Genomic DNA, 288358 nt, shown 5'->3' on the forward strand with positions numbered 1-288358 from the left:
GGGAGGGAGGTGAGGAGGTGGGAGAAGGGGAGGGAGGGGGAACTGGGTTTGGTATGTAAAATGAAAAAACATTTAATAAATAAATATATTTTTAAAAAAACAATTCTTCCCTTATTGGAGTTGAAGAGATAGCAGGAGACTTTTAAATATTTCATTTTGTAAAGTGAAGGGCACATGGTGCCACTGGACAGTGCCCACATGCAGCTTGTCTGCTCATTTTAAAATGCCCACTTAAATCCCTTTCTTTGCAGTGACCAGAATGATCTGTTACTCTGATGGTGACAGAACCCAGAGCATTATCACAAGGATGGATAATGTCTTAGAATAATCACATGCAACCATTAATGGAGTGCTGAGCACTCACTCTGCCTGAGACAAAAGCTGTACATCAGCTGGAATTCAGAGCAAAGGCAGAGCATCCAGCAGGTGTTTCCACCATATCACATAGCTGGAGAACAGCATGGTTCCTCTTGATAACAGATGATACAAAAGCATCCTTCCCACTGGGAGAATAGCTAGATAGAAAGCAGCGCTGACAAAGAAAGGCAGATTCCTTCAAAGATAGTTCATCCAAGCCTACAGTGCCTGGATTGCTTCCACCACAAATAAAAATATTTATCTTCTGTCTGATCAAACCACCAGAGATTTACTTTTATTTTGTTAGACAAAATCTATTTTGTATAACTTCAGTCTTTGGCAATAGTGCTGTGATGATTCAGTGTCAATGTCAGTATTTTTAAACTTCTGTTTGAAAAAAAGATATACATGAGTGTGGCTTTTGTTTGCAATATACAATGCTACGTGATCAGACATTTGAGACTCAAGTAAAACACATGTAGATAAGATAATCTTTTGTTAGTCTTTTCCTCCAGTTAGAAGGGTATCTGTATCACCCACCTGTTTCATTTTGCTCTCATATCTCCTCATTCAAAATAATGCTATGATTCCTTCCTGCTCCTCTGGCCAAATTAAATGTTATAAATGATTCTGTTAGTCTACAATATAAAATACTTTATTTTAATATATGTTTTTAAATTATCATAGAAAACTTGATTTAAGTAAAAGGTTGGAGGTAAATTTAAGTCTTATTTTGAGTCTTTACATCCACGTGTATCATCTAGGTTACTTTACTCAATTCCCTTTAGGCTCTCTTTCCTCATTTGAAAACTGAGATAATGATGGTGCATCTATAGAAGACTGTAAGGTAAAATTTAATTGGGTAAGTGTGGTGGTTTGAATAAGAACGGCTTCCATAGGACATTTGAATACTTCGTCATCAGGGAGTGATGCTGCTTGAGAAGGAGTAGGTACTATGGCCCTGTTGGAGTAGGTGTGGCCTTGTTGGAGTAGGTGTGGCCTTGTTGGAGTAGGTGTGGCCTTGTTGGAGTAGGTGTGGCCTTGTTGGAGTAGGTGTGGCCTTGTTGGAGTAGGTGTGGCCTTGTTGGAGTAGGTGTGGCCTTTTGGAGTAGGTGTGGCCTTGTTGGAGTAGATGTGGCTTTGTTGGAGAAAGTGTGCCACAGGGGATGGATTTTAAGATTTCAAAAGCCAAAGCCATGCCCAGTGTCATTCTCTCCCTACTGCCTGTGGATCTGGATGTAGAATTCCCAGCTACTTCTTCAGCACTGTTTCTACCTGTGTGCCCCCATCCCCCTCACTGACAATAACTGACTAGACTTCTAAAACTGCAACCAAGCCCCAATGAGATGCTTTCTCTTACAGAGTTGCTTTGGTTATGGTGTCTCTTCACAGCAATGGAACAATAGGACACTCTGCAAAAGGGTAGATCATGTCCCTCATCACATGCACTCTATTGCAACACGTTTTCCACTAGTGTATGTACATGCTTACAGAATAGAGGGGATCCGGTTTGCACATACTCTGCCCACATTGCCTAGAATAGTGTGATGAACTCGCAGAATTCTTGAATACTTACTAGAAAGCTAGACTATTGTGATATATACTCAGTAACTATTTACAGAATTGGTGAGGAAAATAGAAGAAATATTTCCATAAAATTCTCACATCATTTTCTATCCTCCTCCTCTGTAATGTGGGTCTAAGAGCCGCTGTGTTTGTCACTACACCTCAGTTTATATATTCCACTAGTTGAAGCATAGGTAAGTTTCTGTGCAGCATGAGTTTCTTCACTTATAAGGTATAGATAACAACAGTATCCCCTGTGTTGTAAAGTTATAATGATTAGATTAGTACTTGTGCAAGCACAATATAGTACAAATGGAAGCAATTATTTTTCTAATTTGACTTTCTCAGAATTTTGTTCATTATAGCATTCATGGAATTTTTATTTTTACTAGTTTTATTTTTATTTTATTTTTATTAGTTTTAAATATTTTTATTTTATTTTTGAGACTAATATATTTACATATTGCCCCTTACCTTTCTTCCCTCCCAATCTTCTTGGATACCTCCTTCCTGCTTTCATTCAAATTCATGACCTCATTTTTTTTGTTTTGTTTTGTTTTGTTTTTTCAAGACAGGGTCTCTCTGTGTAGCTTTGGAGAATGTCCTGGATCTCCCTCTGTAGACCAGGCTGGCCTCAAATTCACAGAGATCCCCCTGACTCTGCCTCCAGAGTGCTGGGATTAAAGGCATGTACCACCGCTGCCTGGCCATGGCCTCTTTTTTATTAATAGACACACACACACACACACACACACACACACACACACACACACATGCACACGCACACACACACACATTCCTAAATTTAACATGTCCAGTCTGTATAATGTTTCTTAAATGTATAGTCTCAGGACTGCCCTCTGGCACTGGCAGCTCAGTGAACATTGCATATTTGGGGCAGGAAAGATTGTAAGAACTAGATGATCATGGAGTTTTCTGTGAGATTGTCTCCTGGTAATATTAGAAGCATACATAGCCTTTTTTAAAACCTTAGATGAATTTTTTTTTCTGGTTGATCAAGACACTGAATTATTCTATTTTATTTTGACAAACTATCAGTCTGGCATATATTAACACTTGCCCTTTGGGTGCATATTTCCATGCATAAACAATACTCCTGAAGTAGCCTGCCAATCAAAATCACTCCCATTGTGTCAGCATCTTCCGTTCGCAAGCTCCTCATTTTGGACTGCACTGGTTTACTTCCTGTTACTGCTTAGAAGATCTGTATGTGCTTTTGAGTTCTTCATAAGCAACCCATTTCAAGGATTGTCACAACATGTGATAGATTGTGCCCATATTGTACAATGTTATAAAAGTGTCAATACCACTCCATATGTCTATAAGATTAGATATATTTTCTTTGACCTTGGGTATGTTACTTACCATCACTCTATCTCCATTTCATGTTCATTGTTTTGAAGTAGGGACAACAGTAGGAACCTATTTAAGTTGCCATGTTTTCTGTATTTTGTGAATTGTTTGATGTAAAACACAGGTTGGGAGCAATGCTTGAATTCTAATATGCATTTCATAAGTCTTACTTAAATATTATTTTTCCAGTTATTTCTGAAAGTGAAGATGTTCTTTAAGACCTAATTCAAATGTTAGGTGATTGCATGTTGGCTGAGAACTCAGACAACACAAGTGCATTGTGGATTCTAGTTGCTTATAATGATTAATTCATCTTCATGTGCATACTGAGTGTTAGGGACTTTTCTCCAAGCACACAGAAAATATTTGATCATCTGATTTGATAATTATCAGTGGTTTTCTGTGTGCTTAAAATATTATGTATTCACCAGCATTTTTCTGTTTTTCTTCACCTTCCTCCCCCACTGTTGTTATTTTTAAGAATCAATCTTTATATGAGTGGTTGTCTCTTCCTGGAATCTCTGAGCATTCATTTCCACTTCATCATCAAAATAATAATCAGCCAACATTTTTTCTCTATTCTCTAAGGAGCATGTCATCACTTTGGGACTTTGCATAGGAAGAACAGGTTAACTGTACATATTTCACATTACATTATGACTAAATTTGTAGTTTTTCAATACATGTCTATTTACTCAGAGAAAATTTGATACCTTGTGTTAGAATTATTGCAATATCTACAATAGCACATTCCCAATAAATGTTTATTGAAGTAGAGTATTTCAAGCTTGGTTCTATCAATGGTGAGAAAGATTGTTGAGGCAAAATTCTTTAGTTAACATTCAGTGAAAAAGCAGGATGGCTGTAGAATCTAGTGTACTATTTGACATTAAGACAATTCTTTCCATGAGCATAAAATTACCTTAGATGTCTAAAATTTGATTAAAATAAAAAATCAGTTATAAAGAATTTAAATTTAAAAATGGGGTATGTAACATTCATACATATATCATGAGAGCAGAGTATGAACAAAATGATTTTTAAGGCATTTTGGGAGCTTACACTCAGTTTCAGGATACAGTTTAGATAAAAAACAGTAAGATAGAGGTTTCAGTAAGTACTATGCAAGAACAAAAGGAACTGTGCTTTAGGAGCTCATGAGGGAGGTGTGACCTGAAGGTAGGTATATGAGGCAGTGTGCCATGTGTTTGTGGAGGCAGTTTTTAATACTGGGAATCCACACGGCCAACCTAGACCCTTGGCATGGAAGAAGGGACAGTGGTCCAGCTCTGTTGGCAGCACTTTCTTTCCAGGCCTATTCAATCACACAGTTGAGGGCTACTGGCCACTTTCACAGTATCAGAGTTTTACACACCAGAATCCAGACCATGTCTGTCCTTTTTCATCTTCTCCTGGGAAAATTTAAATAGGGAAAATCAAAATAGGCCAGTTCTCAACATATTTTTTTATATCCATTCAAGGCTTCCCTGTTTTTCTCCTTGTGTTTCCACCTTGTTCAATATTTATCTCAGTAAAATTGCTTTTCACAAGTGTTTCACTGAATAAAAATAATGAACTTGCACATATTTTACTATAGTTTATATAATAACATTTTTAAAGATTGAGTATGTTTTATTTATTCAGGCACAAAGCATCCACTAAGAGCTCACTACATTTTGTAGCTAGGAAGTTAGAAATTTGAAGGCCATTTTAAATTTTATTGTCTCTTTCCTTCTCAGCACCCAAGTGTCCAAAAGTAACATCAGTTCCGTCTCATCTTTATAAGTTTCCACCTATTTTCTGCCACAAAGCCTAATTCATAAAGTTTTAAAAATCACATTCTGTTTGAATGAAGCATCTCCTTAAGGGCTCTGATAGTTACTCTCATGCCTTACAGAGCCCACCTTGAAACCTGCAGGATATTGATATTGGTACATGACAATACAACTCCCCTGCACATTCTCTTCACTGATCCCTTACACCTTCCCTCTTTTGTCATTGCACTTATCTCTTCCATCCTAGAGTTTCCTTTACTTCTGTGCTCCACTATACTGCCATCAGAGCAGTGGTTCTCAACCTTCTTAATGCTGTGACCCTTTAATACAGTTCCTCATGTTGTGATGATCCCTAACCATGTAATTATTTCATTGCTACTTCATAACTCTAATTTTGCTGCTGCTGTGAATCATAATGTAAATATCTTATATGCAGGATATCTGATACTCGACTGGTAAAGAGGCTGAGACTCACAGGTTGAGAACCACTGCCACACAGCCAAACACAGATCATGTTTTTGTTCTCCCCATTCTCATTAACTCCAACTTCTCAGCTTATTGCCCATTCAACACTATACTATTTGACTATTTTATAGATGAGATACATATGTTTTCTAGTAAATGAATGCTTTAATTTATTAACAAAACCCCTATTTATAGTGTTCTGTCTACTTTGGGAGGTGATAGGAATATATTGCTGACAAACAGATTCTGTCCCAGTTGTTGAGAGTGTGTGTTCTAATTCCTGGCAAGACACTTCCTTTCCTCCCCTTAGCAAGGATCTCAAAAGTTCAGGAGACAAGAGCATTTGCACATGTCCCTGCTACGCTCTGTTTCTTCATGTGTTTTCAAAGACATCTAATGTGTCCCATAAAAGAAATAAGAATACCATGTATTCTTTGCCTGAACTCAAATAATAAGATACTCAATTGTCTAATAAGATTTGGACATTTCAGTTGTAGCCTGTTAACCTGGCTTTGTATTTGCTTATTCTAACTGAACTTCAGTTCTTGTCTGTGCTTGACAATCTGGCCACAGTCATCTGAGAATCCTGCATTGTTGTTAGAGAGGTTCATAACTGATGCTTGGGTAAAAGTGCACAAGCCAGACAGTCTTTCACTCACCCTTTTTTGCACTATAGTTCAATATTGCCTTAAAACTAAGTTGCCTTCAGATTCTTGGGGCAAATAGTTTACCACTGTGGCATAGTCTTCGAGATTCAGTGTGGATCTATGGACTATGTGTAACTTTGCCTGTGAGACCTTGTTTTGCTTAACACCAGCTTCTCGGCCAGGTACAAAACATTCTTGATGCAGGATGCAGACATTTCCAACATTTCATTGCTATGGGCAGTGTAATATATTTGAAGTATGGAGGACAGACATTCTACCCTTTTCACTGCCCTTTCTGTTATTAATAATCACCATGACTTTTCAAAGTCTCACCCTTCTCTCTCCATCCGCCTCTCCCTGGAAGAGTCCTGTCTCCTGTCTAATTAATGACCATAGTTTACAGACAGTGCAGCTGTCTACACATATGGTTCATTACCCTTAAGACAGAAAACGATGTAAGAGTTGAAGGTTCCTTTCTCAGGGTTCTTCGGGCAACTATGAAGGATGAAATCATTAATGTGACTTTTAACTAAAATAGGGCCTTGTGATCTTGCATCATCTTGCAGTTCTAGCACACATGTATGAGGCAGTATGGCTTTTTAATCAGGGTTTATTACTTATGTTTATAGACAAATGCTTGGCACCACAGAGAACTGCAAAAACAATAATAAAACACTTGGCGTTGTATTTAAGTTTTCTAAATGTCTTATATATGGGGTGAACTAGCAACAATAAAATGGATTCATTGGAAAAAGAAATTGCAGTTCTTTTCTAGAAAGTCTGTAGACTGGTGATTACAGCAGTTGATTAGAGGCAGTATGTTTTAGAAAGGTGTGATATTTATAAGCATGAAAAGGGCATTATCTGGTGCTTCCTGGAGTTTCTTTTAATGATTCATGTGACACATATTTATTGATACTGTGTCAGACTCTGCTAGGTAGTGGCAGTGGCTCTAGTGAATGAGAAACATCCCCTGCCCTTTAAGATTTCTTTTCTGTTTCAGTACTAAAGTAAATAGATTGCTTGGAGCCTGAGGAGATGGCTCTGTGGGTAACGTACTTGCTGCAGATGCACACCTGCAGCGCCAACACACAAAAACTGGGAGTGGCCACATGCATCTGTAAGCCCCGAAAATTGGGACAATTATACATCAATTCTTGGAGCTCATTGTCTAGTCAGACTAGCCAAAATGGTGACAGGTATCTTGAATTTACTTCCTTCTTCCCTTCTCGCTCCCTGTATAACAGTTTATGAACATTACATATTATACTAACTAGTTTTCTATATGCACCACATAAATCTATTTACTTTCATGCCCTCCACTGCTACTACTGTTTTATTTATAACATTTGCCTTTGAGATTCTCAACTTTTTCACTTTGCAATAATTTTTTTTTTAATTTTTGAGAATGTATACAATGGAATATGATCATATACCCATTTTTCTTTTTCCAACTCTCTTATGTTAACTTCAGCATGCTTCCCAATTTCATGACTTTTTTGCTGTTGTTGTTGATAAGACACTAAGTCCAGTTAGTGCTGCCCATGTGTGAACGTGTGTGTGGGACCCCTCATTTGAGTGTGGTGAACCTGCCACAGACCAGATCCTCAACAAAGGAATGATTGAATGGTTCTATCATCCTCAGAAACTACCCACTGCCAATAAATCCTTACTAGAGGGTTAGACCTGGAGAAAATGTATCCTATTTATGTTGGTGTTTTGGCTGATTTGATTTATGCAGGGTCTTTTCGGGGAACCACAACTGCATGAGTTCATTATTGCCATAGCCATGTCATATCCAGAATACTACATTTCACAGCACTTTGTTTTCTTGCTCTCACATTCTTCCTGATTCTTCTTCTGTGGCATACCCTGAAGCTTGGTTGTTGGTGAGGAGCTAATGTAGATGCTCATTTAGGACTGAACAGCACCTATCTTGTGCTTAGTGCTTTGATTAGTATGTATCTCTCCATTAATGTTGTCCACACAGAAAGAAGCTTTTCAGACCAGGGTGGAAAACACCCCATGTCTATGGGTATAAATACACACATTTATAATCTAATTCAACAGGATGGTCATTTGGCAAATTAGCAATTGTAGATCCTACTGTAGGGTTTATGATCTTCCCAGCCATAGGCTTTTTACCAGAGTTATAGTATCAGGAATGAAATTCCACCCTGAGGAATAGGCCTCAAATCCAAGCAGAAAGTCATTAGTTATTGCAATCAAGATACTATTGGACCAGTAGGCAATCTTGCCTGGCAGTTCCATGTTGCAGAATGTAGGGTATAGGACCGAGTAATCCTGTGGATGTCTTTGCCCCCTTAAAAGCCTCCATAGTACTTTCCTAACACTATGAAAGTTAGCAAGCAGGAAAAATATTCCTAGTAACTTTGAGATTTAGATCTGTATGTCCTGCAGCAATCAGTGTGGTGTCTTCAGCAATACGGTCTTACCATAGCCAAGGGCAATGACAGTAGCCTCTGCTAATTTGGAGACTTCTGGGGCTTCCATAAACAGTAACTCATAGGGAAGTAGCTCATGCCTCATACCATAATTTTCATTTACTCATCTGTGTCTTCTGTGAACAGCATTGTCCAGACATGAAGAATAGTTCTATGAGAATTCTTTTTCTTTTGAGCTGTATTTTGAAATCAACTTTATACTGATTAATTTCCTTAATAAAATATTCTTAGTCTTGATGAACCCAATTCACTAATCCCTTTTCTTCCTCCAAATAGTAGACTTGAAAAACAATGAAAATCAGAGCTAAGATTAATAAAATAGAAACAAATTAAAATCAGTTAAAATTTGGTTCTTAATAAACAAGACTGACAAAGTCTTAGCCAAATTAATAACAAGAAGAGAAGATTCAAATTAATACAATTAGAAATAAAAAGAAGATATTGCAGCAGATTTCAAAGAAATTCAGAAAATCAAAGGACACATTTTAAAAACTTATATTCTATGCCAATAGAAACCTAAAAGAAATGGTTGAATGTCTAGCTGCATACAACACACAAAAATTAAACTAAGATGAAATAATTAAATTTAACAGATTCATAATCAACATCACTGCTGAAGCAGTAGTAAAGTCTCCCAGTGAATAAACAGGACCAGATGGATTGCTGCATAATTCTAGCATATAACCTTCAAGAAGAATTAGCAGCAATGTAGCTCAAATCACTCCAATGAAATATAAAAAGAGGGAAATGGAAGGAAAGCTGGCATACTTTTCATTTCTTTCTGATATTTTCCAAAGTGTCTTCCATATAGAGATCAGATAGATAGTCTAAAATGCACATGTAGCATAATACTTTTTTATTTAAATTACTTTAATGCCCATGTGTCTTACAAGACATGATAAAGTGAAAATTCTTTAGCCTTCTATACTACATCCCATAATCTGTTTTCTACTTGCCTCTCCCAAAAGTCTCAGTTGCTTTGCTTGTATACTGATGAGTTCAGTGCTTCAACATTTCCTGTTCCCTTGTGTCACAGTTCCTTCCCTTCATCAAGCCAAACCATGTGACATTCTTTATTAAAGAGATATGAACACATGTGGTATAAGCAGTACTTTAAAAAGCAGTGCTTAGATTCCTGACCTTTCTTTTTTTTATGTTTCTGACACCATGAGAAGGATGAGTCTAATATTTCTGACTGGTTCTGGGAGGAGGTTGAACAAATGATGAATTGTGTCTCCAGCTGACCATTGCTTAGAACAGAGCCCCAGCAAATTAGTAAGCCAGGTTCGATGTTATAACCAGAGTACCACAGCCTGCTGTTGTGGAACTCTGAGGGATAGCATTGTTTATTGCAAAGCAAAACCACACCAACACATGTCTGCAATGCTTTTTACACTATCTATACTAAACTGCTTAGAGCCTCACAAAGTGAGACCTCTCAACCTCTAGTCTTATCATTCTTCGATTTTTGTCAAACCGTGCTTTGTGAATGCTTAAACATTGAGAACCATCAAAGCATTTCTTCCTGAGTAAGCTTTCTGTGGATGTTTTAAGGCCACCAGTTACTCCTTTGTGCCATGTAGCTCTTTCTGTATTAACCTGCAACTACAGCGTATGCTATCTTTTACCCATATAGGTCTGAACATTCAAAGAGCCAGGTTGACTACTTAGACAAGATCAAGAAAGCCTTCAGGGAGGAAGAAGACCTGCTCTTAATTTTGTCACAGAATAATAGAGAAGAACAGGTAATTAGGAGGCAGAACAACAACTTCCGAGTATCTAGGGTCCTGTCTTAAGGAGAAATAGCAAGTGAATAATACAGTTTTTCCTTGATGGTCTCCTGCTTCCCAGGTGTAATGAATCCTGACGATCAGGACAGCAGGCAAAACTCTTCCAGTTGCACAGTGCTGGATGTATCTTGATGCCTTGTAGTCTTTTTCCCTCTGGCAGTGAAACTATGTGCTGCCTGGTTAACACCTGCTTGGCTCTGGGCACTCTGTCCAGCTGTCTAGTCTTTGAGAGACAGTGACATTTACAATGGTTACAAGGCTATTGCTCTGGCTGCCTTCCACAATATATCCATGTTCAAGTGGCTACCATCTGGCAGGGCATCTGTTTGGCCAATAGAAAGGCTTTGGATGCAGCAACATGCTCCTAGAGAAGACATTCCCCTCTGCCTTTTGTGGGAGGAGGACTCATCGCACTTCCATGCATATAAAGGAGTCACAGTGAGAGCAGTACAGAGCTGGGGCATTCCTGAACAGCAGTGATGTTTCATAGCTTTCAGGTTTGAGGCTCCTGACAACATGTTCCAGTGTGCTTGTTGAGAACATGGCCTTTGAGGCCAGACTGACTGGCTTTCAATGTTGGCTGTAACCCTTTACTATATGACTTTGAGGCAAGTCACTTACTTTTCTAGCTCTGATGCCATAGTCAGTCAATGTTAGCTAATTTTAGGTTTAGCTAATAATTTGGAGCTTGTTATGTGCTCTGGAAATCTGGACTTTCCCAGGAATCTATTAGAGTAAGCTTTAGTGGTGCTCAGGTCTTACCAACTGCTAGACTCACTGTTTTTTCTGTGTTGATGAATACTTGCGTTTCCTCTAATTTTTATCACATATTAGAGTGTAATATGTGGTAGACATCTCTGCACTTATGTTCATGGTATGCTTTCTGCCAGTGAACTCTTTTATCCCTCTTTATTGATCAAGGTTGCTATCATTTATAACATCTCACCTGTGTTGTTTTCTTTCTAGAAGCCATCTTTGATTACCTCCAAACTATATGTTGCTGTCTCTCTGTTGTTGACTCTAATTTTAAGGTGGATGCATGCATGGGCAGATGGAGTACTTAATGTACCTTATCTCTATTGTTTTCATTTAATAAATCCCAAAACAATGAAATTGGTTTATTGCCTCCAGGGAAAACTTCATTTGTTCTGGCTTAGATGTAAACTATGGCCCATGTACAGGTAACCAAAAACCCAATCCTAAAAAAGACTGGGACAATCATATGTTACTTTCACATCCCATTGTCCTGCAGTCAGAGATTATGTGCAGCCAAAGAGTCAGATGGAAATGGCTGATTACAGGGAATTGGTCTTATTTAGTGCAGAATTTCTTTGAATGAATGTAGCTATATTTAAGATAGTTAAAAAATAAAATCATGTGTACATGCAGTAACTGGTTTTGTACATAAGAATGAAACCATCAGTGTGCTAGAAATTCCATATTTCTTTTTTCACGCTGATTTTCTAACATGTACTTTGAAGGATATTTTGGAGTTGATGTGTACAGAAACTGGCCTCTCTGAAACAAGGTATATGATTCTTATCACTTTAGCAGAGTTTAAGTTTGCTTCATCTCTACAAGTTTTTTTTTTATTTTTATTTTTTATTTTTTATTTTTTATTTTTTTGGTTTTTCAAGACAGGGTTTCTCTGTGTAGCTTTGTGCCTTTCCTAGAACTCACTTGGTAGCCCAGGCTGGCCTTGAATTCACAGAGATCTGCCTGCCTCTGCCTCCCAAGTGCTGGAATTAAAAGCATGTGCCACCACCACCCGGCCTCTACAAGGTTTTTGTACAAGTATAACCTGTTTACTGAAATGGATAATATCTTGACGCCATTAAATAATAATAATGTATTATATCATTTGACAAATATTTGTTTTCTATATAATATGTGGCAAACTCTAATTTATTGAAATCAGTGGAAAAAACAGAATCCAACATTCTCAGACTTCTCAATTTTTTAAAGAGACACACGAATTAACAATTGAACATAAAAATGAATGTAACATGCAGAATGTTATAAGGTAATACATGCTGTGAAGAAATGAAGCCAGCTCTGATATAGATCTCTTATATGCGCTGTACCACATGCTTTGTGGTAGATGGGCACATTGTTTCTAGTTCATATGTGAATCGAAAGAGGTTAGAATACAAGATAGTATTGGGCCACTCTTAGTCTTAGGTTCTTCCTCATTTCTGTAAATATTTAAGGTCAAAAATTTGTTGGCATAGATGCAACTTAAAACCTACAGCCAATTACAGAAATGTCCATTTACATTGTTCCAGGAAAGTGTTCTTGGAATGAATGTGAAATGGCTTTGATCCTGCTCTGGTGCAGATTTGTTCACTGGTTTTAACTATGTGCGTGTGTTGCTCTTTAGGCAAAGTTCTAGTGTGTGGTTTGTGGATTAGTGCCAGTAGCCTACTCTTTGTTCTGTGGGTATGATGTAATCTGTAGCACAGGAGCTCTATTAGTAGGCTTACTTGTAGACATGCTACACTCCTGATCCAGGGCTTAGAGCATCCTCTCTCTGGCTTTGAAATGGTTCATTGTTTCGTAGTTATTCATGGCAGGCAGAGCTTTCCCTTAGAGTGTCCAAAGGTATAGCACAAAGTTTATTACTGTACAATTCAGAGACTCAAATGTACCTAACATCATTTCAGGCTAGCGCAGCACATACCATGTGGGCAATCTGTCTGTTATATATTGATGTAATAATCCTACATGGGAAAACACTACCAAATTCAGTATCATAACTACTTTTTGTTAGCTCACATGTCTGTAGAGCAATAATTTAGAGAGATGTAATCTGGGAAGAACTAACTTTCTCTTAGCATCCTCAAATGTCTGGTGACTACCTGGATACTAGCTTGGGAAAGTGCAGAAATTAACCACATCTGTGTCTCTCCTATGCTCACCTATCCCAGATACATATTACAAGTTCCAACATGTAAGCGCTTTGCAAGACTAAAAATAATGGCTAAACCAGGTCTGAAAGCTTGTCAGACTGGTGGAGATTTACAAGCGTCTATGACAGAAGGTATTGTTACGATGAAAAATCTGGCACATGATAGTGTGTGTATATTGTGTATATTTATGTATGTGTGTGTGTGTGCCTGTGTGAAAGTGTGTGTGTGTGTGTGTGTGTGTGTGTGTGTGTGTGCCTGTGTGTGTATATGCCTGTGTGAAAGTGTGTGTGCACATGTGTATGTGGTTGCCTGTGTGAATGTGTGTGTATGTGTGCATGTGTATGTGCCTCTCTCTCTCTCTCTCTCTCTCTCTCTCTCTCTCTCTCTCTCTCTCTATCTATCTGTGTGTGTGTGTGTGTGTGTGTGTGTGCATCATGGTGTATATCTGGAGGTCAGAAGACAATCTGAGAGAGTCATGGCTCTCTTTCCACTGTATGGATTCTGGGCATGGAACTCGGGTCCTCATTTAGGTGACAAGTGCTTTAACCGCTCAGCCATCTTGCTGGAACTTGTATCCCTCACTTTTACTTACATATGTATTATTGAAGAATGTTAAATATTTTCCACCATTGTGGAAAAGTATCTGCAGGACAATTTAAATCAAGTTCTTTTTTGTTTGTTTGTTTGTTTTAATTTATCTCATACACCCTATGGAATTTCTCCATTATGATTGTGATGTCCGAATGGAAAAGAGCTATTTAAATTGTCAAGGAAAAGTGAAAGCAGATGAAATCTGAATAAGGAATGACCTTTAAAGAAATGCCCTCAGGGACCTACTTCCTCCAGCAGTGTCTTATCTCCCACAGTTCCAGCACCTTTAAATAGTCTACTGGAATTTTGAACCCATCAATAGATTAAACTGTTGCTCAGGTCTGAGATTCCTTAACCTAATTATTTCAGAAATGGACTTGAGGAGACTCTCAAGGTGCTATTACTGGTCTCCTGGACATTTTTCATGCCAATGAAATTATAAAATAAAGGATCACCAACTACATGTAAATGATAGCTCTAGGTAGATAATTTATTAGATATGTGCTTTACCACATTTTCCTTAAATCAATGAAATGTTGCTTTGTTTTCTAATTGAGAGCTTCTGATAAAAACAAAATTTAAAAAGTCCAAATTAGGACTTTTTTTTGTTTTTTTGAGACAGGGTTTCTCTGTAGCTTTGGAGCCTGTCCTGGACTAGATCTGTAGACCAGGCTGGCCTCGAACTCACAGAGATCCACCTGCCTCTGCCTCCCCAGTGCTGGGAATACAGGCGTGTGCCACCACCACCCGGCAGCACTTATTTTTTTTATTATGGACAGTGTTGGTTAATCCAAGAAATCTAGCCTGCCTGAAAATCAGAATGCTTTCCACCTTTGGTTTCCTGCATCACTTTTACGGTCTCATAATATATATTTACATAAAAGACAAAATAACTCAGATTAGTTCCGTGTGGCAATGTAATGCTGGTCACAGGATAAAGCGAATGAAATTCTACTTACTTTGTTCCAAGGCTTTGTTCTCAGCAGAGGTTTGGGGGCACGCTATCAATCACCAGCTTTTACTTCCCTTCTTCTCTAAGCTTCCGTATGTCCTTCTCTTCTCATTTGTCTGTCTACACATGGTACAACGAGGTTGATAGTTCATTTGCAAATAAGTTGGTAACATGGTTCTAGGACTGTTTCCATCAGATTCAACCCAGTTTATCTTGTGTAGTCTAAGATGCCCCAAATTCCCTAAACTCCCATTTTGAGATGATTTTTCAAGAACTTAACTTTGATATTTCTTTTTATAACCAAAATTCTGTGTGTATGGGTGTTTTGTCTGCATTTATGTCTTTGTACCACATGTATGCCTAGTACTCTTGGAGGTCCAAAGAGGGTACTGGATCCCTTAGAACTGTAGTTACAGACAATTGTGAGCTGCTGTCATATGGGAATTGAACCTGTGTCCTCTGGATCAGTGCTCTTAATTGTTGATCCATATCTCTATTCTCTGATTTTTTTATATGTCTTTAACTCAGATGTCTAATCACATTCACATAGCATAGACTTTGTAATTGAAGACTCTCAGAAGATATTCATATTGTTTTTATATCTGAATACTTGATTTTCTCGATGCCGTCTAATTCTTAGGGCATAGCCATAGTGGTCTCTTACTGCTTGTGAATATGGGGTTAAATATGAAAGTAAAAGTGATTTGACTCCAAAAAAAAAAAAAAAAAAGAGAGTTAGCTACTTTCTTCTTGCTGTAACCAAACATCTCAAAGGAAGTAAATTAAGGGAAAGGGACTTATTTTTCCTTTTAATTTGAGGAGGCACCATTCTTTGTGCCAGAGAAGGGGTGGCAGCAGGAGATTGGGGAGAAATGAGGAACTGCAATGTGTCTGCAATCAGGAAACAGAGAGGACTGATGGTGCTCAGCTCACAAATTTCAGTCCCAGGACCTTAGCCCATGGAATAGTATAATCCACATTCAGCACAGTTTTTCTCTTTTCAACCAAATATTTCTGGAAATATCTCTACTGACACGCCTAGAGGTATCTTTTCAGAGCAATCCTAATTTCATTTAAGTCAGAAATAAAGATTAGCTATCACAAACAATGGTGAGAGTTGACCTAGGCACAGGGATTGGATTTGGTGAGACCTGTCAACATGTGGAGATTCTAATTCAGTGGCAATGACATAGATGTGGATCAGCTCATCACTAGACCATCACTAGATACAGATAATGCCAGTGCAGGGTTATTAGCACTGATAGCTGGTATGATAAATAACACATGGAGCTCAGAGATGTCACAGATCTTAATTTTATTCTGTATAGCATTGATGGTATATTAGAACTACAGAAGTTTAAAATTCACACACACACACACACACACACACACACACACACACACCACAAATACTACCCTTTCTTCCAAGATCTTCAGATTTAAGAACAAAACTTTTCATTGTATCTGGTCCTAGCTGATAGAGGAAGGGATTAACAGATTTTGAGGATAAACAAATAATACCTCTTATCTTGGAATTGGCCTTCTCTTGCAGAGCTTAAGTAGTCTGTTTATTTTTTTCGTTTTCTATTGCTGAGTGATAAGATGATGCTAAAGGCAAAACACAGAATGGATCCAATCACCATGTGTGATGTTAATATTGGCCTTAGGACAGGAGATATATATGGGATTCAAAGGCTTCATCCAACTTACGTGGAAATTGAATTGGTGTTTGAAGCCCCAGCTCTAGCAAGATATGAAAGAGCATGAAATGAAAAACCATCCATCTACACAGGAGTGTTTGCTTCCAATAGCTTACACAGAAAACTTGTCAAGGGCTTAGAAGGATAAACCTGGTGATTTGGTCTCTCTGTCTCTGTCTCTCACTCCTCTCTCTCCCTCTCTCTCTCTCTCTCTCTCTCTCTCTCTCTCTCTCTCTCTCTCTCTCTGTGTGTGTGTGTCTGTCTCTCTCTCTTTCTCTCTCTCTCCTTCTCCATTCTATCTTTCTTCCTTTCTTGTTTTCTAGCACTAATAAATTAAATATACAACAGATATTTGCTTTTGAAAAAATACATGTTTTTCTATGTGTCTGCCTTCTGCTGATACACAACCAAATCATCTAAGGCTGGCAAATTGATTCCAGACCTTGAATCTAAAGATTATATTGTTACAGTTATTATAAATATGTAGTTGAAGTTATGCCCCAATACATCTTAACCATTAATAATTTATTTAGAATAATATAAAAGAGTTAAAACTGAAATACGTGTTCTTGCAATATTCAGTGTGGTCTTGGTATTGAGTGTGGCGCTTGAGGCTTAATCACTGGGGAAGGAGATTATGCTTGGTCAGGAAGTCACAACTCCTGTAAAACTTTATTAGTGTTCAAGATCATTAACAGGAAGCAGAGGTGAAAAAGAAGTAAATATTAAGTGTCAGTTTCAGACAAGTTCATTGAGCTGTAAATTAAATCAAATGCCTAGAAAATGCACAGGTTGTTAAAGTGTCCATTCTCTGCAAAACTGTTAAACTTTAAAAGTCTATCAATTAAAATGACTTAGGTGAGCACTATGTCATGTTGCCACAGAAGGTGTTTGCAGTAGTTGAGAGTGTTGGGTGTAGGTAAGTGAGAGAATATTCTTGTAAATATACAAAAACATCAAGAGTTAACAATTATCTTTTCTACCACCTGATTACTACCTTATTAAACATTTGTACATGGTATTAAAAATTCTGGGCTTTTGTCAACTATATTTATTTTATATGTACTCTAATTTTTCTATCTGTGTTACATTATTTTTGCCTTTTAATCTAGTCCTATTTTTATTTCATTGTTGTTTTTCAAGGACTTAGCAGGAACTGTCTTGATTAGAAGTTGATTAAGGGTCTATGTATACATACAACCAGGGAGGCAGCACCTTGCTTTCCTTGTAGACTATAAACAGGACATCTCTCATTAAAAAAAAATCCTAAACCTATACAAGTTCTAGACAGCAAAATTTTCAACATGGGTGGAAGAAGGGCTCTCAAAGCCCAAATCCCAAGCAGAGGAATTACTGACTGTTGATAGTTAGATATCTGTCTCTATCTATCTATCTATCTATCTATCTATCTATCTATCATCAAACTATCTATCTGTCTATCTATCTATCTATCTATCATCAAACTATCTATCTGTCTATCTATCTATCTATCTATCTATCTATCTATCTATCATCTATCCAACTCTCTCTCTCCATATATATATATATATATATATATTATATATATATATATATATCTGTCAAATGGAATATCTTGTCTACATTCATTTTTATTGAAAATAGATTCTTTTCTCATACAATACGTTTCATCTACAGTTTTCCCTTCTTTCCTTCCTCCCAGATTTTCTTAACCTCTCCTCTCCCCTGATACAATCTCCCTCCATTTCCCTTCAGAAAGGAGCAGGCCTCCAAGAGACAACAACCAAAAGTGACAAAACAAGAAACTCTACCTTCTCAATAAAGAGTGCCCCAAACCTTTATGGTGCTCTGTCTTTGAGGAACATTCACATGGAACTCAAAATAATCACAATTGAGTTTGTTGTGAGAGGGTTTCTATTGGGGTCTGAATATACAATTTTCCCTACAAACTCATATGTTGAACATTTGGTCCCAGTTAATTGTGCCATTTTGGGAGGTTCTGGAAATATAGCTGGTAGTATTTCTTGGAAGAAGTTGATCACTGAGTGTGAATCTTAAAGGCTGTATTTGGCCTCAGTACCCATTTCTTATTCTGCTTTTGGTTTGTAATAAAGTGAATAGCATGCCCTTATACACATCTTTGAAGCCATGAGCCTAAATGAAACTTTCCCCACTAAGATGATTTCTAAAACCTATTTTGTCACAGTGATGACATTCATAATCCATAACAGTGTCTTGTGACATATGAGAGGGAAGCATCACTGAAGAAAATATTATACAAACCTCATCATTACCTTTTTTGCCATCCTGAGGATTGCTTTACAAAATGGAGAAATATTAACAGATATAACATGTCTGAACTAATGGTATTGTACGACATTTTAATCTTACATTCCTTAAGAATCCCTTACTACATGGGTGTATTAAGAGATCTAGAAAGTGTGGAGATGGAAATGGTTAATAATTTACTGAGTGAATGGAAGACGATTTAAAACATTTGAGACCACTTGACAGGAAGACATTGATTTTCAGTAACAGGCTCTAAAACTTTTGTTGCCCTTGTTTTGCACTATTTTAAACTCAGGAAGTATTTATTGAACATTTATTATTGAACCACTATAAGGTTGCTACCCACTTGTGGCATCAATATACAAAACCTGTGTCATTATTGGATAGTGTTTTAATAAATAAATAAAATTACTTTAATAAAATAAGTAATTTTAAGAATTTCATCACTCAAAGTGCCTTACCAGAGACAGTGAGAATGCTTTAGAGTGTGTTTAGCTCTCCACCAGTTCTTAATTGGAAGATTTGTTGGATATGAACTCCTTAGAAGAAAAGACATATTCCTGAACTTAAAATGACACACTTGCATTTTGAAAGACTTTGGAAATATAGTACAAAGACATGTGGAGAAGTATTTCTAAAATGCAGAACATCCTTGAAGTGTGCATGTTGAAGTATTTCTTTGCTAATTCTTGGTTATATAGTCAATTCTCTGAGACTAGTGAATATAGGGATTCTAAATATGGAAGAAGCATAGATGCACAAAAATTTCTTAACTCTGCTCCTATTTGTATACTCATAATCCCCACATACTAAAAATTTAACTTTCCGTTTTACAGATGAAGATGGGCATTTTTGTAAGAAAGGACACACACCTGTTAGCCAGTTCAGAACATAGACCTCTCACTGTATGTCCTTACCCTGTGATAGATACTCAGCTTCATTCTGATGCTGGAGATCTATTGACCTATAAGATTTTGATTAACCCGTCCAGTGATTGTGACTGCTAAACACCTTCTGCTCCACCACTCAGCACTGTATTTATCATTTCAGTAGCATTTCCAATGTTATGTACAAAGGCTTGGAGGTGATGTTGCCTCCATGAAAAGAGCATTCTAGGGCATAGCAGTGTGCTGGTGCCCCTCCGGGAAAACTGTTAACTGATATTAAGGAGTGTCCCAGTCATCCATCCATAGAGGGTAAATTGCTCCAAGCATATTTAGCCCCTGAAATGTCTCCTCAGCTCATCTTCTTGGTCAACGACTAAATTGTATTTTTGCCTTTTGACCCAGGCCTCCCTGTTTTCTGTTACTTTCTCACCTAAGCTGCAAATTGTCTATAGCCTGATTTTAAATCTCCAAATCAAATCTTCACTTTATCGCTAGTTCAGGAGATTAAAAAGTGTACCTCCAGGCAGCAGTTAATAAGTAATTGTTTATTTAGCCATCATGTCAAGAATGAAGTTCACAATCAATTCTCCAGAGGTTGAGTTTAGAATTCACTTAAATACTGCTTGCCCTTTTCCCAGTGAATGGCTGCTCAGTTGTTTCCTGAGTTTGATTAAGGTTACAGTAATAATCGTCTCCTACTTCTAATTAAGTTGAAACTACACTTAAGAATTTGCCTTAGTAGCGAGAGGTTCTATCCTGCTTTTCTTTTGCTAGCTAGAGAATTACTAATATTTTTGGCACATCTTACATGTTATATACTTTAAATAAATTTTATTAATTATACTGATAATTTCTTTTATCATCACTATTGTTCAGATGTTATTATTATATTCTTCATAGGGATAATGAAAACAATAGTTTTCAAACATTTTGAAAAAAAATCACAGATCCACACAGATAAATGTTAGATAAATGATTCAATGCACAGGTCTTTGCAAGTATAAACTCCTTGTACTCTATCACTGTCTTTGAGAGCATAAAGCTAGCAATATTAATGCACACTAGTGAATACTTTGTATATAATCTTTCCTTAATTCAACTTAACATACAATTATTTTAGCATGGATTTATAATATATATTTATTTATTTCAACTTAACAATCACTAACATTTCTGAGGAATAGATATTGGTATAGAAATAGAAGGTGCAAAGATAATCCATCATTTCTTTTATCCTTGAGAACATGGTTTAGTTACAAAAGAGAGGATGGAAATAGAGGAACAAACTTTAAGAAAAAATAGCACTTGATTTCTCTGTGTTTATGACTCAGTTATGTGATGTTTTCATCAATAGGTCTAACTGTCAGGATGTGGAGGGTAGCCAGGAGCATTGGCAATACCATATAATGTTTGGGAGTCTATGGGACCTCACTGACCAACAACACCAAAAAAGGCAACCCATTTCCTGGAATTAGAGGGTTTTTTTTCCTTTGGTAGTGCATGGCGTCTAGTTGTAGTATTTTCCCTAATGTAGGGTAACTCCATTTGAATTCTTTTTATATGTGTACATGTATATAATTTAGAAATCTTGTACAGTAATAGTAGTAGAACACATGGTAATATTGTCAGCAGGCACAAGACCTATGGAAGTTCCAGACAAACCAAATCCACACAGATTTTTCAAAGGCCTTTATCCTTCCCCATAGTCCCTCCTCTCACCCCGATCCCTTTTAGTCCAATTTTGCCTCCTTTATAACACTATATTCTGTCTCCCACTGCTTGAAAGGTCCCCTCATCACACAAGACCCCTTCTAGTTTCACCAGTTGTATGGTCATTCCAAGTGGAATATATATATAATCTCCATATATTAAAAGCAAACCTCTACATATGAAAACAAAAAGGTGACATTTGTCTTTCTGGGTATTGACCAGGAAGCTTCATCCCTACTGGCTACTTTCACAGTGCTAGAACATGCTATGCATAGTACCAGAGGAGAAAAGGAATCATCAATCTCATTCATCCGTGAACCTTGTGAGCTAAAATAAAAACCTTCTTGGTAAGTTATGCCCATTAATGTCATTAGAATAATTAAAACTTTTCTGGTTGGATATACAATCTGTAAAATGGAATCCATACTTGGCAATGTCAAAGAGGTCAAGTTTTGTGGCTACATAGGTTGTAGTTTACAGAAGAAAACTTTTTACTATAATTCTGATAGTAAATTAATCTAATTAAAATGACTCCCAAAGTCTTATTGATAATATATCATATGTCTAATGCCTCATCAGAGAGATTTCTTTTTTTAGTAGATGACAATTAACATTGTCATTGTCAATAAATTCTCATCTGGTCAATGTGCAGAGAATAAGTGACCTAGGAACTGTGGTGGGCTAATGTCTAAATGGGACAGTTATACCTCAAGGCTCAGAAATCTTCATGGACTAGGGGATGGAGAAATTCTAAGAGCTAGAAATGGTGGATGACTTCAAGGAAATGGTGTTTTCCCTGACACAATAAGGTAATTATATATAAGAACACATGGTAATATTGTCAGCAGGCACAAGACCCATGGAAGTTCAAGATAGACCAAATCCCAGCATGGGGGGCTGGGAAGTGAGCATGGAGTTTTGCCCCTAGCAGAGGATTTTTAGCATTTGATAACTTCCAGAGAAGGAAGGTCATTATATTTTTAATGGTGTGACCTCCCTGGTATATCACTCACACTTCGGGGTAGGCTTATATCCAAGAGTAGTTGGCCAACACAGACTAACTTGATGGATGTTAGATAAAGATGGTTTTGGAAGGGATAGGGGTGAGGGTGCTAAATATGATCAACATACATTGTATGAAATTTTCATTTTCAAAAAATTAATAAAATATTAATTTTTAAATAGTATTGTAAAAATTATTACACAAATGCTAGTAAACTGCTTTGTAATATGAGAGCTAAGTATAAATTTTATGTGGTTGACTGCCAAAATTGCACTTAGTAGCTTGTTGGAGAAAGTAAAGTTTGTGCTGACTATTGTAAGTTCTGCTGAACTACTGGGAAGAACATCAGTATCATGATTGTTCAACCAGGCAAGAATGGGAATTGTCCTATGACAAACCTTTGTCCCTTCATTTCACCATGTATCAATTCATTGATTGCTATTCTAAGTACCGTGGAAGTTTAGGATGCACACAATCACACATTCAGTTACCAAGGATTAATGCATAGTATACATAGATTATACATTGAAAATGATCCAGAGTTTATGCTTTAAGCATGCAAGCTTTTCTTATTTATGGGAGCATGGAATTATACTCACTTCTGCTCATGCCTATACATGCTTCCCTTTTTCTCCATTGAGACTTAACAAGTGGACAGTTTAAGTTGATAAATGAGAGAAGCATATGTATAAGCCATAAGCAGTATTGAGATCCAACTTACTAGGCATTCTAGGTTAAAATGCTATCTTCAAATTAGTCCCTTTTCCTAATTTCCCCAAATTAATCATTAATGTCTTCTGTTGTCTGCTGATGTAGGAAGTCCATCAGAGACATTAAGAGTTAAGAGATAAGGCAGACTGACTTATCAGTTCACAGAGGAAAATATGTTTGTATTGGATCTTACAGTATCAAGAGTTTATTTTCTAATTTGTTTTCCTGTAAATATTCATTTCACTAATTATAGTCTAAAATTCTTCAGATGAAGGCAAATTGTTCCATCGGTCACACACTATTTCACAATTCAACTACTGCTCCATTTTTCCCATCAGGAAGATTTAATATCTCTGGTTCAGCTCTCAAGTATTTATCATATTTTCTGCATTGCAATCTCAAGTTCAGTGCCCTGGATGCTAGGGTAGACAGATTACTGAGAAAAGATGAACTTTATGGAGGAATGTATGTGGCCTGAGGGGCATAGTGTAATGATACATAATTTAAACTCCTATGTGATTACCATTGTGTTCCCAAACTGACCCTGTGCAATTGGGAATGCATTAATGAACACCTTCAATAGCTTAGAAAGCATTAATAGAACTAATTACATGTGTGATGATTTAACATAAGATACTTGGGACACTTGGTTTCCAAATTAGAAATAATGAACACATCAGTTTCCAATTTCAGTGACATAAAACAACCAACAATGGTCATCAAAGATCAAATAAAGTGAAAAAAATAGAAAATATTTGGAAGAACACTGACTTTCTATCTTAAAAGGGGCAGAAGATCTCTCACAGAAATACTGGGTGAAATAGAAATGACTTACAAATACTAAAGGCTAAATAAATACTCAACTTTCCCCCACTGGGCTAAATAAAAATGAAAGTTATTGTACAACAAATAACAATAAAAATTCTAGAAGAGATGGAGGTTGATGACCTTTAGGACCTACCTCTTACTGAACAGCTATTGGCAATGGATAGTTGCTAGGGTAGAGAGGGGAAAGCATTCTTTATGAGGGCATGCCACTGGTAGGATCCCATGACCCACTGGATGGCCCCAGGCCTATGCACATATAAGGAGCAATAACTGGACAGATGTTATTATATAAACGTATGAAATTCTCAAAAATAAGGAAAAATTACAAAGGCTAACCAAACTACTCTTTTTTCAGTTTGTCTTTCTGTTGCTATGATAACACGGTAACTAAAAGCAACCACGCAATAAAGAGTTCATCTGGCTTACATATATGGATCACAGAGGGAATTCAGGGCAGGAAGTTAAGCAAAAGGAGACCCAAAAATCATGGAGGAAAGTCACTATTCAGCTTGCTTCCTCTGGCTTTCTCACTGCCTATCTTTTCCTGCCCAGGCCCACCTGTCCAGAGATGACATTTCCCACAGAGAGCTGGCCCTCTCACGTCAGTCAGCAATCAAGAGAATGGCCTACAGTCATGCTCACAGACTAAGCTGACAGAAGCAAATCCTGAATTGAGATTCTCTCTGCCCAGGTATGGGTAGGCTTGTGTGATGCTGACAAAAACTATGGTATTCTACCCCATGTCCATGGTGACACACAAATACATCATCTTTTATTTTTCGTCTTCCAGTTTTCATGTTAATATCACAATATAAAACAGAGTTTTTCTTTTCAAAGTCCCATAGTCATTCAAACTTCCCATTTAAATTTTTAAGACCTCTTTAGAAATCCAAAATTTATTAATTATAGACTCCTATAAAATGAGAATGAAGTTAAATACTTTCTTACCATTAGAGAGAAGAACCTGGGCATAGTTACTTACAATCGCACTTTAAGCAAAACCAAAGTTTAAAAGTGTAGCTCAATGTCTGACATTTTGGACATGTGTATACAACCTACTGAGTCCATTTAATGTTGCTCCTGTATACATGCATCCAGAGCTGACTACTTGTGACTAGACAACATATATGAGAGCTAGTCTCTGGAGGAAACTGATTCCCTCTCTCTCTGCAACCATTGAACTTCTGTGGCAATTCATCTAGGGGTGGAACCTTGTGGAGTGTCCACCATACTTGTTGGTGTGTCAGCTGGTGTTGTTATTATGCCTGTCCTGTTTAGACAACCATATTGTTAAATTTCACTGGTGCATTTTCCTTGTCACACTAATGGGACATTACCGAGCAGCTGACATTCTGGACCTCTGACTCTTGTCTGACCATTTCTTCTTTTCCAACTTTCCCCAAGCCTTTGGTATAGGAGCTGTATTGTGGATCTACCAGTCGGGATGGAACACCTCAAGAATCACATATTTTGTTCCAGTTGTGGATCTCTGTAGCAGTCTCAATCTGTTGCAAAAAGAATCTTCTTGGATGAGGGTGAGATATTTGTGGGTATAAGTATTTACAATACAGTTAGAAATCATATCAGTTTACGAAAATGATAACAGTAGGCTCTCCTCCTGGGCCTTGACCTTTTTGGCTCCATTTATAAACCTGACAAGAATTCTTCCTATTGATCAAACCTCAGTCTAATTAGACAGCAGTCATTCACCCACATTTAATAATGCAAATAATTGTTGCAACATCATTTCATATATTTACTTTTGTTTTTGTGACAGGGTTTAACTATGTAGCCTTGACTACTCAGTAACTTTCTATGTGTAACAGGCTAATCTCAAACTCATGGATATTTTCCTGAGATCTGAGATTAAAGGCTGAGTTGGTTATTGTTTTGGTTCATAGGCTTTACATCTTGGCAAGACTTTTGGTTACTTTGCTTCTTTGGCACCATTGGTATTATGAGAGGCAATCCTTAGGAACAGGCTTCTAGGTTAGTTCCTACTCAGTTCCTTTGTGTCCTATATCTGAAAATTGTGTAGTGTCTTCATCAATAGGGTTTTACATGCAGGTTCTGGGAGGCAACATAGGGCAATGGCAATAGCCTATATAGTATTGGGGGTCTCTTAGCTCTTCCTTAGCAGCAATTAGAAAAGGGAGAATTCTAAAGTTAGTTTTATGCTGATGAAATATATCAAGATAAAATTCCATAGAATATGTGATCCTCTATCTATATGATATTATTAAAATGACACAATCTTAGGAGAAAATGCTTATGATGATAACAAAATGTAGTCATCTTGGATATCTTTATAGTGATAACAGTTCTGTATCTTGATTTCTGCAATGTTTTCATGAATATATACATTTGATTAAATGGAACAAAACTGTACGTGTGTGTGTGTGTGTGTGTGTGTGTGTGTGTGTTTATGCATGAGTGTTTGTGTAAATACTACCAAAATAAATTTCCTTGATTTAATATTTCACTACAATTACATAAGATGTAACATTTGGGGGAAATTGGATAAGGAATGGATACTATATTTATATTACTTTTTAAAAAATCCTGTTAGAATGCAATTATTCAAAATGAAAAGACAGAATAGAAAATAATTTAAAATATCATCTTATTTAAGAAATTGAAATAGGGAAGAAAATTTGAATCCTACAAAGAAAATATCAATGAGCACAACTTTTTAATAGGTATTGAAAATATTAAAAAGAAACAATGGTAAAACAGAATAATGAGAATGCAGATTTTCAATCAAGTATATTTGTTGCTTTTAATCTATAGAAATTCTCCAAAGTTAAATTTATATACCAATAAAAATGGAATGATAATTACATCCCTTTGAATATGAAAAAAGATGTGTGGGTGTCTGGAGTCCTTATTGTTATGGTGAAGATAAGCTGTGGTTTAAGTTTTCAGTATCAATAGTCTCTGTGGAACCACTCCTCATCATCCCGGATCATGTTCTGTTTGACTACTTAACAAATTGTGTACTTTCTCCCTGCCATGGTAACTGTCCCTGAGAGTCTTCTGATACTGGGTCAGATCCTTTCCCTTTAAATGTAACATCATGACTAGCATTATTCTTAACCTTGGTCAACTGATTAGGGAACAAGAGGTTGGGGCTTCACAGAAATGGCAGGGGTGGTGGGGTGGTGTTAAGCAGATATTTTTCAACCCGTGTTGCAAGGATCTAAACAATCATTAACTCCTGTCTCAGCCTGAGGCTTTTTTTTTTTTTCTGGATGAAAGTATCTTTTCTTTATTAAGAAAATTTTTATTCATTTCACATACCAACTACAAGTTCCCCTGTCTTCCCTCCTCCTACCCTCCTAGCCTACCTTCCCAATTCACCCCCCCCCATTTCCTCCTCCGAAAAGGTAAGGCCTCCCATGGGGAGTCAACAAAACCTGGTGTATTCAAATGAGGCAAGTCCAAGCCCCTCCCCACTGCCTAAAGGCTGTGCAAGGTGTCCCACAATAGGCAATGGGCTCCAAAAAGCCAGCTCATAGCCGGGCAGTGGTGGCACACACCTTTAATCCCAGCACTCGGGAGGCAGAGGCAGGCAGATCTCTGTGAATTCGAGGCCAGCCTGGTCTACAGAGCGAGATCCAGGAAAGGAGCAAAGCTACAGAGAAACCCTGTCTTGAAAAACAAAACAAACAAACAAAAAACAAAAAACCAAACCAACCAACCAAACAAACAAAAGCCAGTTCATGCACCAGGGATGGATCCTGATCCTACTGCTAGGGTCCCCTTAAGCAGACCAAGCTACATAACTCAGTTGATTATGCAGAGGGCCTAGTCCAGTCCCATGGAAGCTCCACAGCTGTTGGTTTAAAGTTCATGAGTTCCCACTATTTTGGTTTGGTTGTCTCTGTATGTTTCTCCATCATGATCTTGATTCCCCTTGCTCACAGAATCCCTCTTTCCTTCTTCGAATGGACTCCTGGAGCTTGGCCTGGTGCTTAGCTGTGGATCTCTGCATCTCCTTCCATCAGTTACTGGATGAAGGCTCTATGATGACAGTTAGGGTATTCACCAATCTGATTACCAGCTCAGGCACCCTCTCCACTATTGCTAATAGTCTAAGGTGGGGTCACCCTTGTGGATTCCTGGGAACTTCCCTAGCACTCGGTTTCTCCCTATCCCCATGATGTCTCCCTCTTTCAAGGTATCTCTTTCATTGTCCTCTCACTCCATCCCTGTTCCAGTTCAACCATCCTGTTCCCTTATGTTCTCATCCCCCGTTCCCTACCCTTTATTGCTCCCAACACTCCCAGTTTACTCATGGAGAACAGAGATCTTATCTATTTCCCTTTCCAGGGTGATACATGGGTTCTTCTTAGGGTCCTCCTTGTTAACTATCTTCTCTGGAGCTGTGGGTTGTAGTCTGATTATCCTTTGCTTTACTTCCACTTATGAGTGACACTTTTAAGACTATCTATTCAAATCCCTCCAGTTTGACCAGTTGGTGATGTTTGTGTGAGGATTATTGACACTAACGGGAATACTGAAATCCTACTTGTGTACCTAGAATCACAGCAGAAGAATACACTGGAGAGAGAGGATCACATATTCTCCCAGCAGAAATAAATGATTATTGCTGACTGACAATGATAGAAACATTTAAGAATTGCATGAAATAGGTGGAACATCATATTTTCAACACAAAAACAGAGAACAGATTGTTTTTGAAGATGAACCAGTTTCTAATTTTTCTCTGTGTGTAACAGGGAAAAACAGAACTGAAGCACCTTGCCATCTAAATGTTCAGATTTTTTTTTAAATTAACTATAAAAGAAGGAAAAAATAAAATATTCTACTTTAGTATCATGATGGGCATCCACCATTTTAGATTTTTTTTCTGCCTTCAAAAACATAAGGAGTAAGGCTTTACATTATAAAAATGAAACAATTTTATCATTAATTACAATTAGGAGAAGTAGAAAATGTTTTGTGTAGCATGAATCTTAAAAGTTCTTGTCAATAAAATCAAACCTGGGGCCAGTTATTGGGGTGAATGCTGGAAGATTAGAGAAACAGAACAAGCCACAGCCAGCTCATCTTGCAAGTTCCTCAGCTGGTCTTGTTTCCTCAGACTGCAAGCTTCTGAGTCCTCATCCAAAAAGAATCTCAGCTGAACTGTGCTGCTCAAAGCCTAAAAGCTTAATCAGCCAAATGCTAAACCAGCCTAATGCTTCTTGTTCTGGTCTTCACGACTTATATATCTTTCTCTTTCTGCAGTCACTCCCTGGGATTAAAGGCAAGAGTCACCTTGCCTGGCTGTTTCCTATGTGGCCTTGAACTCACAAAGATCCACAGGGATTTTTGTCTCTGGAATGGTAGGATTAAAGGCGTGTGCTATCATTGCCTATCCTCATGTTTAATATTGTGCAGTCCTGTTCTCTGACCCCAGATAAGTTTATTAGCCTGCACAATATTTCAGGGAACACAATACTACCATAGTTTTGATTAAGTGAAATAGTGTTCATTCTAATACTATAACCATAGGACCCACAACAGTTATCTGTTACACAGAGTATTAAAAAACTGAATGAATGAATGATCAAATGTTTAAGCAAATTACCTAGTCTAGGGGAATCTTCAGCAGTTAGTGAAATAACTATGCTAATCATGATATTAAATATGAATATGATAATGTTGAGCAAAGAAATCTGAATGTAAAATAGTGACTGCACAAATGACTCTTACATACATCATATTATCTAGAGGACTTGTTAGCACACAAATTGCTGAATCTCAACACTGGTTTCTGCTTCAGTAGGTCTGCCAGGAGCTCCAATAATTTGCATTTCTAGCAAGTTCCCAGGGTCCCATGCTGCTGACCTTAAAACCACATTGGAGAATTGGATGCCTATAGCATGTTTGCAAGTACAGGGAACAAGAAAATAAAATTATACTCGGCCAACTACTGAGAAACAGTGATTGACTTTGGCAAATGGGATCATGACTTAATTTTATCTTTTCTTTTCAATTGCCATTTTCTTTTTTTTATAATTATGATTAACTATTGCTCAAAAATGGAAACAAAGAATGTTTAGGAAGCCTGTTGTAAATATTGGGAAGGAAAGACTAAAACTGTACCATGGGGTACTTAGAACACCTTCAGAGATCTGTGACAGGAGAAAAATGAGCTGTCTTCCTTTATTGACAAGCCTTCTGCCAGCATAAGGAGAGATAGGGTAGTTGAATTTTGAAATACATGGGGTAGGTGCTGTATATTAGACATGTTTTACTTAAGACTCACAATAACTGAATAAACGAGAAATAGTAAGTGAACAAAGATAAGGAGAATACAACACATATGCAATAAAAGGTGATGTTAATTATTTTGGACATAGGTGAAGAAATGGGGTTAGTATGAATGACTATATGTACTCACTTCACTATGTTAGCCCTCCCTGATAACAAACAGATGTTACACTTGACACCTAAAGCCATTGTCTTCTAGAAACATGCTTTCACTCTTCTACAGCAGACCCCAAGGTTTTGATGATTAGAATTTCCAAAAGAACAGGGCTCAGTTTGCTGGATGCTCAGTGTGTGCTAGATTGGCAATACAGAGGAACTTGGGATTTCCCACACTAACCTTGAGTCATGTTAGACAACTGCTTGATTATTTTCCAATTATATCTGGATCTTTCTGTTGCTCTCTCTTCTAGTATATTTTGGACCATGTCAAAGGGCTTCCCTGAGCTCTACTCCCAGGTGGTTGACTAGGCAGAGCAGGAGAGGGAGGCTGAGTGAGTATGGTCTATGCTATTCAAACTTTACCCTGTTAGGCCTTGCCAACACTGGCCACATTTAGCCACCACAGCCTTTATCTACTAGAATTCTTTCTTTGGGATACACATCTACAGGTTCTGCATTTGCTTTCTTACTACCCCATCTGAGACAGAGCTATTAGCTGCTCTATTCTCTGTGTCCATGATGTTATTCTACATTCCCTACATTCTCTTTTGTTTTTTATTAGTTGCACCCATACCTTTGACCATAGTTCTACCAGTAAGTTCTCCTCCTTTCCTTCTGCGTTCTTTGCCACTATACCTGTAATTTGTTTCAACTTCTGTGTCTAGGGAAATATTTTTTGCTCACAGAAGCAAGACAGAAAAGATCCCCACTTTCTAGCATGTGCTATAAGAGTATGGGCTTTTGAGTAAACCATATCTGTTGAAATAGTCATGCTTATGATTTCTTTACTACATGACACAAAAAAGTTAGTTGAGATGCAAATTTTCCTGCAAAATTTGGGCTTATCATTTTTAATTTATTTAGTTGTTATGAGTCTTAAGTAAAATATTTCAAGTAAGTAGCACCTAACTCACATATTTCAAAATTCTACTTCCCTATCTCTCTTTATGCTGAAACAAGACATGCCAATAAAATAAGACAGCTCATTTATTCTCTCATAGATATCTGCAGCTGTTCCAAGTATCTCATGGTGCAGATTCAGTCCCTCCTGCCCAAAATTTACAGCAGAATTCTGGACAATGTATGTCCATCTTCTGTGATATAGACATGTTCTTCAAAGAAGAGCCATATAAACAGACACATTGAAATGCTAGCTTCTCTACAGAAATATATCTTATCCTATTGAGAAAACTCAGATTGTTCTCCTTATTTACGAGAGTATATTGAGTTTCATAAGAGGACTCACTCTTACTGATGACCCCAATAGTTTTTATGTAACAATATAGCTTCATTGTATCTGGTAAGGTTTTGTGACATGACAGATCATAGTTTTGTGTGAGGAAGATTACCAGATAATTTATATGAGCGTATAATCTTAGTTAGCTCTTAAAATAAGCCTCTAAATATTGTACTAAGTTAATTTCCCCTGTTACTTAGGAGGAGGCTTTGAAACTTTAGGTAAATTGACACTTAAAAATGCTAGTGTTAAAATATTGACCTCTTTGAGGTTAATAATGTGTGGTCTCACTATGCCAGTACAAAGTTTTTCTGGTTTTGTGTTTAGAAAAACAGGGTAGTTCTGGAATAAGTATGTGTAGTGGGTAGCCATTCCAGCTTTGATCTGGAAGTTCCAACCCGCATTGAGGCTTCAGTAACTGTCACGCCTACAGGGTGGGGCAGAGAGAGGACCCTGAAGACCTTGTTAGCTCTCTTGGTTCCTGGACCCTGGACGCTAGAGTTCTTCAGAGAACACTGCCAGACTGTGCTACATCTTTCTCAGACCCTGTAGCCTATCTCTTTACTTGTAAGTTACCCCACAAAATAAACCTCCCTTTTAAGTATGTGGAGTGGCCTTAATAATTTCACCAATATCTGGTGCCTAACGTGGAGCATGAACCCATGACCCTGGGATTAAGAGTCCCATGCTGTACCAACTGATCTAGCCAGGCAGTATGTGTTTTGTGACTATGTTAGATGGATTGGGCATCTCAGGATCCTTGATGTCCTACAGTTATAAATTCAAAATATGAGGGCATGACCCTATCCTTCAACACAAGCTGTGTGATGATAGAGGAAAATATACTTGAATACCCCATACTTTTTTCATCTATTAGACAACATTATTTCTAGTACCTGCCTGATAGAACACTTTCTTGATAGTGGTGCCAGTAAATTTCAATTTCTTACCTGTCAATAGCCAATTTTCTAAATAGGGCATACCTTTTCTTCTTTTCTGTGCTGTTTTTTTTTTTTGTTCAAATATCCACCAACTCCTGACAAGATGATATTTTTTACTCTCTATTATTTTCCCTAGTTAAACCTTTTTGACTATATAATCCTAAATAAGTATTATATCAATTTAAATATCCAATAGAGTCACTTGATGTGGAGACAAAGCAAACTCAAATACAAAAGGTCAGCTTCTCCCTTCCTGGAACATTAATGTAATGCTAATATACTTCATGTATTGGAACATTAATATAATGCTAATATACTTCATGTATTCTGAATGTATGAACCAGCTGCCTCTGCAAAACACTGCTACTTTTCGTGCAGTTAGAATTCTCCTTAAAGACATGAACAAAAAACAATTAACAGATGAAGTTCATAGCTCCAGCAAATGAAATCTTTAGTCAGTCCCCTAGAATTTATTAGGTGCCACTTGTTTGAAATTCCTCCTTAGTGAACATCACAGTCTATCAATGCAGGTAGAGAATTTCCTTCCCAATGTCAAGTTATAGCCACAATAGGATAGTTAGATGACAACTTGTATGTAATCTTCAGATGTAGCTGTCAAAGACATGGGTGCATGAGAGATAAACTGAGGCTCCAACTATGATGAAGGCAGAAATTCACTTCTCTATCTATGGTTTCATACTGAAGTATATTTACTTGGAAATACTGATAAAGAAATTTTCACATGAGACTGAACAGATGTTGGATGTGATATGAGAAGGAGGGTATGATGTCCAAGCAATTTCTAGGCAGTCAAGTTAGCGAGTCAACTTAGGGAGGTGGTCACTTCTGGTGGCTACTCATGAAAGGAAAAGGAATAGAAGCTGTCCTAGTATATAGTGTTAGTTGTGGCAACTAAAATTTTGATTTTGATTCTACCATTTTTACAATGATACCTATATGGTAGATAACCTCTCCAACTCTGAAGTTTTTCCAATGAAAAATGGAAGGTGGAAGTGGGAGAATTAGCATTGAACTTACTCCTACTATCTAGATATTATACCAAATATTACATCCATCTCCTTTCCTCTCTCTTCAGTCACAGAGCAATGTATGGAGATATGCTCTTCCCCCAGATGAATAAATGGAGAATTAAGTAATGCATATCCATGTTGGGAATGATAGAATAGATTCTGAGGTTTGCACTTAAAACCAAATGTTTGATCTATTATGCACCATTGTGAAGAACACCCAAAAAAACAAACAAAATTTGTGTCATTTAATTTCTAATTAGCTATATTTCACATGCATCATTTTGCAGGGATGTCTAAATGTTCATTAATAGAGACTTATTGGTAGCACTTGTTGAGAAGCTATGCAAATTTCACTGAGACAGGGAAGGGTTAAGTTTAACAGTGACCTGAAAGTGCAGCTCCATCCTTTAGTTAAAAATCTTTCAGGGCATTCTTGCACATAATACCACTCATAAGTTAGTGGCAAATTACTCTGAAATCAGCCCTATTATAGTAGAAATGTTTCTCCAGTAGAGATTTGATGAGAATAAGAATACAAATTTTAATCATTGATGATGATATAGGCAGATTACAGTATCAATTTTGGAAGATTATGCCACTTGAAGGCATACAGGAAAAGTTTTCAAAGAATATGAGCTTCTTGAAATTCAGATTTGTCCAAAAAGTTTTTCTTGTTGGGCTCTCCTCTAAAGTCCCTTCTCATCTATGTATGAATAAGATAAATAGTGAATTTAAGGAATCCTTTCTATGTCCCTACAATGTGCCAATGTCTATGCCAGTTTCTGAAACTGGAGGGGCAAAAACCAATAGCTCCTGAATTAGAAATACTTGTAATTTTTGTGGGAGAAGATATTTTAAAAGTTTGGAAAGCATAACATCCGAGATATTGTTTTTATATCAGAATGCATTTTGTCTTTATCTTCAGGACTAGCCATAAAAAAAATCAACAGAAATAACGTGAACTTCCCTGTTTAATAGGACCAGATCCATTTCAAATGATAGAATTTGCAAATCACAGTATGAACTATGCAGTTGTCTTTCCACAGTAATCCTTTTCCCTATTTACCTGTTAGTATCTTATTCATCATCTAGTCTTCAACTGGGCTTCATATTACTCACAAAATCATGCTGGTCCTGTCTTTGGCTCCTTGAATCCCAGCAGTAGTATTCATTTGCTTGTCTACAGTGCAAATATAAACTTCTGTTATAGAACCATATTATTAATTAAGCTACATCATTTCTCCATTCAAGAATGTTAAGTTCCCTGAGAATAAAGTTCATGTCTGATTTCTCACCATATTCCAATGTTTTGATAAGACTTTGTATGGAATTTTAATGAATAGCTAGAAGGGGCAATATTTGATTGATTTGCAAAATCAACTCTTTATGTCTGTTTTATGTTATCACTGGAAGTCATGCCGATATCAAACACTTCTGATCCATATCTTTCTGATGATAGATTATTTTCATTATTCTCCTTCTGTTTCTTTGTCTCTGCTAAGATAATAGTGACCAGCTTACTAAGTTTACAGACATCTGGTACTCCTCACTCCTCCTTCTCTTCCTGTAAATTGTACGCAGAATAATTAATTTTGTAGCTTTTTTTCTTTCTTTGCTTTAATTGTTTTCAACATTTTTATAATAAGAGAAAGGGAAAGAGAAAGAGACAGACAGAGAGAGAGAATCTCAAGAGCTGACATATCTGGTTGTCATTCTCTTTTAATAAAATAAGGAAGCCTCTTAAATGAGACCAGTTTAGGCCCTAATGAAGTAATTTGGGGTTTAAGAATCATATGGGAAATCAATTGACAAAGAGCCCAAACAACATTTTTCTGAGGAAAATTGTCTTCAGAGTTAAATATCAGAAGGCAGAGGCATAAGTGTACATCTTTTGATCAATAGCATACTTCACAGGAAAGCAGCATTTTAACATCAGGCAGACCTGTGTTTAAATCCAAACTAGATCTGGTTTATCCTTAGGCTCAGAGCTCTTGATAACTTAAAAAAAAAGCATTGTTTTTAACTACAGAGGACAAGAAAATACCACCCACTACACAGTTTATATTGTTTATGATTCATAAGGCATATAATATATAATGAACATTGAATATTGATAAATTACTTTATAAGAAATAGATTAAGGTATCTAAAGTGAACAAAAAACTTTTAAATAAAAAATAGATTAAATATTTAGATTAATGTAACTCATGTTCAGGTAAGCAAAATTGGTATTTATGTCTCATTGGTTTTATGTCTCATATTTGTATTGATTTTTGGAACATATAACCTAAATCAGTTGGCAAAGGTTCTGTAATTTGATCACAAGAACTAAAATTAATCTAAGCTTAATGTTTGATAAGATTGTGTAAGTCCTAATTATATTGATCTGTTATTGCTCTAAGAATTTTATAGTTTTAGATATTTCAGCAATTTGATTATTCATTTTGAGTTAATTTTTGTGTATGGCATGAGATAGAGTCTGACTTCATTCTCTCGTCTGTAGAAAGCTTATTGCTTGTGTCCTATCCAACTTAATTCTATATGTCAAAAGTCAACTCTCCACAAATTGTTAATATTCATTGTCAATTTGACTAGAATAAGAATCACCACGGAGCCAGGCAGTGGTGGCACATACATTTAATCCCAGCACTCAGGAGGTAGAGGCAGGTGGATCTCTATGAGTTCAAGACCAGTTTGGCCTACTAAGTGAGTTCCAGAACAGCCAGGAATACACAGAGAAAGTCTGTCTCACTTCCCCCTAATCATCATCATCATGATCATCCTCACCCTCATCATCATCACTATGTAAACCTATCTGAGTGTGCCTATAAGAATGTTTCTAGAAAGGTTTAACTAAGCAAGGAGGAAGGAGGAAGGAGCATGGAGCAAGAAAGTCTCAATCTCCATGGGCTGGGATCAGAACAGAATAACATAAGCAAGTGAGTGAGTGCTAACATTCACCACTCTCTGCTTCTGGATTGTGCAAAAAATGTGAGCAGCTGCTTTTAGGCCTTCCTTGACTTGTTGGACTATGAACTATGAGAAGAAACAAATCCCTTCCTCCTTAAGGCTCTTTTTTTTTTTAGTCATGATGAAGCTAACTAACACTGCGGATTTCTAGTCTGCTCTGAAATTGGAAATAGCATTTAAAATTTGTCCCTCTGTATCAAGACTTTATTTTTTGGATAGTCTTTGTCACTGGAATTATCATATGAATTTTAGAGCCTACTTTCAATTTCTGCAAATGTGTTGTAGTTTCTGGTGTACTTGGAGAGCTCTCAGTTAAAAACAACGGGTAGACCCTCCAATACATCATCTTCCTGCCATTATTTCCTCGTGTATTTCTCTGTCTGTCACAATCTGAGCTACTTGTACCCAGAAGAATTATTGCACTGAGAATATTTCATAAAGACCAGGATATAAGAAAAGTCACAGCTGAAAACTCCTCAAAAAGAGGTTAGTGTTGTAAAGAAGCATACATAAGGCTTGGATAAATGAGCATCACAAAAGAGGAAAATCTATAAAGTAGCTCCAGGAGTAAATTGAGCTTCTCTAACTTTGAGGAAAAGTGAAACATTCAAAGTTGTTTCAAAAACACAAAACATTTTAATCAACACTGTCAGGGTCATTATTAACATCTTACTGCTAGCAGTCCCATTTCAAAAACTCTGAAGTAATAACTATTATTATTTTACATTATAGGTAAAAAATGAAATATGAAGTGTGATAGAAATTTGTATAGCTGAAAACAGTAAAGCTTATCCACTATGAGGTTTCACAGACTGAATGCTAATAAATGCATTAACTATTTAGATACAAATAAACATCCCTAAACCTGTATTGCTTTACTATTGAGTGAACAGATAACAGAGGTAAATGGAGGACCAAACTACTACTCCAATTATACACTGAAATAAAAGTCAAGTTTATTGTATAAGAATGTTAAAACCACTAAAGAATGTGTATCATCCAGTAAAGGAGGCATTATCTAACAGGATTTGAGGACTAGAATAAACACTTATGGAAGGCCAAGAGAGTGAATAAGCAGTTATTTTACTTTACAAAGTAGAGTTCTTGATGCAATCAATGAAAGCTTAATAAGAAATGAGTAGAGAAATGAAATTCAGGAGATACAACAAAAGGTAAACTAAATGAAACTTGTTATTATCCTCATGAGGAAGGATAATGATCAGCTTCCAAATGGGATCATCGACCTATGGTGACTTTATTAATGAAGATGCAGAGTTGGATGTTTCTCAGCCATTTTCTCTTTAAGTAAATTCCTGGTCTCTTTCTCTTCTATTAACTATATAATAATATGGGTCAGATTTCCTTTATTACTTTAAACAAATGTATTAAACAATCAAAAAGTTGTCCTAAAGTTGAGATCTCAACAAAAAACATAGATATGAAGTGAAACCTAGAACTTTTGTAAAGAGAGAATTTCTGTAATTTGCTCCTGTAAAACCTGTCCAGAGATGGGTACCAATGAGTGAGAGAATATTAAAGCGAAGCAAAAAGTGGGGTTTTTTGTCATAATGTATTGTGTTGGTTCCAAACCACACAGAACATTTTATTAATTCTTTATTAAGATTTTTCAAGAGATCAAACACACCACAATGTCATCTTAATGAAAATAATTTCGAAAATGGACACAATCCACACATATAACTGACCTTAGATTTTATACCAATGGTGTTCTAATTTGTCTGATGCATTTTTTCAACTTTAAATTTTTACAATTTTGTAAATGTATTCTGTTCCTGCTGTCAATCTTTCCTCTTCCCCACAAACCTGTCTATATGTTCATATCTATTAGTTTTATTTTGTGCCTCACTGAGATTAATGAAGACCATCTATGTGACCATGAATTTGAAGCTGTCTCTTGGAGCATAGTAGAAAGAAATATAAAAATAATACAAAATTTTGAAAATGGATTCAAACTGAAGACATGGATGCAAAGTTTTCTTGCTTTCTAAAACACATGCATTTATGTGTATACTTATTTTTTATTTACATATTTATGTGCATTTTTGTGTGGACACATGCTTGCATATGTGGGTGACTGCAGAGGACTGAATAGGTTTTCTGATCTCCTCGAGTTAGAGTTACAGGTGGCTACAAGCCACCTACCATAGGTACTTGGACAATAACTCAGGTGTCTTGTTCAGGCAGTGTGTGCTCTTAACAACTGAATCATCTCTATAGCCCAATTGTGTATTTACTTATATGTACGTACTAGTTCACATCTCTGTTCATATGTATACAAATGCATACGAACACATTTTTATATATAAACAAATACACATAATGTTTATTTGTGTACATATATTTATATGCATGCACAGTTTAAAAGTTTTAAAAAATGTTTGTTTTATCATTTGTGTGTATGTGTATGGTTGTGTGTATGTGTGTGTGGATGCCACTAGGGGCCAGAAGAGTGTATTGGATTGTCTGAAGATGGGATGATAGGCAGTTTTGTTTTTTTTGGGGGGGTTCGAGACAAGGTTTCTCTGTAGCTTTGGAGGCTGTCCTGGAACTCACTCTGTAGACCAGGCTGGCCTTGAACTCACAGAGATCTGCCTGCCTCTGCCTCCCAAGTGCTGGGATTAAAGGCTTGCACCACCACCGCCCGATGACAGGAAGTTTTGAGAAGTCTGACATGTGTGATGGAAACTGAACTCAGAGCAGCAATCTTTCCTAACTGCTGAGCCATCTCTATTATCCATATGAATACATTTCTATCATTTTTCTAACAAAGATTAAAAAACAAAGATGCTTGTACAACAGTGAGCACTTGCTGTTCACATCACTTCCACTTAGTCTTCAAGATGGCTCGGGGCCTTCACATAGACACATTGTGACATACACATCGTCCCTTCTCCACACAAAGAATAAATAAACATATAAATAAAACAATTTCTAAAAAATGTTTTTAGTCTTCATGTCAGTTTACAACCACCACACTGTACCAGGCAAGGTGAGTGACTATTGAAAACACCATCAGGTCAGGGGTATCTAAAAACACATTTGGTAGTGTATTACCTATATAAAAAACAAAGACACTGTACAGTTTTTAAAAAATCTTACACAGCTTCATATTTCAACCTTTATTCTTTAAAAGGTCTGAGTTTTGTATAGGGTGGTTAAATACTTTATAGGCAAGAGAAAAACTGCGCTAGAACCAACTTATACATCATCATCATCTTCATCCTTGTCTTCCTCTTCTTCCTCCTCGTACTCATCCTGCTCATCCTCATCCTCATCCTCTTCTTCTTTTTCTTGCTCTTTTCGGCCTTGACTAATCCTTTTCTCACTGCACTGGGATTTCCTTTAGCTCTGTAGGCAGCAATATAATTTTCGTATCTTGCCTTCTGCTCAGCAGCCTTCTTTTCACAGGGCTGCCTGTCATCTGCAGCAGTGCAGTTCCACATTGCCCCCTGCTTCTTCGCAGCATCACCAATGGGTAAGCCAGGATGCTCTCCTCTGATTTTTGGGCAATTCTCAGAACAGAACAAGGGAAGGCAGAAGGAGGCCTCTTGGGCACTTTGGGGTCCTTGAACTTCGTTTTGGTCTCCCCTTTCAGGGGATGTAGATTTTCACTTCTTTTTCACAATGAGCATTGTCAGCCTTTTCAATGTCTTCAAATTTCCCCCTTTCTTTAGCAGACACAGTTTTTCACCTCTCTATGAGTACTTCTTAGAGAACCCTGAGAGTGGACAGAAGCAACCAGGTGCTTTTCTCGCACTTTTCCCGGCAAGCTCGCACACAAAGAATGCGTGTGACGACATTTTGCTTCTTGGCTTCTTACATTCTCCTTTGCCAATGTTTAAATGATTTTCCTGAGCAAGGCAGAGTTGCCCTTGCTCTGTTTCTATGGACCTCATTGTACTACTATAAATGCTATGAGAGAGAGAGAGCCAGACTCAGCCTCAGATATAATAATTTTTAAAAATTCTAATTTTGATTATGTGTGTTTGTGTGGGTATGTGAGCTAATGTGCACAATGTGTGTACAAGTGTTCACAGTAGCCAGAGAGCATTGTATCCCCTGGAACTGGAGTTACGGGTAGTTTTGAGCCAACCTAAGCTGGTCTCAGGAACCAAACGTGCAAGATCGTTAAGTGCTCTTAATCTCTAAGCCATCTTTTCATTCCCATAATACTTTTTCTTTTTTCCTGAAAACCCATTTTCACTGTATGATACAAATGCTTCCTGATAAATGACTGATTTCAGGGTAAGGGTAGAGTAAGTACTCAGTAAGCTGGAAATCTTCTTTCTAAGATAAATAAAATGATTAAAATAAAGCTTCTACAAAGAAAAAAATACAAAACAATGGAAAGAAATTCACAGTGTAGAGAGGTAGCCCATTAATTGGTAGAAAATGCAAATCATATATTTGATAAATGATTAACATCTTAAATACAAAAAAAGCTTTAAAATGCCAAGAGTAAGAAATGAGGAAAACTAATTAAAATGAGCAAGGAACCTAAATATACATTTCTAAAAAGAAGGCATGCACATGATCAACACACACACACACACACACACACACACACACACACACACTATGTATATTCTTTCTAATCATTTAGAGATACATAAGATAGAGTTGTAGTGAGATATCATCATACTCTGGTCAGAATAGATATTATAAAAAAAGATAAAATATAATGATGGGGAGAAAAGAGAAACCTTGTGTACTTCAAGCAGGGTCGTAAATTAGCATAGCAATTATGAGGAACTAAATATCCCTGAAAAAAATAAAATTATAACTCTTTTGACCCCCAAATCCCACCTCTATGTTTTATTGAACTTGTATGAAATTATTTACAAAAGATACTTCATTATTTTGCTCATTGTCTCACTGTTCCCAATAGCTAATTCAGAGAACTGACCTGTAGGTCTATCAGCAAATGAAGGGAGAAAAAAACAAACAAACAGAGTATTTATAAACAATTGCCTCCTAGTCAACCCCAAACTTTAGGAAACTCTTTAAATCCACACAAATGGACCTGGGAAACAGGCTAAGTGAAGCAATCAAGTCATAAATCATCAATATCAACGTCATCACAATCATCATTGTTATCGTTACCATCAATCATCATTATTATAATTGTAAAATGTGTAAAGTGCAATTGTCTGAGAACTTACTACTTCTGGGGAAATGTTTTAAGGTATATTTAAGGTAATGGAACATGGTGTAATTCCTACATGTAACTTGAGAGCTGTTCTGAATTTTCCAGGAGTAATCCAAGCCAGAGTTCTATTTGAGAGATACTCAACAACAAGTTGGTAATCATAAGTTATGTTAACTATAAAAAGGATGTATCTAGCCATTGCAATTTATTGCTATATTGTCCCAGATTAGCAGATTGTTGAGTAGAATAGAAATTTAAAACAGTGGGGTCATCTTACTCTCTCTTGCTTTATGCTTTGAGGTGTAGGATATATATTGCACCAATACAGAGTTTAGATGTAGGGATTTTTCTTCTTGACAGTTAATATGTTTTCCACTGTTTTGTCTCAAATACTGAAACTCTGAAAAGGGTTTACTTTTGAGGTTACAAAGAAATAGCACAAGAAGTGAACCTTCACATTTTCATGAGTGCATCCAAAGATCAGGAATGTGTATAGCTCTGGTGTGTATAATCAAGAGGGTAGGAAGAAACAGCTGTTAGTGAAAGAAAGACTTATTGGACACCAAAAAGATAAATGAAGAACAGTTGGTTCTCCATCAGAGCCACACCTCCCATAATGCCCTTGTCTCTACTTTTCTGTGACATGAATATTCTTCTGGGTAAAGGGGGGAAGACATATTTATAGATCATGGAGACAGCTGTTGTTCTTCGAGTGGATAATTTGTCCCAGCTTCAGAAATTGTTCTCATTGGTCACCATGGGAGTGAGGCCAGATGTTTTGTGTTATAAAATTCAATGTCAAACCAATTATGGGTGTAGTGATGCATTATAACATCTTGGATGAAGAAATTGTAAATTAGACCACTTCCTCTTTGGAAATTTAAATTTCGACATTTTATCTGGTGATGATTTATGTAGGCTCTCAGTAGAAATGATCTTGATTGACAGGCAGGTAAATCCAATCTGTGCCCAGCTGGCCACATGTGGTCACATAGTTATGAATGAGGACCATCAGAACTTAAAATGTTATGAGATTTTTTTTTGTATGTTTTTGTAACTTTTCTGTGTGTTTCTTTTTTTTCTTTCTTTTTTTATTATATTTGTGTTTTGATTTTACATATCTGCCTTGGGTTCCCCTGTCCTCCCCGCTCCTGCCCCTGCTGCCACCTTCCCCCTAGCCCCTCCCCTCCATTCCCATGTCCTCCAGGGCCAAGACTCCCTTGGGGATTCATTTCAACCTGGTGGATTCAGTACAGGCAGGTCCAGCCCCCTCCTTCCAGGCTGAGAAAAGTGTCTCTGTGTAAGCCCAAGGTTCCAAACAGCCAGTTCATGCACTAAGGACAGGTCTGGGTCCCACTGCCTGGGTGCCTCCCAAACAATTCAAGCTATTCAATTGTTTCACTTATCCAGGGGGCCTGATCCAGTTGATGGAAGTAGATGCAGAGATCCTCGGCCAGGCCCCAGGTGGAGCTCCAGGAGTCCAATTGTGGAGAAAGAGGAGGGACTATAAAAGTGTGAATTGTTGAGACCAAGATTGGAAAAGCACAGGGACAAATAGCCAAACTAATGGAAACACATGAATTATAAATCAAAAGCTGTGGAGCCCCCAACTGGATCAGGCCTTCTGTGTGTTTCTTAAGCATAAACTTTGTACTCAACCACATGTTAAAACCTTGGATATGCTTGGTTTTAGAAGTAGGTATATGATGTTTGCAAATAATATATTCCTATGTTTGGTGTAGTATAACTAGGTCACATCTACATAATCATATCTATCATGAGTTGGCATCATTTGTATTCTAGCTGGCTACTTGCAGGATCTATCACCTAGATACAATGGGATGAAGATAATGTTGGAAAATTTAAAAACCATGATATTTCTAAACCTTGTAATGTGTTTTTTTTATTGTAATATTAATGTTTTTGGAGTGAACCTAGCAATTTATTCCACTTTGTGGACATATCTGAGGAAGCATCATTAGAGTCTTGCCCTCCCATTTCCATGATAATTAAGAGTCTCTTAATGAGTCTAAACTTCTGTATAATCTCTTTATTGGAAGACTAATCTTTGTAACAACGATGATAGTCTGAGGGGCCATTGTGCTCAATGGAGGGACATTTACAGTAATATGAGGCATGCAGGGGCTTTGGGTTTGTCACTGAAGCCACAATGAAGGATACCATAGATGTTAGGTCACAAACCCTGTACAGAAGATTTGTGTACTCAAAGAGCTATGTAGAAAAGATTCTACAAAGAGAAGATTCTCAAAGACCAGGTTCTCTCTGTAGTGTGAAAAACAACTTTGGTGATGGCATTAAAGAAGACAGTGAATAGCACCATTAAAGAGATAATCTTGGGAGTCTTGTGAAAATTAAAGAGAAATGGAATCATGGTGGCACAAGCAGTGGAGAAGAGAGAGGTTTTGTGATCCCTTATGACTACGACTTCTTTAATATGATTGTTAGTCAGAAATACTATTGATTGACCACAACTATGAACCTGGGAATATCCTATCACAGCAGGAGTTGTCTGGCATTTCCTCCTGACAAAAACATTGAAGAGGATCTGGAAACTTTAGCAGTGGTTATGAAAGTGTTTTGGTGACAATGCTGATTTTTAAAAATTATTTATTTTATTTTTGAGATTGTAATATTTTTACATTATTCTACACTTTTCCTTTCCTCCCTCCAGGACCTCTCATATAATCTTCCTTGCTGTTTTTCAAATGTATGGTCTCTTCCTCCATTAATTTTTTACATACATATGTGCATATATATGTGTGTTTATGCATATATATTCCTAAATATAGGAATATACCTAGCTAAGTCTATATAATGTTACCTGTATGTATCTGTATGTTCCTAACTATATGGTCTCATTTATTAGGCTTTTCTGTTATACTTTGTTATCTCTCAAAGATTGAAGGTAAGTCCCTTTTGCTGAACAGACTGTGTACTTTAACTGCAGGACCCAGAAGATTCTAGCTTGATGTGACATGAAAGTTTCCTCTCTGATGACTAGCTTCCATAGTACCAGAAGGGGCTATGGAGATTTCCAAAGGAGTTTCCAGTAGTCCCATCTGGCTGGGATGCTATTAACCACATCAATAACCAGCATGGCAGAATAGGCCTAAAGGTGCAATAGTGGCAATCATATCTCACTGACCTCTGCATCTTACAGTCCTTGTGCCCCATCTTTCACTGGGGAAAGCATGTAATAAAGATATCCCATTTATTCACTGAATTATCCACATCATTTCTTCTCTGTGCTTTGACAAGTTGTGAGTTCCTGTGTTAACCCTCATCTACAAAAGAAAGAAAGAAAGAAATCTCTTTTCTTAGAGAGTTGCACTATTCTATGAGTAGAAATATACTTATTTAGATGATGTTTTTTGACAGTATGTTCATTTAGTAAAATAATAAAAGTAGATTCAGCCTTGGGGTCTATGAGTTCTTCAACCAGGTTCTTGACCAGGTTTACAAGATCAGGCATATGTTTCCTTCTGTGTATCAGGCTCCAAATTCAATCAGACAGTTGTTAGTTACAACAACAAGTTGTTGGTTATTAATATTCATACCATTATTGTACCCATAAATATATTTTGCTATACCGGTCATTGTTGACGTTCTAAGGATTCGAAGGTAGGTAAGACTGCTGATGACTTTTTATGCTGAAGGATGTAACCAACACCCAGAAAAGCTATGCCTCATGTTGTCACTCATAGGTGGATCTTAATGTTAAATTTCTTGATTTTCTTCTTTTATTTGGTGTACCTATAGATACCAGAAAACTAGAAAGTGTCTATTGGTGAGGAGTAAAAAGAAAAAAATTAATAGAATGGAATAGTAGAGCACAGATTATATAAAGGAGAAAGATGGAAGTTCAAATGGAGAGGATGAGATTAGGGGAAAGATCACTAACACAAAGGTTGTTTTAAAAAGCCATTTGAAAGCTAATTATTTCATAAGCGTTACACACACACACACACACACACACACACACACAGACACACACAGAGAGAGAGAGAGAGAGAGAGAGAGATATCTATTAAACTCAACAACTGAACCCATTAGATTTTATTGATTTGCTTTGTCATTGATTTACATTTTTGTCATATCCCAGTGTTTTATTGAATGCCAAACACAACTGCAATGAACTATAGTCACTCAAGATACTATCAATCTGAATTGTTTCTATTTTTAAATTTCTCCTTTCTATTCTTTTTAAAAGATTGATCTTTTCTGCATTAAGTGAATAAGTGAATAATTTGTTGTGATATATTTATTACTATCATGTTTTCACTTTTTAGCTTGACCTCTTGTGATTTACTCATGAATGTATATATAATAATAAGCCTAATTCTTTAGTAGCGAATGCACTTCAAACACAACAAAATTTTAAGGCAAAGATTTTACACATTTTTTCAAAATGATTCCTGAAAGCTGGATAATCCATTGAAAGTTGCTTCCCTATCTCAGGTGTTCCTTGAATTTCACTTTCCAGTGCTCCTTTGGGGATGCTGAGGTCTACTTTGCTTCCCAGTTAACTAACTAAACCAGTTAACTAAACAAGTGATTTCAGCCCTTTTCTAAGATTTTTATTTCCTGGATCTCTGTTAAATTCTGCCTGGTCCACTGTTTGTTTTAAAAAAAAATGAAAATGTGTTTGTTCCCTACTAAATTAACCAGCTTTAATTGGCAAAATAATAGACTTTTGTAATTTCTTTCTGTCCATATTAACTGTGTTCCCATCAGCAGCGAAGTGCCTGGGATTTTTGTCTAGACTCATGCATTAGGATGCATTCACATTTCCTGGCTACAGTGAGAGTTCAAGAGTTATTAGTAGAGGACAGCAGGAGGGGCAGGAAGAACTCCAGACAGAAGCTAAAACAGACTTCCACTTATATAAAACGTAGCTTATCAAGGAAAACATGCTTTTCAATTTTTTCCTGCTGTTAGCTAATTTTTGATTTCCTGTTAAATTTATAAATTGACTCATGATATAATATTGCAAAACAAGTCATCAAAGTTACAAACTTCAGAAGAAATGTTGCCTGTCTGCTCTATCTTAACCATCTCAGGTCTAATTTTTAGTCTCATCTCTCTGTGTCTTCTACTACTGCCTCTGTCTACATGCTTACAATTGCTGATTGATTGTGGAACTCTTTCTCCTCGCCTTACATTACCACAATGGCTTTCCAGTTCATCTTCATACTTCTCCTTCCTTAATCATCATTACCTGAGAACTAAGGGCCCAATTTCTCTGCATAACCTTTACCAGTCGCCCAGTTTGACCAAACAGTTTTGAATTGCTGTCCATCATTTCATGCTACACTGGCACATTCCCCTGTCAGACTGCTAGTTCCTCTTCAACTGAGGCAATTCTACTCTCATCTACTATTTCAACGACAGGGACAGCAGTGAAGGGTCACTGTTTTTCTGGGCACAATGCATGTCAAATATATACCTGTACTTTTCAAATTTTTTTTTCATTTTACTTGAATTTTCTGTTTTTTATATTTTGTGATTTGACAGTGGCACCCTGTGCCCCACTTACCTGCAAAAATCTTACTGTAGCTATTTCTGAACAGCATGTGGTATAGGTACTTACACACACTCTTTTGTCAATGAACATGCATAAGGTTTAAGAAAAATGGACAGTTACATTGTCTTCAGTACTTAAAGAGAAAACAAGTGGTTTTGTGTATTGCAAAGTAGCTATTATTATTTCTTCAAGGAAGAAATAAATTAATCAGACATTCTCCTCACTTTATTAGTAATGCCTTACTATATCAAATGAATGTCCCTTAACACTAGTCTCTAAAACTCATATAGTCACTCATAAATATTTTCTGTTATAGGCCATGCTGGCTTTCAAAAAATTAATTATAACCCATGGGAATATATATATATATATATATATATATATATATATATATATATATATACACATGTATAAATGAATTTATTTAGTCATTTTGTAATTATTTTCAAGAACTACAAATCTGCTTAATAAAGGTCTGTACTTTTATGTTTTGAAAGAAGCATTTGATAGAGGAAGTATTTTTATTGCATAAATATTAATTATTTAATTAATGTATTACTGTTCTAGAAGTGTCCAACTACACATCTTAATACAAGATTTAATATGATTACATGTCCTGTTTTAAATCATGGGGAATTGGCTGGCATTTAGAACAGTTTTGAAAATAGTTTACAGAGATTGGTCCCAATCGCACTAAGCATGCCATCCTAACCACATTTATTATAGGAACTAGTACCCTTCTGAGAAGATGGTGTTGAATCAAATTTATTAATTCAATAAAAATATTCATTTCCAGTAAGATGTCTTGATTTATAAATATAAAATGATGTAATCAATCTTCTTATGTGTCATTTCTTAGACAGACATCTCTGAAGAACATAAAATTTTGTTTTAATTTGTTTCCACTTTATCATTAGTTTTCAAATTGAGCCTTTTTCTAGTTGCAAACCACTGCCAAGATCAATGAAGAAATTTTACTCAGAAATCATAGCAAAGATCAGGGGATAAACATAGGATTTACAACTTACCATACTTCTTAACTAAACATGATGAATTATCACAAATAACTATAAGTATGGAAGTATACTAGGCCCCATCATTAGTCATCTCTGGCTTTAAAGATGTACTTTGAGATTAATCTTGTTATGGAGACAAACTTAGCAGAGTCAGCTTCCTCTTCTTTTTTTTTTTTTTTCTGTTCCACAACCTCCTATTCTTTTTTTCTTACCAAGATATTTACTATTTATTTTCCATACCAACCATAGATCTCCTTCTTCTCTCCCTCCTGTCCCCCAGGTTTCCCCCCTCACCCATCTTCCATTCCAGTCTCCTCCATTGGGACCTCCCATTGGGAGTCAGCAGAGCCTGGTACATTCAGTTGAGGCAGGTTCAAGCCCCTCCTTCTGTGCCAGTGTTGTGTAAGGTGTCCCACTATAGGTAATGGGCTCCACAAAGTTTGCACATACTCCAGGATGAATCCTGATTCCACTGCCAGGGGATGACTTAAGCAGGTCAATCTATACAACTGTCTCGCCTATGCAGAGGGCCTAGTCCACTCCCATGGAGGCTTCACAGCTATTGGTGCATAGGTGATGAGTTCCCACTAGTTTGGTTTGGTTGTCTCTGTAGGTTTTCCCCTTATGTCCAAGTGAATCAAAGACCTCAACATAAATCCAGTTACATCGACCTTGATAGAAGAGAAGTAGTATTGAACGTGTTGGCACAGGAGACCACTTCCTAAATATAACATCAGTAGCACAGACACTGAGAACAACAATTAATAAGTGGAACCTCATGAAACTGAGAAGCTTTTGTAAGGCAAAAGACACATGGTCAATAAGACAAAGTGACAGCCTACAGAATGGGAAAAGATCTTCACCAACCCCACCCTGACAGAGGATTGATCTCTGAAACACCTTAAGAACTCAAGAAACTAGACATTAAATACCTAACAATCCAATTAAAAAATGGAGTACAGATCTAAACAGAGAATTCTCAACAGGAAAATCTCAATGGCTGAAAGACATTTAAGAAAATGCTCAACATCCTTAATCATCAGGGAAATGCAAATAGAAATGACTCTGAGATGCCATTTTACACCTCTTATAATGGGTATGATCAAAAACACTGATGTCAGCTTATGTTGGAGAGGATGTGAAGCAAGGGGAATACTCCTCCACTGTTGGTTGGAGTGCAAACCTATACAGCCACTATGAAAATCAGTATGGCGGTTTCTCAGTAAATTGGGAGTCAATCTACCACAAGACCCAGCTATACCACTCTTGGGAATACACCTAAGGAATGCTCAATCATACCACAAGGCTATGTGCTCAACTATGTGCATATCAGCATTATTTGTAATAGCAAGAACCTGGAAACAACCTAGATGCCCCTCAACCAAAGAATGGATAAAGAAAATGTAGCACATATACACAATGGAGTACTACTCAGCAGTGAAAAACAATGATATCATGAAATCATGAAATGTGCATAAAAATGGATGGACTCAACTAAAAAGTATCATCCTGAGTGAGGTAGCCCAAACTTGGACAAACATGGTATGTACTCACTCATAAGTGGATGTTAGAAGTAAAGCAAACAATAACCAGACTACAACTCACAGCTCCAGAGAAGCTACCTAACAATGAGAACCCTAAAAGGGATGCATGGATTACCCAGGGAAGAGGAAATAGATACAGAGACAGCTTCTTTATTGACATTTTTGAAAATTATATTACTATTTGAGGAAAATTATTATTGAGTACTTCTTGACTGAATGCACCTATGAACATTTTTTAATGTTCTTTCTCTAAAGAACTCATGGATATCTATTTCCTGGAACAACCCCTAATGTTACTCTTTCCAAGGATAATTTCCTATTAATTTAGCTATACTTTAGATGTAGTCTTAGTAAAGTGCAGAGGTGTTCTAAGGCTCATTTGTAGTGTGTACTAAAATGTTTATTATAAACCTACAGTATAGAAGCATTTCTACAGACAAAGACATATGGTAATAAATAGAAATAGACAAATTTTCTAACCTATGCTTGCCTGTGTACCTTTTCAATCACTTCTCTCCTCAAGTCCTTTCTTTTCTTTTTAAGATCTTATGCACACATTAGGTAATATTAAGTTTTTTAAAATCATTATTCCTGATAATATTCCTTGAAGATCTTTGTCCTAACGTCTTATGACAATCCCACCTTTCTTTCAATTAGTGATATTCTTACAACATATCTGTCTTTGTGTCTTTTGTTATTTGAAATTTCTATTTAAAGTGGATTTCTAATAGACAAGTAGTTTCCTTTTTATCCCATTCTCCAAATCTCAGTTTTTGAAATTGGTATGCCTTATACTACTCACTTTAAAACTAGTTATATATGAACCCACATATGCCATCTTTGAGATGTGTTGTATTCATTGTGGTTGTTTTTTTTTGTTTTGTTTTTTGACTGTTTGTTGAAGTAGGACCTCAAGGTGGTTAACTCATGAATGTGAGCAATCCAATTCCAAAGGAGAACTTGGAGAACTCTTTCACTCATTGGTTATGTAAGGACACAGGAAGGAGAAGGCTGTTTATTAACTCAGAAAAGGATGTTCTCTAGATGGGAGATTTTCTGCTTAGGAATCTACCATCCAGCCTTGAAGAATGTTAGAAGCAAATGCATCTTAAAGCTCTCTATACTTGGTATTATAACATCCCAATAATACAATCAACATACATAGTGATCTTAACGTTCTATATGTTATAGGTCTTCATATTGTAATATACTATGATTAAACTCTAGGCTTTATGTGTTGTAGGGTGTTTGGGATAGACAGAACATACTGTAAGATTCTTCCTGACTCTTTAGACCTATAACTAGAGATCTTGGCTTTAATGTTTATTTCCTTCCTTCAGTGGAACATACTTCTTTCTGCCTCTTCCCTTACCATCCCCTCTTCTGGTTTGCAATTTTCCTATTGCTTTGAATCTATGTCTGTTCTTATTTCATTTTACACATATATAATACAAGAGGGTGATAAGGTCTAAGTGGGAGGTGATTCCCTTTCCTGAGTTTGGGAAACTGTCTAGATAATATTTCTGTAAGGTCTTTCCCATTGAAGACCATGACTTTGTGTGGACAAAGTTCTGGGTGTTTTTCACAATGGGTGATCCTATTTCCCTGTCAGTTTGTGGCTCTTTAGTAAGCCGATCTCAGGAGCTGTATCTTTCTCAGTTCATCTTTTCCAGCTTTAACATGGTGGTTGCCTAAATAATTTAGTACCAAGATTACAGTTGTATTTTTATTATTGAAACAATGTCATTATCTCTTAGCAATAATTCAGTGACATAACCTGGACATTGCTAATAAGAATAACTCAGCAAATGCTAATTATAAATGCATTTACCATCTCATAAAAGCTCAGAAATCGTATTTGACTGGTTAAGGGTTACATTCAAAATGGTCTTTGTAGTTAGAGTTTTCCTGCCTGGCCCAGTCAGGACAAATCTCTCTTACCCGCCAGTCCCACAGTCACTCAGACCCAACCAAGAAAGCACACAGAAACTTATATTGTTTAGAAACTGTATGGCTGTGGCAGGCTTCTTGTTATCTACTTCTTCTATCTTAAATTAACCCATTTCTGTTAGTCTATACTTTGCCACATGGCTTGTGGCTTACCAGTGTCTTTACACGTTGCTTCTCATGGTGGCAGCTGGTGGTGTCTCTCTCCAGCCTTCTACTTCCCAGAATTCTCTTCTCTCTTGCCCTGCCTATATTTGCTGCCTGGCCACTGGCCAATCAGAACTTTATTTACACAGAGCGATATCCACAGCAGGTCTTTGGTAAACCAGCTCCCAACTTAGATAATTCTAAAGGACCCTGAGCTAAATAAATGAGATTTGTTACTATTAAAGTTCTTATAAAAATCATTGCATTGCATATCTACCTTAACCTTGCAGAGATTTTATTTAAATGATTTCAAGAGAATAGATCTCTTTGGATAATACTTTGTTTACAAGTAAAAGTGCAGGGAATATATATGGAATGAAAAGAAGGAGATGGATGTCAAACATGTTTTGAAACAACTGATGAAATTAATTTCAAATAACTGATTTTGTATCTATCCAGCTGATAATTCTAATTGTAGTACAATCTCTACTGAATTTTCTTCTAATTGAGTAAAACCATGTATAAGTACACACATAATTTATAATTTCTGTGTGTGGCATTTGGCTTTATTTCCTTGCTATCTTTATGGTCTTAGTTCTCTAACTTATAAAATGATTTTCCAGAACTTGTGCAGGAGTCAGGTAGCAGAACCTTGATTGTATGCAAACCTCTGCCATCCTATAGTCAAACAGGCCTTCTATGAATCCTGCAAATCTGACTTGCTGAGCCCTGCTGACTAAACTAGAGGGATGTTATCTGTGCTGAGGGTAATAAAACTGCTATTAGTCCTCCAAGATAGGAATGAAATATGTGAGCTGGCAAGAGTCTCAGAGATTGTGCTATCTTAACTCTGCATTTTACAGATAAGGAAGCAAATTCACAGAGTCTTAGTAACTAGATGAACAAACAAATGAGAGCTAAAGATGCAACCAGATCCTCAAAATAAATCACTGGATGCTTAATGCATGCCATGTTTTGCACTAGGCACACAGTTTCTGAGCTGAATAAAAAAAATCACTTTTCCCCTTGACTCTCAAGTGTCAGTGATCAGGGAGTGAATCATGGCAGCATATGGGATTCTGGAAAAGCTATGGATCTTTCTGAATATGAACTCAGCTCTGCTTCCTATCAGCCCTCCTCCTACACACATACTGTTGCAGTCAAGGGCAGGGTTACCACCAATATAGACAAGGCTTGGCATATCAAAAGAAAAGAAATGAGTCTAGAGTCAGGAGAAAGCATTGTTACTCTCACTCCAATCATTCCTGTGTAGGGAGTGAGTGAAGTCCTGAGTGAGAGAAGTTCTGAGTGGATGTGTATTGACATGAGCTGGTCATGTCAAAGGCCAAGGTTTCAGACTCATGGGAAATTAGCAAAACCTTTCTCATGGGTCAAGCCAACAGGCAAAGCCTTCTTATGGTCCAAGTGCAAATGTTAACGGTGTGTGCAAGTATGAGTATTTATGAATAATTGGCCAGTCTGTGAAGAAACTAACAACTGAAGCTTCCTCCCCTGGGATGTTTGCAGTTGGAGACTGCTCACCTACAGAGACTTTCTACTGAAATCAGTTACGTCTCCCCTCTGTGTTGCTCCTAATAAACACATTTAGGTTCCAGTTTGTTGAGTAGTTGGTATCACCCCATTAGATGTGCAAAGCCCACCTGACTCCAACTTTGTGTGCATGTGTCTGTGTTTCAGTTCTTCCTTTATTTACTCACACACACATGCATGACAGATATATACTCTGGCCAATGTGTCATTATATGTGTAAATTTCTATTGGTAATTGCTAATTTAGATATATGTATTCATATGGTGATATTTTATTTGTGCTGAAATGTGATTTTATTTGTATGTTAATAAATAAAGTTGCCTGGGGGTCAAAGCTAATAGCAAGCCATGTAGCAGAAGTCTGGCAGTGATAGCACATGCCCTTAATCCTGATCTCATGACAGGCAGATCTCTGTGTGTTCAAGGACACCATCAGCACAGAGACACATGCCTTTAGCTTGAATACCAACCATAGAGATCCGGAGGTTTGTATAGACAGGCAGTGAGGAGGAGGTCAGTGGTTGAGTTTACAACCAATGAGAAGGCAGAACAGAAAGTCAATAAAAAGATGGACACACAGGAAGTAGGTCTCTTTCTCAAGGGAAGGATGGCAGCAGCAGCGGGTGGTAAGAAGGTGGTCTCAGCTCTTGGCTACTGCTGTCTGATCTCTGGGCTTTTAACACTGCATTTGGCTCTGTGTTTCTTATTTAATAATACTGTTCAGAATTACATCTACATATTCAAATACTAAAGAACCCATTTCTTTGTTTGAATGCATGCATTATTCCTTTACATTCATTGTTCTAGTCTATCTCCTTTTGCTATGATAAAATATGCAATACTTGGAAGTTTATGAAGGAAATAAATTTTAGCTCAAAACTATGAAGTTCAAGAAGTTCAAAGATATATCACCAACTGGGCATCGTGCTAACTCATGGCACAGAAGAGGAAGTCACATGGTAAGACAGAAAAAGCAAGCACACAAATTCAGCTCTTTTTTCCTCTTCTTATAAAGCCACCTCTGCTCTCTTCTTGATGGTATTTTAAAACCCTAACCACACTTCAACATATAAGTTTGGGGATTAAGTTTCTAATATTTGACATATTGTGAATATGTTCAAAACATAGCATGCAGTATGCTTATCTGTGGTGATATTACTATAAGAATTTATGAAAATTCTTCACCATAGAAAAGCAAGGAAACTTGAAGAACTCTGGCTGAACTAGGAGAGTCCATCTGTTCATGTCTTAGCCTCCTCCTTCCCACTGGGCAGACACAGTTTTAAGGACATGAAGTATGAGTCTTCAATTTTACTTCTCTGTAATGCTATATTACTCTATTACTAATGATCTTATATTCATCATGGTTTCTTCAGGAAGTCATTCTAGTTGCTTATAGGACAATGATATCTAATAAAAGAAAACACAGCCTTACCTAATCAATTGAAGCTAGAGAAAAGGTCAAAGTGCACAAAGGCTATTCTCAGGAAATCTATAAGTTCAGGAACCTGAGGTCTCAGATAGCTACAGCACCAAGTGAGTGTCAGTAATATGCTTCCAAACCAACAGGAAAGCCTTTGTTTCCATCTATCAATGCCAACATGCCAGACATAGGCCCCACGGGAGAAGAAGAGCTTCTTTTGCATTTGACCTTCTAGGTCTTTCATAGCCACCCCTTATTGGTCAGCTTGAATTGGAATCATATCAAGAAAGTACAGAGCCTAGAACTTATAGTTTATGTTCCTCTTAGTGTAGATGAGAATTTAGATGCAGTAAAGATGGTACTGCAAACCAAAAAATTTCCAGCATAATTCTGTTGTAAGAGCAATTGTACCTCTCTTTTACTGTTTTAATTTATTTGTCTTTAAAAATGATTTAGCAGTAGCATATACCTGGAGCAAATTCCCACAGATAGCAAAAAAATAGTTTATAATAGTTATTTTCAGAATGTGTGAAGGCCCTGTCTTTACCTGAGATTCATTGACTCAAAAGTGAAGGATCTGGCTGGAATATCTCTTAGGTATGGTTGTTGTTGTTGTTATTATTATTATAAAACAATATTTGGGAAAACTATGTTTCTAATCCTCATTGTGATTTATTGGTGTTTTGGCCAGAGTCTTATTAGATACATTTATGCAAATGATGAGTAAAGGTATACCTGGGTAACCACCTAGTTTGCAGAATCTTAAATTATTAAAGGAACCACTAGGTATATAAATGACACTATAGTGCAGTAGAACTTCCTCCATCATTTTTATGTTTCATTGCTATTAGAATCCGTGGAATAGCTACATTTCAAATTAATCAGTAATTATAAAAGACCAAGATAGATATGGCTATTGCTAATTTGGCACAATTGTGTTTCAATCAAATTTAATTGAGTACTCAGCTTGTACTAGTCTAATTACTTTAACTGTTTTTGAATATCTTCTACATTGAATCCTTTAACAAATATATGTAATTAGGCATACCCAGACATATTTCTCATATTCTGGTCTTTATAGATTTTAAATGTCAAGAAACCCACTGCAATCTATTTAAAAGTTAAGCTTTGTATGCATTACTTAGTTTTGAAGACTGGAAAAGACTGGCTTTATGTTGGATTAGCTGACAATGTTCATTGACAGCTTAGTGACTATTAATGCATATACACACACACACACACACACACACAGAGAGACACACACATACAGATTCACACACATACACATAAACAAACACACATATAAACACACATGCACAGGTATGTTTCTAAATCCAACACTATAAATTATTCTTTAACAGTAATTTCAGCCTCCCTGATTAGACAGATAAGTAGTTGCATTACATCTACTACAATCTGTTTTTCACTCTATAATTATCAATAAATCTGCACAGAAAGTAAAAGTTCTAAAGTATTTTAAGTTAAAAATAACAGGTAGAGTGGTGAAGAAACCAGGAATGTATGGCTTTCTTTATCTTATTAAAAAAATTGTATGACTGCTTTGCCTGCATGTATTACTGTGCACTATATGTATGTAGTCTGTGAAGGCCAGAAAGGGTACTAGAAGCTCTGCAACTTGAGCTTCAGGTAGTTGTGAGCAGCCTTGTTAGCACTGGGAATGAAGTTGAAACCTGGGTCCTCTAGAAGAGCAGTAAGCTCCCTAAACAACTAAATCATCTCTTCAAAACAGATTTTATTTTTAAAAATTCTACTCCTTCATCTTTGACAGACAGATGTCTGAGTGTGGAGATGTATGGCTTATGAAGGTTAGCAAATGATCATCCTGGCATCTGACTTTCTGACCTACTCACTAAGAAAGATCCCCCTAGAAGCCAGAGTACAAAGTGTCCTAACCTCAATCCCCCTTGGTGGGAGGGTCTCTTTCCTTGCAATCTATTATAAGAAATAAAATAAAGCAATCCTGGGCTTCAGAGAACATAAGGAATTGTATTAGCAATTTTCTTCACTATTGTGACAAAATGCCTAACCACACAATAGAAACTTGAGAAGGAAGGCATGAACAGAGGGAGGGAGGAAGGGCAGAAAGAGGGAAGAAAGAAATATTTCCTTTTGGGGGGGGTCAAAAATTTGATAGCACCACCCATCATGGTAGGGAATGCGGGAATCTGAGGCAGTTGGTCACATTGCCTTTGGCCTCAAGAAGCAGAAAGTGATACATGGTTGAATACTAGTTGTCACTGAATTTTTCCTTTCCATTCAGGCTGGTACCACAGACCATGGATCAGTGCTGCTCACAGTTAGGGTGGGTCTCTTTGCTTTTATTGACTTAAGTCCTCTAAAGAGCCCAGAAGTTTGTCTTCTCGGTTGTTCTACATCCTGTCAACTAGATAATATAAACCATCAAAGACATTTCTGGCACTTGAACAGTGAAATAGAGGGATTTTCCTGTATTGTTTCTTTTCTGTGATGTTAATTCTTTTTTCTGTAATACTTCACTCATGTTTGTTTTCTAGGAAGGCAGATCTAGTCGTGGATAACCCAAATCATTCCAGGAAACTCACACTAATATAAGAACCGCTTCTTAATGAGAGGATGAGGAGAAAGTGATGCAAATGGAGAGAAAACAGTCAAGGAGAGACAGAACTGAAGACAAGGATCCCTGATTGTGTATCTGAGCCAACATCATGTCATGTTCACATTGTAGATGTTCACATATTGGAAAAGACTCAAAGATGCACAGCATAAATTCTGAGAGCTGAAATGTAATCTATACAGGAAGCACATGTATACATTTGATTATATACAGGGAAACACGTGTATATGCCTGATTAAATACAGGGAACACATGTGTACATCTGATTAAATACAGATAAACACATGAGTATATCTGACTAAATACAGGGAAGCTCATGTGTATATCCTATAAACACAGGGAAGCACATTATTTGTATATCCAGAGCAGTAAGGCAAAGACTTTGACAAACAAGAAAAAGTGGTCTATTCCCAAAATTAGTTTGAAGATGCCATCCAAGAGCTAGAACAAATGGCTGGCTTAGCAGATGAGCCCTTGAAATGTATTTTATGTAACTGACTAGAGTGAATACAAGATAAAAGTTCTTAACATAGAAATGGAAACTCAGAGTGAACCAAACAAAAAGTTACAACTAAAAATAAAACATTCGGAGTAAACTGCTCACTTCTTGGTCTTAATAACAGAATGGGAATGAAAGATGAAAGAGTGAAGCTAGAGACGCCATGGGATGATGTGAGTAAGAAGATGGTAAAATGTTGAACATAGTTCCGCAGCCTAAGAAACATTACCAAAATATCTGAAATTTAAGCCACTGCAATTATACTAGAAGAATAACACAATTTTACTTCTATTAGGCATTAGTGTAAAATTCTATTTCCTGATTTAATATATTCTCTTACTGCTTTAATTTTATTATTTTATGTATATAGGTGTTTTGTTGCAATCATACCTGTGTACCACCTGAGTGCCTGGTGGACTTATAGGCCAGAAGAGGGTTCTTAGTTACTGTTCTAGTCTGTGAGGAGACATCAAGATCAAGGCAACTCTTATGCAAGAAAGCATTTAATTGGGGGTTTGTTTATAGTTTCAGAGGTTTAGTCCATTATCATCACAGCTGGGAACAAGGTGGCATGTGGATAGGCATGGTGCTGGAGAAGTAGCTGAGGGCTACATCCTGATCTGCAGGCAACAGGCAGAGAAAGAGTGACTTTGGGCAGGCTTGGGCTTTGGAAAACTCAAGGTCACCCCCAGTGCCGCACCTCCTGAAACAAGGACATACCTAGTTCAACAAGGCCCCATTTCCTAATCCCCTTAAAACAGTTCGTCAGCTGGGGACTAAACATGAAAATATATGAGCCTATGTGGGTCATTTGCATTCACACCACTACAGATCTCCTGGAACAGTTACAGATGGTAGTGAGCTACCATGTAGGTGCTGGGAATTGAACCCAGATTCTCTGGAAAAGAATCTAATGCTCTTAATTGCTAAGCCATCTCTCTAATCTAAAGTGAGAAGACTTACAGTTGATAATGCTTGGTCTCAAATTCAGCCAATTCTATTAGCTGATTTTGCTTTGTTTTCACTATTCAAGATGTACTGGGTTGGGGATGGGTGCTGATTTTTGACATGGCCCAAATATCTGAAACTGTTCATAGATATGTGAAAGAGCAGTGGTTTAAAAAAAAAAAAAACTAAAACAAAAACCCAACTACCTCTGGTTTTCCAGTATCTTAGGCAATCCCCAAAGGAGGTGCCACCCACAGGCTGAGAACTGCTGCAACAGAGAAAAGGCTGCTATCAGAACAGAGACTTTGCTTTTGTCAATTAAAAGAGCATTCTGTCAAAGCCTTTAGCTTTCATTCTTAAATTTACACCATTGACAACTCCTTTGTCTTCTCTGGGTGAAAATGTGATGGCAACAATATTTTCCCATCAAATATAAACATAGTAGAGCAAAATAAATTATTATAATGAAAACAAATAATAATTTGAGTTTAAAATAGTAATATAATATGCTCTTAATACATTGCTTTCTCCAAGAAATATACCATCAAAGACAAAGTCTGTATTAATACAACATTAACTTTGTCTTCAGATGAAAACAATAGCAATGACATTTAAAATTATTTACTTTATTTAAAAAATCATGGTTTTAAATTGTAGGAGCCAATGATCAGGTTAAATTATCAATTTCTTTCAGGAATTTTGTGGTTATCTTTTATTACAGGCAAAATGATCACCTATCACATAGAGTATATGGATGGTGATATGAAATAGCTTAGGAAATATGAAATAATTGAGAATAAATGTCTATGTAATGTAGTTGCTCTGCATTACATATCCAAATTTAAGGCTTTTATAAATATTCTTTGGCTGTAGTTCAGGGACACAGCATCAGGAATCATTAATGTCTAAGAAGTACTGTATAAATAAGATGTTGTGTTAAATCACTAAATTCTCAGAATTATTTCTTTGGTAAATATTTTATTGATTAACAAATTGGGAACCAGGAGGTGGCTCACAAGTTTTTATCACTTGCTGTTCTTCCAGAGGACCAAAATTCCTATGTGAGGCAACAGTTAACTACCTTTAACTCTAACTCCAAGGGATCCAATATCCTCTTCTGGCCTCCACAGGCACCTATACTTATATGGTATTCACACACATACACACACACACACACACACACACACACACACACACACACTCACACGCACGCACACACTCACACACACACACACACACACACACACACAGACAGAGAGAGAGAGAGAGAGAGAGAGAGAGAGAGAGAGAGAGAGAGAGAGAATGAAAACATTATTTTAAAGAAATGGAGGTGTGGAAGTGTTTAGTAATATGCTTAAAAATCCCAAAGCTGGGAGATGTTTCTTGAAGTCCTGTACACAAGATCTAGTCTCTCACTTAGTGATTGTGGTAGCACTCAGTGTTTGCAAATAATTAAACATCGTTTTCCAGAGAACAGAATTACTTATTTTTGATACACTGAAATTAGATTTATCATGTGATCTGTTTTAGCCAATGAAACAGAAGCAGCAACTTTTGTGGCCCTGAATCTTCCTCAGGGAAGAGCACATCAACTAGTTATGCAATTCTAAATGGCCAGCCTTGGCACATATTCAGGTAAGAAATATTATGCAGACCAAGTAAGTTGTATTTATATATTTAGGAATATACATATAGCAACAATAAAGTACAAAGAAGTCATGAATTTGAAAGGCAGCAAGGACTGGGGGTTCATGGGAGGGCTTGGATGTAGGAAGGAGAAGAAAGAAATGATGGTATTACATTATAATCTCCAAAAACTGAAGTTATAAAAATAAATTAAAATTAGAGGAGCAGTATGATCAAGAATGACTTATGGAAGAAATTATTAGTTTTGCTTACATTTCTAGAGAAAATATCCTTAATGTTGGAGGCAGCGTGGCAGGAGAAGACAGGAATAGGAACAGGGAGCTGAGAATTCAAGGCTTCAACTGCAAGCACGAGGCAGAGAGAGTGAACTAGAAGTGGGACAAAGGTATAAACCCTCAAAGCCTGTCCATTGTGACATATTTCCTACAGCATGGTCCCATGTCCTAAATCTTCCATAACCTCCCAAACCAGCATCATCAGCTTGGGGGATAGATAGTGTCCACAGACAAGATCCCATGGGGGACATTCTTCACTCAAATCATAGAGAGTTGTTTAGATATTGGGAGTTGTTGTTCACTGCTAGCACAAGCCAAGAAACACATAGATGGTGGAGACTAAAGCAACCACACCCTTCCAAGTGTGACCACACAGCAATGATTACCTAATTTCCATATATGAAAATCCTTAAGAACAGTATCTAAACACTGGTTGGGAGTTGAAATAATGATATTTTATTCTTCAGAGTATATTAATTTGCTTTGCCTAGAATTGGGAGTTTAAGGCTATTTTAATTCTACATACTAGCTCCTGGGTAAAATTCTGTGTAACTTTCCCTTGGTTGGAACCCAGTGCATCTGTTTGTCTTGGGTTGTAAAGGCTACACGTGGAAAGTTAAAGCATGCTTCAAAAGTGGCAGGTCATATTCTTTCGTGTTCATGTTTCAAAGAGCTATACATTTTCTGTTACTAAAGATTTATTCAAAGAAAATAACGTTATATGTTAGTCTGTTGCTTCCTCTTTATCCTATTAATTTATTATTTTAATACATATTAGATGTTGATTAGATATAATGACTGCTAATGATCAGATCTACCAAATGTAGGCAGATGTTAAGGGACATCTTCCAAAGTATACCTCCTCTAATCAATCCCAGGAGAAGCTAGTGAGAGACAGCCAGAGCTTTCTACATTCACCATGATAATGAAATAGCTGTGACCCAAAGAGCCAAATAGACGTCTATGGCATATGTTTTGGCTCACACTGAGGATGGAAACAACAGATGCTAAGTGCTTTAAGGTTTAATGCAAATTATTTTTAGAAGTGTCAGAAAACTGGAAGAGATAAGAATTTTTAGAGAAGGACAGACAATGGCTGACTATTATCAAATATTTGTTTTAGAGCTGGAGTCATCTCATAGCTCTATGTCCAACCTTACTCTGAGAGGTTATTAATCTATCCAAAGTCAAGCAAGGCATGAGGAAACTCAATCCCAGGTTGGTGTTTTCACTTTACATTTTGACTTTGAGAGTTAGAATATATCACACACACACACACACACACACACACACACACACACACACACACATTTAATTCAACAAGCCCCATTTAATTCTGTTTATATATTGAGTATTTATGTGAAAGTAAACTACTAAGCATTAAACCATAATCCAGAGAAAGAAATTTTGCTATTTTATCTACTGTAGTAACTCAAGTGGAAAGCATCACAAGGATAAGCTATACAAAAGCGATCACAATTCAACACATTCCTATTTGAAGGCAGCAACATATGGTTATTCCACATTTTTTTGTATGTCAGCATAACTATTTGTGTAAAATTAAGATAGATGTCAACATTGTTTAAAATATCTTGTGCAACCCAGCGGTTCTTCCATCCTGTCTTAGATAACTTATGAGGACAGGCTCCATCGGTTTACAGGTCTCCATTTTGGACTTGTGGCTCAGAGCCTAGGAGCACTTTCATAGAGAGAGATTCAGTGTTAACTAAAGCCAAATTTTCAGCTTCTCAATCTTAGGATATTTGGTCTAGCCTTGCTTTACACTAGAATTAAATGGTCTAAAAATTGTTAATTGTATTCATAAATCTGCAAGGTCAGAGCCAAAAGTCTTTTGCAATTGATATCTTATGTACTATTTTATACATATTCTTAAAAATAACCATTTAACTTTTTCTGTAAAATTCCACATTAAGAAAATGTGTATAACACATTAAGAAAAACATATTTCTAGATCTTTCACCTCTAGAGATTCTGTTGCAACAATCTTGAATTAGTGCCCAGAAGTTTGCATTTTTAACTAAGAGACACTTGCAAAATAGGAGTAAGGAGATGACATTTTCAGAAGCATTTTTATTTTGATGCTTAATGTACTACAATTCACTAATTTGAATCAATAATTTTCTTTCCCCTGAATTTCTTACTTGATGAGCCAACCCAGGTTAAATGGGTTCAATAATGATATGCAGTGAAATTGATGAAATATCCTTGTTACATTCATGCTATTCCAATGTTAAAGAAATTCTCCTTTATTTTTTAACATTGTTTCTTATGCTACAGCCCCAGACAGAGAGTTACAGGATCAGAACTTGTGTTCATTGTGCTGGCTTTTGAGCATGTAGTAGCTTCTACTTTTTGTTATTGACCAGCTTGTATCAAATTATTCCATACTTATCCTACTCTCTAGCCAGTGGTTTATCCTCATTCAAACGGATGCCTTATAAGTTTTCAGTCTTACGCTTACTCTTTGGCACAGAATGTAACTGAGTCACTAGACCTATACATGCTCACTTAATCCAAAATTAACTTAGAGGTTCTTAAATACAACATGGAACATAAATCAGCTTTGTTTCATTGTTGTGACAGAAAAGGGAAGGAAGAGCTTGTCTTGGGAGTGGTTTCGCTTTGTAACTATATACAAGTAATACACAATCAATAGTTGATTTTATTGAATTTTGTTGTTAATATATGTAAGGCTTAAGGATGTCAATAATTCAAATACTCGTTCTTTCACGTGTTCATCCAATGAATATTCCTCTCTAATTCACAGTGTTAGGCATTTAGTTATGAAAACAAACAGAGTGGCCTCTTTCTTTACAGTATTTATAGTAGAATAAATAAGGTTGGCAAAAAACAAGTACCTAAATGCTGTGGTGAAAATATATCATTTCATAGAGTAATTACCACAATGTGCACATCACTAAACAGGTCCTTTAAAATGAAGTAATGAATTAGCAACTATTGCTTGAAGAATTGGGGTATGGGATAAGTAACTAGATAAGGAGTGGAATGTCATAACTGTTCTGGAAACACTTAACTAGTCACCAAGGGAGAATTTGTTGTCTAAAGGAAGAAAAGAACTTCTGCTTCTTTGAAAGACCTTGATTGGGAAAACATTGAAAACGGTGGTAAATTTTGGTGGGAAAAGCTACTTTAAGGGAGTTGAGCTTTCTCTGAAAGATGAGTCAAGGGATTTTCAGTGATAGTAGCAACATACACAAGGTCACATTTTGTATAAAAACCCTTCATTATGGTATGTAGACTGCCCCGAGAAGAGCAGTTCTGCAATCTGACAGATGGTAGAAGTTACCCATGGCTGCCTGACAATGGATGCTACAGCAGATTGAAAGAAGAGAGGGAATGGAACAAGAGAGGGGGTGGAAGAAGAGAGCAGAACATACAGTTTGGCAAATGAACGAAGTTTGGAGTCAGGGAATATGGAGGTAAAATTCATACACTGTTTGTAGCTCTTTTAAAATTGAAAACAATTTGATGTTTCCTGCAACAGAAACATAATATAATTTTCCTCTGCTCCTTTACTTATCCCTCTGTATGCAAACAAAACATTGAGTCTTGTAGATTTCTTTATACTTTTTTTTTGTGAAATATCAGGGAAGAATCTCTGAGGATTAATGGACTTGGAAACCTAATATTACTAAGGAGGAAAGATATTACTCAAGAAGAGGAAAGAAAACATGATTTACCTAAGGTGCCCTGTTCTCATAGGAACCCAAAATGGGGTGAACTGTAGACAACCAGGAGGTTGATCCTAACCATATTTGCTTGAAGTTGTCATAGGACCACAGGCAGATAATAAGGGAATAGAGAATAACTATATCAAGATTATTTTATGTCATGTTTTGCTGTGTCAGGGAACAGGCTTCTGATGACTCTGGAATTTTAGGGTGAAGAAAAGAATACAAAAGAATTTGTATAAATAAACATTTTACCACCAAGATTTTTATATTTGGATAATAGAGTACTTAAAAGGTATGATTTTATAGATTTAAAAATGTTAAATATTAGGTCAAATTAGACCACGAGTGTTAAAATTGCAGAGCTAAATTTGTTATTTTACTTTTAGGAGGATGCATTTAATGTTTTAATATCAGAAAATGACTTTACCTAGAAATTGAAGGTGGAATTTTTGTGTTTATTTCTTCCCTTATTTTATTTTCTTTTCCCATTGGTTTACTTGTCTTATATCCTTTCTCTGTTCTCAAATCGTGGGGTTTTATTGTGTTTGAGTGAGCAGAGAAAAAAAAAGAACAATTAAGTAGTGTTTTTATGTTTCATATGTTAGAAATTTCTTCATTGTCTTAAGCATTTGTTAAGCAATTCTTTAAAAGATATTGTGGTATCAAGTGGAAAGTGACCTGGGTTAATGTATGCAAACTAGGTCGTTTCTGTTTTCATAACACAGGTATATTTGATGCTGTGCTGTCCTTATCCTGAGAGTTTCCTTGTTTTTAAATAAATGATCTGTTCTTCACTTTTTGGACCCATAGTTGATGCTAACAGATGAGCCAAGTAATTATGTTTCCCGCTCAAAATGTTATGAGATAAACAAGTACTAAAATAATGAAGCAGAAAGAAATAAATTTCATGCCAGGTACTAAGCAGAAAATGTATTAATTGAAATATGATAAGAAGGAAAAACAAATTAAGATAGGGACAATTAGAAAGAAACTTTCTGGCGATGTGAGCTAATACAGGAAGAGTGAATATAACTTTTGTAGTCTTAGGAACTGAAAGAAGGAGATGTTCTTGGTGCTTCTGATGATCTAAAAGGTGAGACTGAAGTGAGTTTGGAGATGGTTTGGGTTCAGTGTGCCAGTTCCAGGTTAGATGGCTAGATGTCATGCAAAGTGGGAAAACGTGTGTGTGTGTGTGTGTGTGTGTGTGTGTGTGTGTGTGTATGTGTGTGTGTGTGTGTTGGATAAATTGAACCCTCTAACGTTATCTGGATTAGGAAGAACAAAAACATGTCTATATACTGTGTGAAAGGAAATTCAGAAAACTAAAGAAGCTAATTAGAAAAGACAGAGATTTCTGGTTTGAAATGAAATGCTTAACTCAAAATTTCTGAACGTGTGTTTCAATTTCTTCTTGAGAATTTTAAACATTGCTTTATTGATTGGCTTCATGAACTGGATCTTCTGAGAAAGTGTGCCAAAACTCTTAATCTAACCCTTGAAATCATGTCCTGGTCCAGTATTTATTTCTTATGCTTCTTATGAAATGTGTAGAGGAAGATAATGGAAATGTTATGAAAATGTGTAAAAAGAATATTGAGAGATGTTCATAGAAACATAGAAGTTATATACTCAATCACCTTAGTTATGCCTAAGACAGTGAAACATATGTTGGTATCGTGTCTACATCTACAGAATGTACTGGAAGCGAACATACATATAGGATATTGCCTCTGAGCTTTTGTTTCCATACATAGAGTGAATGAATATGAAACTGTTTATGGATTTCTTGAGTTTTATAAACTTGCAACTGCTCTCTTCCTAACTATCCCTTTCTACCACCCTGAAGACCGAAGTACTTACTCTTTCTTTTAGCTAAACCTTTGTTAGCAGAACTTGGATTAGAGCACAGGCCTGTGTGCCATGACAGAATCCTGATTTTCTTTCTGGACAACCCCATTTTGCTGCTTTATTTGTCTTTTCTTTCAGAAAATTATCTCTCTAGAACTAAAAGTCCTTAATTTCAGAATACAGATTACCCTGGACAGTGCCCAGAATGTGACTTAATAGTGTTGTTAAATAATGGAATGACGAGTTACTTTGTCCTACATATATGTGTCTACTTTGTGCAAGCTAAATATAATACTGTATCTGGAAATACTCAGTGCCTAAATAAATGTGGCCAAAAAGGAGAGCTGATGTTTATGCATATGTAAATAAAAAAAATCTATAAGGCTTTGATCCCATGGGAGGAGATTCAGTTGCAAACAGCAAAGACATGCACCGATTCATAAAACTAAAGTTAGGCAGAACACTGTAAAGGGAGTGAAATCATTAGCACTACAAAATTCTTTGTAAATATTTATTTTATTTATTTTATCCCTCTTCTGAGAGTCCTATAAACAGTCATCAGGAGATGTAAGAATTTCTCAGCTTTCCTGGAAACAGATGCAATCTATGACTGTTTCAGTGATCTTTTTATTTTTTCCAGAAATTGAGTGATAGAGTTATCTGTAATTGTACTCAAAGCTATTATTTTATACATTTATTTTTTAAATTTAACATAATTTCCTTATTGAATCTTTGGGAATTTCACATCACACACTCTAATTCTGCTCACATCCCAGTCCCTCCACATCCTTCCTTCACCCCTGAAGTACGCCCCAAAAGAAAATAAAAATTAAATCAAATTAATCCAAAACAAAACAACCAAGTAAACAAAAATGAAAAACAAAAACTGAACAAAACGAAACAAATAAACAAAGACCTCTTCACTTCTCCATCTTTCCTGCCTCTCCAAAACTCCTTCATTGGTCCTGGTATCATTGGGAGTAGTGTCTCACACAGTATACCATTTTGTCCAATTAGCTTTATCTTCAAGTGTTCATTGCATGGGTCTTGTTCAAGGCTCTGGTTTCTTGTACACCATCATCACTGGACCTTCATTGAAATTCCTCTTAGATATTCCATGGTTACTCTGAGTGATGGAGATCATGTGGGTCTTGGTTCCAGGACCAGACCCTTCACTAGCTACAGAAGGTCCTAGATGGGGTAGATGTTATGGTGGGACAACCACAGACCCAGCTGTGGGCCTGGGTGGTAGTTTAGCTGGTCAATCTAGGCTATTGGGGCTATCCTGCTCAGGCGAAGGGCAGAGCCAAGTCATCTACACCCATACCATCAGGGTCACTTCTCCCTTGCCAGTGGTGTAGAGTAGGGTCATCTCTTCTGTGTGTATGTGGGGGCTAGCTCTCTCATGAGGGTTGGGGCCAAATGTCTTGTTGCAGTGTCCAGCAAGGGGCAGGGACAGCTATCCCAGGGCCAGCTCAGCATAGCACTCTGGTTTCATTAAAAATGGTTGGTTCCTACTGCCCCTGAGGTGACATGGGACACAGAAATCAACACAGGCTCCAGCTTTCATTTTGAAAGAACACTAAAGAGGGTGAAGGGCTTGTCAAAAGGTATAGCTTGAAAATTCTCAAATGGTGGTTGCCAGTTCTGTGCCTTATCTTCTTACCTGCTAGTCTCTGAAGCCAAATAATCAAATGAAGCAACTGTCACAAGCTCTCTATTCTATATACTATTTATAAAAAATATTCCCTTCAAGCACAAGTTGCAAGAATCTATGCCTCTTATCTTACTTCCACTTGTCTGGAATAAAACAGGAGACATTCTTTTCTATCTTCACACATAGCTCTGGATCATCCTAGCCACACTATTACTGAGGATGGAGAACTTCTATTGGTCATCTTTCAGGTTGGGCAGAACTTTCTAGATGTCATCTTCAAAGCCCAGATTATTTTCCCATGTTGTGCTATTTTTTTTTCATTTTTTCCTCTTTTAAATGAACTAAGTTCAAGATGACTCCTATTTTCATCTTAAACCCATACGATCTACCCTAGCCATTCTGGATGGAAAAATCTGTGCACTTGATAAATTTCTTTGGGGGTTATTGGACCAAATCTGTTAGGAAAATCAAGATCTAAAGAATCATGGGACCCCAGAAGTGAAATCAGAGACAGGAGAGGGCTGGGGCCCAATAGCTCTTTTAATGAAATGCTTCCAGTGAGTAGGCTTCCCCCTAACTTTAAAAGACAAACATTGACACTTGAGTCTTTGGAGGACACAACCAAAGCACAGGAAAAACCTAATCTGAAATAGTCTTCCCCAGGAATAGCACACCTATGAAGCAGTGTGGCTAGCTTCCTCTCTCTCCTACTGTAACACTTTCCTTACAGATGATATGCTGTGCCCTCAAGCTGTGAGCTAATGAAAGCCCCTCCTTCATTAAGTTGCTTTCATCAGGTAACTTGCCACAATAACGAAATAAATCAATGTTAGAAATACGACTAATTTTAAATGAGTTAGGTTCACTTGTTTATGTTTGTATACAGTTTAGAAGTTTTGACTAATATTGTTGACTTTTCTGATTTTCTTCTTTGACTGTGAAAGCTTAGCATGGCTTCAAAATCTGAATTAAGCAGTGTAGTATATTCTGAAAAGTACCACTGTTTCATTCAATCTATATGCCTTACCATTTTCATAGTTCTCCCAAGGTACCTCATAGAATTAACATTATCATTAGATTTTTCTTTGTCCTTCCTGCATTTCTTTCCTGCACAGATGAACATATGTATATATAACAGATGAACATACATATATATATATATATATATATATATATATATATATATATATATATATATATATATATAAAAATGTGTGTGTGTGTGTGTGTATAACAGATGCATATATATATGTAATTTTCCTGCATAATTAACACTACACTTCATTTCTTCTCTACAGGCTAGGATTCTATAGTCCTAGCATAACATTTTATTCATTTCTACCTATGTGTTATTCATATACCCTACATGCACTAATATACATATACATATATGTGCATGCATTTTAAACAGTAAATAGCCCTTAGTTTTAGCTTTCTCTTCCTCACTCACTGCTTCCCTCACCTTCCTATTTGATCCTTCAGTTCTAGAACCCCTCCATCCATCTATAATATCTATTCTACTTTCCCTCCTAGGGTGATCCAACACCCTCTACTCCCTTTCTCTATACCTAACCTCTATGGTTATATGGACTGTAGCCTACGTATTGAAAAGTTAACAACTAACATCCACACATAAGTAACCATACTATATTTGTCTTGTTGGGTCTTTGTTACCTCACTCAATATGATTTTTTTTTCTATCTCCATCCATTTACTTGAGAAATTTATGATTTCATCTTTTAAAGAGCTGAGTAATATTCTATTGTAGCCATTTAAGAGGGTCACATGGAAACACAATACAGTAACAGCTTTCTAAACTGTATGTGTGTGTGTGTGTGTGTGTGTGTGTGTGTGTGTGCGTGAAAATGATTGAAATGATATAGCCAAATAACTAAATAATTGGGGGAGATGAAGCTGCAACCAGACATCTCTTGCCACCAAATGAAGCCTCCAGTTCTGGGAATGGCTTACATCTAATTGAGTTGGTCAAAGTCTTACCATGTGGACACTCAAATAACCTATGCTATTCCCAGGCTATTGGTTCCTCTCCACAAACTGATATTAAGGACCTCTTCCTTAAGACAACTCCTACACAACTCATTGATCTAGAACTTTCACCCCTCTAACCAGCTTACATGGCACTGAAAGGTACTCTGCATGCTACCAAATGATAAAGGTAAACATCAACTCAGCTACAAATGCTTTGATCTACAATAGTAACTTGTCTACAAGATATGCTAGTACACAGTGGCACAAATGTTCTGGGACTAACTAACTGATATCTGATTGAATTTAAAGTCCACTGCATGAGGTACCCACCCCTGACACTGCCCATATGGCCAAGCACCTGAGACTAGATAGGCCAGAGACTTGGGGCAAGGTCTACTACTGCTAAAGGAACATGACAATAAAATGACTCCTAATGACATTCTTGTATATCAGTGTCTCACTCATCCTTCATCAGGAACCTCCCTCCTATAGTAGATGGAAGCTAATAGTAGAACCCACAGCTATATAATGTACTGAGAGTGGGACCTTGGACTACTCAGTCTTAAATGGGGGGTCTCCTTCAGATTCATCCCCTCAGGTCTCAGGGAACCCTGCAGAAGAAGATGTTGAAAGATTCTAAGAGACAGAGGAGAAGGTGAACACCAAAGAAACAAGACTTTCTAAACACAGCAGGACTTATGCACATATGAACTCACAGACACTGTAGCAGCATGCATAGGACTGGCACAGGTCTGTGCTTATGGGGTCTCAGTGTTCAGAAGGGAAATAGACATAAGCCCACATATCTTACCAGTTGAAAACCACTCACACATGAAAAATTAGTTGTCACTATGGAGTCTCATTGGGTTTACAAACCACTCTTAAGGCCAGGCCCCATGTCCAGCAGTAGATGGCCAACTAAAAACAAACTCAGTGACATTTATAGAAGTTATTTTCTCAAAAATTTTTGTCAGAGCTTTTATTTTAACCTTACAGGTCCTTTGAGTATGAATTATGGTTTCTAGTTTTATGTTTTTATTGGACTTCTGTGGATCTGAATGTTTGTCTCTGCATCTATATATGTTTCTTGAGTTTGATTTTGGCTCTTTTTTCATCTGTTTAATTTATCCTATTCTGGTTTGTTTGATTTATTTTATCTACTACCATTATTATTTTACTCTTTCGATGCCTGTGTGTATCATAACAAAAGAGAGAAATAAAAGGTGTGGGTTAATGAAAATGAGAAATAACTGGGAGGAGCCGGGGGAGGGCAAACCATATTCAAAATTTATTAATTTAAAATTTATTTTAAAAATAAAACAGTAAATATGTGCATCTAAGTTTTGAAGAACTAGTTTGCCACTAAGTGGTTATGTTGAACAACTTTAACTATAAAGTTTATGGGTTGTTATTTAAGGGTCAATAATGATTTATTATTTTGATTGTCTTACATTCTCCCCCTCATTTAGCATATAATTTTTACATTATTTATTAATATTATGTCTCAATTACTTTTATATTGTGGTTACAAAAAATCATGACAAAGAAAACTTATAGAAGAAAGTGTTTGTCTGGAGGCATGAAATTTCACAGGGTCAGAGTCTATAACAATAATGACAGACAGCATGGCAGCAGGCAGGCAGGCATGGCACTGGAGCAATAGCTAAGAGATTACATGATTTGAAACAAGGATAATGAGGTAGATGATAGATAGACAGACAGGTAGAAAGAGATAGATAGATCTAGGAATTGGAGAATGTTGTGTGCTTTCAAACTTCAAAGCCTGTCCCCTGGTGATACACCTCTTCCAACAAGACTATATCTTCCATTCCTTTACAAACATTCCTACAAACATTTGACAAAGCATTGATATATATGAACTGATGGAGACCATCCTCATTCCCACCACCACACCATTTTTGCTTTTACAGACAGGAAATTGATAGTAGAGACTGTAATTTATTCATGACTGGTACATCCAGACTCAAGTCTCAGTTTCAGTTCATACAAAGACTATGGGAAAATTGTAAACTGAGATCTCAAAATTTCAGTCACTACAGATCTGAGTTTTACTTCTGGTTTTGGGTAGGTGCTAGCAACTTCTTTATTCTCTCTGTTAGCCCCAGTTACACAGCTCAAGCAGTGTATTAGTGTGTTATTTCTTAAGCCTCAAAGTAAGCAGTTTTCCCCTATGCAGTGCTAACTTCGTTATTTCCTTTGAAAATAACCGCTTGGTATAGTCTTAATCATTCTTTCTTTATTAATTAATTATTTTTTCCAGACAAATCACAATTTCCCCTCCCTCCTTTCCTCTTCTCCTAGTCCTTCCCCAAACCTCCCTTCTTACCTGACCTCCATCATTGTTTGGTTCTTATAATTAACCTGTTGTACAAAATCTGGTAACAACTATTCTCCAAATACATGTCCTTCTTAGTCATGACAACTTTAATTCTAAGGGTCTCCACAATAACCAGTCATTTATTAAGGGGAAATTTTACATAATTCTTCTCAGTTTTCTACAATGGGGTAACAATGGGTATACCAAACTGGCTCCAGAGCAGGCCTCATGCTCAGGAGTAGTCAACAAAAGCAGACTCCATGTTGTTTTTTGTTTCTTTGTTTGGTGTTTTGCTTGTTTCTTTGGGTTTTGTTTTAGTATTGTGGTGGTGTTGTTTAAGAGTTAAAAAGAACCTGAAGTTTGGATTGATGAGTGGAGAGGAAGATCTGGGGGAAGGAATGGGATCAAAATACATTCTATGAAATTTTTGAAAATGATTCTATCTTTATTTTATAATTACTTTTCTTTCTAAATTAAATATGACACCAGAAAAAAAGCTGTGTTTTTGGTTGATTTTGTTTTTCACAATAAAGTGCAATTCTCTTAATAGGAAATGAAATATTTTTTCATAGCTGGGCGGTGGTGGCGCACGCCTTTAATCCTAGCACTCGGGAGGCAGAGCCAGGGGGATCTTTATGAGTTCGAGGCCAGCCTGATCTACGGAGCAAGATCCAGGAAAGGCACAAAGCTGCACAGAGAAACCCTGTCTCGAAAAACAAACAAAAAAAAAAAAGAAGAAAGAAAGAAAGAAAAGAAAAAGAAAGAAAGAAATATATTTCATGATCTATTTTTTTTTTCCTCTGTGTACAAAACACATGCTGTTTCTCTATGTATTTTCATTGTTATATTCCACATACAGCATGCAAACTTTTGGGGAGGGAGTTGTGCTTGTGTTTTTAATAGTATATCCTAAGAAGCCTCTGTTTTATTGTAGGTACTTAATAAATCTGTGTGGAATTTTGGTTGTTGCTGCTGTTTTATTACAGCACTTTGAATTTCAGTGATTTCTAGATTGCTGCCACACTTAATATCAGTGGGTGACTGAGATTCAAATATGGGCAGACTAATGTGGCTAAATAGTCTCACTTTAAGTGACCTGAATTTTAGAAAAATAATTCACCTATTGTTATCATACCAATTTAATAGCATACACTTGATCTATTCAATGTATTCCACATTGCAGGGAACTTAGTGGAGAAAAAGTAGGAGAGAGTACTTGAAGTAAAAAAGCACTGAAATGTCAAGGCTTTCTAAAAACTATTGTAAATCTTTATTATGTACTCTTCTCGTGAGATATATGTTAGATATATGTGTGAAACACAGAATTCCTTCACCTAATTATCACAATTGGTTTTACATATCTAACTTGTCAACTATGTCTCTTCATCCTGATGATTTTAGGTTTACTGCCCCTCTTCTAATGTATGTAAAAATATTCATTGCTAATCTAAACAAGAACATGATGAGTCAGGACATACAATAACTTTATTGATTCCTTTAAGCGATTGCTGTGTAATGTATTTTACAAATTAATACCACATGCTAAGCCAGCTACCCTCCACCAATAAAGATCAAGTTAAGAAAATTGAACAAACTGGTTAAACTGCAGAAATATATAAGAACAATATTGCTAAACTGTTATATTCTTGCTACTGAGTGAGCTGCAGCTATTTTTCATGTTCATACTGTGGCACTGTGAAATGCTCAAACATTCCTAGTGCTAGTTGCTGAATAAATAGATCCTTGTATGTTTTCATTTCTATTTGGTTTTTATTTTTTAAAGTCCATACCTGTGTTTAGAATATTTTCCTGGTAGCTCATCTTACTTCCTTTAATCTTATTTCTTAAGGCTGATCTCTAGCTTACTGTAGCCTTTCACTTACATTGTGCATTTTGTACTCATAGGATTCATTGTATTTGCTGAGGGTATTTGCTCAGCAATTCTTCATGCTATGAGTTATCTGAGATGAACAAGACAATGCACCTTTTTACTTTTTACAACTTTGATTTTTGATGAATAATAAATTTGACACTTGATCAATGACTCATTGTGAGGTTTAGAGGATGGGGATTGACAATTGATTGCGAAAAGAGATTCAAATCAAGCTAATTATTTTTCCAAATTGATGCCAGTACTTTGAAGACAATATTTATATTTCTTTACATTCCTTGCTTATCAACAATATAAATAGACAAACACAAAATTTCTTAACCTTCTAAGCTTCCAGTGACAGTATTGACTTTATTTGTAAGCTGAATTAAAGAGTAGAGCTACAGCTGGGAGCCATGTGAATATGAAACTATTTATGCAGAGCTTAGAGAGATGTTGGTTTAGTAGAAAAAGCATAGGCTATAGATTCTCAGAGATCTTGACTTCATATTGTCAACTGATACGTCATCCAAATCAATAAGCCAATCACACTAAGTAAATGATGACAAAAGCAACTTGAAAATACAAGTAGAAAAGAAACAAGGAGAATATTTCATTTGTACTTATGTACCTGAGCAAAGCTTTTAAAATATATATTTAAATTTAATATTCACTATGACCTCCTATGTTTACTGCTATCCATATTTTAATGATTAAAAAGTAGAGATCCATTCAGTGAGTTGCCAAGATTTGCAAAGGTAAGTGGCAGAATCAAGATAAGATCCCAGGGATGTGTTTTGACTGTCATGTCCTGTGCATACTACTGTAAACTCAGTAACTGATGACCAATGCCATGCTTACATAGTTACAACTGCTGAATAACAAATATTCAGTCTGATTTCTCCATCTTCCCAAAGTTATTTCTTAGGTTAAGGACACTTGCGTAAAAATCTACTGTCTTATGTGAAATTTTACCACCAGCTGGTGCACTCATGATAAAGAATTCAAATGAATTCAGAGGTCATTAGTTTCTTGTTTCTGCCTAAAATATAGTACCTCTTAATAATTGGAAACCCCAAATCTCATTGAAAATGACCTGTTTTGACATTTCTAGCTCATTGCTGTGGGGACGCTCATGTTTGGGTGTGTTGCAGTGTAAGTGTTTGCTTTGACTTAGACTATACTTCACATGTTTAAACATTGTTATTTAAAGCATTCAATAATCTAATGGGAAGGCCCACCTGATTATTTAAGCTGGATGACCCAGAAATTGATCAAAGTCCAATAACTTATTAAAAATTGAGCAATGACTAGTGGCAGCAAGAGCAAATATAATTTATACTCAAGATACCTGAATTATGAATGCAATGGTATTGACTCAGTGTAATTCCCTTAGTCCCTGGAAAGACTGTTAAAGGATATGATTTAGAATAAGAGTAAGCCCATGAAAAAATGCTAGCGTAAGGGTTTGATGACTTTCAGAGACATTATGGAGAACATTCAAGAAGTTTGATTATTTTCACTTGAGTAATATAGACACTTTAAAGTCAGCAATGATACTCACAAGGAGAAGGACTTCCAAAGAAGTCTTGTTTGGCATGCCACTTTCTTGCTGTGCATTCAGCTCTAGCAGCAAGGATGTACACAATGATGGAGGAGACAGGAGACAAGAGTTTGATTTCACCCTCTACACAAAAGTACATTACACTGGATAAGTTATTTAGCTTTTTGTGCACACTATTGTCCCTTTTGGCAAAAGAGAACATCAGATCTTCCAAAGCCCATTTTAGTTATAAAGTGCTGAAATTCTCTTTAAGTCTAGTAGGAGTGTTGGAAAGTCATGTCTCTTTTGTCAGAAAATATACATTTTAATGGACTATTGAAAGACTCAGTTTATTGAAGAACACTAATAAATTATTGATTAAAAGTATTTTATAATCCGAAAGGAATTTTAGTGTTTCTCATAACTAGTTTCCTGAATGTTTTTCAGTGAGGAGATAATCAAAGAAATTTCTCTGCAACAGCTGCCAAATTACAGATAACCACAACCAATCAAAATGCAGAGTTATGAAACCCAGTCCCAAAGGATACATCTACCAAACAACTCCCACACCTAAGGATTAGCAAACGCTGCAAAGGAGAGGTGTAAGACTGTAAGAGTGAAAGAATCAGGAAATTTACTGTGAGATTGTGTCTCCTAGGAATGTCATAAGCTACACCCAAAATCTTAGCAACATGAATGTCTAAATATCATCTGATCAAGGGCAAAAATAGTAGGCATGCCAAAGTGATGGGATAAATCCTATAAGGCTCAACCCTACACAAGGAGCTAGAGGTCACCAAAGGATGCTAAGAGCAGGAAGAGCATACTAATTGGTCACTCTATACCAATGGTCAGAGCTGAAAACAAGCATACAAATGACATTATACAGACTAAGCTGATTGTATCTATGTATTTAGAAATGTATATGAATATGTTACTACTTTTTATAAAGATTTTAATTTGATAATTTATTTTAAAATCAAAAATACATTATTTCCTTATTCATAACCATATGCCTTTAACAACAATTAATAAGGAAAGGGGTCATAAATTTGAAATAGAGCAAGAAGGGATATATGGGAGGGCTTGAAGGGGAGGGAGAAATAATCTAATTATATTATAATTTAAAAAATAAAATAAGTAAAAAAAAATCAAAAACTGAAAAATGTGGACAGTGACTTGAACTTTGAGAGGAAAGAGATAGAATAAGGCATTTGTAATTAAATTTAAAGACATCTATATGTACAAAAAGAAGGATCACTATGAAATATTCTGGATCATAATAACCAAATCAATCAGGGAATCTGATAGTTGACAGAGTGATAATCTACTATGCACCAAATCTTACTTTTGCCTGGATGATAACCTGCATAGTCTCAGAATCTATGTGAGAGTGTTTCCACGCTTATCTCTATATAACTTTTTAAAGCTGAAAAAATAATCAGCATCACAGTTTTGCTGAAAGCACTGTGGTGGTTTGAAAGAAAAAGGCAGTGGTACTGTTAAGAGATATGGCCTAACTGCAGGAAATGTATCACTGTGGGGGTGGGCTTTGAGGTGGCTCCTGCTCATTTCCCTCAGTGACTTTAGCCAACTCCCTCTTGCCTGCAGGATGTAGGACTTTCAGCTATTTCTCCAGCACCATGTCTGCCTATAGGCCACCATGCTCCCTACCATGATGATAATGGTCTGAACTTCTGAAACTGTAAATGAGCCAGCCCAATTAAATGTTTTACTTTATAAGAGTTTTCAAGGCCATGGTGTCTCTTTATAACTATAAAAACCCTAGCTGAGACAGAAGTTGGTACCAGGAACTGGGGTATTATTGTGATAGGTCTGACCTTGCATTAGTTTGGAGTGACATGAACTTTGGTACTTTGGGTTAGAAAAGTTGTGGAATGTTTTAAGCATGGCTTAAACATGGAAGACAGAGGTGCTAAGAGTTATTTAAACTGCGGAGGGCTCACTCAAGTGGTTTCAGAGAATTTTAGTATGTTGCCTAGAGATCATTCTTCTGATATTTTGTTGAAAAAGGTGGCTGCCTTTTGCTCTTGTCTGAAGAGTCTGCCTGAGGCTAAAGTGATGAGTTTTGAATTAATTGAATTGACAGGAAATCTCAAAACAGCTTAGTATAGGCTTTTCGAGTAGTTTTTAGTAGTAATGTAGATGAAGATTTATAATGAAAAGGAGTGAACTGAACAGGGTAAGTTTACAAAATGTAAATTTTGAAGAGAAAAACAGCACCAGGAAGTGGAATAGAGCTAAATCCTGTGTTCAAGGAGATAAACTGATTAAGAAACAGATAGAGGGAGTAGTGACCTCAGGGTAAGATCCCACCCATCTAAAATTCCACCTGGTAAAAAGGAATTAAAGAAAAGCTTAGAGCTGAGAGTGCTGGTGCACACCTTTAATCCCAGCACTCAGAAGGCAGAGGTTAGCAGATCTCTGAGTTTGAGGTCAGCCTAGTTTACAGAAAAAGTTTCAGGACAGACAAGCGAATGCAGTGAAGGACAGAAATCTGATGAAGATGTAATTGAATGAGGGTGCTATGTTTCATGCCCAGTAAGCAGGAGAACTTGGCAGCTTTGACCATGTGACTCTGGCTCTAGAGTTAAGGGAAGGAGAAATAGGCTATGGAATTTGCTTCTGAGGCCAGGCATACAACAGGGTGTCCCTGAAGGGAGGCCTAGTATAGAGGCCATTGCATGAATGCTGTAGAAAATTATCTTAAGATATGTTACATTTGTTTTTTTCTGTGGGATATTTGTTTAATGATGCAAATATGTGCTGTATTCCTTTATGTTGCATTTGTTTAACTCTGTGAAACTGTGTTACTTTGTCTAAAATACCTGATAGGTCTTATAAAGAGCTGAATGGCCAATAGCAAGGCAGGGAAAGTATAGGTGGGGCTATCAGGCAGAGAATAAAAAGGAGGAGAATCTAGGAACAAGTTGAGGAGAACTCCAATGGCAAGCCACTCAGCTACACAGCAAGCCATGGAGAAAGAAGTAAAGAAAGAAATACAGAAATAGAGAAAGGTAAAAGCCCAGAAGCAAAAGGTAGACAGGACAATTTAATAAAAGCTGGCAAGAAAAAGCCAAGCTAAGGCCGGACATTTATAAGAAAGAATAAGCCTCTGTGTGTGATTTATATAGGAACTAGGGGTGGGCCCCTCAAAAGAATAAGAGTGAAAAAAATCAAACAAACAAACATATGAAGCTGTGAGGTTGGAGCCTAGATTGCCTTGGAGACTTGGAGAACCCAAGATGTTAGAGATGCCAGAGTTGTGGGATACCTGTGTAGGAGAGCTGCTAAAAGGGAGTAGAACCAGCCAAGAGAAAGAGGTGTGTTGCAGTCAACAAAGCTGAACAGAGTTGGAGATCTGAAGAACACTTTTATATCAGACATGGAGATGCAGAGTTTGGAGTTTGCCCAGCTGTTTTTCAGTCTTGCTTTTGTCCAGTATTTCCTCACCATGCTCCCTTTCCTCCATTTTGGAATGATAATGTATATCCTGTGCCATTATATGTTGGAAGTATGTGATATGCTTTTTGAGTTTGATTTTTACAGGGGGTTACAGTTAAGAGATTTCCATGCATCTCAGAAGAGATTTTGGACTTTGAAACAAATTTGAGACTGTTATCGACTGTGGGGACTTTTGAAGTTGAAACAAATGCATCTTTGCAATATGACATAGCTGTAAGCCTTTGGGAGCCAGGGAGTGGAATGTGGTGATTTGAAAGAAAATGGCCCCCAAATGGAGTGGCACTATTAGATGTGGCCTAATTGGAGGAAGTGTGTCACTGTGGGGATGGGTTTTGAAGACTTTTTCTCAAGCTTTCCTCAGTGTGACTTTAGTCAACTTCGAGTTGCCTGCATGATGTAGGACTCAGCTATAGCACCACATGTGTCTGCATGCCACTATGCTTTGCACCATGATGATAATGGACTGAACCTCTGTAACTGTAAGCCAGACACCCCAAATTAAATGTTTTACTTTATAGGCGTTGTTGTGGTCATAGTGTCTTTTCACAGCAATAAAAACCCTAACTAAGGCAAGCACATAGCAATCTAATTTTTAATGTCATACTTATCTCCTCTGACATTCACTAATATTTAGAGTAGTGATTATTTTCATACAGTTTTAAAACATTAATGATGAAGTTAACACAGTATTGCTTACTAATAGGTCTATAGTTTATATACATAGCAAATAAATTTGTACAGAATTCAACAGTTTCCTTAATTTTTTTAATGACATCTAACATGTTGTATGGAAAGAGATGAAAATAAAATATACAATAAAGAGAAAATAAAAGGAATAGGAAGAAAATGAAGAATCCTTGAGCCCTCAAGCTCAAACAGCTAATCATCATATCTAAGCCAATGAAAGTTAAATCATGCATTGGGCTGCTGTCTACCACGCAATGTACATTGGTTGGTTTTGTGTGACCCCCTACCATAGTGCCAGTATTCCCATAAGTCATGAAAGATACTTTAATATCCTACTTCAATGGCTGTGGTCATTTCCCATCCTCTGGCTGGATGCCATAATGCATCTAGTGGAGTTGCTGCCCTTGGACACTCCCCTGAACCTTTAACCTCTGAAACAAGCCTCAGTGTGATAAATGTCATGTAAAGGAATCTGCTTTTCTGAGTCTTCACCTGTGGTCTGGGGCATCATGCAAGAATAGGAAATATCTGACCCAACAATTGTGTAGCCATGTAGAAAGATTGGACATTTTCCTTAATTTAATATATATATGGGACACTTTAGTTTCAGGAGAGTTTTATTCCATTCTTTGTTAAGCCTTTTTTTTGGGGGGGGGGGTTCGAGACAAGGTTTCTCTGTGTAGCTTTGCACCTTACCTGCAACTCACTTGGTAGCCCAGGCTGGCCTTGAACTCACAAAGATCCACCTGGCTTTGCCTTCCAAGTGCTGGGATTAAAGGCGTGTGCCACCACCGTTGGGCTGTTAAGCCATTTTTACTCCTTATTTTGGTTTCTTATTTAGAATAAACAATGAATCTTACCTTGAATTTTTATTTTTAATTTTAAGTGTTTTGTCCTATTATTTTCATAGTTTTAGTGTGTGTCTTTTTTACACAACCTTAAATTTGACCTTCATATTCTGATTTAGTTTCCCACCCAAATTACCTTGGCATTTACAAATCTTGAGTTAAAAAAAAAAAAACAAAACAAAAAACAAAACAAAACAAAAAAAAACTTGCATCTATCTCTTATTTATTTTCCATTTAATTTTTGAGTTATCTTTTTTTTTTCTTGGGCCATTCATTTGCTTGTTAATATCTATTTGTTCTTCTGTTGGTTGCAAAATAAGTGTTTTTAATCATTTTTCCACTTTTGTAGATAATATCTCATTTACCTCATTTCAACACTAGTTTCACATTATTTAAGATCAGGAAGGTATCTATAGTTCCAAGTAGAAACCTTTATAGATCTAAGTTCGGCACAATAGGAACAAAGCTGTTTGCCCTTATTTATGCTTGTGCTGATTAAATTCTCCTTCTCAGGTGTGCAGACAAGGAATGCTCTCAGTTACAGGGCATCCTGTCCAAACTTACTGTTATTCTCATGAAGAAGCTTTCATTGGTCAAACAGTGTAAGTTGAAAGATATAATTAACAATACCATTAGTGTACCAGCTCTAGCATTAGCTATTCATGTGGGACTTATATTGAGCAAAGGTAGAGCTGCTGAAATTATTTCATCATCAATTATCTCATTGGGTGAGAGGTCTGGAATAACAACTCTTTTATGAATATATAAGCAGTAGAAATGTTAAGCTTACGTTGATATTCTTGTTACTATTTAAATTCAAATAGTTTTTATTATCTATTACTAAAGTTGATTATACTTTAAAGATAATGTCAGCAACAGATGAGACTTATCAAAAATTACTTTTCTTCACTTGAACACTGTTAATACGATTAAATGATAACAGTAAATTGAAATGGACATGTTAATTTTGTATGTCCCCTGCCCTTGTGCATTAACTCCACACAGAGAGGACAAATGCACCTTGGATATAATTAGTGCAACACGAAGTATAATTTCTATTCCCTTAAAATTGCAGGGGAGACTTTTGGCCAGATTCATAGATACCAAGTGGTAGGGCAGGAGTTTGGGAGAAGGGAGCAGGGAAGGCAGATTAACAAAAACAAACTATGTATGAGGGTCCCATGGTAAAGTCCATTATTTTGCATATTAATATAAAAGCACTAATACAAAATTTATTATATACTATAATTTCATTTTTTAATTCAGTCATGTAAAAGAAGATGTAAAAAACAAGTTTTCCTGAATTTTCCCTAATCTAGGTTTCAATAAGCTTTAATACAATATTTTTTCATTTTTAAAATCAAATCATTTTATTAGCTTTTAGAGAATTTCAAACAATGTATTTTGATTATATTCATCCTCTTCCTGCTCTCCACTCAGATCTGTCCCCACTTCCCAGCCTACCCAAATGTACCCTCTTCTCTTTTTTTAACCCATTGAGCACAATGTGTGATGCCCATATACTTTTTAGGTGTGGCCTTCACTGGAGCACGGTCAACACACCAGCTGCTGCATCCTTAATGATAACTTAATCTTCCTCTGCCTGCAAGGATCAACTGCCAGCAGTTCCTTAATGGGTGGTGTTTACATCCACTTCCCTCCATCTAGAATTTTGTCTGGATGAGCTTGCACAGGTCTTCGGTATGTTGCCTCAGTTGCTGTAAATTCATGTAATCAACTGCCCTTCTATGTTGAGAATATTCTGTTTTCTTTGTAGTCATCCATTACCCCTGGCTCTTACAAACTTTCCAGCACATCTTTCAAGAAAATCCCTGAGCCTTACAAGGATGGGTTATGAGACAGATGTCTCATTTAAGGCTGAGCATGCTGCAGTGTCTTACTCTTTGTGCCCTGACCAATTTTTTTAAATAATAAGTAAAACCTCATCCTTTGTAGTTAGTACTTGGTCAAGATCAAGAAAAGTTGCTTAGCCTGCCTGATTAAGATACAAGGAACTCTGTGAGAGACAGTAAACAGATTTCAAAAGAACTTCAAAGTCCAATATACCAATGTTGAATTAATTTTAATAGTGTTTCTGATATTCATTATTTTTGTTGTTTTGGTCAAACTCTGTAACAGCTCTAAGAGTGAATAATTTTGACTTATAGATGAAGAAAGAGGAGAAGGCAAATGAATAAGAGAGTGGATGAAAGAAAGGAAGGAAAAAATGATTGATGAAAAAGTTAAATCAAATTTTAGGTCAAAGTTTGATAAGAATACCACGTGTACAGTTATTGGCATGTAACAGGTTTGTTTGGGTGTCTATGTTCAGGTTTGTTCACATGTGGCACAGGTGCGTGCGTGCATGTGTGTGTGTGTGTGTCTGTGTGTGTGTGTGTGTGTGTCTGTCTGTGTCTGTGTCTGTGTCAGTGTGTCTCTGTGTGTGTGTATACCAGAGATGGATGTCAGGCATCTATCTTGGTCACTCTCCATCTATTTTGTGACACAAGTCTCTCACTGATCTTGGTGTTTATTAATTCAGCTAGGTCAGCTGTCCAGTGAGCTCCTTTCAGCACTGGAACAGTAGATCCCATGATTCTCTGCTTCTTCCATGGGTGTTGATATTCAGACTCAGGTCTCCATGCTTTGTGGCAAGAACTTTACTGAATAAACTACCTTTACAGCTATAGGCTCTTATTTCATTCAAGCAATTTTTAGTTTCCTTGAGTAGCACAAAAATCATCTATTTCTGTGATTTTTAAGAAATATATTACAGTATTTTAGAACATCTTATGTGAATCATATATTTTATCTTAACATTTATGCCTCCTTAGTCATGATAGTTAACTTTTCCTTGTCTCAGATTTTTCACTGGCTTGGATACCATTAAACTCTGTCATGGTGGCACACATTTATAATACCTACTACTTCTCTAGAACAGCATAATCTGACTGTAAGTTGAAGGCCAGACTAGGTAATATAGCAAATCCCTGTATCAAAACCAAAAAACGCAAAGAAACAAATGTGAAAGACCGTTCCATACCAGGTCTATGAAAAGGGTCAATGAGATGACTAAATCTTATTTCTGAAGAACTCATACTTCCATTAGGAAGTAAGTATTCAAGTTTCAAAGTATTAGCAGAACTATTAAAAAACATCCCACTTGGTATGGATCACTCTGACCATTGTATCTAGTCTGTCATTTATAAGCTATATGACATTGAGCAGTCCACTTAACCTAAGACTTGGTCTTCTTGTCTCCAAACACGGTCTTAATGAGGCCATCCCCTCTATGGATTACTTTTCAACAGAGTCAATGGGGTGTGAGCAGTGCTGACTCCATGAAACTTGTAAAAACAATATGACTAATAGACACACATCAAGAATGAGAACAAGAGAAGAAAATAGAGTGAATTGTTATTGCTATTTTATAGTTTTAGTAGTAAAGTTATATATTAGATCTAACTTTTTTTTCATCATTTTCTAGCTAAGGTGCAGTGAAGTGCAGCAACAGTGTCAGAAATCAAAGGAACAGTAGATTATAGCAGAAACAGAATCCCTGAACCCACCCTCCTTACATCTTAAGTAGCACATTCATTTTTTAGATCTATTAAAATGTCATGCAATGTAGTATTTTGAACTGAAATAAGAACATTTTGTAAACCTCCTTAAGTAGAAAAAGACTAGGAGACTATCATCCTGAGGCACATCCTTATGGTATTTTGAAATAAAATTAGTCATTGGTAGAAATTTTCTAACAGGTTACTCTGAAGTTTATCCTTTTATTTTCTTAACATTAATGAAAAGTCTGTACATCTGCCTTCATTTACCATTTTTCCTTATCATGAAAATCAAGATGTAGGCTCAGAAAGGTTCAATATTTTGCCAGATATTAGTCAGATAGCTGGGAACCAGGTCAGATTCAGTGGCCTCCCTGTCCAGAATGCTCTCCCCCTCAGCTGACACAAGTGTAAAAGCACATCTAGTTTTCTCCCAATCTAGGTTTAGTTAAAAATCACCTGCAGGTGCTGCTTCTTTTTCTCCCCCTCCAAAACAAATTCTGAGGGATATAATTGTTTAATACTCCTTTGTCATATAACATTTCAAATATACTAACAGATGGCTTCTCCCAACTCCAGGCAGATGATGGTTCAGAAATAAGTGGTGTTGCGAGATTTCTTGGGAACACTTGGGGACAGGAAAGACAGCTGTCACTGAATATCTTAATTACAGCATTTACAAAGTTCTAATTAATGTAATGGTACTTTTATGATTATATTAATGTTATGACCATTGGGGCGTTTGTTGCTGAACTCATTTGGCAACATAATTTGGAAGTCATTGTGGATTTTAAGGCTAACAACTGTTATGTAAACCTGAAGATTTCTGGCCTTACTCTAGAAATGAAAATAAAAATGATCTCATGCCTAATAATTTAGCTGAAGATGTATCTTTAGAAGTTCATGTTAATCAAAACATAGGAATTGAAGGATAAGGGAATGTATATTATACAATGAATTAACAGGTAAGATAGAACATACTGTAGAAAGATCAATGGTCTTATAGCACACGTGTTCATGCTGTGGCTCCCAGAAATTGACTTTGTGACACTGGGAAAGTCATTTTGTCTTTTCTGAGCTTTATTCTATTTCAGTTAAGTAGAGAGAACATTAATATCTTTCTTTCTTATTAATGTCTTTCATGACAAGAATAACTATGTTACAACTAAATAATTTTGAGGCTATCGTTTGTTTTTTGTTTGTTTGAGTCAATGTCTCATGTAGTAAAGGTTGGCCTGGAACTTATTTTGTAACTAATGATGCTTTTGAAAGTCTTATGCTTTTGTTCCCCATCTCAAGTGCTGGGATTACAGGCTTGTGCTATCATGCCTAGTTTTATGCAGTTTTAGGAGTAAACTCCACGGCTTCATGAATGATTGGCAAGCACTCAACAGCCTCACTCCTGTCCTAGACTCCTTCTATTTTGTGTGGTTTGTTCTTATGTACATAATTATCAGTTCTAAAAGTGAAAGCTAGATAAAATGAAAACAGAGTTTCAAAATTCCAAATGCCTTACTTTCACCCAAATTAATGCTTTTCACCAACCTTTTCAATGTTTATTATTATTTTTCTGGTATTTGAAGAAGCAATTGGGAATTCAGAAAAGCTTCTGGATTTGGTAGTTAAGTTTGAACTGTATCCCTGACTTGTGGTTTTGTGATCATAGTGAGCTTTATCTTATCAGTATGAAACAGTGTTTGGCTATTATTGTCAGATATAACACACAGCATTCCTGTGAAAACAGAAGAAAGCATGGGCTAAAGCTCCTGGGCCTAGTGTCAGATGTGCAACATTTTAATCTCCCTACCTTTATTCTTTAGATCAACACTACAGACCTCACTGACTTAAACATCAAAGAATAATAAAAGTTATAAAAAAGTGATTTGCAAATAAATAATTGTGCACTTGTGTTTTTATAATATCTATTCTAATAGCTGCCTATTAAGCTGTATGGGTAAGGAGACAAGTCTAAATTATCTATTAAACATTCAAAGATCTCTGAATTCATTAAAATACTGTATTTTAAATTGTATTTAAATTTGACTCAACTACATTGTCTTTACTGTACAAAGCAATGTGAGTTAAGTAATAAAATGTTTCATCTGGATGTAATATCAATTTCAGAACCATTTCTATCTCTTATTTTAATTAATTTAATACATTCACTATTAAATTTGATATGTACTATTACGTTCACTTTGCCTCTTATTTTTCTATAATATTGCCCTCTTTAGTGGATTGGCAGACATGTTAGGGTCTGGATTTATTATCATCATCATCATTATTATTATTATCATCACAAAATTGTCTTTGTCCACAATCTTGCATTAAGTTTGTGCTCTTCATCATGTGTTGTATCATATCCAGTTTATCTAACTGTGTGCTCAGCACACAGAGCAATCAATAATAACCATTGGGTTTTTTTACTGCCATGACATAATAGTTTCTTAACAAATTTGTGGGCACTAATAAATGATTAGACAATTGAGAAAGAAGAAATGGAAGTATCATCAATATAGAATAACAGCTATGAGCAATAAGAGTAATAATTACAAACGGAAGTTTTACTTTTTTTTTTTTTTGAGCTGAGGATCAAACCCAGGGCCTTGCACTTGCTAGGCAAGTGCTCTACCACTGAGCTAAATCCCCAACCCGAAGTTTTACTTTTTTAAAGTTCATATATTATGATATACATTTTAAGCTAGATTGAAGAAATGTTTTTATAAAAAAATAATGTGATTGCTTTTAGAAAATTAAAACTGTGGGCCATGTTCTCTTTGTGTCCTCTATTCCCTCTGACTCCTATAATCTTTCCTCACCCTCTTCCTCTGGGTTCCCCTATGTCAAAGAGGAGGACCTGATGGAGACCTCTGATATAAACTCTTCATCATGTCTGGCTGTGCATCTCTGTACCTGCTCCCATCTGCTGCCAGAGGAAACCTCTTTGATGATGACTGGACAAGGCACCAATATGAGGATAGCAGAATATCATGCCCAGCCTCAGGATGAGGCCTCTTGCCTTGTTTTATCGTACCTTGTTTTGTCCTGTTTTGCTGTCATTTCTTAGTGGCCTGCTCTTTCCTGAAGAGGCAACAGAGGAAGAGTGGATCTGGGGGACAGGGCAGTGCAGAGAGAGGAAGGGAAAGCTGTGGTCAGGATATATTTTTTGAGATATTAATCTATTTTCAATAGAAATAAAAAATTGTGGTGGGAAAGTAACTAAGGTAATGACCAATTTAATTTAGGTAGTGTTGCAATAGGAGAAAAGAGATCTCCGTATAGACTTGGACTCAATTCTGAAATAGCAAGTGGAGACTTACAGCCAAGGAGCTTTTGGGGAAAAGGGCAGATGCATAGAAAATTAGGAGAAAAACAACAACATCAACAGGGGTAATCCTTGATAAACTGATCTAGATGGGTTTTTATTGACATCAGAAAAAGATAAAAATCCAGCGCAAAGGATTTTCCAATTGACTAATCACGATTGTTACTGGGTGATCTTGGTGATTTAGGATCAAGGAAGAAGTCCAAACAGCTTCCTTGGCAAAAAGTGTTTATAAGTGCCTTTAGAGTCTCTATGTTATGTAATTAGCACAGAATATGAAATTTGCCTAGAAGATTGACTAAACCCATTAATTTATTTTTTTTTCTGCTACAAGGACTTACTCAATGTTTATAAGTGACATGCAATGTTACCAAATGCTGAAGGGAAAGCAAGGAGAGTAATTCTAATCATAACAGAACTATTTAGCATCTATATAGGATGGCAAATTGTATGCAAAAATTATCTGCAGATTGGGGAAATGTGGGGTGGAGTAGCATCCAAAAGAATTAGGGGGTGAGCCAAACTTAACCTAAGCACAATGGATGCAAAAAAGTTGCTTGTTGAGGCTTGTTGAGGTCTTCAGGTAAAATTAATGCCATGTGGAAAGACCTGGAGCAATAAAATAACGTGATAATGAGTTTACAATACCCAATGCTGTAGCTTACAAAATGGGGTTCTATATGTTTTGAGAAATATAAGATGACTGTGGGAGGTAAAAACTGGCCCCTGAAAGCTTCCAGAGTTCCTTCTACTGAGATAGATCCCTCAGAAAGAGAAAATTCTTGAAGCAGGGGAATCTTTATGACTTAGTTTTCTTTCTCTCTTTCTCTCACAGTGTCCTGCAGATGAAAGGAGTCAAGGAAAGAGGTTTGTTTTTTCATTTTTTAAAATAAACCACAGGCCAAGAGAAAAATTTTGTGAAAAATTAATAAAGAAATACGAATGATAGAAGGCTATGTACAAAATAAAAAATGGCATAGAAGAGTGTTAAGAACACCTCTAAGGGACAATGTTTCCTTCTAGGTGGGAAATGTTAAGACCCAAAGTTAACCCGTAAGACCCATCTGCTCAAGGATCATGTATCTTCTGGAATGCTAAGAGTTATTCAAAGACCAGGTAACTTCCTGGAATGCTGGGAGTTGTAGTTGTAAGGCCCACCTCTTCAAAGCCCAGGTAACTTACTGGAATGCTGGGAGTTGTACAAAGCCATATGGGAAATAAAGTAGTCCTCTGGGTTTATCCTTAAAAGCCTTACAACAGGTGTCTTACAACTACTGGCTGGAATTCCAGAGAGTGGGTCTGGCCAAAGTCTATCTACCTAACCAGTATTTAATATTTAATTAAATTTGGCTCAAAATTGTGGAACTGGTATTTCTCTCTCAAATCTCAGGATTAACAAAATCAGAAAACATTAGCACTGGATTCTTATTTGAGCCTACAAATGATGGGTAATTCTTCAGTGGCCAGTAATTAGAGTAAACAGCACTTTAGGTGGAAGGAAAGGGGAAATAGTATATGTAATGCACTCATTTAATGGTGTACATGTAGAAAGAAGTGCTTTGGGTCATAGTTTAGATACCTCAGTCCAATATGCCCATCTCCTTCAATTATGTAAAACTGGAAATGTATTCATATGGAATTTTCTATTAAACACCTTGTATTGACTGGTTACTATGATCCACTCACTTTTGTACATACAACAGGATTTTATAGCAAATAAGAAAACTGAGAGGTCCTGTTACTCTAAAGTATTTTAATTATTTCATGTCAAATGTTAAGACATTAGTATGTGCTATAATTGGTTATGTGCCACTGATATCATTAAGTCAGCTTGCAGCCTCATTTGTTTGAAAGAAATGTTCAAATTACTGCCAAACCCTGAACTCCCACAGAGCAAGGGGTGTGAAGACCAATGAAACTGAGAACTTTTGGCACCAAAGCTGTCTCACTCTTGTTCTTTTTATATAGCATAAAAAGAAAAAAATGCATAGATAATCTTGCAAATAATACCTCTAATTATTCTTTGTTCTTTCATTGTCTTTCTGATGGTACAGTCTGAGGGGCTGACCTCTAGAACTGTGTCCCTCATGTCCCCCTGTCTACTGGCTTCTGACTGGATTCACAAGAAGTCACTCAGAAACTGAGGTCTCCCACACAGCTCCAATAGTGGTTGAGTAATCCTATGCACCATATTATATTTGTTTTGGATGTTTGTACATATTCATGTTTCTCTTTTCTTGTTTACTTATTCTTCTCTCATACAATACATCCTGACCACAGTTTCTCCTCCCCCTACTCCCAACCCACCCTCCCACTCTCTCCCTCGGATCCACTCCTCTTTCAATTTCCTTCAGGAAAGATCAGGCCTCCCAGGGATATCAACAGAACACAGAATAATAAGATGCAATAAGACTAGACACAAACCCTCGTTCTCAAGGCTGAACAAGACAACTCTGTAGGAAGAAAGGGTCCTATGAGCAGCCAAAAGAGTCAGAAACACCTCCTGCCTCCATCCCTAACACACACACTTCCACTGTTAGGAGTCCACAAGAGCACCAAGGTAAATAGTATAACATACAGGCAGAAAACCTAACTCAGACCCATGCAGGCTCTGTGTTTGATACTTCAGTCTCTTTGGGCTCCTATGAGCTCTAGTTAGTTGATTCTGTGGGCTATGATCTTCTGGTGTCCTTGAACCCTCTGGATCCTACAATACTACCTCCCCCATCTTATGCAGAGTTCCACAATCTCTGCCTAATGTTTGGGTGTGGGTCTCTGCATCTGTTCCCATCACTTGCCTGAGGAAGCTTTTCTGATGACTATTGGACTGGCCACTGATCTATGATTAGAGCAGACTATCAGTAGGAATCATTTCATGGACTTTTTTTGCCTTTCCTGTTTGGCTCTAGGTTATGTCTCTGTACTATCCAGCCTTGAGTTCCTGGCCTTCCAGGCAGCATTGGACATAGGCTTGTGCTTGTGCGGGTCTCTCGTTAGACTTGTCATTGTTCAACCACTGTGGCTCTGTGCCACCACTACCCCAGCACATCTTGCAAGCAGGACAGATTGTAAGTTGGATGTTTTGGGCTGGGGTGGTGGGTTGGTGTTCAATTGCCACCTCTAGAACCCTTGTCTGGTTACAGAAGATGGCCTGTTCAGGCTTGTATTCCCCATTACTAGGTGTATTCGCTAAGGTTACCCTCATAGATTCCTGGGAGTTTCATCTACACTAGGTTTCTATATAACTCCCTTTCTTAGGGTTTTTATTGTTAGGAAAATACTCCATGACCAAAAAACAAGTTGAGTAGGAAAGGATTTATTCAGCTCACACTTCTACATTGCTATTCATCATCAAAGGAAGTCAGGACAGTAACTCAAACAGGACAGGCTTCTGGAGACAGGAACTGATGCAGAGGCCATGGAAGCAGACTACTTACTAGGTTGATTCCCCTGGCTTGCTCAGCCTGCATTTTTACAGAACCCAGGACCACCAGGCCAGGGATGGCACCACCCACAGAGGTCTGGGGTCTCTCTCATTGATTACTAATTAAGGAAATGTCTTACAGCTGGATCTCATGGAGGCATTTCCTCAACTGAGGCTCCTTCCTTTCTGATGACTCTAGCTTGTGTCAAGTTGACACAAAACACCAGCCAGTTCACCCCTCAAATACTGTCCCTCCAATACCATTCATTTCTCTGTATACTCTCTCACATCACCTGATCCCTTTTGCTCCCATTCCTACCCACCCCAAGTCCACCTGGAAAATCTAATCTATTTCTCATTCACAGTGAGATTCATATGTCCCCCTTGATCCTCTCTTGTTATCTAGTTGCTATGGGTCTGTGCACTGTAGAATGATTATCCTTTACTTAACCATTAATATCCACTTATAAGTGAGTACATACAATGTTTGTCTTTCTGTGTTTAGGTTTTTTTCTAGATTTTTTTTCAGAATGGTTTTTTTCTAGTTCTATCCATTTGCCCACAACTTTTATGATGTCATTTTTTTAACAGCTGAGTAACACTCCATTCTATAAATATACCACATTTTCTTTATTCATTCTTCAAGTGAGGGACATCTAGGTTATTTTCAGTTTTTGGTTATTATGAATAAAGTTGCTATGAACATAGTTGAGAAAGTGTCATTGTGGTAGGATTGAGCATCCTTTGGGTATATATCCTAAAATGGTATAGATGGGTTTTGAGGTACATTGATTTTATATTTTAAATTTTTTTGAGGACTTTATAAATGCATATAATGTACTTTGATGAAATTCACCTCCTACTCCCTTTTAACTCCCCCGTCTCATCCTCACTACTATTCCCTCCAAATTTCTTGTATTCCCCTTGCTCCACCATGGAGTCCACTTAGGACTGCTAGTATGTGTAAAGCCATGTGTAATGGAGTACCATTAGGTTCTCAGGGTTTGAATCCTTGATTAAAACTGGCTCTCAGAATTAAAACTACATGGAGATTTCATCTCTTCCCAAGCAAAATGTCTAAAGAGCATGAGGAAGAATTGTAGGAGCCAGAAGGGTTGAGGACACCAGGAGACACAAAGCCCACAGAATCAACTAAGCAGGGCGTATGGGGGCCCATAGAGACTAAAACAGCAATCATGCCCTGCCAGGGGCTGTGTTAGGCCTTCTGAATATATCTTAAGGTTGTTAGCTTGGTGTTTTCTGTGGGACTCTTAACAGTGGGAGTGGGGTTGTCTCTGAGTCTTTTGTCTGCTCTTGGGACCTTTTTCCTACTGCTGAGTTTTCTTGACCAGCCTTGATAAGAGTGCTTGTGCCTAGTCATATTGTATCTTTTTATACTGAGTTCATTTTATGTCCTTTGGACACCTTTTCTTTTCTGAAGGGAAATGGAGGAAGTAAGGATCTAGAAGAGGGGAGAGGTGGCAGGGGACCTGGGAAGAGTGGAGGGAAGGGAAACTGAGGCCCAGATTGAAAACAAACCACCAACAAAAAATACACAAACTAAAAGAAAGGACAACCAGTACTGAATGGATAAGGAAAAGAGGAACACATTTTTGTTTGTAGGAGCTGATGCAGCCACTATAGAGATCATTGTGGAGGTTCCTCAAAAAAGCTAGAAATAGATCTAACACAGGACCCAGTTATACTATTCTTGAGCACATACTGAAAGAAATCTCTATAGTACTAGAGATAATTGCTCATGCATGTTCATTGCTGTTCTGGTCACAATAGTCAGGAAATGGAAATAGTCTACATTTCCATCAGCTAATGAATGGATAAAGAGAAATGGTACATTTACACAATGGAAATTATTCAACTGTTTAAAAAAGTGAAATTATGGAAATCACAGGTAAATGTAATTACAGGATACAGCTAAATTTCACTTACAGGAATTGGAAATGATCATTCTGAATGAGGTAACCCAGACAAATAGTGAGTATTCTCTTACACTGTAGACGGTAACTTTAAGTTATTAGATATATGCTTTTTAAATTGGAATGAGATAACTACAGTGTTTACTGAAGTGAAATGGGATCTCATGAAGATAGCTCTTGTCTGAGTTAAGAGCTATAGAAGGTGGGGAATTGGTAAGACACAAACCTTTTAAAATGTTTTCATGAAAATATTTCTAAGCAGTTAATACTTCCGTGATATTACATCTTTTCTAGATTTGCAGTTCCATTTGTTGTATTGTGAGTGTTCAATATTGTTTCACACACCACTCTACAAGTTGCCTTGTATTATCAATGTTTGTAAAACTTTTAAAGTTTTTTTTTTCTTTTTTAGATTTTGATTTATTTTTGTTTGTGTGTACTGCTGAATATATGTAAGGGCACCATGTATGTACAGGTGCTCTACAGACCAAAAGAGGATGTTTGTGTCCTCTGGAATTGAAGTTACAGGCACTTTTGAGCCTCCTGATGCGGGTGATAGGAACTAAAGCTTTGTCCTCTGCAAGAGAAGCAAGTATTTGAGTAACTGGGTCATTGCTCAATGCAAAGTTTTAAATTTTCAAAGACATCTAGAAATAAAATTATTGTAGTTTTTTAAATTTTTGTGAATTTTAGCACTTTAACACAAATTTGACTAGAAATGGTGAGTTCAAACTTCAGTGAAAAAGCAAAATTTTTACAAAAATTCAAATAGAATGTCAACCAAATTTGGACATTCAGTGAACATTTAAATAAACAGTAAAAAAAATAATAATTTATATGACTAATTAAAGACCACGTCCTTACACATGTCTACAAAACCATCCTTTAGTATAGTATAGTATAGTATTTACATATTTATAGTCTCCAAGGCTCAAGGAGCAGGCACTGTGGGGTGACTCTTTCCACATATTTATAAAATCAACCCAATGAAAAAAGGAAGAGCATGACAAGAATAGGGGAACCAGGAGTGGGGAACATTAAAAGTCAATCATTTCTGTTACCTACCTGAGAAACACAGCTTCAAAACGTGTCTGCCTTCCTCTACACCTGCCAGGAATGCTAATATTCAAAAGATGGAAAATATTGAGTGCTGGTGAAGATAAAGGCAAACGAATGCTAATCAATTCTTGGGGAATGTATCAACTTGTAGAAACTATTGACAAATTTACCAGGATTTAATACAAACAAAACACACACACAGAGGATCACAGCATTGAAATTTCATGTACCATATATATATTGAATGTTCATGATGGCATTGATTAGCATAAAGAATCTAAAATGGTCACATTCACTGTTAGTATTATTCAACAAAAATGTTGGTATATTTATAAGATTAACTAATATGGAGTAATGACAAGGGTTAAAGTAAACACTTAGTTTGATCTCCTAAGCTTACTATTAAATACAAGACATCAGAAACAAAAGCAAGCAAAAATTCAACTTTAGTAAGTAGGAACAGGTACATAAGACAGCAGCTCTCTGGAAGCTGAGGCACTTCTCAGGTGCTGTCAGCTTTCTCTTTTTCATCTGATGAAAATGTACATGGGTATATTTTCTTCTAAAGGGTTACTAAACTATACATATTACACACACACACACACACACACACACACACACACACACACACACTAATAGTAGTCTTTTTATTTCTTAGAAAAGGAAGAGAAGATAATGTCTCAAGTCAGAAGCTAAATGGAGCTATCTTCACAAATTTTAAAATCAGATCTCATTTAAAATGTTGATAATTCTTGTAACTCTTCATATTTTGGATAGATCAAGACAAACAGCTTTGAATCAACAATTTGAATATTCTACTAAACAAAATGCTAGGGTAAAAACAGTAATAAGGACAAACAACAGTACATAGGTGAAATCTTGTGGATTGAAATGGGTGGACAAGAAGTTGAGGGAAAGTGTAGGGAAGTCAAGGGTACATGGTCAGGTTCTTGGGTCCTTATTCAGCCAAGGTTCTGTCTTTGGCTGTGGCAGATTGATTGAGTGGCCCAACCACATCTATGCTGACAGGGATGAAAGCATATTTCAAGTTGGAACACAGTGTCCACAATGCTCCTCTGTCATTATGTAAGTTACAGACTTTGATCCTTAGTCCAGTGAGCATCTGTTTAGGGGACAAAATGAAACTGTCTATGATATTAACAAAATAGGTTTTTTTCATATTTATTATTATTATTATTATTATTATTATTATTATTATTATTATGTGTTTTAATTTTATACATCAGCCATGGGTTTCCCTGTCCTCCCCCCTCCTGCCCCCACCCCCACATCCCCTCCACCCCCTCCCCTCTATTCCCATCTCCTCCAGGGCCAAGACTCCCCTGGGGATTCATTTAAACCTGGTGGATTCAGTACAGGCAGATCCAGTCCCCTCCTTCCAGGCTGAGCATATGTCCCTGTGTAAGCCCAAGGTTCCAAACAGCCAGCTCATGCACTGAGGGCAGGTCCTGGTCCCACAGACTGGGTGCCTCCCAAACAGATCAAGCTATTCAGTTGTCTCACTTATCCAGAGGGCTTGATCCAGCTGGGGGCTCCACAGCTGTTTGTTCATAATTCATGTGCTCAACTGTCAAGAAGAAGGAGGAGGGACTGCAAGAGCATGAATTGTTGAATCCAAGATTGCAAAAAGCACAGGGACAAATAGCCAATCAAATGGAAGCACATGAACAAAATAGTTTGAAACGTAGCAGCAGAGTAGGTTTTGAGAAGCAAAAGCTGATTCCTGTTTTTGTACTTTCATGCTGTTGTTTCTGATGTCAAGAGTGGCCTTGGTGAATATATAACCATCTTGATTTCCAGTCAGTAAGACTTATTTCCCAAGTAGTATTCCCAAGGATGTCACATTTAGTGAAAATGATGTCTTTCTATAAGTCCTCATCTTTCCTCACCACTACTTTTGTCTACCTCCAGTATCTCAAATCACATGACTTTATTTACCTTCGGATCTAGGCTGAAGACCATGATAATGAGGGACTTTGTATTTTTCATTTCCTGCCAATCTGATTCTGCAGGCTACTCTCATGTAGGAGACTCTCAGTAGTTATATATATATAGATACACACACACACACACACACACACACACACACACACACACACACACATATGGATATGGATACCAGAGACAGGAGAAACCATGCTATCCAAATCAGGGAGGAAATCAAACATGCAGAATTTTAACCTTTCTGACTTCTACTGCTAAAGCTTTTTTTTTTTTTTTTTAATAATTAAATCATTAAATGGGCTTAAAACCTCAATGCATTTGTCAGTTTCTGAAACTGAAAATGGAATTCTCCCCTGTCTCTAATTCTTTCCCCTCATCTACCATCCACTTTTGGATTTGCACTGGGCTTTCAGGTGCCAGTCAAGGTTACCACTGCCCAGGAAATAATGCACATGAGCAAATGCCAGTTTCATATAATTTAGAAGAAAGGGCTGCAATTCAGGTGATTTACATAAAAATAAAATTTATACTCTTCCCTACAGAATAGGCTCTGGTCAGCAGAGCACAAATCAATCTGTTTGCTCCTAACTTTAAATTTCCATAAGTCATTACATAGTTCATAATCACATTGATATAAGTGAATTGAATTCTCAGAGATTATTCTATGTGAGAAAGGACTTTCAGCTATTTAAACTGCTGCTTTTCAATAGATAAGGTCTGTCGAGTCTGACCTCTGTTTTACATTAAATTTCTGACCTAATTTCCATGTCTCTCTGGGTTCCCATTTCCTCCAACGGAGAGGTCTTAGAAGTTTTCTCATTGGGCGCTTTCATATTTGCAGAGCCAGAAGAGGAGTGTAAAGAAAGATAAGCTTGCAGATGTGACTGAAGCGGGTGTGGTAGGTAATTAGTAAGCATACAGGCTTGGGGGGTGGGCAGCCCTTCCATCTTTTGCATATGAACTCTTTCCCATAATGTTGCTTACTTTGGACAATTTACTTAGTCTTTCTAAGCTTCAACTCCCTCATCTGTAAAAGGCAGATAATATTAGCATCTACCCCGCATGTTTTTCCACAAGAATTTAGTGCAAGTAGGTAAATTGAAGTCTGTTCATTGGAAAGGACCGTATTAACTATTGCCACTACATTTTAAAATAATTTGGATTATTAATCCCAAACATCACATTAAAACAAACAGCAAGAGGATAGGATAAATGGAGAAAGCCAGGCAAAATACTGTGTTTGGCTTCAGCATTTTGTCTTCTTACAGATATTTATTTATTGAAGTTTCTACATATATCTGTGAGGGCCTGCATCATGTGCATGTAAGGAACACTGACCAGAAAAGGGAGTCAGATCCCCTGGAACTGGAGTTACAAATAGTTGTGAGCCACCATGTGGATATTGGGAATTTGTCCTGTGTGTGTGTGTGTGTGTGTGTGTGTGTGTGTGTGTGTGTGTGTGTGTGTGTGTGTTGTGTACAGTGCAATTAGAGAACAGAAGACAAGTTGGACCCTCTGGAGCTAGAGTTACAAGTGGTTGAAAACTGACTGACATGGGTACTGGGAACTGAATTTAACCCCTAAGTCACTGTTCCAGTTCCAGGAACTATATTTATTAAGCAATTTATTCTACAAATAATAATATATAAAATTGCCAGATGCTAACTAAAATTTATTGATTCCTTAGGTGTGAGTAAAAATAGTTATATTTTCCAGAAAAAATAATAAAATATACTTAATGTTTCATGGACTGCTGATTCTATTCTGCATTCAGAATGTGTATATGAATACTCAAATAAATATACGCATATACATTCAATGTTGAAAGAAAACCAAGGAAAAATATAAATAATAGTGATCTACCAGGAGAGCATAGGAGCACCTAAATTCACATATAACTACTAAAAATGAATCCTGTAGAGATAATTCTAACAAATGTGAAGTATAGACATTTCTTAGTCAATTACTAATTGGGAAAATGGATCATCTGGGTCCAGGAAACGTACCTGTCAGCAAGGCAAGCTTCTAGCATATTAGATAGTAGAAACTCAGATGACTCTGGATAAAAAAATTTCATCCAAACAATCACAACAGCTCATGCTTCATAGTGAAAGCTTCTTGTTACTGGTTGGATCATGATTATTGGGAACAGTAATGCATGTGCACAGGTATGTGCAGTTCTGTGTACACTTCTCAGTTAACCAATAATATGTGTTCTATGTAAGATATCTCTATTGAAATCTCCTAATTTAAAAAATAATGTAATTTTAAAATTTAACAATATGATCCCACAAACCAGGATGACACACTGCTTCCAAAGCTAAGGATTTAATTCTGAATGAAGCAATGTAAAGACTGACTTACTAGTACATACTATATAGAACAAGAAAAAGACAAGTGTGTAAGCATTATCCCTTGAAATTTGGAGTTTCTACAGTACTCGGCAAGATGAGTTCGATAGTTAATTTCAGAACTCTAACATAGAGTTAATATGCATATCCATATTCATTCACTTTATTAATTATTATATTGGTGTGATTAAGGAGGGGAACACTGATCTCAGACAGCGTGCATTTGTACATAGATTCTATTCCTATCCTGCCAAGGGAATTTTGGCAAACTGCTTAATGTCTCTGTGCTACATATCCTAATCTGTAAAATTAAGATTATGAGAATATAGAGTCTCATGAACATTAAATAGGTAATAAAATGCTTAGTATAGTTTTTCTTTAGGAAATTAATAATTCACTAAGTGTTTTGCTGCAACATAATTCAATAATCTGGTAAAAGTCATGAAAGTGTTTGACATCATTTTCTTTACTGAGAGTTTATCTCAAGAAAATAATGGGGCACATCTCACAGAGCCTTGCATAAAGATGTTAATTTCATAATTGAACTATTTATAATCAATAAAGTCAATTGTTTAAAATCTGCTATAAGTTGAAAAAAGTTTTAAAATGTTGGAGTGAAGTACAAATATCTACAACAGAACATATATATATATAGGAGGGGAGGATGGTACCCATTATCACATATAAATTATGTCTTTGCTGCTCTAATTAAATATGAATGCACTGTGTGTCATATATATATATATATATGTATATATATTCATGAAATATTTATTTCTCACCATGTGGAGACAGTGAAGTCTGTCATCAAGGTACCACCAGATTGGATATCTGATATAATCCCACTCCCATTTCTTGGTCCATAGATAGCTTTCTGCATATGAAGGAATAATGGGGGACGGATTTCTCAAGCACCTGCCTTCTACATGATAAATTCCTATTCCTCCTTGTAGATTGCCAACTGATTGTATGCTGACATGATGGAGATACCAGGTGTCCTAGTTTCATTCAGCTGCTTTGAGAAAACACTGACTAAAAACAAGTTGAGGAGGGAAGGTTCACACCTCCATATCACAGTCCATTAGGTTGGAGATTCAAGGGAGGAACCTGGATGCAGGAACACTGAGAAATGCTGCTTGTTAGCTTATTAGCTGGTTCTTTCACAAGTTTATTCATAGTCAGCTTTCCCATCCAGACCAGTGCCACCTACCTAGGGACTACATTGGGCTGTGCCCTCCTGCTTTAACTACTAATAAAGGCACTCTCCCAAATGCATGCCCATAGGCCAATCTGATCTAAGCAATTTCTCAATTGCACTTAACCTGTTAGATGGATTTAGAATGGGTCAAGTTGGAACTTAGAGGTAACTAGGGCAGTAGGTAAGATTGCACAGTGGGTAAAAGCACTTGCTGGTAAGCGCAATGATGTAAGTTTGATTCCCAGGAACCATATACAGATGGAAAGAGACACCAATTCCTGAAAGTTGTCCTCTGACCACACAATGTGCTGGGGTTTTGTTTTGTTTGTTTGTTTTTTGCACACTGCACTCTTTCTCATATAGACAATGATAATAAATGATATAAAATTATAAAGGAAAATGATTACTAGCTAGCCTGTGGTTACTTCTTATACAGACATTAATATAATCCATGAGATCTGTATATTGATTACCTAATCATCACCTCTAAAAGATTCCATCCACAAATACCATCATGATGGGAGTTAGATTTTAGATGTGGGATTTGGAAGGAAATAAACATTCAGAGTATGGCATACCTTTTTTCTTCTTCTAAGTTTCTTATAACTACACACATACAACATATAAATAACACCTACATGCATGCATTTGAATATATATATATATATATATATATATATATATATATATATATATATTTCTGTCTAGAAACAAAATGTAAAAAAGCATACATATTAACTCAAAGATATCTAAGTTCAACTTTGAGAAAAACTGAGTGCTAAGAAACTGGAAGAAAATTGAGGTATACATTTTCTTAATAGTATTTAAATACTACAAACAATTTGACCTAGGCCTTCATTTTTTTCTTGTTTAGCTTGGGGATTTCTCAGGCTGTATTTCATATTACATTATGCATATAGAATTTCCTATAATCAGATAAGTTTGGCAAATGCTGCAAATTCTCTTTCCTTATTGAAGATTCCCATCACACATTAGCATAATGAAGTGTTTGCATGTTTCTCCAGCTAAGCATACCCTTGCATTTTACCCTTGCTGAGCCTGAGTTCCCAAAGTGCACTTTAGAAAGGAGACATTTTTATCTTAATGTGAATGTCTGTATTCTTCACTTCCCTAATTTTACTGAAACACACACATTTGTCAGAGGCATGAGGTACAGAATTAACAAAAGCCAGCTTGCATATCCCAACATGCCTTGCAGTTGGAAAGAGAATGATGAGGTAGGGCTGCTGCCTGGAACACTACTCATGTGGAGGAGCTCCTTTCAGATATGAGAGCTCACTTCTTATTGGGCCACACTTAATTTTTAAGGCCAATGTTATTGTTCTTGAAGAATGTGACCCACAAGTTTATAAATTTCAATAATGGGAATGTTTAAAAGCCTTGTGCACTCTAGGATAGAAGTAACCATGGAACTGGCAAGATCATTTTATCCTGAGATTAAAACAATATTAAAAACAGCCAATTTTGGATACCACATCTGAAGTTAGCTTGTCATAATTAATTAAATGCCTCTACTCTGTAAAGCTCATATAGTACGTAAATAAATAAAAGAAAATAGTTCTTATCTTCTTTCTTCTGTTCCTACTCTAAAATGTTCCTCACAGACCTGATGTTTGAGAGTAAAGAAACTTAAATGTACAAAGAAAACAAGCAGCTTTTCAAGTATTGCCCAGTCAGAATGGGGGAAAACAGAACATCCTTCTCATTTATTAAGAACAGAACAGAACAAACAGAGCCTCTTTCTCATTTATTAAGAACTGAGTGGAAACTGGATATGTGGAAGGTTCTGTAGAGTGGCATGAACACAACACTGTCATCATACTTCTCACTCTATTGCAAGATAACATAATTTTCATTGATAATCCAGTAGGTTACATCCCACAGAAGAACCAAGCATAACTGCACACAACCTGTTCATTAAATTTCTGTTGGGCACTCACTTTAAGCTGCAAGTTGCCACTCCATATGTTAATTGGATAATTGCTGTTCCTAGAGTGCATATATTCTAATGGAGGAAACAAACACGAACAGGTCTTCTCCACGTCGTTTGGTGATGTGAACTTGTAATTGTTTTTAAGTGTTCTCTTCTCATTTTGTATAGCTTATTCAAACTGCTGAGCAAAATTTAGGATACACACTGCTTTTCTCTGTAGTAGACAGATGTTATTGGAGGACCAGAAAATGCCTATCTTCTTTTGACCAAAATTTCCTGGCAAGAAGGTAATGAAAGCTGCATTTAGATTCAAAATGTCTGACTCCAGAGCTCACAAAATTAGTTAGGATCTCTTAGGGAGAATTAAGCTGTGGTTACTAGGAGTTTAACACAAATAAAAATAATATAAAAGACAGAATAATAACATTTAGGGTAGGTGATAAGTTGTAGATTCCTGGGTAATTCCCTTCATATTTTTTACTGTTTCCATGTTCACAGAAACATTCTCTTACACACTTTATTCATTTTAGAGAAGCATCACATTGAGGACTACATTATAAGAACCCAGGATAGATTCAGGAGTCTTGAACAAGAGAATCCTTTTTTGTGTGTTTGATTTTTTTGCTTTTGTTTGTTTGTTTGGTTGGTTGGTTGTTTTGTTGTTGTTGTTGTTTGTTTTTTTGAGACAGGGTTTCTCTGTGTAGCTCTGGTTGTCCTGGAACTTGCTGTGTAAACCAGGCTGGCTCAAACTCTGAGGTCTGCCTCCCTCTACCTCCCTGAGTGCTGGTTTAAAGGTGTCCATCACCTCTGCCTGGTTGAGAATTCTACCATATGCTTGCCAAGAGTATATGAGGTTCATGGTCAGGAAATAGGGTTCTCAATGCAGCAATAAATTGAAATGATAATTTTTTTTAAAAAAGCTTGTATTTCTTTTCTTGACATTTTTTGTTATAGGGTATGACATACCTGTCAAATGCATGCAGTTTACTAGAAGCAAGATATCAGAAAAGCAAGCTGCTTAGGATCTCAACAGTGAGTAGTGTTTGTTGTGCTGCATTTGAGGGCCACATAGCTGGCAGAGTCATGGCTTTTGAGTCATAAGGCTGCCAGGTTGTCATTTTCCATAAGAAATGTGGGTAAATGTCAGTGAATATTACATGTGATATGTAGAAGAAGATGGAGCTGAATAGTCCTTCCCTGTAGGGAAGGGAGATCTGTGTAAACATTATTACAATTTAAAAGTCATTTAGAATGACATGTTTTGTTGACTATCTTATTATCACATAATGCTCTCTGTACTCTAAAACAAAACATTTCAGTGACCCACTAGTTATCAAAAGGTCAAAATAATTTGTGTGAGAATTTATGGATATCTTACATTCTCAGGAAAGTTGATAATGAGGTGTGTGCACAAAATATTTTTAGATCTATTAAAATCTGCCATGGGGATTAAAGTAACATCATTAACCATATGAGACCTAGAGGGCATTTTGCTGATGAAGAAGCAATAGCATTTACTTCATTTGTTTATTTTTTATCTTAGAAGCATAAGCTTAAAGGCATCGTTACTTACATGCTGTGGCAGAAGGTGATCTGTATCTCTGGAGAGCTGGCTTTTGATTACCTCATATAATCACCCTTTTCATAGGTAATTTTGCTTGCTTTTGTTGTCAGTATCTACAGGGACACATAAAATGCAGTGACATGTGGTAATGAAGAAGTTCTATTGCTAAAGTACATAGCCATATCATATTGCTAAGTTCATTTTATTTTAATGACAAGGAAGAATTCACATAAAAACAACCAGTTTGTTTCTAATGAGGGATCAAATGTCTATCCAATTTATAAAACTAACACTAGTTCCTGTTGATTGTTTTAACAAAAATGAAACACTGTATATTATATTGTGTTGGCAGAGTTTGTGTTGGGACCACCAGTCAGCTCTGTCTCACCAGCTGCTCCCAAATAATTACACAGAGACTAATTATTAATTGTAAATATTCAGTCAATAGCTTAGGCTTGATACTAACTAGCTCTTACCACTTAAATTAACTCATATTTTTATCTGTGTTCTACCACATGGCTCAGTACTTTATCTCAGTATGGCATGTGCATCTCCTGCTTTCTCTGCATCTGGCTCGAGACTCCCATCACTCTTCTGACTCTACCCTTTTTCTTCCCAGTGTCCTCCTTGTCAGGTTCTCCCACCCAATTTCTTCCTGCCCAGCTATAGGCCAGTCAGCTCTCTATTAACAATGAGAGTAACACAACTTCACAGTGAACAAAAGGATTATTCCATAGCAATATTGAATTAAAACTCTGTTAAAGTTAAATATGAGAATGAAATTACTCATTTTGTGATATTTCATACAGAAATCATTTGAAAATTACTAAAGTACTAAACTCAAGAGCCTGGGAACTAGATCCCATAAATCACTAAATTATAAAACCTAAGATTATGTGTACTCATAATTGGTGGTAGTACAAAATAACTCATAAATACATCCAACTAAGTCATCACACTTCCAACAATAAAAAAAAGTGATTCAGACATAACAAATATGTAAAATATAAATTGATATTGACTAGAAAAAATCTCAAGTTACCATGGTTGTATGTAAATTATCTTGGCTTCATTTATTGATGATTTAAAAACACAGATTTAAATGAGAGCCTAATTTTGTTTGTATTTTGAACAAAATTATTGACAGATCTTTAATCAAAATAGTCCCAAAATATTATTTTGTGAATAATAGTAAGTTTGGGCTTTTCAAGATGTTGGTAGTAGGCACTTACTGAGAATGAAGTTTGCAAAGGTAAGAAGCACCCAGTAGATTTCTACTGGTAGATGCCAGACTCAGGGTACTACCTTCTTGGGTGGGCGCTCCAAGAACCCATACTCCAGTCCAGTTGATTTAAGCAGCAAGAGGGTTTATTCAGGCATTTGTACAAACGGGCTGTCTCCTCTCCTCAGAGTAAGAGAAGCCCCAAACTGAAGTCATGTACAATTTTTATAGGCCCAAATCATAAGCTTTACATAAGATTGCGGGGCTCTACAGGATTGGTTACTTTAAAGGTTACCTTAGGTTCAGTTGAGGTTTTTCGGAGAGCTTCTGGGGGGTTTACACATCAGGGCGTGGGCAAAGGTTACAGTTGTTTTTCCCAGAACACAGTAATTGTCTTAACTACGGTTGAGCAACATATCTTAACAGAAATCTTAACAGTGGTTGGACAATGGTTTAGCAATTCTGCTTTTAGTACAGGTTTTAGTTCCTCATTCCCAAGGGGGTGGGTAGACCTGAAGGCTCAGGGTCTTTCACTACAAAACCAGGAGATAGTGAAAAATGTGAACTATTTACTGAATTTGTGTTTTGGAATAATTCAGAATTAAATTTTAGGTGACATAAACATGAATGTCATTGTCTTTATTCTTTTTTTCTTTGAAAGTTGGAGACAGTACTTTAATTGGATGTGTTTGAATTCTTGAATAGAATGGAATAAAATTGTAAAATATCTACAATGTCATAGCAGTTAATTTTGCCATTGCATACAAAATAATTATAAACTGGCACTATATATGATTACTTTTCCCCATCTAAAGAAGAGCTTTATTTAGTCATTTTAATCATCAAAACTTTAATGTAATTAGAGAATCTATTTAGACAACTATTCTCTAATTTAAAAAATATGTTGAGGTTCTGTGGGGGGGAGAAATGCAGAAATTATGTTATAATCTCAAAAATACAATCGGTACTTTTTAAAAAATTTTGACTCAAGACTAATATGTGGTAATGTTATTTTTTTCAATCAATTACCTAATATTGGGATTAAATTTTTATTGCCCCAGCCAGTGGGGTTTCAATGGGGGCGACCCACCTGTGGGAGTGAATGAAAGAAACAAGGGACACGAGGGACGACAGCAAGATAGGATTTTGATCAAGCTGCAGATTTTATTTTCCTCCACAAGGCTTATATAGCATAGGAGGGGAGGGGGCAGGAAGGAGGGAAGGGGAAGTGACACAGAAGGGGTACAGAATGTGGGAAACTTGCAGATCGTGCAACTGCAAGATGTCGGCTATGGTCAGTGGTTAGGGGCCATTTGTTCAGTTGCTAGGCTACCTGACCATGGAATGCTCTTTACATTTGGTTGTCATGGCATCTGACTGTGGAATGTTCTTATCTTTGGGAGCCTCCAGTTACTAAACAGGTGTTACTGCTCTGGGGAAGGGTGGTGGGCTTATGACTTGTTCTCTGGTCTAGCGAGTACTTTTCCATGGTTCATGTTTGGTTCCTGACATCTTGATCCTTGACATTTTCTATTTATATTTTCAGAAATGTTGTTCATTTATTAGGCCAGAATACCACACAACAATTGTGGCTATCCCAATGCTTAAGTTGAGAAAATTAAAAGTTAAATAAATTTCAATAAATTTGGATAATTTTAATTTTATCAACACATGCCTTTTTTAAGAAAAAAAAATTCAAATATTTGAAGCCATAAAGATTGAATTTATACAGAAAGCAAACTGCTTCATACATAAAATCAAATAATCTGATTTAGATAAATGCTTGTATATGTACTGTACATTTGCATAGATGCATATTTTTAACCTCAAGATTGTGAGTAATCATGTGTAATTGGTTTAGCTTCTATTGAAGAAATTAGATTATAGTGATGAAATTTCACATGTGTGTGTATTTCAGAATTAACTTTAGCAGTTGACTCCCTCATAGGTAATATCAGCATTTTACTTATAGTTTTGTTTCCAAAACTGAGTGGAACCATGGGTTGAGATCTGTTGATAAACTCTCACATTAGTGTTGTTTGTGAAATCATGCCCTGCTGAAAACAGCAGTCCATTTTGTACTGTTTAATTTACCTCAGTTCCCAAATGCTCTCTTTTTATGGCCACTTAACTAGCTTAAATACATGTACTAGTTAGAAAACACATTTCCTACCATTTCATCAATAGCCTATTGAATCCTGCATACAACCATGAATGAGAGTTAAATAGCTGAGAATTATCATTAATTAAATATGGATTAGTACTGCTATTGTACATTGTCATTAACTCTTATATGTTATAAATATCGAAGTGCTATCTAATAGTACTGAAATGCTCACTGGGTATGGAATTAGACACTCAGATCAATTTATCAATTGTTTTGATGACTTCAGAGATGTAGGAAAGAACCACATTACTTTGTGAAAATCTATTGTTTTAGTAGCTGCTGCATTTGAAAATCCTGACAGCCAGTTCCCTTATTCAAGAACATTTATTCCCACATGTTTTGTGGTCCCAAAGTGTAAAAATTACCTATTGGAAGAATTATTGCTTCAGGCAGTAATGAGAACATAAATCTGTTAGCCTTCTTTAAGGTCTCTGGAAACATACAAAAGCCGTTGGGTTGTTTTCTTGAAAAGTGTAAAATCATCATTTTTGTTGATATTCATTTAAATGAGGCATGTTTTACCATTTGGGGCAGAATTGCCTTGATAGAAAATAAGTTATATGGTCTCCAACTTCCAGCAGTTGAAGACACTTTGCTTGAACAAAACAATTATGTCCCTATAAAATAAATTAGCTTGACAAAGGCCATCAAATGTGCCATTATATGGTGTTTGAATCTGGAGATCACATGGTTTCTAGACAGGCAAGAAGAAGCCTCTGGTAACTTAATCAGTAACTTGCAGACTTCCAGCAGATATGACATAGCAAATGCATAGGGGTAGTGTGCATTTCTCCTTATTGTCCTCAGTTTCTATATTAAAGGACATATAATTCATCATTAAAATGCATGGATTGCCCAGAGTCTGGGGAGGATACTACTTCTGCCATGTGATATCTGAGGGAAAAAAATCTATGTATACTATACTCTTCTGTCTGTTAAGTTTATTCCTCTATGACAAAATTTTATCTATACAGCTACTGAAAGGGAAAAATCAGTAGCCATTTTGAGAGAGGCTCTCCCCAACCCCTACCTCCTCTAAAGGTATTTGCTGACCAGCAGTTTTAGAACTGACCAGAAGTTGAACTTATGTAAAACAGGATATTGGGAATAATGGACTCAATTGACCAGAAATTGAACTTATGGGAAAATAGGACAGGATCAATAAATCTGGATGTATATATCTTGGGTTCAGCAAAAGCAGGACATAGGGAGTAAAATTTATGTCTCTGTAGATACCCTGAATCCTGTTAGCCATCAGTACCTCATGCTTAAAGTTCAGCCAGTAACTTCAAAGAACTATCTGACCCCTAGCCCCTTGATCCAATCCAAGCTGCATGTAAACCTTTCCTATATAAACCCCTTAAAGTGAGTGCTTGGGGCTGTCCTCCTGCACACACTATGTTGGACATTGGATGTGAGGACCAAGCCCTGGGCTTGCTTGTTTTGTTATTAAAAAACTTCTGTGTGCTTGCATCGGATATCAGCTCTGTGGTGGTCTTGCTTGGGGGTCTTGTAACCTGGGCACAACACTACAGCTCCATCAGGCATTCAGGGCAGGAATAAATCTAGATACAACAAGCTCTTATCCACCTACTTCATTTCTTTGGGATAAAATCCTGTCTATATAGCTTCAGTTCTGTTCTGACACTCAGTTCCTCTTTGTCTGCTCTTTTACTGCCCTCTTTTAGTCCTGCTAAAAACTAAGCTCTTATGCTTCCAGCCTCATCTTCATCCTCTGTTTCTTTGCTCTCAATCTCTACTTTCTCTCTACTCCTGGATCTGATGAACTCTATGAGAGTTCTCTCTTACCATCTCCAAAACCTCTGTGTCCTTCCCTTTTCCCTGGTCATGCCCTTTTGTGTCCTCTACAGAAAATGCTGGTCTCTTCTTCCCTGGGCCACTTGATTCGTTGCCTCCTCAGGAATTTTGCTTCACCTTACCTTCCACCTTGATATATAAAAAGCTCTTTTGTTCTCAGTTGTTCTGGAGAGCCACTAGGCCTCAAGGCTAAGGGATGGTCTGAGCTTCATTTGCACAAGAAACAGCTATGCATCTACCACCTACTTGGCTTTGCCTACATGACCTTATCCAAGTACTGGCCTGAGCAGGAAGTTCACACACACATTCTATGGGAATTGTGAGCATTAGAAATTCATAAGAAGGCACAGCTGAATTATTAAGCTGTGTAACACCAAATAGTCCATGCTAGATGGCTTCCGGCTTGACTGACCCTTGGCCTGGTCAAGGTATATCTTTAATACACAACTGGACTCCTTATAACATATTCTTGTGACTTGCCACAAAAATGGATAAATTACAACCTTATCAGTGAAAGCAGAAAGACAGGGAAAGCAACTTGATGCATAGAGATAAATTACATTGGAAACTATATTTAACTTAGAATCAGAAAATCTAGCTTCTATGCTTTCTCGACTAAGATGTAGGAAACAGCCCTGCCTGAGCCTGTACTCTTATAGACAAAATGATAAAATAGTAAAAGATACTGTGTACTCAGCATACAGTTTGCCTCACTCTGCTTATTGGCTGCTGCATTAAAACTTGAAACCTTTCCTTAGGGTTGAGGACACCTAAGACTACCTTTTGAATAAGCCTTCAACATTCTGTAGAGTTGGGAGTTTGTTCACTTCTAGTAGTTCAGAGAATGTTTCAAATTTTGTTCGAAATTCCTCTTCTGGGCCTTATTTTAGGTAGATTCACAGATTCATGTAATCTTACATACTTTTGGGGGGCCCTGGGAATATACCCAGAGGTAGAGCACATGCTTGGGATGTGCAAGGCTCTACTGCCAATCGTCAGCAGCTCTCACATTAAACTAATTCTCTTGTTAGTCACCAAAATGATAATAAATACTAAGTAATAGTATACAAAAAGATTATAAGTTAAGGACAAGTTTAATATTGATTGAGAATATTTATTCTCAATTAATTCTTTAATATAATCTTATCAAAGGTAACTAAAAAGACAGTGGCTTACAGGCTACTGGATTTTCACAAGGCATGACACATATAGTGACCTAAAGATGGGATTTGAATTTTGCTTGTTCTGAACCAGAGGGCCATGCATGCTAATTGTATGTCACTATCTTTCCCACTGGGAGTCACAGTTTCTGGGTATTGCAGTTTCATGATTATTGAAATTATATTAATTTCACAGCTCTTTTTCCAGATGAGGTGTTTTTTTTTTTCTTTCTGCCACTCAGAACAGACTTCAAGAGAGAATATACATGCTCTTGATAATTTGTAAGTCTTTTATTATTGTTAAGTATTTTTTTAAATGTTATAATAAAAAGCTGAAAATAAAAATGATTGCATGTATGAACCTGTTCAAATAGACTAATATAAGTGATTTATATTATTTATATTGAAAGGCCATTGTAAGGGAAACAAGGCCTCCCTGACTAGCTCTGCTAATTGCAGATTCAGTGGGAAATACTGCACTCTGCCCCCACGCCCCATATCAGAAAAGTTAGCCCACCATGCTGTGCTAACAGGATGCTTGCCAAATAACCCCTGGGGTTGTGTTTGCAAGATAAATTGCTTAAGAAGAATGCTTGCCAAGTAACCCCTTGCTAGATAAGCTTGGAATTCGTTTACCTACCAGACTCTGAGAAAAGACCGTGGAGACATCTGGCGTCTAGGTGTCTACACTCTGGGTGACCCCACTCCCCTGCCCTGGTAGAACTGCCTCATAAAAGGCCTGTGAGCCTTAAACTCGGGGTCACCAACTACTCCTCGCGCTGGTGCCCCACGAGCTCATGCTAAAAATAAAGCTTCATTTGTGACTCGATATCGGAGTGAAGCTCTCTGTTTTGTATGCCGACCCTAACAATATTAGCCTATCAGCTTTCTTTCTAAAGACTGCAAATCACATACACACACAAAAACCACTTCTAATGAACAACAGACCAAACAACATTTTCTGGAAGGTACTTGTGGTATATCATAGAAATTTCAAATTTCAAAAATTTCAAGTTTTTCTTTACCACTTATTTAGTTATTATTTATGTCACTGAGTATAGAATATAGCTTTATAATTGGTAACCTTCCTTTATTAAGAAATAGATGACTTCTCACATTAAATTGGATAAAAATTCAATTAAAATTCCCCGATACCCTACTTCTCTAACACCAACTCTTCAGATAGCAAACCTTTGCAGTTCCATGCCACTTGTAGCCTTAAACAGATTCTTCACCTCCTGTTCTTCCCACAAATGTATCCAGTCAATTACAGCTGGATAGGCTACCCAACTCCAGCCAGGCAAGTTGCTTGGACACCATGCAGAGGTCCTCTGATGGTTCAGTTACCTACTTCTAAGTGAGGATTAGAACATCATGCTAAGGCTAGAGTGCTCAGGATGTCACTTCCTGTCTCCTCAAGAAGGGCAAGCAATTCCTGAAGAGGAGGAAGCAAATGAAACAAAAGCTGTATAGTTGGGCAAACATACAATAGGTATAAAGAAGTAAGATAGTTGACATGAAATTATGTTTAACTTCTTTTTTTTTTTTAAGATTTATTTATTTATTATGTATACAGAAGAGAGTGCCAGATCTCATTACAGATGGTTGTGAGCCACCATGTGGTTGCTGGGAATTGAACTCAGGACCTCTGGAAGAACAGACGCTGCTCTTAACCTCTGAGCCATCACTCCAGCCCTATGTTTAACTTCTAATGGTGCTGGGGACTCCTTCCATTTTCATTCTTCTCACCCTCAGAGATTAGAGAGCTAGTGTGAGTAGATCTAGGGCCTCTGTGTCCCAAGGTGAAGAGAACACAGAGAGCATCATGTTTTTCTGGTGCTAAGAGAAAGCAAGGTTGATGGCAGTGTTTGGGCCCAGTATAGTTCTGAGAAAGGCTGTTAGCATATTCCAGCTCGTCAAGCCTGAAGGCTAGACCCAGGTTTCTCATTCCTCAGCCTTGCAGGCTCTTCCAGCTTCTATACTCCTCATGTTCCAGCTCCTTGGGTACCAGCTGTAATAACTTCATGGTTCTTCCACACTCTAAGATGGCTGTCAATGTACTCAGCACAACTCAGTAACTTCATAAGAAAGCTGTGTGTGTCCTCCAAGTTGAGTACTTTAAGGATCCTTTGTCCATTGGCTATGTTCACAACTATTGGTGAGAATGTGTCACCCAGATATGGTGCAGGAAGATGGGGAAGCAGAAGAGGAGGTTCTGGTGAGGTGTGGGGTCATTGGTGAAAGGGACAACTCCATTAAAGAAGAGGTGTTCTTCCAAAATCAAGAGCATGGTGAGTGATGAATTCAGGGTTGATAACTATCTTAGTTAAAGTAACAATGCTGTAATGAAACACCATGACTAAATGTGTCTTGGGAAAAAGGGAGTTTATTTGACTCATACTTCTATATCATAGTCCATCATAGGAAGTCAGGACAGGAAATCAAGCCAAAAACCTGGTGACCACTAGCTGATTCAGAGGCCATGGAAGAGTACTGCTTATTGACTTGCTCCACTTGGCTTATTCATCCTGCTCTCTTATAGAAGCCATGACCACTAGTCTACTGCACAATGAGTTGAGTCCTCTCACAAAAATCACCAATTAAGACAATGCCCTACAGGCTTGCCTATAGCCCGATCTTATAGAGACATTTTCTTAAAGTTCACTCCTCTCAAATGACTCTAGATTGTGTCAAATTGACATAAAGCTATGCAGCACAATAACTACAATGTAAGGAATTGGAACACAATGAACATTGCATGTGACCAGGAGGAAGAGGAAGACTATCAGAGCTATTTCTGAGAAGAATTCATACATGGTCTGAGGATTAGGAAATTTTCCAGAGGCAATATCAGAACATTGTGAAATTCAGTATCCTGACATCTATACAACCACCCCCATTTCCATCGTCACTATAGCAGTTCACCAGACCCCAGTGAGCCTATGACTTGACAGATACTAGTTTTGAAACAGAATCAAGTACAGTAAATTGGGAAAGATACTGTGAAAATTTATGTTTTATTTGCTGCAGAAATACTGGTTTTCATCTGGATCTTGGCAAACAAGTAGAAGAAAAATTTTGAACAAAACCAGAAGTCATCATCAAGCAATGTGCATTGACTGTCTGCCTATACTCTACTATAGACCATCAGCCTTCAGTTCATCATTGCCATTGGGAAAGACAGAAAATTCTAACTTAATGTTTTCTATTGCTCTTCTTCTGTTACATTCTGAGATTTATTGGATATAAAGGGGAACTATATTTTGCTGAGATTATTATGAACAAAAGAACTCAACATTGGAACATCAGTGAAAAAGAAATCTATATTTCGAAGTTGAAGAATGAGCAGTTTTTAACAGACTTCTAACACATGGAGCTTAAAACACATGAACATGATAAATAATCACTAAATATTTCAAGCAAACCTTGTCAACATTTAGTATATATGTGTGTATATAAGTGAACTCATTTTAAAATATGCCTAATTTCTTATTCAAGACTAAATTTATCAATGTTATTTAAGAGAAAAAGTGACAAATTCCTAGTAATGTGGAGTGATATGTTTCTGTATTTGTTCTTAAATGTCCTTCATTGCTTTGGTACAAATTGATTTCATATTGTTATTTAGTCTTCACTTGAAAAATTCAAGAGTAGTTTTATGAAACATAGTTTGATTGTTTTGACTAGAAAGTTCCAGATATATAGTCTAAAAAAAAAATTAGATGAGAAAGCTTATCACATCCATTACTTGATTCTATATCTACAACATAAAGACACATTCCCCCTTTTGTTCTTGTATCTAATTGGGGGAAAAAAAAACAGTGTAAAATGTGCTTGAAAGCAACATGTATCTTGTTGTATCTTCTACACCAACCAGGAAAGAAAAGTTTAGGCTTAATAATGACATGGTATCATGCTATAAATAATTGTTGGTTTCTAAAGTTTTAAAAAAATTCCTTGAAAAGATGGAGTGAGGAAAATTCTTATTTTCATGAAGCTAATATATTTAGTTGTACCTAAATTATAATTTCTTACCCTAGCTATCTCAATAGCCAGAGAGATCAAATGGATCTGAAAAAGAAACTTGTGTTGCAACCTCTTCTAGATTAGTTTATTAAGGATGTAACTTACAAGAATAGAAATTTAGACACTTAAGGAGCTGTGGAATTAAGTAGGAAATTCTCTTGTGTTTATTAGTTGTCTAATAATTACTTTTTGTAAGATTATTCATCAAGTGAGCAATGTGAACATAGTATTAGAATAAATAGATAAAAAAAATCAAAATATTTATACCTTGGACCCAAAATTCATAAAATCTGAAGAACATCAATGAAATTGTATCAAATATATAAAACCATTTTAAATACTAAAATGTTTAAACATGTAACATATTGTAATTACTCAAAAACTTATTAAAACTTCAAAATATTTTAGTGTTTATTTTTATTATCTTTTCTAATAGAATGATATATCAACAATTATAGTTTTACTCATTTATGTAATTTATCCCCAAACTAAATAGAAAATGATCCAAATTAGCTGATATTGAAGATTTAATTTCATTGAACTATTGGTTTTCTATTGTATCAAGGGATCTGTTAACACACTCAAAGTGGATATAAACCTGAGTCAGTGTTTATTAGGCATTGACCTCTTGGCAAGTGAAAGTTGGCTTGCTAAATCAGTCATACTTTCAAAGACTATGTCTTATCATAGACCCTTATGCTTTCCCATCATTACCTTCATATCAGCAAAACCTTGGTTACAGAGGATGACACCCCAGTTTGGAATGCTTTTGACTATGCCCTCATATTATTATTACTCATTATTATTAAGGCTACCTAGAATATATTAGTGCAGGAGTTTAGAGATTAAGTAGTAAATGCTTCTAGGAATAGATAGTCATAGCATTGGCTATTGATATATATGGCTTATTTGGGGAAATCACCCTTTGTTGGTTAAATCACAACAAAAAGATATTTCTAAAATTATATATGTGTTGGGATAATCTTTTTGTAGACTGTGGGATGATGTCTCTGTTTTACCTTAACTGCCTAAGGCACCTTCCAATTGGTTTAATAAAGAGCTGAATGGACAATAGCTAGTCAAGAAGAAGATAGGTGGGACTTCCAGTCAGACATAGGAGCTCTGGGAAAGAATCTGGGTTGAGAATTTACCAGCTAGATATGAAGGAAGTTGGACATAAAGTAATGAGGAGAGGTAATGAGCCACGTGGCAGAACGTAGATTAATATAAATGGGTTAGGTTTTAAGAGGTAGTTGGGATCAAGTCTAAGTTAAGGCCAAGCTTTCATACTTAATAAAACGTCTCCATCCCATTATTTGACAGTCCAAAGAAAGACCCATTACATTTGGTGCCCAACATTTAGCACAGATATCCAAACATAGGGCCTGAGAGAGCTGAGAAAAATTCCAGGTACTAAGCTAGACATGGCTTCCTAGCAACTGTAGTCTCCCAGGCAGGCCCAATGCTTGATGAGTAAAGAGGCACAGCTCTTTGAGGAGGCCCTGTTGGGAAGCCCAGCACTTGAATGGGGCCTGTGAGCAGCTGGCATGCTACTAGACAGGAGATTAAGGGGTAATATCTGCTGCCCACCAACTTCCCAGAGCTGTAGCAGGTAGGCATGACTCCCAGCTAGTACCCATGGGTACTCTGATGGAAGGGCAAACAGTGGCTGCAGCCTAGAACCAGTGGTGTAGCCTGCTGGATCAACCTGAGAATGTTGGGGCCAGCCTCGTGTGCTAAGCAAAGCCATAAACAGAGCATTTAGACAAACAGAAGAGTAAAAGGAACATTTGCCCAGAGGAAGGTGCTCAGATGACCCAGTCTCTCTGGTTAGCTTGTGAGTGCATGCTGAGTACTACCACTCTTCTTTGTAGTTGGTCACATGCTGGATAGCCTGGCCCTTTAATGCTTAGCTCCTACTCCAGGTTCACAGAAATCCAGGTCCAGTCAGAGAAAACCTATGAATAGGTACCGTATGCTTGAAAATGTGCTTAAGTGATAGAGAGAGAGAAAAAAAAAAGAAAACCAGTACAGACAGTAATAATAATAATAATAATAATAATAATAATAATAATAATGAGTTTGAAAATAATAAAGTCTTGAAAAAGAAAGTAAAGTGATAAAAAAAGGAACAAGCTGGGCGGCGGTGGCACATGCCTGTAATCCCAGCACTCGGAAGGCAGAGGCACATGGATCTTTGTGAGTTCGAGGCCAGCCTGGTCTACCAAGTGAGATCCAGGAAAACAAGCCTGCTGTGGATATCGCTCTGTGTAAATAAAGTTCTGATTGGCCAGTGGCTAGGCAGGAAGTATAGGCGGGACAAGAGAGAAGAGAATTCTGGGAAGTAGAAGGCTGGGGGGAGACACCGCCAGCCGCCGCCATGAGAAGCAACATGTAAAGACACTGGTAAGCCACAAGCCATGTGGCAAAGTATAGATTAACAGAAATGGGTTAATTTAAGATAGAAAAAGTAGATAACAAACAGCCTGCCACGGCCATACAGTTTATAAGCAATATAAGTTTCTGTGTGCTTTCTTGGTTGGGTCTGAGCAACCATGGGACTGGCGGGTAAGAGAGATTTGTCCTGACTGGGCCAGGCAGGAAAACTCTAACTACACAAGCCATGTAAGGATAGGAAACACCATAACACAAGGCATTTGGATCATACATAGTGCTTAATTAACTTTAAATTTTTTTAATGCTATTGAGGGAAAATCAACAGCTACTGAGAGACATTGGATTGTGGAAAAAACTGCTGAATTATATCATTTTATATATTTTAAGGATGTCTGAACTTCAGAATGGAAGTCCAGAAATGGGTTGCGTTGGTGTGTTTGTTTCCATAGGAAACAAAATGCTATGAATTCCTTCAAAATTAATTAAGATAAGGTTTGACCAGAGGAGACCTCCTGAAAATTTTCACTACAGACATGAGGAAAGAAACCAAGAAAGACTACAGGACAGGTAACTTATATGTTGATCCTTCCACATGAGAAAAACTCTGAGATTGGACTAGACCTGATTAACCTGGTTGGTTACAAAGTCCTCATAATTTATTATTACATAACATCTTTTCATATGGCATGGATGGAGATTTATATTACAGCTTGGTTATGCAGTTTGAACTTACTTAAAAGTTGACAGATGCCTTTTATCTGCTCAAACATAGAACAACAACAACAACAACAAAAAATCATCTTTAGCTGATTTGTACACACCACACATTCCATATTGGTGTTAATGTAGATATGAATGTTACCTTTAAAAATTTCTATATTTTCAGAACAATTCAGACACATTCAGACACCAATGAAGATAAGACAAGTATCCCAGATGATCCAGCCCCACAGAATGCCTCCATTACCATTTCTTCAAGTATCTGCATCCAGGATTAACTACGTCAAAGCAGCTAGTAAAGATGGTCCAACCTCACAAACTCCTCTCTCCAGGACTTCAGAAAAGGTCTGCACTTTCCCATCACACAGAGACGGAACAACAAATGATACAGTTAGCTTTCTCAGGACTTTACCATTATGCCAATTTTCTCAGGGTACCCAAAAGATGCCATTGCCCCCAGACTGTAGGAAGCAATTTTAAGAACATAATGCTCACATTCCCAAAGGTGAGGTGGGTATTCTCTGGTTGCTTGGTGAGGTATGAATGTTTGTTGTCATTTGGGGAGGTTTGGTTGCAATTTGTTATTGGTCAGGGAGAAAATTAAGCAGTAGAGGTTAGATTAAGGGACTCCTTCCTTCCTTCCTTCCTTCCTTCCTTCCTTCCTTCCTTCCTTCCTTCCTTCCTTCCTCCCTTCCTCCCTCCCTCCCTCCCTCCCTCCCTCCCTCCCTCCCTCCCTCTCTCCCACGCCCCCCTCTCTCTTTCTTTTCTCCTTACTTCCCTCTAGCCTTCTTTCTCTCCTATGTAATGCTGGGGGGAAAAGGGATAGAGGGATGAAAAGAAAAAGGAGGTATATAGGAATAATGGGGAAAAGGGTTAAATTATTGAATCTACTTTTAAACTAAAAAGCAACTACTAGTTTCAAATATTTTACATTGGTATGCATTTTTGTATATTGATACAAATTCAAGGTTAATTTTGTTATAACATACTGTATATATGTTTCTACTCCTGTTTAAGGTATTGTACCTATACATTTAAAAATGTAAAGTTTTAGTCCTTGAAATTTATTATTACAATTTATTTAGGATAATTAAGAAAGGTAGGTTAGTAGTCATCTATAACAATCAAATTTGTAGTTAAGTTAGGAGTTAGATATGTTTTCAAGGTTAAACAGAGATATATTTTAAATATGTGGTCTTCAAACACTTCAGAGATCTATAGAATATGGCATTTAAGACTTTTTTAATAACATAATGTTTTTATGACAGTGAGATATCTGCTCTTGGCAGCACTAATCTACTTCAGAGAAGGTAATGGACATCGAAGAACCTCCATATAGAGTTTGCTCTCAGTGTGGCAAAGCTAGCCACTGGGAAAACTGCCCTTGCCTCAACTGCTAACAGTATGCTCTCCAAATTGGATGAGCAAGACACAAAAAAGTGACTGTCCAGCTTTGTCAAGACAAGGTAGAAAGTAGGCCAATCTTTCAAAATTCCTGCTTCACAGAAAAGTCTGTCAGATATTCGAGGCCTGTAGGCCAAACATGTATACTCCAACATTGCAGAGGGATCTTGGGTGACTGTACAGGTGACTGTCAGACATACTGTACTGAGGAGAAGTAAAAATGAGCCATGTGGCAGAACATAGATTAATATAAGTGGGCAAATTTAAGTTTTTAGAGGTAGATGGGAGAAAGCCTAAGCTAAGGTCAAGCTTTCACAATTAATAAAAAGTTTCCATGTCATTATTTGGGAGTTGGCAGTCCAAAGAAAGTCCTATTATATATATTCATGTGTGTATGTGTGTGTGTATGTGTGTGTGTGTGTGTTTAAATGAAATAATTTTTTGCCTACTTACTAAAATTAAGTATTTATTGAGGCTTGGTATATTTTTAACTTTGGTTTGAACTTTTATACTTTAATTTTTTCATATTTGACATAATTAAAACTTATATCCTTGTACAACTTCAAGTTGATGTTACCAGTTATAATTAACATTCTATTTTAAGGCATATATTGTTGAACTCATATATTGATAACTTCATTTAGTTAAATCAGGAATTTTTTTGTTTGTGATTCCTTAGAATAAAAAGCAACTTTGACAATAATTTCAGGCTGCTTTAAATATTCACCATTTTGCACCACATGAGAATTTTTTGTAAGTATAATTTTTACATTAATAAGACACACAGAAAAATTGATCATTGATATCCTGAATCCATATTGATTTAATCACAAAAGTAATGTTAATTTAAAAGCCATGCTTGCTGAAATTTACCTGATTTCTTTTTTCTAGGCTAAGAATTCTTCAGCCAAGCATGTAAAGAACTATCTCCCTAGGATTTGTTCCATAAACTCAGAATTATCCTACAAAGAATCAAAACATAGAGGTCCAATGGATGCTGCAATTAATATTTGATGACCATAAAATTGCACTATAAATAGTTAAATTAGAAGCACCAAGCTGGCATATATACATTAATCTATACTGCAAATAAGATAGGTTCTGTCAAAAGGATGAAAATCCAGAAATTTATAGATGTTAGCCATAGACTGGCAAAGTTATCAGAGCCATTGAGAGCCAGTAGCCAAAAGGATGTGACATATGCTTCAGTTGATATTGAGAAATTTGCAACAAGAAGAAAAATAACAAATGAGTTTGTATCAAAAAGACAAACTGTTAAGAAGATAAATATGAGATTCACCATCTTTAATCTGATGCAAATTCAGGAAACTTTTGATTCATTTTATAGCAAAAAAGTAAAAGAAAAATATGAAAATCACACTGGGAGCAAACACTTGCTATTCCTGTAGAAGCCCCAAGTTTCATTCCCCACAGCCACCCAGTGGCTTGTAAGTATCTCCAGCTACAGTTCCAGGGAATCCAACACTCTCCTCTGGCCCCTACAAGCATCAAGCATGAATGTAGTGCACTCTCAAACATGTAGACAAAACCCCCATACATATAAACTAAAAATAAATCTTTAAAAATTATGAAAATAAAGACTTAAACATTTTAAAGTTAAAATAATGTTAGACTAGAACAAAATCAAGAGTTTACAATTTTGATTTTGCTACAGTTTTGGTTCTGGGATATTGGAGGAAATTCTCAAACTACTACTAGTGTACCCCTCAGGTGCAAAAATATGTCATAGCTTCAAAATGTGTTTAGAAAGCATGGTTTAGAAACAGACATTGGAAAAGTACCAATTTCCTGAGGTAACTAAGTCTATAGAAGATGTTTACTCACAGTTCTTTCAAGCTGACAGAGTGAGCGCATTGCTAGTTAGAGCATCAGACAGTGGCAGGAAGTTGCGAAAAGCAATCAGTCTCTTGTGCTTTGTTCAGTTTATATTATAGAAGATGCTGATGTTGCAGTAATGTTCCAACAAGTAAGTAAAGCCCATATCTAAAGGAGCTCCATATATTTGTCATAAATGGCTGACAATTGACGATACAAATAATTCATCCATTTGCAAAACAGCCCAGAATGATTTTAAAGTAATAACTCTTAAGCAACCTCATGGGGAACACATTCAGATTTTTTTTTTTTTTAATCCAAACAGTAGAGCACTGAGTCGGGATTAAATTCTGGCCTTTATTACTGAATATTTTCTTTTCTTTTTTTATTCAAATTGCATAAACTCTGACTTTATTTTTCTTCATAAAACTATCATAGTCTTTTTTCAAAAGGTCTTATGACAATCAAATAAAAGTGAGCCTTGGTGCACATTGAAAATATAGGACTCCATTCCAGAGCACATGGCACTGTTGCCAAGTTTTCACTGTGTGCAATTCTCCTTGCACACAACTTTATGTATTTCTTCAAAAATATTTTATTAGCTATTTGAGAATTCCATACACTGTATTTCAATCATATTTTTTTGACAAAGGCAGAATTTAGCCAGAATGGAGTATTTCAATCATATTATACTACAAATGAACTCTAAATCTTCTAAGTTATTCTTTAATTTGGATTTTTTTTAACCTCATCCTCTAATGATTTCTTCACCTTACCATGAGAACATTTTATAAGGTGTCTTGGGGCTATAAATTAGTCTGACAGTACATAATAATCCTAAAGGAAAAATTTCAAAATGCTGACAAAACATTCTGTGCACAAATTGTTAATTTAAGTGTTATTGTCATTTGAATCAGAAAAGCAACTTTATTGGATTGTTTGTGTTTAATGTGTTTTGAACAGATAATTCATTCTTGTAGATTGTTTATAGGACATTATCTATATCTCTCCAAATTCCATTCAGTGAATGCTATGCCTGACTTAGGTCTAGGTGCTGAATATTATCAAGCTCAATAAAAATAGTCTTTATAATATGGATCATTTTGAAAAGATAATCTGTCTCTCTCTCTTTTCCCCTCTCTCTCTCTCTTTTTCTTCTTTGGTTTTTCAAGACATGGTTTCTCTATGTATCCCTGACCATCCTGGAACTTGTTCTGTAGATCAAGCTGGCCTTGAATTCAGAGATCCATCTGTGTCTGCCTCCTGAGTGCTGGGATTAAAAGTTTGTGCCACCACCACCTCACTGGATAATAGAATTTTATGTGAGAATGCACTCATTTTCTTAAAAAAACCTCATCCATGATTTTGACACTCTAGGTATGACCTGCAAAGCTGTGGCAAGACAGAGTTCAAAGACCAACCAATAAAAATAATTCACATGTGTGATAAATCTAATTTTATATAAATGAATGGCTATGAATGGTGGTGATAGTGTTCTTTTGTGATTTTAAGGCATTTCCCTTTTATAGGTTCCCTCAATTAATCATATTCAGAATTTGTGGCCCAGAGACAAAGTTTTGAGCCTTGGAGAATAATAATTACATATGGACAAAACAGCATCTTCTGATTCTGTAAATCACTTAAGCTTTCTGAACTTTTATTTCTTGACAAAATAATTGAAGTGACTTTCTTTAAAAATTTTTATGATCCAATAAAAGAAAGATGTTGTAACTGAAACAGTATGCAAATATGATCATTTTTGTTACTACCCATCCATTAGTTATCAAACATTGAATGGATAAAACATTCTAAGTTAGCCAGAACATCTCTAGACTAGATCTAATCATTGAAGACACAAAATTCCACAAAAGCTACATTATGGTACTTGAAGTAGTTTTTGTAGATGTAAATTTTATAAAATTTAATTAAAATATAATTACATTATTTGCCCCATCAGTCTCCTACACTCCATCATTTGACCCTCCCTCCCTTTCAAATTTCCTTAGACTGTTGTCACAAACGCACACATCTATAATATAATATAAATATGTAAATATATATACATACATATAATTATATATACATAAAACATAAATACAGACTGCTGAATTCATTCAGTGTTGCCTGCATGTTTCTACGGTTGACTACTCAGTATTGGACAACCGACAAAGATGCTCATCCCTGGGGATATCTAATTCTTTATTTCTTTCTCAGCAGTTGTAAATTCTTGTTGTTCTTTATATAGGCGCAGGGTCCTGTGAGATTTCTCTCTTTTACAATGAGATGCCAACTGTTGTTGGAATTGCTCGGATCTCCTTTAGGCTGCTAGTTGCTAGGAGGTCACCTGTGTAGCGTCCCTGTCATAGCTACAAAGCACACTACCACCACAGATTTCCTGGTCCTTTGGTTCTTAGAATCTTTCTGACCTCTCTTTCATGATGTTCTCAGAGCCCTTGAGGCAGTAGTTGTGTTGTACATGTATCAATTGGGGTTGGACACCTCATGGTCAGTTGTCCTTTGCATTTTGACTAGTTGTGTTTTCCTGTATTACTCTGTTGCTGCAAAAAGAAGATTCTTTGATGGGGGGGGATAGCTACATTTATCTGTGGATGTAAGGGTTAGTGTTCAGAATGCAGCTAGGAATTATACTGGTTTATGAAATGGAAGTAGTATGTTTTCCTTTAAGATCTCTGGCTGTGGTAGCCATTTGTAGTTGTTCATGCTTATGGTATCAGACATGGTTTACTTCCTGTTAGGTGTGTCTTGCATCCAATCAGACAGCTATTGGTTGTCTACAAGATATAAATGCCACTTCTTCACCTTTAGAGATACTTTGCCATGCTGGTCATTACCATGTTTTCAAAGACATCACAGCTGGGTATGCTATTGATTGCTTTCTCACTTACTATCATAATATGCCCTTTAGGTACTGTGAAAGATAGTCCTTAGGGAAGAGGTTTTCAGGATATATCCAGCTCAAATTCTCAAAATGCTATGAATATGATTCCTTCAGTGACACAGACTTACTTTAAACTTCTGGCAGACAACCAAGATCAACAGCAATAATTTGTATTGTTTTAGGAGTCTCTTGGAATCCCCTGATCAACCATTTGAAAAAAGGTTCCTGATGCCTAATAGAGGCACTGAGGTTTTTTGTTAGTTTATGGCTATTGAGAGAGGTATTATCACCAAAGTGGTATACTTTCATTATATATGTGTGAATGTATATGTGCATATGCATATATTTATATGTAAGTTTCAATAAATATAAAATAATAGGTCCTTATATTTTTACAAATATTTTTGTAGTGTTTTTTGATGTTATTATTACTGACAATGTATAATACCTAACGGGCAGGGCAATTGCTCAAACAGGTAAAAGTCAATTTCTTTTAATAAAATAGAGTAGATGGTTTTATTTTTTAAAAAATTAAAACAATCTTTACTATGTTAATCCTTCCTATCCATGAACATGGGAGATTTTTCCATTTTCTGATATCTTCTTCAATTTCTTTCTTCAGAGACTTAAAGTTCTTGTCATACAGGTCCTTCACTTGCTTAATTAGAATTACCCCAAGGTATTTTATATTATTTGTGGCTATTGTAAAGGGCAATGTTTCTCTGATTTCTTTCTCAGCCCATTTATCATTTGCATATAGGAGAACTACTGATTTATTTGAGTTAATCTTGTCACATTACTGAATGTGTTTATCAGCTGTAGGAGTTCCCTAGGTTGACAACTGATCAGGTTGTATTTGTATACTTAGGAAAAAAATATATATCAATAATTATGATTCAATTTGAGACTATGAATTTGAGAGAGAGCAAGGTGAGATTCATGGGAAAGGTTGGAGGGAGGATAGGGAAGGGGGAAATAATATAATAATAATTTAATTTTAAATTATAGAAAAATGTATATAATCCACAACTGGCACAACCATATCTGAATGGAATGGCAGAAGTCATAAAGCCAGCACAGCTACTTGACTAAGATCCAGCAAAGCTGAGCCACATGATGGCTGCCATGTCACCTTTGGTTTTTATCTCCACCTGTTACATACTTGGGGCACTTTTAATATTTGTACAATTTGAGGATATTGAGTTAAAGGAAAATTCCTTATGAATCATTTATGCTTTCTCCCAGAAATGCTGCTTTTAACCTTACCCAGGAAAGTCTTGAGCATACTATTCCCCCAACCCCGCTTTTTGGGAGATATCCTTATCTACTTGAATGTCTTCCTAACACTTTGGTAACACATAATGAAGCCAGAGATCTCTTCATTAGGCTATGAGACATTCTGGAAACATTGGTCCCTATACTTACACTGCAACAAGATATTCAAAACAAAGTAAATTCAAAAAGGTCAACAAGACTCAGTGGGCTAGAGAGGAGTTTGCTACAGTTAAGATTACAAGGCTCTTCCCACTGTGCATTCAGACAATTACATGGCATACAACTCTGCCCTATATAAAAACATATTGATGAGCAAAGTATGGAGTAGAAAGATGATAAAAGTATGAGGTGTCAGGACCTTCCTCTCTTAGAAAAGTTAGCTCATGCAGAGCCACTATAATGTCATATGAGCAAGGAACAACAGAATGCCAGGATTAGACATATAGACAAATTCTATAGAGACATAAATGTGAACATTGTATTATGCCATAATTTGAATAATAACTGCAGCAGCTTTAGCCTGAGGATTTTTCCTGGGTACTCTGACCACTAAGAGTTAATAATACACTGCTTGAGACATGGCAAAATGCCCAATGTGGTTGACGATTTTGTTTTGGTCTAGTGTCCTTGAAGCAACCAAAGAAACCAGCCTGAGCACAGGCTGTCATATGCCTCTAGATTTTCAAAAATTGGGTTATGTGGTTAATGAGTAAGAATGATAACTCTGTTCATTAGTGATGTAAAAACTTGAGGGAAAAGGATTGGAAATGATAACTCTGTTCTGTCATAGTTTATTAATGATGACTAAAAGATGAGCAAGAGGAACTGAAACACATGTCCCAAAACAAAAAGGATATGATCTATGTTTTGGAACATCATGGGTGTATCCCTGCTTATTAAATTCTGTATAAATAAAGAAACACTCTGACTGCTAGTCAGTCAGGCTGCAAGATTCCCCAACCACCATCGCCTGGCTCACTTCCTTCTCCTGAGGACTCCTTACACCCTCTGCAGGACTCGTCCACTGCTAGGGATGGCTCTGGGACACAACTTCAAGGCCAATAAAAGAGAAAATAAAACATTCATTTGATAATATATGAAAGTTTTATATATAAAATAAAATAATGCCTTTATAATTACATAATATATTATATTTCACTATACCTTACATAATACATTGTATCTTATCATGCTTTGCATATATTATAAAACATTATGCAGAGCTCAGGGAATTCTTTGGAAGAGAGAGAGGAAGGATGATAGGAGCCAGAGGGGTCAAGGACCTCACAAGAAAACCCATAGAATCAACTAACCTGGTCGAGGATCTTCTCACTGTTCTAGCCTGAATAGCTTTTACAATACTTAACATACAACTGTAATAGTTTTCTAGTTAATTGAATCTGATTAAAATTTCATGTCTGTTTAATTAGACAATTAATTTAATTGTGATTCAGTCTCTCTTTCATCTCTTATTATTGTGACTGTGATTTAAGACAAAAAGTATTAGGGACTGGAGAAATGGATCAGTGGTTAAACCATGGGTGGCTTTTCTAGAAGATCACAGTTCAGTTCCAGCACACACAAATGGGCAGCTCACAACCACCCTTAAGTGTAGCTCCAGGGACTCTGTCACATTCTGGTAACCACAAACACCTGCACTCATGTACATAAACCTACACACAGATGCACACATCATTAACAAAACAAATAATCCTCTAAAAATAAAAATATTAAATATTTGTTTCTTATTGCTTCTTGTAATTTATAATGTCTTTATTTTTCACAGACATTTGGAAAATTGAAGTTATAGTTTGAATAAAGTGATTTCTCCAAGTTCCCTATATTTTTCAAATGTTTGCTTATTTCTTTCCTCAAGTTTAAGACAGTTATAACATAGTGATGCTATGAATAGAAGCATAATTATCAGCATTGTACAGTCCTTCACATGGTACACTATAAAGAAATGAGGTAATTTCAGTTTTGGATGATTTTGATATACTTAGAGAATGACTAGCAAATTAATATTATGACATTATTACAGAAAGAAAGTAAATGATTATCAATATATCTTGCCACTGAATCCAAGAATTAAGATAAAACATCAAATCACGGTTAAAGAAAAAAAGACACCTTAAGGATCAGTGCTTGTAACTTCTTATCCCACAGTCTCAAAATAAAAAGGTAACTGAAATTTTCCCACAACAAGGGAATGAACCAAAAATTGGTATTATCAATGGATCCAATGAAGAAATTTTTTTCTCAACTAATTCTTGCACCTTTACTGGTGATCTAACTTGAGACCTCACTGCACAAACTATTGTTTAATTATTCTATTTAGTGACAGTAAATATTTGATCCTTTGATCTCTATTTTCATATCATGCTGGTAGCAGACATTCCTAATCAATCATAATTCTCCTGTTCAGCAAACCTGGGCTTACTATTATTAAACTAAGCAGAAGAAACTGTAATATTAAGACATTTCCAAAACAAAACAGCAGCAGATACTTTTTCAAAGTAGCTAAAATATATGTATGTATATTATATATATGTATGTATGTATATTAATATTATCAGGGCTATAAATAATAGAAGAACTTGTGTTATCCTCCCTGAACACGCTTGCTCTATTTCCTGAGAAATTATCCTTCTGTGCATGAAAGAACTCTAAATTAGAGTTGAGCATCTTGAAAAAGATTAGAAGATGCTTCACAAAGACAGGCTCTTTGAAGAATAAATGAGTAGAATTAATACATCTAGCATTCTAATCTCCTGAAGGGCAAAACATGGGATACACTCATGAGAATGTGTGCCAAAATTATGCATTGGTGATAAATCACTAGATGATAATGCCAGTCTATGCCATAAATTAGAGAAAAATCTAAAATTGCATCAACACTGTAGACAACAATCAATATCAAGGATGGCTTTGAGCAGAGGAAACCTGTCTAGAACTTCTTGGGCAATTTGGCATAGCTGAAACATGTAAGACATTTGTAGTGGACAAGAGTTAGAGAATTACCTGGGATTTTTGTGTGGAGTTCTTTTGGGGGGGCGCATATAAACTCATGAGGAGCCCTTGTTCTTATCAGATCAATAGCAACCTACTCTTTGTCAATGGATGGTGGGATTTTTTTTTTCTGAGTCAGAAATTATGCTGGAGGCAAAGTATGAAGAAAGGCATTGCTGTGGCCATTTTTACAGTAGTTAGCTGAATACTTTTAACTGGTCTTCACTAACCCAAATTCCAAGTTTCTGGTATATTTCTGTTACTTCCTTCTAGGTACTTAACATTTGCCTAGAATACATCTTTGCAATCACTCTTTAATTCTTAACTCAGACTCAGCTTTCCTCAAAGCCTGCCCTTCAATTAGATCAGCCAGTACCACCCCTGTTATCAGTAAGTAGGTTGTAGCCTTGTAGCCTGTCTTCACTTACCTAAATTACTACAAGCAAGCATACCACACTGAGGTCTGAGCTAAAAAGAGAGAAAATGAGATCTCAGAATTACTGTGTCCTTTGTCAATACACTCAAGAAGCATAATAAGCAATGAAAACATTCATGTATTGCATTGCACAGTATGAATAATCTTCACAAATGCTGGTTACTAGTGCAGAGGATATTTTCCAGATGCATGCACATCACCGAAAGCAAATTAGAGCAGGAACAGACACAAGCTTATCTAAAGCCTGATTCTGTCTTGTACTCTCTCTACTAACTTTCCTGTTCAGCTTCCTCTGCACTCCTAGTAAACATGTTTCTAAAATATGGAAACCACATTAGTTGAATCAATTACCTAAGTCAGCTACAGGGTGGTAGAATGAATCCTAGCATTTATAGTTTCATTATTACAAAATAACAATCCTGTCATTCATTTTACTTCTTAGTCATTTTCAATGCTTCTGAATAGGTCCTACCATTTTTAGCAGGGTCCCCAGCACAGTGTGCTCTCTAGCTACCTTCTCTGTCTTCAGCCTTACAGCTCAGCAATATCTCTCCAGGTGGTATTGACCTGTAGTAACAAACTACATGCATTGTGTCTTCCTTCTGGGTCTCTGTTCATACTAATATTTCCTGAATATCATGCCTACCTTCTCTAATGATAACACACACACACAATTTTCAACACCAATCTGAAGCATCCCCTTCTAGAAAACAACTACAGAGTAAATTTGTATCATTTGTCATGGAATGGAGCTTTGCAGGCAAACATATCTGTTCCTCACTCCTTACCAGCTGTGCAAAGGTGGCTTGCTAGTTGTACATCAGTTTAAATATTTACAGAAAGGATAGAAAGGATTAATGAAGAACTGTAACTACATCAGATAATTTAGTTAAGGAACACTTAAAATAATGCTTATTTTCAACTGATGATAATTATTATCTTGTTTGGTTTAGCTCATTTCTCGATTATCTACCCATTTAATGTATCATTTATTATTAAATTCCATCTTTACAACTCTATGCCTTCATTGGACGGTGAAATTTTCAAAATAAAAAAATTAAATATTTATATGCTAAGTGCCATGTAAACAGTATTTCACATAGTAGGAGATAAATACATATTTCTAGAATAATTGAGAGAAAGTAATTGAATGAGCAAATTAGATGACCACAATAACTGGACTGAGATCTAGTTTTGCCATCTACTAGTTTAACAAATTCCTCACCTCTGTAAGTTTAATTTTCCACAATTAGAAGTGATGATATTAAAAACTGGCTTTGACTACACTTTCTAAGAGAGGGACACTATGTAAAATACTTTATGAAATATAATGTTCTACACAAATAGTAATTAGTAGTAACTCTATAGGCTAAAAATAAGTCACTTATGGGATCCAGATATACCACTTCTTGGCTATACTCTAAGGATTCTGCATCCCACCACAGATGCTTGTTCAGCCACATTCATTGTGACTATATTCACAATAGCTAGGAAATGGAACTGCATAAATCTCCTTCAGCTGATGAATAGATAATAAAAATATGCAAATTATTCAGCTGTAAAAAATGAAATTGTGAATCTGCAGGTAAATGGATAGAACTAGAAAAGATCATATTGAGTTGGGTAAGCCAAACTCCAAACAATGAACATTGCATGCTCTCCAATCATCTGAGGCTCCTAGCTCTAAATCTGCACCTGTGAATACATATCCTGGAGTGACTGCAGAAACAAGAAAAGTAAGAAGAGACCATTACTGGAGTGATGATGGCTGTGCTGGAACATGAAGAGAGAAATAACAGGGTGACAGTGTTTAGATTGGGTGAATGGGAACATGGGGACTCTATTTAGGTAGAGGAGACAAACACAGAAGAAAGAGAATAACAGTAAAGATGTATGAAAAAGATATGAGGAATTATACTATTAATGGTCCACCTAAAAAATCAATACAATACACATAAGTCTGTCTAAATATATATGCAATTTAAATAATTATTTCATCTGGGCTAAGAAAGCTTCTTCCAAGAGCAAAAGACCAACTAAAACCCTAAAGTCAGGAATAAGACCCCTTCTTTTGAATTGTTGGTCAATGTTGTCCAAGAGACTCCAAAACTATTATAGACTGTGGCTGTTACCCCTGGTTGTCCTCTACCTTCCCCCTCCAAATGGAAGGTAAGTCCTTATTGCTAAAAGCACCATGTAGTTCAGTCATGGCACAAAGGTCCCTGAGCTGGAACCAAGATGAAAGCCTCCCCAAGGACTACCTTTCATGGTACCAGAAAGTATCACGGAAGGTCCCAAGAAGGGAAGCAAGCAATAGTCCTACCCCTATACCTACCCCTATTGTTTTCACACCTATGAAACCTAAGAATGATCAGCATGGCTCAATAATCCTGTGTGTAGTAGTGCCATGCACACCTTGGTGGTAATCAACAGCTTTCTGATTGGACTTGAGACACACTGGAACATCATATCTGGTACTGGAAACCTAGCCAACTACCCAGAGATTCATGAATCTTAGAGGAGAACTTACAACTGCAACCTTACAAGCCAGCATAATCTCTAACTGCATTTTAAGCATCTGTCCTTATACCCACAGATAAATGTAGTCCTCATTCTTCATGAAGGACACTTCTCTTTGCAACAGCTGGAGACCAATACACAAAACCACAGCCAATCAAAATACAGAGTTGTGGAGCTCAACTCTAATGGATATTACTACAAAACAACTCCTGCACCTTAGGGTCAGGGATTATTGAGGAAGAGGGAACAGAAAGAGTGTAAGAGCCAAAGTATCATAGAGTTTGCTGTGAGATTGTGTGTCTCCTAGGAGTATCAGAAGCTCTAGCCACAAGTCTTTCCAAAGTGACAGCTTAAACATGAGCTGAACAAGTACAACAACATGATTAAAACCGAGCAGAGGAGACCCACATGCTGGCCTGGGGTGCCCTGCTTTAGGCAGCAAAGAGAAAACATGGGCCCATCCAGAACCTTGTGGCACCCAGGGGTCAGGCACTATTATGGTGAGCAAATGCATGGTCGGGTATTGGAGAGAAAGAAAGAATGGTTCATGTCCTGTGGAGAGAGGTAGATATGAAGAGTTGAAGGCAGTGAGGAGCAGGCTGAGGTAGGTAACTTGCTTGCCATCCAGGACCATGGTAATATTCAGGCTTGGTCTGCTGCCAAGGCCTATGTCTGGATCCATGCCTCTGCTGCAGCTGAGGTCTGTGTTGATGTCCATGGCTCCTGTTACAATCAAAGGCTGAGAGAATAGGACTATAGAGTTGGCCCCACCCCTCACAGGCTGAAACTCTAGGAAGAACTGGCTGTGGCCATCACTGGCTGAAGCACTCAGATAAAATGGGTCCTATATCTCTTATTGAGAAGCACAATAGAGCTGAACCTTCTTGAGGAGGCATGGTTGAGCTGGTCCTGAGGGCATGAGAGTGGGAGAGTTAGTCTTATCCCACTTATCTGCCATGTGGCAATGTGGGTCAAGGAAAGATGCCCTCTATTCCTTGTCCTTTACCACCTGCAGCAATGGGGGGAAGCTGACACAGGCCTCACCACTGCAGCACTTAGGAAAACGGCCCTGCACCTTACCTGGGCAACAGAGTAGAGCTGAGCCTGTTGACAGGGGTGCAGGTGATCTGGGCCCATAAGCTTGTGAGATCTAGCCGCACCCCTCATCTGCTATATGGTTGCATGGGCCAGGATAGATTACCCTACCCTGCCTGTGGCAGATGGGAAAGCTGTCCTTGAGGTCATGAGAGTGGGAGAGCTGTCCTGGCCCTTCATCAGCTATAGTACTCAGGAGAGTGACCCCTGCACCTCACTTGGGCAACACAGTAGACCTGGTCCTGGTGGTGTAGGTGTATGTGAGCCTGCTCTGAGAGTATGAATGCAGGAGAAATAGTCCTGCCAATTGTGCCTTGCTGCATAGGATGAACTAGCCAAGGCAATGCTGAAGAGCTTGCCCTGGTTGTGAGGGTGGAGGAGAACTGGCAACCTGACTAACAATCCAGCCACCCAGGCCCAGAATCAAGACTATGAGTTGGCCCACCCCAACATCCAGCAACTTATCTTCACTCAAACAAATATTGCATTTCACAGAATGTGTCTGAGATGATGGCTGAATGCTGAAATCCACAAATTTTAGAGATAGTTTTTTTCTCACAGTGAATTCTACAAAACACTTGCCTCCCCAACCCCTCAAAAGCCCATAAGCATGTGCCAAAAGCTCCTTTTAGTATCAGTTATTCTACTCCTTGAGGGAGTTGTTTAAATTTTTTGAAGTTAGGGGCCAAAGAACTGGTCTTGTCATGGTCCTAAATTTGTCTATATTTCCTGACTGATGTCACCTTTTTGTCCTGGGTCTTTCTACCTGTTGGATGCATTCAGAAAAAATCCTTAGTACCTGAGACCCTTTTATGACATTCCTTTTATCCACCTGCTTTGTTCTGTTTCACAGTCTTGATCAGTTCAATGACCTCTGTATTATATCATCAAACAAAATAGTCAATGGAAAAAGGGTTTGATAGTGTTTAGCACTTAAAATATTTTATACTTATTTATCTGTCTATCTGTCTGTCTATCTATCTATCTATCTATCTATCTATAAATATGATATTGTGTTATATTTAACATGTATTTATTTTACCCTCACACCAGTTCTAGGAAGGAAGCTCAAGATTTTAGATTCTTCTGACAAATAAAACAATAAATTCTGAGATTTAAAGTAAATCCAGAGATTTTTAAATAATAGCTATAAATCACACATGATTTTGAAATTCAAATCATTCTATATCTCAGCTTTCTTTTTAAGATATTACATGCATGTATATTAGTATACTTTGATCATATTCATTCCTCAGTTACCCTTAATCTTTTTTTGCTATTTGTTAATTATTTATTTGGTGTGTGTGTGTGTGTGTGTGTGTGTGTGTGTGTGTGTGTGTGTGTGTTATTGTCCATGTGTTTGCAGGTGCACATGTGAATTTGGGACTTTCAATATTTTCTTTTCATATTCATTTAATAGCAATTTACTATTGAAAATAAAACTACATGGACATGCATTTAATTTTCTTTTCTCAAATATGTTGTGCATGTATCATTTATGTACCACAATATGAACATGTGTAGGCAGCAGTATTCCCACTATTTCTTCCAGTTCTTATTAGCTATAAGTTAATAAACAATGGTAAAGCATTTGCCACAGTTAATAAACATTATTAGGTGGTTCATTCCTTCTGAAACATGACTGAGGCTAGAAGGCAGGCAGTAAAATCTGAGGTGACTAGTGATATTTCCAAGCTTCTTCCCAATGCCTATTTTCTCAATTCTGCTACAGAGGATTATATAATTCCCTCTAGTTTTAGTGCTTAATGTTTTGCTAAGGCCAGAGTTGCTATTTTTTATTCTATCAAATATTATGCTTGTAAATGAGAAGCTTAATAAATGTTTTCCAAATAAGAAAGCATTTCAGTCATGTTCGCAATAAGCTTCTGGAGTGCACTGCTGACCATACCTTTAGCTGCTTCTCTCAGTATGTCTTGGGTGTATTTTAAGGATCCACCACACTAATAAATTATTCATATGATGCTTGGAGATTTAGCTTGAAAAGCTTTTATGTACTGAGTTTAGACTTATATTATGTAATGACCATTACTGTATAGGCATTATCCACTTTGAATGGTTGCCAGATTGATAAATATCAAATGATTAAAATATTGAGATTATAATAGTTCATTCAAGCAAAACATCCTTAGGAACTCACAAATGCTGATTTTTTTGTAGTTTTCTTTGCAAATGTACATCTCTATCTCTTAGCTATTGACCTTTAAAGGTACTTTTGCGGATATCTAACTGAGAAAAAGAATGGATCTAAAGTGGACCTAGTTCCTCTGAGCACATCGCAGGTAGAGTGGAATCATTTTCTGAGTTACTGAATCAGCAAAAAGAGAGCAAATCTGGCAGCATTAATGCAGTGTGTGATGTGCTCTATCACTGCTGTGTGAAGAGGCAGGAAATTACAGGCCAGATGAAATGATGAGCTACTGGGAATTTTATCAAGTCCAGCTCTTCACTTCAACAATGGTTGCAATGTCCGCTTGGGGTCACTGTGCTCCTTAGTTGCACGTTCCCAACTGAATACTCAACCTGCAATACTGTCATTATATAATTACAGGGAGAGAGAACTGGCCCAGGCACTTATTTTGAGTTTCTAACCTGTTCTCACCCTGCCCATCTTGACACTTCACTAAGTTTTTAGTACAGTCTTTGTGATAGTATTATTTCTAACATGACCGCTTCTTAACTGTCACTTGGAATTCCATCAATGTTAGTATCCAGCCATCACCACAGTATCATATATAACATCTGTCATGCGGCTTTTACCGTCATTGTACCTAAATAATGGAGTGTCCTTCCTAAAAAATGAAGAAATCCAATCACAAGCGAATATGAAATTCTGATTTTCCAAGAAATGATTATGTGTGCGACTCAACCAGAAATACCTTGTGTTCATATTTTCCCATTAATCGCCTAACTTTTGTCAAAGTTGCTAACAATGGAAACTGATATAAGATGTCAGCTTGACAGAATCTGTAACCAACTAGGAGACAAGCCTCTGGTCATGTCTGTGAGAGATTTTGGAGACCTAACTTATTGAGGTAGGTGGACCCATCCTAAATGTGGGCAGATAGTGCCATCCCATAGGTTGGCGACCTGGACTTAATAAAAAGGTGAGAGCAAGCTAAGCAATAGCTGCTATCTATCTATCTATCTGTCTATCTGTCTATCTATCTATCTATCTGTCTATCTATCTATCTATCTACCTACCTACCTATCTGTTATCTATCTATCTATCTATCTACCTACCTACCTACCTATCTATCTGATATCTATCTACTATCTATCTATCTACTATCTATCTATCCACCTATCTATCTATCTATCTATCTATCTATCTATCTATCTATCCATCCATCCATCCATCCACATATTATCTGTCTGTCTTTCTATCTCTATCTACATACCTACTTGCTTATCATCTATCTATCTATCTATCTATCTATCTATCTATCTATCTTTCTATCTATCTATATCTGTCTCTATCTCTATCAGTCTTTATCTTTGCTTCCTGACTGTATACAGAAGGTAACCAGTTACCTCAATCTCCTACTGTGGTGGCTTCCCAACTATGACAGAATACCATGAATTGTGAGCAAAACAAACCCTTTCTTCTTTAATTGCTTTTGTCATTTTCCATTTTTTATTTATGTTTACTTATTGTGAGTCTGCTTGTCTGTATTTACACCACGCAATGTCTGCAGAGAGCAGAAGGGAGTTGCCTAGTGTGGGTGTTGGAAACTGAAACCAGGTCTTCTGTAAGAGCAGCAAGTACTCTTGAACTCTGAGACATTTCTCCAGCTCCTGTTTGTCAGGTGCTCTGTCACATCTGTGACTAAAGTAACTAATACAGTTGGCCTAATTTCTGCTTCTTTCTTGACTTGGAAGTTGATTTTAGTCTCATCATAATCTTTGTTATTATTCTTGTCACAATAATTTTCATTATGTATTGACCACATACCAGTCTAATTTATAATGTATTTTCTAATAAGTAACATTTGTTCTGGTTGCTTCATGTTTCATGTATGGTTCTTCCTGTCTCAACTTCAACTCTTGTACTTTCTCAAATTGGATGCCTTTTCCGTGGAAGCCATCTGTATAAGAAAGGGTTCCAACACTCAGCAGATGGCACACTAGAAACTGGATTGTTTTTTGGAGAGTTTATTTAAAAGTTGGTCATTTACAGAAGTTGAGTGTTGGACAATCTCAAAGATTACATATTTATAAAGAATTAACCATCCATAAGCCTAAAGGGATAAGTAAGAGGTATTGGTTCTAATATCCACAAATCATCACCAAGTACATTGATTTCCATGGGACTAGGAAATGCAGCAGGGAGCAGAAGTAACTGGAGTAGGAGGCAACAGTAAAATGAGACAGCAGAAAAGAAATGGAAGGTCCAGTGAGAGGTTTTTTTTTTGGGGGGGGGATACCATAACTTTTCTCCTCTCTGAAATTATGAAAATACTGAATTAAGTCTCATTGACAATTGAATCCTATTTCTGATGATGAGACAGACGTTTTGAGCTTAGTCATATCTTTTCATTTTCCAGTTTTTTCCATACGCTCCTGTATATACATTAAGAGGTGGTCCAAGTGTGATCTACAGCTAGTTTTCCTCTTATTTTAACATAATTCTAATAATAAAAAAGTCCTTTAGGACTTGGTAGGATTTGGTAGGATTCTTTACATTGTTTTATCAATATTTATGACTCTTAGCATGTCTTGGGTCAAACAGAAGTGTCCAGTTGGGCTTTACCCACTTTAACTCAGAGTTAAGCTCTCCATTTGCTGTCTTTCCATGAATCTTATTTCACTAGATAAAAAACCATTGAGTTTTGCTTGTCATGAGATACCCCACCACCATACAGTGATTATTATTATTATAATATATATTATATTATTTTATACCTAGTTTATTAATATACATCATCTTCAACTGTTTTTATGAAATGAATGTATACCCTAAAAACATAGGGATGCATCAGTTTCAATTTTAAATTATGTACCATTTCTGGAAGTAAAACCACATACATATTATACTATATGTGCCTACAAATGTAGTGTGCATAAAATGAGTGCATATGACCTTGTGGTAGTGTATCAGTCAGAGTGGTTGTCTTCATCAGTTGTTCTTCACATTATTTTTTTTTCCTTTTATAGAAAATAGATGTTTTTCTGAGCATAATATATCCTGATGACAGTTTCTACAACTTTGACACTTCCCAGTTCCTTCCATAACATATTAGAATTGAACAAACAAACTAACAGAAAGAGTCCAAGAAAAGCCACAAGAACCAGACACACCTGTTCATATACTCAGGAATACCATAAAAACACAAAGCTGAAAATCACAGTATATACACAAAAGACCTATACGGTAAAAAAAGGGAAAAAAAAAAACAAAATTAAAATTAAAATTGAAAATTAAAAAAGGAAATTTAATGAAGGAAAAGCCCTGACAGTATGACACCAGGAACCTCCAAAGATATCACTGAGTTTGTTCTCTATTGTCCATCTACTGCTAGACATGTAGCCTACCCTTAAGAGCAGCTCCTTTCCTTGTTGATACTCCCTTGGAGGAAACTAAACTTTCATTTGCATGACATTATCAATTGGAGACAGCTTCTGGAATAAGGATGTGTCCACTTCTCCTTTCAGTTCTAGGAACCCATCAGTTGCAGGCCTGTGCAGGCCCTGTGCATGCTGTCTCAGTCTCTGTGAGTTCATATGTGCATTAATCACGTGTATTTAGAGGGTCTTGTTTTCTTGATGTCCTCCATTGCCTCTGGTTTTTACATGGTTTCTAACTCCTCTTCTAAAGAGTTCCCTGAGCCCCGAGGGGAGGGATTTGATGGAGAGTTAGCATGAGTGTTTCAAGATTTCTCACTCTCTGCATATTGTCTGCCTGTGGGTCTCTGTATTTGTTCGGACCTGCTACAGGAGGAAGCTTCTCTGATGGCGGGTGAGCAAGGCACTGATCTATGAGGAAAGCATAATGTCTTTAGGAGTAGTAATTTTACTGCAGTTTTTTTTTCCTCAAGAACAGCAGTATTTGGTTTTATCCCAGGTTCCTGGGTTATCTAGTCTCTAGTTTGCTCACTCCAGCAGTGTCTGGTAGGGGTGATCCTTCATGGAATAGGGCTTCAGTCAAATTGGATATTGGTTGGCTTGTGACACAGGCTTTGTGTCACTATTGCACTAACATGTTGCATGCAGGATGATCATTGTATATCAAAGGGTCTGTGGCTGTGTTGGGGTTTCTGTTTCTCCTTTGGTAGCATGCAGAGTAACTTCCTGTAACAAAGATGCTAGAACATCAGCGTGAAAGCGCTATGTGGGCTCCAGTCCGACTTCCGCATGTTTAGTAAGTTGTATTGATGTTGTCTTCGCCAATGGGATCTTGCTGTTGTTTGGTGGAGAGCAACCTATAGTCTTGGCATCAGTCTGGCTTGTTTGGGCATTCCCGTGGGACCCCTTTGGCCTACAGCTCAATTAGATATAACCCAATCCTGGTACTGGAAGCTTCATTTGGCAACAATAGATAGCCAGTTTGGGCTCTATCTTCCCATTATTTGGTGACATCACTTAGATCAACTTTGTATATGTATATATTTTAGGAAGTTTATACGATATTAATTTTTCATACTACCCTTTGCTGTGGATATCACTCTGTATAAATGAAATGCTGTTTGGCCAGTGGCCAGGCAGGAAGTATAGGCGGGACAAGAGAGAAGAGAATTCTGGGAGGTGGAAGGCTGGGGCAGAGAGACTGCCAGCCACTGCCATGACAAGGAACACGTAAGGTACAGGTAAGCCACGAACTAATTGGCAAAGTATAGATTAATAGAAATGGGCTAAATAAAAGAGTAAGAGCTAGAAAATGGTAGGCCTGAGCTAATGGCCAAGCAGTTTAAATAATATAAGTGTCTGTATGATTATTTTATATGTGGGTTTTGGGACCTCAGGGCTTGGTGAAACCTGGAGAGAAGCCCTCCAACTACAAATGGCGCCCAATGTGGGGCAAGAGTTTCTACCTAAAACCTGAGAAAAAAGATTCTAAAACGGAACTAAAAACAGCTTCCCAGTTGTCTCTCTCAAGTTAGCAGCAGCCTGCCGGATTGAGCTATGATGGCGGGTTCCTGGAGCGTGCATCTGACCTGCAGTGTGGCAGGAATGAGGAATCTACAAGCAGCACTTTACTCTGCTGCATGTTGGATTTAGCCTTTGCTAGTTAAAAAAAAAAAAAAAAAAAAAAAAAAAAAAAAAAAAAACCAAAAGGTTTCTGGGCTATGCACTGCTTTGATAGAACTGCTTTCTGATAGTTGATGGTACACATGGCTCCAGACCCAGAGCTGGCAGTAAACTGTACCACCGCCATGTTGGGAAGCTGAGGTGGGTGGAGCCAGCAGCCACAGTGGCATTTCAGTCTTACTAAGATGGATATTACACAGAGAATCTGGTTTGTGTTGTTTTTGGAATTTTTAACTGCAGAAAAAGATTTGATTGTAAAAGCTGTTGAGTTAAACAAATATGTAAATTTTAAAGGTACCTTGACTTCAAAATTTGGCTATAAGGATATGTTGCTTTGGAAAAGAGTCTCTGCTTTTGTTTCCACAGAAAGCCAGAGGCTATGGATTTGTTCCAGATTAAGATACATCAGGTTTGATCAGCCAAGACCACCTGAAAGGTCTCTGATGACACAATGGCCCAGATGATCCAACATCCAGAATGGTTTCAAAGCAACTGGCTCAGAGGTTTACCCTCACAGACTACTCCATAATCCTAAAATTTTCTTTGTGTCCCTGTAAGATACAGTCCCCCCCTCCAGCAGGAAGTAGTAAGAGAAACTATGCCCAATTTCCCAAAATTATCAAGCTGGCTTTGGAGATGGAATTGGCTCACTCCTTCTCTAAACCCAGACATATTGCTAAAAGAAAAGGTTAAGAGATTTTTATGTCCCAAATCAGAAGAGCCCTCTGGTGTGGGACAGAAAAAAACAATAATATTTTTCTTCAAAGCAGGTTGATTATAAATGCAATCTCTTTCTAAAGAAGAAAAGGGGATATGATATAAATATAATAGGAAAAAAGGGTAGATTATGAAACTTCTAAAGAGCAACAACTCATTTAAAATGTTTTACATTGTATATTGATACAAACTTAAAGTTAATTTTGTTATACTGTGTGTATATTTCTACTTTTGTTTAAGGTATTATGTTTATATAGCTCATTTAAAATTGTAATGGATAATTAAAAATAGATTAATAATTAATCATCTATGATAATCATACTCGTAACCATGTTAGTTAAGTCTTCTAAGTATACATAGAGATATTTCAGATAGATAGGTAATCTTCAAATACTTCAAAGACCTATAGAATATGGCATTTAAAATATTTTTAAAATTTAGATTTTCTGGACAATGAGACATGTCTGTTCCTGACAACACCAATTTACTCCAGAGAGGAGGATGGGCATTGAAGACACTTCATATCTTACCTTTACCTTGGCAAAAATAGCCATTTGTTCTTGCCTGGACTGCTTGATCAACTGGACATGCAGGACCCATATAAAGGTGAACACTAAACTTTGTTTGAAAAAACGGTCCTTCAGGTACTTGCTTTGCAGAGGAAACTGCCAGAAACTCTACAGGACACTGAGAGAAGTGACCAAGAGACTCTAGCTAGCCCTGTGGGCTGAAGATAAATGCCCTAACTTTACAAAGGAGCATTAGGTGACTGTCCAGGCTGCCAGCTGTCTCTGTCTACCCTGCAAGACTCCCGAAAGTTGCTTGCATCCTTCTCCAGGTTCTCAGATAATATTATATCCTTCTGATGTCTTTGATGTGGTTGAAGACTAGATAGTTATAATTTCCTCAGTTATGATACAAGATAAGTTAGATATAAAACTTTAGACTCACAAGTATAAGATAGATAGGATATCTTCGTTAATATTGTAACTATAAATTCTTGCTTGGTAATTGTTTTGTTATCTGTAATTTTACTATGTAAAAGTTAACCCTCCTTTTTTAACAAAAAAGAAAAGGGGAAGTGCTGTGGATATCACTCTGTATAAATAAAGAGCTGATTGGCTAGTAGCCAGGCAGGAAGGATAGGGTAGGTGGGACAAGGAAGAGGAGAAGGCTGGGAACAGGAAGGCTGGGAGGAGACAATGCCAGCCGCTGCCATGAGAAGCAACATGTAAAGACACCAGTAAGCCACCAGCCATGTGGCAAAGTATAGACTAACAGAAATGGGTTAATTTAAGATAAAAGAAGTAGATAACAAAAAGCTTGCTGTGGCCATACAGTTTGTAAGCAATATAAGTTTCTGTATGTTTACTTGGTTGGGTCTGAGCAACTGTGGGACTGGCGGGTAAGAGAGATTTGTCCTGACTGGGCCAGGCAGGAAAACTCTAACTACAACCCTTCAAATAGTTCTTACTTTTATTTTTTATAATAGAGTTGGCTACTGAATATGAAGCTCACTGATTTAGCTAGGGTGGCTAGCCAGAACTCCAGGGATCCCTTCATCTCTGTCTCACCAATACTGGACTTACAGTTACAGCTGTTTTGCCTCACTTTTTATGTGGATGTTGGCAATCTGAACTTAGATCCCCATGTTTGCAGTATAGATGTTGTACTGACTGAGCCGTTTCTGAAGGCCCTTTCCTGTATTTTAATCTTCATAAAGTTTGAAGTTTCTTGTTTTTTGTTTTTTGTTTTTTCCCTCAAGACAGGGTTTTCTGTGTAGCTTTGTGCCTTTCCTGGACCTCACTTGGTAGCCCAGGCTGTCCTCGAACTCACAGAGATCCACCTGCCTCTGCCTCCCGAGTGCTGGGATTAAAGGCATGCACCATCAACGCTGGCACAGAGACATGGCTCAGCCGTTAAAGGCTAGGCTCACAACCAAAGATATAAGAGGTTTCTTAAGAGTTAAATGAAATCTGTATATCATGGCCTGGTGATGGTGATGCATGCCTTTCAGCAGACAGATCTCTGAGTTGAAGGCCAGACTTGACTTTAGAGAGTTCCAGGATAGCCAGGACTACACAGAGAAATCCTGTCTCAAAAACCAAAACAAATCTATATGTAGTGTTTTAAATACTTAAGTGTAAGAATATAATATAGTCAGGTACTTACTTGCTGACTTTCACTCACATCCTTATATTGTTTTAGGAAATTATTATTACCATAACAACATAGGCACTCAATAAATAATGAAAACAAAACAGCACTGAACTTGTCAAAGGAAAGTGTTGTGATTATAAGACTTCCCAAATTCAGAAACCCTGTTCTTTCCTACAGTCATGATAGTCTCCCCTTAAATAGAGAACCACTGTTGCTGCAAGAACCTCAGATTGAAAATACAAAATTGCCTTCAGGTTTTCACTCTAATTTATTACGTACCTGCAGTAATGACACAGACCTTTTGAGATTTCTGCCCACACTGTCTCAGACATCTGTTCTATTTTATGCTCTTTTTATCAGAATTATTTAAACCATTAGCACTATTTTGTTTTCAGAAAATAGAAGGGAGAGAAGACAGTGGAAATTAAAAGCGGATTAAATGGAACTTTTTTATTTAATACTATTTATTATGGAACTATAGATCATCTTCAACTCTAAATTTGCTTATTTTGTAACTACTTAATTTCTTTATGCTATAATAAGAGTATTTCTTAGTGAGTATAACTGCAATGATGTGTAATGTATATTTTAATATTTATTTCAGATGCCTGAAAAAAAGTCATGTTGCACACCTAGAAATGCACATGCATGTACATTATCTCTACTAATGTTACACACCTAGACATGCACATGCATATGCATTAGTAGTAACTCTGCTACCATGCACTCTTCTTCATAACTGGCACTCACTTCCAGTCCCATCTCTTATTTCATAATCTCAGCTCTATTGGCACCTTGTCTGCTTTTGGTTGACTTCCCCTAAAATCAAGGTTGAGAGAATTTTAACAATTTATATCAATTGTTTACAATTACATAAATTACTAAACTCTTTAATAAGGAGTTTTGTTGTTGTTGGCCATTACAATTTGCACCTAAATGAGAATGCAGGCATTTATCGAAGTTAAATCTTACTTTGGGTTCATGAAATTACTTGAAAGGATTACATTTTTAACAAGATTCTCAGTAGCCTCACACACACTAAGCGCTTTATTGCTGCCCTTGCACCCTAAACTCAGATTAAGGATGTACATGTTTTGCTGATATCCATGGGAGGTCTGTCCTTTTCTGAATAGAAATGGAGAAGGAATAGATGTTGAGGGAGACAGAGGGGAGGTTGGAGGAGCGGCAGCGAAGGAAACTGTGGTCATGATGTCAAATAAATGAATAAAAAAATTAAAAACGGATATATCGTTTCTTTTAATCATGTGACCGAGCAAGTCTTGATACTCTGTACTCAACATTAAATTAGAGACACTGCAGGGGATACCTGTGTGCAAACCATGTGCATAGTGTTCTCGATTTCAATACTTCTAAATAAAAAATAAAGTACTTAAGAGGAGTGCTTTTGGAAAAAATGAAAGATTGTGTTCAAGTATAGTTGTGTCTTAAACTCTGGGAACGGTAGTAACAGGTACAAATTTTAATGTCATCAATAAAAAAATGTGTATCATGATTAATTAACTCAAAGGGAAATTCAATGAAATCTTATTTTTTTTTTTTTCTAACTTGATACCTCACATAAAGACCTTGGTATGATGTCTTATGTGTCTGTACATTGGAAGTCCAATTCAGAAAAATGTGTAAACATTTATATTTAAATTATAAACTTACTGCAAGGATATGCATAGCCTTAATGATTAAAGAAATTTTAATTTATATTTAAATTTATTTTCTAAACAAAATAAGAAAGGAAAAGATCAAAGTGAGAATGTTCCCATATAAACCTATCAGATTTACTTTAACTGGAAAATAAGTCTTTACAGAATACTGCAATTACACTGCAGAATACTATTATTCAGTGTTCATCTCCAAATAATAGATTACTTCCAGTTGTTATTTTTCTGTATCTCTTTAAAAATTGAAAAAATTCCTATGTTTCTTGACATGAAAAATTTGAATAGAAAAAATAAGATTGGTTTATCTACTATTTCTTTCTGTCACTTTTGTCTAATTTGTTTCTTGGTGATGGCATTACAGAACTAACCCTTAGTTCTCTGAGTACATCACAGCAGGAGGCAAATGGTGAGGCATCATTGGAGTCCATAACTGTTGATGCCACATTTGATTACTCGTTTAAAGAGATGCACGTCAGAGTAATCTTATTTTTCTTGGAAGCAAACAGTTATCTTGTGGGAGTGTGTTGTAGCCTATGTAACTCTACTCTCCCTCAAACATTTGCCCATCAGAATTAATGTAGCATAGAGCAGTTGCTTGTGCTTGACTTAAGTATATTTTTCTAAGAGCAGAAGACAAATGCACAGGAAGGTCTGCTGATGACAAGAGGGTGACACATGGAAAAGTTGGCATATGCCTTTAATCCCAGCTTTCAGCGGCAGAGTTAGGTTCATCTCTGCGATTTCTATGTGAGCCTTGTATATATAGGAAATTCCAGGACTGTTTTAAAAAAGAAAAAAGAAAAGAAATAGACACATAATGTGCAGCTTCTATGTTTATGCACATAGGGCCATTGATTTCTTTTTACATTCTGAAATTCAACTGAGATGGCCGTGAATACGTTTGCACTAATATTATTTTATTTAATTATGTATCTCAAAGTAGGTTCTTAGAAATGAGATTGCTGTGCTACAATGAAAACATAGAAGATTTTAGTTTTGGTATATAAATAACATTAAAATTTCTGATACCCGTTTTTATAAGAAAAAGTTGAGAAAAAAAAAAACAAACCTGATGTAGATGTTACTGTCTTGTTAAATAAGAAACACAGAGCCAAATACAGAGTTAATAGCTAAGAGGTCAGAGCAATAGCTGAGAGCTGAAAACCTTACCCTTCATTGCTGCTGCTGTCTTTCCTCTCCACAAGAAACCTACTTCCTGTGTCTTGTCTTTTTTATAGACTTTCTGTTCTGCCTTCTCATTGGTTGTAAACCCAACCACATGACCTCCTTATCACTGCCTGTCTGTACAGTCATCCAGGTCTCTTCTATGGTTGGTATTGAGATTAAAGGCATGTGTCGCCATGCTGGCTGTATCCTTGAACACTCAGAGATTGCCTAGCTCTGCCTCCCAAGTAATGGGATTAAAGGCATGCAGCCACCACTACTCAGCTTCTCCTATAGCTTGCTCTGACCCCAAGGCAACTTTATTAACATACAAATAAAATCACATTTCAGTACAAATAAAATATCACCATACCCTGAAACCACAATTTCCATAGACCCTTGGAAAACTGAGTCACAGGACTCACTGCCACCTGAAAGTAGAATAGTGAGTCCACAGATAGCATCAATAAACTCAGCCAGAGCAAAAGTTGTTGGAACCATAAACTGTCAATCAGTGTTAAAGGAAAATGCTGAATAGTGATTGGCATCTTCATATCTGCTAGAATTAAGGAAAGACCCAGGACCTGCAACTTCAGAAGGTTGCTGTCTGTGCCAACAGAGCTGGCATCTGAAAAAAAAAGAAAATGTTTTATTCTGGAGTCATGTAAGTGACCATGGCCTAGGATCACAGATTTAGTTTTCCCCAAATACCACATCCCAGTGAGGTAACAATGTCATAAAATTTTTATAGTAATCGTGTAAAGAAAGTCAGAAATCAATACACCTTTCAAACACATTGATGGCACCAGGCAGGCCCATTGCAACAAATTGGGAAAACCTCTGCATAGGTCTCAGGTATTATTTGAGGATATTCTTAGATTTTGGGTTGGTGAAATCTAGGAATCAATGTGTATTACCTAATAGTCATACAGGAGGAAGCGATTAATGGCCTTTAGAGAGCTAAAGATAGCCACAGATAATTTGGCTCTGGATCTAGAATATTCCAGCCTCTTTGCATCATTAAAGTAATGAACCAATCAATCAGCCTATGTAGTGAGTCCTCCCAGAACAGTCTGCATTGTTTTTTTGGTCCTTCTTTTAAGAATCCTACTAAGTTTAAAGCAAAAATATCAAAAAAGTTCCTTTTATAACTGGAAGGGAAAAATGCAGAGTAATTCTACATGCACAGTACTTTTGCCATAGATACGTCCTGCTTTCAGGGAAAATGACTTCCACAAATTTCTCTGAAATTGTAAGAGGAACTTCTCCTACCTCAAGCCTCCCTAGATATTTATTACTTTATCAGAGGATGGAAAAATAGTTAGTGAGGACTACATAGTCTGTCAGTAGATTTAGCATATCTCAGCCTCAGTGGAAAATTAATCCGTGTTGTGTAGCTCAGATAGCTAGAGTAACAAGACCCTATTATGTACTGTTTGTAAGTCATTCACTTCACATATGATGATTTAGGAAAGTAAAGGAATGTTTTCATTACATAAATTCCATACAGAACAGATTTAAAACAATTAGTATCACCAAGAAGGAAAGCTATTACATAATTTAAAAGGATACAATTCTTCAAAAATCTATAATTACACTTTTTTCATGAAGCCAACAAGTAGATGTCAACACACACAGCAAACAGTGACAAAACATAAAGGACAATAGACAAAGTCACTATGACAGTATGAGAATTCAAGACACCTTTCAGGTGTTAATAAATGAAGCAGGCAGAAAACCAATTAGGATATAGTTTATCTGAACAGCACAATCAATCAATTTGATCTAATTGACTTAGGAACATTACATCCAAAAATACAGAATACACATTTTCCTTAAGATTTCACCAACATAAATGACATTTTATATAAGAAAAGTGCACTAAATAAAAAAAATCATATAAATATAATTTTAGACAAAAATGAAAGTCAAATTTATAATGTAAATATCAAAAAATCCTTATGTCAATGGGAACTATCCATTGTAATTATTAAAATTTAATTCAGAGATTAGATTTTAAAAATTTTAAACATTTATAAATAAAAGTAAAATTTACCTTATTAAAAACATTCCAAAGAAAATTTATGATATACATGCAAAGAACATGTTTGGTTTGAAAAAAATGCTATGGCATAACATTATGAGACAAAGAACCTCAAAAGTTCCTTTTTTGTTGGCCATCTACTGCTGGGCATTAGGACTACCCATAAGAGTGGTTTGTTTCCCCAGTGAAGCTCCCTTGGAGACAACTAATTTTTCAATTACAATTGGTTATCAATTGCATCAGCCCATCCCACTCATCACAGGGGGTAAGGCCTCCCTGGGGTATTCAACATAGGCTGGCATACCAAGTAGGAGCAGACCTAAGCCCCTCCCTGCTGCATCAAGGCTAAGTAAAGTGTGGCACCATAGGAAATGGGCTCTAAAAGAGCTAGTTCATGTATTCCAGATGAGTCCTGGTCTAATTGCCAAAAAATAATCTATTTATAAACATAAATTGTTGTAAGGTTGAAGATATAAAAACAACAAAAAAAGAAAATTTATAAAAGTAAATTTATCATAAAAAATAACTTTGATTACCTTAAAAACTTGGAGAGAAGGTTCATTTTTCCAAAGCGAACAAGAAAAACAATAAAAATCTGTGGTGATATGTTATTTGTGCTCTAACAAATAAAGCTTGCCTGGGGACCAGAGAAAGAAGCCAACCACTATATTAAACATAGAGGTCAGGCAGTGGTAGGAAACACCTTTAATCCTAGCATTTGGAAGGCAGAAATTCATCTGGATCTCTGTGAGTTCAAGGCCACACTGGGAACAGTGCCAGGCATGGTGGCACATGACTTTCATCCCAGCACTAGTTAACCAAAGAGGTCTGTATAGACAGACAGGAAGTGATAGAGCTGGGTGGAAAGACAAAGTGATGTAGCTGGGTGGAGAGATGAACTAAGATGACAAGGCACAGAAAGGTAGATAGGCTTGAGTATACAGGAAGCAGCTCTTTCTTGAGGCTAAGAATTTCAGTCAGAGGATTCCTGGAAACATGATCAGCTGAGGAAATAATAGCTGGTAGTTATAGCTTGTTATGTTCCTCTGATCTTTCAGGTTCACCCCAATATCTGGCTCTGATTTTTTTTTTTTTATTAATAAGACTATTTAGCAATTTGTGTTACAAAAATCCTTGTATAAATCAATACAGGTTAAAATAGTGGAGAAAATCAGCAAAACCAAAGGAACTGGTTCTGTATTTTTTTTTCTTTATTAAGAAATTTTCTACTGACTCCACATACCACCCACAGATCCCCCTCCTCCTTCTTTCCACCCCCTGGCACTCTCTCCCAAGCCAACCCACATCCCCACATTCCACAAATCAAGGCTGTGCAGGGTGTCATACCACAGGCATTAGATTCCCAGAAGCTTGCCCATGTACCAGGGACAGATCCTGGTTCTGTATTTGATGAACAAAATCAGTAAAATCCTGGTAGAGCAAGGAATAAGTGTGGAGTAGACATAAATGAGCCATATAAAAATGATAGTGGAGGATTCTTTATTGATTTCCTGAGCATGAACAGGAGAGTGAAGGAATCAATAAGCTTCATAACAGAGTAACTATACTCAAACTCTGGAAGAGGGAGACCACCATTGGTGCTTCCACAAGGGGGAGTAGACAATGTGGGGCACTCCATTGCTATTAAAGTAGATGAGTAAAATCTAAAAAATTTGAAAGAAAAAAGATAGAAATACAGATGGTTTCCCTGAAGATACGGGAAACTTCCAGATTGTCAAGAAAACCGATTGTTTCCTTCCCAGTTCATTCACTACCTAATACCCAAACCATTTATGACACCACAAGCATAAGGATAATGATAACAATCTCCCTCATTAATAAATTTACAGAATTTAGTATGACAGAATTAAGTAAAACAATATGCAAATCTGGTAAGATATATCTTAATAAAATTTTACTTACATTGAAATAATCATATTCAAGTGTAAAATTTCAAAAATAACTCCTTTATGTTAGTATCTGATTATATATTTATTATTATTATTTTTACAATTTTAACAACTTGTGTATTAGTGACATTAACATTTCATGCATAATTTATATGAATAATGTTTCTTCAGTCTGTCACATTTTTATATTTAACCAAAATCCATTTAATTTTTAATTTTTAATTATGTAAAAGGTCAATATTCTATTTCACTGCATTTAGAGTTTAGGTGTCTAGAAAGCTGTGACCTGTACTAAACCTAATGCTGATAATATTCTATTTCTAATTAGTTGTTGTTATTGTATACTACCAAACTCTATTCTGTGAACTTGATAATCTTGACAGGAGATCTTTTAAATGACTCATTGGTTTCTAATTGGATGATTACCTCATCTGTGAATGAAATTGGATTTTACTTTTTCCTTATATTAGTACATGTTTTCTTTTCAGTGCTAGGAGCTCCAATGCAGTGCTGAGCAGGTTGTGATTGGCTATTTTTGTTTTATTTGCAATTCCAGTACATTTTCTTATTTCATTAAAGGTGGGATGAGTTATTTGATTCCTTATCAAGTTAAGGAGGTGTTTTAGTCAATGTTCTATTGTTGTGAAAGACATCATGACCACATGAACCCTTAGAGGGGAAAACATTTATCTGGACGGGCTTACAGTTTCAGAGGCTTAGTCCATTATCATCATGGTGGGAATTATGGCATGCATACTGCTGGAGGAGGAGCAGAGAGTTCTCCATCTGGATCTGCTGGTAGCAGGAAGAGGGAACCACTGGGCCTGGCCTGGGCTTTTGAAAACCCCAAGGGCCACTCCCAGTGACACACATCCTCCACAAGGCCACACCTCCTAGTCCTTTCAAATTGTACCACTTCCTGATGATCAACACTATGGAGGCCACTATCATTCAAACCAACACAGGAAGCTTGTGTTTTATTTAAAACAAAACAAAACAAAACCAACTAACCAACCAACAAACACATACACACACAAAAACAAACAAATACAAATAAACACAAAATTAAAAACAAAAACAAAAACAAAAAAACACAGTAACTATCAGTGTGGTATGACTGTCCTGTGGAAGTGTGTGTACCCTGAGGGACACTCACTTGGATCTCTGGTTTCAGTACATTCTTCCTAGTGATCATCTTGAGAGCCCTATGCTAAGGAAATGAACCTGCCACTCTAAAGATTATAAATATTCACATTAGCATCAGCCAACAATTGTCCTGTAAGAATTTGCCAAAATTTCAGGGTTTTTTCTTCTAACCACCACAGTTTCATCTCATGTTCTCACAGAAGAAAAATCACTTGTCATGTCTGATCTCTCTCCACAAGGCTGTCAAACTGTTGAATTCAGGTTACCTCAGATCTTTATGGCTTTAGAAAGAATGACTTTGTAGATTATCTGATTTTTTTCTCATTGCTAGCTGATAAGTGGAAGAACTGTTACTAGTGATCTCTCTCTCTCTCTCTCTCTCTCTCTCTCTCTCTCACACACACACACACACACACACACACACACATACACACACACACACACACACACACACGTGTGATTTTTTTTTTTCTTTTATAAATCTTCAACCATGTGCTGATTGCTGTTCTCAGTGGGATACTGTGGTCTGAGTAGAATTAAGTCTATATCAAGTCAAGGCTTGATATTTACTCCCTACCTTGCTGGTTCTGTATCAAATTTTAGTGAGCTCTAGTATATGTTGTGTTTCCCATTTCCTCTTCTCAGCTCTAATGACTTTGTAGTGAACATCTAAATGGGGCATGCATATATAAAATAGTTCATTTATTCATTTATTTATTTATTTATTTATTTATTTAATTTGGGAGTATAATGAAGCTATACTGCAACACACTGTCAATGTACTTTAAGTCTCTACATTTTGACAAAGTGTCCAGGTACCATGTTTCTACCAAAGTTAGAACATTTAAGACAGTGGAAAACTCTAAATTGTTTCAAAATATCTGTACTTGGATACAGGATTCACATTCTTTTTTTGATAATTTATTTTTATTTTATGTACATTGGTGTTTTGCTGCTTGTATGTTTGTATGAGGGTGTCAGGTCCCCTGGAACTGGAGTTACAGACAGTTGTGAACTGCCATGTGGGTGTTGGGCTTTGAACCCAGGTCCTCTGGAAGAGCTGTAAGTGCTCTTAACCACTGAGCCATCTCCCCAGCCCCAAGATTCATATTCTTATGAATCCTTTTAGAAAAGCAAAGCTAGAATGAAATTTTCCTGTCATTGTATATTATACATTGGTTACAAATAGAAAAAAGGACTCCACCAATCAGACAATGTTAATCAATTTTTCCTCCCAGCAAAGCAAGAATTATGAAGTATAAAGTATAAAGATGTGTTGAACTGTGGTTTTAGATTGGGAGTGTAATTTAAAGATAAGAGGAGACCTTTCACATACAAACATATTTTTACAGGTGGGGATACAAAAGCTCAGAGTCCAAGTGATGTGTTCAAGGTTTCACAGAGAAATTGAGGTAAGATAGTGATCTCTGAGACCAGGGACCTTGAATTTCTGTAGTCAAATGGTCTTCATTCCCTCATTATTTTAAATAAATCACAGATTTTGTTTGACTTATATTCACAGAAAAAATCCAAATACAGGGTAACTGTACTGCCTAGTTTCACTAGTGATTAAAGCACTACATTACCCTGCTATATTAATTTAAAGTAAAGGGTCAGTAATTTATTTTGGCTTGTTTACATTTTTACATCATTGTTTTTTTTCCCCCTTTCTGGTTTTGGATCCCAGAGATTCCACATTTAATTATTATGTATTTTTGAGGATGCTATTGGGTCTGACAAGTTCATAGATTCATCTTTCTTTAGGTGGCTTTATAGTAGTGAAGATGCTGGCTGATACTTGTACAGTATACCTCACTTGGGATTTACTGAGGATTAGATTAAAATGAAATTATTTATTTTTGAGATTGTAATTACAACATCTATCTCCTCGTTCTTCTCTGCAAACTCTCCCGTAGAGCCTCCATGCTCTCCTTCAAATTCATGGCTGCTTTTTTCACTAATTGTTATCATATGCATATATGAGTATACCTTCTGCAGGGGTGTAGCACATATTTCTACTAACATGGATGAATTCCAATGAGCAAAATTGCTGAATCAAATGACAACCTTGGGTTCAGCTTTTCTTAAAAAAAAAAAAAATTATGCTCAAAGTGTTGCTACCTTTATGTATTTGCCTAAGGGAATCAATAAGGGTACCCATAGGTGAAATTATTAAGGCCACTCCATGTAGTTAAAAGGGAGGATTGTTTTATGGGGAAACTTACAAATGAAGGGATAGGTTGCAGGGTCTGGGAAAGGTATGGCGCAGTCTGGAGGTGTTCTCTGGAGAACTCTGCTCAGTCTACCTCCAGTGTCCAGGGTCCTGGAACCAAGAGAGACCTCTCCTTTTTTTCCTGGATCTTCAGTGTCCTCTCTCAGCCCTGCCTTGTAGGCGTGACCATTGCCGAAGCCTCAATAGGGGTTGGAACTTCCAGGCCTAGGCTGCAATGGCTACCTACTACATCTCCCCCTTTTGTCTAAATAAGACAGTTCTAACCTAATACAAGACTATATACAAAGAAATGGTTATCAAATATTGTCCAGGAGTAATGAGGGATAATGACCTAGATAAGTTGGAACTACAATCAATGCAAACAACAACAAGTAAAAAAACACATACTAAAATCCAGGGAAGTCTAGAGCATGGGTAGGTGACATGTTACAAAAATCATTCCAAAAGGTGTTCTATCCTAAAGAACCTGCATCTAATACTTAATATATTCTATCTAAGCTATAAAATATATAAAATACTAAGTTGTAACTGTAAGTGCTAGTGCTGTGGGATGTTCTGTATGTTAAAATGTGTTGCTGATTGGCTAGTAGCCAGGCAGGAAGGATAGGGTAGGTGGGACAAGGAGAAGAGAATTCTGGGAAGTGAAGGTTGGAGCAGGAAGACACCGTCAGCCGCCGCCAGGACAAGAAAGATGTAAGGTACTGGTATGCCACGAGCCATGTGGCAAAGTATGGATTAATAGAAATGGGCTACATAAAGAGTAACAGCTAGACAATGATAGGCCTGAGCTAATGGCCAAGCAGTTTCAATAATATAAATGTTTGTGTGTTTATTTTGTAAGTGTGCTACTAGACTGCTGGGGTTTAGTGGGACCTGGAGAGAAGCTCTCCAACTAGAGGTACCTGTGGCCCTGCATCTTTGACAGCATCTGGAATTGTCAGCTGTGTGATTTCCATCATTCTAAAAGATTCATATTACTTTAGTCGACAACTTCAAAATGGTGGTGAGTGTTGTAGATTAGAATATTTGTTTTTGTTTTTGTTTTTTTGTTTTTGTTTTTTTTTTAGTGCTGCATTTGTTTAACTATGTGAAGATGTGTTGCTGTTTCACTTTGCCTGCCTAAGGCACCTGATTGATGTAATAAAAAGCAGAATGGCCAATAACTAGGCAGAGAAGAGATAGGCAGGGCTGACAGGTAGAGAGAAAAGGAGAGCCAGCTAGCCAGCTGGGAGTCAGCGATCCAGACACAGTGGAAGAAGGAAATCAGGGTAGACAGTACACAGATGAGGTAAACAAGCCTCAGGGCAGCATACACATTAATAGAAATGGGTTAAATTAAGCTAAAAAAAAAGCTATGTAGAAATAAGCCTTAGATAAGGCCAAGCATTCATAATTAATAATAAGTCTCCATATCATGATTTGGGGGCTGGCAGCCCAAGAATGCCTGCTAGAGGTGAGCATTGTACAGTGCTGATGATGCCATCTCTAGTCTTGTACTGTGCCCCACAATAATTTTAGTAGTATATAGTTTCTATATACAACTCACATTTATACAGTTAAATTTTATCAGTGCACTTCATGACATTTAAATGACCTTTTATTCATTTTCTATTATTTATTTATAATAGTCCACTGATAGTCTGTAAATACAAAACTTGACTTCAAACTCTTTGACAGTGCAATAAATACTTATTAGCTATAGAAGCTCAATTTGTAGATTGTTCAGAATTTTCTACATATAAAATAATGCTATCTATGGATTGGTACAATTCAACAATTTATTTCTTCTTGCAATCCAGTGTACCTGTTATTTCCTTTCATTATTTGATGATTTTTGAATATAATTTTTGGCATAGTGCTTAACTGAGTGATGAAATAGTGACTTTGTAGATGTAACCATCTCGTTAAATAAGAAACACAGAGCCAATTGCAGAGTTAAAAGCCATTGGGTGCCAGATGTAGCACAAATTGTTAGAAAGTTGGGGATTTGGCTCAGTGGTAGAGTGCTTGCCTAGCAAGCACAAGGCCCTGGGTTCGATCCTCAGCTCAAAAAAACAAAAAAAAACAAAAACAAAAAACATCAAACCTGAGGCAAGTTATTGGGGTGAATGCTGGAACATCAGAGAAACAGAACAAGCCACAGCTACCTCACCTTGTCAATTCCTCGGCTGATTCTGTTTCCTCAGACTAGAAGCCTCTGTGTCCTCATCCGGAATGAATCTCAACCGAACTGTTGCTCAAAAACCCGAATGCTTAACCAGCCAAATGCTTAACTAACTTAGGTCCTGGTCCTCATGCCTTATATACCTTTTTGTTTTCTGCCATCATTCCTTGTAACTAAAGGCTCACTTTCTGGGATTAAAGGCATGAGCCACCATGCTTGGTTGTATCCTTGAACAGATGGATTTCTGCCTCTGGAACGCTAGGATTAAAGGCTTGTGCTACCACTGCCTATCCTCTATGTTTAATATTGTGGCTGTCCTGTTCTCTGACCCCAGATAAGTTTATTAGGCTGCACAATATTTCAGGGAACACAATACCACCACATGACTTTGTCATTGTTTCAATCTTAGAGTGGAAACATTTAATTACTCCCATTAAATACAATGTTATTGGTGGTTTTTACTGATTTTCTATACCAGGGTACAGTTTTTCATAGATTCTGAGCATTATCACTATGATCTTGATTTTTTGATGTGTATATAGTATTGATTTTCTGTTTCTTCTCTTTTTTCTTTTTTTATTGAGACTTTTTAAGTTCACTTTACATACCAAACACAGATTCCCCCTCTCATCCCTCCTGCCACTCTCTTTTTACTGCTATACAGATGTGCCTGTTGGTTTCTGAACTGTTTTTCATGCAGAAAGTAAAAGTGGATAGTCACTTTCACATTAATATGTTCTATGAATCATATTATAATTTAAAATATGTTTGTCTGTCCTCATTGCATCGGTATATAATTTCTAGCATTACATAAAAAGACAAGGTAATCTGTGAGTGATCTTAGACATGTTTTGTTCTTCACCTTACAAATTTCTTCTTCTTTATTTATATTCCTTCTCTACCAGGTAAAACTTTCTTTTGCTGCCAGTCAAATCTAAGGAATCTATTTTTGCTATAATACACAAATAACAGTTCCTTTCCTATTTACCCAAGAAATTATGAGTGAGAACAAGATGAGGATAATTTGGGAGATTTTTTTCTTCACTTTTAGAGAACAAGTCATGTGTAAGTTGTGCATAGAACTTGAAGCAACAGATATTTAAACTGAAAAGTAAAGTTCTGTCTGTATAAACTAATGACATGATCCTCTATGGTATGGGAAATTGGAAGGTTTTGTTGTAGGTATGAGGGAGAGAACAGCCAAAGGCATCTAGAAGAGTCTACAACAGAGAGAGAAAGTAGTAGATTGAACATGATCATCAGATTGGACATGGCCAGGAGAGAAGTAGAGACAGAGTAGAGAGAAAGAAGGAGCAAGAACAAGAAATAGCTGAAATAGCAGGGGTATAAGGAGAATAAATAGCTATGGGGAGGGAAGCCCTTTAGCCAGAAGTTTAGGTGAGAAGAACTAGGATGCTAGCATGGCTTTGAAATATGTAACAAATGCTTCTGTTACAGAGGGATCCTAGAGGCCAGTTTGCACTTTGGTATGCTAATCAGTACCACTGGTAGCCATTTGTTCCTTCTGCCAGTGAGTAGGAAAATGACTCCTTTGGTAGGGTAGGAATAGCTTCAGAAGTTCCTGAGGAATGAGATCTAACTGTCATAAAAGGCATTCCTTTGCACCTGACATGGGTAACAGAAACAAATATTTCAATTGCAAGTCTAAGTTGTTTCTTTACCTAGTAGGAAACATGTTCACAAAAAATTAGTTTATTAAAATAATTAAATTTATTTAAGCATAAATATTTAATCTATTTTACTCACTAAAGTTTTCTTCTATAAATGTATCTTTTAAAGTGAAAAAAAATTATACTGCATTACCACCATTGTAGATATTTTCTGATTCATGATTTGAGATTAACATTTTATTAAATTATAACTGGGATGAACTAAGAGGTACATGTTTCCATAATCTTTGAAAATGATTGAATTGTATTTACATAAAAAGTCAGAAAATACCAGAAAAAAAGTCAGAAAATATGATTATATAAGCAATTTATTATCAAATATTTGTAATCTAAAGCAATATTTATTAAAATATGCAAGTACACCTTCTATGCAAGAAACATCATCTTAACCTGCTAGTTGACTATTCTTCATATATGAAAAAAAAATGACTTGGTGGGAAGCAATAAATTAAAAATTCTAAATGTTGGTATTATCTTTTGTAGCAGTGACTGCTGTGGGATATTCAAGTATGTAAAATGTGTTGCTCTGATTGGTTAAAATAAAACACTGATTGGCCAGTAGCCAGGCAGGAAGTATAGGTGGACAAACAGAGAAGAGAAGTCTGGGAAGTGGAAGGCAGAGGTGGAGAGAGCTGCCAGCCGCCACCATGACAATGGAGATGTAAGGTACAGGTAAGCCACGTGGCAAGTTATAGATTAATGGAAATGGGATAATTTAACATAGAAGAAGTAGATAACAAGAAGCCTGCCATGGCCATACAGTTTATAAGTAATATAAGTGTCTGAATGATTATTTTATATGTGGGTTGTGGGACCGTGGGGGCTTGGTGGCACCTGGAGAGAAGATCTCCAACTACAAGTGACTGCTTAGGGAATAAAATTAGTATTATTCATATTGACCAAAGGGTTCAACGCTGGGGAGTAGAGGAAAAACCATCTCAGGAGGCATACTTAAAGAATATTGTATTGGAACTTGGAAATATGAGTTTTGAAAGAGTTTCTATGGACATGATGTGTAGTCAGGGCCAGGTCACACACTAAGTGCAACAGTATAGAGAAATCCCCAGGGTTTTTTTTTGTTGTTGTTGTTGTTGTTGTTTGTTTGTGTTTTGAGACAGGCAGGCGCCAAGCACCACTTCTAAGGCAAAGGCACATAGACACTGATTAAGTACATGACCATACAGAAAGTGAAAAATCATATTTCTGAGAGTTGACTTTCCACTCTGATACCAAGGCCAGACAAGAAATATCACCACTGGAAAAGTTGTGAGCACAAGAGAGGCACAAACAGACAGTCTGTTAAAACATAAAGATAGAGAACTGAGAAACAATTTAGGACTGGCTTCAAAGAATATCACAAAGATAGTTGCAAGCACTAAATGTGACTAAAGCAATAAGGAAGACACATTCTAAGCTTTTTGTGTGTGTATGTGACTGTGTGAGTATATGCGATCCCTCATAGCTTGACCAAAACTGATGGTGAAATAGATTTATTTTGAAATTTAAGTATTAATCTCCACAATATTTTACTCACAGTATCTGACATTAACTAAAACTAAAAGTTCTATATGCTCTAAAAAGCTCAAAGTTGCGATTTCTTTGGGATGTGTATGCCTTATTTTTGCTACCAAGATCAGTGAATTACCCAAATAAACAGTGAGAATGTAATCTTCTCTCATTTGGTATAATGTCTTCCTTAGATGCATGGTAGAATTAATCTCTGAAGCCCACTTAATCTGCAATTATGTTCATGGGAATTTATCAAACAAAAATATATTTTCTTTCCTACCTCAATTTATAAGGTTTGCTTGTTTTTCTCTGATTTTAAATCATAACTTTGAGCTTCTGAAAGCATCTAAATTGTTTGGAAAGGAAATTGAGTATATTTATTTTACTGTTAGCTGTGTTCAGTTTTTCTTGCTAGTGGAGAGATGGCTCAGAATTTTAGCTCACTTTCTGGTCTTCTAGGGAAACCCAGTTCAGTTCCATGAACGCAGGATGGGTAGCTCACAACCACATGCAGCTCTAGCTACAGGGCCTCTGATACCCTCTGGCCTCCATAGGCACCTGCACACATACCATATGGCACACACACAAACACACACACATACACATACAAATCACAAAAACTTCCTTAAAGCTTTTGTTATATTTAGTGCTTGAAATTATTCTTGAGATATTCTATTAACCATTCAGTTGCCATTCATGAATAGTCTCATAGTTCTCTGTCCTTATATTTTAGCAGATGCCATCTATTAATCCCCCTGGGAAAGTCTCTCTGTATTCATGATCGAAATTAGATAAAACAGCTTTGAAAAATGACTTGAAAAGGTATACCAATAAATAACACTTCATTTTAAAGTTACAGTAGTCAAGTCAGTACCTTTTGACATAGGGAAAAATAAAGAAAAAAATAGAAAAGATAGAAATTTGCAAAACCAAAATACTGTTCAAGTTTTACATGTTTGAGAAAGAATTTCAAAGATGAAAAAAATTGTTTAAGAACTGACATAGAAGATGCAGTCCATGTCAGTAAGAAGAACACATAAGTCACACACCTGTCTGCAGAACTCTCACACTCCATTGGTTCAGGTCCTAAAGATCCAATAAGCTGCCATCCCTTCCCAGGCCACCACCTACTCCCACTGCTGTGTCCCTGATCCTGACTAGAGTGGACTTCCACTGCTCTGGTGAAGGCTAAGCCAGCCAGAAAAACAGACCTATCAGCCAGAAGAACAACCCCTAATTCTGGTGGAGACTCTTTGCTGGATGAGAGGCTTCTCTGGCTGCCAGAATTTCATGCCACAAAGATCAGAAGACCAAAGAGCAAATAGAAACCAAGAATGGAACACCAATCCAACAAAGAAAAACTCAGAAATTGGTCCCTATACCTATAATCACCCCAAACTCAGATGCCTAGACATCAGTGTAAAACACAATCAAACAGGCAAAATCAAAAGAAGGGAAACACATACACACCACCACCACCACCACCACCGCCACCACCACCACCATCGATAACAACAACAAAATATCAGGAATTAACAATCATTGTTATTAAAATCTCTCAAAATCAATGGATTCATTTCTTCAATCAAAAGATACAGACAAACAGAATGGAATGAAAATGGCATCTATTCTTTTGCTGCCTATAAGAAACTAGACCTCAACATCAAAAATAGGCATTACCTCAGAGTACAGGGTTGGAAAAAGATTTTTCAAGAAAATGTACCTAAGAAAAAAGCTAGTCTAATATTTAACAAAATAGACTGTCAGCCAAAATTAATCAAAAGAGATAGGAAAGGACACTTCATACTCATCAAAGGAAGAAATCTATCAAAATGAAGTCTCAATTCTGAACAATGCCCCAAATGTAAGGTGCCCCACATTTGTGAAAGAAATATTACTAAAGCTTAGTCACACATCGATCCTCACACATCAATACCCTACTCTGACCAATTTACAAGTCATCAAAACAAAAACTAAACAGAAAAATACTGGAGCTAACAGAAATTATGAACCAAATAGACCTAACAAATGTTTACAGAACATTTTACCCCAGTAAAAAAGAATATTCCTTCTCAGCACCTCGTGGAACTTTCTCCAAAATCAACCAGATACTCAGTCTCAAAGCAAGTCTTAACAGATAAAAAAAAAAAAAGTGAAATAACCCTCTAAATCCTATAAGACCACCACAAGTTAAAGCTGGATTTCAACATCAAGAGAAACAGCAGAAAGCCTAGAAACTGAAGGAAACCGAACAGATTTCTATTGAATGACTATTGGGTCAAACCAGAAATAAAGAAAGAAATTAAAGATTTTATAGAATTCATTGAAAACGAATACACCACATAGTCAAACTTATGGGACACAATGAAAGCTGTGCTAAGAGGAAAGTTTATAGCATTAAATGCCTACATACATAAATTGGAAAAATCCCATGCTACTAAACAGTACATCTGAAAACTCTATAACAAAAGAAAACAAGTATATCTAAGAAGAGTAGATGGCAGGAAATAAATTGGGAACTGAAATCAATAAAAATAGAAACAGAGAACAATACAAAGAATCAATGAAACAAAGAGTTGGTTCTTTGAGAAAAATCAACAAGACGGAGAGACTCTTACCCAAACTAAAATACACAGAGAGAATATTCAAATTAACAAAATCAGGAAAGAAAAGGAGACAGAACAACTGACACCTAGGAAGTCCAATGAATCATCAGGTCATACTTTAAAAACCTAGCCTCCATGAAATTGGAAAATCTAAAAGAAATGGACAATTTTCTTAGTAGATACCACTTAGATTAAACAATTTAAATAGACCTATAATCCATAAGGAAATAGAAGCAGTCATAAAAGTCTCCCAACCAGAAAAGTCCAGGGGCAGATGGTTTAGCACATAATTTTACCATTCTTTCAAGAAGCCCTAATGCCAATACTCTTCAAACTCTTCTACAAAATAGAAACAGAAGCAATACTGTCAGTTTCATTTTATGAGGTCAAGTCACGCATACCCAAACCACACAAATATTCAACAAAGAAATTAAATTACAGATAATTTTACTTATGAACTTTGATGCAACAATACACAATAAAATATTTGCAAAACAAATTCAAGAATACATGAAAAATGCCACTCATTATGATCAAGTGGGCTTTATCCCAGAAATGCAGGGGTGGTTCAACATAGGTAAATCTGTCGATCTAATTCACTATGTAAACAAATTGAAAGAAAAACACACACACACACACACACACACACACACACACACAATCATCTCATTAGATGCTGAAAGCCTTTGACAAAATCCAAGAGATTGTGATAAGAATCTTGGAAAGATAAAATATACAAGGGACATACCTAAGCATAATAAATCATTTTATTCCAAGCCTATAGCCAACATTAAATTAAATAGAAATTCAAATCAATTCCACTAAAATCAGGAACAAGATAAGGCTGTCCAATCTTTCCATGTATTTTCAATATAGGACTTGAAATTCTAGCTAGAGAAATACAATAACTGAATGAAATCAAGTGGATGCAAATTGGAAAAGGAAGAAATCAAAGTATTATTACTTGCAGATGATGATAGTATACATAACTGATCTAAAAATTCTACCAGGAAAGTCCTATAGGTGATAAACTCCTTCAGTGAGGTGGCTGGATATAGGATTAATTAAAATAATTTGTAGCCCTCCTATACACAAATAACAAATTGGCTGAGAAAGAAATCAGGGAAACACCACCGTTCATGATAGCCACAAATAATATAAATTTTCCTGGAGTAACTCGAACCAAGCAAGTGAAAGCCTTGCATGATAAAAACATCAAGTTTTTGAAGAAAGAAATTGAAGAAAATATCAGAAGATTGAAGTGTCTCCAATGATCATGGCTCTATAGGATTAACATAGTAAAAATAGCCATCCTAACAAACACAATTTATGTATTCAATGCAGTCTGCATAAAAAAATTCAGACACAATTCATTCCAGAGATTGAAAGAACAATACTCAATTTATATGGAAAAAAACGATAGCTAAAATAATCCTGTACAATAGAAGAACATCTCGAGGTATTGCCACCCCTGATTTCAAGCTCTACTATAGAACTTTGGTAAAATTCACCCTCTTGGTATTGGCATAACAACATATAGGTTGATCCATGGAATAGAGTTGAAGAACTAGACATAAATCCACACACCTATGGACAACTGAATTATTTTGTCAGAAATGTACAATGGAAAGAAGAAAGAAGCCAGAAACATATAGAATATAGAGAGAAATAAATATACAGAAGCCAGAAATATACAATAGAAAAAAGAAACCATCTTCAAGAAATAGTGCTAGTAGTCTAGCTGCATGTCTGCAATAGAAGAATGCAAACAGATCCATATCTATCACCCTGCATAAAACTCAAGTACCTATTGTGGACTCCCACTAATGGTGGATACAGTCTGAATTGGCCATCTTTTGTAACCAGGCAATACTTTCATCTTGGGACAACAATCCAGCTGCACAACCTTTCACCTATAATTTGTCCTGTTTAAGTTGTGCTAGGGTAAGGGTGACACAGAACCTGTGGTAGTGGCCAACTAATGACTGTTCCAACTTGAGACCCAAGATACAGGAGGGAGACCATTCCCCATGTTGCCTGGATGGACAGGAAAACCATGGAAACAAATGTGACTGGAAAAAATCTAATGAAATGATTCCTGTAGCAGTCCAGGGCTGGCCTTGAATTTACAGTGATCCATCTGCCTCTGCCTCCTGAGTGCTGGGGTTAAACGTGTGCACCACCATCGCCCAGCCCGTGAAATGATTCCTAATGATATCCTGTTATTCTCATAGACTGGACACTAGTCCAGTCATTATCAGATAGGCTTCATCAATCAACTGAAGGGAGCAGATGCAGAGACTCATAGCCAAACAATAGGTGGAGCTCAGGAACCTGCCAGAAGTGAGCGAGGAAGGATTGTAAGAGCCAAAGGGGTTGAGGGCACCACAAGAACATGGTCCATAGGATCAACTAAGGAGGGCTTATAGGGGCTTGCAGAGACTGAAGTGACAATCCCAGACCCTAGGTATGACCTAAGTCCTCTGCATATAATTTATGTTTGTGTAGCTTGATATTCTTATGGGACTCCTAACAGTTAGGGTGAGGGATTGTCTCTGACGCTTTAGCTTGCTCTGAGTACCCTTTTCCTCCTGCTGGGTTGCCTCATTCAGCTTTCATATGAAGGTATATATCTAGTCTTATTGTACCATGTTGTTCTGTATTTGGATGATACCCCAGGGAGGCCTGATCTTTTCTGAAGGGAAATGGAGGAGGAGTGGATCAGGAGGAGAAGCAAGATGAAGGGGAGAGACTGGAAGGAGTAGAGGCAGGTGAAACTGTGGTGGATATGAAATATATGAGAGAAGAATGAATAAGTAGATAAATACACAAAGAAATAACTGATGTAGAATAACTGAATTTTTAGAGGGATAAAATAAAATTTGACCCTTCACTAAATATTCATGTAATCATATGGTAGACCATGAAACTAAATATAAAAATGAACAAACAAAATAATCATGTTACTTGAAGAAAGTTTAAGAAGCTATATCATTAAATTAGAACAGGGAGAAATTTATTAGGACAAAATACACAATACAGGAAAAAGAAAATTAATAAATTGTACTTTATAATATTTAATAATCATCTACTGGAGAAACAGTCACAATAGCTTATATCTGACCCTACATTTCTCCTTGTCCAAGCTTTGGTCACCTTTCTTTCACTGTAGGACCCTGCTTCTATTTGGCTTTAGCCAGAGAAAACACTGGAAAGAGTAACATGGCACCTTGCCAGATTATACAAAGAGCTGACTGGATATTGGATGCATCCTCTGTCAGACACTGTGGGATAACTTCCTACATTTGACCTTGCTGTCTTCACTGATTAGCACTTCCTATAATAACAATGCTCTTTGCTGTCAGATTGAAATCCTTGTGAGTACTGGAGACCAGTGTTTGTTTTCCTTACTGCAACAATGTTTCATCTGAATAAAGTTTCCCTCCCTCTAAAACTGCTTGTTTTTATTTGATGTTACTCTTAAAAATACCTATATGGAAATGAATAATAATTTATAACCTGGGAAATAATATTTCCAGAACATCCACATGATAGATAAAAATAGGAAAATTGATAGTTGTTTTGTAACCTAGTAAAAATGAAACATAGTCCAATAGACATGAACAAAACCTCTGCCAGATAATTTACCAAAAAAAAAGATACATGGCAAATCAGTATATGAAAGTACAGTAAATGTACCATGGTCAGATTATGTTTCTGTCCTCTGAACATGTCTCAATAGGCATTAAACTTTCTGACAAGGTGAATTAAGAAAGGAAGGCTTTATTATGGCTCACAGTTTGTGGATGCAGTATGTTGTTAGGAGAAATAATCTTAGCAGAGGCTCAAGGGTCATGTTGCATCTGCAGCCAGTAAGCAAAGAGAGATGAATGGTGCTGCTTCCTAGGGTCCATCCGATGGACAGATGGTGCCATTCATATTCAGGATGAGTCTCCTCCATCTCAGGTAATCTTTTCCGAAAATGATCATAGATATACCTAGAGGTATGTTTCTATGATGATTCTAAATTTGGCCATGTAGAGAACTCAGACTAACAATCACAATGACTTAGTGCACTTATTATTTTATATTTCTATAGCTAGAGATCCTGATACTTTGTCACTGGTATAAAAATTGAGTTTTAGCAGGGTTGTGTTGCTTCCATTAGGACCCAGGGAAAATATATGAGTATATTTTTATTATTTTCATTTTCTCCCCCTGCGTCCTTTCTCTTTCTCTGTCTCTGTCTGTCTCTCTGTCTCTGTCTCTGTCTCTCTGTCTCTGTCTCTGTCTCTGTCTCTCTCTGTATGTGTGTGTGTGGTGTATATACATGTATGTGGGAACTGAACCTATGGCCTTGTGCATGACAGGCAAGCACTCTACCACTGAGCTGCATCACCATCCTTCTATTTAATTGATTATTTAGACTGATAGACACATTTAATTCTTCACAGTTTAGGACAAATACACCCTCTCTTTGCTAGGTGTGGAATGAGAGCTGTCTTCAGCTTCTAGAAACTGCTCATAGTGCATGTCTCTTCCCCTATCTTCAATTTAGAAACACTTGGTCAAATGTCTGTCCAGCTTCTCTCTTTCCTTTCCTCTCCAGGCCTTGTCTCACTTCTTATTCATCTGAAAAAGTTGGTGAGTTTGAAGTGCATTTCAATGTGTTTTAGGTTTCACTGTCAATTTAAAAAAAAAATTTAGGCAAGATATATTGAAGAAAAAAAGACAATACTATGGTTGCTAGCCGTGCTAACTGGAAAGTCTGGACTCTGTTTTAAATACAGACTTTGTGAAAAAGCACATTGAATATATGCTTAAGCATCATAAAATATCATTTAAAATAATATGTGATATCTCTGTAAGAATATCAGGAAACCAATGTATTAAACATGAATACAAATAAGTATTATTACTACTAATATTTATCATGTGACTATTAATATGAATTAATGGTATAAAATAAAGGAGTACATATACTACATACACTTAATTTTAGTGACAATGTAGATTGGAGTTTGAGCAAAAGTACAAAACATTTTATTTGCTTTTAAAAATATGTCAAATGAGGCTTTCTCTCGACCATTGCCAGCAGTCTACAGAGGATGTATCATTATGGATTTCTGGGGACCTCTCCAGCACTCTGCCTATTCCTGTTCTCATGTGGTCATCATTTATCATGGTCTGTTATTCCTTGTTCTCTCTTTCTGTTCTTGATCATCAGATGGCCAAATACCATAAAGGTCGTGTTGGAACTCTCATCCAATAACTGATGGAAGTGGATGCAGAGATGCTCAGCCAGGCCTCAGGTGGAGCTCCAGGAGTCCAATTGTCGAGAAAGAGGAGGGACTGTAAGAGCATGAATTGTTGAGACCAAGATTGGAGAGGCACAGGGACAAATAGCCAAAGGAATAGAAGCACATGAATGATGAACCAAAGGCTATGGAGCCCCCAGCTGGAGCAGGCCCTCTGGATCAGTGAGACAATTGAATAGCTTGAACTGTTTGGGAGGTATCCAGGCTGTGGGACCGGGACTTGTCCTTAGTGCATGAGCTGGCTGTTTGGAACCTTGGGCTTACACAGGGACACTTTGCTCAGCCTTGAAGGAGGGGGCTGGACCTGCCTGTACTAAATCCACCAGGTTTAAATGAATCCCCAGGGGAGTCTTGGTCCTGGAGGGAAGGTGGGGGTGGGGGCAGGAGGGGGAGGACAGGGGAACCCATGGCTGATGTGTAAAATTAAAACACAAATATAATAAAAAAAAGGTAAAATCAAATCAAATCAAAAAATGTGTCAAATGTCATTTTGAAAACTACAAATTCAATAATGTGTGAAAAAGGACGATGACCTTTTACATTACTTTGGAAGACACAAAACAAACACATGTATCCTGTATTGTAAACTACAGGAAGAAAAGTAACAAAAACATAAAAACGTTACTGAGAATGTAAAACAGTGACAGAATTAAGACACAGAACACATAACACTAGTGTGGGTAAAGGAAATTACTTTGAACTCTTAGTGATTCAGAAGGAAGTATTCCTAATGAATTACAAAAACTAAACTGAGTTTTAAAACATCTAAAATCACAAAGCCACATTTCAAATAAATGCATAAGTGAAGGTTTATCATGCATAGACACACAGAAAGCAAGCAAGCATGAGGCTGCTAATAAAAAACAATGAAAATGTTAAGACAAAAATAGATAGGCTCCTGTTATAACTTTGTCTCAGACAGTATCGATCAAAAATTATTAAAACCCCATGCTTTCCATGAGGTAATATTAAATGACAGAATATAAAGTAAGACATGGAGTAATATATTAGCTATTGGTCGTACAAATAAACATACAGGTATTTAAAAAGGTAATAACATTAATATTTGAATTCATGTTTATAAATCAAAGCTTTTGCAGAAATTACTTATTGATATTCATGAGTTATTTGAGGAAAACATATTCTTACTTGGTGAAAAAGATCCACTGTTTCTACAATGGTGAATTATACCATTTACTTTCTTCAGTTCCAAAATGGAGAGATCTTTAGCAAACCCATTTTGAAATGTCTTAACAAATAAATTTAAATATAAAGTATAGCTTAATTATAAAATTTAATCATTGAATCCAACTAAACATACACAAGATAAAATCAATGCTTTTGCTTTTCTCTCACCCCATTTTCAAAGCTTTTCTCTCTATGATCAAAAATACTCTTGGTAAACACAGGGAAGGGTACATTTTATATGATGTGTATATGTGAAGTATTGCAGGGTTCTTGATCAAAGGTAATCCAAGCAAGTGACACCACAATAATAAACCGGAAAATGAAAATCAACTCTAAACATCTGTGAGCCACTATTAGACATGCATGAGTTTGCCAAGTTGTCCTATTTTCGAAAGGTGAGGTGGAAGAACTAAATAATGACTTGGTCTTGGGGAAAGAGAATACAGGAGCCTTGGAGGGCAGAGGTGAGAAGTCATGCAGCAGAAAATGGGCATCTTTGCTGTTTCTTCCACTGCAAACTGGTGCATATACCTTGCAACCATCAGTCTGTCAGTGCCCAAAAGAGCTTCAGATGAATGACTCTTGCCACTTGTGCCCAGTTGACCATATGCCAGTGGAAGGCCACATACTCAACAATATTTGACAAAACAAATTGGTCTTGATTAGCTGGGGGAAAAAAGGACACTAAGTGACATAGCTAGGGAATAGGGCAGATATGGGAAAAGTGAGAGAGAAGAGTGAATATTGTCAAAACATGCTGTATGAAATTTACAGAGAACTAATGAACATATTAAAAACATCAAAAACCAACCAAACATAAAGTATAAAAAGGTGCCCATTGTATATAGGGCGCATAATATAATAATCAGAATATATGCCAAATAGTATAGAAATGCTGAAGTAGACAAATAACAAATCAGTATTCAAAAGATGAATATGTTTAATCAAAAGAGGACATCCTTTCTCATCTATAAGTATTTCAATATGCTCACACCTATGGACACTGTCTTCTGAAATAGAAAACAAAGACATCGTTTGTATAAGGAAGCAGATAGTCGAAATTGACAAAAAATTTGGCTTAAAGTAACTCAACAACTACAAAAAAGTTTCATATTTCTCATTGAAAATTTAGGATTGGGGACTGGCATGACGGCTCAGCAGAAAAAGGTCCTTGCCACCATGACTAAAGGCTTGAGTTCCAGCCTAGAAACCCGTGGTGGAAGTTGTTGTATGATATTCACATGCACACAAACACACACAGAGAAAATAAGTAAATGGGAAAAAACCACAAATTTTTATAAAAGCTATTAAGTACATAATGACTGATAAAGTGGTTTCAGATATCAAAAATGTCTGGAGCCTCTTCCTCAGCCTGACATTTACTTATGAGTCAAGTGATCTGGGTATGGTAGCACATGCCTGTATAAGTATTTAAAAAGCTGTTACAGGCCACCATGGCACCTCAATGGAATATGATCTCAAAACAAGGAAGGTTTGGAGATGTAGCTCAGTGGTAGAATGCTTGCCTAGCATATACAAGATCCTGACTTCAATGTGCTACACCAGAAACAAACAAATAAACAAATAAAAAAACAAAATCAAGCAAAAGGCACAGTTTAATATAAAAATAGAAACTGAGGTGACTTGACACTTTGATCAAGACATACAATCTGTGGACTCATACTAAATTCTTAGTAGAATGACAATAAATATCCTCATAAGAAAGAAATATTTTCACAAGTTGAAGAAATGTGTCATTTGGTTGAATCAAACAACTCACATATTTCTAAAAAGAACAGAGGAACAAAAGATACTTTGATGCATCTAGCAAATATATTTTTGAGTGACAGCAAAGGAAACATGTTCATCTGCAAACCAATGACTAGCAAAACTACTAAAATATGGAAGTCTTATTAAAAGAAATGAGAAAAGCTCTTAGCAAAAGTACATCCATCATCTGGTTCCTCACTAGCATTTGTCCCTTTACCAGAAGTTTTTCAGGACTCTTCCCTTTACCATGAAGCTCCACTCATTTTCCCAATTCAAACTTCAGCTCCTTCAGCATTCTTTCTTAAGAAACATATAGTGATGACCCCAGAACTCCCATCTGGACCAGAGATGAGTGCCTGGGGTTATAGCCAGAGAGGCAACTGCCCTTGGGTCCCACCGCTGGACACAGGCCACTCCGGGAGGACCTGACCAACTTGGCCCCAGTTTCCTGCCAATCAGCGGGCCCTGCGGGAAGGCTCCCCTTTTCCAAGACTGCAGGTAGACACTGCAGTCTCCACAACCTGCCCCCACACCCATCTGCTGGAGACTGCAGCCACTTCCTGAGAATCAGAGACCAGCCCCAAGCTTCCATTCTGCCCTGGAACTCCCATCTGGACCAGAGACCAGAGGAACTCCCATCTGGAAAAGAGGAACTCCCATCTGGACAAAATAAGGAGACCCCAAGGACTTCCCGAGACTCAGAGTCCAGCCCTCCAGCTCCTATCCGGCCAGCACTCTCATCTGGACCAGTGCTCCCATATGGCCAAGAACTTCCATCTGGACCAGAGAAAGGCTCCCTAAATCTGTCAACTTTCTCTGGACCAAGTACACTGGTAAGACCAAGAACAAACACGAGAGGAGATGGACAGACGTCAAGGCAGAAGTACATACAACAAAATAAAGAGCAATACAGCATCACCAGAACCTAGCCCTTCTCCAACAGCTAGACCTGAACATCACAGAATGGAAGAAGAAGAAGAAAACAACCTTATAAGTAACATCATGAAGAGGCTAGAGCCTTATATAGAAGAAATCAAAAATAAAGTAGAGGAACAGACAAACAAAAAATGGGAAGAACACATTAAAAAACTAGAGAAAAGGACAATTAAAGCAGAAGAAAACAATAAATCCTTGAATGAAAATCATGAAAAAGCAAGGGAGACAATCCAAGACCTGAAGAGGGAAATAGAAAAAATGAAGAAGACACTAGCAGAAGGAATGTTGGAAATAGAAAATCTGAGTAAACAAACAGGACCTTCAGAGGCAAGTATAACCAACAGAATGCAAGAGATGGAAGAGAGGATCTCTGGTGTTGAAGATACGGAAGAAGAAATAGATTCATCAGTCAAAGAAAACACTAAAACCAACAAAGTCATGACCCAAAATGTCCAAGAAATTTGGGACACCATGAAAAGACCAAACCTACGAATAATAGGGATAGAGGAAGGAGAAGAATACCAACTCAAAGGCACAGAAAATATATGTAACAAGATCATAGAAGAAAACTTTCTCAACTTAAAGAAGGAAATGCCTATGAAGATACAAGAAGCCTATAGAACACCAAACAGACTAGACCCGCCAAAAATTCCCCTTGCCACATAATAATTAAACAACTAAACGTACAGAATAAAGACAGAATATTAAGGGCAGCAAAGGAAAAAGGCCAAGTGACTTATAAAGGCAAACCCATCAGAATAACACCAGATTTCTCGATGGAGACTTTGAAAGCCAGAAGGACTTGGACAGATATAATGCAGACACTAAGAGACCATGGATGCCAGCCTAGACTAATATACCCAGCAAAACTTTCAATCATCATAGATGGAGTGAACAAGACCTTTCAAGACAAAACCAGATTTAAACAACACTTATCCACAAACCCAGCCCTACAGAAAGCACTAGAAGGAAAATTCCAACCTAAGGAAGGCAGATACACCAATGAAAACACAGGCAATAGATAACACCACAGCAGTAAACACCAAAGAAGAGAAGTACACACACACTACCACCAAAAAATAAATAAATAAATAAAATAAATAAATAACAACAGGAATGAACAATCCCTGGTCATTAATATCCCCTAGTATCAATGGACTTAATTCACCTATAAAAAGACACAGACTAACAGAATGGATACGAAAACAGGACCCATTTTTCTGCTGCATTCAAGAAACACACCTCAAATTCAAAGACAGACACCTCCTAAGAATCAAAGGCTGGGAAAAGACTTTCCAATCAAATGGTCTTAAGAAGCAAGCTGGTGTAGCCATTCTAATATCCAGCAAAATAGACTTCAAACTAAAATCAATCAAAAGAGATGATGAAGGACATTACATACTCATCACAGGAAAGATCCACCAAAATGAAGTCTCAATTCTGAACATTTATACCCCAAACACGAGGGCACCCACATATGTAAAAGAAACATTACTAAAGCTTAAATCAGATATAAAACCCCACACATTAATAGTCGGAGACTTCAATACCCTACTTTCACCTCTGGACAGATTGGCCAAATTGAAACTTAACAGAGACATAATGGACTTAACTGATGTTATGGCTCAAAAGGACTTAATCGATATCTACAGAACCTTCTACCCAAACAAAAAAGAATATACCTTCTTCTAAGCACCCCATGGAACCTTCTCTAAAATCGTCCACATACTTGGCCACAAAGCATATCTCAACAGATACAAAACAATTGGAATAAACTCCTGTGTTCTGTCAGACCACCATGGTTTAAAATTAGATTTCAACAACAGAAAAAAACTACAGAAATCCTACAATCTCATGGAAACTGAATAATGCTCATCTGAATCACCAATGGGTTAAGGAAGAAATGAAAGAAATTAAAGACTTCCTAGAGATCAATGAAAATGAATACACCACATACCCAAACTTATGGGAAACTATGAAAGCAGTGCTAAGAGGGAAATTCATAGCACTGAATGCCCACATAAAGAAGCTGGAGAAATCTCACACTAGTGACTTGAAAGCACACCTGAAAGCCCTTGAACAGGAAGAAGCAAACTCTCCCAAGAGGAACAGATGCCAGGAAATTATCAAATTGCGAGCTGAAATCAATAAAATAGAAATAAAGAGAACAATACAAAGGATTAATGAAACAAAGAGTTGGTTCTTTGAGAAGATCAACAAGATAGACAAGCCCTTATCCAAGCTAACCAAAAGACAGAGAGAGAGCATTCAAATTAACAAAATCAGAAATGAAAAGGGGGACATAACAACAGACAATGAGTAAATCCAGAGAATTATCAGGTCATACTTGAAAAACCTCTACTCCACAAAACTGGAAAATCTAAAAGAAATGGATAATTTTCTGGATAGGTACCACATACCTAAGTTAAATCAAGACCAGATAAATCATTTAAATAGTCCAATAACCCTTAAGGAAATAGAATCAGCCATTAAAAGTCTCCCAACCAAAAAAAGCCCTGGACCTGATGGTTTCACTGCAGAATTCTACCAGATCTTCCACACAATAGAAGCAGAAGGAATATTACCAAACTCCTTCTATGAGGCTACAGTTACCCTGATTCCTAAACCAAACAAAGATGCAACAAAGAAAGAGAACTACAGACCGATCTCCCTCATGAACATTGATGCAAAAATATTTAATAAAATTCTGGCAAACAGACTCCAAGAACATAACAAAACAATTATCCACCATGATCAAGTAGGCTTCATCCCAGGGATGCAAGGGTGGTTCAACATACAAAAGTCCATCAATGTAATACACCATATAAACAAACTCAAAGAAAAAAACCACATGATCATCTCACTAGATGCAGAAAAGGCATTTGACAAAATCCAACACCCCTTCATGATAAATGTCTTGGAGCGATCAGGAATACAGGGAACATACCTAAACATAATAAAGGCAATCTACAGCAAGCCAACAGCCAACATCAAATTAAATGGAGAGAAATTCAAAGCAATACCACTAAAATAAGCAACAAGGCAAGGCTGTCCCCTCTCCCCATACTTATTCAATATAGTACTTGAAGTTCTAGCCAGAGCTATAAGACAACATAAGGAGAATAAGGGGATACAAATTGGAAAGGAAGAAGTCAAGCTTTCCCTATTTGCAGATGACATGATAGTATACATGAGTGACCCCAAAAATTCAACCAAGGAACTGATACAGCTAATAAAAACCTTCAGCAACATTGCAGGATACAAGATCAACTCAAAAATATCAGTAGCCCTTCTATATACAGTAGACAAACAGGCTGAGAAGGAAATCAGAGATACATCACCCTTTACAATAGCCACAAATGATATAAAATACCTTGGGGTTATGCTAACTAAGCATGTGAAGGACCTATATGACAAGAACTTTAAGTCCCTGAAAAAAGAAATTGAACAAGATGTCAGAAAATGGAACGATCTCCCATGCTCATGGATAGGCAGTATTAACATAGTAAAAATGGCGATCTTACCAATAGCAATCTACAGATTCAATGCAATTCCCATCAAATTATCAACACAATTCTTCACAGATCTGGAAAGAATAATACTCAACTTCATATAGAAAAACACAAAACCCAGGATAGCCAAAAGAATCCTGTACAATAAAACTACCTCTGGAGGCATCACAATCCCCGACCTCAAGCTCTACTGTAGAGCTACTGTAATAAAAACAGCTTGGTACTGGCATAAAAACCAACATGTGGATCAATGGAATCGAATTGAAGACCCTGACATTAACCCACACACCTTATGAACATATAATTTTTGACAAAGAAGCCAAAAATGTAGAATGTATAGTAGCTATTGGTTGTCTTGACATCAATAGGAGTCTCAATCATGTTCTCCACATTTTGACCAAGGAGTATACTTTGTTCTCAGAAATATCCAAGTCATGGAAGTTAGTCACTTTTTATCCTGATCCTATGCAATTAAAATTGTAATTTCTAAATACAATTTCGCCATTCTGTAGAACTGCAAATAGGCATTTGACTATCCTTTCTAATCATTTTATTTTATTTTTGTTAAGGTTATTTTAATTAAAATCCATATTTGCATATAAAGTGTTTGGGTACAATACAATTCTTATTCCCTCTTGTACAAATTGCTTTCATATCACTTCTCATTCCTACAACTTCATGAGAATCCAGTACACTTCAGATGCAAAATAAAGTTAATTCAACTGACTATATCTTTTACTCTAGTTAAATTAGGTATAATTAGAATAAACTACATGGAATTTTGAGAAAATAAAATAGAATGCCTTTTGACATGTGATAAATTCTCAGTAATATTAGTTGTTTATATGCTATTATAAATTTTTAATTTTCCATCAACATTTTTAGGAATTATCTACAACAAAGCATCTATTCATTGACAAAAACAAATATCTAAGCTTTCATTTAAAATGATGATACCATAACTTGCATTTATCTTATTAAAATACAATTTCTTAGATTTGCATTTGAAATCACTCCCACAGGTCTGGTTGGCAAAAAGTCCATGATAAAGGAAATGGTAGCTGTGTCTGGTCAAGTTGGCCCTGTGCTTAACGGATAGTATCTTGCTGTGGATATCTCTCTGTACAAATAAAATGCTGTTTGGCCAGTGGCTAGGCAGGAAGTATAGGCGGGACAAGAGAGAAGAGAATTCTGGGAAGTAGAAGACTGGAGAGACCGCCAGCTGCCGCCATGAAAAGCAACATGTAAAGACATCGGTAAGCCACAAGCCATGTGGCAAAGTATAGACTAACAGAAATGGGTTAATTTAAGATAGAAGAAGTAGATAACAAGCAGCCTGCCATGGCCATACAGTTTCTAAACAATGTAAGTTTCTGTGTGCTTTCTTGGTTGGGTCTGAGTGACTGTGGGACTGGCGGGTAAGAGAGATTTGTCCTGACTGGGCCAGGCAGGAAAACTCTAACTACAGTATCTTCTCCTACAACCTAGTATGGCAGACAGAAAAAGAGACTCCTTTAGTCATCTTTCAATTCTCTTGCCTCAGGACCTAAGATAAAGCAACCTAATGAGATAACATCTTTATATTTCTGATTTCAGTCAGGCTCTGAAAAGTCATTCAGATGCATGAAGTAAATTAATCATGGTTCTCCAAGGGTAGTTTTTCAGAAGTCTTCCTTATCTCCTTGCTGTGTCCTAGAATGTCTTTTCCTTCAGATTACCCCATCATGAGTAATTTTGTCTCAGACAAACTAAGACATATGATCTATGAACATTAGCAGAAAAGCATCAATTCTGATCAGTGATGGGAGGAAAGCCAAGTAGTAACAGTCAATCTTCTTAAGAAAATTAAGCACTAATTTTAGACAACTTATTTACTGTATTGTGATAGGCATTGGAATCTGCCAGATACTGATGAGGACAGTTTGCAAGTACAGACCCTGTGGCCAATGGTCTGCTAGATTTGTCTGGGTAGCACTCAATGTTTTACTTGCATATATTTAAGTTAAACTCACCAACTTTATCAGAACAATTCTATAACTTGAAATGCTAGTTTTGTAAATGTTTGAAGCATTCTGGCATCACTGAGTTTCCCATATCTTTCTCAGTACCTGGGCTTCATCACATATATCTATTTTATTAGGAAGAGAACCAGAGATAAGACCTGATTCCATATAAGAAGGTGAATGATAAATATCTAGTATATGATATTTATATATGCACATATAAAATGAGGGATCTGTCAAGTTTTTTCAGACTAAAATTCTTTAATTTTTCTTGATTCCTAAGTGTTGAGTAACTCTGAGTCTGACTCCATGCAATTTGTGCCTTTTGATTTTTTATAGTATCTTATACATATCTTTCTCCAAATTTGAATATACATTATGTAATTTCAAGATGAGCTTGTATGTGTTGGACTCTGTAGTTTTAAGATAGATTGATGTATAGTGCATATAGAAGCTCAGGGAAATCTTACCATGGTGTTCTTCCTGGTGTATTCAATGCCATAACCTTTGTTTTTAAGGGAAAGATGGTTATTGTTTAGTATGGGAAAATATTTTTAATATTGTTGTTACTCATGTGAAAGTCATCATTTATTCCCATAGACTTATAAGATACACAGCATGGGTAGAGAAATAGAGATTTTCATCACACTGTGCAGGAATAATTACTCAAGAGGTCTCCAGGTCCAATTCCACTATACTCTTAAGTATCTTTTGCATAGAGAGCAGGTTCTTATTACAGAGGTCAGAGATGGAGTTATAAATTCCACACAGCATTTAAGTAATGCCTTGGAGAAAACTGTATTGAAATAGAAGCAGTTGTGCAGAAATAACACTCTCAGCAATGTGTGAAAGAGTGAATTTATACCTTCTCTCTAAAGCTTTAGTCTAAAAACTGAGATAAAAGAAAGAGCAGGATACTTGTCAAAGATGATGAATTGGAGGACTTGAAAATAAGGGTGCAAGAAAAGAAACTTGTCAATTTCAAGCAAAATTTAGCACTCTATTGAGGCCTTTAGAGTATCCTCACAAAGGATGTATCTAGTTTGTCTGGATTCTTGTGATGTAGAAACAATAGAGATTTCTTGCTACTAGAATGAAAGAGCTATCTACATGTGACTTCCTATTTTGGAATGATTTTTGGTGATGTGCTTTGGACATATGAATTCATATGATCAATATGCTGCCAAAAGCAACAAAGACAGCCTCTCATTTCTTTCTTAGGTTTCATTTTCACCGCCCTATGTGATTTTTTCTGGCATCCAGATGGGAGACTTGCCCCATAAATGCAGAGTACAGGCATTCTGTTCACTAAAGAGAAGCCACAAGCAATCTTAGAGCACTTCAGATGCTTTACCTTAAGGACAATTTGCTTTTTGAACAAAAATCCAGAATTGTATTTCTACCTAATTAGACCTAGCAATAGAAAACTCTAACAATGACCATATATGTACAGTGCATATTTATATTTCTCTATCAGAACTCAATCTATGAATATTACCCACCATTAAAATCTTGATTTTTGTCTTTCTTTATTCATCTCTGTCTCTGTCTCTTTCTCTCTTTGTTCATGTATATGCACATGTATTTTTTTTCTAATATTCAGGCAATACCTCAAGTCATATTTGCCTAGTCAGAGTCTCATCAACTTCCTTCCATTCTAGTTCTCCATTTACTCATTCTTGTAGGGGACTTATATAATATTGGTCACATGATACAGAGATTTCTCTATTCATTTCCCTGCAGAGGATTCCTAGTTATACAAATAAATGCACAATTTGTTACAGATATCTTTGTAATCTAATGGTAGCCAGAGTGTTCAACATAAATTCTAACATTTTTCCTTTTATAAATTTTTGTAATTTTATATATACTGTACAATGACAGTAAAATGTTTTCTCTACATTATCCTTTTTTAGAATATCTCTAGGTTTGTCTTTAATCTTTCGTATGTACTTCAAGATGCCCTGATAGATCTAAATTCTCTTTCATCTTAGTTCCTACCATGGTTTCTCACAACCATTATGGGTACTACAATCTGTCATTTTCTGATTTTATGAAAAACATAATCTCAGATTGAGGGCTCTTTTGTTTATCAACATGTATATGCTCAGTTCTCAGACTATTTAAAGGCTAGTTAAATATTTAATAATTATTTATACAATTTAATATGTATCCCTTACTTACACACCTTTCAAATGAGTATGCTCATTTTAAAGGAAAAAGAAAATGTATAACTATCACTGCCTGGGAGACCAGCCTCCAGCAGTGCAGGGCTCAATGGGAAGCCAAGGAGTTGGCTCATAATATGACTTTTTTTTTTTTTATCTGAGGGGGTCAGGGAATAACATGCACACTCTCTTGATGATTTCCTTCTTTATCCTTCTCTGTTCTTCTATGTTTTTCTACTGTATACTTTCCCCCCCCTACAGCTTATAAACCCCAGCAAAGTTTTTCAAGCAATATAGAAATTACAATGTGGTTATATTCTGTTTTTCAAGTGACTGATTACAATGAAACAAAACAAACAGTAAAAAAACAACAACATATTTTCTATATCCCTTACATGATTAAACCTTTTACTTATTACAGGTGAAAAACAAATTATCCCAATAATCCACATACATTCATACCCAAACAACTTGTTATAGATTAACCATGTCTGAAAGCAAGATACTCTTCTCAGTCAGGTCTTTTACTGGCAGGGTGCATTTTGCAGTTACAAAGAAAGGTCAAATTACTTTATTAATTATCCTAAAAGGTAGTCTTATTAGGAATCTTAAAGGAATCATAAACCTAAACTTTTATATAGGAAAAAGAATCAGTCAGCTCTACTTTAAATCTTAAATATTCACTCATCAATAGTTTTTTATATGAGGACATTGAGGGCAAAATGGGTATAAGGAATTAATCAACACCTTTGGTCATCAACAAATCTTAGTAAGAGAAGTATATCAGCTAGTAATAATTGATTTGCTTTGTTCTTGTTCCCTGACCTTTAAGAGGTCCAAATTCAACTATGTGTCTTTCTAAAACTTTAGATTATCTTCTTGGGTATTTCACCTTAAAGCTATTTGACAAAAACATCTTAGTTTAACTTTTAGTTATTTTCAAAGCTTTGTTTCAGCTCTAATGCACTCTGAAACCTGTGACCACATCTCACAACATACATTAAGGTTAAATGAATTTAAGCTAGCGGGGCTAACTGGGACTCAATTGTTTTTCTTAATTGTTAACCTAAGCCCCAGTGTATACTGTTCCTCAATAGAAACTCATGTGTTGTAGTAGTGTGACACTTCCTTGTTTATATTTTTAATCATCAAAACTCTATTTAAACTAACATTATTATTATCAATTAGACAGTACAGCATAGGAAGAAATCATCTTCATAATAATCCACAGATAAAAATGCCCAGTAGAATTGGATGTTTCCATGAGATAAACACATTACATTGCAGGCATTGGGGATCTCTCCACACCTACTCACGCCATGCCAGATACCAGAGAAGGATAGCAGCAGCAAACATGCAGAGGCACATCAGAAGCAAAAGATATTCCAGGGTCTGTAGTCTCAGTCTTGCCTGTTAGAGACTGACCTATCAGAAAGATTCTTCCTGGTGGTCTGACACCTTGAATTTCAAGGACACCTGCTGCTCCTCTGACAGAGTCACTGGCATGTAAGTCTTTATCAATTCCTTGAGCCTGTTACTCTAGAAGAGTAAAGTGATGGGCTTGGATTTGAAATTCTTTATGACACTAATACATAATTACTCCACCTAAGTAAATGCCTCTTATCTAGTAACATTCTTGAAAGTGTCAATAAGGGATAGAAAAATTGATAAGACACAAAATTTAGGAAGAGAATTATTATCTTCCAAAAGATTTTCACTTCCATAGACAATAATAGTTGTAGCTATAATTCCTGTCAACTACACATAAACTACATGTAAAAAGTTCTTTCACATAATTTCAAAAAGTCATTTAATGAGTCTACAAAAATACCAATAAAATAGTGGCGCCTGTGGCTCTTGTTTAATTTCTTAGTTTTAAAGGTGGATGCTGAGCCACAGACTCATTTAATCTCAATCCAGAAATCATGACTTATCCTTTACAGCTTGTCTAAGAAGTCACACATTGAACTATATGTTGCCTGAACTTCAGAGAAAAGTATTTATTTAGTACCTGCAAGTGAGTAATTGGGTGGGAGAAAGAGGGTGAAAGTATCAGCATGGTGCTCTAGTCAGGAGGTAATATAGATCTCTAACTGACACTTATTTGTGTGAATTTGATTAATAACATCATCTACTATTTAGATGATGTTATTAATATTCTTTTGTAAAAGCTTGGATACATTTTAACTGCCCAAATTTTCTTTATCCTATATGTAATCTGTTCAAAGCTTCTTTTTGTTCATGTATCATTGAGTGTTTATTGAAAATCATTCAGATTCAAAATATTCCATTTAAATTAGTTATTGTGAAAAAACTTAAAATATTTTCTTGTCAGCCAAATGGACAATACAATCTCTATATATTTGAGAGAATAGCTCTTTATATAAATAATCTCCAAGAGCATAATCAGGGAGAAAAATCAGTTTTTAAACCCCGCAGACTGTATTCATCAATGCATAGACCAGAAATATATTCAGTTAACTTTAAGACCACTGAATAAGGCAATTTCATCATGCTGGAACATTTGAAGACTATAAGATTTCCCTAACTGTGCAAATCTAAGAAGTAGCTATGAAGTACATTAACCTTATATAGAAAATTCCTTAGTGAGTTGTATAACATAGTAAAGATATTCAGAAATGTTATCCTCAATTGAATTTAGGACAAAGTGAAGGAACTTGACTAGGAATTCTGTACTTGATTAGGAATTCTCTAGACTTCTACTTATTTTTATCCTGGAGAGAGTCTGGTGTGTGTGTGTGTGTGTGTGTGTGTGTGTGTGTGTGTGTGTGTGTATCTTTATGCACACAAAAATACATAGAATAAGAATAGGACCTTCAAGATACAAAATTTTAATTTAAATACAGCTATTGCTTCTTTACTTTCAAATAAACAAATTTTGTTATATTTATCATCTTAAACATCTATCACATTAATTCACTTATTTTTTTAGTTTTTAGAGCTTTATTAGGAGGGAAAAGGGGTGAGGGGAAAGAAGAGAGCCAGGCCTGGAGAGAGAGAAAGATATTGGGGCAGGGGAGGGAAGGGACCAGAGCACAGCAGAGGAGAGAATGAGAGCATATTTATTCATTTGTATGTGTGCATGTTTGTGCCATGGTGCACCTGTGGAGAACAAAGGATACCTTGAAACATTAGTTCTTACCTTTCACCATGTTGGTTCTGTGAATTGAACTCAGGTTCTAAGACTTGGTGTCATGAGTCCTTTCCTGAAGAGTCATCTCATTGGCCCTTGTTAATAATTTTCAAATCCCAAGAATATGTCCTTCTTAACTTGTCATGAAATTTTGTTTTTCCTGTCTCTTTTGATATTTAAAATAATGTTTTAAAAACTACCATTGTTGATCCTTAGGAATAGAGTATTGTATTATTTGCTTTGTTCACAGTGTCAGTAAATCATTTAAGAAGAAATGCATTGAAACTATCGAAAACCTATTACATGACAGACACTATTTGTACCGTGACCTCAAAGTGTAGATGACACAAAAGGAAACTTTTAAAGTTTCAGTTACGCAAGTTTTCCTATGATATGACAATACTCAAGGGGCTAATAGATAAGGCCAGCTCTAGGAATATATTACTTCTTTTGGTGTTGCTGGCCAGTGCAGTTTCAAAGACCCTTGAACATCACAAACTATTGTCATTCAATTTGATTGCCCTCTATAACAGTGGTTCTCAACTTGTGAGTCACAACCCTTGTGGGGATCACATATAGAACTATATTAAAGAATCACAGTGTTATAAAGGCTGAGACCACTGCTCTAGAACTTGATAGTAAGATCCTACTGCTGAAGATACCACATGAATGAGTTACAGAACTTGAAGAAAACAGGCTGGTATTACCTGGAAGCTTGATCCCTGCTAGCTAGCTCTCATAGTTGTTACGTGAATTGCCAGAGGAGAACAGGAATCATCAATCCTACCCAGAGTAAAACTAGTGCTTTACAAAAACAGCTCGACAAGACTTGTTCACTCATGCAATAACGACACAGATACCCTTGGAGTAACCAACAACTTTCTGATTGAATTTGAGTCTTGTTTCATATGATAAAAACTACTGTGATCCACCAATGATGATTGCTGAGGAACTAAAGTTGAATTTCAGATTCAACAGAACCAAGGAACTCTATGCAAAGATCTCCAGCATGTCTTTACTGGCAATCTGTGAAGCTTTTATTCCAGACAGCTCATTGTGAGTTCAGAACAGTGCTAGAGAAATAATGAAAAACATACTGTGATGATATATTGTGTACCCTAATAAAATTTAGCTGACTATTAGAGAACAGAACAAGCCAGTAGACTAAACATAGAGGCCAGACAGTAGTGGTACACACCTTTAATCCTAGCACTTGGGAGGCAGACATCCTTCTGAATCTTTGTGAGTTCAAAGCCACCCTGGACTATATAAGATTGACTCAGTCTAGGAGAGAAACAGAGCCAGACAATGGTGGCACACACCTTCAATCCCAGCACTAGGAAAGTTGAGACAGGAAATGATATGACTGGACAGAGAAAGGTATGTTAGGCATGAGGAGACAGGAACTAATGCCCTTTAGCTGAGGCTTTTTGGCAGAAGTGTCCTTTTTAGGCTGAGAAAACTCTTTCGGCTTGGGCTCTTTCAGGCTGAGGAGTTGATTGGGTTTAAGAGGTGGTGACTGTAGCTTGCTCTGCTTTTTTGATCTTTCAGTTTTCACCCCAATATCAGGATCTGTTTTTTTTTTTATTATATGACATTTTGAAATTCAAACAACAACATACAGAATATTTCTCATCACTATAACTAGATGTGCTCTGCACACAGTTCTCATGTCTGAATGAGGGCCGTTTTCATAATGCCCTTGAGCAAGCTAAGCTGCAATGCTGATGATGTAAGGGAAGGAGACATATTGTCCAAGGCGTTCCTTGGGCAGGTGGAAGCATCCCTCCCAGGGGAGCAAACAAAGTGCAATGGAAACACAAGTCCACAAAGCAGGATAGTGTATGGAGCTTTATATGCAGGCTATAAAAGCACTTGGCCCCATTATTGGACCAAAGATATATGGCTAGTAACACCATAGACTCTAGGAAAGAACTACTACTATTATTCTGCTAGCTAGACATAATATTAAACCATCTTTTAATGACCTGGCACTATTCCCATAGATTAGGACATGTCTGAACGCCCATCAGAGAAGCTTCTGTTTTCAATAGATATAGATCAACACAAAGAGCCACAACTGGCTAAGATGCTGAAAATAAGATACTGTCACATGCACATCCCTAAATGGAATATGTATTCCAACCCCCTCCTCAAAAGGCTCAGGAAGGTGGGACAGAAAGATTATAAGATCCAAAGTGGGCAGACAATGACAAGACCCTACAGTATCTTCTGGACATAGCAGGGAAGTTGCACATATGTACTCACAGAAATTGTGACACTATGCCCAGGACCTGGGCAAGCCCAAGCCAGACCAAATAGCAGCACTAAGATCCACCCCTATCCATGGGCCCATTGACTGTTCTTAGCTGTTAAAAAGTGTCAGCTCTTCCCCCCAACATGTAGACCCTAGTAAGTCCACTGTATTCCAGTAGAAGACCATGCATCTAAGGACATTTGGGCAGCACAAAATGGCCTTGATGGGAAAAAAATATTGGGTGGGGTAGAAAGGAAGTTACTTCTGGGAAGAGTTGAGGGAATGAGGATTAATTATGCTCAGAACATGCATGAAAAATTTCAAGAACCAATATAAGAAAGTATGAAGAACCTAACAATTTGGAATCTTACCTTACAGTTCATTTTCTGAGACCTATAATATAGCTTATGTCAACTTTAAAAATATAAAGTAGGAACATAGGTCAATTTTCTTTACTTAATTAACAAAAATAACTATAACATCATTACAACTTAACACATCATACTCAGCAGTGATTTTTAAATCCTTCCCCTTAAGACTACAGAAAAGACCAAAAGGTTTCCTTTTATCCTTACTAGTCCAACATTGTGCTGTTGGAAATCCTGTGAGTAAGAAGTTTAAGATAAGAAAAGAATTAAATATAATGCTTATTTGGGTTAAGTAAAGAAACCCTTGATGTTTACCAATGATATGATTGTGCGTATATGAGATTACAATACCAAATGATAGCCAGGTAGTGGTGGAGCAGAGCCAGGCGGATCTTTGTGAGTTTGAGGCCAGCCTGGTCTACAGAGCGAGATCCAGGAAAGGCGCAAAGCTATACAGAGAAACCCTGTCTCAAAAAACCTAAAAACAAAAACAAAAATAAAAACAAAACAAACAAGCCAAATGGTGAGCCCTGAATGCATACATAGGAGTAAAAATTTCAAACCAAGCAGTTTATATTTAGGAATATACATATGTATAAACATATATGCATGTAATAGTTTTTTTTTTTATAATGCCATGAATTTGAAAGAGAGCAAGGAAGAGTGTATTGGGAATAGGAGGAGGAAAGAGAAAGAGAAAATTCTGTAATAATATTATAATCTCAAAAATTAAAAGGTATTAATAAAAGACTCAGCAAGTAGTGTTTATTGCAAGATTCCAAGACCATAATTAACATCTACAAGTTAATTGTTCACTCATACACCTTGCCACAGGGGTGGTTGTGGGTCCCAGGATGAAATTTAGTTAATAACAAGTGAATATTTTAGAGTTACAAACATATAAACGATCTCACAAGATAAGGGAGAGGGAGATAGAGAGGAAGAAGGAGAAGGATGGTGATGGGATAAGGAGAGGGAAGGAGAGACCTATAACGTTCCCATGGTTTGCATTCCAAAAGGTTGAGTTGTCAGGTTCCTGTAAGTAAGGTGAGTGATGGCGGAAATAAGAATGGCAGTGAACGTGTTTAAAAGTTGGCATCCTCATCAGGAGCTTAAGGAGTGGCAGCAGAGTGAATTGACAGGCTAGGAAACTCACATCCCTACGGCTGAAGCCACCTGCCACCTCTGTCAGCTACCCTGCCCACGCTTCTGCAGTGATGCTGCTGGAATCTTTTTCTACATCAACTCTAGGCCAGGTTTTCACATCTATGGTGTATTGTGATTCTTCTCACTTGATGAACTGTTCCTTCTCTAGAAAATACACTATAGCACGAGCTCTTATGAAAGACTTCCCAGACCCATCTTGTGCATATACTGCATGCAGTTTACCTTAGCTTCAGGATAACCATTTGTCTGGAACTCACCACTGTCTGTAGAGTTTGTGTCCTTAGCCCAAGGTCATTGCCACATTTGGGAGCTTACAAAACCTCATTGATGTCTTTCATGCCCCATACTTTATCCTGTAGAGGGAAGCTCAGTTGCACAGTATTACTTTACAACAAACAATAACAACAACAAAATGGCAAAAGCAAAACACTAAAATTTCAAGGACAGAAAAAAAAAAAAACCACAAAGCCATATTTTTAAAACATAAACAAATAAGCAAATAAAGGAGGGGGGAGAATTCAAATTCTAGAAATGATTATTGTTGCACATTTAAGAATAGAGAGTTTGGCTCTCTACCAGAGCTTAAGGTATTTGCATAGAGTGTCTCACTAGTCTCTTCTGTGACATAAACACTCTCAGAGTTGGTTAGAAAACTCAGGTCACTGACAGCAATGGTATTTTTTAAAAAATATATTTATTTATTAAAAATTTTTCCTCCCTCCCCTTCTCCTGCCTCCTCACCTCCCTCCCACTCTATCCCACTCAGAGTGGGTAAGACCTCCCATGTTAGTCAACAAATTCTGGCATACCAAGTTGAAGGAGAGCCTAGCCCCTCCCCATTGTATCAATGGTATTTTTAAAGTTGTTATTTCATCTCTTAGCAGAAACTGGTTTTGACAGGATCTATTGGAATTATGACCTCTGACAAAAGCAGTCCCCACATTTAATGCTTATTTAAGCTACCCGCAGGCTACCCATTTTTGAGCATGCTGCCTAACCTGTATGGAAGGCCCTTTAATAAGCATCATATGCTTTTCTGGTAAGGCAGGGAAGTATGCTAGGTTTGCTTCTCTGACCACAGTTGTGCAAAGTAAACAATATTCTGAAAATATCTTGGACTTTAATGTAAAACATTATCCTCTGTTTTTACTCAAATATCCAGTATCCTCTGCTGGGCACTATAGTGACATATCCAAGTCACCAGTGGAGTTTTATTTTTGTTAGTGTTCTTTTAATCAGGAATCATTCATTAAGACTAGCTTCTCAAAGTACTTAATGGACTTTCAACATTTATAAAGCACATAATAAATATTAATTAAGTAATTTGTCCTATGGAAGAAGTTAACTTTTTTATTTTACTGTAGGGAACACTTTGGCACTAAAGTTCTCTCCAGCACTGTGTAAAACCTTCATTGAAAATTGAACTGAGAGCATAAAACAGGATCAGCTCTTTCAAAGTAGATGCTTGTTCAATAAATTATGCCAGCTTACATTGCCAAAGGAAAACATATCTTACAGACACAGCTCTAAACACTGTTGCATCATCTGTTTCTAGTTCCAAGATTGCTCTCTGCTCCTTTGTCCCTGACTGGTTACCTCATGGTAGTCTCATTGAGCCCTTTGAATTTTTAGTTACGGTCCCCTAAATACATGTTTGCCTTATTGTGACACATGTCACTTTTTATTTATTTTTTTATTTAAATATTTTTTCATTTTACATACCATCCAGGTCCCCCCCTTCTCCCTCTCTAGCCTCCCCCACCTCTTCCTCATCCACTCCTAAGAGGGAGAAAGGCCTCCCTTGGGTAGTCAACAAAGTCTGGCATACCAAGTTGAAGCAGGGCCTAGTCCCTTCCTACTGTATCAAGACTGAGCAAGGTATCACACCACGGGGGATGGACTCCAAAAAAAAAAACAGTTCATGCACCTGATATAAGTCCTGGTCCCTCTGCCAGGGGCTCCACAAACAGATCAAGTCTCACAACTGTCACCTACACTTAGAGGGCCTAGTTCAGTCCCATGCAGGTTCCCCAGCTGACAGTCCACAGTCTGTGAGCTTCCACTAGCTTGGGTCAGCTGTCTCTGTAGTTTTCTCCATCATGATCTTGACTTCCCTTGTTCATATCCTTCTCTTCAAGTGCACGTTGAGGACTTGACACTGTATGATCACTAAGCACTTAATGTCATTCACTTGAGCTTTACCACACGGCATTCTGAATTCTGTGTAGGCAATATGACTTACTGATAAAACCATCCTAATTATGTATCCATTCATTTGTACTTTCACTGTTGTCCACAAATACTGTTGCTTAATATTACTGAGTTATTGTCTTGGCTAAAGAAGAATAAATTAGCAAAGTACATACTTAAAAAAAAACAGAATAAGGACAAAATAAGTATGTGAAACATGCTAGATATAGTTGGAAAGAAAAAATGTGGCATCTAATTCCTCCTAGGATACTAAAGGATTTAGGTGAGATCATTATTATGTGTCCAGAAGCAAATGATAGTGTGGAGCGTTTGAAGAAAAGGAAAACTGTAAGAACTAAGTCTGGAACTGTAAAGAGAGAACCAAGTCACAGAGACATTGATATATAATGAAATGTAGTATTAAAATTAATATTTCCTAGGAATTAAGTCCAAAAGTCACAAAAAGAAAATACAAATGAATGTAAGCTCATTCCACTGTAAGCAACAAAACTACCTTTTCAATAATTAAAAAATTCATTTTAGTTATTAACATAATGTATTTATTTGTGTAATTTGTATTGTGCAAGCACACACATATATGTGTTGTTTTTCCATCTGTTTAGCAGCTTCACTGATATTTTATCTACCTGTTGTGCCCTGTGGCCTTGCACTCAGCACAAATGTAGTTTTTAACTAAGACTTTATTGTTCTTTTTACCAATAAAGACTTGGGAGTCAGAAGTTGGCGTGGAAGTCTGCTAGCTCAGAGAGGCAGAGAAGCAACCAGCTGACCTTCCTTTTTGCCAGAGACCCAGCAGGAGAGCATCTTCCCAGCCACTCCAACACTATAAAAGATCACAAAACTCCATTTCTTTCCATATTCCTTCATTTGCATTTCTCTATCCCTCTTCTTGTCTCCTCCACTTGCTATGGCTAATTCTTGTCAACTAGTTGCTAGCTCTGCCCACTGATCCAAGGTTGATTATATTAACACAGTCTCTGGTTTCACAGTGCGATCAAATATCCTGCAACATGCATGTGCATGTATGGATATGCTATATCTATGTGTGGAGTTAGAGGACAACTTTCAGTAGTCAGTTCTGTACTGATGCCAGGGGTTCTACAGATATAACTCAGCTTGCCAGGTTTGTCTAACAAAAGCTGTGAGCTACACAACTGTATGACCAGCTCGACAGCTGGCCCTTGAGGGAATTTCCATTATTAATTGGAGTATAGATTGAATGACTATAGATTTCAAAAAACATTTTCCCATATATTTTCCTCCTGGTATAAAGATAATAAAATGACAATGTCTTTGTATATTCACTCATCTTACCCAGTGCACTTATCATCAAACTGACCTCTGAATTGTAGACATTGCTGTTTAGTTCAAAGAGTTCTTTCAAAAAGCATTCACTACAGATTGGTCTGATGCCCTGGGATTATCACCTTCCATTCTGTATTTTTAAGTCTCCCTTTGTGTTTATGCCTCTTGAAAGTATTGCTTAGAGCTAATCTACATGTGTTTGCCTGTTAGGAACAACTACTAGAGATTCCAGTGAGTCCTTGTCTTCTATATGATTAAAGCATCACAGATGACATTTCTTTTTGAAATAGTTTATTTTGGATGGATATCTTAATATTGTTTCTAACTTATTGAAAGGCAAAATATTTAGATCAGCTGAAGAGAAATAAGAGTACATGTAACATTGCTTCTAATTTAGAAAAATTATATTCAAAGTAGGAAATACAGCCCTAAATTCATTTGTCTGTGATCAAAAAAAGAAAAAAAAATACATGGGTCAACTCTAAAAGACTTTAATGAAGGGAGAGCAGTGAGTGGCAGATGAGCAATGAGCAGACACAGTGTATTGGTGTCTGCTTTCTGCTGAGAATTATCACCATTGGCTAGTATAAATTAGGTATGGAATCCAAATATGTACTGCTGAAAGAGCCAGGAAAATTGCAAACAGACATATTACATTCAGATTGCCCTGATCATACAGCATATATTGGCAACCAAAACTAGCAGCATATATCCTCCCAGGGGAAGACATATGAAAGGCTCAGAATCTCACAGACCAGCCTCCTTCAAATATCTAGCAATATAAAATGATGCCACTCATCATGCTCATGAGGAAATGAAGCACAATATGTAGGAGTAAGCAGAAACAAGAAAATTTTGGATTACTAAAGATTTCAGTCACAGAACTGAACAAACACAGTATAAAATAACCATATATAAATAATAAGATTAAAACTGTGATTAAAAAACTAAATACAGGTCCAAATTCAGTGTACAATGATTGTACATACTTGCATATACCTTAAACTTCCTTTTTTTTTTTCACAGAAAGGGTTTCTGTTAAATAACTGAGCCATACAGATTTTGAGGCCAGTGAAACTATTTCTTTATTAGCCAACGTGAGCAACACATTTGCACAGCATACAGAAAGACATTCCATAGTATAACTGTTTACATCATTTTATTGGAATTCATAAAGATGTTCCTATGAGATTATGGATTAACTACTTTTATAACTTTCCTTATTTATGATAGAATTGAACAGGTATGCAAAACCAACACTAGCAGTCAGAATTCTGACAGCTGGTATGGGGGATCCCTAACAAACAAATGAATAGGATATAGTGATTACCATAGGAGTGGGCTGCAGTTAGATACCCCACTATGCACTCATGTTTACTTTGATTTAGACATAGAAGCTGTAGTGGGTAGCCATTCCAGCCTTGGCCTGGAAGTTCCATCCCCCACTGAGGCTTCAGTAATGGTCACACCTACAAGGCGGAGCAGAGAGAGGATGCTGAAGACCCAGGATCCAAAGGAGAGGGATCATTTGGTGCCCAGACCCTGGACGCTGGAGGTAGACTGAACAGGGTTCTTCAGAGAACACTGCCAGACTGCGCCATACCTTTGCCAGACCCTACAACCTATCGATCCCTTAATTTGTAAGTTACACCACAAAATAAACCTCCCTTTTAACTACGTGGAGTGGCCTTAATAATTTCACCAATATCTGGCGAAGAGCTAGACAATGACAGGCCTGAGCTAATGGCCAAGCAGTTTAAATAATATAAGCGTCTGTGTGTTTATTTTATAAGTGGGCTACCGGACTGCTGGGGCTTAGTGGAACCTGGAGAAAAGCTCTCCAGCCACAAGAAGCTGCATATAGAAATATGTATTCTTTAGTAAAAAATGTGTATATTTCCCTGATGGTAGTTCAGAAGACCCATAAACAATGGCAATCTGAAAATCTTATATGACAAACAATGAGTGTACCATGAAGATAATCTGAGTACAATGAAGTTAGAAGGAAGAACTGCTTGGATTAATAGCTGATTCTATGACTGAAGCAGGGAGTTACAAGATGAGCCTAAACACCCTGTAAGGCATAACTACCAAAATGTTAAAATGTGGGTCTGGAGAGACAGCTTACTCAGAAACAACTAGTCATACGAACACAGGGACCTCAGTTCAATCCCCAGAACCCATGTAAAGTCTAAGAATAATGACACCTGCAATCCAAGTACTGGGGTGGCAGGGAGTGGAGGACCTCCTGGGTCTTCCTAGCCATCTTGTCTAACAGAATTGACGAGATGCAGGTTTCCTGAGAGACACCGTCTTAAAATAAGGTGGAGAATGATTAAGAAAGGCACTCAACTTCAATCTCTGGACTCTGTATGTATCTGCAAGCATGCATACACACAATCATATACATGCATATGGATTAAATCAAAATAAATCAAATAAAAAGGTTCACAAAAATGGACATTAAAGACAGTAATAGAAACAATCAGGACAGTTTCTCAAGGTCCAAGCTAGAAAAATTTCAGAACTATTAAATAAAGAAGCACTCGGCTATAAATCAATATCTGAAGTAAGTAGGTAGCCTGTACGAAAGTATCCTCGGAAGGGAGGGATTTGATGAAGATATCCTAAACAGGACTGGATGGTTCAAGGTATCTTACTCTCTGCACTGTTTTCAGTTGTATTTATTCTGCTCTGCTCAGGAAGAATCTTCTCCGATGATGGCTGAGCAAGACTCTGCTCCTGAGTACAGCAGGATGTCAATAGGAGTCATTTTATTGCTATGTTTCTTTCACCTGCTCACTTATTAAGAACGTTTGGCGTTTGGTATGTAGAAATGCCCTTTGAATTTAATGGGAATCTTGTAAGAAGTAAAGGTTAATTCAGAAGTCAAATTTTTTCCTTAAGAGAAAAATCACAGTGCATTATTAAAAGGAATAATTACCAGATTATATAAATTTCTCAGTAGAAAACAAGAAAAATAGCTCTGTGAAATTGAAATTATGAAGCTGGAAAAGCAAGACAGCTCAGGCAATAAAAGCATTGCTGCCAAGCTTAAAAATCTGAGTTCAATTCCTGAATCTCACTTTTCCTTCGGCCTCACACTTGTGCAGAGTGACATGTGCATGCCCCCATAAACCAATAAATATAAGTGAAAAATTAAATAAATCCTTAAACTAATACAGTCTCTAAGCAACATCATCCAGGGGTAATACAAAAGAGGAAAGTGAGAGGTATATATCCTTCATGAATAAGTTTCTAGACACCCTCAGACATATAATATCCAGCTAAACCCAGTGATATCTAAAACTGACAACTGGTGAGCAACAGGAGCCCATTTGGCCATCAATGTGGTTTGAATGTTAGAATATCTAGTGATGAGATTCACCCCATCAACTTTAAGACTGATGAAGTTTTCAGATTCTGAGAAAGTATTTTCAGATGGCAAAGACTCATTTAAGTTTTCTTCTAGAATAGTAGACAGGACTTGCCCATTTTCATAAAGATTGTCTACCATCAGCTTACAGTAAAGATGACTTCTGAGCCAGAGAGAAGATTGAGCTGCCCCAAAACTCTGTTTCTGCTTAACAATACATTGAAATTCTCACCATTAGAGCTATTGCAGGGGACAAGAAGAACTTAATTAAATGCGTACAGGACATGGAGCAAGACACAAAACAATATCTGCTGATAAATTCATCTAAAATAAGAAACTCTCTAAAGACTGCAAATGATTATAATTAAAAGAAATGTTTACTAAGGTGACTTGGTACATAATTGACATGTAAAAACAGTGACAATTTTATACAGTAACTACATACACAAAATGTAGTAATAACAAGTAAATGTAAGATGGGGAAGTATAACTCATTTAACAAGAACAAGATCTTACTGCAAATTTAAGTAACAGATAATGTGGGACATTATGAAAACTAAAATAGGTGAAGAAAACTACTGGTTTTTATTTTTAAAAATAAATTATTTGGACATGCCTTTTTCTTTAGACTTAGGATTTTCACTGCCCATAAAATGCCATTAAAACTTCATAGCTTCTATGTTTAAAACACTTGAAATAATGAGTTAAGAGGGGATAAACCATTTCTGAAGAAACGAAGAACAGAGAAAGGACATAATCCATATGGTACCAACAAACACCTATGGGGCCTTCTAAAACTATAGCAGCTAAAACGCTGAAGAATTCAGAAACAATTAGTTTGAGGTGGAAAATATGCACAAGAATGAACATGAGGGAGCAGAGGAATGGCTTCACATGAATTTGATATGTAGAGGAGTTTTTTCAAACACAATGGAGAAATACAACCTTGAAATTTGGAAAAACTCCACAATTAATCATTTCCTTTCTCTTTTCTTGTGCAAGTCATGTGCAAGTTGTCTCTGTTGCTGTGGATTCACCATGCCATATCCAGGAGTCATCATTTTCTCATACTTCTCTTCCTCAGGCTCTCAAAGTGAATGTTCATGTGAACAAAAGAAGGGGATGTTTCTGTTTTTTGTTTTTGTTTTTGTTTTTTGTTTTTTTGTTTTTTTGTTTTTTTGTTTTTTTTTGAGACAGGCTTTCGCTGTGTAGTCCTGGCTGTCCTGGAACTCACTCTGTTGAATAGGCTGGCCTCGAACTAAGAGTCCTCCTGCCTCTGCCCTGGGAGTGCTGGGATTAAAAGCATGTGCCACCACCTCCCTGTGTAAAATAGCAGATATTCTTATGACATTTAGCTACTATTTCTCATTTAAGTTCTCAAATATATAAACCAGAAAAAGATGTAGTAATATAAAAATTATGCTTATTATTTAAACAATATTCCTTTAAATACTTTGTATCTTGGGCTTTGTTCTACAGGCAGGGGACAAATCAATGCAGACAACATAAAAAGTTCTAACCCTTGCATAGTATGTCTTATTCAGATATTTTATTATAAGAGTCATAGGAGAGTATCTACATATATTCCTACCTTGTTTTCCTTAAATATTTATTGTTTTTGTTTGTGTGCATGAGTGTTTTGGCTAAATGCATATGAGTACAAAGCATGATGCGCATACCAGGTGCCTAAGGAAGTCAGCTCTGTAGTCACCAAGTGGGTGCTAGAGATTGAACCTGGGACTTTTGTAAGCTTATAGATTTTGTTTTGTTTTCATTTGTTAATTTTTTAAACCACATCAAAGAAATCAGGATATTCAGCTAATATAGAAATAAATTTATAATTAAATTACTTGATTAAGTGTAATCAAGGAAATAACAATTAAAATGCATTAGCCCATTAAATTCATGTGATGAACCAAGGTTGAGGATCAAAGGACAAAGAATGTCCAAGAAAACTTCAAATAAATATAAACTTTTCACTGCAATGGTGGGATACAAACCACTAAATCCCAGGGGGAAGCAGTTCCTTGTTATCTAAATGGTTGAATGAATCAACATTTTTAGTTTATATGTATTAGAACTATATTCTAAAAACAAAATGATAATGAATTTGAAAATGTATGGGAAGTGAACATACCTATAACAGTATGGATATGTTTGTGTCCATGACAACTAATGCTAAAGAAATACAACAGTCCTAAGAATGTTCTGTGTAAGGGCTGGAGAGATGGCTCAGAGTTTAAGAGCACTACTTGTTCTTCCATAGGTCCTGAGTTCAATTCCCAGCACCCACATGGTGGCTCACAACCATCTGTAATGAGATCTGGCGCCCTCTTCTGGCCTGCAGGGATATGTGCAGACAGAACACTGTATACATAATAAATAAATAAATCTTAAAAACGAAATCTTTAATTAAAAAAAAGAATGTTATGTGTAACTGTACACCAATAAACTGATTAACTTAGAAGAGTGGGATAAACTTCTAAAATGTTATGAACCACAAATACTGCATTCAGAAAGACATGCAAAACAAGAATGAGAGAGCAGTGAATAAGAAGACTGTACTACTGACCAAAATGGGTCACCAAAACTCTTTGTCTACTTGCTAGGAACCACTACTTCTGTGTCTCTCTTTCCCCCCCCCCCTTTTAATTCATTTTATTTTACATATGTTCTTATCTTTTGAAATTATATCACTCCTTCCTCTCTTTTTCTCCCTCTAATTACCTCTAATTAATCCTGCCATGAAGTTCTCTGGCTTTCTCTCAATTGCATGGCTATATATATATATATGTTCTGAGAGTGGGAGAAATGGTCTTCCAGGGAGTACCCTCCTTAACTGATTATACAATACGTAATGGTCAGCCCTCAGTCCTATCAAACATTTAAAGATGCTAGCTACAACTTTCTTCAATTCTTCTGGAAACAATTAAGAACAAAATCATCCACATTTACTTTCAGTGAGTACTACACTAACACCAAAAATAGACAAAAAGAAAAGATGTAACAGGCCAATAATTTATATTGATATAACAACCCCCCCCCAAATCAACAAATGGAATTCAAGAGGATATTAAAATACATAATATATGGAGATAACATTTTCCCATCAACAGTAGAGGAATAGACAAAGAACATATCACACACACACACACACACACACACACACACACACACACACATTGGAAGATTATTCAGTTTTTACACCAAAGGAAATCTTGTTATATTTGGTAGCACTCTTGAACCATGAGGACATTATGAGACATGAAGTAACCTATCTGCAGAAGGAAAATATTGCATATTTTCACTAATATTGTCTAGGTAAATATAATTAAACTGTTATAAACATTGTAGAATGCTGATTGCTTATGAGTATAGAAGCCTTATGTTGTGCATGAGAGAAGAATAAAGTTTCTTAGACAATGAAACTAAGGTGTGAGAGGACTTCTTTGCAACAATATGCTTACTATGCTTTTAAAAACTAAAGACAACAGATCTCATGTCAAGAGTTCTTATCATAATAACAGTATTAATACAGTATATGAGATTGCTACTTCAGAAATACTTCGTATTTTTGTGTGGATTGTTTTGAGTTACATGTCAACACAAACAGGTGACTAATATCACTCAATGGGTTGGAGAATTTGGGTGACAGCTAATGTTTGGCAATAGATCAGTCAGTCTGCTATCACAGAGAATTAAATAGTTTTACTATATCATGTAGATGGCAAAATTATGGTGTCCTAGCAAACTGTAATAATTTCTTTTAAATCAAGTGCAACATGAGAAACACCTCTGGTTGTGGATGTCTCTAGTACAGATTTTGAAAAGATTCTGGCATCTGTGGGAAGACATAGATTTACTGCTCTCATAAAGAACCATTTGTAATGCATATTCTGATGTCATAGGGCCAATAAAAGCACATCTGACAGGCCATGATTTGTCCAAGGATTGGCATAGCATCTAAAGTGCTGTGTATATTACACAAATAGTGCAAAGTCTCAGCACTGACATAAGGAAAGTGAGTGTTTTCAAATGACAGTGTAAAGACTACATCAAATAGAACTGAGGAAGGTAGGGAGATCCTTGCTAGCATACTTCTTCTAATCTCCCTGTATAGTCAACTAAAACGATGTCAACACATTGGCTCCAGGCTAACAGACAACAAAGAAAAGAGAAAGATTGCATTTCATAATTAGGAAGTTTGTGGCCCAGAAAGAGATGGCAAAAATTAAAATATAGCTACATATATGGATACACACATATATATGTATATGTAGAAATATATGTATATTTATATTTCATTTGTTTTTCAATAAATAACCATGTGAGATATTTTATGAACTGGGAAAATATGAGAGAAAATTGAGATAAAACCAAGTATAGAAGATTATTTAGAAAACAGATAGATGAAAATGTGCTAGGATTTCCAGAATGTGCTGATGGACCTCAGCTCTATAACATAATATTTAAATACATATTTCTTAGTGCTATGTTTTTCTCCAAATTATATCCTATCTGGCACAAACCCATAAAATATGTATGTGTGTGTACAAAGATATGACACAATCAGAGAAAGGTTAAGGAAGTTTTATTATCATTGAAGCAAGTGAATGAATGCAATACACTACTGATTGTTGGTAGTCCCTTTGATATGAAATAGTTGTTTTACAGGCTGCTGGTTAATTATAACTTTCCAGTTTTTTTTGACATTTAAAGTTTCTCTAATGTTCACAGATAGGTTTCATACCCTTCCACTCTGCCCTGCACTAAAATATTTTCAAATTTCATTTTCTGTCTCATTAAAATGAATTTAATCTTCTTAATTTTCATTTCATAAAACAATAATCTTCAGTATTTACAAATGTATGTCTATTTGCTAGTTCTTCATACCATAAACTTGAGGATAATTGTAGATAATTTACTTTCCTTTATTTTTTCTAAATGTATGGTTTATCTCATGGTCTTACAGAACTATATATACTTTTGATTTTTTCAACTACAGTATCTTGATGCAGTTTCCACATTTTACAAAGGGTGAAAAGGTATTGGCTCATATAAAAATGCACCTACTACTGTCCAAGCACTGTATGAACTCCACCTTAACTGGAATGACACTGTGTTCACTGGTTTCATCATTAAGTAGATCTATATATAGTCACCTCTCTTTTTACAAAAACAACTCTCACTCGGTCAACTACATCACACAGCCACAATCTTTATTAATTTATTTCATTATTTATTTATTTTACATCTCAACCATAGTTTCCCTTCCCTCCTCTCCTCCCAGTCACCACCAACTCCCTTCTGCCCCACCCCATCAACTCCTCCTTTCTATTCAGAAAGGGCAGCCCTATCATGGATATCAACAAAACATGGCATATCAAGTTGCAGTACGATTAAGCCACCTCCTCATGTATTAAGGCCAGGCAAGGCAAACCCAGTATGAAGATTAGGGTTCCAAAAGCTAGCAAAAGAGTCAGATACAGCCCCTGTTGCCCCTGTTAAGAGTTCCACAGAAGACCAAACAACTGCAACAAATATGCAGAGTGCCTAGATGAGTCTCATGAAGGCTCCCTGGTTCATTCTCTGTGAGCCCATGTAAGCCCAGATTAGTTGATTTTGTGGGTTTTCTTGTGATGTCCTTGACTCCTCTTGCTCCTTCAATCCTTCCTCCCACCCTTCAACAGGATTCCTCCAGCTCTGTAATGTTTGACAGTCACAATCTTTATTCTATCCAGATTCTTCAACTTCTTTTCTGATTGACTATAGGTTATAGGATAAATGTTATGGTGTATGAAGGTAAATTCTTCACTATTTTGGCTCCACTTATCTGCCTTTGTTTTTATGTTTAACTAGAGATGTAATCCTGCCTTCCTCATAAGCATTAAGCTTCTTCTTAGACGTATGCCATTCCATTTATCTGAAATTATTAGTGCCTTTCAGACCAGGCTATCTATCTTCCCTGTAAGCATCTTTAATAACTTCTAATATTTTTCCTATTACTTTCTCATCTTTTACTGCCTAGGGGGTTCTTACTCATGCTTTAAGAGTCAGGTAAGTACTTTCCCGGTGTATGGATGATTGTCCACATAAATTTGCCAGAGCTAGTTCTAAGATTTCATAGAACATAACAATAAATTAGAGAAAAGCAAAAAGCGCAAAGAACAACAAAAACATCAGAGATTGTAACACATACCTGAAGATGTAATGTCAAAGGCCAGGGGCCAGGAGAAGCAAAGGAATTTGCAACTCCACTGTCTGAAAAGCAATAATTCATGTAATGAAACTATATGGGTGCTACCGTCATTTAGAAAGAAGAAAACAACAGGGCGGTGGTGGTGCATGCCTTTAATCTCAGCATTCAGGAGGCAGAGGCAGGCCAATCTCTTTGAGTTTGAGGCCAGCCAGGGTTCCAGGACAGGCTCCAAAGCTACACAGGGAAATCCTGTCTTGTAAAACAAAAAATCAAAGGAAAAAATAAAAGAAAGAAGAAAACAAAGAGGGTAAGTCTCAGAGGAGAAAAATATTCATAGAGTGATTGAAAAGTGGTTAACAAAGAGAATATCTACATAAATGTGTATCATTAGGAAAAGTTTCATTTATAAACCAATATCCCAGCAGAAATATTATAGTAACAAAAAGGAACTAAGACAATAGAACTTTTAAAAAATTGTTTAAGTTACTTTAGTTATATTTTTTTTTCTATTCCTTGCATACAAAGCTAAACTACAATTTGGCATAATTTAAATTGCCATATGGTATTGATACAGATGGGTCATAAAAAGATATACAAATTTGCAAAAAGGGATCTCATATCTACAGATTAGCAAAGGATTATGATACATGCCTATTAAGGTTAGATGCATCATTGAGAGGGTCAACAACTAGAAGTATGTTCAAAACCTATGTAACCTATGTTGGAAGAAGGTCCTCAGCTCAAATGAATTATTTTTAAGATTTAATTTTGTTCTTTTTTACTTTTGTGTAGGTATGTGTATATTTGTACACATGTACCTATGTGCATCTGAATCCAGATGCTTGTGGAGGTCAGGAGCTACATATCCCTCTGGCGCTGGAGATTACAGGTCATTGTCAACACCCAATGTGGGTGCTGAGAACCAAACACAGGGTGTCTGGAAGACCAGTAAGCACTCTTACCCATCAAATCATTTCTGTAGTCCTTCAAATGCTTTTTTTTTGTTGTTGCTTTCTTCTAGTATTTTTGGTTTTTTTTTTTTTGAGATAATACTATAATTTAAAGAAGAAATTATAGACAATTGGGAAGATGACATTAGAAAATCTCTCTGGAGTTATAGTATAGCCAGGGCAATGCAGAGAAACCCTATGTCAAAACACAAAATAAATAAATATAGATAGATAGATAGATAGATAATAGATAGATATAAATAAATAACAAAACAAATACATAATATAAGAAGAAGAATAAGATGGGACTATCCATCATTCAATTAGTAGACATTCCAGAAAGAAAGCCAAATTCTTGTTGTATTCCTCACTCAAGCTAGTATGAAAGGATACAGATGCTGCTTTAATAGGTACAAACACCACACTTATCTTTGCCAAGCTCTCCAGTGCCAGGCATTGTTTGAGGCCATCTTAATTTCTGCTATTGCTACCACTGCTACAGCTTTGCTGCCTTGTCAATGGGTCTGATTTGTAGACACCTGGGAGAGTAGGGAATTTTCTATTTGGCCACTCCATCTTCTCTAATGGCAATTTGTGTCATAACTTTGAATATTTTGCCTTCTCAGAAAGGCTTCAAACATGAGTACTATAGTTCCAGGTATCTAGCACATAAGAGAACTAAGAAAAGCAGAGAAAAGTCCTGCAGTGTGTGCAAAGGAAACACCAGAAGGTCTGTGAGAATGGTGATTAAGCAGCATGTATAGCATGAATCTTAAAGAGTCTTATTAATAAAAACAAACCCAAGGCCAGTTATTAGGGTGAATGCTGGAAGATTAGAAAAGCAGAACAAGCCACAGCCACCTCACCTTGCCAGTTCCTCAGTTGATGCTGTTTCCTCAGACTGGAAGCCTCTGAGTCCTTATCCAGAATGAATCTCAGCTGAACTGTGCTGCTCAAAAGCCGAAAAGCTTAACCAGGCTTTAGTTCCTGGTCCTCATGCCTTATATACCTTTCTGTCATCACTTCCTGGGATTAAAGGCTCACTTCCTGGGAATAAAGAAGTGAGTCACCATGAGATCCAGATAGATCTCTGCCTCCGAAGTGATAGGATTTAAGGCATGTCTGCCACCATTTCCTGGCCTCTATGTCTATCTAGTGGCTATTCTGTCCTCTGACTCCAGATAAGTTTATTAGGATGCACAATATATTGGGGGACACAATATATTACCACAAGCATGTCCATACTGGGGCACAGTGAGGAATAGTTTTGGCTTGGGTGGCTGCTGGCCACAGTGAAACAGTCAAACCACGGCAGTCTACATAATGAACTCAAGCATTAAGGGAGGCTTAGTGGTTCTTATGAGCTATTTCAAATAACTTGACAATGAATTCCGTAGTGTAAATATGACAAATATTAAAATATAGAGTATTATTAGTTGAGAGACATTCTCCCCAAAAGAAAAAAAAATCTAAGCATAATTGTCAAATGATTCATGAATACAGTTTAGATATTGTGTACTAGAAATGTGGCTAACTGCACATTGAGAAAAATGGATAAAAGAGGTGTTAGCTGAGAACTTTCTTCCTTTTTTATAATTTAATTTAATTTTACATATCAGCCATGGATTCCCCTGTCCTCCCTCCTCCCGTGCCCCCCTCCCACCCTTCCCCTAGCCCATTCCCATCTCCTCCAGGGCAAGGACTCCCCTGGGGATGCTGAGAACTTTCAATAGGTAAAGAAGTAGAGGAATATAGTGCTTGTAGATTTTAGAATAAAAAAGTCAGTAACACAGTAAAGAGATGAAAGATTTGAAAACCTTTGGGAAACAACTTTAAGGTAAGAAGGCTAGTTCAGAAACTGTGCTGAAAGCCAAGTAGGTTGTTTTTAAAGGAGAAATTAAAGTAGCACCTCATCTCTCAGCCTAGCCAATGCAAAGTCGGTTCCTTTATGTGTCCTCACAGTACTTTAAATACTTGTTGACTTTTGCAGCACTTACCTCTTCAAATGTTACTTGGCTAGCCATGCACCTGTTGCCTTCTCTACCTATATACTCTCTACTCTGAACACAGCATATTATAGTCCCTAGGGTAAAATTATCCCAGTTACATTTTTCTTAAAGTAAGCTATAGGCTATACTTTCCACTCTAGCTTTTCTTTTTTTCCCAACCCATACCCCTTGTTTTTTAATCTGTCTTTGACACATTTTATTTTAATGATTTGTCCCTACTTTAATGTGCTCTGGAGAAGATAACACAAACTATTTAAGCTAATTTGATCACATTCCAAAGGACAACAGTATATTCTGTTTTGATTCCTCCTCACATCTTAGTCTAAAAATCCACTTGGTAAAATCATCTTGGCATATGCTGTCAACACTCATTTGGATAGAGTATTGATCATTTTTCTACAAGAATATATGGACTATATTTCACATGCCAAATACTAGTCAATAAAGTTTAAGTTTGTCTTTTGATTAATTTCATCCTTTAGGGAAAGGCATGAAGAACCCATTGCATTCTTATCTACACAGAACAACTGAGCATTACCAGTTGTTATAAGATTCCCACTATAATCACAGGAGAGAAAAGTTTGAAAGCGAAAGGATACATGAGAGGGTTTTAAGAAGGAAAAGGAAGGAGTAAATTATGAAATTACAATAAAATGCCAACAAATAATTATTACAAATTAATTATAATGGGGTAAATAGTATTTGATTATATTATGAAAACATTTCCAAAATCACTCTTAATTTAGAAAATACATGATTTCCTCATGGTCCAGTGACAGTTAGAGTAAATCTCCAGGGCTGCATTCCCTGCTCTTAGTTAAAATATGTGTATCTATTAAATGCAACAGAATGAAACTTAGCCAATGAGTTTTAACTAATTTGGTCTTAAGTAAACTAAAGTCTATTGTTTTAGCTTTAGGCTGTTTCCTGGAAACTACCAACTACTTATTTGGAAGAAATTTCAAAAGGCACTTTCTTTTTCTTCTGAACACCAAGTGGTTTGACTTGACAGGGGCTATGAAAAAGATTTAGCGGAATCACCAAGACTTACTTGAAATTTTCCTAGGAACATTTTTATACTCAATCTGCACAGCAATATTATTTTTTAAGTAGAGATGGAGATTTTTGTCCTAGGTATATTAGAAAGAAATATGAAAATACTGCATAACTTTCCAATTGCTAGCTTTGTGCACAGGACAGAGAATGAAAGAATTAATCAAACTGTTCACTAGCAAGAAGCCATGGGGGAGCTATTTCAAGGTAAGGATGATGGAATGCAGGTAGTATGGAGGGGGGAATGGGAAATTGAACAGGAGAGGTTAAGTGGGGTAGGGTGGGAAGGCAGGGTAAAAGAGGGTCTGTGAGAAGGATAACCAACAATAAAGACCTATGTAAATACCTCATGGAATCCTTCTAGTGTGTATCCTTCCTAAAATACTGACATATAGATGGGGTTTAAATGGTTTTACCCTATGACAGTACAGTGCCTCTTCAGATACCCCAAGTTGTCAAATAACAACCCTAAAGCCAGGTATTGATGATGTTTTGAGTTTCTGGTCAGTGGAATCCCATAGATAAAACTGCTTAAACTTTACAGTATGTGGCTATTGGTCTAGATTACCCTACAGCATTTCCTTGTAAGACTCTATTTCTGAAGGCACCACATACTTCAGTTATAGGACATGGAGAATTCAAACTTATACTAATTTAGAAGCTTTGCCCCTACTGATTAGCTTTCCCAATGCTATAAGGTTCTATTTATACCACAAGGGACCAAAAAGCATTTAACAATTTTTCCCAGATGTGTACCCTGAGAAGTACAATACTGTCTTTCCAGGCAAGATATACCCACTGGTTCAGCTATAATATTAATGTTATGTGAGTAACCAACTACTTTCTAATTGGGTTTAAAGTCTCCATTATAGGGAACTCATGCCTGATACTATTAACTGGTTAGGTCAGCCACCCACAGGAATAACTCAGATATTAGCACATCTCACATTCTCATCAGAGATGCTCTTTTTATGGTAGTACATGATGATTAATACAAACACTTAGAACTGGTCAGCTTGCAGAGAATAAGAAAGCATGGAGTTCTTAGCTATAGATTATACATCTATAAAGCACCTCTTCCCCCAAGACTCAGAGATCATCAAGGAAGAGAGAATAGAAACATTTAAGAGCCAGAGGTGATGGGAGACTGCATTTTAAGGCTGGATGTGAAAGAGCAGTTGTACCCATCAACTCAGAGCCACTGTGACTGAATGTATAAGGCCTGCAGAAGATCAAGCCACCCAGAATCCTGGCATGAATGGGGGAGATGCTTATGGAATCCAATCCCTGGTTGAGGTGCTATTAGCAACTGATGGTTGCCAGAGGAGGGAAAGTAAGTTTTCTACAAGGAAGAAGCCCCAGAAAGGCTACCTATGCACAAGCAGATAGTCCTTGTTATAAGATAATGCCTTTGCACACTGGATTAATAAAATGCTGTTTGGCCAGTAGCCAGGCAGAAAGTATAGGCAGAGAGAGCAGACAAGGAGAATTCTGGGAAGAAGAAGGACAGAGTTAGGAGTCACCAGCCAGACACAGAGGAAGTAAGATGACAAGGCAGAACTGAGAAAAGGTACCAAGCCACATGGCTAAACATAGATAAGAATTATGGGTTAATTTAAGTGTAAGAGGTAGTTAGTAATAAGCCTGAGCTAATGGTTGAGCAGTTATAATTAATATAAATTTCTGAGTGATTTATTTTATAAGCATGCCATAGGACTGTGGAGGCTTGGCAGTACTGGAGAAACTGTCCAACTACAAGTCCTATAACCTGTTCACGTGCAGTCATGACTAAATGGACCCAGCAGGTTAAAATACAACACCAACAGATCACATGAAGTTAGGATGGGAAAGTTTTGGGGAAATAGTGGGTAGATTTGTTTTAAAAATTATATGCATGTATGAAATTTTCAATTAAAAATATAGCAAAAATAAAGCTAGCTGCCTAGTAAAGTAGCATAGATGGCCCTTAGAATGAACTTGCTCCCTTTTCAGCAACAATTCACACAAATTTTATGTCAATACCGTAAAAAGGCTGCAGACAACAACAGTGGTTATTCTTTCTACATGATACATTTTCTTGGACAGAAAACAGCAAAATTAACTTTGATTAAGTTCGAAGTTGACATAACTTAGAATCAATTTGTTTTGTAGGCAATTTTTACTGTTACAAAATTTTGAAAGGATACACGTATGTAGAAAATAAGAAAATTGATCTTAGATTCCTTCTTTTGGGTCATATATTTTTTATATAACAAAATAACACGGTAAAGGGAGATGGTGTTTTATTTATTTATTTATTTATTTGTTTGTTTGTTTGTTTATTTATTTATTTATTTATTTATTTATTTATTTTTAATACAGTCTGGGTTTGGAGACCAGAGATCATTTTTTAGTACATTGATATCTTAGTTGCTTCACGTATAAGATAAAAAGAAAGGAATGCATATTCCTCAGGCTTCTGCTCAGCTTGAAAAATCAAATATTTCTTTGTGGCTGGAGACGGCACACAAAGAATCACATTGCAGTGAGTCAGCTCTGATCTAGGCTCCATTTTGTAAGCTGTGTAACTGTAAAGTTCTGGTTATCCTTCTGCTCACCTTCTGAGTTCCCACCTGTTTTAGTTACCTTTTGCCACTGTCATAAAATATCATTACCATAGGAACTTATGGAAGCAATATTTCAGTTTGGCTACAATTCCAAAGAAAGAGTCAATTATGTTGCAGCAAGGCATGGCAGCAGGTGGCCAGAGCAGAAAGCTGAATGATTACATCTTCAACCACACACAGGAAACATAGAGAGCAGATCAGAAATGAGGCAAGGCTATAAATCCTGAGAGTCAGCTCCAGTGAAGTACTGTCTTCAGCAAGTCCACATCTCCCAAAGGTTCCATAGTTTCCCCAAGAGTGCCACCAATTGAGGATGAAATGTTCAAATACATGAATCCATGGGGAAATGTCTTATTCCAACCACCACACTGTCACATTTCTAACACTTTCTTAGATGCATGACTTTAGAAAAGTGATCTAACTTGTTTATCTTGTTACCTGCCCTCATAAAATGATAATAATTATAGAGCCTAAAGTCCTATAAACTGTGACTAAGTAGAACCCTCTCATAATATTGTTAGGAAGAATAATGAGTTGATATAGGACATAAAGTGGTTATAAGGGTGTTTTCTAGGGCTGAAGGTGCAGATCAGTGACAGGCTTCTTGCCTATCATGCTCAAGGGTCTGAATTTGATCATCTGTACCACAAGAGAACTAAAAACTGTTTCATATATTCATATTTCTTTAAACATTTCTACTTATGAAAAGCCCTGTGCTTTGTGCTGTGTTTGGTATTTAACCTAGGATGACATGCACTCTGGACAAGCATTCTACCAACAATCTACCTCTTAGCTTAATCCTTTTCTTGGCTATTTAATTGTGTGACAGATTGAAAAATAGCAAAATAAAAATACAAGTTTTAGGGGTTTTGTTATTTTGGGGGGTTAATTTTTTGTTTGTTTTATTTCTATTGGACTGATACTGAATCTTCTTCCTCCTTCTTCTTTTCCTCCTCCTTTTTTTTTTTTTTTGCTTAATAAAAATCCAGGTAAATACTAGATAGGCAATGACAGATGAGTGAAAAAGTATGATTAACATCCATGTCTTTCTGATATTGGAGCCTACTGAAGACTGACATGGATTCTATACTGTGAAGCATGAAATTTGCATCTCTATAAACTTACATAGTAACATGTATAGATGAATTTCTAAACGGTCTTATTAAATAAAAAAAAAACATGGAGCCAAATATAGGGGTGAAAGCCTTAGAGAGATCAGGGAATTAGGGAAAGCTACCAGCCAACTTTACATCATCAACTCTGCAGCTTTCAAAGAGAGCGACTTCCTGTCTACCCAGGCTGATATACCTTGATGTTATCATTCAGTGTAAATTCTGCAACAGTACATTACATAATGAAACCAGAGTGAGCTGGAGTTCTATAAACAGAATGTATTAATATGAGTAACAAGCATTGGTGTGCAATACCAGCCATCACTTTAACCTGATTAGTAAGTCACGATCTTGAAATAACACAGGGTAAAACATGGAGCATCGTGAGAGTCAAAGATGCTCGCACCCATTTTTCTTGCTGCTAAGTTATGGTGATTTTGACAATACTCAATCCACTACTACTAGGAAACATTATTCATGTGCTTTTAAAGAGCTTTACCTCTAAAATAAAGTTTTCCTAGCATTTTCTAATGGTTCTCTAGTGGTTGGATTTCACAAACACATGGATAAATACTCAATCAATGCTTATGGGATTTGTTCAAAGTATTCCAACTAGACATTTTAATAGTCTTTTCCATCATTCTTTATAATGGCCCTGGAAGTTCAGTTTTATTATTTGGTTCTTCAATGCTTAAGTTTGCACAGGTAGCAAAATTTATTATTTGGTTGGATAGGAATCCATGTCCACGCATGCTTTATTAAAAATGCATGTTTCCTAAATATAATGCTCTGATTAATCTTAACAAAATTAAAGAAAAATTGGAGTAAAATACAAAAATAATACAATTCAGCTGAATTCAGAATACATTGCCTGTCACTCAGAAAACTGATTAACCATATTCTTAATAACTTAGTGCCATGTGTCCAGTATTGATTATGCAAAGTAGCATTTATATTTTTCTTTACTTTTACATCACAGCACTAAATACATACAACAAAATAGATTTAAAAATTAATCCAGCTGGTATTGAATGTAGGAAATATGGCAAAATTTCTTTAAAAATTTTAAATATCTGAAAACAGATATTTAAACAGGTAAATAAAAAACACACCTTAAATTTTATTGTTTTGGAGGAAATAGCAATTTTCCACTCAGACTATTATTTATCCTAAAATTTAAAATATAGTTCAAGCAACATATTATTAATTCTGCTATTATGGTTGGAGAAATAAATGCTAGTGTTAATATTGGAGGACCAGCTTCTGTTCTCAGAGCCTGGAGTGTCAATCTCTATAATATTGATCATTCCAAATCAGCTATATATTAGGCACAGACTACAGAAAATACAAATGCTATTTGTCTGATAGATAAATTGAAAAGGAACGGAGATTGTTGGTGAAGATTGTGCCCATTAATAGTTCTCAATGATGTATGTACAATATCTTCCTCTCAGTAGATATTTGACTCCAACAAATGTATCACTGAAAATTTACACTAGGTGCATATTAAGTACCTTTGTGATCATTGTTTTATTAAACATTTCAAATCACTCTGTTAGGTTCTTACAGATGCACAGGAAATCTGCAGAGTGTTGATGATAGCTTGAGTTTTGATAGTCTCATGTCCTTAATCAAAAAGCTATACTGCCAATGATTGTTTCATATCAAATGTGATACTTGAGTATACTGTTGTAATCTGGGGTTTAGTGTAGACATTAACACAGAGGATAAAATAATAAATATTTAAAATTTTCTAGGAGAGGAAATTGTTTGTTCAAGGTATTCCTTAACACTCATGTACATGAGTAAATTTTAGAACAAAGAACTAAATATTTATAAATGACCACAAATAAACCTCATATACATTATAAAAATAATTATATGCTTTTACACAAAACAATAAATGAAACCATTTATGGTATCTCTTTTTCCACATACTTAGCAGAGTGAGGCAAGATAATTTCTTGAACCCATAAATTTAAAGCTAGCTTCCACAAAATTCAAAGTCTGAAGTGCTAAGGTGGCAGGAATATAACAGCTAACAGTAAAATACACGCTAAGGGTTATGCTAAAGTTAAAGTCATTGTATATTATTCTTGGTCATAGTGACACTGGAAATATTAAAGTTATAATTAGCAAATTTACACTATTTTTGATGATTTTCAATAATATACAAGAAGTCCAGGAGTCCCAATTGCTCTCAAGAACTGGTCAAATTGCAGCTGATGTTGAGGAATGAATATCTGCTGGGATGTGAATACTTTGTACTCATCAAGATTTGATGTATCCTATACACACTGAAATGTCTTGGCTTCCAAAAACTTCCACTTAGACCTGGTACCTGGGCAGGAAATATAGGGCATTCTTTTGGTCTGAGCTGGTTTATATCTTCTGGACTTGTGGTTAAGTTTTAAGTTAATTGGCAGCCGTGTAGGGGCTGATGATCAAGAATGGCCTCACTCAAGCCTGGCACTCAGACATTGTAAGGTATCAGGCTCCTTAGATGCTTTGTGTTTCCGAGGTCACCTGGCTAGCATGACTTTTTCACATGTGTCCGTGGCAGGGGTAGAAAGTCCTTCTTTATGCATGCTTTGCAAGTCATTTGCTAATGTCTCCATCTATTCTCACTAAAATAAACAATCAAAATACTATAAAAGGATTTATTGAGATATTTTTTCTTATAATTGAAATTAAAGTGTCAAAAATCAATCTAGACTTTAACATTCACTTTTGGTGTTGGAAATGGAAGCTTAGAGAGGTCTTCAATGGCCCTTGGAAATGTCCCTTGGCACTGAAATTGGGCTGGCCTTGTTCTTCAGAGTATTTAACTATTTCCATCCTATTCTTATTAACCTATATTTGCCAACAAATACATATTTAGTTTGTCATTCATAAGATACAATTTCAATTCTATTTATGCCAGACTTGTGCCTTTTGGTAGGTTGTCATATATAATATTGTCTTAAGAGTATTTTTGATGATTCAAAGAGATCATAATATTCAGATAATCAGGTCAGCTTTAGCACAAGGCAGACCGTTGAGCTTTCTTTCAAATCTTTTATGCTCATATTTGTTCAGTAGCAATTTGGTGCCTCTCCTTTCCAATTTTAAGAGTGATGATAAACTTCTAGAAAGACATTAGAAAGGGAAGCGGATGTGCTTCCTGTGGACTGTGCAGAGCTGAAGAGTCCCGTGTGTTTCTAATAAAAGAAGCCCCCAGGCTTATGGTATCTACCCTTCTGCTCACCCAGCCTGGTTTCTTACGCGAATGGCATTCTCTCTTCTCTTGCTGTGAGCACTGTAGCTGATTTTGTCAAAATGTGACACACTTCAACTCATTTCCAACAATTTATTCAGGCCAATCAGTGATCTGTTCAATGTCTGGTGAACTGCTGTTGTTAAAAATGCAAAGCTTGCCTGGGCTGCTTGGAAAGGTTGGCTCTCAGCTTGATTTCTATTGACAGAAGGCAGCCCAGACAAAGGCATAAATAAAACGTTACAGTGATTGAAGAAAAACTCAGGGCTTCCAGTTAGACCTCATTATTCTGAGCAGTCTGACTGGGAAAGGGCAGCAGAAAAAACAGAAGTGCCTTCCTGCTGCAAGTCACCCCAATGCAGCAATCCTGGGAGTCATCAGCAGTTCTCTACAAAATCAGATTGGACAGCAGATCTGCCACAGGGAGGAGGAAGTTTCTACTCAGTGTCATGCCACAATTCATGGCACAAAATTCCTATGCAATAGGAAGCACGGGATCCCATCATAAATTTCAATTCATGGAGTTTCCTCCCTTGCCTTCTTTAGGGTAAAATAGCCAGTCAAAGAAACACACCTTGGCCCTGAACCCAGAGCCAGTGAAAGAAACACTCTTTGTCCCTGAAACCAGAGCCAAAGAAACACACTTTGGCCCTAAACCTAGAGCCAAAGAAATACACTCTGCCCTAACCAAATCAGTACAAAAACCTATTAATTCCCAATCAGGAAAACCAACCAATCCCTAAGCATGAAACCAGCCAATCGCTGAGCATGAAATCCAGCCAATCACTGAGTTTGTCCAAGCTCAGGGATTGAAATCTGACCAATTATTATGTTGAAAATCTTCACCCTTGAAAAACTCCACCCCTAAGAATCCATATATAAGCCCTGTGCCTTTTCAGTTTGCTGCTGCCTTTTTTCCACCCTGGCAGAGGCAGCCACCCTCCTGGATTCTTCCTTCCCAATAAATCTCTTGAATGATGTTTGGGTGAGATCTTCTTTCACCAGAATGGAGCAGAGCAGAGAAATAACATCTTTTGCCAGAGCAGAGCCAGAGCAGAGCAGAACTGTAACAACTTCACTGGAGAAAGAGACCCTCCCCTGCTGGAGCAGAGTTGTTACATCAGGGAAACCTTTCCCTGGAACAGGGCTGTAAGCTACAATGCTTAAGGTGACTTTGTGGTACTCCTTTGGCTCCTGACTGCCAGGACACCTTTCGATCTGAGTTTCAATTCTTAGACCTTCTGTTAGCATTCAGACCCACTTCTTGGAATCCTGGCAAATAAGCAGATAATACCCTGGCCCTCCCAGCATCCTGACATCATTCTACGTTTTCATTACCTTTAAAAAAGGACTCCTCCGCCTTTCACTCTCTCTCTCTTCCCCCTCTTGCCAGGAGGTAGCTCATACCTCTCCTCTCTCTCTCTTTCCCTCTCCCCTTTCTCTTCCCCCACTAAACAGAACTCTCCACTGAGATCTGTCTATGTAGTGTCTCTGTCTCTCACCCACCGTGGGGCACCTTGGTTCTATCTGCCAAAGCCTCTCTTGCTTTATCACACCTTCAATGTTATGCTTTTAAAGAAATTAGAACTTTGAAATGAAATCATCTCTAGGATGTCTTTCAAGTCTAAAATTATTAAGCCTAATAATTGTGCTTTCTACACTAATAGAAGTAGACTGCTTGGAGAACTCAGGCATCTTGTTTTTTGAAGAAGCAGAAATGGGAAGATGTTAGGAAAAAAGAAGTTACTAACACCTACCCTGGTTGTGTTGACAAAGATGATGGCAAAGGTGCAGATAGGCCATTCATTGGGATATCTTGGAAAACTGGAGGGTGGAGAGTCCCAGCTGCTGGACAGACCAAGTATCCTGAAGAGGTGTCCACTTGAGCCTGGAGAGATGGTACGAGCATGGACGTCCCACGAGCTTGGCACCTGAAGGGGTGGGGAGAATTATGGTGGATGTCGGATTCCAGAAACTCAGGAGCTAGCTGTTTGGGTAATGCTCTGTCCCCTGGGGAGAGTGGGGCAGGCTCAGGGGCAGTTGGGTCCCTTGGTATTGGGACAGGGAGATAGCTGTCAGCATGTGACTGGAGAAGGGGCCTCAGAAGGGAGAGGTAGGGGAGATACCTGGCCAGTGGAGGCATTTGGGCTGAGAGCTGATGATTAGGAGGAAGGGCTATTAATTGGATGCGTCTCCACTCACACCTCCTGCTGAAAGCAATCCCGGTGACTCTTGACTCCCCTTAACCCACATTGTCTAATGCCCACAGGAAGCAGCCACTCATGAACCACCATCCATATACCCAAGTAGTCTGGGATGCTTTGGTGGAAACTCCACTTCAGCAACTCCTGGCATCCATATACCCAAAGAGTCTGGAATGTTCTGGTAGAAGCTCCACCTCAATCCCCTATCCCCATCTCTCTCTCTCTCCCTAGCCTTGCCTCATTTCAGAAAGCCTGCCAAACACAGCTCCTCCCTCAGAAATGCTCAAGACCACTCCCACAGGGTATTTAAGCTGACTCCCCAGAAAACAGACACATGGTTTTTCAGTCTCTCTTCTCTATCTTCTCTGTGGATACAGGGAGCAGGAAATCATCTGGGAGTGCTTTACACATTAAATCTGGGCCTTTTCTTAAAAAAAAAAATAGAGGTGGAAAAACTCATTCTTAAAAGGGGAAGAAGATTACTAGCTTCATATCAAGGGATGAAATATTAGTAGTCATTATCAAATTCAATCTCCAAATCAACTAAGAATAACAACAATTTGGAATTTTCCCCTTCAAATCATACAGATGGAAAGATGCAAGGCAGAAATGTGACCTTTTTCCTACTTGAGCTCAAAAGCTGAGCTCATTACCTCTGATTGCACCAACTCTAGGTGTAGTTCCCTGTAGTGATAACAGGCAGGAATCAAGTAGAAACCTTACTGTTCTTCAGTGTTTTAGAAGCTATTTGATCCAATTAAAAAAAGAAGAAGAGGAAAAGGTAAAAACGGTTGCTAATGTTCAGGGACCGTGGAAGTAACATGAGAAAGGCCAGAGGCTGAAGGATTAGAAAAGAAGGCAGGATGGAAAAGTAAGTGATAGAAATGAGAAACAGGCAGATATAATTCCAGCCTATGCCAGTTTCCTTTTTTATAGAGTGAGAGATAATGCAGTTTATTTTAAGAGTTTTATGTACGTCTAATGTGTAAAATTTTATAAATGTCAAACTATTACCACAGTTGCTGTGGATATCGCTCTGTGTAAATAAAGTTCTGATTGGCCAGTGGCCAGGCAGGAAGTATAGGCGGAACAAGAGAGAAGAGAATGCTGGGAGGTGAGAGACTGGAGAGAGACACCGCCAGCAGCCGCCATGAAAAGCAACATGTAAAGACACTGGTAAGCCACAAGCCATGTGGCAAAGTCTAGACTAACAGAAATGGGTTAATTTAAGATAGAAAAGGTAGATAACAAGCAGCCTGCCATGGCCATACAGTTTGTAAGCAATATAAGTTTTTGTGTGCTTTCTTGGTTGGGTCTGAGCGACTGTAGGACTGGCGGGTGAGAGAGATTTGTCCTGACTGGGCCAGGCAGGAAAACTCTAACTACACACAGTCAATATAAAATACATTTAACCACTGCCAGAGTTATTTAACAATAAGTTGGCTGTGTAGACGAGTGTCTGTTCCTGAACTATACTTAGTAGGTGTATGTATTTTCACAACAACTCAATTACTTCTTGCTTGTGTCTGTCAACTTTAAAATTAGTATTAGTAAATTATCAAAATACAGCTTTAATTCTAACTCACATTTGTTTAAACTCTTCTATATCTTCCATATTTACACATAAATTTTAGAATCACATGTGAATTTTATTATGAAAACATGACTAGAATTTTGACTTTGCTTTGAGTCTAGTTCAATTTGAGGTGAAATAACACAACAATACTGAGCATTTAAATTCAGAAATATGGCCCAGAGTTCCTGTAGCAAGACTTTATGTATTTCAGTGCAATTTACAAAAATTTTCATCATATTTATGAATAATCTTTCCATATTTCACCATAAGTGATGTTTAAAATATCAGCTTCTGATGAGTTGATTCAAGTACAGTGAACGTTTAATACCGCTCATATATCTGGAAAGCTTACGAGCATTTTAGATCTCTTAGATTGTGCAAATAATACTTGATTTTCCATGGTAATGTCATATGTAAATGGAAACAATACCTGCTTCCTAATTTTCAGTTTGTATGCCACTCATTTATAATTTATTATAGTGATGACAACTAATAGTAAGCCATTTATGAAATATTTTGAAAGTAGGTGTCTTATTCTGTCCTTGTGTGAAAGCATTCATGTTTCCTCCATCATAACATCAGCTATTAGGTCTTGAAATTGACATTTGAGGTAACCACTCTATTTTGACTATAAATTTCTAGATAGGTAGGAGTTTTACTAGGAATAAATGTGAATACTGAACTTTGTCAAATGGTTATTTTCTGTATCTACACTGACTACCTATTTTCCTCCTGAACATTATTATTATAAATCACATTATTTGATTTTCAATTGTTAAAGTATCGCAGAACTCCTGAGAATATCAATTTTGTTATCCCTGTTATGATATTTTTGTCACATCCAGTTGGAGTTCATTTGCTGAGATTTTGTACAGAATATAAGTTTTCTTCTTATATAATGTAGTGAAGTTGATGAAATAATGTGGTGGAGGATTGATTTGTATATCTTAGACAAGATTTTATTTCTTTCCAATCTTGTCAAAAAATTTATATACATTTGCAAGAATTCATTAGAGAAAGTTTCTGGGCCTGTAACTGTCTTCAGATTTTTTTTTTAATTTTAAGTTTGATTCAGATTCAATATTGTATCTTTCAAGGAATTTACACATACTACAAATTATTTAAATTATTTAATGTTTTGTACATGTATGTACATAGTGATTTTTCATTCTTTCTTGATCTTAATAATTTATATTAACCCTACTTTTAATGTTGTTTATATAGTTAAGTTTAAACAAATCTATCTCTTAGAAAGGAAAACCTGATTTAATTAATACCCATTAACTGAAAGTAATTTGATTTCATTATATTCAAATATAGTTTTTAATAATATGACCTATTATAAGTTTAATGAGAATTATTTTTTGAAAATTTTAATTTATATATATTTTCTTTTTTAAAAAACCTTTACTATAAAAACGTAGAGGTAAATAAAAATACCACACTTCAAAATTTGTATAGAATCAAAGCCTATGGAACTTAATGAACAGTTCAAACTGGAATTTGAAATAGAAGCTGTGAAACATCACATTAAATTTTGTGCTTTCAATATGAAACATATTTTATTCACTTATCTATGGTCCAAAAAATCTATGACAGAACTATAATTAGAAAAACAATGTAGACTTATCTTCTCATTCATAACTTGTATTCAGTCATCTTTATTTGTTCCTTTTTCTTCATGTATACCATTTCTACATGTACATTTCTTTATGTGTGTTACAAGATGTTTTATTTCTCTTTTGAACTGTGTAGTATTTCATCAAACACACACACACATACATACACATACACACACACAAGATATACATTACTATTTGTTTTATAATGGTCAATAGCCTATTTGCATTTTATCAGAAAGAATAAACTCTTGGAAGATTATTCATTCTGTTTTCTGAAATTCTATTAATATCAATTATGCCAAGTTTATTGAAAATATTCTATTTTTAACATCCTTAGTGAAGTTGATGTTTTTAGAGGAAAGAATATATAAATGCTTCTCTACAAGTGTGGATTTTTTTTCTGTACTGCTTTACAATTCTTTTAGTTATTCATGCACTTTGCAACTTGGAGGCTAGGGAAATTCAAGTTGATTATATTGATATATTTACTACTTTAATAATCACTAAAGTAACTATTGTTGAGGGTATGTAATGGAAAACTTAGCTTATCAAAGACATTGATATTGAATTTACCCTGCCTTGCATAAAATATTTCAATAATATTCTTTGGATTTTCAAATCTTGTCCTTTGTTATAGTAATATACTTTTTCATGTGGTAAAAATTCATATTGCCTTTTTGAATCTCATTTAACCATTAAACACTTATTAAGAAATAAATATTATTACTGACCTATGCATATGCTATTAGCAGTATATATAGGAATTTATTTGGTTTCATATTTCCCAATGGTATCATCTTTCTTCCCAAAGAGCTTGTTAGGATATATATATATATTTTAAATCATTGAATCTACAGTACATGATAACTTATTTTTATTTCCGTATTTCTAAAAATAACTTTATTAAGTCTTCATTTGGAAACCTTAGTGTTGGTGAGTACATAATCTAGAATCACTACTTGCATTTTTTTATTGTCTCCCTTTCTATGGTACTTTATAAATGTGGTCTTCCACAACGCTTGTGGCAAAAACATGTTCTCACCCTCCTATTGTTTCTTTTGCATTTGGTCCAGTCTCTCATTTTTCTGTCTGCTTAAATAATTTTTTTTATTATTGACTCAGAAAAAAAGTTTATTCATGATATAACTGGTGTTCATTTTTCTTTTCTGTATTAAAATTACACCGATTTATTTACTCTGTGTGTATGCAAATGTGTGTGTGTGTGTGTGTGTGTGTGTGTGTGTGTGTGTGTGTGTAAGTTCCCTAGCACATATGTGGAGGTCCTGTCGTGCTTGGTCACAGATGCCCTTACCAGTGAGCCCTCTGGCCAGCCTGTGATGATTTTTCTTTATGCTTCTCAAGTACAGAATTTCACTGAAATTTGCATATGTCCATGTTTACAGTTTCAGGCCATGGTATGCTGAAATCTTTCTCCATACATTGTCAAATATACTACCTACAAATATATTTGACTATTTTGTGTTCCCTCACAATTAATAATAGCCTATCATTTGCTTTAATGTGTCTTTTCTGCTCTCCCATAGTGAATAGTTTTATTATTAATTCTTCAAGTTCACAAACCTTACTATTTGGTAATATTTAATCTGAAATTAACTTTGTTCATAATATTTTCCATCTTGGATATTATATTTTTCATTACTAGAAGTTAAGCTTTAAGGGCTGGAGAGAAGCCTCAGTGGTTAAGAGCAATTTCTTTTTCTCCAGATGACAAAAGTTCTCACCCATTTGTTGCAGCTCAGGACCCCAACTCCATCTCCAGTGGATCTAGCACCCTCTTATGGCCTCCATGTATATGCACTTATGAGAGAGAGACAGGGATAGAGAGACAGACAAAAAGATAGAGTCAGAGAAACAGAGAGATAGAGTGAGAAAGAGAATAAAAACAAAACTTTAAACTACTCTGTTTTATTTACTTGAATCTCACGCTTCATAACTTTTTAACATGTATAAGTTTAAAACTCTTTGACTGTTCTTGTCTCCGAATTCCAAAAACTTCGTCTGTTCTGATTGATTTAATTACTTACGTAGAATTTTATTTTCCTTCTTTCTTGCATGACTGGTTATTTTTTAATTGAATGTCAAACATTTGAATGTCACATAATATTACTGAGATTTGTTCTATAATGGAGTTTCATATTATAAATAATCATGCCCTGGTATAGAATCTGTGTAGAATAATGAAATTTTTATGGCTAGTTATTCCCTACCACTGAGCCTTGTTCCTTTTGTATTCTCCTCCTTTGCTCTGTGAATCTTAAATGTTCCTCTTTTGACTGGTGGAATTTGACACTATTCTTTGCTCTCCATCAGATACTTCTCTTTATTCTTTGGGTGATTATAGTCCTGCTTCTTGAATTTTTTTTATATCCATGCATTATTCGGTGTTCAAGTGAAAGGTTTACCTTTCGTAACACCCTCTTTTCTCCATGTTCAGCTTCCTTTTCTTCCATGCCCTGATTTGGAGTTCCTATTTCATTTTCATCTTCCCAGTTCAGGTCATCTGCTGGGCTCTAAGCTCTCCTCCATTATTGTGAAACTTGAGAACTCTCTCAAAGCTTTGAAATGCATCACCAAATTTGTTCTTGGCTTTTCTGATTTGGTATTTTCCCTTATATATGCTTAGTGTCTTGAGTTTTTATGGAGAGATCTACATCTAGTCTTCTTGCTCCATCTGGATCGGAGGTAGAAATTTTTCCAAGTCATTTTCATGTACAGGAAGTGAAAAGGAATAGCAAGATCATTTTTAATTCATTAATTTTTCTTTGATAATTCCATATATGTGTATAATGCACATGATTATGAATTCTTCACTCCTTTTGATTTCCTCCCACCCTCCCACCCCTCTCTGTCCTGCAATCTCTTTCCCACATCTCATGGCTTTTTGTTTTGTTTTCTGATGTACCATGTCTGAGTTTAACCAAAGCCATCTGTACAACCATAATTTTTGACTTATCCATTAAAACATGATGGATTCATTGGTAGGCAAACGATTGATGATAAGAAACTCCTAGTCTCCTAGGATCTACTATTAGCCAATATTAGCCTAGGATCTATTCCAATATCTCAATAGTAAGTGGTAGAGCACCGTTAGTCACTTTTCAAACCGTAACAGTCTCACAAGGCCTAGTACCAGTGACTGCTGCTCCTGTGACCTCATCATTGCGATGGCTGGATCATGCCTAGGAGATGGCATTGTGCAACCCTTCTCACTACATGTTGCTCTGATGCCTTTTGACATTCCCTCTTCCAAGCAATTTGTAAGTCTGAGAGGTAGTAGATTACATGTTTTCTTTTTGTAAATTTATTATATTTGTGTTTTAATTTTACACATCAGCCATGGGTTCCCCTGTCCTCCCCCCTCCTGATCCCGCCCCCAAGAACTGAGCGATCAGAGTCTTGGGCATCTGATTTGATTTACTTGTTTGGTTGTTTTTGCTATTTTTGTCATTGGAGTGCTCTTGTACCTGTGTTATCATCTCTTTCTCCATTGGAGTCAAGGATAGGGTGCACCTTTCTGGGTCCCCATGAGTCCAGGTCTTTGGTGAGGAGGCTTGTGAGGGTTATTGAGGGGTGAGAGGGTAGAGCAAAGCCAAAAGGAGATGCTTTCTTATAGGGTCTCTTTGGGCAAGCTGTAAAAAGAGGGGTGTCTGGTTTCAAAGACTGGCTTTACATAAATGTCTGGTTGCTATAATGTAGAAAGAAAAATATCATTAATCATATCTTTTACTTCAGCCAATTAAAATGCTATTCATAAATATATGCATGTTTTCTGATAGTAATTAAATTTATGGCCATTTTATAATAGGCTGAATTATTCATTTTACTTGCAAGTATTTGAAAGATAAGATGTTAGGAGTGGCTTGTGGCTCAGCATTGTGAAGATGTGACTTTGGAGGTCATTTGTTATCTGTTAGAAAACCTGTTTTTGCCAGGCAGTGGTGGTGCACGCCTTTAATCTTAATACTCAGGAGATAGAACCAGTCAGATCTCTGTGAGTTTGAGGCCCTCCTGGTCTGAAGAGCAAGCTCCAGAATACGCACCAAAAATACACAGAGAAACCCTGTCTTGAAAAAACAAACAAACAAACAAAAAAACATTTTGATCAGCAATGAAATATTGATGATATTAGCACCTCCTTTGCTCACTTTTCTGGGATGCTATACAAATAGTTTGAGGTAACAAGTAGAAGTAGCATCTTAACTGTGAACTAATGTATCGATACAGGGAATATTAAACTTATGTCAATCACACTTCAAAGAAATTTAAATTGAGAAGATTGACACACTATTTCATTCTTGGGCACAGTTTCTCCATATACCAACTCCATCCCAGAGAGAATCCCTTAACTCAAAAGTGCTGCACTTTCCTTTTGAGATGCACCAATGAGCCATAGAGAGCCTGCTGGGCTCTAAATTATGGAATGGTGGCTAAATCTCAGCTTTGCTCTTGTGGGCTTTTTAAGAACCTCAGTACTACTCAATTTCCTTAAGTCTTTAAAACAAGAATAGTTTGATTATATTAAATTATGAATGTATACACTTTTCAAAAATTAGTAAGATCAGCTTTGTATGTCTATTGTAAGGAAGAAAATAAATATGATTATATGTGTGAATGATTGTGTATTCTAAGTGCCCAGTGGTAGACATTTTAAAACATTAAAACTACTCAATTTAAATACATGTGCAGACAGTTTGCATACCAAGGATTATATTCTTCTTTGTACAGAGCTCAACATTCAGATGCCAAATCTCAGTGTTTTACTCCTCAGAATCCTAAAGATTCACATGTAGTCAGTCAACTAAATGTTATTGCACTTCTTCCATGCCTATTTCACCTACACCCTTGGCACAATTCATCCTAATGTTTCCCCCAGAATTTTCTGCAGTAACCCACATGTAACATTTGGCCTTAATTAAGACACTATTCTTCCTTTCAGGATACATGTTTCCTACAAAATATTAAACTTCTCTTCTAAAAATATCCAAAAGCCTATGCTCTTTCCCTACCAGATTCCTTCTTGTAGTTCCATCCGTGTGTTTCTTTTGATAGACCACCTCTCATGTACTCCAGTACACTTTTTCTTTTCTGATCATTCTGGGCAAGCAAACAGAAACCTGTTGATATATAAGCTACACCTCCTGGAATTTTTTTCACTATTATATGTGTTGAGTGTATTTTTATTAGCCTGATCAAATAAAAGGTACCATTTAAACAAGGCTCATCACAGATCCATCATTGTTCTAAGAATAGTGCTTTATCTTATCTATTCCTCACCATGCAGACAATAAAAGAAGATGCCACCCTTGTAATTTTTTATGCGAAGAAATATACAGCACTAAAAAAAAAAAAAAACTCCAACCATAATTTTCAGTCATAGAAACCACGTATAATTGTTAGTTAAGTCAGTTTGTTCTCAAGAACAAGGTCTCTCTGCCAACCTCCTGTCCTTTCATTTATGAGTTGATCTGTAATGAAAAAGTTACTTTTTGACTCAATTCTTTCATCCATAGAATAAAATAATTAATAATACTCATCATTGATATATTTTAAAGCTTCAAAATATATCTGTAAAACACCAATCAATTGCAAGACATATAGTTAGAGGGAGTGTATTTCACTGATACTAATCATCATTGTCACAATCATCCTCAGTGACACTAATACCTGTTTATTTCCCTATACTTGAAAGCTTTATTTCTCCCCCTACCACCTCTCTGTATAACAGTGTGAAGAAGTGATTGATTTAAACATTAGGGGGCTGAAATTAGCCCTGACATCTTTGACCTTACCAATGTTCATCCAGATGTTGGATTTCATTCCCATAGTGGTGATTTACAAAAGATGACACATTTATGAATAGCCCTGAAGGAAGATGAGAAGCAAATGATGCGCCTTTAGAAATACAAAATGACTGTGCTAAGATTAATGTTCTTCCTTGAAATGTCAAAGTAATTAATAACAATTAGACACTTAATACAAAATGATGCCAACCGCTTGGGAACAATAGATAAATGTGCTTGGGTATGTGGTTAGCTGTCCTTTAGAAGTGTAATTTTATTACAAAATGGATATGTATATATTTGTGTGTAATACATATGTATGTATTTACACATGTATATAATAAATAAATATAACTACCAAAGGCTAAAGAATGTAGCATTATTGAAAAGAACACTTGATCCATAGAGGCTCAGAGCTCACAGAACCAATCCATCTCCAGATTTTGTTCTCTGTGGTCCCTTTGAACATTGACACAAATAATTAGATGAACACAGGACCCAGGCTGAGTTATCATGCCTGGTCATTCCATCTCCTGGTGTTGGTAGTACCGGGAAACGTCTTTGAATATCTCTTAGTTAAAGTTTGTAGATTGGTGAATGGTATACAGGAAAAAGCAAACTTTGGAAATATGTCCAGGTGGATCAAATCAAGTTCAGAATATGGGAGTATAGACCACAATTTGAATTGTTTGCTATAAATTGTTCTTGTGTACTCTAAGAGTAAGGGACTCTAGAGATTATGGTTAGGGCTGATGCAATAGGAAGATGGTATACTGAGCTTAGAACAAAGAACTAGTAAGTGACATGCCATAAATGTGCTGATGGTTGAAGCTCAACATTGTACAATGGCTACCATGAGCCATGGAAATAAGAAAAACTTTTCACTCTTAAGCTTTTTGAAAAATATCTTTTCAAGCTGGGTGGTGTTGGCACATGCCTTTAATCCCAGCACTCAGGAGGCAGAGAGAGGTAGATCTCTGTGAGTTTGAAGCCAGCCTCATCTACAGAGTGAGTTCCAGGACAGCCAGGGTTCTTACACAGAGAAACCCTGTTTCAAAAACAGGTATATATATATATATATATATATATATATATATATATATATATATATATATATATATATATATATATACCTCTTTTCCATGAAAGACTTTCCAAACACACCAGGTACAAACATCTTAATCTGAAAATATCTATGTTAAATCTTATGACTGCTTATGTGTATACCAACCTCCCTGAGAAAACCAATATAATAATGAATGTTAAAAAAAAATACTACAAAGTTCAAGTAAACAAGTAGTCTTCTATAGACCAAGCTATACCAATCTTGGGTATATAAATAAAGGATGTTCAATTAATAACACAAGGATACTCAGTCAACTATGTTCATAGCAGTTTTATATGTAATAACCAGAACCTGGAAATAAACTAGATGTCCCTCAACTGAGGAATGGATAAAGAAAATGTGGCACATATACACAATGGAGTATCACTCAGCTTTTAAAAACTATGACAACATGAAAATTTCAGGCAACAGATGGAACTGAAAAAAGTCATTCTGAGTGAAGTAAGTCAGACCAAGAAAGACAAACATGGTATGAACTCACTCATAAGTGGATACTAGCTGTAAAATAAAAGATAGCTACATTACAATCCACAGGCCCAGAGAGACTAATTAACAAGGAGGGCTTTAGGGGGATACCTGTTTCTCCCTGGGAAGGGAAAATAGAAGAGATTTTGTGAGTGGACTGCAGGCAGGTCAGGATGGGAATATGAGCGATTATCATGTTGGGGTGAGGTATAGAGGGAGAGTACTGAAAGAGACAACTGGAAAGGGGGTGTATTTCAGGGTCAGGTAAACACTTGGTTCAAAGGGAGTCTCCCAGGAATCTACAAGGATGACTCCAGCTAAGATGGCTAGCAATAGCAGATATAGCCTGAATTGACCAATGATTCAAGTAGAGGACCAGTCTAGCCTAAAACCTATGCCAGGAGAGTAAGTCCACCCCTGATACTATCTGAAGCACCAGGACCCACAGGTTGGATGACTCAGAGTTCTAGGATACAACCAAACAGGGCTGGAGGGGAAAATGTCAATGTAATGATACCTAACTATATTCTGCTAGACTCACAGATTGGTGCATAGCTCAATTGACATCAGAGGGCATTCATCCAGCAACTGATGTAAACACATGCAGATCCACAGCCAAACATAGGCAGAGTTTGGAGACTCCTGCAGAAGAGGGAGAGGAAGGATTATAGGGACCAGAGAGGTCAAGGACACCACAAGAATGCCCACAGAATCAACTAACCTGGGTTTATAGGTGTTCAAAGAGACTGAACCAATAACTAGGGAGCCAGCATGGGACTGACCTAGGTTACTCTGCCTATATGTTACAGTTGTGTAGCATTGTCCTCTTGTGGGACTCCTAACAGTGGGAGCAAATGCTGTGGAAAGCTCTGTATGTCAAATGTGTTGCTCTGATTGGTTAAAATAAATAAAGTGCTGATTGGCCAGCAGCCAGGCAGGAAGGATAGGGTAGGCGGGACAAGGAAGAGGAGAATGCTGTGAATAGGAAGGCTGAGGAGAGAGATACTGCCAGCCCCTCCCCAACATTCCCATCTCCTCCAGGGTAAAAACTCCCCTGGGGATTCAGCTCAACCTGGTGGATTCAGTAGAGGCAGGTCCAGTCCCCTCCTCCCAGGATGAGCAAAATGTCCCTGCATAATGTCCCCAGGATCCAAACAGCCAGCTCATGCACTAAGGACAGGTCTGGGCCCCACTGCCTGGGGGCCTCCCAAACAGTTCAAGCTATTCAACTGTCTCACTTATCCAGAGGGCCTGATCCAGTTCAATGGGGGCTCCACAGCTTTTGGTTCATAATTCATGTGCTTCCATTAGTTTGGCTATTTGTCCCTGTGCTTTTCCAATCTTGGTCTCAAGAATTCACACTCATACAGTCCCTCCTCTTTCTTGACAATTGGACTCCTGGAGCTCCACCTGGGGCCTGGCCAAGGATCTCTGCATCCACTTCCATCAGTTATTGGATGAGAGTTCTAGCACCCCAGTTAGGGTGTTTGGCCATTCAATCACCAGACTAGGTCAGTTCTGCCTTTCTCTCGACCATTGCCAGTAGTCTACAGTAGAGGTATCATTGTGGACTTCTGGGGACCTCTCTAGCACTTTGCTTCTTCCTATTCTCATGTGGTCTTCATTTGTCATGTTCTGTTAGTCCTTGTTCTCCCTTTCTATTCTTAATCCAGCTGGGATCTCCTGCTCCCCTAAGCTTTCTTTCCCTCAAACCCTACTCTTCATTACCCCCACTCACGTCCAGATCGTTCATGTAGATTTCACCCATTTCTCTGTCATTGGATGATCCTTGTGTCTTTCTTAGGGTCCTGTTTTCTAGGTAGCCTCCCTGGAGTTGTGAGTAGCAGTCTAGTCATCTTTGTTTTACAACTAGTATCCTCCAATGAGTTAGTACGTACCATGTTTGTCTTTCTGAGTCTGAGTTAGCTCACTCAGGATGATTTTTTCTAGATCCATCCATTTACCTGCAAACCTCATGATGTCATTGCTTTTCTCTGTTGAGTAGTACTCCATTGTGTATATGTACCACATTTTCTTTATTTATTCTTCCATTGAAGGGCATCTAGGTTGTTTCCAAGTTATGGTGATTACAAATAATGCTGCTATGAACATAGCTGAGCATGTGCCCTTGTGGTATGATTGAGCATTCCTTGGGAATATGCCCAAGAGTGGTATAGCTGGGTCTTGGAGGAGATTGATTCCCAATTTTCTAAGAAAGCACTATATTGATTTCCAAAGTGGTTATACAAGCTTACATTCCCACCATCAGTGGAGGACAGTTCCCCTTGCTCCACATCCTCTCCAGCATAGACTGTCTTCAGTGTATTTGATCTTAGCCATTCTGACAGGTGTAAGATGATATCTCAGAGTTGTTTTGATTTGTATTTCCCTGATGATTAGGGATGTTGAGCAATTCCTTAAATGTTTTCAGCCATTTGAACTTCCTCTGTTGAGAAATCTCTGTATAGCTCTATAGCCCATTTCTTAATTGGAGTGTTGGGCATTTTGATGTGTAATTTCTTGAGTTCTTTATATATTCTGGATATCAGCCCTCTGTCAGGTGTGGAGTTGGTGACTGCTACTCACAACTATAGGGAGGCTACCTAGAAAACAGGGCCCTAAGAAAGACACAGGGATCACCCAACCACAGAGAAATGGATGAGATCTATTGGATGTGAGTGGGGGTAATGAAGGGCAAGGGTCGAGGAAAAGAGAGCTTAGGGGAGCAAGTGATACCAGCTGGATCAAGAACAAAGAGGGAGAACAAGGAATAAGAGACCATAAGAATGAAGACCTGAGAATAGGAAGAAGCAAAGTGCTAGAGAGGTCCCCAGAAATCCACAATGATACACCCACTGTAGACTACTGGCAATGGTCAAGAGAAAGCCGGAACTGATATACTCTGGTGATCAGACAGCCAAACACCCTAATAGTTGTGATAGAACTCTTATCCAATGACTGATGGAAGCAGATGCAGAGATCCACGGCTAGGCCCTAGGTGGAGCTCCAGGAGTCCAATCTGTGAGAGAAAGGAGGAATTGTGTGAGTGAGAATTGTTGAGACCATGATTGGAAAAAGCACAGGGACAAATAGTCAAACTAATGGAAACACATGAACTATGAACCAATAGCTGAGGAGACCCCATGGAACTGGATCAGGCCCTCTGGATAAGTGAGACAGTTGATTAACTTCAATTGTTTGGGAGGCCCCCAGTCAATGGGACCAGGACCTGTTCGTAGTGCCTGAGCTGGCTGTTTGGAACCTGGGGCCTATGCAGGGACACTTTGCTCAGCCTGGGCAAAGGAAGGAGGGGACTGGACCAGCCTAGATTGAATCTACCAGGCTGAGCTGAATCCCCAGGGGAGTCCTTGCCCTGGAAGAGGTGGGAATGGGGGGTGGGTGGGCTGGGGGCAGGGTAGGAGGGGGCTGGAGGAGGGAGAAAAAAATAAAAATAAAAAAATAAAAAGATAATGGTTAATCAACAGACATAACATGATTTACTATGCAATCATCATTTCATTTCTCCAGTGAATTTAAATCATCCTTTGTTGGACGTTAGAATCTGGTGGGTGTTTCCAGGGGAATCAAATAAGAGATGGTTCAATTATGTAAGTAATCTTATGTCTCAATTTAACTTAAAGAACTTTTTAAAAACTAAATTCATAAGACTACTTTCTCAATGGATTACCAAATATTTTCATATTCAGTATCTCCTTATACTGCTGCACTGAAATACCACTTTAAAAAATACTATTGCAAAGCCTTAATGAAGTTTAATAATGATGTAATATAAAAAATGTTGTGAAACACATTCACTTTTGTTTAAAAAGAAAATATATGTTTGAAAGATTACATTGGGTCTGTGAGGTCCAAGATGTGCAAAATTTTGATTTATAAATTGGGAAAAAATGATAGTCTACCACCTATGTTTGTAAGTAATTATGCCTTGGACACTATGACATGACACATCAATTAGGGTTCTATCCTGATGTTTTGCATATGAATGGCTTTGAGGAGAGAAGGTCCCTTGACTATCTTCACTAAAAATCAACTACTGATACTGGCAGTTCTTTCTGTGTTCTAACAGTTGAGAAGGACATGCATGACCCATGAGTCAGAGAATGAATCTATACAAGACCTCTTTTTTTCTGAATAAGGTATTATTCATGTTGTGCTCTGAATTGTGTCTTCACATACTTCTCAATGTTTTACTAATTAATGAGAGAAAGTTGTGTTCAACCAATTTCTAGATGGATGATTAAGATCCAGAGAAACAGAATAGTTCTAAGATGCATTGAACCTAGAGACTTTTCAACACCATATTGCTCATGTTTTCTGAATGTTCACCTAAAGAAGTCTTGCTTCTCCCAAAGTATCATTTATTTACTCTCTTAAATCTGAAAACATTTACTTTAGCAGTTTGGAAATTCATAAATACCCACCATGATTGACACAGGTTGACACACATGATGCTGTCAAAATATACAAGAACAACAGTCCAAGAGTTACAAAAAAACCCACATAAATCCATGATTCTTAATCACAATAAAAAAGTTACACATATCAGAACTTTTCATTGAATTGGAAAGAAGATGTGCACACATCACAATTTAAAGAGGCACAGCAAGAGCAGCTGAAAGCTCGTGTTATAAAGCTGATGATAAAGGATCAAGGTGTTGCTGTGTCAGTTTCCATTAGCAAGGAAAGGGTAAGAGGGTCACTTCCATTTGTGCATTCACAAATTGTGCTGGTTAACAGATAACTATCAGCTTGTTTTAAATAGCAGCCAGAGCCTGTGTTGCTTAATTATCCTTTCTACAGTGTTCAGTTACAGTCACATGCATTTGCCACAGATGAACAGACAAAAATAAAATACCACATTCAGAACACATTTCTCTGCATGATTTAAAAAGGGAGTGCCCTGTGGCTCAAAGCAACCATTAGCCCAGCAAATTCCCATGATGGTTTTTCTGAAACTGCTTCCAGAAGGGACAGGAGGGCAGAACTGAGAAGCTGGGTTGCCAACCCAGATATGTTTAGCATTAGCTATAGTGATTGTGAGGAGGAGGAGGAGGAGGAATCAGTGAACATGGGAGTGGTTGGTGAAGGAAGGGTCAGGGACTTCAAGGGTCTTCAGTTGCCTTTGCCTGCTTCTTCATCCTATTGGTTGCTTGTCCAGAGGGTGAGGTTGTCTCCCAGCAGCTGCCTGATGAGAGTGTTTAGTCCTTATAGGAATCCTCCTTTAATGTGCCCAGTTTAGCTATGGTGTCATCAAAGTTTGTTTGGCTAAGAGGCAGGCCTACTCTGTCTGTTGCATTCTGGTTCTCATAGTAGGACAGAAAAATCGAGGGCCAGCCCATGCCAGATAGTGTATGTTGGCTCATGAGCTCTTTGTTGATTTTGAAGGCTTCCTTATACTAGGGCTCAAAAGCTTCAACCACATTCTTTTTCTTCTCCTCAGAAGTTACTTCTGCAAGTAGCAGTAGTAATTGCCCTTTGTTTTTCAGGCAGAACACTTTGCTCTCATACAGGAAATCACTGTAGGTCTTGTCAAGGAACTTGATGAGGAAGCAGAGTCAAGACATTATTGCAAACTGTCTCCAGCTCTTTCCAGTCTTCTCCTGGTAAGCTTTAACTTTCTCTATCTTGTTTATATGTCCATCAGCCATTTTTTTTTTCTCATGGCTATTAAGGACCCTCCAAGAAGGTTAGCTGGTACTAACTTCATTATTGTAGGCCAGTGAGAGGAGATTTTGATCTTCATTAGATAGAAGTGCATTCAGCTCTGTCATCATCTTAATGGCAGAGGCTGTGTGTTAATTCTGCTAGCTCCACCAGGGACACAGCAGCAGCAGCTGCTCTTTGTCGCCCATGTCACTCTTGACTTGGCTTCATCTTAGCATTCTGTCCAGTGGCCTTCAACCATAGATAGCATCATGAGGATATGTCAGAATGTACTCGTCCAAAAATAACGGACATGAAAATCTCTTTTTCAATAATGAATATCAGACAGGACTATAAGTCTGACACAAACATGGATATTCCATCTGATTAAACACCACCATCAGCTAAATACTATCAGAATATAGAGGAAAGAGAAGAATGGATAGGGCAGTGGAATGTAGTTGTCAGCATATAGAGAAACCAGGATTATAACAGCATCTCCTAGATCCTCATCTTCATTCCTCACTCCCACATAAAACCTTCTTGTGTGTGTGTGTGTCTCTGTGTGTGTGTGTTTGTAGAACATTGATGGTGGCTTAATTTATATAGAATTCTAATCCCAAAATACCTGGACTAGCCATGCCATTGATACAATGGCTGACAAGACATTCCTGTGGTTTATACTTATGCACTATTTATGTAAAATAATAGGAGTGGGCAGAATTATGAATAGGTCTGCTGCTTCAGAATTATTACTTGCCATCCTAAAGACTGCTTTTTGCTGGGAAGACCTGCCCAACTTGGTCCCAGTTTCTGGCCATTCGGCAGGCCCTGAGGGAAGGTTCCCCTTTTCCAAGACTGCAGGCAGACCCTGAAATCTCCACACCCTGCCCCCATACCCATCTACACGAGACCCCAGCCACTTCCTGAGACTCAGAGACCACCCCCCAGCTTGCATCCCACCCAGAGCTCCCATCTGGACAAGATACTGAGATCCCAGCCACTTCCTGAGTCTAAAAGAGCAGCCCCCAGTTCCCATCCACCTGGAACCCCCATCTGGACCAGAGCTTCTATCCTACCCTGGAACTCCCATCTGGACCATAGCCCCCAGCTCCCATCCAGCTCAGGAGCTCCCATCTGGAAAGAATACTGAGACCCCAGAAACTTCCTGAGACTCAGAGACCAGCCCCTAGATCCCATCCGGCCAGTACTCCCATATGGACCAGAGCTCCTATCCGGCCCAGAGCTTCCATTTGGACCAGAGAGAGGCTCCCTAAATCTGTCAGCTCTGTCTGGACCAAGTGCTCTGATAAGACCAAGAACGAATCCTCCTTGAGGAGAAGGGCAGAAGTACATACAACAAAATAAAGAGCAATACAACATCACCAGAACCTAGCCCTCCTCCAATAGCTAGACCTGAATATCACAGAATGGAAGAAGCAGAACAAAACAACCTTATAAATAACATCATGAAGAGGTTAGATCCTTATATAGAAGAAATAAAAAAATAAAGTGGAGGAACAGACACACAAAAAAATGGGAAGAACACTATAAAAAACTAGAGGAAAGGACAAATAAAGCAGAAGAAAACAATTAAGTCCCTGAAAGAAAAATCACACACACACACAAAAACACAATGAAACAGGTGAGGGAAACAGTCCAGGACCTGGAAAGAGAAATAGAAAAATGAAGAAGACACCAGCAGAGGGAATGCTGGAAATAGAAAATCTGAGCAAATGAACAGGAAATTCAGATGTAAGTATAAGGGACTGGACCTGCCTGTACTGAATCCACCAGGTTGAGCTGAATCCCCAAGGGAGTTTTTACCCTGGAGGACATGGGAATGTTGGGAAGGGCCTTGGGGGGAGGCAGGTGGGGGCTAGGGAGGGGTGAGGGTAGGGGAACCCATGGCTGACATGTAAAGTTAAAACACATATATCCATATGAAAAAAATTATATATATATATATTTAAAAGACTGCTTTTTGCTCCAGTTTGGTAGGAACAAAATAATAAAAATGAGATGTTGAGAGATGTCCTGGGATTATTGTCTGGCATCAGATGGCAGTAACTTCACGTGGGAAAGTAGATGCATTTCACTACCTGTGACTGCATTTCTCACGGCCACAGCTTCCAGAAGCACTGCTACCTTCCACATCTATCTGTTCATGTAGTTGGATACCACAGGCTTTATACACAAGTGTCTGTCTGTGTGTATAACATTCCTTGTCAATTACTTTACATGTCTTCATAAATAGTTCTGAATCTTTTCAGTTAGTTACTGACATTAAAAGCTTCCTAAAAACAAACAAGTAAACACAAACATAAGAAATGATTAGAAAGACAGGTACAAAAAATAAAGATTTTAAAATAAAATACACATCTGGGCATGCCAGGTTACACCTGTAATCCCATTATTTGACACACAGAGACAGGAAGATTGCAAGTTCAAGGACACTGTGGGCCAGCCTAGGGTACAGAGTAAGACTTTCCCTCAAAAGACCCAGGCAGAGAAACCTGAGAGCTATAGGATCATTTTGTTTATTTAAGTTAATAAATATTATTTTGACCAATTTAAAGTACAGGGTGTTTCATTCATATCTTAGAACTCATTAGTACATTCTTTTATTACACAAATTCGTGATTCCCCTGGTCTTTTTGTTCCTTTTCAAAGTGCTGAGGCTTTAAATTTCTACTCAAGAGCCAGGAAGCAAAATGGGGCTATTAGATTTAGCATCATATATTTTCCCAAGCGGAATACACAGCACTTGTTTAATATGTATGCAGCCCGTTTTAGACTGTAATCTCTTTTCAGTTATTTATACCACTGACGGGCTTTAGATTCTCATTTCTGACACTATAATTTAATGGTCTGACACAAGCCTCAGATTTACGCCTTCACTCCTGGCCCTAGAGTCCCACTCAGATTCTCTCTAATGCAGTGATTTGGGGAAGTCTCAGAAGGGGGTTTCCTCAAAGTTTCTCTTTCCACAATAAATTTTTGAACATTCATTGTTGGTTCCCCCAACCCCTTTGGAGAGATATCCTTACCCCGTGTTTTTATGGTGCATTTTGTAGCCCTTGATTTTTCAAAATTGACTTTCCAGATGTTTGTTGGATATTTAAGATGATCATATATAAAATATTTACTCTGTGTGTCTTTTTTGTTTTTTGTAAAAATGGGCATAAAATACTTCCTTCCTGAGGTTCTTGTTAGGAGTGAGTGGGTTTTTAACTTAACACATTGAAATCAATATAGGTATGTACCAACTTGCAATATAATAATAGTTACATGTTGTAAAGCAGGAGATCATGCTATGCAATTTCAGTGCCTTCTTGTGATTGATTTAGCAAGAATGGTTTTCTCTAAAGTCATTCCATGTAGTAGCATGCCTTTGACCCTCAGTTTCTAGAAATATATTCCAGAGATAAAAATGTAGACAGGAGCCATGTCTGTATTAAGAGTGCTTTGTGCTGCAATATCACTGAAGAGTTCAGCACAAGCAATCTAAATATTTCTAAAGATATCCATCTATCCATTAGTCTATCTACCCACTTATCCATCCAAACTGAACTTTAATGCTGCCATATAAACTACTGTTAATACTTTAAAGGAGAGAAATAAAATGCTACATTCAAAGTCTTAAATGTAAAGAAGGACTTTACTGATTTTGAAAATGAAGGCAAGCCAAGGATACTGAGTTTGCAAGTATACCAGAAGACCAGTGCAGAGATGTGGAGAGATTGTATACAAAGTAGGTCTTAGGAGAATGTGTAAACAAGCTGGAATTTATCAGGAACTCAGTTCTTTGTCAAGAGCTGATGGTCATCCAGGCTTGATGGTGTACATCTTTAATATCAGCAGGCAGAGGCAAAGGCAGGTAGACCTCTGAGTTTGAGTCCAGCCTAGTCTACATAGTGAGTCCCAGGACATTCAGGGCTATGTAGAGAGACCCTGTTTCAAACAGCAACAACAAACAAAAAGAAAAAGAAAAACCGAAAAATTTTAAATAAATAAATAAATAAATAAATAAATAAGAAAAGAAGTAAATGGCCTTGAGTTAGTGTTTTAGAAATATTGATCTCTTAGTGATATTGGTAGATAAAGGACAAGAAAGAAAAAAGAGAAAAGAAATCAGGAACCTCAAACAGGTGCCCCTTATATAAACCTAGTTCCAGCCATGAAATCTTCGCTGGGGAAAATGTAGTACTTTACCTCACTTATATTACTAGGCTTTTTTCAGGAAAACCCTACCACAAAAAGATGGTAGAAAAAGGAACTCAGTGACTCATGAGATATTTCTCTACAGCACTAGCCTAATTAATTAATTGTTCTCTGATATTTAATTAAGCACTTATGTTTATCTTTGTAAAGGATGTGGAACAACCAATTACAATTTTCATTGTGACCTTTCAAATTTAATTAAGCATTAAATGCCATAGAGTTACCTATATTTAGATCTGGGTGAACTATGGTAATCTAGCCTATTTTCTTATCACACAGGTCTGACAAAAAGTCATCTGAGGTATTCTCCATACCAGGATTATTCAGTAAAACGAGCAATGATGGTGCTATTCTATAAGGTTACAGTGTTAGTAGTATGTTGAGAACTTTGAAATATACTTAATATACCTAAAAAAACTCAAGGCCTTATTTTTTATATTTTTAAGTTATACTTATTAAGAATTATCCTAAATTTAAATCAGGATGTAAAGCACTCAGCTATTTCTCCAGCATCATGCCTTCCTCCCTGGCTCCAGGCTCTCCACTATGATGGATTCACTCTGAAACCTTAAGTAAGCTCCCAGTTAAATACTTTCTTTCATAAGAGTTGCCTTGGTCATGATGTTTCATCACAGCAATAGTAACCCTATATAAGACAATGTTCTTATAATTTTTTTTCTCCTTTTATTATTTATTATATTTGTGTTTTAATTTTACACATCAGCCATGGGTTCCCCTGTCCTCCCCCCTCCCGCCCCACCCTTACCTTCCCCCCAGCCCCTCCCCTCCATTCCTGTCTCCTCCAGGGCCAAGACTCCCCTGGGGATTCAGTATAGGCAGGTCCAGTCCCCTCCTTCCAGGCTGAGCAAAGTGTCCCTGTGTAAGCCCAAGGTTCCAAACAGCCAGCTCATGCACTCAGAACAATTAAGTGTAGGCAAGCGAAAATACAGACAACTGCTTGTTTGCAGTGTGGGAGTTTATTTACATCATATTTTACCTTTTGTCTTTTTTTTTAAACAACAGTTAACTTTTATGATGGGCAGCCTCAAAATGATTTCCAGAGATCTAAACCACTTTTAGTTCAACCCTTTGCTATGTCTTCTTCCACACAACAGAAAACCTGGTCGGTGTGACTGAGTCAAGAAAGATTTGTAGTCACTTTTGAGTACATGTGACTTTTCCCTTTGCATGTCCATTGTGGCTTCTCTCATACTTTTGGCCTTTTGGAAAGGGCCTTGTGCTGAAGAATTGAGATGTTTAGTCAATAACCATAAAAAGAGAGGAATCTAGAAAACAGCTACATGAATCATACTTCCTGGAGTCTGTCTGCCCCATACAGCAGGATTCAAAGATTCCAAGTTTATTTGCCACTTTATGAGAACCTTGAACTACTGAACTATGCTGCTTTCAAATTACTGACTTTCTGAATCAGTTAGAAGAGAGAGGTGACTATTTATATAAAACATTGAGATTTTGATTATTTATTACATAGCAGTAAATAATAATTTATAAATACTCTTATCATACTAAATCATCAGCCTTTCAAACATTCCCAAAACTTTAAGCTTCCCTAAATTCTCAAATATTTGCATTTGTTTTATATATATATATCTTCTTTCCTCTATGAAATACCAAACACAGATTCTCATTCATGAGGAGCTAAGAACTGAACAGCATTAATGTGAATGATCAGTGGTCAATTGTCTTCTTAATTACATAAGATACAGGCTCCTGACTTTACACTTGGAACCTATAGGGTCTGTGGTTTGCCTAAACATCATATATTGATATTATATGAATATTATTTTACTACCAAATACAAATTTCTTTAATCCATATGTATAACACTCCCTTCACCCATTAAAGAAAGTTTAATATAGTTACCTAAATTCCCCCTTTCCCTTCCTCTCTCCAAGAACTGCCACATACCCTTCCTTGGTTTCTTTCAAATTCATGGCCTCTTTATTCATTAATTTTGTTGTATACCACATATATGTATATGCATATTCTTATATATTAATAAATACATACATAAAACAAGCTCAGTCAGAATAATGTTAACTTGTATGAATGTTTTCAGGGCTAACCATGTGGTATTAGATAACCAATTGGTGTGCTTTTCCCTTGGGAAGGCTATTTTCCACCATTCTCAGCATTCCTTAATAAGGCAGTTTGGCTGGTTTCAACCTCAACTATAGATTTGAGGATGTTCAATATCTTTGTATCATCAGTTCATAGAAGTTCTTCTGGATTGCTTAATTAACTGTGAAGTATTGATATCTGTTATCCTTTTTGCAAATGGTGCTGGACTTGTTTTTTTTTTAAATTCCAAATTCTTGTTGTAGTATCTACTTTACTGTCTCAAATCTACTTTACAGACCCATTCCATACAAATGGAATATCACTGTCTTGTGTTCTTGCTTTCTTAGGATATATATATATATATATATCCCACTTAAAGTTCAAGGTTATGGAGAAATGCAAAATGGAATATGTAAGAAATAAAATCAATCAAGGTCAGATTATACTCTAGCAGTTCTCAAGTCACTCCAACCAGACAATGTAGCACAAACTTGGGAAGTACATCCCTAACCCAACATTTTAAAGTTATTATATGCCTCTCAAGATATTCCTGCTGTTATAACACAAAATCATTCGCAAAATATTGTTTACTAATGTTTAAAATTGGCAGCTTTAAGAACACACATAGCACTTCCTCATTATTTTGCAACTGCTGCCAGATCATGGCAATTTACATGAAAGAAAATCTCATTCTCCCTTAGTACGAAACCTTACCTTTCTTCTAAATCGGTATATATTTGTTAAATTCTAGAACTAATTCCTAGATCCACTCCAGCCAGGGAAGCAGATAAGATGAATGCAGATCTTCACCTGTCCTTCTGTTTCTCTGAGTCCAGTCTCCAAGTCTCATCCTCAGAACTGCAGCAGTCTACATGCTTGGCCTCCCCCTTCTCTCTGACTCCATCTTCAGCTGACCATGTAGATCTGTTCCTCCAATTTTCTTCTCCACTCATTCTGGTATCTCAAACACCAGCTCCAGCAGGAATTCTCTGGGAACTGGCCAGCCTAACCTGCCTGAGAAGCAATTAGACCAGTGAAGCAGACAGGAAAATTTCAGATTTTCACTCTCCCTTCTCTCCTCCATGTCCAGTTTCCCATTCTTACCACTCGATCTGTAGCAGAGTACCTGCTGTGGCCTCTCCTCACCCTCTGCACCAATTCTAAGGGGACTAAGCAGATCCTTGTGGAACACCCTACTTTCTTGTCCAATGTGGACCCTCACACTCTCCCCTTTCTAGTTCATTTCCATTCTTAAGTGTCATTTCACAATACCAAGAAACTCATTTGACCTGGAACCCTTGGTGGCCGCATCTATCAGGATCCTAGAATAATTTCCTGACAGGCAACACACAACCACTGAACTCTCGTAAAAACAGAGAGGGAAGCAGAAACCAGGGAACAAAACATCCACCTAACAAAGGCAAGATTAGACACCAACACCTAGAATTAGAATCTCCCCAAATACAGATGTTCAGGTGTTGGCATAAAGGCAGTTGATAAGAGATAGAACAATGTATCTCCACTACAGCCTACCAATCATACCACAGTAGAGCCTGAGCATTATAGCATAGCTGAAGCATAAGACAAAGACATTAAAATAACTTTATGAATGTGATAGAGATCCTTAAAGAGGAAATGAATAAATCTCTTAACAAATCTATGAAAACACAAACAAATAGTGGAAGGAAGTGAATAAAAAGAGTTCAAGTCCTGAACATGGAAAAAGAATTAATAATGAAAATCCAAACTAGGAAAATCTGGAAATGAAAAATTTAGTGACTTAAACAGGAACCACAAAAGCAAGAGCAGAATGCAAGAAATGGAAATGAGATTTTCAGCTTTTGAAGATACAATAGAAGAAATTAATAGTGTGGTCAATGACAATGTTAAATCTAAAAACTCCTGATACAAAACATAAGAATAATAGGAATGGAGGACAGAAAAGAAACATTGGCCAAATGCACAGAAAATATTTTAACAAAATCATACAAGAAAATTCCCCCTAACCCAAAGAAAAAGATGTTTTTCAAGGTACAAGTAATGAACCAAACACCAAATAGATAATAGATAGTACCAGAAAAGAAATTCCCCTCAGCACATAATAATTAAAACACTGAATGTACAGAACAGAGAAAGACCTATTTGAATTACACTTGACTTCTCAATGGAGACTGAACGGCAGATGTTCTACAGACAAAAGATCACAGATGCCTGTACTGTTTATTATACCCATCAAAACCACCAATCACAATAGATGGAGTAGACAAGACGTTCCATGATGAAAACAAATTGAAGTCATATTTATCTACAAATCCAGACCTATGGAGGAGATTAAAAGGAAAACTGTAATTTGGAGGGGTTAATTACACCTGAGGAAACATCAGTAAGAAATAATTCCAGACCTGCAATTCAGAACAAGGGAACACACACACACACACACACACACACACACACACACGAGAGAGAGAGAGAGAGAGAGAGAGAGAGAGAGAGAGAGAGAGAGAGAGAGAGAGAGAGAGAACTAACAACAAAATAACAGGAATCCGCACTCAGCATTCATTGGTCACTGGTATTTCTCAGCATCAATGGTCCCAATTCCCTAATAAAAAGACACAGACTAACAGAATGGATGAATGGTAAAACAGAATCCATCTATCTGCTGAATTCAAGAAACACACTTTAACATCAAGAATATAGGTATCACATGAGGGTACAGGGATGGAAAAAGATATCCCAAGCAAATGGACAAAAGAAGTAAGCTGGTGTAGTGGTTTTAATATTTGACAAAATAAAGCTTCCAAAAAAAATTAACCAGAAGAGACAGGAAAGACACCAAAGGAAAAATACACCAAGAGGACATTGCAATTCTTGACATCTATGCACCAAACTCAAGGGCACCCAAATTTATAATGAAACACTGTTACAGCTCAAATCATATATTGATACACACACACTGATAGTGGGAAACATCAAAGCCCCACTCTCACCAATAGACAGGTCATCCAGACAAAAACTGAACAAAGAAATACTGGAGCTAAATGGTGTCATAAAGTAAATAGAATTAACAGATATTTACAGAAAATTTCACCCAAACATAAAATAATATTATTCTCTGCATTTTATGGAACTTTTGCAAAACTGACCACATACTTGGACAAAAGTGAGTCTCAACAGATATAAGAAATTTGACTGGGCATTCTTAATAAATATAACAAAACAGTGCTTTATAATGGGGGGAAAGCAAGCAAATTATATTTCATTAAAGAAGCCTGTCTCTAAAAAGACCTTTACTTAGTTATCAGCTTTGGCATAATAGAAGAAAGTTAGCAGTATTCAAATAATGTACAGCGTGAATACATATTGTAGCCCCTAATCTCCTTTAACAAGAATGGAAATAAGGAAAAAGAATGAGAATGTTGTGCACTCCTCAAATAATACCACAAGGGGATAGATGCTATCGGCAAGACTTGGGTTCCTGCCAATTAGGTGAAAAGTCTCTCTGCCTGAGCAGTGTCTCTTAGAGCCGAAGTGCATGTCTCTTGTTTGTCGAAGCTGGTTGGCAGTCCATCATCCTTGGCACATCTCACTGTTGCTGCAATAATGTGATAATAATTTAACAGCACCATATATTAGAGAGATATAGTGCCCATTTGCTACTGAAAATCTTCTAAGAGGCACTTTTCTTCTGTTATGGAGGGGATATGTAACAATATTAAGAAAAATTACCCAAGAGAGAACATAAAAATGAGAATGGCTTTTCAAGAAAGGTTTCAGGGTCTCCTGTTGTTTCCTTTTTAATATTGTTTGTAGGAGGCAGATGGAGTACGAATGAGGAAACACTGATTTGAGACTTATGAGATCAAAGATTGAAAGATGACATTATTTCCCATAATTACTGTGTCCTAAAGCATAATTGCCAGGTAATTGTTGTGTGCAGTCAACTATCATTTTCTATATGTATAAAGAAGTATTCCTTCGTAAATAAGAAAGGTATTGCTCCATTCTTAAGGTAGATTATAGCCAAAATGGTAAGATGGAAAGATAATTCAGGAGCTGGAGATATGACTCAATGGTTTCAAGCACATGTTTCTTTTGCAGAGGACCTGAGTTAGATTGTACACTTCTACACAGTGGCTCATAACCTTTCATGACTCCAGTTCCAGGGCATCATATGCTCTCCTCTGACCTCTGAGTGTATCAGATATGCATGGCATGTGGTGCACATAGATATACGCAGGCAAAACATTCATAAACATCACTAACTGTTTTCTAGCCATGAATAAAAGTGCTCAACAGAAACATATTGCAACTTCTTTCAATCAGTGAGAAATGAACTCACTTCAGTTAGCATCTGGGGATAAACTAATGAATTGTGACAATCCCTCACATTTATAAGTCTGCTCCAATAAGAATTCTCCTAAATGCCACCTAATCAAAATCGGTGTCACTCAGCACTTTTAATATTTTATGTATTGTAACTATCATTTCTGGATATCCATGGTATAGTGGGTATTGACCTTGAAGCACCATTCCTAGACATGCAGCAGGTAATTGCTCCACCTGCCTATGACCTTGACATACCCTGGGGCATGGATCCTTAAGACCCTGGATGCATGTAGGCATCAATCTCTTCCCTTGTGGTTTTTGGATGCTGAAATGGACCAAGCAAAAGAACAGCATGGATCATAGCTCAGCTTTCCAGGACCCTAAAATAAATCTCTCATGCTGTACTGAGTTTTATCCCTAATAAATGTCTTGCCCTTTAAGCAGACTCCATGGATTTATTGCTTTATCATGGGATTCCAAACTGTATAGTTTTCTAAAACCCCATATAATATCAGGTACCTGCTCTGCTCTTAGATGTTGTGTCTGGGCAATGGAACTCTGCCTGTATTAGAAACACTCAAGTTTTCATTCCCTGGATATTGAATATGGATCTCATTACTCATCATTTAGGATGAATGTGATATATCAAGGAAATGATTAAAAGTTTGCTGAGTAGAGAGACAACAATGGCATGGAAGACTCTGTAGCCCAAACTAGTAACTTTAGATTTTAACTTAGTATAATGGGAAGCTGCTGTAAACTATCAAACTGGACAGCACCATAATATTTTGTTCAGGTAGAACAATGACTCTAGCTGTATGGTAGAATATAGTGCAAACAGAGAATATGTAGACATATGAAATAGGAAGAGACTGTGGTATTTGGGATCAAAGACAAAGGTTGTACTGCTGTCTGGGAAAGGTCCCAAGAAAGAGAAATTATATATAAACAGTTTATAATGCAGAGAATTTAATACTTACTGGTTGTTTAAAGTAGCCAGAATGAAAGAATAGTCTATGTTCTTGGTCAATATTGCTGAATGGTAGATGAACTATTCTTTGAAATTAGAGATCTCTGTAAGAAAAGTACTTTTGCTTGAACAAATAATGCAAGTGTAATTTGAGTTTGAAAAATACAAGGAAAGAGTGAAGTGGAGATAAAATTATAGCTCATAGAGAATGCTAGATTGAAGATGTAAACATTACAGTAATTAGAGCACTAATTTACTATTATTTTCAGCCCCCAAATTCTGTAACAATTATTTTTTTTCATCTGATAAGTGGTATTGGATAGAAGACCTAATAATCAGTAATATGTTCATTCTTTCCTCTGAGGAAATAGACCATATTTTTCATTTTTCTGTAATCATGACAGAAGCCTATGGAGGTAGTAGTGCAAATCTGAACATTTCTGAATAATTTCAAGACTGAGCCTCTAAAGCTTGACCTGTAAGTGGATGGGATGCTGGACTTGCTACTTTGAAGGCTGCTGGCTGCAAGACATTTGAGACAGTTTCTTGAAATATTGTTGGGATCTAATTGCTCTGGAACATGCCATGATGCTCTCCGAATTTCAAGATGCAAAGACATTCATAAAGTTTTGGCAATGTCTATTTATTTGAGTTATGGTTTTTATTCTTCAGTATTCATTCCTGATTTAGGCCTTACATTGATTTGGCCTATGTTAGACAAAGAATAATACAGTTTACACAGTGGAGAAAAAATACAGAGAGGAGGGGCTATCATAAGAAAGCTCTACAGGCTACATTATGCTTTTTCTGCTTTTCCATGATTTTCTGATTTGAAGGAAGGAAAATGTAATTTCTGATATAGAAAGGGGTATCACATCCATTGGGAAATAGGTTTAGTTCCATGTCAGGGCTGCCCTGAAGGAACACTTATCTCCTCACTCAGAGTACAGAAGAAATAAAGAAGAAATTTTTTTTTTGAAATTATAGAATTCTAGACTTTTCATGGACTCTAAATTCAGATATTGAATAGTAATTATCCTGGAACTAGACTGCGATCTTCCTGCTGTGTGTGCATCACCTCTTCTTGTCCAGCTGACTTCCTGGGGAAAGGATGAGCTCCAGTTGTAATAATTGACTTATCTTCAAATGACTTATTCTTTTTGTAATAAGATCTTAATACTAATATTGTTTCTAGACACACAGAGCTACCTGAAATGAAGAGGTTTGTCTTTGTGCATTATAGGATTTTTTTAGGAAAGCCATGCCTCCAGGAGGGATTCAAAGTTTCCTCTGTCAATTCATCTGCAGCTCATTTGGTTCCCTCAGAGTTCTTCTCAGAGATCCTGTGTGAGACCTCTTCTCCTCTACATGTCAACTATTTATGAGAGCAAAAAGCTGAGAAAATCTAGCTGTTCAAGAAAATCCTCTAATACAAACAGCTTTCCAAAGAGAATAAAAATGTTTTTTGAATTGCAAATAAAAAACAAGTAGATAAATCTAATTTATTTTTCAAAGCCGAAAAAATTACAAATTAAATAGGTAAGTTCCATATTGAAATGTAAACACATCTGAATAATTTCTTACAGAATTATAGAAACAACATAAAATAATGAGTTTCTAAAATCTAAAATATATTTGATACTAAGCACTGTTTGGACAAAGTATTTACATACTATAAGTTCAAAGGGGCTTAGTGATAGATTAAACTTGTAAATCAAATCAATGCATTGAAATGTATATTTCTTCATTTGAGTGAATGCAAATTTAAATGAAATATCTCATTTCTAAATTTTTAAAATTTTATAAAGTGTTCATTCATATGACCTATGAACATGTTTCTTTTCCATTGTTTGAAATAATGTACAATATTTACCTAAAATATATCATTTTAAATCTTTTGGAAAAACTCACAGTACCTGAACTGAAAATTTGTACTGTAAAATCATCACAGAAGTACTCTGTGCTCTTTTATTGACTTTTTTGGTTTGTTTAATCTAGTTTTGTACCTAGTTGCCCACCATTTGATCAAACGTATCCAATGGCTATTAAGTCACAGCACTGTTTTTCCTCAACTCAGACTGTCTGGAGCCTTGTTCCATCAGGCAGCAGCTTTGCACTTAACACCTTAATGATCTAACACAGAGATGGAGAGAAATGGAGACCTGAGGTGGGAATAATTAAAGACAGACACACAAATGCACTTGGTGCCAGATTTTATTACCTCAAACAATCAAAATCAAGGCACATTTTATCATCTCTGATTACCCAGCTCATTCCTGAGGGTATTTAAGACAACTAGGAGAAGACACTAATGATCAAACTTAGTTCTCAAAGCAAATGAACAATGCATAACAAAATTATATCAGATTGGTTGATATTTCTGGCCTGCTAGTAGGTCTCGTCATTGTATTAGCTGGAATAGGACTTTTATTTTCTTCCCTCTCGTCATCAAATCACAAGTATCATTTAAATAGTTAATCAAGCCTTCATACATGAAGGATTTTTGAATGTAAAAAAAAAATGTGGAGATGGCTAATGCAAGATTTTGACTTAGAATTCTGAAATTCTAAAGTCTGAATTTTTTCGGGCAGGTGATAGTGAAAGCACAAGTTAACACCTCAGCGAGAAATGCTCTTGACTAAACAGTAGAAATTATGAATGTGACTAATTGTGTTACCAAGAGGGCTGTGAACAGTAAATGTAACAATGTGGCCATATTCAATAACGAGTAGCACAATTTATGAAATTTAATTACCAAATATATTTACCTCCTACTTTTATGCTCTCCTATATTCTATCATATAAAAATCAAATAGAAATGAAGAATAATTCCTATAATGACTGTCACTGCAAATCCATAGTTTAACTGAAAAAACATTTACTCACAAGCTATTTTATGAACAGCAGAATTGAAATCTTTTGATAGTTCAAAAGGTATCTTGCACTGTTGGGTTAATTTTTCATGTAAAATGCACATTCATTTCTAAGTTCCAAATGTCTATCTAGAAGGTGTTCATTTATTTGCTTAGCAAATTATTAGTAAAAAGAAATATTAACTATAATAAAATACTTTATTGGTTGATTTTAACAATAGTACTAAGAAAGTAACAAAAATTCAAACAATATGCTCAAATTTACAGATAGACCTCAGTGATTAAGTATATGCTATATGCAATAAACCTAACAAATTTTTAAGTACTGTTGAATATTTTAACTTGCTATATTTTCTGCTTATAGCAGAATTCTTTTGATTATTGTGTAACTTGTTTATTGAATAAAATAAGATGCATATGAAAATATTTTTGTTATCAGCATCTAAAATGCATAGCTAGACTTGTCATAAATAACTACATAATCTGAAGGATCTCAACTATGGAAACAACTGGCATGGACTATGAACATGTTAATGAAAGAAGATCTGTGTACGTTATTATTCATTGGGAAGAGTGTTCAGATATTTGTTCAATGGAATAGTATTACATTATATTTTTATTTATTTATTTATTTATTTACTTTCATTGTGTGTGTTTGATGGGGAGGAACAAGTGCCTGGTGTGGTGAACATGTAGAAGTCAGAGGATAATTTATGGGAATTGCTTTTCTTCCCTCTACCGTGAGAGTCTCAAGGATTAAATTCAAGGTTGTCAGCCTAGCAGCTAGAATCTTTCCCTTCGGAATCATCTTTCTCGTCCTATATATTGTTTAATATATGAAAATCTCATGAGCATTTTAATAGAAGATGTTTTCACAAGTAAATCAAGACTTCTCTTTGCCTTCAAATTAGTTCATTAAATCATAAATATAAACATCACTTAGGATGACTCAGTGAGAGGTTGGTTGATATTTAAAGATGATGCTGGTACAGAATGATATCACTTTGATAATCATTTCTTATTTAAAAAATTAACTCGCAGGTACTAATTGCCTCCCACTAAACTAGAATTTTCTCTTCTGCATTCCTCAGTGTGACTATCATGTACAGACCCCCATTCCAGCTTTCATACATCCCTAGTTATGGGTCCCTTTTAAATTTACTCTTCTTCCTAGCCCCCTTGACTTGATATTTCTTAAGTAGAGAGCTTGTTTGTAACTGTCAGTTAGCATGCCCTTTGTCCCGTTTGTTTCTTACCCTAATAATCTAAATAATGAGAGATGGAGTTGCATTTAGTAATTTCAGGGTTATGTGATAATCTCACTTTGGAATCATCAGTGTTTCTCACCTGCAACTTTTCTTTGAAAGGATAAATATGATGAAATAATTTGAAGACAGTCAGAAGCTATTTGTACCATAGGTTATCTAGCCAACTGTGCCTCTCTCAGACTCCTGTTACTGACATTGCCAAAGGAAAAAAAGGAACATGAAGTCAGGGGAGGTATGTGTTCCAGGAAAGGCGTAAAGCTACACAGAGAAACCCTGTCTTTAAAAACAAACAAACAAACAAAAAAGTAGATATTTTGTTAACAAGTATGAAATTGTCAAATAATAAATAAGATATTCTATTAAATATGAAAATCCATGAAATTCATTAATCTCTAATTGAATATTTTATGATACCATTAGATTTTTTATTGAAAATATAACATACAAATAGTCTTACTATATAATTTTAATAGTTATTTAGTTTTTTACTTTTTCCTTTTATTAAAAATAGATTATTTAATCATACAACATACACTGATTATAGTTTCCCCTCCATCACCTCTCCCCCAGATCCACTCTGTTTCTGTTTCTCATTAGAAAAGAACAGGATTTCAAGAGAGAACAACCAAACACGACAAAATAAAATGTAATAGATGAAGTAAAAACTATGATATCGAAGTTGGACATGGCAATCCAACAGGAGGATAAGAATAGGCACAACAGTCAGTGGTCCACCCATTCTCATAGTCAGGAGTCCCATAAAATTACTAAGCTAATAGCTATAATACATGTGCAGAGGACCTGACTCAGACCTTGTAGGTCCTGTGTTTGCTGTCACTCTCTTTGAGGTCATTTTGTGTCTCTGTCTGTTGATTCAGATGGCCTTGTCCTCTGGGTATTTTCCAACTACTCTGGCTCTTATATTCTTTCTGCCTTCTCTTCTGTGGGATTCCTTGAGCTCTGAGTGGAGGGCTTTAATGGAGACTTCCCATTTAGACTCGCTGTTGAACACTGTCTGACTGTGGGTCTCTGCATCTGTTCCCATCTGCTGCAGGATAAAGCTTTTCTGATGATGACCTGATAAGTCACTGATTTATGAATATAGCAGAATATCATAAGGAGTTATTTTATTCATATTTTTATTTTAGACCAGTAGTGTTTGGTTTTACCCTAGGTTCTTGGGCTATCTAGTCTCTGGTTCTTGGTTACCTTAGCAGTTTCTAATATGGGCCTTAAGTCAAATCAGACATTGGTTGGCTGCTCCCACACACGCAGTGCCCAACTGCCCTACCATATTTTGTGGCATGACAAATTGTAGGTCAAAGGTTTTGTAGCTGGGTTGGTTTCCAAATTTTTATTTCAGTAACTTGCAGAGTACCTCACTTCACCAAAGAAACTAAAGTTGAAGGCTCAATGTATGCACCATCTCGACTTCCTTATGTTCGATGAGTTCTGTGTATCTTATCCCTGCTGTTAGTTTACAGAGAACAACACTTTGTCTCAGCAACAGTCTGGGTTGTTTGATGTTCAGGAATTTCCCTTGGCCAACACTTAATCAAACACAGCCCAGTCCAACAACTGGAAGCTACCTGGTTACAAGAAATGTCTTTTTGAGACTCTAAATCTCTGATTATTAGGAGTCCTCATTATAATAACCTTCATAGATTCCAAGAAGTTTACACTGCTCTTGGTTTCTAAACTCATCCCCCCCCCCAAAAAAAACCTCCCCAATTCCAGCTGCTTCTCCTTGAACTCTCTACCTCCATTCCATCTCCCTCCCAGCTGATACCCTCCTCCTCTCTGATGTCTCCACATACCCCAGTTGCCTTCAAAATACATTCTACCCCCACACAGACATCTCCTTTCTACCTAACTACTATGGACCTATGGATTGTAGCTTGGCCATCATTTACTTAATGGCTAATATCTACTTGTCAGTGAATACATATTATATATGTTTTTCTGGGTCAAGATTACCTCACTCAAGATGATGTTTTCTAGTTCCATTCATTTGCCTACAAATTTCATTTCATTTTTAACAGCTAAGTAATACTCTAATGTGTAAATGTACCATATTTTCTTTATCCATTCTTCAGTTTAAGGACATCTAGGTTATTTCCAGTTTCTGACTATTATTAATAAAGCTGCAATAAACATGGCTGAGTAAGTTTCTTTGTGGTAGGATGTAGTGTCCTTTGGGTATATGCCCAAGAGTAGTATAGCTAAATATTAAGGTGGATCTATTCTCAACTTTCTGGGGAACCACCATATTGATTTCCATAGTGGCTGTCTCACCACTAATGGAGGAATGAACCCCTTGCTCCATATCCTCAGCATCATGAGCTGTCACTTGTGTTATTGATCTTAAGCATTCTGACCAGTGTAAGATGGAACCTCAAAGTAGTTTTGTTTTGCATTTTCCTGATGGCTAAGGATGTTGAACATTCCTTTAAGTGTTTCTCAGCCATTTAGGTTTCTTTTATTGAGAACTCCCTGTTCATATTTGTACCCCATTTCAAAATTAGATTATTGCGGTTTTTGGTATCTAGTTTCTTAAGTTCTTTATATATTTTGGTTATTAGTCCACTATTAGAGGTAGAGTGTTGTGGGATATTTGTATACTGTGGGAAGATATGTTGCTCTGGTTGGTCTAATAAATACCTGAATGCCCCAAAGCTAGGTAGTAAGTATAAGTGGGACTTCTGGGCAAAGAAAAAGAAAGTAGGAGATGAATCCAGGAGCATGTGAGACAACAATGAGACACAGAGGGAGTCAGACCTACAGATTGAAAGAAAGTTAAAAAGCCACAAGGCAAAACATAAATCAATATAAATGGATTAATTTAAGGTATAAGAGCTAGTGGGACAAGCCTAACTAAGGCCAAGCTTTCATAATTGATGAGCCTTTATGCCATCATTTGGGAGCTGGCAGTTCAGAGAAAGACTTTTTTACAGCCGAGTTGGTAAAATTCTCTAGATTTTTAAAAAATGTCACAGCATGGTTACATTGCTTACCATAGTCTCTATGTTTTCTTTATTATCCATCAGAAACACACAGACAACAATTGCAATGATCTTTTATGTGAACATTTACTTTACTTCCCGTATTAGAACTGTTGGTTCAGGGACTCTATATTATTTATTCATGTTCATAGTCATTGGTATTAATGCATGTTGAATAAAAGGAAGTGATTCAAGGTATCACTTCCAGCACTCAATGTCATATACCCAGTTCATAGGACTGTGAGAACATGTTTTTATTCCTCTGGATTTTATATCCCTCTTCATGCAACATTGTACTATTAATCACCTATTAATCCTTTCATATCACTAGAGGGTTATGTTTTCCTTAAACTGCTACTTGGGTTAAGAGAAAAAAATGAGAGCCATTGTTTAGAGTCTCTTGCCATTTGGGAAGCACTACTTGGTAATGTGTGGCATATGTCTCCTGCTAAGTGACAGGAGAATCACAGACTGACTTGTCAAATAAGACTCACAAATTAGCTTCAAATTTGAAGTGTTGCATAATCCTTCCCCTCTCAGGCTGGTACATGTTCCATGTTCGTCCTGCTGAGTACTGCCCTCCATACCCATTTTGGTTTTAATACATGAGTACAGGCGCGAGCGTGTGAGCACACACACACACACACACACACACACACACACACACAAACAAACACACACACTCACACATATAATTTGATGTTTTAGCTAACAGTAAAAAAGAGAATGCCAGTTGTATCATTTAGCATTCCCAATTTCTTTTTAGAGTGCCTTTTGAATTTTACAATGTACTGAAAACATGATAATCTTTGCATAGACATAATCATATTATTGTGATACACAGAAAATTCTAGTTGGAAAATTTAGAGAAAATAAGAATAAACCATAGCAATTACCAAGAAGATGGAAAAGAGAGAGTTGTTTGGAATCACACTTAATTATTATTTACTGAGCAATAACATACAAAATAGGTAATAGCCTTTAGCATTCACTTTTAAACACTTTAATATGTCACTATTTTCAAAAGAATAATTTTAAAGGGTAAATTCAAGTATATTTTTGCTTCTTAAAATATGTTTTAAAGTTTTTAAATGTGTTCACCACAAAATTTAAACCATTTAGAATTAAATACAAGGCTTATTACTACTTTTATATCATTATTCTAACATTCAAAGGCCCAAATATTTATACACACTTAGAATGAACCTACTTATAATTTATGCACCCAGTCCTTTTCAGTTTGTATCATGCATTGTATGGCAGTATTCCTTGTGAGATATGAACAAATGTCTATTCACTCCAGATAGGGAACTGAAAACAGACACTACCAAAGTCCAACATGGTGAATCAATTTGTTTTATTGGAATTACTTTACAAGAGTAGAAATGACTTAAAGACAACCAAAAGCCTACCTCAATATGGGTGATGGTTCATGAGAGCTAAAAATCTTGAGCAAGATGTACAGCTTTCAGACAGCAGAATAAGTTCAAAGAGTGTCATTTCCATGATGTTCAGCTGGTCACTGTCTCTTCAGGGCAACTTGGTTGGTCTTTGTTTTTCTTTTTCTTTTCTTTTTTTAAATTAAGAGATTTTCTATTCATTTTATATACCAACCCCAGATTCCCCTGTCCTCCCTCCTCCTGCCCTCTAGCCTTCTCCCCCAACCCACCTCCCATTCCTACCTCCTGCAAGGCAAGGTCTCCCATAGGGAGTCAGCAGAGCCTGGTACATTCAGTTCAGGCAGGTCCAAGGCCCTCCTCATCTTCACAAAGACCGCTCAAAGTATCTCACCATAGGCACTAGGCTCCAAAAAGTGTAGAGACAGGTCATGCACTAGGGACAGGTCCTTATCCCACTGCCTGGGGGCCCTCTAAACAATTCAAGCTAAATAACTGTCTCACTTATCCAGAGGGTGGAGTCCAGTAGCATGGGGTTCCTCAGCTATTGGTCCACAGTTTATGTGTTTCATTAGTTTGGCTACTTGTCTCTGTACTTTTTCCAGTCATGGTCTCGATATCTCTTATTCATAGAATCCCGTTTTCTCTCTCATTGATTGGACTCCTGGGGCTCCACCTGGACCTAGGTATGGATCTCTGTATCTGCTTCCATCTGTCTCTGGATGAAGAATCTATGATGACAGTTAGGTTATATAGCCATCTGACCACCAGAGTAGGTCAGATCAGGCACTATTGCCAGTAGTCTATGGTGGAGTCATCCTTGTGTATTCCTGGGAACACAGTGGGAGAGCAAGGAAAGAGATACCATGATAAAGACACCAATGGGAATAGGGAGAAGCAGAATGCAAGGGTCTTTGTTTTTCAATCTCCTCCACTGATCTGAATATCTTCCAGGCAGTTCTACTTCTCTGGGAGGTAACACAGTGGATTTTACTTGTTGTATAAACTTGAAAGTGTAAAGGCATAGTGAATCTAGTCAATTTCATGGATTTCCAAAAACTACTGGTTGTTTACTTCCTGAGTCTTAAGGAGCTTCTCTGTAAGATAGGAAGTTTCACTCACCTGTAGTAAATTCTGTATCTTAAAGAGTTAAGGTTCAATGTGAGAGGAAATAGCTGTGGAAAACAGTATTTTCCATGAATGTTCTAGATGTTAATATCTGTTCCTGGGATGGAATTTCTCTTTCTTTCTTCTCGTTTCTCTTTTTGCTTCTTTGAGCTTTAGTTCAAATAATTCCACCTTGAAAAATTATTTACTCAAATATTGGTATATTAAAGTGTGTTGTGGTTGGTGCTCTGTCCTCAGCCATGTTCTTCAGGGAAAACAGTGACCTGTGGACAGTTCCATATTTATCTAGTCATTCATAAGAATAACCTTGGGCAGGGGGTCCTGAGTTGTATAAGGAAGCTGGCTTGAGCAAGCCATTGTGAACAATCTAGTAATCAAAATTTCTCCATAGCCTCTACTTCAATTCCTAACTCTGGGTTCTTGCCTTGAGTTCCTGCCCTGACTTGCCTCCATGATGAACTGTAATATGGGAGACAAAATAAACCTTTTACTATTTCAAATTTCTCTTGGTCATGAGTTTATAATCTGAATAAAAACCTAGCTAAAACAGAAACCAAGAACCAGTGACAGACTGTGTCCCTCAATATAAAAGGTGGAGAGTTCATTTGGGGGTCACCTGACATCACCTCTGAACTCCATGTATACTCCCACATATGTGCACATGCACACATATACATGCATGCTCAATTGCCTATGAACACAAACACACATATACATTCCACACATGTACACATGAAAGTCAAATCTACATGACTATGGAAAAGGAATTGAGAATAGAAAATTGGAGCTATTTTTACAACAGGATAAATAGCTAACTAATCTGAACAATTTTATTAATAAATGAAGTGTAGCAGATCATCTCCAAAGGATAAGATTTCCAAATAATTATTGAATAAAACTAAAAGAATGTGTGAGAGAGAGGTAAAATCTTGCAACTGTGAATTTCAAAGAAGAAGAAGAAAAAAAAAAACAGTCTCTGAAGATTTAAGTCTCAATAAACAGTTTTATATGCAATTTCTGCAAACATATTTTCATTTGCTATAAAACAGCAAAGAACTGTGGGAGACTAAGCCAGGGATATGCAGAGAGAAAGCAAAATAGTCTTAAATAAATACTGGCTTGAAAAATGAAATTGCCTCCTATATTGAAATATGGTTATCTTATGGTACTTTAAAATGCAATACATTTTTCTGACAAACAGTAATTTTGTTGAAGGTTAAAACAAATTCTCACTTTATCCTAAGGAGGTATAATTTCAGACTTTTAAGATGGTTAGTTGTGCTCAGATATTGATCATCAGTCAGGTGACTGGCTGAGCTAGGTAGGTCACATAAGACTTTGCAGTTGTGCTGAGGGACATTTCAGAAATGAAAATCTGTTAATGTTAAGCAACGATTTTTGAAGAAAATCAGGAATTAAAAAGTTGTCAGTGGAAAGCTAATGAAATTTTCATTATAAACATAAAGTGAAAGGTTTCCAGGGAAATTGTAACATTGCATGATATAGATGAGCCATCCTGACTTGTATTACAGTTTCACAACACATTTAGAAAGCCCAAAAGTAGCATTTTCAGCTAGGTCAAAATATCAATGATATCAAATCAAATAGGGAATGAGTTTATGCATTTTCTCTTCCATAAAATATGACTAAGTATGTGTCACATAAATGTGTATTTTATGTATTAGGACAAATAGTCCAAGTAAATGAAGATTTTGCTTACAGAAATTATAATGGATCATAAAAATTATTTGTAAACACTAACTGAACTTTTTTGAGTGCCCAGTGTGAAAGTTTCTATTTTTTGAGAGTTTCATAGATGAGTACTGTATTGAAATCATTCCTCCCACTCTTCCCCATCACCAATTCATACCAGATGAACTCTTTCTTTCTCTTTCTCTCTCGCTTTTTCTCAAATTCATCATCTCTCTCTAAATTATTATTGTTACATACATATATATAAATTCACTGTATATATATATGCATATATATACACATATCTGATATATTTTTCTCTATATGTATCTATAGATAATCCATTTAATGTTGGTTGTATGTACATGTATTTATGGCCTACAACTTGGGTTTCATAGCCTATCAGAAGTTTATCCCTAGATAAAAAAATATTTTTCCTCTCTCAATAGCCATTTATTGTGCTATACTGCCTTCTGAAATTTCCCATATTTTCCACTGGTATGTCAAGGATGTAGTCACAGAGATCATAGTAAGGAAATTATGGTATTGCAAAATCTAGCCAACAAGCTATGACTGGAGAGGTCAGGAAGCTAAAGGAGAACCTAATTCTGCAATATGACTTACTACTGTCCAGGTGAGTGCAGCTCTTAACCATGATCATAGAAGCTTCTTTTCAACATTGAAGACTGATACAGAGATTCTAAACTAGTCAAAATGCAGAGAATATGTGATCATTGGGTGCTCAGCCCCAGCTGATATGTCTAGAACACAACCCCCTGAACTTAGAGCTCACAGAACATCATGAATGCAGGAGGCAGAAGGATTATAAGAGCCAGAGAACCAGGGAATCTGCTGCAAGTTGTTGTTTTCTAGACATGACAAGGAAGCTACAGCCACAAAAATCTCAACAACACATGCCTGAACAAAGCCTTCACAATGATGGCACTGTGAGACTGTTCTTGAAAGTAATACACAAATGAGGATTTTAAGTCTCCTGTCTTTATCAGAATGTGGTTTAGCCAAAACAATATAGACAATATGCTTTTTATGGAATTGTCTAATATGCTTTTTGTTGGAAGAGACTAACATGACACATTTATTTGTGTCACACTGTTTCAGATAGAAAAATCTTAGAAAAGACTAATAAAATAATATGTTGTCTTAGTTAGGGATTCTGTTCCTGCAGTGGAACACCATGACCAAAAAAGAAAGTTGGGGAGGAAAGGGTTTATTGGGCCTACACTTCCACATTGCAGTCCATCACGAAGGAAGTCAGGACAGGAACTCAAGTAGGCAGGAACCTGGAGGCAGAAGCCAATGCATAGGACATGAAAGTTGGTTACTTACCAGCTTGTTTCCTTTGGCTTGCTCAGCGGGCTTTCTTATAGAATCCAGAACCACCAGTCCAGGGATAGCCCCACCCATCACGGGCTGGGTCCTTCAGCATCAATTACTAATTGAGAATTTTTTTTTTTTTTTTTTTTTGTAGCTAGATCTCATGGAGGCATTTCCTCAATGAGGTTCTTTCCTCTCTGATGACTCTAGCTTGTGTCAGGTTGTCACACAAAAACAGACAGTACAACTGTTAAATACATGTTGAAAAATATGCAGCAGAGAAAAATAAGGGAGAGCAAAGAAGTTTATGTTGTAAATTGAGTGTCTTCAGAATTTATTGTGGAAGCCAATAAAAGTCAGAAATGTATATACTTCATGATACATTGTAGAAAAAATAAGAGAAACAGCAAAATGTTTAAAATTCAGTATATATTAAAGGAGATGATTGGAGAACTATACACTAAAGAAAGTACAGAAGGACTTGAATACACAACTGTAATCACTTCACCATTTGAAAAAAAATAAAACAAAAGTAGCAGTTTAAATTACATGCAAAATGAATCACTGTAACTAAACATGAAAATCATCAGACTGAAATACTTTACATAGCTATAGAAATATTTCCACAGTGAAATTAATAAGAAATAATATACCTAAAATGATTCAGGAAACATGACATGTATGTAACCTTTTTATTTTATGTGTGTATGTACAATGCCACCTATTTTAAATACACACACACACACACACACACACACACACACACACACACATATCTGTGTATGTACATACATCAGTAAACACATGAAAAAAATAAAATAACAATTCTGTCTCAGTAGTTAGTATGTACAATATCTTATTGATGATTTACATTATTATCATTCACATATGTAGGTGATGTATTAATTCTTGTGTATCCCCTACTAATTTATATCTATAAATGTAAAGAAATTTAAGTCCACATTATTTAATAACTAGCAAACTCTTACTCCCTCCTTGAACTGATCTGCAAAATATTCATTCTTCACCCCCTCCCCCCGTTTAGATTTTTGGTAGGTATTCTTCTTATCATTTATTTGTATAAATAATAAAAACATTTAAATTTTGCTTATCTCTCTTTATTACAAAGCAGTTTTATTCATAATATGCTTCTCTGAACCATATTTTCTTTCCTGGTAAGATCTATTGATTCTTCAGGTGTTACTTAAAAATCTTTCTCTCTTTTAGGCAATTTTTATCAGAATACCACAATCTTCTAATTATTTACTGTTCCAATGAACTTTGTAAAGAATAATGCAATGTGTCAATTATTTATGTGTGGATGTATGTCTACATGAAAACTCTATGTATTAGCATTTCAAAGTCAAAGAATATTTATTTACTTCACTTATTTATTTATTATTTATTTTGTGTGTGTTTGTCTGTGTATGTACATGCTCATATCAAGATGCACTTGTGGAGGTCAGAAGATGTTTATGGGACTCAGTTTATTTCCTTTATCTGTTGGTGCCAAGATGTGAACTCAGGTCTTTAAACTTTACAATATGCCTGCTTATCAGTGAGCCATATTGCAGGCCTATGTACATTGATTTTTGCAATAATTCTTCTTTGTTTTCCTTTTTTGGTATGAAGGAATCTTTTTGAACATGGAATCTTGTTTAACCTTCCAAGTGCTGGTATTACAGACAATACCTGACTTGTGCTTCATATACATGCCCTCAGCAGGCTAGTGATTATCTACAATATGGCAAGTGAATAATGTGATTCCACTTCAGCGTTATTTTATATTCATGTTAAAAATAATTTTTTGAAGTGCTTAACACTTTAAGGAGTTTATGGGATCAACTTTGAGAATGTTGAATATCTTGATATAGGGTTATGTTTTTTTTATATGTTTTCTCTTTTTTGGTTGATGAAAGAATAATAGGAAATAGAAAATTATTCCATCATACTAAACAATAAATCAATGATATTTCTGTATCTTACCTTTGGTCCTTCCTGGGGTATTATAGCTCCAAAGCATCACAAAGCTTTGGAAATAAATGTAGCATCTCCACAGAGTATGTAAATACCTCTGTAAAGAAATATCAGAAATGGCCTCAGATTGTCAACGTTCCAAACAGGGAATAGAACAAGCACAAATTCTAACTATGGAAAGGCTCCACAGCATAGATCATAATGAATAGCCATAGGTAAAATGCAAAGCAATCTGAAAGTCACTAAACACATAAGGACAGTAGATATGAAAAAGGTAAGGAATGGAGAAAAACAAAATAGATGGAAAAGCACGTCAACAAAACCTGTGTGAGCTATTATATATAAATATATTTATTACATGTTTTGGTAATAAAAGAAAGACCTAGAAATAATATCAGAAATATAACACAATAAAAGTAAAATAAAATTATAAGGTATATACAGTTAGTCATATGCATATAATATGTACATTTAGGTTAGTATTTGCATGTAGATGATAGAAATAATAAAGTAGACTAAATAAACAATAAAATAAGCTGTGGATAAAATTAATGAGTATTTACATTTCCAAGGAATGAATAAATGTTAAAAATGTTAGTGGACAGAATATAAAATCCAAAGTATACTTAATAGCATTTCTATCAGGGAAAGAGATTAGCTTGAGCTGCAGCAATACATGACAAAAAAACAGTTCAGGAATTTCCAGAAAAGTTTAAAGACACCCAGACTCAAGAAACTCAACACATTAAAGAAGTATAAATGAAAAGAACTAGTCACATACCCAATGAATCATGAAACTACAGAAGACTGAAACAATGTAAGAAAAGAATTGAGATTATTCACAAGAGAGCTGCAATTTTGCTAACAAAAGACTTTTTAAGATTAAAAGAAGTAAATCTTCATGAGAGATACTGACTTAAGTGCCTTAGACAAAAACCTAAATACAGTAAATAAAATTCAGTTTAGATAACTCAAAGTAGAGATGCATGTGGACAGTGTATTTTCTTATGATTTTATTAAGTGTATTGAATAAATACCACTAGAAAAGTTTATTAAGCCTACAGCTATGCTATTGCACAAATTACTATTAGGAAAATATTAAGAAATTGACATAAACTGATTAATTTGTAAACTATGAAGCCATATTATTATTTAATATTTTTATGGTTTAATATTAAGTAAATCCACTTGCACAAATATGTTTTAAATAATTTACATGGAATGTACACAAGCTCACTTTTAAACCAAATTTTATACACAAACACATTCATTTCCAAGGTTTATCCATTATATTAAGTTAAAAGTATATTTACATGGTAAATCCCAGATTTATGAAACTTTTGTCATGATGTTCTCATTGATTGAGAGCTATGTAGAATATTTTATTTGTCTTGAATCATTCATATTACTGTGATGTCATTATTGCTTAAGACCATTTTATAAGTTGGGACATTGTCATCTGTAATGTAAATTCTATACAGTATCAATCATGTGCTATACTACAGTTAGGAAGTGAAGTCTAGGGATGCTACCCTTAACATGTACATTTTTTCCTTAATCGATAAGACTCAAATATATATCATACCTGTAGTTATTGATGAACATATCTAAATCAAATTTTTAATTAAAAAAAGAAAATAGTATATAGCTCTTTGTCTCCAAATTAAATGAGTTTATTAGTTCTTCCACATTTTGGTACTTCTGTCTTGGTTTCAGGTAAAGCTGAATCTAAATATTTGGAAATAAACATTATTAGCTTTTAATTTTTATTCTTCAACACTGTTTCCTATCAAATAGCTTCATAAAATTCTCCCATCTCTGTGTATCTGTGCCTAGTTTACCTCTGGACTTTCCCAGCATTACCAGAGTGCAACACTGATACCAGCATGATTTGGAATGTAGTTTCAGTGAATGTATGCTTTAGAGAACCAGATGTTACAGTGAGTACATCTCCTGTGCTTGCTCTTTTCTGAAGGAAAATGGAGGAGGAGTGGATCTGGGAGGGAGGAGGCAGGGGAACTGGGAGGAGTGGAGGTAGGAGTAACTGTGATTGGGATGTATTGAAAACAAAATGAAAAATAAATTGATGGTAAGTGAAAAATAGCAATTTGATTGATGATAAACTTATTTGATGGGCTAAAGAACAGACTAGAAGGAACAGATGAAATCTATTATAAATTGAAGTTCTGACAGAAGTTTATGGCTATATTAAGTTTAAGGAGAAATTTTGATGGATGACTCAACCAAATTCGATAATATAACACCAGTAGCACAGATACTGAGAGAAACAATCAATCAATGGGACCTCTCGAAACTGAGAAGGTTTTGTAGAGGAAAGGACATGGTCAGCAAGACAAAGCGACAGCCTACAGAATGGGAAAAGGTCTTCACCAACCCCACATCTGACAGAGGCTGATATCCAGAATATATAAAGAACTCAAGAAATTAGACATCAAAATGTCCAACAGTCCAATTAAGAAATGGGCTATAGAACTAAACAGAGATTTCTCAACAGAGGAAGCTCATATGGCTGAACAACATTTAAAGAATTGTTCAACATCCCTAACCATCAGGGAAATGCAAATCAAAACAACTCTGAGATACCACCTTACACCTGTCAGAATGGCTAAGATCAAAAGCACAGAAGACAGTTTATGCTGGAGAGGATGTGGAGCAAGGGCAACTCTCTTCCACTGTTGGTGGGAATGCAAGCTTGTACAGCCACTTTGGAAATTAATATGGAGCTTTCTTAGAAAATTGGGAATCAATCTCCCCCAAGACCTAGCTATACCACTCTTGGGCATATACCCAAGGAATGCTCAATCATACCACAAGGGCACTTGTTCAGCTATGTTCATATTAGTATTATTTATAACATCCAGAACCTGGAAACAACCTAGATGCCCTTCAACAGAAGAATGGATAAAGAAAATGTGGTACATATATACAATGGAGTACTACTCAGCAAAGAAAAACAATGACATCAAGAGGTTTGCAGGCAAATGGGTAGATCTAGAAAAATCATCCTGAATGAGGTAACCCAGACTCAGAAAGACAAGCATGGTATGCACTAATTCACAGGAGGATACTAGATATAAAACAAAGATGACTAGACTGCTACTCACAACTCCAGGGAGGCTACCTAGAAAACAGGATCCTAAGAAAGACACAGGGATCGCCCAATGACAGAGAAATGGATGAGATCTACATGAACAACCTAGATGTGAGTGGTGGTAATGAAGGTCAAGGTTTGAGGGAAAGAGAGCTTAGGGGAGCAGGAGATCCCAGCTGGGTCAAGAACAAAAAGGGAGAACAAGGAATAATAGACCATGATAAATGAAGACTACATGAGAATAGGAAGAAGCAAAGTGCTAGAGAGAAACCCACAAAGATACCTCCACTGTAGATTACTGGCAATGGTTGAGAGAAAGCCAGAACTGAACTACTCTGGTGATAGGATGGCTAAACATCCTAACTGTCGTACTAGAAATCTCATCCAATGACTGATGGAAGTGAATGCAGAGATCCATGGCCAGGCCCCAGGTGGAGCTCCAGGAGTCCAATTGTCAAGAAAGAGGAGGGATTGTATAAGTGAGAATTGTTGAGATCAAGATTGGAAAAAGCACAGGGACAAATAGCCAAACTAATGGAAATACATGAACTATGAACCAATAGCTGAGGACCCCCAACTGGATCAGGCCCTCTGGATAACTGAGACAGTTGATTAGCTTGAATTGTTTGGGAGGCCCCCAGGCAGTGGGACAAAGACCTGTCTTTAGTGCATGAGCTGGCTATTTGGATCCTGCGGATTATTCAGGGACACTTTGATCAGCCTGGGAGGAGGGGACTGGACCTGCCTAGACTGAATCTACCAGGTTGAGCTGAATCCCCAGGGGAGTCTTTGCCTTGGAGGAGATGGGAATGGAGGGGAGGAGGATAGGGGGAGGTCAGGGGAACCCATGGCTGATATCTAAAATTAAATTAAATTCTAAAATAAAAAAAATCTCAGTTCAGTGTACTTGATTAGGAAACCAATTTAATGAGTAAAGAGTGACACATGTTCAGAAATGTCAAGTGGGATAAATAACAACAAAGTGAGTTATGTTAGCAACTTTGTCCTGCTGAAAATAAAGATGAGTATAGAAAACAAAGGCATTCCTAGGAAACAGACTTACCATATGCAGAAAATAAAGCCTCCTTCTTCGCTTCTTGATGTTTTGGCAAAGATGAAGTGTGAGAGTGGTGAATTCTCATTAGAAACAATGGAGGCCAGAAATCAAGGAACCTCAGTTAAAGTTCTGTGGACAATGCACCAATAACCAAGTAGGGCTTATATTTTTAAAATATATTCTTTAAAGATGAAAGTGAATACCTCACAACCATGTCATTTTCTAAAGGACTGTCCCATGTTGAAAATCACTAGATTAATCATTGATTCCAACAATGACACAGAGAAAATTAATAGGATTATACCTGCCACACAAGCGATATCTAATGGTGTAACTGTAGCAAGACTGTTTGTGGGGGGTAAGTAGCTGCTCTCTTGATTGCATTTGTGGTCAGACCCATAGGATGGAATTCATTGCTGGTATAATAAACATCATCAAAACCATGGCTATAGAAGTCATAGACCCTAAGGAGGATCTATTATTGTTGATTTTCTAAATGATATTGTCAAATTTCCTTCTAGTTATTTATGTTTCTGTCCATATATTTCTGCTCACTCAACCTCGGTCAGAGAAACTTCTTTTTTTAATATATATATATAAATCAAGGCATTTTATTTTATTTTTTTAGTGTTTTTAAAAAATTTTATAATTCCTTTAATTTTACATATCAGCCACAGATTCCCCTGTCCTCCCTCCTCCCATCACCCTCCCACTCTGCCCCGAAACCACCCCCCATTCCCACCTCCTCCAGGGCAAGGACTCCCCTGGGGATTCAGCTCAGCCTGGTAGATTCAATCTAGGCTGGTCCAGTCCCCTCCTCCCTTCGCCCAGGCTGAACAAAGTATCTCAGCATAGAACCTAGGTTCCAAAAAGCCAGCTCATACACTAAGGACAGGTCCCAGTCCTATTGCCTGGTGGCCTCGTAAATAGTTCAAGCTAATCAACTGTCTCACTTATCGAGAGGGCCTGATCCAGTTCCATGGGGGTTCCTCAGCTATTTGGTTCATAGTTCATGTGTTTCCACTTGTTTGACTATTTGTCCCTGTGCTTTTTCCAATCATGGTCTCAATATCTCTTGCTCATATAATCCCTCCTCTCTCTCACTGATTGGACTCCTGAAACTCCACCTGGGCCTGGCCATGGATCTCTGCATCTGCTTCTATCAGTCACTGGATGACAGTTCTATCATGACAGGGTGTTTGGCCATCTGATCTCCAGAGTAGGTCAGTTCTGGCTTTCTCTCGACCATTGCCAGTAGTCTATTGTGAAGGTATCTTTATGGATCTAGCATTTTGCCTCTTCCTATTCCAAGGGGGGTCTTCATTTATCATGGTATCTCTTTCCTTGTTCTCAGAGAAACTTTATATTACAGACTGTAGTGGTTAAAGCAGAGACACATTACTTTTCCAAATACTGCGAATAAGTAACCACAGGTGCTCAGCCATAATTGAAACATCTGTATCAACACCTCTTCCCTCCAAGGCTCATAGAATATCTCAGAAGAGGGAATAGAAAGAATACAAAAGCTGGAGGGTTGAAAGGGGATAGGAAATGTCCTCTGGACATGGCATGGCTGTTACAAAAATGAGTTCATGGCAGTTGGGGTTATCTATACAAGGCTTACAGGAGAACAAACTACTCTAAATTTTCAGAATATACTGGGAAGGGTCTCTCCATGTCCCACCATTGCTGAGAAGCCATTGGTAGTTGCTAACTGATTCAGAGGAAGAGTAACCTTTAGAGGTGTGGTCACTTGCAGTTTTTTCAGGTAACAGTGGTTGACCCCACACCGTAAGTATAAGCACAGCACTAATTTAATTCAGTATTTTAAAACAATAAATGAATAGATAATTTAACTAGTACTACATGAATTTGGGAAGGATATATGATGGGAGAGTAGTCCTAGAAGCAGTTGGAGAAAGGAAGTTGAGGGGCCGATAATAATTAAGATACATTGTACTGACTTGAAATTTTCAAAGAAAAAAAAAATACCACTGAGGACATACTAGCTGTCAATGTATTATTGTTTTTATTTATGCATGTCATCAAAACTTAGAAGATTTATAAGCAACACATTATAACCATTCCTTAACTCTCTAGGATAGAAGTCTGGCATGGGTAGGTGTTTTCTTAGTTCTACAAAGCAGGGTCACAGCAGTGTTTTATTTCTAGATGCTCTCAAGATTCACTCCCTTCCTCTCCAATCTTGTGCATATTTGTCAGAACTGTGTTTGATGTAGTTGCTGACTAACTTTCTATTTCTGGCCTGGTATGAGTGAACTCAAATCTAGTCCCATTTATCTCCTTTGGCCATGATTATAACTGACATCCTGTTTTCTAGCCCTTTTGTGTTTTCTCATATCACTGATCCAAAACCTGACATATTCTAAAAAACAAGAGATCAATAAAATTGAACAAGTGTCACCAATATCACATGCAATTTCCTTTTAAGAATTGATTATAGAAGAATTGACTGCTTGAAAAAAGCATTGGGTGCTAAAGGTAAAATAATGATGATAATAATAAGAAAAATAATATATTATGGGGATTATAATATTTGTATAAATAAACTATGAAGTAAGAGAAAGGGCAGTTATAGAGAAGTATTCACTCAGGGTGTACTCTTGGAAACACTTCTGTGCTTTGCCAATTAGCATGTAAATAGACAAGGAACAAAGATTCATATTCCAAACTGGAGAACCACATTGACACACAATGCGCACACAGACAGTTAAAATACAGAACTTTGAAACAAACTCTGTCTAGATAAAGAAATTTGTTAATCTTTCTTTCTTCTTTAAAGTCTACTTTGACAGTTATTCAGAGTAAGATAGTTTTTCACTTGGCATTTTAGAGCTAAACTCCAGTTTTGAAAAATCCATGTCTGCCATGTTAATTATTTCCCACCTTTGAAAGCACATGAAAGCAGTTATAAATTACTTTTTTGATGTTCTTTTTAAAAATTTCTAACATGTTTTTTAGTTCTGGGTGGATTTGACTAATTGATTTGTCTCTTACTTTTGGGACATATTCATCTATATTGGGAATACTTTTTTTTTCATTCTAGATACTGGATTTCACATTATTTGTTGTATGTAAATTATATATTATTTATTTATATGAGCACCTTTTCTTTAGTTTTTTATGGAATTTAGTTAACTTTCTTGGAGAGTACTTAATACTTGAAAATTTTATATTTAAGGTGAATTATATATGGGATAACAGAAACAATTAGTATAGAGATAACTATGTTATCTTTTTGTCTCTAAGGGGGGAAGTTTTATCCTGGCTCTTTATTTCAGAAGTGTATGTCCATGGTGTCTCATGACACTGTTTTGTGTCTGTCCTGAGGTAGAACATCATGACAGAAGGACAAGCCAGAGCAAAACTATTCTTCTTATAGTGGCTTCAAAGCAGAAAAAGCAAGCAACCTATCAAAAGAAAACAGACCTTTTCAGGACATGCCCTCTGTGACCTACTCCATCTAATTAGGTCCTAGTGGCTAATGATGTACTTAGCTATCAATTTACCAATGGGTCATTTCATTGATGAAATTGGAGTCCTCATGAATCATTTAACTCTCAAGAGCCCATCAGTTGCAAACAAGCCTTTATTACATTGGTTTTAGAGAAACATTTCATGATAAAATTTTATTACCAATAAATTTTTTTTAGTTCTCTACTCAATACACTGTTAAGTTTTGTGAGAGAAAGTTGAGAATATTTACAACTGTTAGGTATTCCTCCATATAATAATGTTCATTATTTGTTTATTTACTGTTGGATATTTTTCTCATACATATTATCAATATTATATTAGGTTTTGGATTTCTACATTTTAACTCTTTCTGCATGTGTACATCAGGTGCTAATATTCTAAGGTTTGAATGTGACTTCACTTTTGTTGTTTATATTCATTTAGCAAATCACAGAGGAATCTAAATATTATATAAAACATCATCATAAATGTATCACACTGACTTTTTGGTCTTGCAGGATGCCTGTGCAGATTTTACAAAATAAAAAGTTCATGTAATTAAAATCTTCATGTTGATCATATCTCACTCATTTCTAACATCCAAACAGAGGCCAAACTGACTTTCTAATTCAGGAATGCTCTTTTCTTTTCCAGCCATCTTTGCTGATATCCTATTTCCCTGTCATAGAAATGTGTGTTTTGGTTAGTAACCATGAGCAATTCTGACTCTGGAATCGGAAGCAGAAGTGTAAATTTTCCAGACAGAACTTTATAGTGTGTCAACATACAGAATGACACATATATGTTCATGTTGCTTCATGAAGACAAACCCCTCCATCCATTAGCTTTAGCATAACCACAAGCAGATGATTCTCCTTCCCTGTTTTTAAGTATCTTTAGCAGTCACTTCCACAAAATTATCACTTTGAATACAGCCTGTCATTGTGATAAACAGAGGGGGCTGTGATGATGACGTTGGTTTTTAAGGTGATTCCTTATTTGTTTGCATGTATTTTAAAAGGTGACAAAATAAAGCCAATTATTCATAGTATTCTGGATTTGTTTTTTATGGCCATAGATAGCTAATACATGAAATTCTTTGTGACTGAGAAATAATAAAGTGAAATAATTTCCCTCATGTGACAGAATAATAATGATGTTATAAACACTGAGAAGTCTAAAGCCACTGTCTTTATCAAAGTACAATAGCATAGAATCAAAAGGTACATTTGAGTCTTGACTCATTTGTTTCTTTTGACTAATCAATTGAAGTAAAATATGACTCGCAATGTCAGTTAGGGGAGACTTTTCTTCATTACTATGATAAACTACCTAAAGCTAGGTAATTGACAGAAAAAAATCAGTTAATTGATTATAAACTTGTTTTTATTTAAAGGACATAGTGTCACTATCATTGGCTTGTTCTTGTGAAGACTACACAGAAGATAGCACCATGTTAGAAGATTATGAGAGAGAGCATAGCAAGAGTGGAAATTACAATAATACCAGCTTGATTTCTTCATGTTCTGTGATCCAATCATGTTTTGTATTTAACAATAGAGTCTTCCCATCCAGCTCTGGAGAGTAATAAAGAACAAAGGTAATGTACTGTAATATTGGGGGGGGGTGGTGTCTATGGGGCTCCCAGACCACCACCTCCAAAAGAGGTCACTGAGCTTTCTATTTGGTAGGCTTTGGAATCTGGGAGAGGCTTTGTCCTCTGTTATAGGGTAACTCACTTTAAACTCTTTATATTTGTGCATGTATAGGCATACATTTTGGAAAGATTCTACTGTAGAAGGTTTCCATATTGTATTTTTAAAGGTCTTCCGTGTTATTTATCTCTCCATATATTCCCTCCTTTTTCCTGGCCTCCTTCCCTTATAAGTACTAATGTTTCTTGATCTATATTTTCCCATTCTCCCTTTCTACCTCTTGTCTTTTGTCATCTATACTTTTAATTCTCCTCAGTGCTCCTATATGTGTTTCCAATTGCCTATTGGTATTCAAATTTTAACACAGTATCTAATGATTTACAACCAGCCCCCACATATGATAGAAAACCACATATGATAGATATGGTCATTTATCTTTCTTGATCTGATTAGAATTATTTCTAGTTCTATATATTTTTTTCTATTTTTACTTTTCTTAATAACTGAATAATAATAGTTCATTGTGTATATATACCTCATTTTCATTGTTATTTTATCAGTTCATGGGCATCTAGGTTGATTCCATTTCCTGGCTGTTGTGAATAGAGCACTAGTCTACATGGATGAACACATATGCCTGCAGTAGGGTATAGAGTCTTTTGGGCATATGCCTGAAAGTGCAATAGTATTGTTCCTACTGAGTAGCTTTTATGATGCCAGAAGGTGCTAACATGAAACCATGTATTAATTCTGAGGGGTACATAAGGAACAGCCTGGCAAGATATGCACATTGCTACAATAGTGGGATGAATGTTAAGGGGGATAACAACTACTTCCTGATTGAATTTAAGTCCTGATCAACAAGACAGAATTCATGCCTGCCAATGTTAACTAATAGGGCCTAGAAAGTGTGACCAGGTAGGTCACAGGTCCTAGGGAGGAATCTGCTGCTATTACTCTGCTAAATCAACTTTTAAGGACTTCATTATACCCATAGATAAATGTATTTCTCTCTGCTCATTGGAGAACTTTCTTTTTTCACTAGATAAAAGTGAAGACAATTTCAGAACTTGTCAGCATGCAGACAATTAAAAACTGTGGAGTTCCTGGCCCTAATAGGACATTTACATCACACTCATGCCTCAAAAGTCTCAGGGATCACAGGATAGTAAGAGGCAGAGTGTAAAAGCCAGAGGCTCTTGAAACTTGCTAAAATGAACCTTTTTTTCTGGACACAATGGGATAGTTGCACATATGAATTCACAGTGCTTATGACAACAAACTGAAGAACTCCACCAGATCAAAGCAGCTAAACTCCAGAATGAAGTGTTGATGAGATCAGGACATCCTATTTGTGCCTGAGGAACTATTGGCAATTGATAGCTGCTTGAGAGAGAGAGAAAGAGAGAGAGAGAGAGGGAGAGAGAGAGAGAGAGAGAGAGAGAGAGAGAGAGAGAGTCAGTTTCAATGATGCTTCCCCTAAGCGGTTACCCACGATCTAGTAGAAAGCCCTATACTCTTGCCCATGATGACAGTATTTCATGGGTTTAAATAACAACAAAAAATAGAAGGAAATAGTTGAAATTTGGAAAGAATAGTAGTAATGGAAATATGAAAGAAATTGGTGTCAAGAAAGTGTGGTGTGGAATTGATCAATACATATTATGTATACAGTTCTCAATCAATACAAAAAGAGAGAGAATGCTAGAGAGAAACTACGGAGAGGCTTTACTCTTTCATCACAGTCTGTGCCATGGAGCACATCTTGATTCATTGAAAATTATTTAATACACCTGTGGTGGTTTGAATAGGAATGGTACCATACACTCACGTGTGTGAATGCTTGGCCCATAGAGAGTGGTACCATTAGGAGGTTTAGTCCTCTTGAAGTAAGTATGGCCTTGCTGGAGAAAGTGTATCATTTTGGCAATGGACTTTGAGGTCTAATTTTGCTCAAGCTATGCCCAGTGTGGCACACAGTCTCCTTCTGCTGTGTGCTTATCAGGATGTAGAATACTCAGTGACCTCGCCAATACCATGTTTCCTGCCATGATGATAATGGACTAAACCTCTGAATTGTAAGCCAGTCCCAGCTAAATGTTTTCCTTTCTAAGAGTTGCCATGGTCATAGTGTAGAACTCTCTTCTTACTCGACTTGTTTTAGACATAATTTTTTGAAGCATCCAACTCTTTTTCAACCAACTCATCTATTTTGTATTCCATCCTCTCTTTCACAGAAGCACTGTGACAAGAACATAGATTTAGGAGTCAATCTTCTCTAGTTTCAATACTGGGTCCAGTAAATCATTATTTATATTGGTCTTCCCCAGCCTTCCATTCTTTCTTGCACTACATCCAGATAACTATTTCCTCTATAGAGCTATTTAACTGTAACATTCAACTACATTTTATAAATGAATTCCCTGGCCAAATACCTGTAACAGAGTAAACGTCTAAAGAATTGAAGCTGTTATTATCTTCGTTAACATAGACTACTCTTCATTTCATGGTTTCAAATTGCTTGGTGGAATAATGTGTCTATAACAGAAACATTTCAGCACTTTTTTGAGACTTATAAAACATGAATATATTAGAGGTATTGGACTACTCTTGGCAAGTTTGTTTTAAAACAGAATAGTCACATAACAGGAGGAATTTCAGTGAAGTCATCCATTGTCCTCTATTTGTTCTTCTGAATACAAAACCATGCCGCAGGCTCTACCATTCTGATAATGTACAGTGTGGCACGAGAAGTAACTGCAAGATAAATGCTATAGGTCAAAATAAGACATGTGTGTTCTAAGTCAAGAACTCTAACTAATGAGGAAGTTCCTGAAGCCAACACAGATTGTTAAAAATCATTTCAATTTTAAAACCTAACAACACTCTCAAATTCCCAAGTAGGTATTGCTAGAAGAAAGAAAGTCAATTTTTTTTTCACTTTTACTTTTCCATTGGGAAATGCACTAATGCTGACGGTACTGTGTGAATTCATATCAGCATATAGTTTTACTTAGATTCAGATTTAAATACCAAACTATCAAGTTTTCTTCCTATCGTCATTGCAAGTAGGAAGATAAGAAAATAATATCTAAATGAAACTAGTTCTTGTTTCTTACTTACCAAAATAGCCAATAGGCATTTTGGCTCAGCATAAAATAATCTGCAATTACTCTCCTCCTTTCCAGCCACATACTCATTTAGATGTTTTATTTTAGTGTCGTACTGGGACAATATGTGTACCTATTATAGCTGTGTATCTTCATATGGGATTTATCTGGTTCTTGAATGCCCCCTTTTCCTCTATTCATCAGATGCATTAATTTTTTTTCAAAGTTGAGATCCACTACATGCTTTGATGTCTAAAATGACTCTAGTGTACTGTTTGATCCATGGAAGGGAAGCATGGAAGAATGGAAAAACCCAGGTTTTATGCTATTGTGCTACAAAGAAAAAAAATCAGGATTTGAATTTTTATTCTTGCTTCCTATGTGATCAGGAACAACAGTTTTAATGTCTTCAAGAATCCTTTCCCTGTTCTTTAAAAGGAGAAAGCTGGAGTGATAGGTTTATGAACTAAATAAATGTCATGAGAGCTCTCAACCCAAGTTCTTTGATGAAAAATATTCATGATGTGCCTGTAGGGTTTGTGCATGTTTGGCATATTTCATTTGTTTAAAAATTCTCATTATAGATTAAAATAATAGTGAGACTGGCTGTAGTGTCTATGAAGACATGGATGCAGACTGTTTGAAAGAAAGAGGCACAGAAGAGCTTCAAGTATCCAATAGCTTAGCTGTATGACATGTTAGGAACAATTTCCAAACAGTAGGATCTGGGCTGGGAGAAAAGTAAATACATCTCCAGGCTCTAGAAAAATAATAACTTATCTGTGAGTTAATTGGAGAACCTAAAACAGTCTGTTGTCATAAAGTTTTATGGTTCTAGGCTGCTGTGATTTGTCAACATGGGTAGCTTTTCTTTCCCTTTATTTCTTTACTTTCATTGCTTTTTTAATTATTTATTTTCTGAAAATAGACTATTTTCTCATATAATACATCTCAATCACAGTTTCTCCTCCCTCCAATCTCCCTAGCTCCCCACTACCTCCCATCTCCCCCAGATCTACTTTCCTTCTGTTTCCTCTTCATAAAGAGAAAGCCTCCAAGAGAAGAAAGACATCCAGACAGGATAAAACAAAATGTAGTAAGACAAAGCAAAAGCCCTCACATTGATGTTGCAGGATATTTATTTACACTGTAAAGATATGTCTCTGCCTAAGGTGACTTCTGATTGGTTTAATGAAGAGATAAATGGTCAATAGCCAGGCAGGAGAGAATAGATAGGAATTCTGGGGAGAGAGAGGATTCTGGGAGGAAGAGAGCTGGAGACACCAGCAATACACAGAGCTAGTTCAGACATATAGAATGGAGAGAAGTAACAGCCACATGGCAGAATGTAGGTTAATAGAAGCAGGTAATTTGAGTTTTAAGAGCTAGTTGGGGAAAAGTCTAAGCTAAAAACCAAACTTTCATAATTGATAATAAGTCTCCATGCCATTATTTGCATGCAGGCAGTTCAAGAAAGTCCAAGGAGAAAGCTTACTATGTATCAAGCCTGGATAAGCAACCCAATAGGAGGGAAAGAGTCTCAAGAGCAAGCAAATGAGTCACAGAACTGCTCCCACTGTTAGGAATACCATTAAAGCACAGAGCTCCAGCAATCCATAGATGAGGTGGATGTTAGGGCGGTCCCCTCATAGCCCTGGTTGTGGGTTTGGGTGGTAGATCAGTTGGTCTACCTGCCAGTTTCCCCTCATTAATAACAGGAGTGTGAGCTTTCCATCAATTCCCTGGCTAGCTTACCAACCTCAGCACAGTAAGGGTCTGGGTCAGTTCTCCTGCTCTCACATGCTAGAAACCAGGCTCACGCACACCCACACCACCAGGGCCAGCTCTATTGTTTTGCCCAGGTGAGGTGCATAGACCACTCTTCCATGTGCTGCAGCCAGGGAAGGGCTGGTAAAGCTCTCTCACTCTCCTGACCCCGGGGCCGTTCTCCAACTTGCCACAGGTGGCAAGGGAGGATGGCATCTTTCCTTCACTCATACTACCACATGGCAGACATGGGGGGCTCTGTTCTCTGGCTCTCAAGCCCTCAGGGCTAGCTCACCTGCACACCTGCCTACAGGATCATCTCTATTACGTTTCCAGGGCAAGGTACAGGACTCATTCTCCTAAGTGCTGCAGTTGGTGAAGGGCAGAGTCAGCTCTCCCACTTGCTTGACTACAGAACCAGTTTTCCTGCCTGCAGCATGTGGCGAGGGACAAGGAAGTATCTCTCCTCTGTCCACGCCACCAAATGACCAACTGATAATGGGCTCTCTCTCCCACTCTCATCTCTTCAGGGCTGACTCCTGGCTTTTAAAAATCATTCCTTCTGCATCCTCACTTCCACATTGTATTTAGATATTGACTTATGCTTACTAGCATTCCTATGTTACTGAATTTAATAATTACATTCCTAGCAAATTTGTGAATAATTTTAATGACTAACTTCTAGATATTATCTGGGCCACAATATCTGCATCCGTTCTTCTTATGCTTTAAAATTAATTGTACATTAAAATTTCTCAGGACCATTTTCCTACTTCTACAACTTACTAAACCTTTAAACCTACCAGTTTTGAAAATTACTAGCACACTTTTCTTCTTAAAAACAATTCCAGGAAAAAAGGCCATGAATTTGAAAGAAGGCAAAAGGAAGTACTTGAGAGGGCTTGCAAAGAAGAGAGGGAAGGGGTAAATGATGTCATTACAATATCAAGAATAAAACTTTATGATGCTTCTTGTTAATTTTTATGTGCTTCTCTCTCCCCTTGCCCTCTCTCTGTGTGTCTGTGTGTGAAGTTGCACAAATGTCAAGTAATAAAAAAGGATGTCAAAAAACAACTTGGAGGATTTGTTTCTCTCATTCTTTTAGTGGCTCCTGGGCATTACACTCAGGTGATCAGACTTGGCAGCAAGTACCTTTATCCACTGAGCCATCTCCCCAGTCCCTCTGCTATGCTGCCAATGTATCATTTTATTACTTTTTCTTCTAAGTACACTAACTTTGGTGTGAACAAATTCATGACAGAAACAAAAGCTTTGATAGACTTTTAACCAATTAACTTTGCTGAATAAGCTTGTTGTCTTTTGTGTGGCTGAGTTGTTGGTTAGTTGTTAATGGTGAAATATTAACTCATATAACTTTTGTCTGAGAACAGCTTGTTTCCTGGTTTTGATGTTCATTCTTCTGGGGGCAATTTATAATCTTTCTTTCTAGGAACATGAGAAAATAGACATTTTGATATTTGTCAAATCTAAGTATTTCTCTTGTTTTCTTTCAGGCCACACTGGTATTTTAAATTTTGGGTAAAAACTTGACTGAGGTTGAGTTAAGAATTAAGAATTCTTAAGAAGCTGAAAAGTAACTTGAGTGGCAGAGTGGGTACTCTGGAAAAAGTGGGTGTGGTAGGGCTTGTCTATAATCCTGTGCTTTTCTTAGAAGCTCACAAGTAGATTCTTTTATTACTGATTAATAAAATTCTTTTATTTTTGATTAATAAAGTTTTAAGCAGGCAAAAATGTATTTCAGCCAGTTCCTTTTATATGGCAGCCAGCTCTATGTGGTTTCAGTACAGCAGATTCCTGTCCTGTTTCTACTCTACAAAAACTTTAAACAAGTGGTCAGCTAACCATCTATTTTTCTTTACACACAACAGATCCATGTAATTTTCTTTCATGGTTTTGTTATTTCAAGGTGCATACCGGGATCTGTAATTAATTCTGTAAGCTACATGACCAAGGAACTCAGGCCTAACTTTGGATTTAGGGACATAACTGTTCCTTTTAGCAATCAGCCTGTTTTTCCACAGGCAGAATTCATAGATCTATAATGCATGAAACTTCCTTGTTCTCATTTTTCCTCTTCTTCAGATCTCATATCTAATAAAAGGAAGGTAACATTTAGCCTATCTTTTTCCTTTTTTATTTCTTACTGCAGCAATTGGCAGGATAACCTAAACCATTTTTCTAATCATGTTTACTAACTGTCTTAACCACCTATATCTTTTAGGCTAATTCAGAAAGTTCAATTAAATCATCGATCTAACTAATCATCATTGCTCTTATAAAAAACATCTTCATTATGATCTGCAAATAAACGGCCAGTAGAGGTTATGGAATGCCCTGAAGCTGGAGTTCCAGGTGATTATGTACCTCTCAATGCAGGTGTGAGGAACTGAACTCAGATCCTCGGAAAGATCAGTTAGCTCCCTGAACCTTGGCGTCATCTCTCTAGCCTCTACAAAATTTATGTAAAACATCTCAATAACATTCTTATATACTCTGATACTATCAACCGAGATATGCAATACATCCGCAAAAATTTATTTAGAGAAGTATACTTGGTTTTTAAAAGCAGTTATATTTTGTTCCTTTGCTTTAAGAACACAGTTGTCTGTCTTATTTTTAGACATAAAAATTAAATTATTTTACTTTCCTCTTATGTAACTCTCAAAGCCACTTAAAAAAAACTAACAAAACCATGCTATGCTAATAATTTGAGTGAGAAATAGATATATCTGCTATATATATTTAATGTTGTTATTCAACTTTTGTTACTATGTAAACATTCTGTGTATATTTTCCTGAAAATTACATAAATCTAATTTATAAAAAAACTTGAGTTCTAATAAAAATCAGGGAATAAATTAATCTATGATTAAATGGCAATGGATGTATGGATAGACATGTCTTCTTATTCATTAATTAAATTTAGTAGTAGAAACTGAGACTAAAAGTACTTGCAATATAGAAATGTTAAGTCTTAGAGATATCTTCCAAATAATCATTCACTAATTTCACTAAGCCAAAGATCAATATATTATATTAGCCATATATCCCATGGCTTCCACAATGACTATCTACCTATAAAGAAATTACTTGAACTGAGGTCAAAATTGAGTAAAATAACAAAATCTATGTTCTCAGAAAAGAAGATCCAGAACACATGCGCCTTGCCTTCCTCAGTAAATCCTCGGTATACTCTAAGGCAGAAAACAGTGCTGCATGGAAACGGGGGTTACAGAATTTGGGTGAAGTGAGAACAATTTGATACAGGAGACAAATGCAGTGATAAATATTCAGGTAAAAAGTGGCATATGACTTGATATTTCCCACAGTTGGGTGAAATAGTGTCAAACAGTTTGGAAGAGGAAGTGCTGGGTTCTAGGAGAGATGTGAGGTCCTTACCCTTTCTCATAGTAATAACCACACATTATAAAATATGAAACAAAGCAACTGCACACATGGTGCATTTCTCATCTCTATTGTTATTAGAAGCTCAGTCTGTGGTAGTAGATTTCTGTGGAGGTTAAGTTCAAGGAAATGGAATAGGTCAGTGAGTTGCATTATGTTTCTATTACCAGGAAGTCATTGTGAAATTATAGGGTTCATGACTCTACTTCTGAACTGTTGCCTCAGAACATTTTAAGAAAGGAAGATTAAATAATTGTACCATTAACTAATTAATTTAAAAATTAACAAAATAAAATATAAGAAGATGAAACAGAAACTATCACATCGAAGTTGGACAGGACAAACCAATAGGATGAACAGAGCAGAAGAGAAAGAGTAATAATCAGAGACACACTCATTCACACACTCAGAAATTCCATAAAACAGCTAAACTTTAATCTGTAAGATAAATAGCAGACCTGGTGCACTCCAGTGCAGGACCTGTGCAAGCTGCTTCAGTTTCTGTGGGCTCATATGAGCTCGGCTCATGTTGATTTAGAGGGCCCTGTTCTCTTGGTGTCCTATATTCCCTCTAGCTCTTTACAGCTTCTCTTATATGGAGTTCCATGGACTCTAAAGGGAGGGATTTGATGGAGATATTCCATATAGAGCTGAGTGTTCCAAGGTCTCTCACTCTGTGTCTAATACCTGGTTGTTGGAGTCTATATTTGTTCCTCTCTGCTGTAGGAGGAAGTTTCTTTGATGATGACCAAACAAGGCACTGATCTTTGAGTATAGCAGAATACAATTAGGAGTGATTTTTATCACTACATTTTATTTCTCCTATTTTTAGACAAGTATCATTTGGTTTTGCTCCAGGTACCTGGGCTATCTAGTTTCTGGTTCTTGGTTACTCAAACAGTATCAGATATGGGTTCCATTGGATGGGGTGGGCCTTAATATGAATCAGTTATTGGTTAGTAACTCCCACAAGCTTTGTGCCACCATTGTCCAGCATCTTGCATGCAGTACACCATTGTTGGTCAAACAATTTGTGACTAGGTTGGTGCTTATGTTTCTCTTTTGGTAGCAGACAGGGTGCCTTCATGTATCAAAGATGTTTGAAGGTAGGGATGAAGGCTTCATATTGGTACCACCTCTCCATCTCCATGTCAAATGAGTTGTGTAGGTATTCTCTTCAGCAATGGGAAATTTGATGTCTATTTATGGAGAACAACCTGTAGTCTTGGCAACAGCCTGGATTATTTGAGGATTCTCAGAGCCCCCTTTAACCAACAGCTCAATTAGATGTAACCCAATTCCAAAACTGGAAACTTGGTCTGGTGACAAGAGATGGTCAGTTGGGCTGGAGAGATGGCTTAGTCATTGAAGGCTAGGCTCAGAACCAAATAGTTATTTATTTTTGACATGATAGTAACAACATTCCTTCCCTTGGAACAGACTTGAATATCTCCTGACTGAAGATTAGCTTCTGTGGTACCATAAGGCACCATGACAGCTTCCAGAGGATGGAGAAAATCAACAGCCCTATCCAACTATGTTGCTTGTAAAACACATCAATAACTAGCATGGCACAATAACCCTAAGAGTATAATAGTAATGTACATACCTTTACAATAACTAATAGCTCTCTAATTGGACTTGAAACCTGCTCAATAAGAGAAAAAACATGCCAGATACTAGAAATATAGCTACTACTCAGTACTAATGAAGTCATGGATATTGGAAGAGAACCTACAATCACCACTTTATTACACCAGTACAGCTTCTAACAAAAATCTAAACTTTTATTTTTATACCTACAGATAAGTGTAGTCTTCACCCCTTATCAAGGAAAATTCACTTTGCAACAAATGGAGACCACCACAGAAAATGATGGTTAATCAAGATGCAGAGTTGTGGAACTCAATTCTAATGTCTACACATAAAAAAATCACTCATTTTAATTAATGTTTAAGTAAATAACTTACATATTTTAAATAAACTTTTGTACTATAAACAAAAATATATTTTTAAAAAACTACTTTTCCTTTGATTGTCCTTTGTTCTTTCATTTTTAAAGTTGATCATGTGTCTGGATTTTAAAGTTTCATGTTCTCCATTATGATTTAATATTCCATATACTGTTTACATAATACTCTTTGACTTTCATAAAAATAAATGATTTTGATTCTCTCAGCTAATGGGAATTATATCAACACATCAGTCTTAGAATGAGCAGCTGCATTTTTGTTTTAATTAAATAAATTCAGTTTAAGTTGCTTAAATTGTGCTGCTGAGGACGTGTACATTCTCCTTGACTTAAGATGGAGTTGTATCACTATAAATGCATGGTAATTGAAAATAACACTGTTAAGCATGTATATAATATACTAAACCTACAAAATAATGCAACCTTTTGACCCAGCCTAGTGTGGAGACCTACTATGGAACATTAGGACAACATTCCTGCTGAAGAGCTCTAACTAGCTGCCATTGTTCATTTTCAAGAGAGAATAAGATTCTACCACCTTAGAAATGGACCCAAACGTAGAGTTCAAAGAACAGAAATTACTATAGACATAATGTCTAGGAAAGATTTTCCAAGTAAAAACATTCTGTCTGAGGGGCTGGAGAGATGTCTCAGTGAGTAAACACTGGGCACACTTTCAGAGGACCCAGGTTCATTTCCCAGCCACTGTGGTGCTGCTGCATATGTTGGCTCCCGCTTTAAACTTAGTTCCATATTATATTATATTAAATTCTAAAGCCAGTGATACAAAAATGTTGTAACTGCTTTCATGGAATGCTTGGCCTCTGATCCTGATTCTTTTTTGTTGTTGTTGTTGTTTCCCTGACAACACATCTGAATTTGTGGGAGTAAGTTCTGTAAGCTTTTGACAATTGCCACTGTGTGCTTTCCTAAAAATCAGAGTTCATCTCAGGTTTATGCAAATTTCTCAGCAAATCTCCAGGCTCAAAATTAAAAGACAGGCTTGTTTGGTAAGGTCCTTATGCAACTCCTCATAAGTCTTGATCTCTAAGCTGAGGGCCTGATACAGTGAAATGAGGGCACCCTTTCTTACCAGGACCTGTGACACACTGGTTGAAATGACATAATAGCTTCCCCATTGCTCTTGGGATAATAACAAGTTGCATTATGATCTAGTCCCTCCTTATCCCTTTACTCTTGCTCAAAGGAGAATCACTCCTCATCTCCATGGTGTAGTTACAGTAAATTACCGTTTATTTCCCACAGAGGGCCATGCTCTCTTCTCTGTCTTTATTCACACTTCCTTCTCTGCTTCAGCTATCTTCATCTGTCACACCATCAGCCTTTTTTCCAAACACACCTTTATCATGAAAACAATATAGAAAAGAGGAAACATATCCAAAGCACTGAAAGTTCCACTAAAGATGGGGTGTGGAAACAGAGCAGAGAACTATACAGTTACAAAGGCCATTCAGGTGCGTTGGAGCTTAGCTTTGTGATATATATCAATCACATCTTCTTTCTCTTCACCATCATCACTTGAGGATTTCATGTATACATACAATGTGTTTTGAAACCTATCCCTATTCCCTACATTCTGATTCCTTCCCTACACACTTTTCCTTCCTGTCTTTGTATGGTCTTTCTTAAACCCAATGAGTTCACAGAATGCAGCCAGTATGGGTGTGGATATAGGACTATTTACAGGAATATGAGAAAATTCTCAGGTGGATGAAGAAACCTCCCAATTTTCCTTCATCCCTGAAGAAACCTGATTCTTCCTCTAGCAGTCAGGATCCCACTTCATCCATGCTAAAGCCAGTCAATTACATTTTGATTTATTCGCATACCACAAAAACGGACAGAAAGAAAAACACTGTGCCAGAGCTGAAACTAGAAAAAAATACCTTTTTATCCACTTGTGTTACTCATGTGTCCTTTCCTGGCATTCAGTCCTTCCTCATCTTCCTGTTTGGGTCTCCTTTCTAAATTTTATTCTATCTATATAATAATTCAGTGAAATGTATAGAGTTTGGGACAAGGAAAATGTTTGAATGGTTTTCTTAGACTAACTGTGGATGTGATGTTTTTGTTAGAATAAAATGTTTTCAATTTAAAAAAGAATAACTCTAAAGGTATAAGTGATGCTTGAATATGGTTTAGAAGCAAACTGTAAGCAAAGTAAAAATTAATGTCCCAATTTATGACATTAAAACTAGTATCTATTAGCATTTAATGTCTCACATTCTTTTTATCAAAAATTCATACAATATATTCTGATCATGGTTTCTACTCCCCCATTTCTTTGCAGATTCTTGCCTACTCCTCACATATCCAACTCCATGCCTTCTTTCTCTCTCTCTTTCGAAAACCAAAACAAAACAAGCAAATAAAAAAGCAAAATTAACTAGAGGAAAAGAACACTGAAATCAACATTCTTGTATTATTCTGGTATAATATACTTTCTAAATATTAGTTATGTATTTAGTAATATATATATATATATATATATATATTTATAAATATATAGAAATGTATATAACAACAATTAATAAAAGAAGAGTCAATGAAATTGAAAGAGAGAAAGGAGGAGTAAATGGGAGGATTTGGGGGGTGGAAATATAAGGGGAATTTTTATTTTAATCTCAAAAATATAAAATGAATAATTAAAAATTAAATGAATAAAAGAAATAGATAGTTCACAAATATTACTAGAGATTGCACACACACACACACACACACACACACACACACACACACACACACACACACACACACACATAAAGACCTATAATTTCATCTCTCTTTTATGGGGCTCTAAACTCTATAGCTTTGATTATTATTTTTATTTGATAATATCAGTTGTTTGTGTAGAAATGAGATTTCTTATTTACATTTCAATATTCTCCTGTCCCTCAATTTGGAGATAGGAAGCCAAAATTTTAATCAATGAATCTCTAACTCCATCACAGAACTTAGGTCACAAAGGATAATACATTAAAAAAAAAAAAACATTTGGAGACAAAACATCTACAACAAATCCAAGAGTCTATTTAAAATAGTTTGTTTTCCTCATTCATTACAGTTATTTCACTTATTTCCTACAGAGGCATGCCTTCTATGGAACTGAGGCTTAATTATGATAGCCAAACTTTGTTAGTTTTCTAATATGGTTATATTTCTTATCTGGCACATTCTAACTTTTATTATTTGAATCCTAGTTTTTTCTAAATCATACAGCATACATGTTCTCTGTCATGACAGATCATTCAAAGATGAGTAGTTTTCTGTACTTGGGTTGCTATGTGTCTATTGCCATCCCATAGCCCTTACATTTTTATTAAAATAGTCAGTGAAAGAATCCTGTGTGCCCAAAAGCAATGATTAAATGAAAAAAAAACTTTAAATTCCATATGACCTCTAACCATATTTTATAATTTTTAATTTGCTTTTCAATCTATTTATTGCTGCTAATTTATAGCATGTAAATCAAAGCCTGAAACTTAGTTCTATTAAATAAAATAATGAAATTCAAACTAGAAAGCTGAATGAGTGATAGAAAGTAATAATTACCATTTTCCATTTTATTTACCATTTTTAAAGTCACTTTTATAATGGGTAATGGTATTTCTTAAGAAATAAGAAAAGCAGTGGAATTCTATGTGTTTCATTAGTAAGAAGTTGAACTTCCCTGCGCTTGCGAGATACTTCGTTCTCTGGAGACTTCTTAACATTGGTGGCTAAGAAATCAATTGAACAGAGACTGTGACATTCACACTGTCTGTCTCCTCTATCCTATTCCTGGAACGTAAAAGAAAGTCATTTATTCTCCTGTGACTCCTCTGCCAGCACAGGATGGAGGCTTTGCAAAGCATCACTTAAGTGGGACATCCATCACTGGCAGTCTGGCTTCACTGCTTGCCAGAGACTCTCACAGTCCAGTACCTGGGATGTAAACAAAGATATTGCATTTGATTTTCATATTGATCTTGTTGATTTTAGAGTCAGGATCATCCTGAGAGAACACTTTCTAGACAGGGTGGCCTTTCACTGACCTTGTGTTTCATAGCCTACCACTTCTGTTTGCTTTCCAGCTCCTTCACTGTGACTATGAATGTCCCCACTCACACTTCTTTCCTCCTCCTCTATCTCTCACATACAGTTAACAAAGAGGAATCCTCAATTTGTATGACATCAAATAGTTTTTAAAGTACTTTAAAAGAATAAAGTAACATTGTATAAAGGACTCAGATGGCATCCAATGACCCTAGGGTTTTAAATTTTATGTCTATTTTTTACTTATTTTAAGAATTGAGAACATCATGTACATTTTTATTTCCTAATCAAGTTAGGAGAGATATTTATGTCAACCTCTTGATGTGAACATTATTTTGTTTGCTGTTTTGATTATTTATTTACTCACTGAGTATTTATCAATAGGTCCCCTTCTGGAGGCAATGTAGATAAAACACTAATGAAACAAAGACAGCTCCTCCCTCTAGCATGACTTCATTCAACAAATTAATGATAAATGCTTTTTAATACTAAACAAGGCTCACATGCACCAACTTACTACAACATTAATATTTACTTTTCTGTAATATCAAATCAAAATGTGTTTTCCTCTTTATGACAGCATTGATAGGGTTTGATGACATGCCACTGCCCTGCCTGAATTACAGAGGTCCCAGAACTCCTTTTCTGAAATTTTTCAGTCAAGAGTGGCTGTAAAGAATTTCTCTCAAAAAGCTAGAAGATGGAGAGAAGCAACAGAGATTCAGCATTGTAGAAAACACCCACTTTCCCCAGTCAACCATGAGCTTAAATCCCGATATAATGTATTTTGTAGATATAATTAAAGTCCATAACTGCCTCTACTTCTCATTTTAAATTTTTTATAATAATTTCTCTTCTCACTGTTTTGACTAAATACTTAAAGAACCAACTTAAAGTTTAAATTGTTTGTTTAGGCTTACAGCTCAAGGAAGCATACTTCATTCTGGCTAGGAAAGCATAGTGGCAGGAGTGAGAAGGTCCTGGTTTCATTGTACCCTCAGTCAGAAAGCAGAGATGAACATGAATTTCGGTTGGGCTGTAAAGTCTAAGGCTTGCCCCCAAGGGATCTACTCTTAATTAAGACTATTCTTGCTAAAAAAAATGCACAACTTTCTACTATGCAATTTAAACTCATTAGCCAAAGTGGTACATTTCACAGTCAAAGCACATTTGCCTGGATAGTACATTGCACATATGTGATAATTACAAATCACTTTACAAGTATTATTTCATTGAATCACCCAACATTCAATTCATGCTATTATTAATAAATGTTATGCATCACCAGCAGGAGACCAGGGTGGCTAAGTTGTGCTCTTTTTTCCACATACCATGAGTTTTGGACATGATATATAGCACCACCTTTACCCCGTCTCCTGACTCTTTGGTTTTCTGGAACTGTTTGGTTTTAAACATCAGTTGTTTATATTTATTTTCTCTCACCCCTCCTTATTTTCCCCTCTCTCTGTATCTGTCTTTCTTTCACTCCATTTTCTCACTCCACTCTCACACAAGGCTTCTCATTCTCTGTGATTTGATTTTGATATCTAGCTTTCTAGCAACTAAGATCAGATTACAACCCTAACATGGTTTTTAAAGTGCAAAGAAGCTGTAATCTCCCTTTACAGCTGTTGTTTGAGTTTTCTTTCCAGGGTCCTAAGCTTTCGGCATCTAGGGAGCCTGCTGTACAATGCTTTGCACACTAGGATTTCCTTTTAAAGACTCAAGTGCATGAACAAAACAGATAAAATAAATCCATCCCTGAGTCATTCTCTCAGGCTGAAGATGGCTACTAGCAGACCAATTGGCAGCTGTGAAGAAGCAAAGACATTTCCCTGACTGAATTTTATGCTAATCCATTTTGCCTTCTTATAACAGTTACTTCTTTTTCTATGATGGGAGCACATGCAAGGATTTCTATTTCAGTATTCACAGATTGTAGTACAAATACCTGAACAAATTGGACATCATTGGTACACAAAAGTCTGAAGTAAGCCTTTTGTGAGACTTGGGCTTAAATATTCTAAATTGAACATTGTTCATATAAAACCTGAATAAGTTTTAAATAAAGTTGACTGACATGTATTTATTATATTTTATTAATCTTTTGCTACATTTCTTCAGTGGGATACAGAAAAAGGAGACTGAGGGAGAAAGAGTGAAGGAAAGAGATTGAGAAGCACTATGTCATATAGAGGTAAAGGTATAATTTGCTGGGGTCAGTTCCCTTCTAGTTTGTGGTTTGTAGGGCTCACACTCAGGTCATCAGACTAGGAGAGAAGTGCTTGTATGCACTTAGCTGTCTCACAAGCTGGATGCATTATATTTGAAAATGAGAATTTCTACACTATAACACTGTATTTCATTGTCTTCAAATAGTGATAACAGTATATGAATGTGTCTCCAACCTGGCCATAAAGAAGCCATTCTGTTCCTCATTAAAAATTTAGCTGCTTTGAGAGAAGAATAATTTCAACCTAAGGAAGTCAGATACACCTTCAAAAACACAGGCAATAGATAACACCACAACAGTAAACCCCAAAGAAGAAAAGAAGTAAACACACACTACCACCAAATAAGTAAATAAATAAATAGATAAGTAAATAAATGGATAAATAAATAAATGGATAAATAACAGGAATGGACAATCACTGGTCATTAATATTCCTTAATATCAATGGGCTTAATTCACCTATTAAAAAAAACACAGACTAACAGAATGGATACGATAGCAGGACCCATCTTTCTGCTGCATACAAGAAACACACCTCAAATTCAAAGATACACTCTACCTAAAAAGAAAAGGCTGGGAAAGAACTTTCCAATCAAATGGTCTTAAGAAGCAAGCTGGTGTAGCCATCCTAATATCCAACAAAATAGACTTCAAACTAAAATCAATCAAAAGAGATCAAGAAGGACATTACATACTCATCGCTGGAAGATCCACCAAAATGAAGTTTCAATTATGAACATTTATGCCCCAAACACAAGGGCACCCACATATGTAAAAGAAACATTACTAAAGCTTAAATCACATATAAAACACCACACATTTATAGTGGGAGACTTCAACATCCCACTTTCACCTCTGGACAGATCAGCCAAATTGAAACTTAACAGAGAAATAATGGACTTAACTTATGTTATGGCTCAAATGTACTTAATCGATATCTACAGAACATTCTGTCTGAACAAAAAAGAATATACCTTCTTCTCAGCACCCCATGGAACCGTCTCTAAAATCGACCACATACTTGTCCAAAAAACAAATCTCAACAGATACAAAACAATTGGAATAACCTCCTGCTTTCTATCAGACCACCATGGTTTAAAGTTAGATTTCAAGAACAAAAAAAACTACAGAAAACCTACAATGCTCAACTGAATCACCAATGGGTTAAGGAATAAATAAAGAAAGAAATTAGACTTCCTAGATATCAAAGAAAATGAATACACCACATACCCAAACTTATAGGACACTACAAAAGTAGTGTTAAGAGAGAAATTCATAGAACTAAATGCCCACATAAAGAAGTTGGAGAAATCTCACACTAGTGACTTAACAGCATACCTGAAACCTCTAGAACAAGAAAAAGCAAAGTCTCTGAGGAAGAATAGACACCAGGAAATTATCAAATTGAGAGCCAAAATCAATAAAATAGAAACAAAGAGAACAATACAAAAATTAATGAAACAAAGAGTTGGTTCTTTGAGAAAACCAACAAGACAGATAAGTCTTTATCCAAACTAACCAAAAGACATAGAGAGAACATCCAAATTAACAAAATCAGAAATGAAAAGGGGGACATAACAACAGACAATGAAGAAATCCAGAGAATCATCAGGTCATATTTCAAAAATCTCTACTCAACAAAACTGGAAAATCTAAAAGAAAAGGATAATTTTCTGAATAGGTACCAAATACCTAAGTTAAATCAAGACCAAATAAACCATTTAAATAGTCCAATAACCCCTAAGGAAATAGAATCAGTCATTAAAAGGTCTCCCAACCAAAAAAAGTCCAGGACCAGATGGTTTCAGTGTAGAATTCTACAAGATCTTCAAAGAAGACTTAATACCAATACTCTTTAAATAGTTCCACACAATAGAAGCAGAAGGAGCCAGGCGTTGGTGGCGCATGCCTTTATTCCCAGCACTTGGGAGGCAGAGGCAGGTGGATCTTCGTGAGTTCGAGGCCAGCCTGGTTTACCGAGTGAGATCCAGGAAAGGCGGAAAGCTACACAGAGAAACCCTGTCTCGAAAAACAACCAAAAATAAATAAATAAAAAATAATAAAAATTAAAAAAGAAGAAGCAGAAGGAATATTACCAAACTCTTTCTATGAGGCAACAATTACCATGATTCCTAAACCAAACAAAGATGCAACAAAGGAAGAGAGTCCATTTTGGACTGCTACCTGATTTTAGTTTTCAAATAAGAATGTAAACATTTTACTTAAAATTTACTGTTTGCAAGTAGTCTATAGAAATTTTGTTTTAATTCTTCAAATACCTTGGAAGCATGGTAGACTGAATGTTGAAAATTGTATTGAAATAAAGTAGGAAATGTTCTGTACCATATTTGTAACTATCAACTTTTAAAAAACCTTTGACTGTTTTTGTTACATGCATTGTATTTCTGTTTTGTCTAGAAGAAATGGTCAAGTCCAGCTCTGTGACAGCTCTGATTCTCTTGCCTCCCTGTTTGTTAATGTTTGATTCTGAAGTGAACACATGAACCCACACAAAACCTTGACCAGGAGTTGTTTATAGTGACTACACTAATTGTTTAACTGGACACATCTGTATAGCATCTTTCTTAATTTGAACACACTACATTGTAGGACGACTAATTTTCAAAACTACCACAAAGTTGCTATTCTGCTAAACTAAAACTAGTTTCACACTTCAGCAAATGTATAAGGACAATAGCTTTGTTAATAGCTAAAAAGTACAGATTATTAAAAGTTAGAAAGGTTTGAGAAAGTGGTATTTTTACTGAAAGCAAGCAGTGGCCTGTAAAATCATTTTAAGAGCCTTTCCTGTATGAATTCAAAATTGAATATTCTCTTCCATTCTCATTTGATAGTTTGAGTCATGGTCTTAGATACCAGCCACCTAGGAGAGAAACTGGTTTGTAGTATCAGTGTAAGTAAAAATCCTAATTCCACAGCCCTGGTTGTATTTTCTAAAAACAAAAACACAGCAAAACTTGGGAGTCCTACTTCTGAAACATAATTTGGTGCAGTCAGTCATTAAGTACCTGATTGGACAGCTTACATATTTATTGGATGCTCTGAACAGCTCTAGATTAGTCCATAATTGAACCATATAATTAGGTAGGTCCAACATACTGTTTAGTAGTTAAATAATTTGTTTTCTCTTAATGTTACCAATAAAAGATTTTGGCAGGAAGTTTGTAGCATTGATCTAACCTCCATCCTTTCCCCCATTATTTTAACTTTATAAAATGACGGTTCCCTTTTCAAATGCTCTACCTTACCTAAAGAGGTAAATAATCTTCTTTGCTATTTAATAGCCCTTGGAGGGATAAAGTCCATGCTAAGACTGATTTTTTTTCTAAACATGTTAAACCAGCCACCTTGCATCAGATTAGGTGTATACTTTTGCATTTAAAGGAGATAATGCGTATTCTATTAAGGTAAACTCATAAAACTTGTAAGTGTGTGGCTCTTTCATTCTCTGTTTTGATGATTTACCATGTGTCTTAGACTTTGAATATCTAGTGACACTTGCTAAGAACTATTGGCGACAAAATTAAAACCCAAAAGTCAACATGTGATATGTTAGAGTTTTTCACTCAGTATTACATGATCTCTCCCCTTTACTGTCTATCTGGAATTATTTAGTAAATCAGAAAATATCTGCAAAGCAACTTTATTGCATCAATTTGGACATAATTAGTCCCATTCTGTTCAGATTAATACTTAAATATAAAAGCAATAAGTATTTAATTACCTAACAATTTTCATACCATACTGTTTTATATGAATACATTTAACTTTTATTTTAACAGTTACTTGTTGTTTATACACTGACTCTTGGCATGTTTACCTTTACTTTTTCTACAACAGAGAAAAATAGATACACTGAACAATAATTTAATAGGGAGTAACAGGTTACATTTTAAGTGTGAATGCAATGCTGTAACCTTTGGCTACTTTCATTTTAAAGTTAAGAAAGAAGATCCCACTACATTATAGTAAATTATGGTGATAAGAACTCTGCAGTAGAACACCACTGTGAATCTTCCATTCTTCAGAGCCAAACATAAAGCAGCCTGTGTGTATTTTTTGAGATCACTAATTTTTTCCCATTTCATGACATGTTACAAAGCTGGATGGCTCCTCTTGGTAAAGCTGTTTGATTATAAGTGTCAGGCAAATAACTGTTAGTAGCTGCATTAACGTGCTTCCTTTGCTCAGAGAAAAGAAATAAAAATGAACCAAAGGGTTTTTCCAGGAAAAAAAGAAAGAAAGCAGTTTCCGAAGGCCATGACTCAATTCTTAGGTGTGTATGCTTTTCAACATCTTAGGCATTTTAATAGAAAGCAAAGCCTTTTCCAGTTGCACTCTATTTCAAGGAATTGAAATTATTATTGTTCTCTTTTGTCACAGTTAAAAATCAGTGTTGGGAATTAAATTACAATTTGAGGGAAAATAGTATCCCATGAGAATAAATGTAGCTGGCTAAATGATTCTTATTCAAGTGTGGTATATATTTCAACAGGGACCCTTGTAAATTGTCATATGCCAATAAAATGTCCTAAGTGATAATAAAAAAAAATATTGGCAAACAGACTCCAAGAACACATCAAAAGAATTATCCACCATGATCAAGTAGGCTTCATCCCATGGATGCAAGGGTGGTTCAACATATGAAAGTCCTTCAATGTAATATACCATATAAACAAACAAACAAACAAACAAAAAACACAATCATCTCACTAGATGCAGAAAAGGCATTTGACAAAATCCAACACCCCTTCATGATAAAGGTCTTGCAGTGATCAGGAATACAGGGAACATGCCTAAACATAATAAAGGAAATTTACAGCAAGCCGATGGCCAACATCAAATTAAATGGAGAGAAACTCAAAGAAATATCACTAAAATCAGTAACAAGGCAAGGCTGTCCCCTCTCCCTATACTTATTCAAAATAGTACTTGAAGTTCTAGCCAGAGAAATAAGACAACATAAGGAGATTAAGGGGCCTACAAATTAGAAAGGAAGAAGTCAAGTTTTCCTATTTGCAGATGACATGAGAGTATACGTGAGTGACCCCAAAAATTCAATCAAGGAACTGATACATCTTATAAACACATTCAGCAACATAGCAGGATACAAGATCAACTCAAAAAAATCGGAGAAGCTTTTGTAGAGCAAAGGACACGGTCAACAAGACAAAGCGACAGCCTACAGAATGGGAAAAGGTCTTCACCAACCCCACAAGTCCAAGTGGATCAAAGGCCTCAACATAAATCCAGTTACTCTGAACATGATAGAAGAGAAAGTAGGAAGTAGGTCTTTAATGCATTGGCCCAGGAGATCACTTCCTAAATATAACACCAGTAGCACAGACACTGAGAAAAACAATCAATTAATGGGACCTGTTGAAACTGAGAAGCTTTTGTAGAGCAAAGTACATGGTCAACAAGACAAAATGATAGCCTACAGAATGGGAAAATGTCTTCACCATACCTACATCTGACTAGAGCTGATCTCCAGAATATATAAAGAACTCAAGAAATTAGACATCAAAATGCCCAACAGTCCAATTAAGAAATGGGCTGTAGAACTAAACAGAGAATTCTCCACAGAGGAAGTTCAAATGGCTGAAAGACATTTAAGGAATTGCTCAACATCCCTAGTTATCTGGGAAATGCAAATCAAAATGACTCTGAGATACAACCTTACACCTGTCAGAATGGCTAAGATCAAAAACACAGAAGACAGCTTATGCTGGAGAGGATGTTGAGCAAGGGGAACTCTCCTCCACTTCCTTAGAAAATTGGGAATCCATCTCCCCCAAGACCCAGCTATACCACACTTGGGCATATACCCAAGGAATGCTCAATCATACCACAAGGGCAATTGCTCAGCTATGTTCATATCAGCATTGTTTGTAATAGCCAGAACCTGGAAACAACCTAGATGCCCTTCAACTGAAAAATGGATAAAGGAAATATGGTACATATACACAATGGAGTACTACTCAGCAGAGAATAACAATGACATCAAGAGGTTTGCAGGCAAATGGATGGCTCTAGAAAAAAATCATCCTGAGTGAGGTACGCCAGACTCAGAAAGACAAACATGGTATGTACTCACTCATAGGAGAATACTAGATGTAAAACAAAGATGACTAGACTGCTACTCACAACTCCAGGGAGGCCACCTAGAAAACAGAACCCCAAGAAAGACACAGAGATTGCCCAGTGACAGAGAAATGGATGAGATCTACATGAACAACCTGGATGTGAGTGGGGGTAATGAAGGGCAAGGTTTAAGGGAAAGAGAGCTTAGGGGAGCAGGAGATCCCAGCTGGATCAAGAACAGAAAGGAAGAACAAGGAATAATAGACCATGATGAATGAAGACCACATGAGAATAGGAAGAAGCAAAGTGCTAGATAGGTCCCCAGAAATCCACAATGATACACCCACTGTAGACTACTGGCAATGGTCGAGAGAAAGCCCAAACTGACCTAGTCTGGTGATTAGATGGCCACACACCCTAACTGTCATGCTAGAACTCTCATCCAATAACTGATGGAAGTGGATGCAGATATCCTCAGCCAGGCCTCAGGTGGAGCTCCAGGAGTCTAACTGGTGAGAAATAGGAGGGATTGTAAGAGCATGAATTGTTGAGACCAAGATTGGAATAAGCACAGGGACAAATAGCCAAACTAATGGAAACACATAACTATGAACCAAAAGCTATGGAGCCCCCAGCTGGAAAAGGCCCTCTGGATAAGGGAGACAATTAAATAGCTTGAACTGTTTGGGAGGCACCTAGGCAGTGGGACCAGGACCTGTCCTTAGTGCATGAGCAGTCTGTTTGGAACCTGGGTCCTATGCAGGGACACTTTGCTCTGCCTGGGCTAAGGGAGGAGGGGACTGGATCTGCCTAGATTGAATCTACCAGGCTGAGCTGAATCCCCAGGGGAATCCTTGCTGTGGAGGAGGTGGGAATGGGGGGTGGATTGGGGGCAGAGTAGGGGGGATGATGGGAGGAAGGATGACAGGGGAACCCATGGCTGATATGTAAAATTAAATTAAATTAAAAAAAAAAAGCTAGTTTGGAACAAGCATAACCTAAGGCTGAGCATTCATAAAGATAAAAAATTAGCTGCTTTGTTTTTTTATTAGCTGTCTTTTTGTTGTTGTTATTGTTGTTAATAATTTTTCAAATAGAGTTACTGAAATGTCATCATTGTGGTAGAATATAGAGAAATGTTGAAAGCCAGAAGTCTTGCATCTTTCAGAGGCAAAATCAGGAGAAACAGTAAAATCATTGGATTGATAGTACAACTACAGCATTGCTTATGGTCGCAGGCATTATGTGTCTTGGAGGCAGAAGTCAAGATGGCAAACTTTGAGCTGAGTCTTTTAGATGAGTTTTTGAAATGAAGAAGAGGAGTCAAGGAAGAGACAAGGTAAAGGGAATGATGTGAGCTGTGAGGAATTTGCTCTTGAGGTGGGTAGCATGTCCTTGAGACTATGGATTGATATTAGAAACATGAAGGAGATGATATGAACTTGAGTATTGACACTAAAGCTGACAATGATAAAGTCCTGGATGTGTGGCAATCAGGAAATGGACAGAAATGGAATAAAGTGCATTTTTTGCCTTTACAAAAATTATTATGTTTGTATATTGTATTTTGTTCTCAATATCAGATTTTATCCAATACTTCATTAAAATCAGACCATACATTCATTTATAAGCTATACAATGGCTTAGATATAGTGATATAATAGAAAAATATCTCAAAATTAATTCTAGAATGTTCAACTTTTGAGTTTCTTGGACAGAAATTTAATTAGGGCACAGCTCTTATCCCAGAAGAAGAGTTGAATTAAACCTATTTTTACAGAATCAGTCCCCATGTTGTTAGTATTACATTAGCCTTTGATATTTAAATGAGAGGACAGAAAGGGGTTAAGAAGTTTAAGGCTGGGTGGTGGTTGGCACATGCCTTTAATCCCAGCACTTGGGAGGCAGAACCAGGAAGATCTTTGTGAGACTGAGGCCAGTCTGGTCTACAGAGCAAGATCCAGGACAGGCACCAAAACTACACAAAGGAACCCTGTCTCAAAATCACCAAAAAAATCACACATATTGTGTGTGTGTGGTGTGTCTAAAATAGATAAGTTTCACCTATTCATCAATTGGTAACCTTAGTTTTTTTTTATTTTTGTATTTTCATAAGCATATAGTGATTGCCTATTATGTGTTACAGCCTGAATAAATTAAGAGATAAATAATATTTTGTACTTTTCCTCCAAGTTTCAGAGTTAATTTGAATAAACCAAAAAAATTTATAATGATATGTGCTATAAAACTTAAAGCAAGAAATCATAAAAATATAAAATATTCAAATCATTATAGAACATAAAAGAAGAAAATTGTCAAACTGTCTGGAAAGTCACCAAAGGGAACTGAGAAGAGGAGGTGACTTCTTAGACAGATATGAGAAGATAAGGATTTCAAAGGTAGATAATTAGAAGAAATTGACTTTAGATAAAGAGGATTGTTTAGAGATGTTATGTAATTGCCACCTGTGATAGTGAATCATCCCCTCCTCCTCTCTTCAGCTCAGGTAGGGGGTATTTACAACAAATATTAGCCTAGTACTTTACATGGACAGGCTTATGACTTGAATCTAAGACTCACTCCTTTTAGGCAGTTATATTTGATATCTAACATTCAGTTTTCTTGGCTTCAGGCAAATTTCATAATGATACCTATTTTCTTTTCTTCTGTAAAGATTAAGTTAAATGATATAAAGTTAAAAGAACAATGACAGATTTATGGTCAGTCCTTTCATTACTGGAAGCCTACACATTCATTGCTTTTTCAGTTTCAAAACAACTGCCAATTGAAAATACATTTTTGTCACTGCCTGGTTTATCATTAGTGTAACTCTTATAACAAGATAAACATAAAATGTGTACATATTTATGGGATAAAACCTTATGCTTGACACATGTATACACTGTGTTATAATGTCATAGGAAGAATGTTTTAATTTCAAATTAGATTCTTTTCAAATTAATGCATGCATTAATTTGAAAAGAAAAAAAAATAAAATCTTCTAGATCCTTGAAGGACACACTATATTGGCATTTTCTCTATTCAATTAAACAACATAGTTCAGTTCTCTTGCTTAATTATAGCTTACAAATGAAGGCAAGGTGTCCACAAAGTTTAGGACTGTCTTAATTAATTCATCAGTTCTTACCTTTGTAACATCTGCTCATGAGTTGATTTATTTGGTCAAAGAGGTTGGCTTACAGGTCTTACATTTCCCATTTTTCAGAAGTACTTGTGCACTCCTGGTTGCACAGTCTTAGTGAGTCTCACCATGTAGCCCTTTAGAAATGTATCTATTTCCTCATGCCATGCTCTCTTTTCCATCATTCTTTCCTTCTGAGAGTCTCAAAATGTTATCAATTGCAAATGTGACAAAATGCATAGACATTCCATGTTTGGGGACACATTTTTTTTTAATTTATTTTCATTCTGATCACAGCTTCTCCTTCCTCTGCTCCCATTCTCTCCTCCCATGTCCCCTCTCCCCAATCCAATCCTCTCCTACTCTGTTTCTGTTCAGAAAGGGGAGGCCTTCCTTTGGTATCAACAAAGCATGGCATATCAAGTTGCCATAAGACTAAGCATCTCCTGTTGTATTAAGACTGTGCAAGGCAACCCATTTTGAGGAATAGGTTCCCAAGAGCCAGACAAAGTATTGGGGATAACCCTTGATCCCATTCTTTTTTTTTTATTTAGATATTTTCTATTTGTTTTACATATCAACCATGGATTCCCCTGTCCTCCCAAACCTTAGCCCCCCCCCCAACCCACCTCTCATTCCCATCTCCTCCAAGGCAAGATCTCCCCTGGGGAATCAGCATAGCCTTGTATATTCAGATGAGGCAGGTCCAAGCCCCTCCTCCCTACACCAACACTGAGCAAAGTGTCTCAGCATAGGCCCTAGGTTCCAAAAAGCCAGCACATGCACTAAGGACAGGTCCCAGTCTCACTGCATAGGGGCACCCTAAAGAGTTCAAGCTAAACAACTGTTGTGAGATACTATCTTACACCTCTCAGAATAGTTAAGATCAAAAATACTGAAGTCAGTTTATGCTGGAGAGGATGTGGAGCAAGGGGAACACTCCTACACTGTTGGTGGGAATGCAAACTTGTACAGCTATATTGGAAATCAGTATGGCACCTTCTCAGAATATTGGGAGTTAATCTCCCTCAAGACCCAGCTGTACCACTCTTGTGCATATACCCAAT

The 288358-nt window shown here is 36.6% G+C and overlaps 2 pseudogenes; both read right to left on the reverse strand.

Annotated features, from left to right (window-relative positions):
• Window positions 1-39837: 39837 nt before the first annotated feature.
• Window positions 39838-40535, reverse strand: LOC118573915 (annotated as a pseudogene).
• Window positions 40536-225374: 184839 nt separating this feature from the next.
• Window positions 225375-228062, reverse strand: LOC118573990 (annotated as a pseudogene).
• Window positions 228063-288358: the final 60296 nt, after the last annotated feature.

Source organism: Onychomys torridus, chromosome 1, assembly GCF_903995425.1.
Source record: "Onychomys torridus chromosome 1, mOncTor1.1, whole genome shotgun sequence".
Lineage (NCBI taxonomy): Eukaryota > Metazoa > Chordata > Mammalia > Rodentia > Cricetidae > Onychomys > Onychomys torridus.